This window comes from Pseudonaja textilis, chromosome 2, assembly GCF_049901715.1.
Source record: "Pseudonaja textilis isolate UNSWEBS1 chromosome 2, rPseTex1.2, whole genome shotgun sequence".
Lineage (NCBI taxonomy): Eukaryota > Metazoa > Chordata > Lepidosauria > Squamata > Elapidae > Pseudonaja > Pseudonaja textilis.
The window spans coordinates 86,069,884-86,358,241 of record NC_141991.1 but is presented as its reverse complement, the minus strand read 5'-3'; the positions used below and the strand labels follow the sequence as shown (position 1 = coordinate 86,358,241).

General features: G+C 38.9%; 2 protein-coding genes and 4 long non-coding RNA genes across 6 annotated transcripts; 3 read left to right on the top strand and 3 right to left on the bottom strand.

Annotated features, from left to right (window-relative positions):
* Nucleotides 1–25,303: 25,303 nt before the first annotated feature.
* Nucleotides 25,304–46,199, bottom strand: STC2 (stanniocalcin 2). The gene is made up of 4 exons (XM_026696390.2): nt 44,351–46,199; nt 42,034–42,176; nt 36,445–36,656; nt 25,304–28,045 (listed from the first exon to the last, which is right to left on the bottom strand). The coding sequence occupies exons 1-4, from the start codon at nt 44,499–44,501 to the stop codon at nt 27,652–27,654; spliced, it is 900 nt and encodes a 299-aa protein (XP_026552175.1). The 5' UTR covers nt 44,502–46,199; the 3' UTR covers nt 25,304–27,651.
* An 18,392-nt stretch (nt 46,200–64,591) lies between these two features.
* Nucleotides 64,592–203,396, top strand: LOC148126952 (uncharacterized). Its single transcript, XR_015741757.1, has 4 exons — nt 64,592–64,642; nt 193,613–193,732; nt 195,701–195,780; nt 202,903–203,396. It is a non-coding gene; the product is annotated as an uncharacterized LOC148126952 (long non-coding RNA).
* LOC148126953 (uncharacterized) lies at nt 168,090–178,768 on the top strand. Its single transcript, XR_015741759.1, has 2 exons — nt 168,090–168,124; nt 178,092–178,768. It is a non-coding gene; the product is annotated as an uncharacterized LOC148126953 (long non-coding RNA).
* Nucleotides 203,397–207,177: 3,781 nt separating the features above from the next.
* LOC148126951 (uncharacterized) lies at nt 207,178–232,299 on the top strand. Its single transcript, XR_015741756.1, has 2 exons — nt 207,178–207,485; nt 229,988–232,299. It is a non-coding gene; the product is annotated as an uncharacterized LOC148126951 (long non-coding RNA).
* On the bottom strand, nt 210,613–226,162 carry BOD1 (biorientation of chromosomes in cell division 1). Its single transcript, XM_026696391.2, has 4 exons — nt 225,741–226,162; nt 218,537–218,661; nt 213,546–213,745; nt 210,613–212,302 (listed from the first exon to the last, which is right to left on the bottom strand). The coding sequence occupies exons 1-3, from the start codon at nt 225,930–225,932 to the stop codon at nt 213,547–213,549; spliced, it is 516 nt and encodes a 171-aa protein (XP_026552176.1). The 5' UTR covers nt 225,933–226,162; the 3' UTR covers nt 210,613–212,302; nt 213,546.
* LOC148126950 (uncharacterized) lies at nt 230,780–267,703 on the bottom strand. Its single transcript, XR_015741758.1, has 3 exons — nt 267,669–267,703; nt 267,214–267,350; nt 230,780–230,854 (listed from the first exon to the last, which is right to left on the bottom strand). It is a non-coding gene; the product is annotated as an uncharacterized LOC148126950 (long non-coding RNA).
* Between the last annotated feature and the right edge of the window lie 20,655 nt (nt 267,704–288,358).

Here is a 288,358-nt window from a genome sequence, read left to right as displayed (position 1 = left end):
TGGGTGCTTTTCTGGGATTATCTCATATTTGGACAATGGAAAATTAAAAAAAAATCCATTCCAGTTCTTCACTACAGGTAGACCTCAACTTAACCACAACCGAGCCTCCCAATTTTTGTTGCTAAGTGAGTCATTTATTAAGTGAGTTCTGCCCCATTTTGCAGCCTTTCTTGCCATGCCTGTTAAGCGAATCACTACAGTTGTCAAGTTAGTAACATGGGTTGTTAAGTGAATCTGGCTTCCCCATTGACTTTGCTTGTCAGAAGGTCGCAAAAGGGATCACATGACCCCACATGACCCCAGGACACTGCATCTGTCATAAATGTGAGCCAGTTGCCAAGCACCCAAATTTTGACCATGTGACATGGGGATTCTGCAGAGATCGTAAGTGCCATAAGTCACTTTTTTTTAGTGGCTTTGTAACTCAGAATGGTCACTAAATAAACTATTGGAAACTGAAGATTACCTGTACTTTTGTTTTCACTCTGGATTTTTTTTCTACTGTTCCAAAAATGTGATACTTTAAAAAGATATGCCTGCCTATGTATTTCCTTTTTAGATGACAAGGACTAGTGAAGGGTTCACCCAGGAGGGCCAGCACAGTTTGAGCATTACATTTTCAATCTGCTGTGTAAAATGATTTAGAGAGACATTCCCCCTATTCTTTCCAGTTGCCCTATCCTTTTAGAGCATAACCTTTCATATATGACCAGCAGTAAGAGAGATGGACTCAGTTACAGTGGTGATGAGTGCACCATTGGAAGACTTGAAAGATTAGGGACAGATGGCCATGGAAGAAATTTACCAATGTGATTGCTAAGAGTCAACAAGACTTGATAGCCTATAATCAATCAGCTCTCCATAAAATAGGTAGCATGTGAATCATTTGAATGAAATTTGAACAGATCTGTCACAGATATAGAGATTTGTTTACATTTTTTTCTCTTGGAAGCCAATTCCTTCCTGCCACCAAAATGTTCTTGGTTTAAAAAGGTAACGTTGTCTTTAAGAAGTTGGCGAAGAGTTCTTAGTGTGTGACGTACCAAAGAGCTTCCCGTATCCCAGATTGTTCTATGTCCTTATTTGGTTTTTAAGATGATTAAGTTAATTTAATCCAGTTAACTTCCAAAGTTAACTTCTACTGATTTTGGAAATGGACCTCTTCTTTTCTACAGGGGAAACTTTGTCCTGGATTTGAACATATCTGAGTTTTTACTTCTAATGGTATAGATGTATACTATCTGTATAACGTATAATAGTCTGGCTTAAAAATTCAAATTTTGTTCCCTGTCCTATGACATTGACTTTCTCTTAATTGCAGGTAGAATTTATGCAAATTTAATTCACCATTTTAGTATGATTCCCCCCCACCCCAGCTCCTTAAATCACATTGCACTTTCTCTTGGAGTGGTATATTTAGTGCATTCCTGTGTAGGTGAAAAGGCCAATATGGAAGCTGGCAGCAATCCACCCCTAAAGCATGTAGTCTGGATGAGTTCTGTAAGGTCCCTAATGCAGAAGGCTTTTTGAGAAACAAAATGGCTTTGGCTTTGTAACCATTTTGTAATTTTTTTCTTATAGCAATAGCACTTAGACTTATTTACTGCTTCGCAGAGCTTTACAGCCCTCTCTAAGCGGTTTACAGAATCAGCATATTTTCCCCAACAATCTGGATCCTCATTTTACCCACCTCGGAAGGATGGAAGGCTGAGTCAGCCTTGAGCTGGTCAGACTCAAACTACCGGCAATCAGAATTAGCCTGCAGTACTGCATTCTAACCACTGAGCCACCATGGCTGATGGTGCTTAATGCATTTTGAAAGACCCAAGATGAAAGAGTTTTCTTCTTACCTGCCTTGTTTATTTAACTTTTTTTTTTTTAGGAAACTCACCTAAGAACTTAAAAATAATTTATCAATGCAATATGGAAAATCTTCGTGGATATTTAAAAGTAGCAAGTTGTCCCTGAAAAATAGGCAAGGCAGGTAGAAGCCCTGGGGATTTGTTTATGCCAATGTCAAGTGCAGCAGTGGAGGCCAGATCCTGGACTACGGTATCAAGGCAATTGATAACAACTCTGGACATAGGGCAATAACATACCAGGATAAGATAGAAAATCCAGAACCAGATGCATTCTGACAGGGACTCCCACGTCATTTGCGAATGAGCAGTAAGCAAGGAGTCGCACAAGGTCCATTCTTTCATGTCTGCTTTGGTTATTTTGGTCCCTCTGAATGCCTAGAACAAAGGCTGGCCTAACGGATCTGTGGATGTGTCGCAGAGAATAGGCTCGCTTGCTACACCTATTGGGCCTGCTGTTGGAATCTGTGATGCCATGTGATGGCATATGTGACAGGGTGGGAGGAAAAGGGAGAGACACCGAAGCAGAATGATTAGATTACAGCTCAGCTGGTTGAAACGACTGCCGCTGCTATTAATTTCAGAGGCCGGAGAAACAGTTCTTACTCGGGGACAGCAAAGGGTTATCTGCAGCACCACCCAACATTTGGGAAGCAATCAGAAAACTCATAACTGGGGTTCCCCCCCCACCTGCTGCTAGCCATTAAATAGCACTTAACACACCCTCCGTACGAAGCTGTATAATGAGTGACCTCCTTTAAAAGATTGCTTTCAATAATCACTCTTCCAACACAATTTAAGTTTAGGTTGCTACTCTTTCACCATCAGGATTCTTCCTTCTATGGTCAAAGAAGTATTCCTTGAATGCGTTTTGGGATTATCCTTTGGCAAACAGATGGGCAACTACTGTATGCCATTCCAGTTCATTTGGCCTGTGAGACTTTGAAGGAGGCCCTTCAAGCTCTCTCAGAGCTCTTTTACTCCTCTGAAGTCCCCCCTCCCCAGTATTACTTCATTGTCAGTCTCACCAAATGAGTTTTATGTTTTCAAGGGAGTTGGTTGGGAAAGACAATGCGGATCCTTTTGACTAGAGTTTTCTCCCCCAGTTCTTGTTGGTGAGAAGGCAGGACGTGGGCAAACCTTAAGGATGAGTAGAAGCGCCTTGTGTCTTCCTCAATTTCCCTGTGGCCTTATTTATACCTAGCTTAAAATAGATCTGATCTTAAATATCAGGGTTACCATTCAATGGCATTTCATCAAAGTGCTTCTTTAAAAAAAATGGCCTTGCCCCATCTCAGAGTGGTGATCTCATTTCTCTCTAATCCTCTGTAGCCCCTTAGTCTAGAATCTGTGGCTCTACTTCTGGCTTATCCATTTGTCACATTTGCACATGCTGCCCAGCCTTCCCTCGCAGTGGTCCCTCTTTATGCTTTAAGTCAAAGCAGATTGAAATGCTGGCTAATAATAACCAGATTTCAGCAAATTAGTACATCCAATTAGATTTCAAGAAATGTTGTTGCTAGCATGTGGCACTCACTGGTTGTTTCCCCCTTATTTCTAGTGTTTTCACATTGTGCAAGATTTTTTTTTTTTGGATAAACTAAGTGTTGATCCATTGGTTGCAATAGGAATTGACCAACCAGCTTGTCACCTGAGTCTGATGTTGTGGGCTGAGAGAGAATGCTTGGCCAAAGTCACCCAGGCTAAGTTGGCACTAGATCTCATGTCTTCTGGCTCTAGTCTGGACACTTAACCACTAGACCAAACTGGCTTTCCATCCAGTAGCATTTTGATACTATTGAAAATGGTACCGTGTTTCTCCAACAATACGGCCTCCACCAATAGGAAGGCCCAGCATGATTTCTAGGCATGAGGTGAAATTAAGCCCTGCCCCCCCAAATTTAGGCCTATTCAAACCATGCTTTTCCCTGCCATTTCTCACATTGTTTGTTAGAACTACACGAGGTGAAGAGAAATGGGCGGGGGAAGGGTGGGGGGGGGATGGGGAGAAAACTTGCCTTTAGGAGTGCCTTGAAGGTAGCCTGGGCTAGAATACCCTGATAGCCGATAGAAGCTCCCTGAAGGCAGAGTCCCCAGCCGCTTCAGGGTGTGGCATGGCTACCCGTGTCCCCTTGCCTTTAGGGCAGTCTCTTTCGGGTGATGGAAGCTTCCCAAGTGCAGGTACCAGCCACTTTGATCGGCCAGTAGAAGCGGCCTCAGGGCGAGCGCGCGCGCGCGCACACACACACACACACACACTCCTCTCGCCCTGAGGCTGCTTCTATGGGCAGACAAAAGCTTCCTTGAAGGCAGAGTCCCCAGCCGCTTTGGGGCGAGGCGTGGCACACACACACTCCTCTCGCTGCAAGGCCGCTTCTACTGGCCAATTAAAGTAGCTGGTGACTGCATTTGGGGAGCTTCCATCGCCTGAAAAAGACTGCCTAAAGACGAGGGGACACGGGCAGCCACGCCTCGCCCCGAAGTGGCTGGGGATTCTGCCTTCAAGGGAGCTTTCCTCTGCCGATAGAAGCGGCCTCATGGCGAGGTACGTGCGTATGGGCCGCTCTAGGTGGGGGAGGAAATTAAGTCACCCCCCAAAAGACGGCCTACCCGTTTTTTCAGGGGTCAAAAAAAAATAAGGCCCGGCCTTATTTTGTGAGAAACACGGTAGGTACATGATTTATGTTCTGCTCACCAATGGTCACCTTTCATTTCACCAGCTACAGTCATATATATATAACTGGGATTAGTCCCTGCCTTCCTTTTTCATACATAAACAAAGGAAAAGTGATAGACAGTAATCTCACAATGTATATCTATTCAAGCATGAATCAGACGTAATTTTAATTTAAAGTAACAGTAAGATGAAAAACAATACCCCTCTATTTCCAGACTTGCAAATGGTAAATTTCCAGACTTTGAAATAGTAAAGTCTACAGATTCTTTGGGGAAGAAGAATTACTTTGCTGATTCTGAAATTTGTTTAAAAAATTGTAACTTGGATTATTCCTCATCATCTTACGTAAGGAACCAATGGTGGAAAATACTCTTTGTGCAATGGGACGGCTGAAAAATAAAGCTATGAAAAACCATTGTGGGAAACAACAGGGGTGTTGTAAGCAACTGATTATATGAAATAATATAAGTAGAAACTGAGATAGCTGAGCTGGAATACTTGTCAGAAGTAGTTCATAACACAATGGATAGATCAGACTGGTACAACTTGGAAAGGGCTACTTTGATACATGAAATAATTGTGGTCCACAAAGATATAGCTGGCATGCCTATCAGCTGTTTGGTGGCTAGCAGCTGGCCAGCAGTGATGGAGCTGGCTGTCTTAGTGAGGCCTGGAGTGTTGGAGGCTTGGCAGTATGCCTTTTGGGGTGGAAGTGGCTGCAAAAAATTAAACCGTGGGGTTTCTTTTTCAGCAGAGGTGATATTTGGCAGCAGTGAATTTGCTAAGTTTTCCAAAAACACCAGCAGGATGCAGCAACTGCCTTGTATTGTGCAGGTATAAATTCTGGACACATTACAGTGCAGAGTTCAGTTTAGATAGATCCAGTTATTTCAGCAGATTTTGTTAGATCTGTTCAAGATTATTTGATTGTTCTTGGTTACTATTTTGCCATGACCCATCTTCAGACGTATTTGTTTAAATATACAACATTACCTACCACAATATGTTTGGTCTGTAAGCTGTTTCCTAATGGGTGGAAAAATCCAACCTCTTTTTACGCCTGCATTGATTGTGCCAACTGTGTTTTGCAAGCTGCTTTCAAGAAACCCAACCTTTCTTGAAATGTTGAATTCTGGCAACTAGGCTCCCTCAAAATCTGGAGAGCATCAGGCTGGGGAAGGCCTTACTACAATGAAAGCTTTACAAAAACTCTCAGGCAATTAAACCCGTTCCTGAATTTTTAACCTTTTATATTTTTGTTCATCTGCCAAAAGGAGTTTACAAGCTATCCTCTTAAAACTATTTTGTACCAACCCTTCTTTGTTTAGCATGTAAAAAAGAGTTAGAGCAACATAATAATGACATTTTTAAAGTATGTGAATAAACAAAAAGCCTGCTCCTGTCTCTTTATGGTATGGACTCCTCTAGTTTTTCAATAGTTTTCCTGATTTGAGCAGGGCGAAACTCAGCTACCATTAAATTTCAACCCAGTGTATGTTTTTTGAGGTACCAGTTTTAATCCAGACTACGAAATGGAATAGTTTTCCTTTGCCAATCTCACTTTCTTCGGGTGGACAAGGGGATTATGTGGTACAGGGGTGCCTTCATGTGGAAAGCGGAGGGATCTGCATGAATGGAAAAAGAGAATCAAAGCATGGAAGTTTTGCAGCCTTGCAATATATAGCTTTTAATGAGTCAAGACAGTTCCACAGTGAATTAGCTTTTGGGCTAATAGTTAACTTACTGAAAACTGGAGCAAATTTGCTTCTGTGATGACTGACAACCATATTTTTCTGTGGCTAAACATATAAATGTCAATGATATATTCATAATTTATATTTTATGTAAATTGCTTTCCTTCTTTGATCACATTTATTTTTGTTAGATACTTTATTTGTTTAGATATTTATTTCTCTTATCCTAAAGATAACACTGTTTTTAAAGAAATTCAATTGCTCTCTCTCTCTCTCTTTTCATCTTTAATATCATTGTTAGCTTACCATCAAGAATATTCACTACTTTAATCTGTATTATATACAGCTGCTCATTATAAACTCTTTCCTCTTTTTATATTACTATGCATGCTTGTGCAGAAATATATTCCATTAGTGCTATCCTAATATTTCAATACTGTTTCCTAGTATGATTTGATTGCTTATTGTACCCTAGGACTATCATTAAGTGTTGTACCTTATAATTCTTGACTCTTGACAAATGTATCTTTTCTTTTATGTACACCAAGACAAATTCCTTCTGTGTCCAATCACACTTGGCCAATAAGCTATTCTATTCTATTCTATTCTATTCTATTCTATTCTATTCTATTCTATTCTATTCTATTCTATTCTATTCTATTCTATTCTATTCTAAACTCCAGACAACACAAGACAACCTGAAAGAAACATATAAATTTCTAACCCTTTGGTACTTCCTAGTGGTTATCCAGATTTTTGCAACTTGGACATAGTAGCCCTGTCCTGGGTTAAGGCAGCCAAAAGGTTGAGAATGGCTGAAGTCATTTATTGGAGGCTCCTGGTCGTAATAAAACATTTGAAAATGAGGTCAATGGGGAAAAAGGCCCCCAAACAAAACATGAAGCATCATGTAAAGTTTTAGACCTTTTAATGTATGCAGTGGGCATTTGAGGCTATGATTTGAGGTTCAGATTGAAGCCAAATGACTCCTCTGCACGTCCATGCTCAGAATGAAATTGCCCAAGGTGGGTTCATCTGTAGCAACTTTAAGATGGGTGGATTTCAATTCCCAGAATTAAAGTTGACTGGCAAATTTTGGGAATTGATGTCCATAATTTTTAAAGTTGACAAGGTTGAGAAATACTGATCTAAACAAACTGAATGGCTAGAATCATGGGAAAGTGGCTTGGCATCTTTACAAGAGTAATATTTAAAAGCTGAATTTAGATGGGTGCTTTGCATAGCTGTAGCCGAACACATTAACAGGGCATTTCTTGTGGGAAAAGGTCCAAGCATGGCCAATATGATTAATGATCAGGGATTGTGGAACTGTGTTCCAAAACATGTTATGACATTGAACGTATTATATTTATTCATGAAATATATTTATACTGTTGATCAGCCCATATCAACAAAGTGTTATTTCACTGAAGTGGAATACAAAAAATGGATAATTTTGTGACAGATTGTATACCCTCTCTATGTTCCGTTAGATGAGAAGGTTGAACTCCTGTAAAGTTCTTTAGCCCAAATCCTTGATAAAGTGGGCTATTGTTGCTTTTTTAAAGTTCTTCCTTTATTTGGAGAACTTTACAGCAACTCTATAACTGTACTGAGGGGGATGACTGGTCCAAAGTCATCTAGTGAGTTTCTAAGGCTGAGGGTGGACTAGAGCCTGCATCTCCCCAGTCCTAGTGGAACATATTAGATATTGATACATGTTTTCCTGGAGTAACCTGGATATGTCTTTTGTTGGTAATAAGATGCAATGTTCTCTAATGCCATCGGCTTTCCAAAGATGCTGTCCTCTGTATAACAGCAAGATGGCGATGGCGAATAAGGAAACATGTCTTCTTAGAGAAGAAAAGAAAAAGTCCTGGCAGTGACTACTTTATTATAAAATAAAGCCATCTTATAATATAAGAAATCATCAAGGGAAATACAAATAGCATCAAATGAAGTAATTACACTATGCTAGCTAAGGGTAGGCTCGGTACAAAACAAATAGGAGGCTCATCAAATAGGAGGTGATCAGGATCACCAACAATCTATGAATAATGATTATTGCAGTCACCCTCAGAAGCATTTTGTAAAAAATCACTGAACATATACAATACATGGTTATCTTTTGCCCTGGAGTGAAAAGAGTCCTTTTGTTTGTGATAAGTTTCTTGCATCTGATCTGAGCTCAGGAGCAAATGTGTATGATCATTCTGAAACGAGTAAGATCCCACCCTCTGAGGTCATGGACTTCTGAAGGCAGTGCTGAGAAAACAAGTCCTGGTAAGGACTAGTAACTTCTTGCCCTATTTGTGGGCTTGCCAGACCCACTTGAATGGACATTGCTAGAAACAGGTTTCTGAATTAACTGGGCTTTTATGCTTTTAGGCTATAATTTTGTGTACCACTGAACGAATCTTACAGTGGGAGTGTCACTATGAAGGTTTAGCGTCTGAAACTTACTCTGAACCACCCACTTAGCAAGTTAACCAAAAGCACATTTTGTACTTGGAACAAGATGGAGGGCTTCTGATTCCCCCCACCCCCCTCCAATTGGAGTGTCCAGTGCAGACACAGTGAGGAACGTGTATAAGTTACAAGTACTGTCTGGGCAGCACCTAAGAGTTTATAAATTAAGAGCAGTCCATCTTCCTCCTATGACTGCTCTGCTCTCATTAAATATTTGGAAACATTTTTATAAGCTGGGTGTTGTTGTTAGTGTTGTTCCAGCATGGGATGATGGAGCGGAGGGTGACTGTGAGCGGGAAAGGCCAGACCTAACTAAGGCAGTTGTCTGCGGCAGCAAAGTTACCTCATCATGAAAGGGCAGCAATGGTTAATTATTGCGTATGTTATTTCTGTATTTTTCTGCTAGGCCCTTGTGGGATTTTCTGCCTCACATACTAAAATAACTTGGCTGGCTTGGCTACCAGGCAGATTGATTTGGGTGGATGATGGGCCAGCATTTTCTCCTTCAATTTGCTTTAAAAGTTGGCAAGGGCTAAACGGCAAAATGAATGGAATGACAAATAAAAGACATGAAATGGTTTGGGATGAAAATGTAGTGGTGGAATCTTGGGACATATATTGGAGATACTTTATGGGAATGATCGTGAGTTGTTGAAGAGTAGAACTGAAATATTAGCCTCTAAGAAAAAAAATCATGATCAAAGTCATTAATTGTAGTGAGCCAGGAAGATGGTCTTGAGGCAGATATTCAGAAACAGTTATGTAAACAAAGAGAGCAGAACCATCCCTTAAGTCCTGGGAAGGGAGTGAACATTAAGAAGAGACTCAGCTTCCTGACTCACTGAGGCAGACTAAGGAGCAAAGGAAAAAACACAATCAGACTTGCCAAATGCTGTTATTATAGCCCATCTCCATAAAACATACTATTGGAAGAAAAATCCGCCCTGGTGCCAAGCCAGGAGAAAGGTGTTGGAAATAAAATGGAGGTTGATTGGGAAGAAGGACTCTGTTTATTGATGAGCAGAACCAACAACAGCATGTAGTTCTGGGACAGCTGACAAATTAGCTTGATGAGTGCAAGGATTTTTATAGAGTTCTGAGATGCTTCAGGGGGCTGTGCAAGGTAGTGAGCCTGGTGTCTTTTGCTATTATAAAGGTGTGGGTTAATCCTATTATGTCCTAAAGGTTATGTCCTGTCCTTCTTAATCCCATCAGCTGGAACTTAAGATGTTTCGCTTATGAATAGATTGGCTCAGATTTCCTAATCGGCATAAGATACCCATCTCTAAAGACTTCAGGCATCTGCTGGAGGCTGTTGGGACTGCTTTCTGCCTTTGTTAAGATTTTTTTTTCCATTTGGGGAAATATAATATTCTGCCTTTTTTAATATTCCCCAAAATATTTCATTCTCGAGGTGGGGGTGGGCTTCCTACAGATGTTTCAGTCTTCTTACTGAGTTGGCTTCCTGATCTCGTCTATCTTGTAAGACTAACATTGCTGTGAGAATGATGAAAAATGGTATGGTTACATGTTAGATAGTGTAACTAGGGAAATATTAATATGTGATTGGCCTACAGAATGACTTGTGAGTTCTTTAGCTTATGACAACTGCCTCTGTACCTAAAAACTGGAAGCATGATGTTAAGATTCCCCTCTAGAATGGGAAAGATAGCAGGATTAGTTTGTTTGAGGTGTTTGGGAAGATATTTGGCAGAGTTCTGACTGAAAAGATACAAAAGTAACAATGAGCCAATTTTAGGAAGCCAATATGATGTTATATGAGACAAAGGGTGTGTAAATCAAATTTTTGCTCTTCTTTGGGTCATTAAGAAACATATAACTGTAAGGAAAAATGTATAGTGCATTTGTTCAACAATAAAGTTAAGAAATTTCATTTGCAGAATATTTTGTATGAATATGAAATTGAAGGGAGGTTGCCAAATGTGAAGAGTGAGATACAATGAAAGTTAAGTGTGTGTGAGAAGAAATAAAATGCTCAATGAATGACACAATGTTGACTAGATAATAATAGAAGAACATTTGATGTCTCTGATTGTTTAATGTGTTAATAAATATATAAGGAATACATGCAGTAACTTAAACATGTGTTGTTTGGAGAAATAAATGTGCATTTAGATGATGCCATGTTAGTGGCTGAGAACCCCAAAAGCTAGAGGAAATTTTAGACCAAATATATGATAAAATGAAGAGTACAGATCTGAAAATGAATGTATGAAAGACCAATGTAATTTGTCTTTGACAGGGAAAATGGAATGAATAATTTCAAGTTATATACAAATACTGGAATCTAGAAGTAGTAGATACATTTCTGCCTCAGTAGATACCTATTCTGCTATATAAAAGTAAGAATCCAGTCCAATCTCACTGGAGGTCTTTAAGAAGAGACTAGACAGCCACTTGTCTGAAATGGTGTAAGGTCTCCTGCTTGAGCAGGGGGTTGGACTAGAAGACCTCCAAGGTCCCTTCCAGCTCGATTGATTGGGTTGGGTGTATCAGGAGAAAATAATATATTTCAATGGAGCTAAGGTATGGAACGGAACAATCTTATAAGAGATAGGGTAGAAAAACGAACTGAATATAAAAAGGAATGACCAATATAAAATGAATGTTGAGGCAATTTGGAGAATTAATGAACATCAAATTGCAAATGAAATATATGAAGTATATTTGTTTATCACCCAGAAATAATTATATGATGGATATGTGCTGTATGTATGTGTGTAAGTGACAAACTGACTTGGGTCAGTCCTATAAATATGAATAAAGCAGAAAGACTTTACACCTATTTTTTTAAAAGACAACTTTCTTTTGGATGCTATGCCTATCATCTCTATAGTATTAGTATGCATATTTGCAAGGTTATTTTAAACAAAAAGGCAAATTGTTTAATTTCTTCTTTCAGTCTGTTGCAGCATGAGAATCAAATGTACAAATCATGACTTTGACTAGCTTCAAAAAAGGTTAAACCAATTAATGGAAGCCATTGGGATCGATGGCCATGTGTGTCCATTGTGTTCCTCCGAAGGACGTTTGTTGGGAGATCAGTTGGCTTCCTTGTGAACTTGGTTGTCCACTGTGAGAACAGACTGTTTAAGAACATTCTTAAGGCTAGTGAGAGCATCTAATCAATAAAACCTTCCCCTCCATTTTTAATGTCATTTCGATAGGTAGGTTTCCTAACATTGATAAGGACTTTGAAGAATTGGATCCCTAGATTGACAGGAGAGCTTGATTATTAGTTTTCTGGATAGAAAAGAAGTAGAATAAATGTTGAAAAATTACTAAAAATAGGTTTGGCCATGACTGTAAGTGGAAGAGAGAAAAGGGAGGATTGTAGTGATAGGAAAATATGTGATGTATTTGCAAAGTCCTATAAGTCAAAGAAGAACCTGATGTTACACTAACTAGAGGAAATAGGGATGTTTAAAAACCCTTCAGTTTAGGATAAATCTTGCCATACACAGTTTGATAGTGACAGAGAGTTGTGAGGAAAATTCAGAGGCAAACATGACAATGGCCAAATTAAAAGATCTCTGGGGAGTATGTGCATATAATGTTACTCTATCTTTAAATTTTTAAAATAAACAAATTAATTAAAACGTGTACATTGATAATCCTGTCAAGCCCTGTATTTCCACAGGTAGTCCTCAACTTACAACCACAATTGAGCCCCAAATTTCTGTTGCTAAACAAAACAGTTGTTAAGTGAGTTTTGTCCCATTTTACGACCCTTCTTGCCAGAGTTGTTAAGTGTATCACCGCAGTTGTTAAGTTAGTAGCACAATTGTAATTGAATCTGACTTCCCCATTGACTTTGCTTGTTAGGTCGTAACATGACTCCGGGGCACTGCAACAGTCATAAATATGAAACATTTGCCAAGCATCCAAATTTTGATCATGTAACGTGGGGATGCTGCAATTGTTATAAATGTGAAAAACGATCTTAAGTCCTTTTTTTCAGTGTTGTTGTAACTTCAAACAGTGACTTCATGAATGGTTGTAAGTTGAGGACTATCTGTAGTTTCCATAATGTGATTTTGAGCATGTACTCGTGTTCAAGGAGCACATCAGGGATGGCTGTGAAGAATGTAAAAGAGACTGCCAAAGACAAAAAAAATGAAACCACCCCCCCCAATCCAGAAGAAAGCAAACTGGATGTTAGACAAATGATGTTAATTGCCAAGAAGAAAAGGGAAATCAAAGCCAAGGAAGGCAAAGATCACAGGAAGGAACATAAAGTCCTATATAAAAACAGAAGTTGGAATTTGAAGAAACAAGCAGGATAGAAAGAGTATCAATGCTTGTGAATATCGGTGTTTGAGAAGACTCCCAAGAACACTATGGATAGCCAAGACAACAAAGAAATGGATTTAGAAAAAAATCAATCTAGAATTATTATTCATTGACCAAGCTCAAATTATCATATTTTGAACATTACTTGAAGATCTCTTTTGACAAGTGTATACCATAACTTTTGGAAAGGTAGAAAAAAATAACCAGCAGCAATAGGCGAACTGTTGGAAGATTTGAAGGGTCAGGTGGGGACAGATCATTATTTATCTATCTATCTATCTATCTATCTATCTATCTATCTATCTATCTATCTATCTATCTATCTATCTATCTATTTATATGATTTGTCAAATGCTTACAATATAATAGAAATAAGAATAAACATAAGTATAAATATATGAAATAGGTAGGAATAATTGGAGACAATAGGACAGGGATGATAGGCACGATTGTGCGCTTATGCACGCCTGGAAAAGATACAGTCCTGACTTGATGGCACATAATACACACTAATTAAAACTGTTCGGCAATCTTATACTCCATAATTCAGGAAATATTATATTATTACGTTTTATATGGAGTATATGTTTACTTCTGTCATGCTCTCATCATATGCTAAATAAATAATAACAATTCCACGTGACTTTCAGTCAAACCCAAAAATACTCAATTGTTGGGTATTTTGAAAAATTATTATTTTGGAAGATTACCCTGAATCCCAAAAGGCATTTGTATCTCCAGAGTTAGCGAATCCTCTGGCATGTTTCTCTCAAGACTATGCAGCTATTTTACCAGTGAAGTCTTGGCATATTGAATTAGAAATTTGTTATTGTACATGTTACGTTATGCTAATGTATTGATATACTCCTTTCAGATCGATTCCAATGGTAATATGATATACAGTATTTGAGTCTACAATAGGGTTGGGATTTTTTTTTTTTAGTAAAAAGGAAGACATCTTTTGAATTACAATATTATTTGTGGATAAAGTATTACTTGTCTAGAAACAAATGTTCCATGAAAATTTGAATGCATGTCAGGATTCTTATAATAGGTTAGCGGATGGCTTAGCTGCAATAAAAATACATTAAAAGAGAATCTTATCATCAGGTTTCTGTTTTAAATAGAGAGACAAACTTTTATTACAAGCCGCGGCACTCCCCTCCACTGGTGGATGGATGGAATGCGGTGGGGGGGGGGATTCTGTATTTGTATCTATTTTGTATTTATCCCTTTTTTGTGTTGATGCTCAGATTGGATGCAAAGTTTCTTCAAACGGCATGAGAGAAACCTGATGTACTATTACTTTTTAGTGTATTAATAAGCAACCAGGGTGGATGTGAAATTACTGAAGGCAATGCTTTCTTCAGTTTGAATTTTTAGTCAGGCTCTTATTGTAAGTGGTGTGATATAGTCACAATAAAATGTATGTAAAATCAAGAATACATATGTTGATTTTTATATTAGAAAATCCAGAATCACTTTGGATAGTAAGATTGTAAACTAAAATAAATAAACAAATAAACAAACAAATGAATATGTAAAAATGTAAAGTAAAATTAAGTGGGTAGCTATTTACAAATCTAATTGGCATTCCAATTTTCTAGTTTTTAGGAAGTGCATTACCATTCAACTGGAATTTTGCTATGAATGCTGTTTATATAGTAGGTGATGGTCAGGTGACTGTAAAAGCCGTTAGACTTTGTGGAGAAATGATGGTTTTGTCTCTTTTATATGTGTGTCTGTGTGTGCGTGGTGGAGGGGGAGGGAGGGAAAGAGAGAGAGAGAGAGAGAGGGAGAGAGATAATTTTTATAAATTCTGGCTGCTGCCTAGAAGTATAAGAACTATTTTTTAAATAAAGAAGAACATAAGCCTATTTTCTAAATAGCCCCTCTCATTTCCATTTAAGCTCCCTTTCTTCATCCCATCTTTTCTATGGTAATGTTAGTGCATGCTTAATACTCAGCTGCCCTACGTGGCTTATAGATTTCATAAGTCTGCCCAGCTTGAGAGACAGTGTTATACCCAGCCTCTTTCCTGTCCACAGGAACTGGATATGTCAGTAGAGAACATCTAAAAATATCCTCATTTCCTTTAGACATCAGGGATAGCTGCTTCCTGAACGCAGGGATGCCTGTCTTTACCGCTAGGTCTATCCTATCTTGGTCTTCCTCTCTTGCACCACCCGTTATCCATCCGTTTATGGGTAAGATCTGTGAAGTCTTTGCTTTAAATCCCTCCTGTACTTTTATGTCTGGAAAATTTTGCTCATGGCATAAATATGCCAGTGCTCATTAAATAAATGTTCCAATTCTCATTAGGGATCCTGTTCTCTAAAATCATCATAGGATGACTTGAGTATGTAGTTGCCACCAAGTGTTTGATGTGCATATGAAAGACAAGCCTTCTAAGAAAGTTGCATTTTCCAGAGTTGCCAGCCAGCTGGATGTAGTCGTGGTGCTGAAAGAAGGAGGAGGCAGAAGTCTGGTCTCTCTCTCTCTCTCATATAAAGGGCAGGGAGGATGTTGCTCTCAATAGTGTAGTCATATGCAGGACACATCAGGTAAATAAGACCGATCATGTCCTCCCTAAATGAATGGATTCAAATTACTATGGTTTTTAAACAGAGCAAATTAAAAGGTGGCATACAAAGCACTTGAAGCAGAAGCAGAATCGAACTAATTCAGCATCGAACAAGTCCATTTCCTGAAGTATTTTTTTTTGTTAAAGCAAAAAAAACCCCTTACCCCTTATTTCCCCATAATATAAAAGTTGATTTCTGTAGGCACTTTTTCTTAACATGCAGACACTAGAATAACAGACAGCAAAATAGCCAATCCCACTCTCACTGGTGGACTCGAGAAATTTGCACACCCAGCAGGGACATATTTATTACCTTTATTGTCAGAGTACAACATGTGTACAATGAGATTGGCTGAGCCTCCCTTCATGCACCCCCCCCCCAACACAACTCACAGTGAGGACAGAAGTCCCTAAACCAGTCCCAATCTTATTACACTATGTGACCTTGTTGCACAACGCGCAGGTCTATCATACTATGTTGACATGAAGTTATTTTCCGTTCAGAAGTCTGACAGCCCACGGTAGAAACTGTTCTTCAGTCAGTTGGTGCAGCTGGCTATGCTTCTATATCTCCTACCCAATGGTAGGAGAGTGAAGAAGTGCTGACTGGGGTGCGATTCGTCTCTGAGAATTTTCTTCACTCTTCTAAGGCAGCGAGCCCTACTGATGTCATCTAGTGGTATCAGGGAAGAGCCCACAATGTTTTGTGCTGTGCTCACCACCCTCTGTAATGTCTTTCTATCCGCAGCTGTCAAGTCAGCATACCACACCATAATGCAATATGTGAGGATGCTTTCTATTGTGGACCGGTAAAAGGAGGTCATCGGTCATTGTTCCACTTTATTCTTTCGCAAGACCCTAAGGAAATGGAGTCTCTGTTCGGCCTTTCTGACCACCTGGGTTGTGTTGATTTTCCAGGTAAGATCTTCACTGAGGTAGATTCCCAGGAATTTAAAGGAGGAAGCTCTCTCCAAATAGCCCCCCACAATGTAAAATGGGGTGGGTTCCTGGCTGACTGATGAGAGGCTATGACAAGGAAATGGTTGCATAGGTAGTTCTCAACTTACAACAGTTCAAAGTTACAACTTCACTGAAAAAAAATGTAACTTAGGATCATTTTTCACACTTAAAATCATTACAGCATCCCCATGGTCATGTGATCAAAATCCAGATGTTTAGTAGCTGGCTTGTATTTATGATGGTTGCAGTGTCCTGGGATCATGTGATCACTTTTTTAACCTGGTTCGATCTATTCAGGGCATTCAGTACTCACTTGTGAAGGCTGGCCATGATAAAATACTTCACTAAAGATGTGATAGCCAATGAAGGAAGTTTTGTAGTAGTACTGTTTGATGGGAAATATTGTTGTTGGGAGCCATTTTCTGTAAAGGCCTGAAAAGAGGCTGCAACTCTGATGCTGAATTTGATGCTCACCAAATATTCTGAAATAATTCCTATAACTAGGAATGTACTGTGATTTCTAGTTGGCAGAGGCAGGTTGCAACATCAGTATACACAGGAGAAAACTTTGCTGCTCAGGAAAAACTGCAGGAGAGAATAGAGTCATGGAGAGCTAGTCTTTGGTCACCAACAGGAAACGGTCCTGGCTCTTTGGACTGCAAGGGTCTCAAAAATTGCCCTGAAGTTTTGCTGGAAGAGCTGAAGTGGCAGGGTAACTCATGGTATTAGAATGTCCAATTATTACCCATCCGAGTAGATGAAAATCCCCATTTTCCAGTGTACAAAGAAGTTGAAGCTCCCCAACCTGAGATGCTCTAGGCCCATTACGGTGAACCTATGGCATGCGTGCTGGAAGTGGCATGCAGAGCCATCTCTCCAGGCATGCCAGCCGTTGCCCATTGCTTTTCCAAGCATGGGTGCCAGCCAGCTGGTCTTCGCACGTGGAAGTACTGGAAACCGGAAGAGCAGCTCCCTGGTACGCATGTGTGCCAGGAAGCTGAGCTTCCAGTTTCCAACATGCCAACTGATCTTCACATGCACCCGCATGCCAGAAACTGGAAGACCAGGTGGCCAGCGTGTATGCGCATGCCGGAAACCAGAACCTCAGCTTCCCAGTATGTGCATGCACAAGCAGGGGAGCTGCTCTTCCAGTTTCCGGTGCTCCTGCAAACGTGTGCCAGAGAGCTGCTCTTCCGGTTTCCGGCACTCCCCCACGTGCATGCCCCCCCTTTTTTGCACTTGGTGCCCAAAAGGTTTACCAACACTGCTCTAGGCACTGTCCCCTTTTGTATTGAAAAAAAATATGAAATGGCATTTTGCAAAGAAGACAGGCTGTTTTTAATTGAATTTTCTCTTGAGTTCCAAGCCACAATTTCTTTGGTAAGAGTCCTTGGCATTTGTAGAAAATATTATAATTCAGGGCTATAGCTCTAAGGCTTTGATGGAGGTAGGAATTCCAGTCCCTTGTGGCTTCCCCAGAAAGCTTCATCTTTAAATTCCTGAGTCATGGTTTTCAATTCCTGGTCATGAGGTTTGGATTTAAGCACCATCTCTTATGCTAACACAGGGATTTTTACACAGGGAGAAAATGCACAGCAAAGACCGAAATGTTACATTTTCCAGCCTGGGGCAAATCTCTTGGCTCCCTAGATTTAACTGCTGATGGTACTAAGGAGATGCAAGGAGTCTGGATTGTGTGATCGCTGAGCAACTTGTATCCTCCAGCTGGCAAACAAAATGGCAGGCTTTGTCTAGAGTGAAAGGGCATAAAGATGGGGGATGTGTGTACCATTTGGCAATTTTAAAACTTGGACTCCGTGGCTTTATGGTGGGAGCTTTAGACAACTACATTCCATTATGGAATAAGCACAATGCCTTCTGGATTATAATTACTGTATAGCAATTTAATGTATAGCAAGACTATGTGTAACTATGTGCTTGTTCAATCAGCTTTTTGGACTTTAGAAGAGGTTGCAAAATAAAGAAATGCTGTGGTGGACAGTTGTCTCTAGAAGGCTCCTGAATGCCCATGTGTTCTGACCCAAGTCATGCTGGCAAGACAGACGTTAAAGAGGGTCTGTTTATTGCTTATTTATGGCAGTTACAAACAACCGCAATGGTGCCGGTGAAGCTCTGCCCCAGCCCTGTTTTCCCTCAGTCTGGATTCACAAACTAAGTACCAGCTGACCTAGGAGGCAAGAGGGAGGTAACAATACTAACAAGTCCAGAGTTCCAGTGACCAAAACACAATGCAGGAGTGTGAAGTCTTAGAGCCAAGTCCAGGTCCACAAGAGTCTTAAGATTCAGAATCCAAATCACAGTCCAAAATTCAAACAACAGGATCCAGGGAAGAAGCACATCAAAACAAGCAGGAGTTCCCAATAAACAGATTTCCCCCCCAGCGCCTTGTTAAATCACCCTTCCCAGCTGCTCCTTGTGAGGACGGAGGGGCTGCTTCCTCACAAGCAACCTCGCTGATCTCCTCTGTGCCTCTTTTCGCTCTGCTCTTCACATTCGCAGATTGGAGGGGAGGGAGCTGTTCCTCATCAGAGATGGTGTGGAGTTTGTCATCTCTGCTGGCACTCTGCAGCTGCACCACTCCTGCAAATGGCTCTCCATCAGGTTGGCCACCACCTTCCCGCCATTGCCAGATGGCCCTGGGACTGCCTTGTCCCTAGCGCCTGGACTCTCAACTTGTTTGGAGAGGATTGTATCCTCCCCCATCTTCCTCCTCCTCTGAACCGGGATCCAACGGAGCCATGACACCATGCCAGCCTAGATATGACGCTGAATCGGTTGCTTGTTTATTGTTCCTTTGGGGAACAGTGTCCAGCCCTCACCATTAGGCTCATATAAGGTTACTAAAACTATTTGCATTTATATTTTAAAATGTACAGCTCTTTTTAACAATGTAAATATTTCCCCACATCAATCTTGCGAGGGTGGGGGTTAGATGGAGTGAGGATGATGGTATATATCCTGTTCACACTAATCTTGTCTCTTTACTATTGTAGTAGCTAAAGTAGAAGTACCTTGGTTTAGGCAGATCAGGGTAAATGGCATACTTGTCTGCTGGGCAGATTATTATGAGTTCTTGTTAATATTCTGTGTGAGTATACACTTTTCCTGAAGTGTCCTACTTCCTAGAATTAGTTGCTTGCATGATGGAAATGGGACATTTCTTTAAATGGAGACCAGATCAAAACACTAATACCACAGAATACAAGTAATCAAATGAGATTCAGACCCCCCCCCAAAAGGTTAATTCTTTCAACACATTATTTCTCTATATCAGCAAATTAGCAAATTCATTCTACCTACCTTATTCATTCTACCTATAATATGCAAATATCATGCATCAAGTATGATGCAAATATAAAATAGACATGAAACCATATGCATTCTTTTTAATCTTTATATCTTTTCCTTCTCTAATGTTTGTATTATGATACATGCTTTTGTTTTTAAATACCCCTTTTCTTTTTTCATTTTGTCTATACAAGAAACCATTTGTATGTTTATCTGTACTTAAGACCTTGTTTGAAAACTATAAATTCCAGAAAGTATCTTCTAGCAGAATAAGCATAAAGTAAGCGAACCATTAAAAAAGCACAAAGTTACCTGCATTGTATAGAGAATCGGTTTTATATGCTTCTGTTGGTTCATTAGATTATATAACTTAGTGTGAAAGGCGTTTATAATTAATTCCTGCTACTTTCACATTGGACCATCCTAACTTGACTAGTCTGATTAGAGCAGTCTATAGTTATGGACCTATGGATTAATCAAAATATTCAGAGGTGCTGTTCCTACTCCAAATTTAAGTTGGATTTTTCATTTTGTTATCCTAATGTAGTACCTAAAGTATCAACATCAAACACATCATTGGCAGAGAGGCTGCCGAGTGAAATCTGTGAATGAAGTAGATAGTCAACATGTCCAAAATGGGTTTTAAAATATGAAAACAGCAGATTAATTCATTGATATCATCCTTTTCTCAACCTATGCAAGTATTTGTGACTGCATGAGTAATTTGCTACTTTCCCAATACATGCATTTCAAGATGCAAATATTTTACTACATGAAGTCTTATATTTTGTTTTCATCCAGATGGTAGACAATAATAAACGACTCAGGGTTTACTTATACACCTTCCTTCCTTGCCGTTTCAGAGATGTGATAAAAAGACTACTTTCATAGTAGTGGGAAAGTGTGTATTGAAAGAGTGTGAGAAAAGATACCTGAATGGAACACACGGAGGGCATTGTAACTTCAAGTATGCAAGGAATATGGACATCTTTATCTTGCCATATTAATATGATTTGAAGGAGAAATATAACCACTCATTTAAAGGCAGTGTCATTTGTTTAGGTCTGGAGTTAAAAGTATTGCATAAAAGTTTTTGTTTGGACACAGTGACAATATTTGTGTTCTCCAAAAATGCTTTGTTTACGGAATAGACCATGCTTGTTTGGGTTCACATAAATGAGGTCATTTCCCTACTTGTGACTTTAAAGTGCTGTTGTGCCAGAATCTGAGTAGCAAGAATAGGCTTTATATTGATTCAACAATAGTTGGGTGACGTTATAAAAACACTGTAAATCATTAGTGAGGAAATGACCCAAGTCAAACATAGGCTTGTTTGGTTTTCATTAACAGGTCTATCTGGGCTCACAAGCAGTCAGTCTTTAAAAGCTCCCTTAGTAGTTTGACATGGGTGCTCAAAAGTGTTGGGAGTGCCCTTTTGGATCTTCTTCATCAGGTCTGAATCTCCCTCCTCCCCCCATGCTTGCTTCTTGAATGTGCTAAGAAAAGGCTATCCAAAGATTATTCCTGGGGTACATTACAATTACACCTACAGCAATATTGTGCCAGAGAGTAGAGGATATACCTTCTTTCCAGAACAGATGAGATTGCAGTGGAAGGGGAGGGAGGAGAGAAAGGAAATTGCAGGGCATGATAGTGCTATCACAATCACTTATGACAGGCCACATGGGAAGCTTCTGGGAATCTTACAAGATAAATAAAGACCATCACTTTAAATTAATTCTGTGTAGAAGCCAATAGACTAGATTTATTGGAGCACAACTGAAGGAAATTGTGTAATCAATTAGGCTGATATTTTTGCATGTTCACGTGTCTCATTGTTTTGCAAACTAGACTCCTTCAACAAATAGAGGGTCCAACTATTTCTAAGGTAGAATGCACACAGTAACAACTTTCCTTAGCAGCAACAATAGAAAACTGGCAGGATTTCTATGGCCTGGCATTTGGCCAAAGGTCAAAATGAGTGTTAGAACGGCTGTTGCTCTGAACCTCTTTCCCTTCTCTTCCTTATAACAAGGTGTGGCATGCTATCCTTAGACAATGTTTTTGTCCTGCCCCCACTCCACCGCAAACTATGTTAAGTAGGGATCAGGAGGCATACAATGTGGTGACATCACGCAGGATTGTTTGAGTTTTTAATTTCCTCATAAAAAAATGAGGAAAATAGAGACGAGATGCAAAATAATGAGCCACTCCCAGCGTCTTTTAAAAAATAGTTTGGCCCTGTAACGCCAAACCAGTGCTTGCAAAACAACAACTCCTGCCAAGTTTTAATTACTATGCATAGCATGTAGGTCATCTTATTTGGATAAGAAATCACTTTCCTACATAACTGATAAGGGAACAGTGGCTAATCTGAATTAGGATTATGAAAAACTCTGGAGGACAAGCATATTTATAAAAAGGAAATTGCAAGACAGATTCCTGGAAATCAAGTTTAGGTTTGCAAAATCATACCTCTTCTGAGGGTATAAATGGGATTACCTTTTGAATTATATAGAAAAGGGCCCAAAACATGCATTTTGGGCAACTGTTAAGTCTTGCTGAAGCCATGCTCAAAATTTCTCTCCTGGCTCGTTCTTAGGAAATACAAGTAATTTGCTTGTGCTAATTGTTGATTTAATAAAAATTCAGATTCTGAGTGTGTGGGTGGAGAGAATTTATCTTGTTTCTGAATCCCAAGGCAAGATTTCAATGAAATCACAAAATTATAATCAAGATCAAAACCAAACAACCTAAATCCTACAACTTTCAATCTTAATTCTTAAAGAGCTCATTATTAAAATAAGTTACCTAGGAAATTCAACCAAACTTCCCCCCCCAAAATTGTTGGTTATTTTTTCTTCATTTTTCCCCTTCCCTTTTTTTTTTTAAAAAAATTAATGCTTGGAACATGATCTTATTGAGCCATTATCTTGGAAGTGCCCTGTGATACATGTGATACCTTTGTGACATAAAGTCACACCCAGACAAGTTTGAAAACTAAAGTGAAAGCTCTAAATTTAAGGTTTATATTTGGCACTTCTAGCTTGCCATGAGATTTCTCGTTTAAATTTCAAATGCCTTGAAATGTGATAGTCTTGTCAAAATTACATTGTTCATGATTTTGCGCAGCTATTTTTGATGGATGTGAAAGAAATGAGTAAGATTTTCATTCTGATGAAGGGAGGAAACCTGAAAACAGGATGAGTTTAAACTCTATTTGTACAAACTTAAGCAGGTTTTAGTTTGAGGTCTTCATTTAGAGTTGTAGGCATAGGAATTGATATTCTATAGATTTCTTTAGAGTTAGTCAGCTTTTAATTGAGGACTCTAATTCTGTGGGTCTATTTAATAATGAAAAAAGAACCTTTCTGGATCTGAGAAGATTCCCAAGTAGGACAGGAATACGAATCTTCTCATGCTGCCTTATCCTTAAGGGAATAATTATGAATAGTCATTATCTTCCACAATTTCTTCTTAGAACTATCCACTGTCTTTCTTCTAGTACCCAACGTTACTATTGTATATCTAGAATAAAAAAATCTGGATGACCACACGATGGCAACAAATGATTGGATCTGTCTCCCACTGCTGCTACCTAGTGGTATTCTGAATTTCTGCAGCCAAATTCTGCATTTGTTTTGAACCAATTTAGATTTGTAGCTTTTTCAACTAGGACCAACTTGGTGCTTGATCATAGTTTACACCTTGGACTAATCAACTTTTCATCCTAACATTGTGAGTGAAACACCTTTCTCAATAGTGCTTTTATTCAGTTGTCCTTTCCCACATCTAATAGACTCCCTACCCCACCAAAAACACAAGTTTTTCAAATGCTTACCTGCTTTCTTCTAAAAAAAATATTTGTTAACAAACTTTTGTGGAAAAGTACAGGCAGGATTTATTTGATTTGCTAATGCTGCCAAATTCAGAAAGAAGTATCAACATCCTTCAGGATGTACACATTTCCCTCCCCATATTTATACTTACATACTAGCCCTTTCCTCATTATCTGGTTTCTAATTTCTTTTAACATATGCTACTGATTTACAAAATTTTCATGGAACCCTGTTTCTAATACACTGATCTGTAACCATTTAATTTATTAATGAAAGTTGAGTGGTGGAAAGAAAAACATCTTACCTAAATCCAGATGAAATTACAAGTTTGCTTGATCATAGTCTATGTAAGATAAAAAATATTCAAGGAAACTGAGGGATATGACATTCTGCATTAAAACCAAAACATTCAATATTATTTTACATCAATAAGGCTAGAAATCATTTCCAAACTGATTTTTTCTTAAATGACTGTTTTCTGGGTTAAAACCCAATGGCCAGATAGCCTGATTATTATTTTACTTGAAATTATCCTATTTCGGCTTAGTGAAGGTGTTGAAATTATCCTTTCAAGATCAACTGTTCTTTGGATTTTCTCAGCTTTCCAAGGTATGGGAAATTATGCCAGACATGTATTTTTGCTGCAGCACTTACATCAGTTCTGGAACATTTTGAAATAAAAAGTTTCAAATATTCCAAATTCAAACTTACATTGTTTTGAAATTGGACAAAAAAGTTTTATTTGGATTTTGGTATAAATTCGGTTGTTTCAAATGGTGGCAATTCTATGCTCCAATCATAGAATGCAATGGGAAGCTTCAAGTAGTCCACTTTCTAGAAATATTTCAAAAACTTCCTTGAAAGGTTGGGGGGAAACCTTGAGAGTGGCTTTTGAGTTTTGTTTTGAAAACTTTCTTAATCAGTTTAAATAAAACAGGTTTTGTTTCATTCTTTCTAATTTTAACATAGGGATCCAACATTTTTGGTTTGGTCAACCAGACCTCCATTTATTGCTTTTAAGCAGGCTCACTAAACAACCTTATTTTTAGTGGTCTCAGATCTGACTCTGCTCTTCCACACAAACCTGTGTTTAAAAACTCAGTGGAATGTGATGTATCTTCTGCTACTTTTTATAACATTTTGTAGAAAAGAATGAGCGATAGATTTTGGTGTTTTCCCACCATGGGAACTCATTCTTACTATTAGAATTATGGGGAAGATGTCATAATAAAGAAAAATTTCTTTAGAATCAGGGTAGGATTTTTCTCATAGAACTAAGCAAGCACTAAGCACTTGCTTAATTATGCCAAAGCAACCCTGAGCAAGCTTCCCTTCAAGTAAGTTAAGTTTTGAATGCTCTGGGTCTTTGCCCAAACAAAACTACTGCATATACCCCAAATGATATGCTTTGTTCTGAATTATGTCTATAATTAAAAATAAGGTTTTTTTGTTTGCTAGGGTGTGACTAAGTCCCTTAGTGGACAGCTAACTTTTTTATTTTAAAAATTTCAAGTAAGTAGCTATACACGTCTTGATAAAACTATTAGGGTAAATGTACTTGTATATGTTCGAAATGAATGATGATAATAAATAAATGATTGATGCTGTCAATAACTTTATGGAGTGTATAAAATTATATTTTCCTTGATCTAAACAATAACAAAAATGTACTTGTGGCATGAATATATACAACACAGGTCCTGACATATATTTAAATCACCTTAGCCAGCAGTGCTCAGTTCAATTTTTTTAAATGGAGAAAATATAATAAATAAAAATGTTAAATATTTACATTAAAAGAATATGTCGAATCAGTAGATGAACACATATATCCAATTTTCACAGAGAGAAAAAAGGAAAATTAGCCTTTTGTGATCTCCCTCCCCCCCAAAATTCTTAACGTTATTTGTGAAACAAATATTAACATCACTAGATCACAGAAGATAAATTATATGCACACTGAGATGATCTGCTGACATTCAATGGTACATACATGTTTAGATTCCCAGATAGACTTCTCAAAGACTGAAATTTAGAAGTTGGGAATCATACTAATAGATCTTTGGGCTTTTTAACTTCTGTGTGATGATTTATTTTGAAGTGGTCACAATTCTTCCTCTATCAGTTCATTTTCAAAAAGGGTACATATCATTTTTCATACATTTCATTGTTTTAAAGGGTGATTTAGGACTGTGACCATCGTAATCACAAAAACCTGTTTCCCTTCCAAAAAATTCAAATAATGTTTCCTAGCTGCAGCTACAATGCAATGTCCTCATACTTTTTTCTATCTATGTTCATCAAAGAGGAATGGGATTCATTTGAGATTCCTAAACCTGGTATCTTCATATTTCCATCCACAGCTTCATAGTGGAATTTGAAGTCCATGCTAGGTTGTGGAACAATAATTTTAATTAAGCTGCTCTATTTCTGCAATTTATGACTTATTCAGTCAGTACAACATCAGGACTACCTTTCCATATTCTATGCATATAAACAGCTGCACCTGACCCAAAGATGTACTAACTAGGAAAATCTTAGGTATGAAACTCTTTGTGAACAAGTAACTTAAGGTCTAGTCTTTCCTTCTAAGATACCTGAATAGCTAACATTGCCTTCTCCAAGCTATGATCATTCAAATGAGTTGGCTTAGAAATAGTATAATCACCATCCAGCAATATGGGACTTGAAGCTCAACACATCCAAGTTTCTACCAGTTTGGTAACATTGGGTATAATACACCCAAAATATTTTAGACAGTCCTGTTTTCCAGAAAGTTTTAACACTTTTCTAAAAGGTTTTAGGAACACCTGCTTCCAGTAAAGTGTTGGCTGAAGTTTCAATGTGTAAATATATTGAGTAATTATATGTTCAAATAATAAACAGACATGATTAAAAGCAAAATGAAATACAACACACTAAATTGGGACCATGAAAGTTGCAATCCAAACTTACTCAGTGAAATAAGTTCCATTAATTTGACAAAGTTAGCTATATTTCCAAGAAAATGCAATGAGGATGGAGGTATGGAGAAATGTGCAATTCACATATTTAACCAGATTAAATCATTGTACTGCTTGGCTTGTCCTCACTTCACCGACACTGTTTCTTTAACAGCTACTAAATAACGGTGGCCTTTAAAGCTTAAAAACCCTGCAACCCTTGTGATATTGATTTCTGATATAGCATATTAAGAAGTTTTTCATCAAGCCTGAAAAACATGTGAAAAACATGAAAGCCATTTAAATCAGAAGTGGAGTGGGGCTTTTTAGATTTACACTATTAAAAAGAGTTTTGCATAATACTGAACTAGCAGAGAAGGCACATTTGCCTTATCTGGAAGCTGGTTCTGCAATTAACTAATTTTCAAAGGAATGATGGAGGAATAAACTGCCCAAACCAGCACAAGGAAACTTAAGGCAGATGGTGTCACTTAAAAAGGAGCAGAATGTAGGCTCAGAGGATAACTAAGTTTGCAATTGGAAGGCCCCCTTTACCATACTCATTAGTCTTCTTACAAATGCCATGGCAGCCCATGTTATATACACCCTTATACTTTCTGTTCAGGGACTGAATTATGTTACACTTAGTTATATTGAATTTAATCTAAACTAGACAGTCTAAGCCATTAGTGGAGAAATCATAATTTGTATCTATCCCTGATTTAAAAATAATATTGCCAACCCAAACCTGCATATCTTATGCTTTTCATATCTTATGCTTATGCATCTACACATTGAATTTGTTGGATACAATCAGTGACCCAGTCATTGTTTTTCCTCTGTAGCTTATAATACATATGCTGTTGCTGCCCCATAACCCGCAATGCCCTATGCTTGACATAGCCCCCTTATCTTGTAAATATTGTTTGGAATGCCCCTAGATAAAATGAACTCAACGGAGGAAGTTTTTGGTGAAGGGGGAAAGGTTGGGTTGTCTATTCCTTTCACCTTCGGATATCAGAGAAGTCAGAAGGTTCATCTCTCTGTTCAAAGGCCTCATGAGTTGCTTTGGAATTATGACCCCCAGATTTAGTGCGAGTGTGAGCATTCATAGGCAGCCTGCTACCTCTTTCCCCTCTAGGATTTTGAGAATTCTCTCTTGTACCAGACTGAGGGTGAATGACAAGGTTTCCTTGGCCAGTGGATATTCTTGAGACTTCATTTGGCTTTTTCTCAGATTCCAGGGTAGACTCTCCATGTGGAACCACAGTACAGAGGCTCAGGATGGAGCATAGACTCCCCCAATTCTGCTCACACTGGGCCTGGACACTCTGGGTGATGGCCTCTTTGACTTCTTCTCCACAAGTGAGCAATATATTCACCAGATCAACATACGGTCTGAGAAAAAAATAAAAATATATAAAGTTATGGAAGAGTAGCAGAAGCACTCAAATTGACTGCAGATCAGTTGCTATATATTAATTATTTTATCCATTAGACCGATAGACCATATTTTCATTAGGAATTGTATGTTTCTGTCTCTGACATACACACACACACACACACACACACGAACACTCCAATTTTATCTACGTTCTCCAATTCTGTCCCTTACAAAGAACTCTTATAGTGGTTGGCTGGACTTAGAGATAGTGACTAACCCAGACCAGGTTTCCTCCCCTTTCAAGTGGAAATTCTGATCCTCTCATGATTTACTATTTCTCAACCATTACTGGGAAATCACTATCTCAATAGAATATATCACTCTAATGATCATCCAGTAAGTTTGAATTAATCTTTAAAATCCACGACAGCTTTCACTGAAGAAAGCAGAGTTACAAACCAGTGAGCACTACAGGATGCGCAAAACCAAAAATATGTTTTAGCAGAAAGCAGAGCAAACTATCATGTTCTAGAATTCTGGTCAACCACTTCATATTGGAGGCAGATCAGCCGGAAAACAAAACCAAGGATTCTTGCATTGCTCTTGAAGATCTATCATGATTATATGTGTCAACTAGGGTAGGCTTGATGTGCAGCACCCACTTTTTCCTTTCTCACCAAAGCATGCACACTGGTCTTCCTGCCCCATCTTCCCAGACTCTTCTGCTCCCTCCGTCATCAGCCAATGCCAATGGCCCAGTCCAGCATATCCCACTATACCTTTCTTCATATTTCTCCAGTCTTCCTGTCCTTGCCTTACCTTGCTTTAGGTGACACCAATGTATTGGCTTCTTCCTTAGTGCAATGGTCTTGGGAGTGAAGAACATATTTCAAACATGACATGCCTCACCCAGCCCGATCTTCCCACTATCTTCTTACTTTCCTCTCTCTGCCTCAGCTATCTGAAAATCTGACTCCATTTCTCGTGCTTGCTCCACTTTTGAAACACTTCTGCCCAGGACAAGTACATTTTGGTCCATACGCTCATCAAAATAGCCCTATTCTGTTTTGTTAAGTGGATTAAAGCATCCAAATGGCAACTTTCAATTTAGGCCACGGACCATCCAAAACAACTTTATGGCATGTCTCTAGAAGAAAATACAGTATAAACTGCCTACAAAAACAACAACAGTATGATATCTCCACCTACTAATCAATTATCTATGATTATGTATGGTAATTACAAGTAGTGAAAAGGTAATGATTCCTCAAGATTCTTTTCAACTGGATGTAACAACGTTTCATATGATTCTAGATATTAAATGGGTAGTCCACTTTAAATTTCAGCAAATAGATGTGACAAGTAATCCCATCGCCACCTTTAGGTTATTATATCTGCTGCGGAATCTTTTAGCTTAATGAAGGTATTCTGTTTAACTGTAGATTTTATATTGGCAAGAACATTATAATAATCAAGAGGTCTTTTTTGCTCACAAATCTCAGACTTTTCAGTGCTGGGGAATTTGCTCAGTTACTGGTTTTGAGATGAATGACAGAAACTGAATACATTCCAATGTTGAGTCTCTTCCTAGAATTATGGTCCACAAATCTTGCTAATTATCTTCCAAGTCCACATAATATAGGATGACAGCATCAGCCATATAATTGCATGATACTTCAATGTAAGACCACATTTTTCATTAATCTAAGACATAGTAGTTAAACATACGATAAACAGCTAGTAATTTATGTTATTAGTTTCCACTACTCTTCGAATATTTAATATACTGTATGAGCACCATGGCTAATAAAGTATTTGAAATACTTTTATATAATGCTATGAACAACCACTGCAGAAAAATATAAAGACTATAGGTAGTCCTTGAATAAGGACAGCAATTGAACCTAAGATTTCTGTTGCTAAGCAAAACAGTTGTGAAGTGAGTTTTGCCCCATTTTACTTTTCTTGCCACAGCTGTTAAGGGATTCACTGAAGTTACTTGCTAAATTAATAACAAGGTTATTAAGTCAATTTAGCTTCCCCATTGTCAGGTCACAAAATATGAACACATGACCCTGCAACTGTCATAAATATATGCCAGTTGCCAAATGTATGAATTTTGATCATGTGACCGTGAAGATGCAGTGCCGGTGTTAACTTTGATCACTAAATGAATGGTTGTAAGTTGAGAACTACTGGTGGTATAGAAGTCAGTCTCAGTTGGCCTGTTTTGAATACGTAATTTTATATATATATATATATATATATATATATATATATATATATATATATATATATATATATATATATATATATATATATATATATATATATATATGTGGATCTTCGGTTATTCGGGTTTTCTCCTGCGTAAGATTGGAAGTATCTAGGCAATGTTTCAATGAAGTCTCATTCATTATCTTCAGGCTTGTGTCTTCGGCTCTGTGCTTCTCAGAGTAATGTGAGCTTGCAGCTGCTTCTTCCTTTTAACTGCTGGTGGGGGTGTGACTTGATTGGGTGACTTGGCTGTGTTCTGATTGGGTGGGGGTGTGTTCTCATTGGTTGGGGGGCTGGCCGTGTTCTGATTGGCTGGAGGTGTGGTCTGTTCAGGTGGGGGCTTGGTTCTGCTCAGGTTAGTCTTAGTTGCTGGGGGATTTGAGCTGGTGAGCTGCGATCCTGCTGTTTGGCTTCGTGGTCGTGCCGCATCTTCATAGTGGGTGTCAGTTCACTTCATATATGGCTTGGAGGGGTTTGAAGCAGGTAGTGATGCAGCTGCAGTGCAGCTTCTGGTCCGTGGTTGTGTCTCATCTTCTGTGTGGGTGTGAGTCTGCTTTCTACGTGGAAGTGTGGTGGTAGCATCTTGTGTGGTCCTCGTGGGTGTGGGTCTGGTGTCATCTTGAGATGACACCTCCCGCCTACCAGCCATTTGGAAACCCACCCTCACGAACAGACGAGTACCTAACATGAAGAATGACACCGGACCCACACCCACAGCAGGATCACAGCTCAGATCCCCCAGCAACTAAGACTAACCTGAGCAGAACCAAGCCCCCACCTGAACAGACCACACCTCCAGCCAATCAGAACACGGCCAGCCCCCCAACCAATCAGAACACACCCCCACCCAATTAGAACGCAGCCAAGCCCCCACCCAATCAAGTCACACCCCCACTAGCAGTTAAAAGAAGCAGCTACAAGCTCACATTACTCTGAGAAGCACAGAGCAGAAGACACAAGCCTGAAAATGATGAATGAGACTTCATCGAAACGTCTAGATACTTCCAATCTTACGCAGGAGAAAACCCGAATAACCGAAGATCCACATACAAACACCCACGAGAACCTCAGAAAATATATATATATATATATATAAATAAATATATAATCTTAAACTATATATATGGGCTTAAACCTATTATGGCCTCATTAAAGACAGTACCCAATGAACCCTATGGAGTCAGGATTTTATCAGGAAGCCAAAGCGAAGAAGGAAAAGCAGGGAGTTTCTTTTCGCATCGTGAAGAATGTTTGTTTTTTTCTTTTGTTCTTGTTACAAATGACTTAATCCTCACTAAACTTCAAATTATGCTGTTGCTTACAAACACAGATGTAGCCTACATACAGTTTATAGGGGACAGGAAAATCTGGGGAGAAATGGGCAATTCAAGCCTCTTTAAGTTGTCATGAAGTATGAGCTGTATATGTGTAAATGAAAAAAAACTTTTTTTTCTTAAGCTCCCCACCCCGATCATGGAATATTTCCCAGTATTTTCTTTTTAAATGGCATAAATAAAATTATTTCTTAAATGCCATATAAGCAAAAAACGTACAGACCTTCACAGTTCCTGTGCACAGATAACTATCCTGTTTCTCCAACAATACGGCCTCCCCCAATAGGAAGTCCCAGCATGTTTTATAGGCATGAAATGAAATTAAGCCCCTCCCCCCAAATTAAGGCCTATATTAAACATGTGAAATGGGGGGGAATGGTGTGGGGGGGCTTGCCATTAGGAAGTACTTTTGTTGCACACCCGGATATGGTGCTGCCTGCGTTGACCCCGATACGAAGTGCCCCACCAACGCCGAGGTCAACATCCAAGCCATCGCTGCCCGCCTACCCAAAGATGCAAGGGGGGGGGGAAATTAAGTCACCCTAGAAAAGACGGCCTAGCCATTTTTGGGGGGCTCAAAAAAATATAAGACCCGGCCTTATTATATGAGGAACACAGTATATAATACAATTGCTAATATATATTTCTTACTCCAGGGTGCATTAACTTTTATAGTCACAAAGGAAGAACGTTTCTGCACTTGCTTGCTCTCACTGAGTTCTGACCGATTGTTCTGGCTCTCCACTAGGCCCTAGCGTCCTGGAACTGGCCAGAAGCAGCACCCACTGATTTAGAGTTATAAAGGATAATTTAAAAATATTATTGCGGTATTTCAACTCTTCGTTTCCCAATTCTGTTTCTTTCTACAAAAAATTTAGAAAACTCCATATTTTTCTACTGTTTTACAAATTTTCCAGAATCTTTACATCTTTAGGTCAAGCTAAAGGAAAAATAATTTATTTATTACTGTTGTCTAAAGCCAAGTATTGGAAAGTTGAACATTTGGCCTGAAATTTAAATGCCCTCCCTTTTTTGTGGTTAATTATGTGAAGAGGAGAGTAAAATTCCAGCCTTACACAGCATATAAGTAGATTTTTTTTCTCCATTTAGGTCTATGTCTATCTCCTTTCTTTGAATAATTCTTGCAACAGCGCCCCCCCCCCACCTTTTTTGGGGGTGGGTGGGAAGGAACAGTACAATCCTACTAGGGAAGCCTGCTGTGGATTTTGGGACACGTTCTCTTGTGTGTACTTTGTTTTGTTGGGCCATGATTAGGTGTTGCATCTCACCATCAAATTAAGTGAGTTGGGAAGAGCACATGGCGTTGTCTCCTGGGCCAATTCAGTGATGATGTGCAATCTGTCGGCTTCTCCATCTTGCCACAGAACACTGTCTGCAAACCACTGAACTAAATGATCACATTTAACTACCAGTCGTTTATAATTTAGTTGGTTGCCAATTTCATGGAAGGGGCCCACAGAAATCTGAAGGGCGTATTTGTCTCACTCAGCATGCAAGAGGCATTTGTCTTGGCACTCCATGGCAGAATTACTCCAGGAGGCAAAAATTACTTAAGACATTATCTCACCCAGCATGCAAGAGCTATTTGACTTGCCACTCCAATGCAGTATCAGTGCTGGCCTGAATGTGAAGCAAAACCTTTATTATCCCTAGCACCACTCCTTCTTTCAGGAAAAGGAAACAAATCCCACAACCCTATCTGCCATTAAAATATGATCTGAGTTATATTCTCTACAGGACGTACCTAATGCAACATGATCCACAAATGAATGATACATTGCTTGCAAACAAAGTGTTAAAAAGTTCAGGCACATTTGAGTCTGTTGCGGAGATGTCATTCAGCAGGTTCTGACCAGTTCTGGAAAACCAACAGCAGGAATTTCGAGTAGCTCGGAGAACTGGCAAATACCACCTCTGACTGGCCCTGCCAAGCCCATCTATTCTCTGCCTCCTGAGTCCCAGCTGGGTCTTCTTTTGTTGCCCTGCACAGGAGAACAGAGCTGGAAAGCAGGTTGGTGGGGTGGGGAAGGAATAGAGATTTTACAGTATCTTTCCCCTGCCACGCCCACCAAACCACGTCCACAGAACCGGTAGTAAAAAAAATTAAATCCGACCACTGTTGCACTAGGACTATAAGTAAAACACTACATGCCATTTACGTATCACTGAAGTAAACTGCAATGCATTATTACAAATTCTAAAGAATAGCTAGTAAAAAGGATTGTAAAAATGGCTGTAATTCTGAACTAAATAACACATTTGAATGCAGATCAGGTGTTCATAAATAGATTCTTGTCAATAAATATATAAGCAATATCAATAGGCCTAGGATTAATTTATTACTGTGTTGTATTTTTGAGGATTCTACTGTTTGCTTTTTGTTGGTTTTAGTTTGGATGGTCTATCTGTTTTTATGGATTTTTGGGGTTTTGTATGTCATCAAGAGTCCATTGGAATTGGGTGGCTGTAACAAATATGAATAATCTAATAAACATAAATAAACAAGGCAGATTATTATTTTCTGAAATAACGCAGAGAAAATGGTATCTCTTTTAAGATAGTTTTCTGACATATCTCCATCTTAGAATCAACTACTTAGCGTTGAATTTAACCATACTTCAAAAGATGTAATTATGTGCCCTGATTTTTACTCTTTGACCAGATACCACATGCAGACAGAAAATATTACGTAAATGTCACAAACTATTTTATGGTTGATAATATTTTATAATTTGTGACCTTGTACTAAGACATTGTTTTATATATAAGACAAGAATTATACAACTGTAATATGCTACAATTATGCACAAGTTACTGGTAAAAGCTTTTTCAGGATAAACAACTTTACTCCCAAGTTCCTTTGTTGTTTCCATACAGCTCTATAACCCTAACTCTTAGCTTACAGATATATGAGTAAAAGGAATTCTGCTCCTACTCCAGAGCAGAAATTCTATTCCATTTCTGCAGCACGAATCTATTTGCAAAGAGCAAAAAAGTTCCACAAGGAAGCATTTTCCAGAAAAGATAAGGAGAGTCTATTCTGAAAGAGTAGCATGTGGAGCTGAATGAACACAGTTGCAGCTAAGATCTTCTTCTCCCACGGTGATTCAAATATTTAGTTTCCTAGTGCCAGTGAGATGATTTTTACTAGTTTTTTATTATTTAATGTATTTGCTGCCCATCTTGCACTTCAAGGCTATACTGAGCATCTCTACTATCTGTTTAAGAAACAGAAATTTATTCCACCTTATCTCCAACACCAAGCAATGCAAAGCAATTAATTAAGTATGGAATTGTAAATGAAGTAAGAAAGAGTACAGGGAGAAGTTATTTCTTCAACAACTGTTGATGTTAATTTTAGAACCATTAAAATGTTTCCAGATTTAATGGTTTAGTTGCTGTCAAAACTACATTATTTTTAAAGGTATTCTGATCCAAATGAATGTCTAACACAGAATTCACTGAAAATTTTAATTTAAAGGGCTCATAACTGTAGGTTTTAGGTATCTGTTTGTTGTCATTCTCGGAGTAGAAAAAATAAGCTTCTGAATAAGAGATTGGAGGAGTTAAGTAGAGTATTTGTACCTATATTTTGGCAGGTTAGATATTAAAAGTTAAGGTTTCTGCCAGCCATTCACAAAAAGTTGGCTTCAATAGAATTCTACATGTTTTAAGTTTCAGCAAATACTGAGAGGTTATGTGTTGGTGAGGACTGGCATTTTTCTTCATGATGTGTAAGCCAATTATGCAATATGTGATGCAGCAATCAGAAGCACCCACAGAATACTTACAAACAGCAATGGGAGTGAAAATGTCAAAATGGTGAGCATAATGCAAGCTCCACCTCTTTTTAATATGCTTTCCATGCACATAAAAAGAGTATAAGAGTATACACTGTGTATACACTGTGCTCTGTTGGCACAGTGGTTAAAACACGGTATTGCAGGCAAATTCTACCCATAACCTAGAGTTCGATCCTGACAGGGATCAAGGTTGACTCAAGCCTTCCATCCTTCCGAGATCCATAAAACCAGGACCCAGATTGTTGGGGACCATATGCTGGTCTGTTCTGTAAACTGCTTAGAGAGAGCTGTAAAGCACTATGAAGCAGTATAGAAATCTAAATATTACTGTTATTGCTATAGGACACAAATAGTATAGTTATGCCTGCCATCTTATTTTTTTCTACTCCACTGGTGGATGCCACTGCTTCTCCATATAATAATGTGATTATTTTTTTCTCTCTTACACAGAAATTCTACACTATGGCCAATTCTCACATTATAATAGGAGCAGATCTATATTCAAACTTGTTGCTGTGTACGAGGTAATCTTATTTTTCTTCTTCCTAATGCATGAATCTGAACAATAAGTTACAGAGCAGAGGGTTTTCATAGCAAATGACCAACAAAAAAGAGAAGCCATTTTATATGAAAAATATGATTTTATTTTATTCCATTGCTATAATAAACCTCAGATCTCACTATCGTATCTGAGTATATTAAAGGGAAAAATCTGAGAACGATCATTTATTTACTCAAAAAAGGAAAGGAAGAGAGTGGGCAATACATTTTATATAGAAGGATTCTAAAAAATTAGGCATGGGCATTTCAGTTCACCTTTTGTGACATGGCTGCAACTCTACAGGCTATCTATAGCTCATTTGTATCGCTAAATGTTGCAGACTAAAATTTTCCTCTGGTTCAGATGAATAAAATTAAGGGACATGCAACTGTCTGGAACTTACACTAGCAGATTAGATGCTCCCTCTCTTTACTTACTCAAGTTGTAGCAAGTCTTTGAAATGAATCATCTCCACAATGACCTGGACATTCTCTTTGGCTGCAGAGCAGAGATTGTGCTTCTGATAGCATTCTCGCTGTAGCTGGAACACCATTTCTTTGATAGCAGGACATTTGCGACTGATACAACTAAACTTGTGCCGCAAGGCATGTGCCTTGCATCTCAGGGCGTCTTTAATGAAGGATTTCCCCTGAGATGAAAAAAGAAGAAAAAGCACAACTGAACTCATGTCCATTTAGCATATACCTTGTGATCCATCTGCATTTTTCAATTAACACCTGGAAAAGTAGTTGCTTATTTACTCTTAAAAGACACGGATATCAAACTTAATTGCTTCAAGTGATGTATCGTGACATTTTTTTGCCTTTGCGCAGCCAGGGTGGGTGTGGCCTATGTGTGATGCATCCGGCCCCTGGACTGCCAGTTTGATAGGCTTGTTCTAAGATAACAAATATTTTCCTCTAATCCCAATCAGATAATTATTTCCATCTTTGGTTATAGCAGGTGCTCAATATCTGCCAGACATTTAACCTTCATTAATATCTAGCCTTCCTTTGCTGATGCCTAAACCAAGCAATTCTGAAAGTAGAGGGGGAAAGAGAGGTTAGAGGGCTATTAAAAAAAACCCTGCTCCCCAAAAGCAACCCTTTTGTGAGGCAAATTCTGGAAACCATATTTACCACTTGGGCTCCTTGTGGCAGGAGGAGGAGGGCCCTTAGTGTTGGGAATAATAATGGGAGCAATTTCAATTCCAAAATTCTGGGGTTTTTTGGCATAAAAATAAAATTTTATTTCATTTTTAATACCCTGTCTTTATTATTTGTATAAATAAAGCAGGAAACACATTCAACACACCTTATTCCTCTTATTTTTCCCAGAACAACAAATCTGTGATGTGAGTTGGGCTGAAACAATGTGACTGGCCAAAAGTCAGCATTCATGGTTAAGGCAGGACTAGAACTCACAGTGTCTTGGTTTTTAGTCTGGTGCTGTAACCACTAGACCAAACTGTCTCTTTTAATGTCTTCCATCCTGTAAATTCTAACTAGCCAGCAATATAAGAATTTCAGAAAATGGTGTAAAACACAGCAGAATTGTTCCTCTTATTAATGATACTTGGAGAGTTATACATAGGCATTGGATATGATTGTAACATATCCTGGTGAGGACTAGTCAATTCAAAACCAATGCATTATCTTAATGGCAATATTGAGTTCTCATTTTCATGCCAGCAGAAGTCAGCCTAAAATCTCTCCATGAGACCGTGAGACTATGTTGTGATAGTTTGGTACAAAAATACTGATCTGCCATTACTATTATTGTTGTGCTGTTGCATCCTTCTGGAAGCTGACCTGCCAAGCTGACATTACTCATTATCCTATTGTGTAGCGTCTTCACTATTTCAATAGTCTGAAATCAAGCAGTAGCATGTAACTAACATTCTTTGGGTAGCTGTTGTTGCCAACGGTTACACTGTCCTAGTCCCCTGCTTGCCACCTGTCATGCCTAGCAGGTGAAAGCAACCCTTTCAACTTTTCACAATGTATTTGAGTGACCCTGTCCTTATTACTGTGGAAAATCCAACTAATGCAATACTGCCAGTCACTATCAAGTAAGCTCCAGGAAGCAGACTGCAATCCCAGTCCCGTGCTATTGAAGAGTATCTAGGAAGAGACCCTGATTTTATACCGTGTGAGAGAACTCCTGATCAAATGAGGCTCTCCCAAATCTACTTCACACAACTTTCAGAAATGATGCAAAGATGAAAAGAGACTGCAAGGAGAACAAAAATCTAATGTGTCCATGCCACTTGTTTGTTCCCTTCAGGACTCTGCTTGCTCACTTTCACTGTTTGGATAAGCTTTTCAGAGGTACTCAGACAAACTGGAAAATACTTCATTCATCATGATCATGGAGGGAAATGAGGCTCTGTTGAAAAATTGAGTTTTCTGAGTTTAAAGCTTCATCACAACCTGGAGCTAAAAAGATTCCACAGTTCTGCGGAACCCAGTGAGTTGATTTACCAATGTGCAAAGCAATCTTGCTATTAGTCGACCTCTGTGAGGCTCACGCCTCCCCATCCCACCCTGGTTGGGGCCAAATCAAGATCTGAACAGGGATTTATTTTCCACTCTGGGGAAAAACCTTGATAATGGTAATTGGCCAGAATCCGATTCCGATATTAAATTGGTAGCACAACTAGTACCACAGTAATGCTCTTGAAAGGTAGCCAGTATATAATGGATGGATTCACCCACTGCACAATGTCATGTTTGTTCATGGCTTAACATAATTATGTGGGCCCATCCATTATAGAGATAATGATAGAAAACCTTTGATATACTGTATCATATTTTAGCCCTTAGAAAGATGATTTTAAGGTATATTTCAGTTGTTAGAGGAATCATGGAAGTTGAAGGAGGTAAAAGAAGACTAAAATGATTTTTTAGTTTTCAGAAAATGGGGATTTGCATCCTAAATATCTTCTTCCGCACTCTGGAGGTTAAGTAATGCAATGTGGCTTTTCTCTTCAGAGGCACAATCCTAGTCATGTGTGGAAATAAACCCAAATGAATATAGTGGTGCTTCCCAATGAAAAACAGTTATCCTATGCATTGACTAAGTCCATTAAATTCAGTAAGATTTGTGGACAAGTAAGCATATATTCTAGGACTGAGGTTCTTTCTCTTCTAATCATTAGTCTATTTCTCTCTTCCTCATTTTTTCCTTTTGCCCATGACCATTCAGATAAACTTTTTGATGCTAAAAAAGATCTTCCCCCAAGCCCAACTAAGAGCATTCTGATATGAATGTAGATTGATGGGAATATTTCTTTTTTAACTTCTGCAAAAGATTAGGAAGAAGATGGAAGCCTTAAAAAATTACAGAATGTCTGATTTGCTTCTAACTACACTTGTCACAGATGCAAGGAACAACTAAGCAAAGTACTAATTTAACTCCATCTCCTTTTGCTGCCAATTCTGAAAGTCAGTCATACTTCAGCGATAAACTATGTTTTGAATAACTGGATTATTTTTTGCTGACTAGGACATGGCCTGCAATCCCTCCTTTTAAAATTTTTCCCCTCATCCTAGCTAATGAGCAGTCAGTCACTAATCAATAAGACATACCCGTAGAAGCAGGGGTGGGCTGCTACAGGTTCGCCCGGGTTTGGGAGAACCAGTAGCTAATGTTATAGCCGGTTAAGAGAACTGCCAAATCCCACCCCTGGCTGCCCCTCTCACCCACCCAGGAGTCTCCACGCAGCCTGCTTTGGATGCGAGGTAAGTGCAGGGCTCATGCGGAGGCTCCGGAAGACTGTAAACAGGGGAGTCTGTTTTTGCACTCCCAGAGGCTTGAGGAAAGCCTCCGGAGCCTGGGTATGGCGAAACATCCCCCCCACAAATGATGAAGGAGGCTGACTAGGCCATGCTCACCCAGCAATCAGGCAGAGAACCCATTGCTGAAATTTTGCCCACCCCTGGGTAGAAGCTAACTTTCTTTTTCCTACTCCAATTTTATGGCAATATAATTTTATCTGTTAAAATGGAACTTCTTCTGTAGATCCTTCATTTCTTAAGCAGGTTAGATTCAAATTGTTTTTGCCTTATAAAACTACCGTGCATTTGAAGGGAAATATACTCTCTGGTAATCACTGACAAAATATTTTATTCCGTTAGTTTGGTTTTGTAATAACCAAGGAAGAAATTTCATTATTTGGAATGTATAAGATATTATTTTGTCATAGAAACAGTCAGCAAGAATATGAAAAATATTGAAATGACACTTGAATAAACATACTGTTACTTAGATTTCTTTACTTAAAAATATTATGGGATAATGCGCTATAAACTTAAACCTATCAATTTGGAAGGAAACTTTCATTGTTATATTTTTGGAAAAGCAAACAAAAGATTTCTATAAAAATCTGTTTTTAAGTCCCTAGTTTAAACTTTTAATTATCAATGCAGATTCTGTAAATTGCCAGTCAAGCCAAATACATCTGATCAATGCAATCTTTTCCCCAGAAATGGGAAAATTGTTGTACCAGGCATAATAAATAACAGGATGCTTCAACAATCTACAGTTTGGAGAGAAAATGAAAGAGGCAAACTTAATATCAGATTCTTGCTAAGGAATGTACTTAGATGTTGGTGGGCTGCCAAGGAATCACTAGAATAAAGCAGCAGAGACAGTTATTTCCAATGACACTGTGACTCGGTATTCATCTGCAGAAATGAATTCAACTGATCATATAAAGGGAATCAGAGATAAGATCAAGCAAAAGAGAATTCCTCACTTGGTGTCCTTGGACTGAGGCATCCAGAATAAATCCCTTTCCATTTTAATGTGCCAAGAAGCGCCGAGGGCCCAGTCACTTTAGTAGCGTTTCAACCTCAGGTCTTTAAGCTAAATTGAAAATGCCGGCACTTCAAAGCAGCAAGAGCAAGATGACATTAAAGGATGACCCACTGTTATATTATTGTATTATCATCCAGAATTAATTTGTTTAAAATGTCACTATGGCTTGGATCTGCCATACTAATTTGTACCTGGAACAATGAGCTTTCCAAACCAATAGCTCTTCTCCTAAATTCACAAGGGCATCTATTATATTGTTTAGGCATGTGCTGATTTTTTTTTTCTCTTCATCCAGGCTTCCTCTGTGTGAATGTTTAAATAAATAGTTCTATATTCCTTCCCTCCTTGTAATATGTTTTCATATTGTTTGTATTTATTGTACTATTTTAATATTTCTAATTGTAAACTACCTAAGAAAGAGGCTGCATGAGACATATAATAGTAAGATCAAATAATTAAGGAATATCAATAAAGGAGAATATTTGTAGCTCAGGGTTGAAATGAGGGGTCCATGGTGCTCTTTGAGCTTATTTTCTTGCAGACATTTCAATACCATAACTAGGTGCAAGCTCAGAGAGCACCAAAGACCCCTCAAATAAGCAATATTGTGTGGGAAAAAGTATAATCCAAACCTATTGTTTGCACTGGATCAGTGATGCATCCTTAACACAGGAGGCAAAGTACTTTTCAAACCAAATAAGAGTTTTCTTTAGCAATGGGACTTTCTCCTATGTAGTCTTTTCACAACTATTTATAGGCTGAAAATTATTTCCCATATACATTAACCTACCCTCAATCAGGCCTTTGCTAAGGAGATGATGTGTATTTGATGTTTCACATACAGTAATAAAACTGTATAATTCTGTAATATCCATTCTTATTTTATCTATAGATCTAAAGGCTCCATATGTGGAATTACGATTTAACTGGAAGGGCTTGAAAGAGAGCTGCAGTATACCTCATGTCACTAAAAGAGGGTTGAATAGGTGATAAAGGTCAGATGGATTAAAAGAGAATATTTACAAAGAATTAACATTCTACATTGTAAGTATATTCTGTTCAAAGAAGTTTGAAACCTGACTGGTTGCTCTGTTTGATTAAAACCTTAACTAGTAATTTTCATAAAAATCCATACTATTTTATACTTTCAGATTAGCTGATTCTGGGTCTAGTTATCTATGCCTCAAATTGTTGCATTTGCTTACCTGGGCATCAAATTTTCCAGCATTGTGGAGAAATGTCATGCAGATCTCATGCAAACCTCGAATCTCACAAGAGTTGTTTTCAAAGCATTCAAATACACTGCAGCCAACATCACCAGCACTGACCAGGCAGTGCTGGATTTCAGCTGAAAATGAACAGTCACCACAGTAAATGTCTACAACTATTATATATACCTGTAGGCAAAAGAATACTTGTTAACAACTTCTTCATTTCAAAAGGGGAACAGAATAGTAATGTAGGAGATTATTGCTTTGCAAACAACTATATGATCAAAAGAAAAAGTCACTGTTAAATCCATATCTGAACTAATTTAATGACACAAGTCAATATGATGCAGTACTTTAAATTATTACACTGAACTGGAGAGACAAGTTGAAGTCCCCACCCAGGTCATAAAAATCACTGGGTAGTCACAAAAATCACTGAGTGAACTCTCATTTTAATCTACCTCAAAGGGTTGTTGTATAGATAAATGGAATGAGATTCAAGAATACCTTTTTCATCATCATGTAAGCTAATTAAAAATATTGGGTTGATTTGATCATTGTGAATTAAGGTCCAAAATTCAAAATTAGCTCAAAGAAGACTGCATCTGATAAAGTTATGCAACTATTTATTAGGTTTTCGTATCTGAACCAGTGTCCCCAAATACTTCCTTTAAAGTGCATCTTGAAATTAGTGAAACCATTCACAAAGTTTCAGATAAATTTTCAGGTCAGAGCTCCCCACTGCTAATTTTCTGGTTTCCTTGACTACTCTTGAAAGTGGGTTATATTTTTTTCTATTCTATGAATAACCCTAACCCTAACCAGCCTACAACATTGTGTTAAATTAGTTAAATATCAAAGTGAAACCCTGATCAATGACAACAGTAATAGAAAAATTAGACATTCTACAACCATCTCCTCCAAGGATATTCAAGATACGGAATACTCCAGAGATTTCCTTCTGATTAACATTACAAGAAACAGGAATGTCTAAAAAGGCCAAGTACAAGCCAATTCTGGGATTACTTGCATAGAAATAGAATACTGCAAAAGAAATAATGCAGCTAACTCCTCCTTTAAGGGGTGGGAAGGGGGAGATCTGACCAGAGCCTTAAAAAGCAAAAGGAGATATTGCCTTCTTTTCAACGAGGCTGCCTGCGCCGTTTTATACAGAAAGGGGAAGCTGCATATTAGCTAAGAGTTTCTTCGTCCAGCGTTGTGTAAGTGTGTAGCTTGGATTTAGGTGTTTTTAGCTTTACGCTGGCACCGGGTCCGATGCAGGAGTTCCGTTCACATGCCCCGGCCTCCGTGGGCTGAACGCTGCCTGGAGGAGTGATTCACGTGTGAACGCAGTTGTCTACTTCTGACATCAGGAGCGTCTATATATCCTGCCTGACCTGTGAGTAGCTGAAAGACTTGGGCAGCCAGCGCCCCTACTGTGAACAAGTGAGGAATAAACCGGGAAGGGGGTCTCCCAAATGTCTTTCCATTTAAAGGACCTGGTAAGGTTATTTAAAAAAATCAGAAAGGCTGGGAGAAACTACTACTAGTTGGATGACCTCGCTTGCTGCCGAAAAAGGATTTTCAGGACTTTTGTTCAATCTGAATGTCTCCCCGCATCTGCATTAAACCTGCGCCGATGCCTTGTTTCCTCCCCTCCTCCTGCCTTCCTTTTATTTAAAGGATGGAAGCTGGGCAGTTTAAGACGTGCAAAAAGCAAACATAGTTCTGCAAGTTGCCTTTCTTTTATTTTAAAGCAGAGAAAGAGTGGGGGGAGGGGGGAGCACCCTCCTTCCGATGGAAGGTTCACAGGCTTCACTACGATATTGCATTCCCTGTGGGACGACTTTCTTTGCCTAGCTAGAAGATGGAAGGGTTGCCTCTATTACAGTAGTTCAAATGGTGGAACACGTGCTTGGCTGGCTAGCCAGAGCTTCCAAGCTGCTAGAAGCACTTCTATTTCCTTCGCTGACTTCTGCTTGTCACTCCCAGCGCCTATATGAACGATGCTTATCACCTAGCGACGCAACTCCAATCTCTGGAACACGCTGCACCGAAGTCGAATACGTACGTACATACATACATACATACATATATATATATATATATATATATATATACATATACATACATATACATACATATACACACACACATATATATACACAAACACACACATATATATACATATACATACATATATATATATAAATCCCCGCACGCCTGGTTCTGGCCTTAACCCGCAGCTTCCTCCCCTCAGAAACCGAACCATGCCCGGATGCTTTTTGCTCCTCAAGAAATAACCGCGTACCTGAATTTTGCAGAGACATCCGCCCTTTTTGCTGAGGAGCTCTGTCCTGGGCACCTTCCGGAGGATGCGTGGCTTCGGTGCCCACCACCGCATCCACACTCGCAAAGACCAGCGCCAGGGTCACCAATTTCCGTAAGCACTCTGCACACATGGTCCTTGTGCGTACCCAAACCACGCCGACTGGAGGCCGCCAAGCCCCCCGCCCGCCTTTCTCTCTCGGCTTCTTTTGCGAAAGACCCAGAATCTCCTACCGTCCCAACTACGCAGAGAAGCTCTGCGAAGCGAGCGCCGCTGATAGAAGTACTGAAAGTGGCCCGGAGGGGCAACGGATGGTTCCTCAAATACGTCTCAAAGCTCGGGTGTCACTTGAATGAAGGAGTCCAGCAGATGTTGTCCGCCAACCCGACCAACCGGAGCCTCTATTTCACTCTGACACCACGCTCGGGGGCGTGGCCTCCCCCAAAGTATTACTACGCACTCCAGGGAGCAGAGATTATATCTCGGGATGCGAAGTTGCTGCATCGAACTGCAGGTTGCAAAAGCAAGCGGCGGCGGTCGCGTTAAAGAGATCGCCACAAAGCCAAGGGCTTTGCATCGTATGCAAGATCGGCGGGAAAAGCCACGCTATTGCAGTGGAAGAGAACCGGATTTGGAGCGATTAAAATCCCCTCCTCCATTAATTTAGTGTACCCCTCTCTTTACGTAAGCAGGAGACCATACCCACCGGTGATGCTAGCAGATTTTTTTTTTTTTTTTGCCAAGGTAGACAAAGGCCACTAGTTCATAGGAATTTCTTTAGGTAAATGGAAGATTCTCTTGTCTTGTGAAACAGCACACTGAATTAGTACGAATAGCAAAAGGCGAGACCTGGTGGGTAGGTTGCGAAGATCCAATTTCGAACGAGACAGCATTATGGTGGTGAGAGAACCCTAAAAAGCATTTGCAACCTTGCTCGGGTTGCTCTGAAAAGAGAAAGGGAAAGACGGCTGAGATCCATTTGAGTTTCTGGATCCGACCAGGACTCTAAATCGGGAAACGCGCGCACGATACTCATGCACGCCCAGGTTGATGGTACGAGCAGCCTTGGGATGATCTGGATTCATTTTCTTTACAACTTAGTTGGCAACACGAGCCAACTGCCTTAGAACTCCTGTTCCCTTCCCTGAAACGGGGTGGGAGGGTTTGTGCCTCTTTACTGAATGGAAAAATAAAGATGGACAATGTTCCAATGAGAGGGGAAAAAAAAGAGTTGGGTTTGCTCCATATTGAACCATCTCCATCCCCGATCTTATCGCGCTCCCGGTCACGAGGATTTCAATTTGCAGGCCTGCGGATTATTATTGGGGAGGGGAGGGGAGGGGGGGCGGGAACAGATGAAAGAAACCTTTTCTTCTGTAACTTCACCGCAGTCGTTGCATCATCTGTTTTATACTCACGGATTTGCTTTAAAAAAAAAAAAAAGTCCTGCCCTCCTCCCCCCACCCTGGTCCGCTTGGAACCTGAAGCAATTGAAACCACTTCTAAGGCCGGTGAAGTGGGTCCCACCTCGCAAACCTTCCGGGCTGAGTCATCATCCGGCGTCCGCTAAGTGCAAACTATCGATACCGTCGATTCAAGTCAAGCGGCCACCTCCCCGCTTGCTTAGAGAACAAGGCGGGAAAAGCAGGTGGCGGCGGCAGCGTTGGCGTTGATGGGCTGCGGGAGCGCGCCTAGTTTTTAACCCTCTCCCGCCTTCCTGCATTGAAGCTGCGGCAACCGACTTGGGAAATTTCATCAGACACGCCACCAACTTCTTGCCTCCAGCGCTGTACTGCGAGGAAAAGGCGACGCGGACTCCCCGGGCCTGTCTGGCTAGTGCGAGTTAAGCTGCGAGCCGAGGAGGAGGAGGAAAAAGAGCAGGCGGCTCGGTCCCGGCGCTCTAGGATAGGGCCGGGCCGAGCTGACTTGCCGGAGGAGGAGGGGCGGCGCAGAGCATGGAAGAATGTCTTCAGCTGCTGCTGCCGCCGCCGCCGCCGTGGTTCTCTCCTGCTCCCAGCTGTCAAAATGCAGTTGAGAGAATCCACTCACACCTCCAGCAGCAAGCGGTGCTCTGGGAGGAAGACGTGACGCTGCGCGGCAGAGCCATGGAGGTCCCTTCAACTCCCCCGCCTCCGCCTCATCCAGCGCCAGGCATAGAAACCACGCTTCCTTTCAAGCCGCCTCCTGTACAAAGCATCACAAAGTTTCTTTGTTAAGATTTTTTTTTCCAGGCCCTGCGTTGTGGAGAGAGAGAGAAGAGGGGAGGATAATTCGGGGGAAGATTATTTTGTGCACTTTGGCTTTTTATTTATCATGGATCCCACGTGATTCCTTCCCATAGTGACCTGCCTTTGCAAAAACCATTAAAAGCCGAAAATAATGGTTGTATGCCACAAGCCAGCACTCAGAACAGTAGCAGTTTAAAACAATAGACAAAGGCTGCCGAGTGCAATGTTTAATTAAAAGCAAGCCTGGAATAGAATTGTTAAGACACTTCTGAATGCTAGTAAAGATGTGTTTTTTTGCATATAGGGAGAGGGGATATTAAAAAAAAAAACTGGGCTGCCATCACTGAAAAAGGCCTATGTTCAAGAGATTAACATGCCACCATATTCTAATATAGTTCCCCAGTCACGTCCCCAGTATGCATGACTGAATTGAAAAAAAAAATATTTTGAGAAAAGATGGAAGATTTACAGGTTTAACCGGAGAAGAGAGTCACAAAAATGAAGGTGAAGTTCATTATAAATGCCCATCGCTAATTTACTCTGCTAAGTATGCTTAGATTTGGATTCATTTACAACTTGGTGCTTTCACCTTGTTAACTGAAAACACAATCAAAAGACCTTGCAATTGCTCCTGAATTTAAAATGCTACTGAGTGGGTATCAAATAATGCTAGCATGAAATTGGGTCTCCCATTCTGAGTTCCTGCCCTTTGGTCACTGCCTCTGCTAAATTACTGACAAATGGTATCTTGATTCAACTGATACATCCGCTATCGTCAAAGTGATTTCTAACTTTGTTGCCATACCCTTTTAATACATAGGATGGCTTGTGGCTATTTCCAAACTCTCTTTCAATTCAGCTCTCTTTCTGGGCCTTTGCCCACTACTGATAAAGGGTATTCCTCATGCTTGTCTAACTGTGTACAAACATGTTCTGACAACACATTTTTCCTTTCCTGTCTCCTGATGTTGCTTTGATCTGAAGTGAAATGGTTTTAAGTTGTCTAGCTGTAACTGATGTTAAAGTAATGGCTTTCCCCTCAAGCTCTCGGCGTAACAGTAGCCATAATTTGTCTAAAATCTTTTATACGTCACCATTTTGGAAATTAAGTCAGGTAATGAGTAGTGGATGGGATCAAAACAACCGATAGTGGCTGTTTCAGACTAATGTTGGAGTGCTTCTTTTCCCTGATTGCCCTCATCTACAGGTAGTCCTCGACTTATGGCCACAATTGAGCCTCAAGTTTCTTTTAAGTGAGATGTTTGTTAAGTGAGTTTTGCCCCATTTTACGACCTTTCTTGCCACAGTTGTTAAGTGAATCACTGCAGTTTGTAAGTTAGTAACCTGGTTGTTAAATGAATCTGGCTTCCCCATTGACTTTGCTTGTCAGAAGGTCGCAAAAGGTGATCACATGACCTTGGGACACTGCAACCATCATAAATATGAGTCAGTTGCCAAGCACTTGAATTTTTATCACATGATCATGGGGATGGTGCAAAGGTCATAACTGTGAAAACCAGACAGAGGTCTCTTTTTTCAGTGCTGTGGTAGCTTTGAATGGTCACTAAACGAACTCTTTTAAGTCAAGGAGTACCTGTACCTGTAGTTACCAGTACCTGTAGTTGACTCCAAAAAAGCTAAATCCAGTGCTGACAACCTGTCAGAGTTGTGTGATAATGCCAGAGCGCTTAGCACATAGAACTAAGTATTTTAACCCTGTGGCCCTTCCTGTTTTTGTGCAGGCCTAAAGGAACAAAGGAGTGCAGTGATGGGACAGCCTACCCTGCCCCTTTGCCTCTGAAGGATAAAACACAGAGAAATTCAGAATCTGGCATTTGTTGTCATTGTAAAGAAAGGAAATGAAGGAGAGGAGAATCTTAAAAGTGGTGCTTGGGATTGATTTCTTTTCACAAGTCCACTCTTCTTTTTTTAACCAGCTTATATCACGACAGGATGGGCATATGAGGATGGACACAGGAGAGAGCCCAGGTCCTGAGAGAACATCTTGCTGCAGTGCTATGATTGGCAGATTTCCTGGATGGCTGGCTACATATAGAACAGAGGAAAGCAAAAGAATCAACCAAACTGTAGCTGTGCTTATCGTATGCCGTGCACATGTACAACATTGGGATAGAACCTTCCAGTAGTGAGTTGCAACAAGATGCTGTAGAAGCAGAATAGAGATTGACAGGTAGATAGCAAATTTCATGCTCCCCCGCCCCTCCCCCCCACACAATGAATGGGTAGCACTTTAATTCAGGAATGTTGAAAGTCTTTGAACTGGCAATATTGGAATAACAGTGGTATTTTTTTAATCTTTCAGCCAATGCCATCTTATAGCTTCAACATTTTCAAAATGTTAATGCTTTGTCACCTTTTATTTATGTGCAAATAATCTCTCATCTTTCTTCTAGGAGCTCAAGGTTTGGGAATGCATCCAAAAATACTACTGTCATTCCAATGGAGCAATTGACAACGTAGTCTTTCTCCACTGCTGAATTGCAGGCCATCTGTCCATGAATCATCACAATATATTTAATAAGAATAAAATAATGGCAACATGAATGCTGTTCTTATGATCAGTTTCTATCCTTTTCCTACATCATTTCTTCAGAGTCACTGCTAAATGGTGAGTACACCAGTTGTAATATCTGGGTGATTGGTTTTACTGGCTGACTTAGTTACACTCTCTTTTAAGCACTGTATAACACTACAGAGCAGGAAAACATCAGCCAGTTGGGGCACCATGGTAGAAATAGGAGCTAACCACCTCCTGCTCAAGGTGGAGAGTGGCAAAACATAACAGGTTTTGGACACCTTGAGTCCAGCCCTGGATGATGGAATAACGAAGAAAATTTCTTAAAGCTGGTATAGCTTATGACTCAAGTCTGTTGTTTCCCTTCTGGGCTGCAGAGAAAATAATAATATAGTGCTTTCTCTTTTGAAGTGCTTTCCTCCCATTGATGAGCTGGCAGCAAACTATACCAAGATAAAATTTGTTGCTCCCTCATGTCGATATCTATCTTGCCTCTATTACTCCCAATTCCAGCCTGCAGGAAGTTTTACTTATTTTTTTATATTTAAATCCTACCTTTTTATTGGAGCTAGTGTGACTCTTTGCAGCTGGATAAACTCTGAATCCCTGTCTCATCTTCTGTTTTCCATATTTTTGAAGTGCTTTTTTTTTAACTCTGAAAATTTACTTTGCTCCTTTCCCTCTTCCATTGTTAAATGTTGATTTGAGGTGGTGGCTGATCCAAGTCTGATTCAAATGGGAAGAAGCAGCACATAGCAAAAGCTTCCAAAGACCAGGTGAGCTACAAATTGCAGGTAAGATAGTATATGTTTAAATATTTATGCATCAAACCCCCCCCCCAAGTAAATATTTTTTTTTGTAAATTTTGAGTTTTCACAAAAAGAAAGAAACACAATTAAAACATCTTTTTTAAAGCAGCATAATCCCAGGTTACATTTCTTCGTGCAGACACAGTTTCAGGTTCATGCTCATTTTTATATTCTATTCCATATCTTATTACAATTTTACATTTTCTACATAACTTCTCCCCTCTTCTAATTTCCTCGATTTTATTGTATTTATTTCATCTCAATTCAAATCATTATATTTATATTTTTTGTCTGTCCTGTTTCAATTGTCTATTATCTTTTTTCATTAAACAAAATTTCTCCTGTAGATACTGATTGGAGTATGACGCCTTTATATCTTTCCCCTAAAGTTATAACACTCAATATAATACATAACTTCTATTCGGATACTGCTTGGTACATTCTTAAACTACACACAGTATTCTTGAAAAAAAAAAAAGATTATAAATGTATATAATTAGAACAATATTCCATTCCAATTCAATTCTATCATTAATATTAATATTCATTAAAGTCTTAGCATTTTTCACGTTACTTTTCAATTAAATATCATACTTCTATGGGAACAATTATAAACTTTCCATAGTTAATTCCCCCCCCCTTCACTTATATTTTATGAAACTGACTAATTAAAATGTTCCTGTTCCTAATTCAATTTTCTCATTTTATTTCATTTACTTTATTCACAAACATTTCACTAAATTACACTATTTTATCCCTCATTCTAATCATGTTTCCAATTTTCTAAAGTTATTTCTATTACAAATATAACAATACAATCTTATGTACCTTTACAGAACCCTTTTTTCAGTTAGATTTTCACCCATTATCTCCAAATAGGTCCTGTTTCTTTATATCTTGCTCCGGACCTTTGTAACTTCTTTTCCTTTCCTTCTTCCCTCTCTTCTTCTACCTCCCCTTTTTATCCCTTTGTCTCTCTACCTCTATTTCCCTCTTCTGTATTCCCCTTTTCTGTTGCTTTCCAGTATTATACTTATGTTTCGAATTATTTATCTTTTCTTTGGTTGTTTTTTTAAGTCTTAAATTCTCCATCCTCTTTCCCCGCTTTCCTTTTTCTTCCCCACACAGAGTTACTTGGTCATTAAAGATGGCTTCTTCTTTGTCCCAGTCTTCTTGTTCTGCAGTCTTTTCTTGTTGTTTCTCATAGTTCCAAATCTCCATTTCTAAGAATTGAAAAACGAAGCCAAAAGAACCCTTCCCTTCTTGTGCATCTTCTTTGTACTTTTTAAGTTCCAGTTTCAATTCATCCAAAAGTGATGCCATTGTAGAAATTTTTAAACAACTACCCGATTGATTTTAGTCATTCAAATATAATAACCCAAAATCCAAAAGTCACCAAGTAATCCAAATACACGCAAGCTGTTTCTTTTTGCTCTTTCTTTTTTTTTTTCCACTTTCTCTTCCTGGGGTTACTGTTTAGTTGCAAAGTTTCAGTTAAAATGTATCTTTTAGAAGTCTTATTAAAATTTTACTTTAAATTCTTTTAAAGTTCAGGCAGTCTCCTCCCTCTTCCAGATCCTGCCCTTATTCTTTTTCTCTCCCTTCCTGCTTATAGAAGAAAAAAATTTTAATGTCCAGAAATCTTTATTGTCCCTTTGGCATTTAGTTATATTTTCAGCTTAATTGCCTAGTGATGCCAAAGCGGATTTTTCCAATTTCTTATTTAGGTCTCTTAGTTGTCAATATAAGGAAGGAGAGAAAGAAAAAAAAAGCCAAGCCTTTCCCTTTTCACTTTCTTTCGCTACTTCCGACTCTTTGGGAGCGATGTTATTTCTTGTAAAATTTAAATTCCAGGGTACCTTAGTTATTGCTTTTTCAACTTAGCCTGGTCAGCCAAAACTTTCACTTCTTATCTTCCTCCTGCATGTTCTTTTCTGGTTGAGTACTTCTCTGAGGTGGCCATTTCTGACCACCGCTCCTACCGCCTTCGGGAAAGGGAGTTTGACCAGCTGAGGAGGAGAGATGCGATTCTCCTCGACCCCGCTGGCAGTCTCCCCCTTCTTCACCACCTCTACGGGATGGCTTAGCCCCGAAACCAGCTGGCTCGGGGTGCTCCAGTGGTGAGCCCAGGCAGAAACCGCGCACGATCGTGGATTCCTATATGTCACCGAAGCCCTTCAAACTGGAAGTTCTCTCCCCCCAAGTAGATATTGACACAGAGCACATGGGAGGCTAGGATGCCACAGAAAAAGATTATGCAACGATAACGTAAATTCTTCCCATAGAATGTCTTATCCATTTTGTGGAGAACCATTGTAACATGAAGTATTCATATGATCAGAAATAGTGCATTCCAATAGGTTATGGCTTTATGTGCTTTTAGGGGAGAGAGCAGGTCTGGACCTCTTACCAGTTCCTGAAGCACCCAAATGATTACATCAGATTTCATAATCCAGGCCGCGATGTGCTTTCTATTCTAGAAGCTGTGAAAGAAGTAGTCAAATGGAGCAAATTCAAAAACTGCAAACCATAAGCTAGTTATAGTTTATATAGTCTCATCTCCTGCTTTTGCTTTTCTTTTAATGATGCGTTAGACCTAAAAATGCCTTTAGTCCCAGAGACCGTACATATCTCATCCTAAATGAATGCTGAAAATACCCTAATGCAGTGCATGATGTTCTAGCAAACTAGTGTTCCCCAGGGTGCTTTTATTCTTGGACATTAGTGTAGTTTTTTCAGCAGTAAGAATCACATAGTTCAGATAGCAAAGCTAAAACATTCTTTTTTTTTTTAATTGTGTGTGCGTGTATGTTGTAATATATGTGAAACACTTCTAGTGACTGACATATTTGAGAATAGAATCGGGAGAACACAAGGCCTAAGTGTTTCTTAAGAATTAGACCATTGGGACAGTTTCGCAATCTGCCAAACTGTAAACTATGCTATTCAAACTGTAATGGCAGGTTCTTAGATAACAAGCGAAACCCCCAAACCTTACAAACCTCATTAGGATTAAGTTCAGTGTAGAGTAAAGCGACTGTGTAGTGTGACATACAAATTAGTAACTTTAAAGGTAAATGAAAACTTTATGAGGAGAAACAACATACACTTTTACATGCTGAATTTCTTGTCTCCCTTTATAGGAAGGGAGAATGTATGTAATATTCATTAGGAACACCTATGATATTAGCACAATTGAGAAAGTCCAGAAATATTTCACAAGAAGAGTTCTCCACTCCTCTACTCGTTGTAGAATACCTTATGCCACCAGACTTGAAATTCTAGAACTAGAAAACCTTGAATTACGCCGTCTTCGGTCTGATTTAAGCATGGTATATAAAATCATACATTGCAATGTCCTACCTGTCAATGAATACTTCAGCTTCAACCATAACAACACAAGAGCACACAACAGATACAAACTCAAGGTTAACCGCACCAAGCTTGATTGCAGGAAATACGACTTCAGCAACAGAGTGATCAATGTCTGGAATACTCTACCCGACTCTGTAGTTTCTTCCCCAAACCCCCAAAACTTTGACCTTAGACTGTCTACTATTGACCTCACCCCTTTCCTAAGAGGTCTCTAGGGGGCGTGCATAAGCGCACCAACGTGCCTACCGTCCCTGTCCTATTGTTTCTTTTATTTTTATTTTATTTTTCTTATATGTACCCATTTCATGTATTCATAACTATGTATACACTTATACTTATTATCTTGTAAACAATTGACAAATCAAATCAAATATATGTCACTCAGGTCAGAAAAAAAATTTTGGACATGTTTTTGGTATTTATCTTTTATGGGGACTTACCTGTTTGGGCACTGCGGTGTTTCAGATGCAATACAGGGACCTCAGCTTGAAACCACATTTGAGACCAGAATTTCTGTTGCTAAATAAGGTGGTGGTTAAAGTGATTGTATTCCATTTTATGATCATTTTTTGCCATGGTTGTTAAGCGAATTGCTGCAGTTGTTAAGTAAATTACACGGTTGTTAAGGGAATCCTGCTTCTCCCATTGGCTTTCTTGTTGGAAACTGTCTGGGAAACTTGCAAACAATGATCACATGACCTTGGGTCACTGCCGCCATCATAACTAGATGCTAGTTGCCAAGTGGCCAGATTTTATCATGTGACCATGGAGATGCTATGACCATTGTAAGTACAAGGATCAGTTCTAAGTTATTTTTTTCAGTGCTGTTGTAATTTTGAATGGTTGTTAAATGAAGGATTGTAATTTGAGGTCTTATCTGTACCAGAAAATGCTTTGGAGTAGTAGGAGCAAAAACACAGCTATTACACAGTACGCTTCTCAGTTCTTTTGTTGAGATCACATAGCTGTTGTACTTGGCAGATGTTTTAAAAGAGATGCATATGAGTATTGCATTTCCACTGCTGTGTGCTCCGAAGCATTTTTCTGGAATCAGATCCAAGCCATTGCATAGCACTATTATGTAGTAAGTGATATATAGTATATGAAAAGTATGCATTAGATTGTTAAATGAAACAATAATGATCTGGTCTGTGTTTTAAAAATTATTATAATTACTAGGGTATATTAAAAGCAAGCACCAGAAACACTCTCAACATTTCATATTTTGTATTTAAACTTTTGAAAGTGGAACATGGATAGGTATCAGGAACATGATATACACAATAACTCTTGGTTAAGAGGATAAGAATTAAACTTACAGCCGGTAGGTCAAATGGAATAATAAATAACAGAAATTTCAGAACATTTGAAGCATAATTATTAATATATTGTTTTAATTTGTAAACTAATGATGGGGATTTCTTCAGTTTGCTAAATACTTTTCTTTTTCCCTTCCTCCGTTATCCTTCATACTAAAGTTCCAATAATAATTATTGGTATTTTCAATTTACTGCTGGCAAGAAATCTTTGAATATTCCAGTTATTAAATATATATGCTGTTTTTGGAGATTTTGAAGGAGATATTTAAATTTCTTCTCTAACACTAAGATGTGATGGTGAGACCTTGCTTAAATGTTGTAATATTTATCCATTCTAAATGAGTTCTTGTGAGAGACTGTGTTTAGTCCCACATGTTGTAGAGTTCAGTTGTCTCTCTCTTCTGGGTGTTTCCTCCATGCTTTCCACTGTGAGTCATCACAAAACAAAGCTACCGGTAGCATAAAATTAGCTGTCCCCACTGCCAACCTCTATCTTTTCTATTTTGGGTCTATTCAGAATAAATTGCAAAATGTTTTTGTTTCCTGTGGGTATGCTACTTATGATAGTTAATGGTGATTAGAGTCCTCTGATTTTGCTGAAGTTCCCTTTCAGCATCACACCAGTCAGCAGGAAAAACATCCACCAACCACAGCATTACACCAGTTGGAGAAGGAATGGCTTTGACTTCAGAGCAAAGACCTGAATATTTTGTTATCTGTGATAAGAATAAAGTGGGAAATAAGGATGGATTCATCTCATACTTTCCTATATTAATTGGTGGAGGCCTGCTCCTTTCTCCACCTTTCTGGAATTCTGGTAAGATGGGGTAGATAAAGGCACTGGAGACATAATGGATCTGGAAGAAATTCAAAAAATAAAATACTTAATAGTGCAATGGTTTGGAGAGAAATAATACAGTAAAAATGCTGGCTAGAGAGATGTGCCTGCAGCAGACAGATACACTCTAAAACACTTCTGTTCACTCTAAGAACTTGATATCTGATATCTCCGAAGTTGAGGATGGCAAAATGTGACAGGTTTTATATACTTTCATTCTGGCCTTGGATTTGTGCCAGTATAGCTAATGATGACACAGCCTATTTCATACATCAGCTATGGATGAATTAAAGTAATCGATGAAGGAACCACGAAGGGCTTCAAATGTGAGAACCAATATCTTGAATTGCACTCTGAAGGTGACTAAGTCATGAATTACAATAATGCCTGCCTTTTCAAGAAAATTTGCAATCGGTGCATAGGAGGGAGCTATGCAATTTCTTCACCATCATTCTCACCTGCTCTTCAAGTAGCAGCCCCAAATTGAGAAACAACTCTGCCCAGAGGTATGTAACCAAATTCAGAGTTAATCATAAAACCTTGCTGGAATTGGTGGATTTTGGAATCCACAAGTACTCTGCCTTGTCAGAATTGTGTTTCAACCTGTTTGCCCCTATTTAGAGAGAGGTGTACCGTACAATTAGATATCATCTTCTTACTGATGAAATCTGACTCCAGGCAAATGGATGATCTCATCCAGCAATTTCAAGTAGATCTTGAATAGGAATGGGGTAAGCGTTGAACCCACTTAAGGGGCCTAGGACTATCCTGTACCATCACCAGTCCCTTGAGGAAGGAGGGCTACTCTGTCCCTATTCCTAACTATTGGTGACAGCTCAGAAGATAATCATGATTGATGGCACTGAAAGCTGTTGAGAAATTGACTCACAGTAGCTCTATCTTTGATCGATCCAGCCAAAGATCAATAAGAGTGCTCATTGCTATCTCTCTATTGAACCTGAATCTGTTCTTTTTCCTTTATGGCAAAATTTCTCTACAGAGAGAAATTGTGTCAAAAACGGGGCAGAGGAAGCTGGTATATAAAAGGAACTCAGGATACAAAGGTGTAATAGAGAGGGTAGAGACTGGAGGATAAATACTAGTGATGAGATGTAAGAGACTATGCCTTCATCACCTGAAACATTCAAAACACCTTTGATCCTATGTACCTATGGTCTTATTTTCAAGAGAATACTGATAGAGCATTTCAAATTTTACACGTTTTAAAGCTGTGGTGAGATAATATCAACTTCAAGGGGGAAGTAATTTGTACAATGATAAAGTAAAGGATAGCAATAGCACTTAGAGTCTTAGACTTGTATACCGCTTTACAGTGCTTTACAGCCCTCTCCCTCTCTGAGTTGTTCACAGAGTCAGCATATTGCCCCCAACAAGGATAACTGATGACTGTTCTACTCATTGGCTGGGGATGAGATAGAAGCAATGTCTGGGAGTCTCATGATTTTCCAAGACTAAGTGGAAGTATAGACAAGATTTCTCCCCCTTTCTTTCTCTTTGTTCATAAAGAATGTTACTACAATGCTATACTACTATACTACTGCTACTATTATAATCACAACAATTAAATCTTAAATATTATTCAGGAATGATTTATTAACACTTCTGAAAATGTTGAATCCTCTTGTCATATTTTTTTATTTATCTCTTCTGAAATCTTGACATGGTCCATGTTTGTATTTTATTATTAATAGGAACTTCTAAAGAATCAGATTCCTATTCTAGTTTTGTATTTAAGTGGCTTATAAACAGTAAATCAGCAATCTATGGGAATAAAATAGCAGCTGAAGCAATTTAGTTCACAATGTGATTTAAAAGCATCATGGGAAACCCTTAAGAAAAAAACTGCATCTCAGAATAGTTGCCTAAAATAAATCACATCTGATTAGGTAAATCGGGACAGCCATGTGACTAAGTAGACATTTCTTGAAAGTCTATTATAGACTTACTACTTCAAAAACTGTAATGGCCATTTACTATATATCTTATGGGAAGGGGGCGAACTCAGAATAACTAAGGAAATCTTGTGTACAGTTTTTGAGATATTAAAATAAACATCTATAATAGCATCTGAACATACTGCAATTAGTGAAGCTGTTAAAAGGTTAATAAGTTTCCATCTTCTGACTCTTTGAATAATTGGTTTTTTTTTTCCAAAAGTACTTGGTGATCAAAACAAGATTTAGTTTTGCAAGAAAAGAGTGGGCAGAGGAAATCTGAGAGATGGGGATCCTGCACATCAATTTAACACTCCTAGAATTTGATTATCATTTAGCAAGCATGATTCATCTCTGTTTTAAAATTTCCAGTGGTTCTTTTTGTTGTTGTCCCGGCTTGAATCAGCATGTAATGCAAATAACATTACAGAATGTTATTCAATCTTTAATTTACATCTCTTGTGACATATGCAAATCCCTTGTCCTGAAATATCAACTCAGTGAAAGGTGATGATATCCAGTCTTATGCCGTGTCCTCGCTTGACTCTCCATGGCGCAAATGTGCCCTGATGACCGTGATCTTCTCTTTGGCTCATGCAATAGTATCTTGATCTCATCTTGCCCTTGAATGGAACTGCCTTACAGCTCTTCTGTACTTATTCCTCCTGATGAGGATTTGCTCAGTTCCCACTGCCCATTTTAGGTTGCTACAGACACAGTCTCTCCTTCCAGTCACTAGCAAAGCATTCTGCAGCCATTTTGGCTTAGGAGCAGAAGAGATTGTACGGTTGGTACATGGCACCTGCCACATAATGCCTGATTGATATTGCTATTAATGTACCACTGCCCTTGTAGTCATTATCCTGTGCTGAGAGGCATGTCATACAAGGGTCAGAAGGATACTGACCTTCTCTGATTGTGCCAATAATGTGTCTTAGCACTCTTCTTTTCCCAGAATTTGTTTCCTTAGTTCCCTAGTTGTTTCCATGAACAACTTCTCTCGTTACCTGTGTTCATGACAAAAGCTTGTGTAAGGGAAATGCAGAGCATTCTGGGTGCAATTACATAACCCTTCACTTTAGTACTTCAGTGGTGGTTAAGACTTTATTCATGTCTCCTAGACATTTAAAGATGAGTAAAATGGTTTCCTGTGTCAAAATCACAGGAATGTTAACCAAAGGGATGGCTTTTGTAGTTGTTGGTGGGTGTCAAGCTCTTGAGGCCATATTGCATTACAAAGTTTTGATGATTTGTACTAAAAGGGGAAGGCAGAAGATCAGTCTGAGGCAGGTGTAAATCCAGCCAATCAGGATATGAATTCTAGTGCCTGGGTGCTACTGGCAAAATTAGGTGAGCTTTTATATTAATTATGACCGCAACCTTTCCATTTGTTTCTAACATTATTTCTTTTTAATTTCTTCCCTTGAGTCCTTGAGACAGTGAAGTTAGCTATCATTTCCAATGCCTTTAAATGTTCTTCATAAGTTTTTCCTTCCAAGTCCCTTATCACCTTAGTTACCCTGTTCCAGATATACTTTAATTTGTTATTCATATTCTTAAAAAGTGGTGTCCAGTATGGGACATGAAATTCTAAATGCAGCCTGATAAATGCAGAATAAAGAGAAACAATGATTTATGTTGTTTTTGATATTACATATCTGCTGATGCAGTCCAACACTACAGTCTTTTTCAGTTGCATCACAGGTTGCTTCATGTTCAGTTCGTGATCCATTAAATTACCCTGATGTATATATTACTGCTTCCTCCATTCAATAGTCATGCCTTAAATCTTTTCCACTAAAATGTAGAACTTTGCATTTATGCCTATTGATGTTCATCTTGCTAGGCTTTTCACAGTGATCCAGCTTATAAAGGGCTTCCTGAAACTCTCCTCAAGTTTTTTTTTTTTTTTTTGCTATTCTCTTATTATTGTGTCATCTGAAGATTTGGTAATCATATTTTAATCCGTCACCCAACTCTTTTATTAATAGGTTGTACAGTATGGGGCCTAGAATGGAGCATTGTAGTATCCTGTTCAGTATTTTCCTCCGGCTTGAGGTGCACTTGTTGGATGCCCACATTTTGTCATCTTTTTTACCAGAATCTTCAAGGGAGATTTTGTTAAATGCTTTGCTAAGGTCAAGATACACATTGCCCACTACGTTCCCATGGTTAAATAAACAGGTTTTTTGGGCATGATTTATTTTTGATAAACCAACTCTTGACTCCTGTCAGGTACTACATTATTTTCTAAATTCACATGAGTGGATTGCTTAATTTTTTTAAATAAAATTTTGCCCAGTATGATTGTCAAGATGATTTTTATATATAATAGTGGCCAAAATTGTGGAAACGTTTTGGGAAAAGTGTATTTTTGAGGTTCGATGGCTAATAACACCACTTTTTTGGGAGTAGTTCCAAAAATTATATATCAATGGAAAGATAATTTAATCAAGAATGTAATGCAATAACTTTTATGAAGGATTTGCTTTTTTTCATGGAATTCTAGATTTTAGGCCAAATTCCTGCAGTCTGCGCCAAATAGTCCTTATACTCAACTTCACATTGCGTTGCACCATTTCATCTTGTATACACTCAGATGATTTTCTTCTGTCACGTAGGCAGAGTCAATTCTTCTATGATCACTTGCTGTTGTGCACCTTTTCCTGCCTTTATGAGTGTGGTTTTGTAGTGACTGAGTCTCCCTATACCTTTTCAAAAACTTAGAAATGCCACCTTTGGTTAAGTTTCCACCAATTCTTCTTCTAATTTCTTTATAACTGTAACCTTGTTCACTTAATAATACTATTTTACATCGCTTTCTGGGTGACCAGTAAACTCTTTGCACTGTTACTTTAATTTTATTACATTTTACAAGCTCACTAAATGGAAGAACTCAAAAAAACCCAACCAACTTGAAAGCAATCACATAACACACTGACAAATATCTTCCTCTCAGCTCCAGTACATGACATCAATAACTGAATCCTACTGTGATCTGATTGGCTCATTGCCTAAACAAGATGACACCTGATTGGCTCTCTAAACACTCATGCTCATTGGCTACAATCGGATGAAGGAAAGCTACCTGATATCAACTTAAGCAAGTTGTGCTTCCTTTTTCTGGTTATTTGGCTATAACTTTTCATAGAATACAGATAATTGAAAAACATTATTGCATTCCATTCTTGATTAAATTATCTTTCCATTGATATATAATTTTATGACACTACTAAAAAAAGTGGTGTTATTAGCCATCAAACCTCAAAAATACACTTTTCCCAAAAGGTTTCCACAGTTTTGAACATTACTGTAGTTGTATGGGTCCTACCATCTCTCACTTTCGAAGACATGAATATTGTTCAGCCTCGACCTGCCCGAATTACAATTTCTTGAAGATCATAGAAAAGCTTAGAGATGACATCTACATTTGTTGATTGTAACTGGAGAGGTAGGGCTGATCCTCTTCACCAGCTTGCTTCAGTGCAATTTTAATGCAATTAATTACAGTGCAATTAATTATGACCATTTCTATAGATATAGGGAAGATAGCATGGTTTTGAAGAACAGGAGAAAGAGCTTACCAACAAGACAACAGTCAGATAAGAAGGAGCTGAGCCTTGGCCAAGGAAGTAACTTGAGAAAATGTCTCAGGTAAGCCCCTCACATGAAGTTCATATGTAGGGAGAAGCACATTCAGATTTTCAAGATTCTGCTACAATAGCAGTTACAATAAAAGTAGTACTGACCTACATGCCATTGGCTTTTTAGCCTAGTTTATCTTGTAAGGCTGATAATCTCTTATAGGCAAGAATGCATGATATTATTCAGTCCATTCAGAAGGCAACCTTCACCTATCTTTTTCTGTTTCCTGACAGATGCTAGATCAGCAGTCGCCAACTGGTGGGCCGTGGAAAATTTTTGGTGGGCCACAGAAGAAATGGCCCCCAAAAGCAACTAATCTGGGCCGCGCAGTTCTTGCGCCTCCTGGTTCTCCGAGGGACCCCGGAGTCAGGCCCCCGAGATGCACGCGCCAACCAGCTCCTAGACCCGCCGGCAGCGGCAACAGCAGTTCCCTCCCCCAGTGCCTGCTGTCAGCTCTTCCCCATTAGTTCTCTAGCTTTGAATTGCTCCCAGCGCTCTCTCTTTCCCCTCCCCCCATGTGCAGGCAGGAAAGGAAAGGGGGCGGAGCCATGCACAGATTCTTCCCTTTTCCAGCCCTTGCTGCCTCTCCCAACATTGAAGCCTCGGAAATGAAGGCAAAGCCACCACAGCGGTAGTGTCCTGAGTTGCCTTAGCATGCTCGGCTAGTTAAGAATCTCCCTACCCAGAGAAGGAAGTGGTGCTGGAGGAGGAGGAGACAGTGGTGGAGAAGCAAGCAACTCAGGGCGCTACCGCAGGGCAGCTTTGCATTTCCGAGGTTTCGATGTTGGGAGAGGCAACAAGGGCTGAAAAAGGGGAGAGCTGTGCACGGCTCCATCTCCCTTTCCTTTCCTGCCTGCGTGTGTGGTGGGGGGGAGGAAAGAGAGAGAGCTGGGAACAATTCAAAGCTAGAAAACTAATGGGGAGAGCTGACAGCAGGCGCTGGGGGAGGGGACTTGTTGCCACCGCCACCGTGTGTGGGACCGTGCATCTTGGGGACCTGAGTCGGGAGGCACGGGAACTGCAAGTGGGAGCGTTTGATGATTTTGAAGAATTCCTGAAACCCCAAAGATAAAATTGACCTGGAAAACCAAGGCATATACGAAGTCCCCTGTGCATCATGCCCAGCCACATACATTGGACAGACCAATAGAAGAATAAGTACCCGCCTGGATGAACACAAAAATGCAGTAAAAAAGCTGGAGCACACTTCCTCACTAGTCCAACACATGAAAGCCACAGGTCACAGCATCAACTTCAATGGCACCAAAACCCTAGCCACTATAGAAAACCCCAGCCACAGAATTATCAGAGAAGCCATAGAGATTGAAAAAAGACCTGAAAGCATGAATAGTAGAGATGGTTCCACCAGACTGTCAATTATTTGGAAGCCTGCACTCACAAACAAAAAAATCTCCACACCACTAGCCAGGCAAACACCTGGGCACAAACAGATGCCCCCTGATACCTCCAGCTCAAACACACCCCAATCAGGCACCAGATGAAACCTAGCTTCCTAACAAATGATAGCCATCCATTTACTTGGAGCCAAGCTGCAGTAAAAGCTTCCAATACAGGAACACAATGTTGCCAGCCAATCTAGACACAAAAAAAGCCACAAAACAGACAGAAGATATTAGAAACACCAATCAAGCAGAACACAGCAAACTCCAAGACCAATAAACACAGACCAAGACTCCCAACCAATCAGGATGAAGAAAAAACCATTCTGGCACAGCAGTAGGCTAGCCCCAAATTTAAAACTGAAACAACTGTAAGAGTCTGACTCACAGACGAACACAATACAGAAGCCTGATGATGGCAGATGAGATTCTGCCGAAACGTTGCTACAACTTTAAAAGCACAACTATGACATGGGAAAATACCCGAACAAAGCTGAATACCATACATATAAATGCCCACGAAAACTTTAAAACACACACGCGCACACACACACACATACATATATTTGTTTTCTTAAGTTTTCGCGGGTACTTACATGTATGGCATTCAGCTTTGTTCGGGTATTTTCCCACGTCATTGTAGTTGTGCTATATATATATATAGATATAGATATAGATATAGATATAGATATATAGATATAGATATAGATATAGATATATAGATATAGATATAGATATAGATATAGATATGGATCTTTGGTTGTTCGGGTTTTCTCCCGCGTAAGATTCGAAGTATCTAGGCAACGTTTCGATGAAGTCTCATTCATCATCTTCAGGCTTCTGTCTTCGGCTCTTGCTTCTCAGAGTGAAGATATATTGTGGTTCCAATTCCCGAGCCTGTGCTGTCAGAGGAAGAGGACTTGGAAGATGAGGAGGAGGAACTGGGAATGCCTTCCTCCTCGGGACCTTCCTCTCTGGCAATGCCTTCCTCCCTGATAATGCCTCAGGTTTCATCAGACATCTGAGAGGAACAGCCTGAGATTAATCAGGAGGAAGGCATATCGGAGCAGCCCCTGACAGGGAGTCAAGAGGAAGAATGTTGGCTTGATCCTAGGCAGCGTCGTAGGGAGAAACGTGAGCAGCAACGTAGGAGGCGTGGGAGGGTCAGAGAGTGAGCTGAGTCATTGAGCCACACCCCACAGGGGATAAAAGTGGGTGTGTTGTCGGCTGGAACTTTGTATGGGACAAAGTTTGATCTTACTTCAGGTTTTCGTTGTGAATGATTATTGTGGTCTGCCTTGCAATTTTCTGTAAGTAGCTTTTTACTTGTTATCAATTTGGACTTGGCAGGCAGAGTGTGTTGGAATGCCAAGGACATTATCAGTTCCAAAGAATTAACTCTGTGAAGTCTGAGTCAGCTTGCCTGCCTGTGTTTGTGTGAGTTTGTACTCTTTCATCTTTTGGGAAAGAAGGAAGGTGAGACAGAACATACATACATATATACATATATGTAATATTTATATTTAACATAAAAAATTATATTAAATATATTAGCTTTTTTTTAAAAAAATCATATTAGTGGTACTCGGGATTTAAAAGTATGAGTTTGGTGGTCCCTGAGATCCAAAAGGTTGACGACCCCTGTACTAGATCAAGTGGTGCTGTCTAATTTACAGTACCTGCTGAACTTAATTTAATCATAGGCAAACAACTCCATTCCAGATGACTATTCTGGGCAGTGGTCAGACTGTCTCCTCCCTTGTGGCCACTGATTAATAATGATTTTCCTGCTAGCTTGTCATTTACTGAAAGAGAACAGCAAACTCAGGAAAAAAAACTAATCACATGGAAGGAGTGGCACACCCACAAATTAAAAAGGACAATGCCATTTAGTGGTATTGATTTAGATCACATGCAATAGAGACAGGATAAGAATTGTCAATGTATACAGCAAAATTTTATGCTGGTGTTGTTTTCTATTGACTCAAGATCAGGGATGGGATTCTACTGGTTCAGACTGGTTCGGGCAAACCGGTAGTTCTGGTAATCATTTGGCCCTGCCCCTGCCCTTTTCTGTGTTTAGTTCCTTGTTTTTGAGCACAGCTGATTCTCGCAGCAGAGCGATTTGCCACGCATCAGCTGTTTTACTCACCGGGGCTGCAGCAGAAGGTAAGTATTATAGCTAAAAATGGTCTTTTTAAAATGCTGCGTGCGCGCACGAAGCACCTGTGTGGCAGGCCACTCACTGAACCGGTTGTTACACCAGTTGAATTGCACCACTGCTCAAGATGGGATATAATGTTTTCACTCAAAGATGGGAAAGGCCTTTAGTAAACTTCGTTCTGAAAGTATTTTCAGGTTTAAAAGAAAGCCAAGTTGTAGTTATAATTGTATATGCATGTTGTGAAAGCTTGAGTCATACTGTCAAATATTTTACTACTTCAAATAACAAGTAACACGTGATAAAACTACAGAAATCTTTTATTAGTGGCTATAATGACAGATAGTATGTTAGCTGACTTTCCAAGAGTGTTAAGGAAATTCATGGGAGATAAAGTTACCAGAATGGCTTTGAATCAGAATCAGTGCACATTACTTGTAGGATTAAAGTCCTATGCTTTACATTCAGCTACTGGAGGGCTCACATAAAATGGCACTATTGTGTCCAAATCCTGGTGCTAGATTCAATATCAAGTAGATCTTTACCTGATCCAGGAAGAATTTTCGTTTTGTTGGTTGGTCTTAATATTGAATTCCTTTTTATGAGCAGAAAAGTCCAATACCTTTCCTTTGAATGATAAATATGTAATTCTCTGGGAATAGTATAAATAGGATTGAGTAGTCTCCCTCCCGCTCGCCCTTAATATCTGTAGCTACAAGGATTATTTCAGGTACTTTGCTACTTTCATATCCTTTTCTTTCCATTTTGAAACTCTGCTTAGTAATTATTTACAATAAATACCGCAAACTACCAGTATTTTCACATGCCTATAAAGTAAAGGAAATAAAGCTAATGCTATGAAGAAGAAAAGCAGAAGGAATGATATTTAAAGTGATTTGGAATATTTTCTCCCCTCTCCAGTTGGTTTATGAGTATTTGAAAAATTATCTCAGGCAGGAGTTATTTTCTGAATTTATATTACGGCCTAGTCATTTGATAAATATGAAATTTTTAAAAGATTTATAGGGGTCAAACCCTGCCTAATATTTTTCACATATACTTAGCACAGTAGGAAGTTGCCCTGAGATATTTTAAAAACAGGTTATTTAATCAATGGCTTTTTATCTGAAAAGTGAATGCTTGGTGTTTTTATTAGTCTGAAAAGAAAGAAGTAAGGATGGGAGGGAATGTACAGATTGTACCAGAGCTATTTTAAGGACAGCTCCTACAGATCAAAAACAAAGCAAAGATTATCTGTGTCCATAATTGCAACCTTTTTATCCCTGAACTTCTGTTCAGGTGGCAAAAACCCCCATCACTTTTGCCTTCAAGTCAGAAAACAGATCGTGTGTGTGTGTGTGTGTGTGTGTTCATTTTTAATTATAAAAATAACAAATAACCTTCAGTGAGGATCTTTTGCGTAATTTAGCTCTTGTTCTAATGAAATAATTTCTGGGCAGAATAGTGATATGCTGTCTTGCTTCTGGTAGCTGCTCTGAGAGTAGCAAAATGAATTATTTTAATTGTTGAGAGATAATATTTTAAGCGTATTGAATAGCCAGTGAATAGTTAAGGCCAGATGTTGCTTGTCCATCTTTTGAAATTACAGGCATCTCATGGGGTTCTTACCAAAGTTAGATCAAGGCTAGTCTGTTCACATGAACCTCCTTTTCCCAAAGCAGAAATAATCTGCATTTGTGGGTTTGGGTACAAGATAACAGTAGTGTCATGAGATCAAGTGTTACCAGTGTGTTCTGGTGCCAATTTAAATGGCAAGTAAGGAAAGGATTTTACTTAGGTTCACAACTTTTAGAAAATAGATTCTTCCTGGATATTGAGGACCAACTGCTATTCTGAACATGAAGTAAATTATACCCTCCAAAAGTTCAACAATGAATGATGAGCAAAGAAAGTAATATATTTACATGCGGATGGAAGTACCATGGAAGGAAAAAACCCCAATTACATTAATTTGCATATTTAGCATGCATAACTATGTATGCTAATGATTATTTCCAGAAAAATTAGGTAGCAACTCCCCACTGCTTAACTGACTAATGCTTTCACAGTAGATTAGGTCTAGTTAGTCTTTTAAACTTGTGGATCATCAAACACAATTCTTTATAGGGGTTTATCCAGATCATCACCAGGGATCTGGAAAGTCAAAACAATTCTTGATTCTCAAAAGGCAAACTGATTATCTTGATTCCTGCCACACCCTTTAGTCTCACTGAGTGGTCTTTACCAACCTCAACTTATCTTTGTGTGCGTTTATTTGTGTGTGTGTGTGTATCAGTGAGTGAACCTTTTCCCAAATAACGGAGATGCAACAATGTTTATTTATTTTAAAAATATCTCTGAATTCATCAAGTGAGTGGGTTGGGAGATAGAGATATTGTAAACATCAGCCAAAAGTTTTGTACTGCAGCATTACAAGTAACCATTTATTGATTTATTTAAAGACCAAAGCATCATTTAAAAAGTCAAATTCCTATATGCTGATAACCATTATATTGCAGTTCCCTGACTCTGATCCTAGATTTAAAAAGGTTTAATGGTTGTAATATCTGCTGTAGATGGGATATGGTGGCTCAGTGGCTAAGATGCTGAGCTTGTTGATCAGAAAGGTCATCATTTCAGAGGTTCGAATCCCTAGCACTGAGTAACGGAGTGAGCTCCCGTTATTTGTCCCAGCTTCTGTCAACCTAGCAGTTCGAAAGCATGTAAAAATGCAAGTAAAAAAATAGGGACCTCCTTTGGTGGAAAGGTAACAGCGTTCTGTGCACCTTCCGCAATTTAGTCATGCCGGCCACGTGACCACGGAGACGTCTTCGGACAGCGTTGGCTCTTTGGCTTTGTAACAGAGATAAGCACTGTCCTCTAGAGCTGGAAACGACTAGCACATATGTGCGAGGGGAACCTTTACCTTTTAATATCTGCCGTACAGATTCAGAATATTGCTCCTAAAGTATTTTTATTGGATCAATTTGATATTATAAAAAGTTAGGCAGTCTTCCCCAACCCAGATTCTTTCAGATTCAGGTACATGTGTTTCAGTTTCCAGAATTAAGCAACAATATCTTAGTTAATGTATAGTAAATACAAATATAGAAATTAGCTCAAGAATATCATTATAAGTTATAGGTGCCTGCTCCAATTCAAAGATCAAAATCATATTCTTATATAACTCAGAGGTGATGAGTAGGTTATCAGTCATCTTAATGGTGGTTGTTTTTATCTATATCATATCTAGACTCTCTAATGTGCAGATTTCTGAATCAGAATGTGCAGTGAGTTTGAAGTTGACTGGAAGAACCAACATTTTATTCAGCCTATCAAGATTAAATTGATTCTGAAGTTTCAAGGAATCACATTTGCGCTGTACAAGGAGAGGCCTACACTACCACAGCAGAAGAAAGAGTTGAAGCAAATGACAAAGTAGCTAGGAAGATTTCTTCTTACAGTGAGTGAGCCCATTCAAGGATTTTAGTTGAAGCTTCATTTGGAAATCTGTCTCAGACCTACAGTACATAAGAAAAGATTCATAGGCTTCAAATTGCATCAGACAAGTATAAGGAAGAAGGTAGGAATTGAAATCCCTTCGAAAGGCAAAACAAATTTGAGGAAAAAAGGGGTTCCATTTAAAATTCATAGTCAGAAGGTACCATCCTGTTATAGATGCAGTAGAATTGAAAGGGAAAGCAGATGTTGATTTCATAAAAAAATTGCTTGCAGGATTGTAGTTTGTGCCAGGCTCAAGAACAAGATGCCATTCTCAGTCAAGAATCTCCTTGTAAGGTGAGAAGAAAAGAAAGGAAATGCTTCATTTTAGTGGTTTGGGTCATTTACAACTCAGGTTTTTTTTTTTAAAGAGGGAGTCCTGTTATACATGTTACTCTGCATTCCAAAGATGATGACACACATTTGCCCAGTATAACAAAGACCAGAAAGGAGATAAAAGTAATGGGAGGATGTGGGTCACCAGATGGTATATGTTTTGATTCTGCCATAGCCTCTGACTTTTTTAAAGAAAAAGAGAGATTCATTGAAATGAGTGAACATACTGTAAATCTAATATTCATTTGATGAATGGGCTAAATGGGCACCTTCAGGTGGGTGCAGCAGCTTTGTAAGATTCTGTTAAGTGGCAGGGAATGGAGAGGTGCTGAGTTTAATGATTAAAGATTCCTTAATTCAGGTTTGGAATAAGGTCTGCTGTCAGTAAGATGGATCAGTATAAATAATAACATCAGTGAAAACACATTGATAGGTGAATATATAAAATACAATTTTTGCAACTTATTGATGATGAAGTACTTGAGAAATTTACAGAATATGCAAGATTAGCAAGCAAAAATTTGGAAGAAAACCTCAGGTATCGTGTACGTAGATCTGGGATGATTATATAGTAGACAACACGTAAAGATTCCTGAAGCAGGATAAGATTGTGTGTGAAAACACAGTGGCCTGTACCCCACAACTGAATGGGATGAAAAAAAACCCAATTGTTCCCTGATGAAATGTTGAAGTGCATATTGCCAGATGCCACATAAATACTGAGGACATGCAGTTGACATGGTCAACTACTTGCAGAACAGGCATTGAAGAACAGCCACAGATGCTACATCTTATAATATTTGGCACAAAAGTAATCCAGCCTATGGTATATAGAAATATTTGCTTCTAAAGGGTATGCATATGTGTCAAAAGACAAGAGAACCAAGATGGTCTGCGGTTGTGAGGAAGGAGTGATGGATACTTATAATCTGCATGGGATATAGGATCCTAGATCCTGGGACATTAAAGTATGCTATTTGTTTTATTTGATAAAGGGGAAAAGAGACAAAGAAATTTCCCATGGCCAGGCAAACAGTGAGCAGAGAACCCAAGTTTTGAAGGAGGTCCTCATCACATACTTAGATCACCATAATCTTGCCCCTTTTTCTGACTAGTGATGCTTAAATGAAGCTTTCTTAGTACATTTTGTCACATCTCAGCAAAGTAACAATTCTGTCATCTGTGTGTGTGTGTCTATGTCTTCTGGTCTTTTAAAAGCAAAAGCATCAAGGCATAAATATTTTAATTATTGAGGACCTTTCAATATAGCTTTGAATTTGACCTTTGATCAATTCCTCGCCGTAAAAGACGAAGAGACAAGAGTCCCCTTGAGCCAATTTTACTCAGTTGACAAGATACTGTTGCATGTGGAATGAAAAAGCCAGGAGTCAAACAGGTTTCTAACTCCCAGAGCGCCTAATAACAACCTTTTGCCTTCATTCTTCTCACACAGAAAGAGAGAGAGCAAAAAAGAACAAACTGCTACAGCCCTGCGGAATGTACATAAACAAGGGACCAAGCAAAGGAAAAGTCAGCTTTCAGAGAGAACATCATTCCTTCATTTCTGTTAAAAATACTCTGCTAGCTGCGAGGCTTGGAAAATAGTAATGCATGGGAACATTTTTCCACTGGACACTTGTTATAATAGCTCACATTGTGAGTGTGGGCTGCATTACAGACATCAATGTACATGCAAAGGGAGAGTGACTAATGACTAGCCCACTTTAGCCCAGAAGGTGGAATGGAAGGTGAAACAAGAGTCTGGAGTGTATTATTTACAGCATACAGTATAAGCAGAGAAAAGCTGACCAGGTATTTACAGGTTTGTGAAATTGTTTAGGAAAAATTGCCCTAAGGCATTAAGATCCGGTTCACTAATAAGTTGTATATATATTTGTTCCCTATCATAGCTAGGTTGTAGAAGAGATTGAACAAGGATTTGCTTACATATAGAACTTGAGAAGTAACGGAAAAACAAGAACAAATAAGAAAATACACTGTCTACAATTCCTAGCATTAAAAATAAATCAGTAAAGGATTACAGGTAAACTAAAAATCAAGTTGTTTAGCAATTGTTCAAAGGCAGCATAGGCAGCATTGAAAAAACGTGATTTACAGCTGGTGCTCACATTTATGACCATTGCAGTATCCCAACAGTCATGTAATCAGGACCAGGACACTCAGCAACCAGAATATATTTATGGCTGTTGCAGCATCTGGGGTTATGTGATCATCATTTGCATCCTTTCTATTTGGCTTCTGACAAGAAAAGTCAATGGGGGAAGCCAGATTCGTTTAATGGTTGTGATGATTCCCTTTACGTTCATAGCAAAAATTGGGCGTAACTCACTTAAAGACTGCCTTGCTTAGTGATAGAAGTTTCAGTCCCAATTATAGTCATAAGTTGAGGACTAACTACTCATATTTTGAGAATGTCATGTGGGTGAGCATGTCGATAATTGACTGGGGAGACATTGTAGTGCATTTAATCTCTGTGATTCTGTAACCTGTTCTTGAAATAGTATGTTGAATGTCAAAGGTATTCTAAGTCCAACCGTATTGCATATAGTTCAGAATTGTTCTTTTCTTCTATAGTAAGACTATCTAACTTAAAATCTCCTGAAATTCTATCAATTCTATCATTTTGAATCTCCCCTTGATTAGTTCAGGATTTCTTATGATCTTTATAGCCATTACTATGATTTAAAACATCGGTAGATTATGCAAAATGCTCAGCATCAGTCAGTGCCCTAATTGCTTAATTTTTTTGATTTCTAAAAGCAGCCTTTTGTTTTCTCATGAAGCCAAGTTAGATAGATCTTGGTGGATTTCATGGGCTTCTTTGACCTTTGGTAAAAGCAAGTCGTTTCACACAACAGGAATCTCTTGGGTGCAAATTATGTATCACATTTCTCAAAGGAGATAATCACTGTTGATTTCAGCAACAGCAAAGATGAAAGGTTAAAAATCTGTTCTGCTTTTGCCTCATGGCATAAATGAGGAAACACAGTTGGAGTTTTTCTTCTGACTCAGCCAAATTGAGTGGAAAAGCCTCTGCTTCCAGAAGACAATCTTACTGGAGCATAGGAAAAAAAAAACCAGGAGATTTTTTTTTCATGCTCGATTTCAAAAATGCAGCACTGCTGGCCTTCAGGCGAGAGTACTGCTTTTATCTGTAATGTATGTTGGTCTTTATATATCATATATGCAAGTTGATTTGAATTTCTGACACGAAGTCTCTTCATAAAATGGCTGTGACTTTCAGGTTTTATTTATTTAGTGTAGGCCAGGCTTGTTAAACTGGCGGGCCATGGGCTGGATGCGTCACATGCCGGCCACACCCATCCCAGCTCCGCAAAAGCAAAAAAAGTGTCTTGATACGTCACATAGCGCGATCAAGTTTAACACCTGTGGTATAAGGGCATCTACAGTGGTCATGCAATCACTGATGTATAAATTTAATTTAAATAAAGCATCAGCAAATCTCTCTCTCCCTCCTAGATAAGATATGCAATATAGGAGATAATAAATTAAGTAAAACTATAATCAAATCACCATAATATGGAGCCATAGACTTTCAATGGAATACATGTTATGATTCGATATCTAAGAAATCTAACCAATTCTAACTGATTCTGGTGTGGTTGTGGTGAGATCATCCCAGGTCTCTTCAAATTTCCTAAGGGACATTCTTGAATTATATGTGTTATATAGTTTGTTCAGATACACCACAGTCGCATTGCGAGATCTTGGCCATTCCCCACTTAAAGAGCTTTGTCTTAGTTATGGCATGGCCTGTTCTGATTCTATACAGACAGCTCCTTATTTGGACAACTGCATTCCTGGAAGTAGTTTTGTTGGTTCTGTGCGATCTGTTTGGTTGTGGTTATTAAAAGTCGCCCATCTGTCTTTCAGGTGAATACAAATAACTATGTGCATGTACAGTCACTGAAAATTTATGCTTAGTTGCTTTTCTTAGTAGAAGGCCTCCATTAGCAAGATCTCATCCTTCTGAGTTCCTCCTTGCCCTGTCAGTCCTCCTTATTCACTGTTAGAATTTTACTATTGGTGGCAAGTTTGAGGGAGGGTCCTCTGGAGCTTTTCCAGAAACCTTTTCTGGTTACTTCATGTGGCTGATGTTTTTTCCATGAGGCCCATTACCCATGATATCCTCTTGATTATGATTATGTGTTTAGTAAATGGCACTTAAGTTATATCCTTCAATTTTTGATACATACATATATTAGAAAGGATTCAGGCAGAAAGAAATAGTCTTTGTGAAAAAAATCAGAATGTGTGTATACCCTATATACACCAGTAAGTTTTTTCCCCTCAGCTCTGCCCTTCCTGATATGATTAGATTGGGTTTCTCTTACATTTTATATTTCATTCAAAAATAAAACAGAATTTAAAAATTCCCCAGTTGTTTCCTGCTATTAATTGCTCCAATTACTCAGCACCAACTTCCCAACATCTCTTGGGAAAAGGAAGGAAAAGGTGACTATTGCCTTACAGGGCAACTGAGAACTTCTGGGAAAAAAAAACTCTGGGTGTTATCCAAACAGGAAGCGTTTCCTTTTCTCACACTACTGTCCAGGGTATTGCCCATCTCTTCTGTGATTAGTTGTGCACTTTTCAGCAGATGGCATGACTCCTACATATTGCCATGAGAGCAATGTCAGTTGTGGGCTTTGATTAAAACCACTAAAATAGATACAATGCTCAAAATGTTTCCAACAGCATTCTCTTTTGAATAAAGGTACCTTTCTATACTTTTCTGCTCTTTTTCCAGTACTTAGAATGACTAGATTGAGACTGCTAAACCCAGACAACTGGTACCGGTAAATAGTTGTAAAGAGATTCAGGAAACCTGAAATCTTTGTTGCCATTTAGATGTTTTCTGTTTTTTGTAGCCTAGTTGTGTTAGTGCTTCTTAATTCCACTTTGTTTCTGCTTCAGTATTTTCACTTAAAACATGTAAATCTTGCTTGCTTAAACGCTTTGCTGCAGCAAGGAATGATAATTAATTTGAAACTCTTAAGACTCAAAATCTGTAGTCAAAATGTTATCAAACTTATTAAGTTATTAAAATGTTATTAAACTTGTTAAATAAATTATACCAATAGTTTATAGGCATGCCAATTAGCTACATGGAAACTAGAAGCTATTGTATTCTAATTAATTGACTGAAGTTGACTTAATTCATCTTTTTCCTAGTTATCTAGAGCAGTGGCCCCCAACCTTTTTTGTGCCACGGCCCGGTACCGGCATCACAAAATGATCCGCAGCCCGGTACTGGCATCAGCACCCATGACAAGGCAAGCCAGCTGTACCCCGCTTCTCCCCGCCACCTTCAACTCCTCCTTTGTACCTTTTTTATGCTTTTTTGTGCTTTCTTAATCTCTGCCATTGGGACAGCTCTTCGTTCGAAGCTGCCCCCACCTTCGATGAAACTAAGGCGCGAGGATTCCTTCAGGACCCAAACACTGATTTCCAACCAGAAAAGCTCACCCGGAAGCACTTTCTTGTTGAAACAAGATGGCAGCGCCCAGCAAACCGGTGGCCCGGTAGAAAATGATCCACGGACCGGTACTGGTCCGGGGCCCGGTGGTTGGGGACCCCTGATCTAGAGAAGATTCTTACTTAGCATTGTTTTATAACTCTTAGCAGTTTTGCAATGGTGCTTTGGTTTGTAAGTTTATAAAAAAATTCTCCTGTTCTGAGAACACCTATAAGATGGTCATCTGAATCCTAAATACTTTTTTCCTGACGCTAGATTACCTCAATTGTGAGGTAAGTGCTCACAGCATGATTTTTTTTTAAAAAAAGTGTTGTATTTTTTTCTGACATTTTGAGGCATGAAACAAACAATAACACAGTACTGCAAGCCAAAAACAGTCTTGCCATAGTTTAAAAGCAAAGACATTTCCCTTTTCTCTCCCCCCCCAAAAAGACAAAAAAGAAAGGTTAACTCCAGCCATGCCCATTTGAAGATACAGCATTTTTCCTCACTGTTGTGCCAAAGTATTATTTAATCTTTTTTGAATTTGTATAAAACACCTGCATAAAATGTATCAATAGCTATCCTGCCTCTGTTGCATTTGTTCTGAGTCACTGCCAAATGCTGTTCTCATGATTTGTGAGGGATCCTGTCATTAAAATGATCAGCTTTCTTCTCTGGCTTTTTTCTTCATCAGGGAAAAAAACATTGATCACTGTATCACCAAGGTAGGAATTGTCTTTCAGGAGTCTTACTGCTTTGTTCAGAATTTTCCTTTTACATCCCATTTGTGCATCTTCCAATTGTAAAAGAACCTGGAATTAAGAAACATAGATGCCACTACAAAAATAAATTTAGAGGGAAGAGAGACAGCTTCCGCCATGATTGTACAACTAGAGTTGGTTTCTTTTCCAAAATAAAAATAGCTTTAATGCTTCTAATGCCTCTTCTTAATTCAGACCATCAGCAAGTGCCACCAATACCCTCGGTTGATTTACTAGATTTACACTCATTCAAAGTAAATAGTTTTTTCTTGACTATGTTTCTATCAATCTGAAGTTATAATCCAATAGAAGAGAATACATGTAGCTCAAAGTTGACCTGTCTAGTCCTTGGTGCTCTCTGAGCTTGCTTGTTTACTTGCAGATGTTTCATTACCTGAATAGGTAACAACATCAGTGCCATCTAAGTAATTAGGGAACATCATAAGAAGCTGTAATCCTGCTTACTTATTTTTCCCTTTGGTAAATACAAAACCAATTCTTAAATCTTCTTAAGTAAAATTACAATTAAAATTTAATTTTAAATACAAAAATCTATTTTTGATCAAATCAATATAAAATACAAAAACTTGCTGCAAAATATGTCTTCTAGCTCAATCAATTGAATTTCCCTAATTTTCCTTGTCACCTGTAAGTATTTTACATCCTCATAGAACAGAAACTGCCACACAAATTGCTTTGCCTGTTTTAGCTCATGGCACTGCTTCAAAAACACTAAGTATAACTCACCCAACAAAAGATTTCCCATTCCAATCAACATCTATGGACATGGTTTTAGAAAAGATAAACATGTTCCTTTTTTCTTTACTTCAATCAAATATATTATAGAAGAATTAGTTGATGAAATGTACTTATGTTCAAAATCTAAAATATTCATGTGGGAGAAAAAAGACTAGAGTGACTTGCTACTCAGGAAAACCTGATGGGAAATGAAGGTATATTTTTCTATTCAAACTAGCTGATCGATGCAATATGCCTTTGTAGCATGTAGATTAATACTTGTGGAGTCTTCTAAGACTATTTATTCTTTGTTTGTAGCCCAGTGTAGTTATGTTCCATAATTCACTGGAAGTGCTACTATAAGTCAGTATAGATGTCACTGAATGAAGTAGCTGAATATAAGTTTGCTTTTTACAGTCAGGAAGCATGTAAGCAGATGACTACTTAGTAGATTTGTACAAATGGCTATACAACAAGTAGCATTTTGCTTTATTCATAATAATGCTAGTTTTTTTGTATACTTACAAATTTATTACAATAACATACTTTTTATTTGTACTTTGCTATGAATATCTGCTTGTTTGAAGAGCCTTGCATAGTTTGGATGAAAGACGCTGGTTGAGCAGGCTATCTTAGTTCCACCTAATTCTCTCAAGGGCCTTGTAAACTTGTGGGTTTCATGTAGTCCATACATGGAAACTGGATGAGGTCACGTGTTTTGTAATACATTTTTGGTTCAAGTAAAAAAAAAAGTAGAAACATAGTATTGGTTCCAGCAATTTACTCCAGAATATCTGAACCAGATGCTGTTAAACCATAATTCCAAGTAATTTGCCAAAATTATGCATCTCCTTTAGTGTTTTGAGTCAAAGTTGGGCTATGCATGGTTTGTATTACTTGTAGATATAAACAAAAAATGTGATGCAATTGCAACTAATATGAGGTAGATAATGATAAACAGGCATGATTTCATTAACTGCTGCCCTAACTTGTGGAAAATTGTTGCTTTCTCTGCCGAGGACAGGCTGTCATAAGAGCTTTTGAATTTGGCTACATAGATGAAGAATTGTTCAACCAGCTTATTATTCATTGCTGTGTAAAAGAATGTTGAGATTCAGCAGATTTATATTTTTTCATCAGGCATCACAAAAGCTTCCTATGGGAGTACAATTATATGTAGATCTAAAGTAGGGGTATCAAACTCATGGTATCGCAGTGGCATCAAGTGACATATTGGGACTTCCCCCCCCCCTTTGTTAAACTGGATATGGGCGTGGCCAGCGCGTGATGGATCCTCCCCATAGGCCGTGAGTTTGACAGCCCTGATCTAAAGAAACAGAGAAACGTATAATGTATTAAGATAATGCCAAATTTAGGCAAAAATCATAGAATAAAGGGAATTTCTATGACAGTGGGGTTTAGAATAAGTACGGCAATGATTTTTCAATTGGTAATATGTGATAGTGGAAAGTAGACCAAGAAACAGTGAGAGAAGGAAGATGAAAGTCTGAATTATGGATTTGGAGACGATCACTAAGGGTACTATCAGTTGCAAAAAAACAAACAAACCCTACAGTCAATAGATTCTGGATAAAATAAAAACTGATTGCTCTCTTGAGCTGATGATTAGCAAGCAGAAAGTCGTTCCTTGGGTATGTAATGCAGACAGATTGTAGACTAGTAAAATGACTGTGCTTGGCAAATCTGAGGAAAGTTGAAGGGAAGGCAGATGGACAGGATCAAAAGCTATCATTTAAATGTCTAGAAGGGCAGGTTGGGATTGTGAGTATCTATCCATAAAGTCAGCTGGACTCAATGGCACCTAACTAATTGTTCCTTGAAAACTTCCTTCCTTTGAAGAATTTCTAGTGTGACTCTTTTCATACACTACTTACTGTATTCTCTGCCTTAAACACTGTCTTCACAGTTGTATGGATTTGCAAATGATTGCAGACATTTGTCACCTTAAATTGTAAAAAAATATAAATTAAATAAATAAAGATGACAATACTGAGCCTTCTGACCTTCTAGAAGCTATAGATAATGTTCTGCATATATCCACAACTCAATACATTCTGAAGTAATAAACTTTGGCAATAGTTTACTTTTTTATCATAAAAGTAATTAATGTTTAAATTAATCTAATGTTTAAAATCCAAACTAAATAATATTATTGGAATGTTAGATAACCTTGATTCAATTGAACACTCTGTATTGCCACTATATAAACTGGAATTTGTGTATTTTCTTTTGGAGTTTTTCCATGATCATTCATGTTCCATTGCAAAGCCTTGGAAAGATCCAAGTTCCTTATTAAAATGATGGAAGCTCCTAACTTAAATTGGGTCATCTTTCAGAGATAGTTCCTTACCTAAACAGAATAACAATATATAATTGCTATTGTTTTGGTTTTAAAATTGAAGAAGAAAACATCATTTTGTTAAAAATAAAGTTGAATAAAAAAACAAATATTGATGCTTTTTGTTTAACAAAGGACACTTTTGATAACATTTGTGGTTGATCTGCTATTCTTTAAGAATATTCTAATGTTTTCACTTCTTTTTCCTCAGCTTAAAGCAATACTGGAATTCTATTTCTTCAGATAAATCAGCACAATCTCCATGGTTTGTCCTTGTACTTTAAGTATATTGAGAGCAAAATATGACTGTATTGGGACTTGTGTCCACTGAAGAGGGGCAACTTCACCTTCTGATAAATTGAGCAATATTCTTGGAATAAGTAATTTTTGAATGCACCGATGTTTATCTTTGCTAAATGAGATTCTTGTGGAATTCTTCCACGATTATCCACGTTCCATTGCAAAGCCTTGGAAGATCTAAGTTTCTCATTAAAATGATGGTAGAACGTAATTTCAATTCCAGTTTAGATGGTAGCAATCTAGAATATTCAACTGAGTCAAGGATTTTTTGGAAAATGAGTAGAGTTAGCTTCTTCACTGACAACAATGAAGGAACAATATACTTTCATCATTCCGGGGAAATGTCTAATACAATGTGGAAGTGATTCTTACATTATTTCATTGACAGGAATCAGGAGAGTTCTTTGAGAGCAGTTTTGTAGGGTTATCAAATGTTGGGTATATGAAATCTATACGTTCATCTATAGAACCTTTTTTATTTTTTTATTTTTGTCAATTGCTTACAAGCTAATAGGTATAAGTAAAAACATACAGTAGTTATGAATACATGGATACATATAAGAAAAATAAAATAAAAGAAACAATAGGACAGGGATGGTAGGCACGTTGGTGTGCTTACGCACGCCCCCTACAGACCTCTTAGGAAAGGGGTGAGGTCAATAGTAGACAGTCTAAGGTTAAAGTTTTTGGGGTTTGGGAAGAAACCACGGAGTCAGAGTATTCCAGACAGTGACCACTCTGTTCCTGAAGTCGTATTTCCTACAATCAAGTTTGGTGCGATTAACCTTGAGTTTGTATCTATTGTTTGCTCTTGTGTTGTTATGGTTGAAGCTGAAGTATTCATTGACAGGTAGGACATTGCAATGTATGATTTTATATACTATACTTAGATCGGACCGAAGACGGCATAATTCAAGGTTTTCTAGGTCTAGAATTTCAAGTCTGGTGGCATAAGGTATTCTGCAACGAGTAGAGGAGTGGAGAACTCTTCTTGTGAAATATTTCTGGACTTTCTCAACTGTGTTAATATCAGATATGCAATGTGGGTTCCAGACTGATGAGCTGTATTCGAGTATTGGTCTAGCAAATGTTTTGTATGCTCTAGTTCAGTGGTTCCCAAACTTTTTCAGTCCACCGCTCCCTTGGTGCTACAAACTCATCCTCAATGACCCCCACCCAGGAGTGGGATTCAAATTTCTGAGGGCGTGGCCTAATTAGGGGGGCACTGAGAGGCAAGGGGGCTGGCAGGGGGGTGCTAAGAGGTGGCAGGGGGGGTGCTGGAAGTGAGCGGCAGGGCACAATTCAGGGGTGAGAAAAGATCCCGCTGCCGCTGCGTTTGACATAAGGCCTCACAGGATCATCCCACTGACTTGCACGCTCTGGTGCAAGGAGGTCTGCCCCCCCGAACGCAGCATTGGGAAAGGAGAGCAAAGCCAGAGTGGCTTTGATCTCCTTTTCAAACATCACACCGCTGCCATGTTCCACCCCATTGAGCCCCTTGCACCAGAGGCACCTGCCCAAGCAAGTCCGAACAGAGCTGTGCACGAAGTCAATGGGGTGAGCCTGAGAGAGGGAAAGAGAAGGAAGAAGAGAAAGAAAAGGGAAAGAAAGAAAAAGGGAAAAAGAAAGGGGGGGGAATAGAAGGAATGGACAGAAAGAAAAAGAAATAAAGAAAAGGGGAGAAAGAAAGGGGGGATGGAAGGAAGGGACAGAAAGAAAAAGAAATGAGATATCTGTTCTAGTCCAATCACCTGCTCCAGCAGGGTTAGAAAGGAGTGTGTGTGTGTGTCTGTTGTGTGTGTGTTCTTGTAATTTACCAATATATTTTGGTTTTGCCTTCTTCAGAATTGGCACTGCAATACATTGGAGAAAAGTAATTTTTTAGGGGGGAAGTCTGGTCCAATGGATCCTGTTTAAAGCCTCAACAAAATCCTGATAGTCTCGGCCATGTTTCATCCACAAAACCGCCCACTTTGGGAACCACTGCTCTAGTTATTAGTGTAATGTTACCAAAGAAAAAGCTATGTAAGATAATTACCTTCAGGTAATTATATAGTTTATAATTTGCCACCATTTTGATTAATTATACCATTTGTTGGTTTTGGTAGGTTAAAGTCAAGTGTTTTTTCTGAATTTCTCAAGTTTTTCTTGGAAATACAGAAGAGCTTGTTCACGATATTTGTTATCGATCATGATATTAGCATCACTGTCAGTTCTCTCAAGGTGGAAGAAATCTTCAGACATTGCATTTTTGGTTTTACAATTGTCATGAGTTGTTGATTTCAATATTTGTTAGCAGGATGATTCATAGTTTGTTGCCAATTTATTTATTAGATTTTTATCTTCCCTTTACTACTTTTTTAAGTAACTAAAGTGGCAAATATACACAATATTCCTTCCTCCTGCTCCCCCCCCCCCGCCTCCCATAACAATCCTATGGTTTGGACTGAGAATGACTGGATCAAAACTACACAGCTGGCTTTCGTGCCTAAGACGGGACTCCTCCTCTGGAGTCTTTGAATGATGGAAAGATATGTTCCTTACGAAGAGAGCATAGTGACAAAGAATGTTGCTGAAGCCTGATTTAGTATAATGGTAAAATAGTGTACATATATTAATAAAGAAATGGATTAATCTCCCTCCCTATTGCCTTCAGAACACAACAGAAAATAATCTGCTATCATAGTTAGTGACTACATAGGAAAAAAAAGAAAGGAAGCAGAAAGAAATCCTAAATAAAATGCTTCCCACCAAAAAACTGCTGCCTTCAATTCAGCATCATTTCACAATACTTATCTTTCTTTCCCCTTCACATTTAATTCAATGTGTTATGACAGGATGAGGTCAAGGAGGAGAGGCAGACAAAGCAGCCTAGAAGTTCCTTTCCAGAATCCTGTTTTTAGACACATCCTGTTCCTGCTGTAGAGCCATGATTGGTGGATATTATCCCTGCTGGCTAATGGGTGAACTGATGGGAGAGCAGCAAAGTAGAAGAATCAGTGAATCGCTTTGCCTATCATATATTGTGCATATATAATCGGGGCAACGCCACTTAAAATGGGGATAGCTCATTTCCTGTTGCTATAATTTTTTCAAATAATAGATGGATGGGGAAGGCCAAGAGAGGTTAAAGCAGCAATGATTAGAAGCTACCAGAACATATATTAAGTATTTTGGATTCTGGCCAGAGCTTTCTGGCAGCAATGAAGGGCTGCTGAATTATGCCGGGTGCCAATTGTGGCAAGCGTAAATGGTGTGGTGTGTTTTTATATATATTTTGTTTTGGTTGCTACTGTTGGAGCTGATACTTAGTCAATAGCCAGATAATCTGCTTTAATTTTCATAATTTGCTTAAAGTTTACTTTTCAATTATTCAGTTAATAAAGGAAGAAAATAACCTTGGTGATAAAGTAGATGTAGGCCAAATCTGTTTTGGGTTTGGTTTTTTTGTACACACATATACACACACTCATAAACACACACACTTCTTTCTAACTGATTGGCATGGGGAACAAGGAAACAGTTGGGCGAAGAGTTCTTTTTTCTTTCCCAGAAGGAATCGCCTGGGAAATCTACATGCCTGTTGTGCTTAGGAAGTGCCTTCCCATTGGTGCCAATAAAAATCTTTTATTAAATTTGATTGCCAAGTTTAGGACAAGGTAGGGATGTTTAGGGAGTCACAATGTGAAGGGCCAGGGGAGGGTAGAAATAGTTAACCTCTTCTCAGAAAAAAACAATTGCTGCCAACCTGCCTTCCATTGAGGACCTGTAGACTGCACGAGTCAAAAAGAGGGCTATGAAAATATCTACAGACCCCTCACATCCTGGACATAAATTTTTTCAACTTCTACTCTCAAAATGATGCTATACGGCACTGCGCACCAGAACAACTAGATACAAGGACAGTTTTTTCCCAAATGCCATCACTCTACTAAACAACTAATTCCCACAACACTGTCAAGTTATTTACTAAGACTGTATTACTATTACTCCTCTTTCCTAGTACCTATCTTTTCCCACTTACGACTATAACCATGTTGCTTGTATCTTTACAATTTATATTGTTTTGTTTCTTAGTATGATTTGATTGCTTATTAGTAACCTATGACTATCATTAAGTGTTCTATTTTATGATTCTTGATGAATGTATTTTATTTTTTCTTTATGTACACTGAGAGCATATGCACCAAAGAAAAATTCCTTGTGGGTCCAATCACACTTGGCCAATAAAGAATTCTATTCTATTCTATTCTATTCCTTCCCAGCTGATGGCTCCACATTATTTGCCCCTGATATTTAGGTTTAGAAGAAATGCTTCCATTGACATCAATAGGAGTCTTTTTTCTTCATATCTAATTGTTTTGAAGAGTATATTGTAGGACTGTTGGATTGTGTGAAGTTTTGTATGACTTTGTGACATTTGACAAGTCAGATGACACCTAGGGAAGTCCATGTAAGGCCTGTCCCCAAAGATCCTAGCTCCTTTGTGTGGGCAAGAAGAGTTGGTGGTCATGGAATTTCTATTGAAGCAGCAGCTGCTACTGTGGAAGCCTAGACAACCATCATCAAATGAGAAATTGGTGTGGAATGTTGCATCAGAGTGGCAAAAGGGAAATGAGAGTGCAGGCATGTGTAGGGCCTTGAAAAGTAACAGTAGAGCTCAAGCCCATTCACCTAAGCCCTAGCAACACCTCTAGGCAATGATGAAATTTCCTGACAGAACAACTGATCAGTGGAACAACTTGCCTCCAGAAGTTGTGAATGCTGCAACACTGGAAGTTTTTAAAAAGATGTTGAATAACTATTTGTCTGAAGTGGTGGTAGGGTTTCCTGCCTAAGCAGGGGGTTGGACTTGAAGACCTCCAAGGTCCCTTCCAAGTCTGTTATTCTATTCTGTTCTCTTCAAATAAAATAACAACTAGCATAACCCAGTATGCATGCAATATATCTAAGCTCAGGATGCTGATAGAAACAAACACTACTTCTTCTTAATGCCTTCTGACTTTTAGAGTGAGGAAACCTGGAGGAATTACCTACTTTTATCATTGAGACTGTTTAGGTCAGGGGTCTCAAACTCGTGTCGTCATGTCTGTGTTGCATGACATATCAAGACTTTTCCCCCCTTCTCTAAACTGGGCGTGGCCAGTACGTAATGCATCCGACCTGCAGGCCGTGAGTTTGACAGCCCTGGTTTAGGTCATTTTCAAGAAGTCAGCTGGGCATTATGACTATCAACTGAGACAGTTCAGTTAGTATCTTCAGGGCAACTAGGGATAGAAATTGAATAGAAAAATACTGACAGCTGACACTTAACTACTGTCATTATTATGCCAGGAGAACTTGCAAGAACAAAGCAGCCTTTAAGTTTTAATACAATTGTGTACTTCTGAACATTCATTGCCTGAGTATCTTTGGATTTTATAAGAAGCAAACGTTCACTTGAATTGGTTTGACTTGTCTTGGCATTCTAAAACCATACTTGCTTCAAGATCGATAACATTAGATTAATAAAATAATTAAATGTATTAAGATTATTATTTATTATTAAATATTGTATTTAATAAAATAATTTTTTATTTTATTATTATAATAAAAGATTCCAGATATTGGGCAATGGGAACATTTAGAAAAATTGCTCTTCCAAGTCTATTTTATAATCAAATTGAGAAAATAACTTAGAATTGTCTTCAAGCATTTAGTAGGAAAAATTACATTAGTAAGAAAAATCCATTAAAACATGAAATGCAAGTATGGATGTGTATTCATTTAAGGACAGTGGACAATGGCATAGAGCAGCGGTTGCCAACTGGTGGGCCATAGCCCACTGGTGGTCCTCGAGAAAATTTTGGTGGACCGCAGAGAAATGTCACCCTCAGAGTACCCCCCCAAAAGCAATTAATCCAGGCTGCACTGAAACACAGGGCTGCTCAGCCCACATGGCCCGCAGGAACCCTCCCCACCCACCCTTCCTTACCCGGCAAACTTGCCTGGTAAATTGCTATTTTTTCTTTTTTTCCCCGACCATCAGCTGTTCTGCTGTGCCGGGAGATTTAGATTAGCTAGAAAGCAGGAAATGTCTTGCTTTCTAGCTAGTCTTTGGATCTTCGGTTCTGCTTTTAAGCACAGCCGAACCTCCTTTAGGACTGAAGGTTCTATTATTCAGTGCAGACTCATGGCAAGCAAATTTTATGTGACAGACTGAGCTAGCTGATGGCAGATAGATAGATCACTGAATGATTCTGTGAGCAACTCAATCTGCCTGCCTGCTTTGCCTGATTTTAGGTAAAAGTTGCTCCTTTTTTAAATAAAAAATTCAATATTTACACACATGGTGTGTTGTGAGTTAATTTTGTGAGTTTGCTTGCTAGCAAATTTTATGAGTTTACTTGCAAGCAAATTTTATGTGACAGACTGAGCTAGCCGATGGCAGATGGATAGATCTCTGAATGAATCTGTGATTCTGTGAGCAACTCAATCTGTCTACCTGCTTTGTCTGATTTTGGGTAAAAGTTTCTCTTTTTTTATAAAAAAATCATTATTTATATAAATATTTATAATATTTACATACAAGCCATGCCCAGCCAGTCACATGACCACCAAGCCACACCCACAAATTAGGCAATGCCTACAGAACCAGTTAGTGGTCCATGGGATTTAAAATTATGAGTTTGGTGGTCCCTGAGGTCCAGAAGGTTGGCAACCCCTGGCATAGAGGAAAAAATGGAAATAGAAGCAGGTATTTGATTACAAGGATTTTCAATTCAATCATTGTATGACTTAAACTTTTTAACTGTTAATCCAGAACCCTGACCTAGTGAATTTTTAAAGTAATTGTTAATTAGGATAAACGGAAGGATTTTTTTAAAAATGGCAATGTTTCTAAACCTTTATTCTATAAAATAAAAATGGAGCATTCTCTATTGGATCTTAGCAGTAGCCATGAGAATATTAGAAGACATAAACTGTTTCAACTCCTATCCTCAAAATGACGCTATAGAGCACTGCACACCAGAACAACCAGACCCAAGAATAGTTTTTCCCTGAAAGCCATCACTCTGCTAAACAAATAATTCCCTCAACACTGTCCAACTATTTACAAAGTCTGCACTACTATTACTATTCATCTTCTCATCCTTCCTTCCACCCATCTCATTCCACTTATGACTGCAAGAATGTAGCTTCATTGCTTGTAACCTTAGGATTTTTTAATTGGCTGTTTACTAGTATAATTTGATTTGATTTGATTGCTTATGTTTCTTAGTATGATTTGATTGCTTATTTGTACCCTTTGGCTACTATTAAGTGTTATAACTATTTTATATATATATTATATTATATATATATGTTATAACTATATCTTGATGAATGTATTTTTTTCTTTTTATGAGCACTGAGAGCATTTACACCAAAACAAATTCCTTGTGTGTCCAATCACATTTGGCCAATGAAGAATTCTATTCTATTCATAAGAAGATACAACTTTTAAAGATAAACGAGCTTGCACTTTTCATCTTGTGGCGATTTAAAGATACATAGGTATTTTAAAGATTAAGGGTATTTCCATGTGGCATAGTTTTAAATGTTTCCATCTCCCAGTTCTGCCTAACCAGCCTGAAACTGATCTTCAGTTGTGTTAAAGTTTTGTTGGTCCCAATATAGAGAAACAGCAAAACTGAAACAATCCATTTTTCTCCACCTATTCAATAGAAGCTTTTACAAGAGGGAGCTCAGGGTCTGCTACCCTAAGCCAAGCTTGGGGAAAAAGCCAATTTATAAGTTTTTTTTTAAAAAAATGGCCAAATGAATCTCCTGGGGTATGTGTGTTGTTCCAGAGGGCAGGTACTGTGACAGTGAAGGCATGCTGCCTATTTCTTATATCAAATGAAAGAATTAAGATTAAAGCCTTTGAGTCTGATAAATGTTACAGGGAATATTTAATATAGTATATGTAACTTCTTCCAGTCAAATCAGTGGAAACTAACAATATTTATCTTAGGTTGATTGTGCCTAGAGCAGTTGGAATTTACACAACCATGGTGTTAAATTATTTCCACATTTTATACTATCTACTTGACTCTGCGGTTTCTTCCCCAAACCCCCAAAACTTCAACCTTAGACTTTCTACTATTGACCTCACCCCTTTCCTAAGAGGTCTGTAGGGGGCATGCATAAGCGCACCAACATGCCTACTGTCCCTGTCCTATTGTTTCTTTTTATTTTTCTTATATGTATCCATGTATTCATAACTATGTTTTTACTTATACCTATTATCTTGTAAGCAATTGACTAAATAAATAAATATTTAATTATTAAATTGCAATGTATCAATCAGTTACAGGATTCACACATACAAGCACATACAATCAGTTACAGGATTCACACATCACACAATTTTGCCCTCTATAAAAGAGTAGGCCTGTACATTGTTGGGTTTTTCCAGATGAACCAGAGCCCAAATGTAATTGCTAAAAGGGCATCCTGATGTATACCGAGAAGGCAGTAATACCTGTGCAGGCACAATTATCCAACATTCAAGCTCAGCATCTTGTTTCTGGGAAAAGATGAAACTTCTTTTGCCCCAGGTATTTTATCAGTAGTGACAGGAAGTGTTGTGCAGAATGTAATTGTGGGAGTAGCATGGTGGCATCTGCTAGGTAATTTCTTTTGTTCCATTTTTATGTGCACTCATTCCACTTTAAAGACATTTTAGGCACAGGTGCTCTAAATTGTCCCCAGCCATTATTGTGGGAAGGAGCGAATGATAAAGAGATAGCAAGAAATTTAGGCATGAGTGGAAATGTCTGATTGTGCCAAGTGATCTAGGAAAATATGTGGTGGTGGAATCTGCCTACCTAATACAAAATGAGGTTACTTGTTATTGATAGATTAGTTGATTGATTTAATCATTCAGTATTTGTCACAAATGGATTGACCATGAAGTGGAATTACTGCTACATGTCTGGAGGATTTGTAATAGGGTTTCTTTTTTTTTTTTTTACTTTCAATTGTTTCATAATAAGAAATGATTGCTTGACTGCTGTTGATTATGAAAATGTCCATGTGGTTTTCTTTGAAGATAACCAAAGTGATTGGTCATTTCCTTCTTCTGGTTTTGAGTGTCCCAATCTAGCCTATAACTCTGGGTTTCATGATGGTACCACATCCAAATGTTCAAAAGATCTCTCTGTGCTTAGCTGTTTCAAAATCTGCCAAGGCCAGCTGAGTGCTGCCATCTGCTGTGGCCCTTTTAACTACAGCAGTGTGGCAATTGACAATTGGTGGTGCCCCTAATACGTTAAGGAGAAATATCTAGATTTTCTATGGATAAAAAAAGATGGGGAAAAAAGGAGGGTTTTTTTTTGATACTGATCACAAATTCCTGAAGTACTAAGCTAGGAGTTCTGGAAATAGTATATGCCAAATAAACTGTACATTGATTAGTGCTGGGAGATTTACGGACAACTGCTTGAAAGCTGGATCTTTTTATTTTTCAGGAAGGCGGGGGACAGCGAGAAGTCTGCGTTCCTGCCCAGGAACGCAAACTTCTCGCTGTCCCCCGCCTTCCTGAAAAATAAAAAGACCCAGCTTTCAAGCAGTTGTCGGTATCCTTGCGCTGGAGCTCTCCCAGCGGGAAAATCGAATCCTCGAAAGAAAGGCATTTTGACACCTTTCAACAGAACTTATTCCTAATATCTCTTCAAGCTTTTCAACACAATTTCCAGTATCTCCATTGTGATCCTTGCGATAGAAATCAGTAAATGTTTCCATTGGCTGTGTTAGTATATTTTTCAAACATTCTCATTGTTACATATAGATGTAAGAATACAAGCTGTCTCTCTGAGATGCTTGTACTCCACTGAACTGCACAGCTAATAATGTTCTTATCCCACAGATGGTGCTTATTTTTATCAATCAATCATCATATACTAAAACAGACAGCCAATCAGTACAGTAGGGCAAGTTGCATCTTAAAATAGGTTCAAATGAAGGGGAGGGGGGGGGGTTCCCTTTTGACATTGAACATAGTAATATTTTTGACAGTGTGAAGGAGAAAGCATGTTCATTCATGCATTAGTAATACATAATTACATACTTTATAGGATAATACAGTAACTATTTGATAGTCCCAGTTTAAAATGTGGATAAAAATCCCTTCTTGCATATAAAATTACATCCAAACAATGATTTGATACATCTCAGAACCAACGGGCATGTGGATAAGAAATGCTACCTATTAACGCACAAGTCTCCTTATTTTTCAGTGTGCACAGGTAAAGTCGGTAGTGATTTTTAGTACTAATTTGAGGGTGGAGGGTGGAATACTGTAATTAATGTGTAGAACAAATGCCTGAAGCGTGCAATATGTTTATTTAGTTTCCCTTAGAATAATACCACTCAGGTCATATTGCGACTTTATTTCATGGTACCGAACTGATGACAGATTCCGAAGGAAGGCAATAAGGAAGAAGGGAGATTCGCTTTCCATTTTGCCACTTTGACTTAAGATGCTTCAGCAATACAGTAGTTGCGCCTCCCTTTCTGCCTCGCCCTCTCAGCCAGTACTCAGAATTTCTCCCTTTCACTCGCTGGCTCAAAGCAACCGCCTTACAGTCCCTTCCTCTCTTGATTTATCCAAACGGGTGCGGAGCAACGGCTCCTCCTGTGCTATGGGTGGGGGCTGGGGGGTTGTCTGCAACTCGGAGCCACCCCCTTCCCCCACCGACTCAAATGCAAGCCGATCGGCTTGGCATAGCACGTACCGCACGTGCGTCTGCCAAGCAGAAGGGGGGAAGCAGGAACCGGCTGGGTACCCTTGTCAAAGGCAAGGCGCACAATAGCTTTTAAAGCACGTGGGCGCGCGCAGCTCCGACCCCGCCCTTCAGGGCGACACACCCCTTGGGCTCAGCCAATCGGGAGGCGGAGACGTGCCGCTGCCCAGCGCTGAGCCGCCCTGTGGCACCACATTCTTTCGTGCCTCGGCGCTTCCCCGGGCAGCTGTTGTGGAGGCCCGCGCGCCCAAGGACGGAGTGGGCTGTGCTGGCTGCGCGCCAGGCGTGGGGCGGGGTGTGGGGTGGCTGCAAACGAGGGGGCGATTGGAGGTCGCCTGCTTCTCCGGAACGGCGACCGGGGAGCGCGTGTTCCGAGGAAAGCTCCCCCCCCGCCATCGCATTCCCCGAAAGACCAGAGAGTACGTTGCTCGGAGCCACGTTAGGCTCATTCAGTCCAGCGAATTGTGGGCGCATCCACGGAGCCCGACCCGTGTCTTTCCTCCCGCCCCTGAGACAGTACTTTGATAAATGCTGCTACTCCCCGTAGCTCATCTGCACAGCCGCCTTAGTCCAATTCCAAGATGCTCTTCATCTTGGATGCATTTTACAGAGAGCGTGTATTTCCTCACATGGAAGCTTCATCTTGGGAGTTAGACCTCTGTTCATGCTAGATCAAGGTGACGGACCGTTTTCCATAGAAAAATGGAAGAAAACTTCCCTTGCAGGCATTCTCGGCAAGAAAGAGTCTCTAAAAAGTGCTGGTCTCTGGGGCTCCAACGAGCTTGCTGTAGGCCTTCCTTTTTATTGTAGGAAGGGTTTAGTTAGTTTTCCAAGAAAAAAAGACTCCGATTTCCTGATGAATCACCTTGATTTGCTGTGTTGATCGTAGTTCCATTGTGAGGAAAGGCTCTCTAAAAATACGAGAGGAACAACTTAGCAGCCTAAGGCAGTGGCCTAATTATACAGCCAGGGTGGAATGGGAGATAAGTAGAAAATCTTATCTCTTCTTAGCACTTGTTCTAAATTGTGATTGTACTATTAAATGTGTTGGGGCTGCAGATCTGTCTTAGCAAATGAAGAGGTGACAGCCTTTTTCCTTTGCTTTGAGCTTCAGGCCAAGCCTGCTGGGTCATCGTGTTCCCTTATTTCTCACTCTTGGTGGATCTCCAGACTGTTCAAGCCAGTGAAGAGTGTCAAATGTTAAAAATGTCATCGATATCTGTCAGTTTGTGGGACAAATAATACTTTAAAATGGACCAGCTGAGGGTAGCTTAAACGTCTCATTTATTGTTGGGGACTAGATAAAGATAATGATATGGGGCCATAGCAAAGAGTTTGACCAGGCATGTTAGCACTGAAGTTAGATATGAGTGAGTAGTATTGATTTTGATACTTTTGATTTTCTTAACTGTCACTTCCATTTAGCTGGGTCAAGCCACATTCTTAAAATAATGAGAGTATAAAACAGAAAGCAAATAGTATTAAAAGTTTCATAATAATGTTCAGTAAGAACATTAGTTCAGTAATGTTCTAAACGCAAGTTCAGTAGCGTTTTGTTCCACAATATGAGACATTAGAAGTAGGTGCTCACATTAGTAATTTGTGCTTAAGCCGTACAAGGTGTAATACGCCATCATGAGTTCCTTGAGCCGACATAAAAGAGCAACCAGCACAGTTGTTTAACATGGAAGTAATGCAGGACCACTGAACACCCCTTGCTCTGGTCTGTTCGGCTGTCACATTTTGGGTCAACTACAATTTCTGACTGTTTTCAAGCCTCCCCCCCTCTCATCCAATAGTGCATTACAAGTATTGAGCTTGAAATTATTAGCACATGAATCATAAATTAGATTGGTTTCCTCCAGGTAGAAAGTCTAATAAAGCTGAACATTCACTGCCATATAGGTCATGAGGCTGTACAGTATCAGTGCTGTTTCCTGGAGGACTCCACTCCAGGAAACCCACTTCTTAAGAAGCAGTACAACTCCATCTAAAACAAGAACATCTCCATTTCTGGAAATTCACCCCCCGCCCCAAGATCAAAGAGAGAATGAGAGAGAGAGAGACTCTGAAAATGTCCACACACCCCCCGATCAAAAGCAATACCATTTTGTTTTAGCTTATTGTCCCATTTCCAGTACTTTAGAGGAAAGAGGGAGTGAGAGAGAAAGAGAGAGAGAGAGAGAGAGAGAGAGAGAGAGAGAGAGGAGGAGGAGGAGGAGGAGGAGGAGGAGGAGGAGGAGGAGGAGGAGAAAAGAAAACTGAAAATGATTAGCCTGAACTTCTGGAAACATAAAAGAAGAAAAAGAATAATTTAAAAAGTGACCTTTTAAGTTTTACATGTGGAAAACAGAAATATACATATTATGCAGTGTGAGAGAAGAAAATGGCAAGCAATACATTGTAGATCTGTAGATATGCAATCAAAGGTAATAACTGCCGACATAGAAGTACAGTAAAGGTAAAGGATAAGATGCATGATTCAAGCAAGTGATAAAAACTTATTTTCTAAGTTTACTTGAGAAGGGGAAAGCTATTGATTTCAAAGCAGCCCCTCTGATTTTTGAAATGGTCCTCCATCCTTTTTTCTACAGGGCCTATCTTTCTTCTCTGCTTCATTTTTCCCCCCTGGCATTGCCTTGTTCTCTGGCAACAGCTTTAGATTCCATCAGACAATCAGCGTGTCTAGACAAAGTGATAGCACTCGGGCAAATGTTCCCCATTTCTTCATCTCGTGTGACGTAACATGGTAAATAAAACTAGCAGAACACAGTTTCCCTCATACTCAGTTGTACGATAGTCAACTTTTAAAGTAAATATGCAATGTCAAGTCTAAATCAAGGTAATTAAAATATGACACAGTGACGCACCGGTGCACCGAAGAGTAGAAGTTCAGTTCCAATTGTTGGTTAGTAAATAGCCACACAACATTGCAGGTTGGTGCATGCCAAGGCCCTGAAGACTTGGTTTGCTAGCGGGCCTGGAGAACCCAGGGATGGAGCCTCTCAAATGGCCCTTTTGTTGCTGGGAGGGGACGGTTTGGGTTTTTTTTTTTTAAAAAAAATTTCTATTCTGTGTTTTGATTGCCTGTGAGCTGCCTAGAATCACCATGAGCAAGTAGGCAGCCATATAAATTTCCTAGATAAATAAGTAAGGCATTTTGCATCCCATAATCCTACCTTTTTAAAGACTTTGCTTACACAATGAAATGTGTGCATAGCCAGGAGGAGAAGTAACTTTTTCTTAAATTCCTTAGGTACGGAAGACTTTTTTTTTTTTTTTTGCAGCTACTTTACATTTCAAAAGTGTTCAATTTCCCGCCCCCAAAAGACAAAGGATTGATTTTGCTTTAAACAGGGAAAAATGAGATTTAGTCATAAAAAGACCTTGACTCTGACTAGCTTTTGGGCTATCACAGGAGGAGAAAAGTCAAGTGATTGGTGAATTCTTAGAGAGCATATTTAAGGGAGGAAAGGGAGAGTATCTGTGAACCTTGGAGTTCTGCCAAACTCTTGAGTCGACAGAAGCATGGATTTTCCAAGGCAGAACAAAGCATTGATTGGCTGACATTTTCTGAAAGCCCATTCATACATTCATGTGGAAGGTGGAAAGTTCATAGGCAAACACCCGCTAATGTTTGCCTGACCAAGCTTCCCTATGTGTATATTCTAGATACAGCATCAAATAAAACCTTAATGTAGTAATTTAGTTACAGTAATTAGAATATTTTCAAGTAGGGTCTGCTTTAAAAATAAACTGCCTTGTATAAAAATATGGGGTGGTGCACTTGGAGGTAAGCCTTTAATCATATTCCACCGAATATATTTCATTTTGGTAGAATACCTAAGAATGTTTCCACTTCTAAATGCAAATTAGCATTTGACTCTTTATGTTAGCTTTGATATGGATCCAGTGAAATCATATATTGGCCTTGTTTTTGAATATACAGTTAGTCCTCAACTTATGACCACAATTGAGCCACAAAATTCCATTGCTAAGCAAGTCAGTTAACCTGGAAATAAGGAGAAACTTTCTGACAGTGAGAACAATCAACCAATGGAACAGCTTGCCCTCGGAAGTTGTGAGAGTGCCATCACTTGAGACCTTCAAGAAGAGATAGGACTGCCATTTGTCAGAAATGGTGTAGGGTCTCCCGCTTGGGCGGCGGGTTGGACTTGATGACCTATAAGGTCCAGAGGTGGTATTCAGCAGGTTCTGACCAGTTCTGGAGAACTGGTAGTGTAAATTTTGAGTAGTTTGGAGAACCGGCAAATACCACCCCTGACTGGCCCTGCTCCCATCTATTCTCTGCCTCCCAGTCCCAGCTGATCAGGTGGGTCTTCTTTTGTTGCCCTGCACAGGAGAACAGAGCTGGAAAGCAGGTTAGTGGGGTGGGGTGGGAATGGAGATTTTATAGTCTCCTTCCCCTGCCACGCCCACCAAGCCACACCCACAGAACCGGTAGTAAAAAATTTTGAATCCCACCACTGATAAGGTCCCTTCCAACTCTGGTTATCTGTTATCAGTTCAGTGAGCTTCTCCCTGTTTTACCACCTTTCTTGCCACAGTTGTTAAGTGAATCACTGCAGTTGTTAAGATAGTAACATGGCTGATAAATGAATCCTGCATCCTGACTGACTTTGCTTGTCAGAAAGCCAGGAAAGCTGGTCACATGAGCTTGGGACATTGCAACCATCATAAATACATGCTAGTTGCCAAAATGTCAGAATTTTGATCATGTGTTCATGGAGATGCCACTACAGTCACGAATGACCATTTTCACTGTCGTCGTAACTTTGAACGGTCACTAACCAAATGGTTATACGTCAAAGACTACTTGCACTGTAATTGAAACATGGTTTTTTTAAATGTAACTAATAGAACTGGTGGAAGGAAAAAAAAATCCTACAATCCGTGTCTTTTCCCTATTAAAATATGTAGAGTTTACATTGTAAATGTCAGACTACATGTTACTTTAAAATGTTACTGTTGAAATAATTCCCCGTTAGGAGAATGAGCACATACAGGGAGACGTAGTGAGAGAAGTGTTTGAATAATACTCACACAGCACACAGATACACTGTACAATAAATGTAGGTTTTTTACTTTCAATAAAGGTTTAAGTAAAGTTCAAAATAAGCAGTCCAAAGTCATTCACAGGTAAGTCAGTCAGTTTTCAGTCCAGGGATAATCCAATAACAAAGTCCAGTATCAGAAACAGTTCAGTAACAGATTTACATCAAATCCAAGAATAACAGTCCATTTAGGAGGAACCAGAAAGAAACAGAGACTCACTGAGACACACTCTCTTCTGAGACTAAGACTAAACAACCCAGGTTTCTGGCTCCATCTTATGGCCATTTGAGAAACCACACCCAATTACACTTTTATGATTCTCTTAAAGATACAGTATTAAAATGTCTATCCTGGTTTATATATTTCCAACCCAAATAACTGTTAGGTGACTTACATTCCTAACATTCTCCCCTTTGGGTAGGACAAAATATACAACCTTACATTCTACGTCCATAATCTTCACAACTAGCCTTATGCTTTATAGAGCCTTGGGCCTTTGTAAAATGATCTTCTATATTGTTTTCTGACATACAGTATTCTAGCTTTATCATCTTACTTTGCACACATTGTCTCACATTTAAATATCTTAAATCTGTGTGTTTTGTTCTTGTCTTAACAGCAATATTTGAAGCCATCTGTATTGCTGATTGGTTATCTTTGTAAACAACAATAGAATTTGTTACATCAATTCCCATGTCAATAAGTAGTTGCTTATAACAAACTAAATCTGTACATAATAAAGATAAACATGAGAATTCAGCCTCCATTGTTGACAAACTTAGATGTTTCTGTCTAATAGACCTCCATCCAATCAATGCCTTTCCCAATAATACTACAATACCTGATGTAGATTTTCGTGTATTTATGTATTTTAAATAAAAATACTTAGTGACATGGATAGGTAGGAATGGGCAGTGAAGAGGGTTTTTTTTGCCCAAGCCAGATCAGCTTCAGAAATAAGATTTTTGGCCACACACACACACATAAAAAAAAACCCTCGTCACAGTGTGTTTATTTTGATACCATTAATGATTTATTAGCCAATGGGTCTGAGGTGATTTCAGTTTTTAGAAAATTGCACAGATTGTATTAAAAGAGAATTAATATCATGAATACTGCATATTCCCACAAGCTAGAGGTTGTGCCAAATGGTCAACCAAATGACCAATTGTCTGCTGAACGATCAGGCAAAAAGGCACCAGGAAAGCTTGACTTTTACAAGTGGAGGAAGCAGTTGAGACGGGATACAATGATTACAAGAAAAATCTACTTACAGAGGAATGCTGGCCTTATGGAACTAACTAGCTGTTGGCAAAAATGCTAGTGCAACAGAATTGCTTCCTGAAAGAGGACAATGGAAGATGCTTAAACATGAGAAATTTAGGGAATCAGAACACAGTTTGAGACCCAGTTTGACCCAGTTTATTATTTTCATGATGCAGCAATTCAAGAGTGGGGTTGTTATGACTATGATCGTACTATTATGGAGGTGAACCAGTATGGAATCTTTTCTTCCCTGAGGAAGAGCTGAAGGTCTGAATAGTTTTCTCTCGTCCACCTGGTTGGCAGAGAGCCTTCGTTGCAATGCAGGGGAAGGAAAGTACTGTAGTTTTTAGATATATCGAAGCTGGGATAGACAAGGCCACATTAACGGAAATCAATTATTTTTATTTTGATGCACAGAATGATAATAAAAACTGTAAAGTCTGGATTGGTGTTGAGATGAAACCATATTGTATGTAATGCTGGGGTAGTTCTTATATTATGATAGCAATAGCACTTAGTCTTACATACCACTTCAAGTGCTTTTACAACCCTCTCTAAGTGGTTTACAGAGTCAGCGTACTGCCCCCAACAGTCTTGGTCCTCATTTTACCCACCTCGGAAGGATGGAAGGCTAAGTCAACCTTGAGTGTCTCTGAATCGAACTCCTGGAGTAGAGCAGTGAGTATTCTGCAGTACTGCATTCTAACTACTGCACCAAAGGACTCGAGTATTACTTAGTTCAATATATGGACTTTCAGTCCATTTCTAATATCTATGTTTCCTTGGACTCCAAGGGAAACGATTTTGTCTGTTGGTATTCTCAGAACAGCCTTACGGTTTTGAGATATGCTGATCAGATATGCTTTACTTTTGAGTAGTGTCAATAGATCTTCTCCTGGATTGAGCTGTGGGTGAGAGAGAATTAATGGCTGCCTTTCTCTTGCTTTGAGTGTTAAGTCTGGGAGATCGGCCCTGGGTAGATCGGTCCCGGGTAGATCGGGTCGCATAGAGACGCGAGACTCAAAGTGCACATTCAGCTCTTTATTGAATATACAGTTCAGTCCAGGACCTGCGAGCCGCTTGGGTTTATTCAGCCGTCCGGTGGCTCGGCGGCCAATGGCAGCGCTTTGAATTTCCCGCTATCGGCTCGGCCAATCGTGGTAGATTCTTAGCGCTACAATCACAGTCGTTTAGTTAACCAATCGGGTTGCGGTTTGCGTGGACCAATCAGAACTCAGGATTTGGAGAATGTTAATATAGAACATTGAGGAACTGTAGCACAATAAAGGTTTACAATTACTTCTTTCTCAGTAAGCCTGGGATTAAAAAAGAGAGAGAGCCACAAGCAAGAAAGACAGGAAATGAGTGTATTTTTAATAAAAAAATTATTTTAAGACAAACATACACAGACAATACATAAAAAAACATAAAACCATCTTCCATTTTGTACATACAGTGTGTCAGTTGGTTTAGAATCTTTTGTGTGATCCTTTCATAATCATTGTTTACAATTTATATCAATCTCACATTGTCAAACTAACTTATGCTTATCTATTTATCAATTATTAATTATACTGCTATTTATTCCATCAATATTGTATTATGCTGTCATTCAATGGTTCTATATGTCTACATTATATTTTGTATCAATCTATGAAGCTTCTATAACAAAATTATCTATTCTGTTGCCTTACCATGTCTTTTATCCAACCATTGATAAAACAAATCCCATATCATATAAAATTGCTTGTCTTCTTGTTCTCTAGTTTCAAATGTCAGTTTACTCAGGAAATGAGTGATTTTTTGTGGGACAGTGCTGTAATTGATATTTAATGGGTTTTACTGGAGGATCTGTTTGACCATATATTTTTCTTCCTCCTTCGTCATCGTCTCAGTTCCCATTTTTATAAGCATTCTAATGTGGAGAAACGTCAATTCTGGGCATGTGTTCATGTCCCTGGAGCCTTGTTCAGACATTTAGTGGAACATTTTCTAATTCAAAAGATAAATACTTCTGTTGGGCTTGTGGGGCGGAAATTGTTTTTGTCACAGCAGGTGTTGCCTATTAGTTCTACTTGAAGAGAATTTCTGAAGCCAGACTTTGAATGGGATGCATAACCGAACCCTTTCCTTACCCGAGCCTCCTCCTTGCTGAGACTGAGTTTCCTCCGGGAAACATTTTGATGTACAGCTCTTCATCTTCATTATCTGCCATGCAGAATTGGGATTTCAGCACTTCCCAGGCTGGAAGTGCTTTCCACAAAGGACCAAAGGATTATGGGAAAGCTGATAAACTGAACCAAAAGTTTTCAGCTTTCTGCCCAAGCTGTGTACACTGTACTCCAATGATGGTATCAGAATTCCAGAAATATGTAGATGACATGATTATAGTGATACATTTGGAGTACATAGCCATTGGCCCTGATTGGACTTTTAGCAAAGGGCAGTGTTTATCATTCTAAATTGGGCCCAGCCAGATCCATGGAATCTGGTTTAGAATTTTTCTTGATCTGGAAAAAGTTATGCATGCTCAGGTTTTACAAAACAAAAAAATGATAAAATCTACTATTGGTGAATAAATATGTACATATAAAAACAGGCATAGATCACATCCATGTTAATGTTAATTGTTCTAGAAAATGTAGCTATCTTGGAATAAAACGAAAAGCAACAGAGAAAATAAGAGCAAAAATTGTGAAAAGAGCAGCTGAGCTTCCGCTAAATACTACAATGCTTCCTTTAAGCCTTTGAAATATTGTTCTAGAGAGAGAAATATTCATGAACATTTATACTGTCAATGCCTCCACCAGGAGGGAATTGATTATCTTGTGTAGTGTATATGTATTTTAATTGGAATTTGATTTATTTAAATAAATGAAGATATTAAAAATCTTTCCCTTGTCAGGATCTTTAGGAAATTGCTTTAGTATCAGCTCTTCATTGATGTTCAGATACAGTTGCCAATGCCATTTAAAGTGCTATGGCTGTTCAGGTTACTGAGAACTTATTTTTTGATATAATTTCAAATTGCAGTATAATACATCGCTTTAGCAAATTGTTCATGTTGTGTATCACTAGTTTTATTGTACTTAATTAAAGGGACATAAAAAATAAAACCATGACCATATTGTTCCCATATGCTGTGAGTGAGGATCTACCTATCCTTGAAGGGCGTTATTTCTGAATTAAAAAGGAACAATGGAGGACGGTGTTGGGGGATTGTGGAGGGAAGTGTGGTGGTGGAGCTTCAAAGGTTTAAAAACTTTTAGCAAAAAGCTTAACAAAGATATAGTAGTTTTTACAAAGAACATAAACTAACACAAGCTAATAATAAAACAAGAGGTAATAAGAGAAAATAAAAGAAAAAAAGACAAATGCTCAAGAACTAACTCAAACCAATTAAAGGAAAAGCATAAATAAGAGTAAAGGTAAAGAAAGAAAACTGCAAAAGAAGAAAAAGAAATAGAAGAAAAATTGGAAACCATAAATCCATTTTTTCCATTTTATGCAAAAAAGCCTCCAAAGGGTTTCCAGTCAGCCATAAATATAAATACTGTTTTCTCTCTAAACAAAGAAATTAATTTAGCTATCTCTGCGAGTTTCAAATTTTGGTAAGAGAACATCTGAAGAAATGGGAATTAAAACAGACCAGTGGGCCAGACCTTTGTGTGAATGTTATTTGTTTACTATTACAGAGAGCACACAATTGGTGAATGTTGAATGCACAAAGATGGAAAGATTTGGTAATACCTACTATGGAGGAATGTTGGGTGAAGATGATCGAATTCCTTGAGATGGCCAAAATTGACTTGTGTTTATTGCTGACTGGAAGCCCCTTAGGGAATTTTCATGTAAAACAGAAAAAATGAACCTATGATTTATAGTTTTTATGATTACACAGGATAAATTATAGAAATAAAAGAGTCACAATATAACTTTAGAGAAAGAGGCAGATTTATAATTGTACTTATAAACAAGATAGGAAGCCACTTTGTTGTGTCTTTTCTTTCTTTCTTTCTTTCTTTCTTTCTTTCTTTCTTTCTTTCTTTCTTTCTTTCTTTCTTTCTTTCTTTCTTTCTTTCTCTTTCCTTTCTCTCGTTCTTTCTTTCTTTCTCTCTCTTTCTTGCACTTTTAGTTTTCTCTTTGATTTTTTTTCTTTTTCCTTTCATACTCTGTATTAGTTTGTATTAGTTTTTACCTTAATTTTAAGACTTTTAACTGTTTATGTATATGTACACAAACTGTAGTTCATGTTGTGGTTCGCCAACAGCCGGTGCGGACAGCAGGGGTGTTGGACAGTGGGGAAGAAAGGTGACCAGTCAGGGAGTCTGGAGAGGACTTGGATGAGGGTCCTGCATCTGATGCAGGGATGGGGCCAGGACCATCTGGGAGTGAGGTGCTGCCTTCGGAACCTTTGGAGTCTGGCAGCAGTGAAGGAGAGGACCCAGGGGAGCCTGTTCCCAGTGTGCGTGTGCACAGACCTGCTAGAAGGCGAGAGCAGCTGAAGCAGAAGGGGTGACTCAGGAGTAAGGCTGGGAGGTGATTGCCCCTCCCATAAGGGGAAGCAAAGAAGTTCAGTAATTTCCAAGTCTGTCTTGAAGCTCTGTACTCTGCTCGGGTTTTTGAGTTGGTTTATGTTAAGCCTTAATTGGATGTCGGTTTGTTGGCAAGCATTCCATAGCACTGAAAAGCGCGCTCTTATCTGAAGGAACTGTGTATAATTAGTTTTGGCTAGGAATGCAAGTAATTCCCAGTGTTGCATTAAAATAGGTATTACTTTTAAAATCAGTTTGTGTTTTATTAAGTTTGACAAAGCCTGGGTCAGAACATATACAAACATATATAATCTTAGCATATTATGACTGCAGGTAACAGACGTACAGAATCAATCATTCTACTTTTTACTCTTTATTCCCCGTAATTCAATATAACTTCTTCATGAGGCAAAAATCAAAATAATGGAAAACTTTATAAACCTAGTCATGTGAGAATTTTGTGTTGAAATTTTGTGAGTCCATGCCTTTCATTGCATGAATCAACAGAAGAAACTCTTGGGCCATATTAAAAGTAGGGAAAAAAGGAAATGAACAAAATAAGGGAAATAAGAAAGGGATCGGAATGGTGTGTTGCTAGTTCCTGATGGGCACAATAAGCTGGTTCCCTTTTGGGAAATAAAAAGGGCGAGTGCTTCCAGATGGAAGGTTCCAAGAACAACACATCAAAGGCATTGTTCAAAAATATTCCATCATTCTCTCCTTAGAAACAGGAGAGAAATAAAGATGGGGAAATGTGATGGGAAATAAGGGAAACTTCAAATTGAAAGAGGATATTGTCTGGACTCGTTGTAAAATTGTCTGCATAGAGCTGGGTGATGTCAAGATGTATATCAAGCATTTAGCGAGAAACCCTCTCATTAAAGAAAATCTCTAGATACAAAAAATTATCGGAAAAAGAGGCATAATAGGTAAAAAAAGAGGATGGTAGCAGAACTACAAATTCAATCAAGCATCAACTTAGCTAAGCTATTTAGCATTTCCTTCCTTGCGTACTCTGTTGAGTTGCAGCACATGCTATTTGGAAAGAGAAAGTAGAAGTCTACAGATTAACTTTTCTTCTTATTCGTGTTTTCCCCCCTTTCTTCTAAGCATTATTTTCAGTTTGATAGACTATAGTAGAAAATTGAAAGTCTTTTTGGAGACATTGACTGTTGATTTATGTGGTCAAGGAAAATACGACATCATTGATGTGTCCATCCAACCAATCAGAAGTTATTTAGGAACCTATTTTCTTAATTATCTTGAGTGGAATAATAAAACAACAATCCAGTTTTCACCCAGTTGTAATATCATAAGAGTGGGGTTATTTAGGAGAGGCTTTTCTTGGGGAGACAAGAGCTGAATTCTGTTTATTTAGGCTGCTTAGTCGGAATTCACCAGATGCTTTAGGGGGCACTGTAATCCCACATCAAAACTAGGACTTTGTCACAAGGTGTCAATAGCCAATTGATAGCATCCAGCTTCGCATTCTTTATGCTCTTTCCCAACGATTTCATGTACATATTGAAGAGGAAAATAGAGAAGTAGGAATTACAAAAGGAATTCTCCTAATACCTGATCACTTCAGTGAGTCAGAAGAATACCCTGGTTGATTGTATCAAATGTTTTTGGAAATCAAGAACTACTAGAATCACAGCTCCTCAACTGATCTCCAAAGAAATATCCATCAAGTGATTAAGGTAATCTTAATCTTATAGTTCACTTTAAGGCTAACTTAAAATGATTCATGGCAATCTACTTCCTCTTTCATCTCAGAAACTATAACTATAATTCTTTTGATCACCTTACCCAACCATTTAATGTTAAAGACTAGACTGCAAGTGTACATCTTCAAGAGATGCAATACAGTATTTTTTAGAAGAGGTTCAACAATTGCCTCCTTAGGCAACCCAAGCTGGGCAAGAATCCAGAGGACAAATGGTGGAGCATAATGTCTAAATAATCTAACCACACCCCTGGGTGTCACAAATTGAGGCGAGAGGAATTAGTAGACATCTTCATAATTAACTTTGAATTTGTGAGGGCATCCAAACCAGCTTAAATACAGGAGGCTTTATCCACCAGGAAAAAAAAAATTCATAATCCGCCTCTGGGGATTTTGTAGTCAAATCCAAGAAGAAGGTAGCAAGGTTATGAGTCGGTCCCTCACAACCCAAAAGAATACAGAAAGCTGTGTTTTTGTTGGTGCAATATATTTATAAAGTGTCTCCCTGTACCTTTAGTAACATTTTTTACAGTAACATAAGCTGGCTAATGAACTTTACCTGTCCTCTGTTCCCTTGTTGTTTCAGCTTCTGTATTTGCAGACACATAGCTATCTTTCAAGTAAAAGTGTTTTTGTTTTTTGTTTTTGTTTTTGCGATGGGCCTGGTTTATCAGGGCAACCTGGTCTACCCAATTATGGGATGGAGGAGCATACTGCTTCGGCTTTTGCCTTTCAGCCCCAATCCAGGAGCCCTAGCAGGCAGTCACTTTCGCAACAAACTATTTTAGTGTTGAATTTATGTTTTACTGACAAAGAAATAAAGGGAGACTAGTATAGATCTATTTCAAGGTATTTAGCTAAACATATCCTTCTGGGATTCAAACCTGGTCTACTTGCATATTAGGTAGATGTATTAACCTCTAAACCATAGGCTCTCACTTTGTTGGCTATACCAGGGGAGAGATTGAGTATTTTATCTGTCAGGGGAACCTGGTCTACCCAATTATGGGATGGAGCATACAGTTTCCACTTTCTTTCAAGTAGGTTGGAAAGATCACCTAGCCTAGCACTAGTAGCTTTAATGATGACAAAGCAACTATAAATGGATTTCATTCACTGTCCAACCACCCATCGTCTAGAGAGAATGAATGCTAGTTCTTGTTTTACTACTATTAAACCAGAAGCTATGTAAGCACTCCTACAGCACTAGAGAGTGGGTGCTGCCTGAACATGCCTATAAGCAATTTTAACTGGCTTGGCAGGAGCCATTGCAGGCTCATGAGACTAACAGGGCCGGGGTGACTGCCAGAAGCAGTAGGTGATCCGTAAGAAAACATACTATTTTGAACTGCACTGCAGTAAAAAAAAATCAGAATGCTTTAGGGTAAGAAGCCATCAGTAGCTCATGTTAAAGAGATTTAACTATACTTCTTTTTTTGTATACGGTTGCACAATTTTATATGATTGTGGTATGGCATTGCTCAATTGGCCAGGTGCAAAATTCTGAAGATTGCTCAATTCTTCCCAGACGTATCAGGGCTGAAATAAATACTTTGTTTTAATACATCTTTTATTAGGTCCTGGTAGAGCCAGAATAGGAGAGCAAAATGGTTCTGCTTTCTTGGCTATTCATTTGATGAATTCCAGAATGTCATAAATGAAGACAATGCGACTTAAAGACACCAGTAACTTGTGGCAAGCCACATGAATACTTAGTTTATTGTCCAAATAGATGACCTGCAAAAAATGGAAGATAGAAAAGGCCAGGTTCAAAATATTTTTATGATCTATTGATATCATTGATATTTATAACAGACTGTTAAGGCTAATGAACGCAATATTTACTTGGTTTTTTTTTTCTTCTTCTGCTATTTTAAGTATTAACCTTATAGAGGTGTTTAAAGTTTTCAGGGGGTGCCTAACTTTGAAAATGTCTTGACCAAAGCATCTCTTTGAAGCTGCGTAATAAAAGAACACTAATCTCAGAGGTGGTATTCAGCAGGTTCTAACCAGTTCTAGAGAACTGGTAGCGGAAATTTTGAGTAGTTCAGAGAACCGGTGGTAACCTTCCCCTAGGAGTGGGGAGGGAATGTGTCAGCGTTCCAGCAACACTCCATTCCAGCCAACTCTGAGACAGACATCTCTTGAAAGTTCCTTTTATTTTGGATAGTAAACTGGCACAACTGTGGAATCCCAAATCTGAAAGTTCTGGGCTTCCTTACAGTAAGTAAAAAACTACAAAATCCATTCCCTGCACCCATCATCACATCACATAGCCCAATTACCTCTGTCCCCAGTTAAGACTATCTCTACATTATGCGCAACACAACCTGACCTTGAATCAGAAAAAGAATGTTATTATGTCTAACTAGATATACTCCAATATATTCCCCCCTCCTGCTTTCCCAGGCTGAGATGTGGCAGGATGGGAGCATCTGGTCTCAATATGGCTTCCAAAGCTGACAGAATAGAAGAAGGTTGCGTGTATGGGTTCAGTTGTACATTCATTTAGGGTCCGGTCAATGTGAGGTAGATTGAAGTCACCAAGAAAGATAAAAGCGTATGGGCAGGATGCTGCCCATGTTAGTAGTGTATTTAGCTTGTTTACATGTTCAATGTCATAATCAGGTGCTCTGTAACATAGTAAGAATTGAAATGTGATTTTTAAGGATAGTTCACAGATGATGGTCTCAGGAAGAGCAAGCTCCTGGGTAACTTGGATATTTTTTAGATGTAAGGACTTTTTATAGAAGATAGCAATACCACCTCCTCTACGAATTTCATGATCTGATCGGTAAACATGATAGTCTCTTATTGTGGTAATGGAGTCAGGGAGAGATGCGTTGAGCCATGTTTCACAGACAAATATGATGTCGAATTTAGCCATATTTAGTAAGAGGAGAAATTCAGGTATTTTATTTGCAAGGCTTCTTGCATGGAGTAGCTTGCATTAAAGGCCAGCAGTAGTTGGAATTGCGGTACTTAGGGGCGTGCGATAGGATTTATGTTCTTTAATCTAGCACAGCTTTTTTTTAAAGCTTTGAAAGTGTGGACAAAGTTGGAGATTTATTACCTGGATTTGTTGATCTTCTTTAATAAGATTGTGAGTCTTTCCAACCCTATATCTTATGTTTCATTTAATAATAGCCTTGAGACTTCCTAAGAAGCACATTTCCAGGAAAATGTTACTCTTCATAGGAGCTGAATACCATTCCATCTTTACCATCCTCACCTTTGACCTTATCTTCTCCTGTTGAACATACCAGAGGGTCACATGTAAGCACACTCATTGGCATGGTCTCCACTGCGCACATATCTTTTAGCAAGGAGGGCTGAATTTTTCCATGGGGTTACTTGGTAGGATTTTGCATGTGAAATTGCCCACTGCTACAATTTTCGGCTGATAGCTTGCTTTAGTGATGAAGGACTGCTTGCTGAATTTTGACTGCATGTTTTAGGGTTGGGATAGAAGAACAAGTCCAGGGATGTAACTGATAGTACAGGTGGCTCTCCCCTGAAAATATCTTGTCCTGATAGATTCCTTGAGAAGATTGTGCTTTGAAACATTACCGATGGATCTCAGTCAATCAATTAAACATTTAAGAACATAAAATCTTGTTTGTGGTAATAAGACCTTCTCCCTCTTCACATAATCACAATAAGCTTAATATTTAATTTCCTTCCAACTGGGAATGTACTTGAATTCAAATAAGAATTCAGCCCAAGTAGAAAAGCAGTATCATTTCAGCAAACTTTAAAAATTTGATCCAAAATACTAAATTATATTAGTGGTTGCGTTTATTTGAATGAAAGTAAGGTAATAAATATCCAAAGTGTCACCCAGGCAGATGTGCTAAAAAAAATCCCTTTGAATTTTGTCTTGATTTTTGTTCACATACCAAAATGAAGTTGAAATTATTTGTCAACAAGAAAGGGATTTTTGCTGCTTCTTCTTCTTTTTTTTTTGGTCTCTTGTCTACCAGCAACCAAGACTTTTCACTCCCTTTCCATGCTAGAAGTAACTGAGATAAGTGTACATCCCTCCTCCCTTTTTCATGTTTCATTTCAAAAAGAGAAAGGGATTTTTGCTATCTTCTTATATGCCCAGGGGTCCTTTAAAACTACTCTCCAAAAACACCAATTTACTCCAAAAGGGAGCAGCAAGAATACTTGGTGTAAGTTGGGCATTTAATCCACAAACTAGAACAAATATAGTAAAATGATTTCAGAATAAGAGGTTTAGGCTTCCATCTTCTTGCTAATAAACAGGATTCACACTTTATTTTGACAAATTCATGCTTGCTATGGACTCCGCCTTAGGTCTCAGTTGAGGATCAACACACAACAATGCTTTCATTGCCCCTTGTTTGCTCTTCCCCTTTCTTTTAAAAAATCATATTGGCTATTTTTCAGTCCTTGGGAGCAATTAATGGTTTTAGGAAAAGTTATATATTTTGGAGAAAGGATGAACAATTTTGTATTTAAGATTTAAAGAGCTCCTTAAGGATACTCTTTTGACCCAAGAATTACTTTAATTATAGCATGTCGGTTTGCTTTATAACTTAATTTCTTACCAATTCTGTTTGTTTCTGTTCATCTGTTTTTTTCTCCTGAATTCTGTTCTTCCTCCTGAAAAAGCCAGCTTCGAAATAGGCATCTGTCATATGTTCTTATCAGTGAAAAAAAAAAAGTAAAGAATTTATTCTACTTGCCTGCTCTTACTTTATCCTCCATTAGAATACCTGTAATGCTTCCTGGCTGGTTTCCTATCCCAAATATATTTGAAGATTTTTTCCTAATGTCTATGGAGATCCTCAGTCATCCAGGTCATGGTTTTTCAAGAAGCAAATGGACTTTCTGGTTTTTCCTTGAAGATGTTTTGCTTCATATCCAAGAAGCTTCTTCAGCTCTGTTTGTTCTAGTGTGCTATGCCCATAGCTATCCAGTGGGAGGGGAAGACAAGGGAGCAAATGGCAAACTATGTTTTAAGACTTAATGACACAAATCCTCTGACTAATGTACTTGGGTCCAATATTAGGATCAAGTACAGAATATAGGCTTTGCATTGTGACTGCACCACACATATTGGCACTCGTTTGTCCCTGAGGCTAGCTCTGGATTTGATGCCTTTGCCTTGGGCAAAGTCTCTGTTCATCTTTTATTAACTGTTTACAGTTTGTACGGTGCATGTGAAAATAAGGTACATATGCAATAACTGGTAACCTCACAATTTGATGAATGGCCAGAATGGAATTAAACTAAGAAGATGTACTGCATAAAGCAAATAGAGTTGTAAATCTGTTATGGTTGTCTTTAAGACAAAATTATGCTATCTATTGATATGACTCCATCTCAATAATATATACAGTGTATGTGTGTGCACACACACACATACAATATACATATGCATATCCACAAACATATGTGTGTGTGTGTGTATGCGTATATATATATATATATATATATATATATATATATATATATATATATATATATATATGTTTTCTGAGGTTCTCTGGGTATTTGTATGTGGATCTTTGGTTGTTCGGGTTTTCTCCGCGTAAGATTCAAGTATCTAGGCAACGTTTCGATGAAGTCTCATTCATCATCTTCAGGCTTCTGTCTTCGGCTCTGCTTCTCAGAGTGATGTGAGATTGCAGCTGCTTCTTCCTTTTAACTGCTAGTGGGGTGGGACTTGATTGGGTGGGGGCTTGGCTGTGTTCTGATTGGGTGGGGTGTGTTCTCATTGGTAGGGGGTTTGGCTGTGTTCTGATTGGTTGGGGGTTGGCCGTGTTCTGATTGGCTGGAGGCGTGTTCTGTTCAAGTGGGGCTTGGTTGTGCTCAGGTTAGTCTTAGTTGCTGGGGGATTTGAGTTGGTGAGCTGTGATCTTGCTGTTTGGCTTCGAGTTCGTGGTCGTGCTGCATCTTCATAGTGGGTGTCGGTTTGCTTCATGTATGGCTCGGAGGGGTTTGAAGTGGGTAGTGATGCAGCTGCAGTGCAGCTTCTGGTCCATGGTCGTGTCTCATCTTCTGAGTGGGTGTGAGTCTGTTTTCTACATGGAAGTGTGGTGGTGGCATCTTGTGTGGCTCTCATGGGTGTGGGTCTGGTGTCATTCTTCATGTTAGGTACTCGTCTGTTCATGAGGGCGGGTTTCCAAATGGCTGGAAGGCGGGAGGTGTCATCTCGTTTGTTCATGCTGTGTGGGCGTTTTTCTATCTCTATGGCTTCTCTGATTATTCTGCTGTTGAAGTGTTCGGTTTTGGCGATAGTTCTGGTATTTTTAAAGTCAATATATATTCCAACTTGATATTGTATTCTTATTGTTAAACTGGAACTGGGGGAAAAAAGAATAACGCAGCAAAAGTGCTTTGTACTGAATACCTGGATAAACCCTTGGAAACTCTCCAGTGTTAAGAGGATGGAGGAGGTAGAAAGACCAGAAAAGAAAGAAAAGAAAGCAAAGAAAAGAAAGAAAGAAATGAACTGGGGCAAATAGCTGCAAATGAAATGAAAGAGTTATCCCTCACAAAAAAACAAAACAAAAAAAGCTTGTTTTAGGATTAATGTGTATCTGCCAGAGAGTTAAACGCATTCTTGCTGTGAAATCAGGCTAAAGTTAAACAGTTAACTATCTCTGTGGCTTGATGTTGTAAACTGTGTTCCAACAATCTTAGGATGATCGGGTTGTTATATTTTATCTCCTCAGATAAAATCTTGCAATCTTCCCCCTTTTTAAAAGTCATTTCATGGTTTATGGCATGATATAAGTTGATAGCATTATCTGACAGTCTTGAAAATGACCTAAGTGGCTTTTTTGTTTTCTTTTAAACCTCATGTCGTCATGAATTATTGAGACTAACATGATGTCCTTGATGTAAACATGGACTTTTGAACCGACTGTGTACAGAAATTCATTATGTTTATATTGCTAAGCAGGGACAGGGGTGAGAAAAATAAAAGGCTGGCTGGGACCCAAAGAGTTGGAAAAGCAACCTGTGTCAGATGTACCTATTGATAAACACCACTTTGAATACCAGCTTGGAATGCATGGGTACTCTTTGGAAGAAGGCAAGAGCCAGCGCATTCAGATATGCTTGGTGTACTTCCCATTCCTACTTGCCAAATATGCTTCAGTGAAATCTTTTTCAAAGGCATGACTAATAGTACTTTAATGGGACACATGATTCATAGTTTAAAATATTCAGAGCAGGGTAACCATATACCTTCTCTGGCCTTAGTAGGTGACTCTCCACCAACAGCCAATCCATGCATGTTGTGTTACCCAGGCATTGGAAGAGGATTTAAAACTTCATACCATCTAGTGAGGATGAAAACAGGCACAATCTGATCAGATTGGTTTTACAGGAAACCTCTTCTGCATACAGACCACCCCATGTCATCTGGATTAAGGCCCCATATAAACATTGATACACTAGCGGTTCTAAGCCATCTTTCTTATATTATGCTCATTTGAGGATTGTGGGTGGGTTTTTTCCCCTTTTTTCTGCAGGTCAGTTTCTCTATTGTATTTAATGGCTACAGCTGAATACAGCTGGATTTCTTCCATTCCCTGCTTTATGCAATGATGATCATCAACATTATGATGATGATTATCAACATTGCCTACTATTGACCTCACCCCTTTCCTAAGAGGTCTGTAGGGGGCATGCATAAGCGCACCAAAACATGCCTACCGTCCCTGTCCTATTGTTTCTTTTATTTTTTCTTATTCGTATCCATTTCATGTATTTATAACCATGTTTATACTTATACCTGTTATCTAATAATTGTTTGACAAAATAAATAAAATAAAATAAAAATAAAATTATTAAGGGCATCTATCAGAGATGAAACACAAAGCTATCAGCAGATGTTCTTGGACACAGTGTCTTGGAGTATAGTTTAATATGGGAAAAGATATTAAGAGGAAAAGGAAACTACAGAAGTTTCATTATGTTTCAATATGTTTTCACAGTTTAAAGATACTTTCCCAACTGCCTGTAATTTGTGTGGCTGAGCATTCACTGAAAACTAGAGGTGCTAATACTTTAACCCCCAAGAGTAATTTTAAATGTAACAGAAGGGAGAAATAATTAAATATTAAAGAGATTGTTTACAGTACTTGTATTTACATTTAATGAGAAGTAGCTGTTTTTTGGGCTGCATATTTGTTTGCTCTAGCGCCATGTTTTGAGATACAGGGCCTAGCCAAAATTTTAGTAAAATGAAATAGATTATGTACAAAACTGGAGAACAAGCAACCCCACACTGTTCTGTTTGTGTCCCCACAGCTGTTTGGAATGAGAAGGCCAACAGTTCTAGAAGTGTGTGTGAGTGTGTGTGTGTGTGTGTGTGCATGTGCATGTGTGCATGCCTGGACGCACGGGTGCATGTTACAGTTATTGGATTAGGCACAATGATAAACACTGGGCAACCCCATCTACCCATTCTACCATCCTGTTTTGTGCATTTTAAAAGGCATATAGGCAGGGGTGGGATTCAATTTTTTTTAACAACTGGTTCTGTGGGTGTGGCTTAGTTGGTGGGCGTGGCTTGGTGGTCATGTTATTGGCTGGGTGTGGCCAACTCAATATCACTCACATCGAGGCACCATCTCTTTGCCTGGCCTCTCATGACTGTGGGGATGCTGCAACTGGTGTAAGTGTGAAAAATGGTCATAAGTCACTTTTTTCAGTGCCATTGTAACTTTGAATGGTCACTCCACACAAGCAAAGTACCAGCAAAGGAGGGGAAAAAAAACTCCAGAGGCGTTCCTGAGATAGGAAGTCTAGTCTTGCCAAGAATGTAATAAGGGTTAACGGAGAGGCAGTTTCTGTAAGCAACACCAGAATGTTTCCTTCCTGCCTTCCTTACAGGATTAGGCCAGTAATTTCTTCTAACAACCGGTTCTCCAAATTGCTTAGAATGTTAGCAACCGGTTCTATCTATTTTTCACACTTACGTTGCAGCATCCCCACGGTCATGAGAGGCCATGTGAGGAGATGCATGCTTCAATGTGAGTGATATTGAGTTGGCCACACCCAGCCGGTCACATGACCACCAAGCTCTGTCCACCCAGTCACATGACCACCATGCCACACCCACCAACTAAGCCATGCCCACAGAACTGGCTGTTAAAAAATTTGAGTCCCACCCCTGAGACAACCTAATTAATTGCTGCAAGAAGAACCTACCAACTGACTACAAATGACTAAGCAGTAACAATGGTACACTAGAATATCTGCAAGAAATACACTTGCCTCCAAGCAAGAACTGGTGGGACAACAAAATAGAGAAAATAATAGAAAATGAAAAAGCTAAATTGTTCTGGGACTTTAGAATTCAAACAGACAAGCACCTGCCACATAATACCCAGACTTAACAAGTGTTGATAAAAAAAGACAAAAAAGTCTGTATAGTGGATGCTGCAGTACCTGGAGACAGCAAATTAGAAGAGAAAGACCTGGAGAAAATCATATATTACAATGATCTGCAAATAGAAGTAGAATGACTATGTCAAACAAAAGCAAAGCTTCTACAGTAGAGTATCACCTGAACACCATCAACACTGACAAAATCACCACCATTGGTCAATTGCCAAAGGCAGTTTTACTTGGAAGAGCTTAAATCAGAGGTGGTATTCAGCCAGTTCTGACAGGTTCTGGAGAACCGGTAGCAGAAATTTTGAGTAGTTTGAAGAACTGGTAAATACCACTTCTGGTTGGCCCCGCCCCCATCTATTCACTGCCTCTTGAATCCCAGCTGATCGGAGTCCCAGCTGATCTGCTGGGTCTTCCTTTGTTGTTCTGCATAGGAGAATGGAGTTGGAAAGCAGATTAGCGGGGTGGGGAGGGAATGGAGATTTTTCCGTATCCTTCCCCTGGAGTGGGGTGGTAATGGGGATTTTACAGTATGTTTCCCCTGCCACACTCACCAAGCCATGTCCACCAAGCCACGCCCACAGAACCGGTAGAAAAAAAAAATTAAATACCACCACTGGTTTAAATCCTGCGACAACACCTTCAACACCCTCATACAATATATGCCTATCCCAGGTCCTTGGGAATGATTTCATAAGTGGATAAAAATGCCAAATCCAGTCTATACATCTGGCTGAACAACATAATAATTGATTAAACTTGCATGCTGTCTGACTCTCAATGACTAGGAGCCTCACAAAAACCAAGCAAGGAAATTACTGTACAATAAAAATCAACAAAACATAAAAAATGAAGATAAAAATGGCAAAGAAGCGAAGGTCTGGATGAAGAGGCAAGTCTTCGTGCATGGCTTTTCCCAACCACAGCAAGGGAAGGGGGCATCCAGAGCTCAGGGAGAATGTAATTCTAGAGGGTAAGTGATGATATAAAGGCATGCTTCTGATATCCTGATAGATGACATTGTTTAATTGAAGGAACTGGGAGCATGCCTGCAGGGTCTAATTCAGCCGGGCAGGTGTTATGTGAGATAGCCAGTCCCTCAAGTACTCAGGCCCTATGCCATGTATAAGAATTCTAAAACTCAGTTTGAGATATTCAGGGGGTGGCTCTGTCTTTGATACAGCCTTTTGTAAGCTGTTGTATTTCTAGAGAACAAATATTTTTCATTAAGGGGTTTTTAAAAGGGAGCAGATTTTTTTAGAAAAATCTAATCTTCAACTGTTCTAAATCTCCAACAGTAGTAAAATGTTGCCTTTCCTAGCCAGAAAATCTTTCAAATGATAAAAGTATTTTCAGCTGTTGAATAAATCAGCACCTAGGATCTTTTTTTCATGTTCCTGTTCATTATGTGCTTTTTTATACTTGTTTTTAAGCTTTTTTTGTGGTAAAAATATACATGAAGTAAATTTTCTTTAATGGCCTTGATGTTTAAAGTATTTAGGCAACTAAACTTTTGGTACATGCTTACAGACTGCAAGTTGTTGTTGATAACATTCAGCTTGCATTGGTTCTTTTATTATTCCATTAAGTGTTTATTATTTCCACTTTATTTATTTATTTATTTATTATTTTCCACATTTATTTACTCTAATTTCTTAACCATTCCAATTTTGCAACAGTGCAACAAAATAAAGCAAACCAGAAATAATATTGAAAATAAGATATTCATCAGTGAAGTCAGTGAAATCTTTTTTTTTTGTGGCAACCATAAACGTAATGAAAGTCTCTCACTATTCCATTTTAGTCTGACTTCAAAGAAGTCACTTCGTATGTTGGCTTAGGAATACAGCAACTTTACACTCATGCATATTGATATAAATGCACTTTTAAATCATCAGGATGGAAACTAAGTGAACACCAGGTTAAAGCCATTTTGAACATTAAAGGCATGCTAATATTAGAACAAAGGTAACAGAGATTTTTTTTTTAATTTTTACCTGCACATATGAAATTGACCAGAAATTGATAATCATGGAATCATGGAATCAACTAAATATTTGTATCTCACTTTTCCTGCAGGGAACTTGCGTTGTATGCCCGTATCTATTTGTTCCCATAATAAATACTCTGTGAGGTAGATTGGGCTGAGATTGAATGTTGTTTTTAAAGTCACCCAGTGAGCTTTTGAGGCTGAAGGTAGTCTAGATCCTGGAACTGTCTTTTTCTCTATCCCTGTGTATTTGTTTTAAAGTGTTGAAAAACACTTTAATTTCCTAGTTTATCAGACTCAGTTCTTGCCAGTCAGCAAAAATGAGATTCAAGGAACAAGTGACCTTAACAAGAATGTTGCCGAGTGGGAGGCTAGCAAGACAAGGTTTATGGAACGGGGGAAAAAGTTGAGAGTTGTTGGTCAGACCAGAGCCTGGCTGCCAATGTTGATGGGGAAATCTGTCCAGTGGCCTTTAGCCAAGAACACAGTTGAAAGGCTATTTAGACACTCATATCTGGCATGTAGCCTTTCCAGACAGATCTTAAAAGCTCCTGTGAGATTCTGGGAGTTTTCTCATACTTTCTACAAACTTTACTACATCAAAGTAAGAATGTGAGATACTAGGTTCCTTATCACTTTGTAGGATAAAAATATATTCCCAGTCTTGAGACAACGGGGAGTAAGAGCAGGTCAAGGTTACAGAGAGCTTGCAAATTTCCAATTTGGCATACTCCAATTTCTTTCCTAATAAAATCAAGAGTTATTCTATGATGTGTAACTGTGTAGGTGCCACAAATCCATTCTGTTCAGGCTTTAATGGTGGCTAAATTCAGTTCTGGATAAGTGGAAACACATGGCTATAGGAAATGTGTGAATTTCTGGATAAACAAAGGACACTCATATAAAATGTATTGAACTATACTGTAGCATGATAATGATTACACTAGCAAATCGCAAATGAAGTGTTTTAAAAATATTATTTTTGGCAAAATGCGGTGTGTGAAATAAGAAAAAAGGGGATCTATTTCATTTAACATCTTATTTCTATAATGGTCAGCCAGAGGAAAACTGACAAGAAATTAAACTCTCCTTTTCAAATTCACTTGCAAATCAGAATTGAGAACCCATTCCCCTGTGGATGGAGGTAATACAAATCCATTACGACAAATAATACTTCATATTGATATACTTCATTTCTTCCCTTATCACCTTTTAAAGCCCTGGACACTGTCTGTGAAAAAACAATTCTGTCTTCTGAATTCACAAACTGGTGCCCTTGAACTGAAGCACTGAATTAACTACTACTCTCTTGGCACAAGCATTTGGGTGTATAAAGACCCCATGGAAAACTTGGACACAATGTGTCATATATTAATAGTTGTGAGAGTTTGGTGAAATTGTTATTGGATATGATTAGCTACTTTCAGCTAAAATTTGAATCCTGCATATCACAAGATGTATGTGACCAGTTTCATAATAGCTGAATTGGGTCAATATTTTAGGTAATGCTTTATAAATATGAAAACATACAGGCAAATAGAGGTTTCACACCACAACTCATTCACCCAAAACAGTATGCATTTGAGAGCAATTAAAGACCGCAATTGTTTGTCTAAAGTTTGTGAATGCTTATGTTCTTAGTTGAGAATTCTTTAGTACACATTTAGAACAACAAGGAAATCTTCCTGGGCACAGGCGCTGTTGTAACCTACACTTGTGGCCACACTTTTGTTAGGCAAATTCAAGATAGTAAAACCAAACATCAACCAAACATCAAACCATCAGCATATGCAAAAGACAATTCATACAATTCCACTTTTATTCATCTTTCATCAAAAGAAGTTAGTTCATATATCAGCACTTGTTAGTCATTGAATTGTTGGGGTCGTCAGGATGATAAATTGGTAGTTTTCTTGCTCAGTTTTATCTAGTACTTCCCTAACAAAGACTGTCTTCATTTCCTCTTTCTCTTCCTTTCCAGGCATTTCTAACAAGTCATATAAATACTTATGCCACCCTGTTATTTAAACCAAACTGTTTCCAATTTAGTAGAAGGCCTGCATATCTGAGGAACTGATTGTCTTCAATCATTTCTGTCCACCAAGCATTCCAGCAGAGTAGGTGAGCTTTAGATTAGCTGTATTAAATGTTGTCACCTTGTGGGTCCAAGGAAATGTGTCTTTTCAAGGGAACATCATTTTCTCAGAGATGTGGACTCTGCCCTTTGTTCTGGGGTTACAGAAGCTCTTAAAACCTGGCTTTCGGTTTGCAGGGCTTTGGCGGCAGGCAGGAACCCGCGATTGTGCACGGTTTCTGCCTGGGCTCGCCGCTGGAGTGCCCCAAGCCAGCTGGCTTTGGGGCTAAGCCACCCAGTAGAGGTGGTGAAGAGGGGGGAGATCACCAACAGGGTCGAGGAGAGCCGCATCTCTCCTCCTCAGCTGGCCAAACTCCCTTTCCTGAAGGCAGTAAGAGTGGTGGTCAGAAATGGCCACCTCAAAGAAGCACTCAACTGGAAAAGAAAGTGCAGGAGGAAGATAAAAAGTGAAAGTTTTGGCTGACCGGGATAAAAAGCAACAACTAAGGTACTCTGGAATTTAAATTTTATAAAAGATAACATCGCTCCCAAAGAAGAGTTGGAAGCAGCGAAAGAAAGTGAAAAGGGAAAGTTTTTTTTTTCCACTCTCCTTCCTCGCATTGACAACAAACAGAACTGAATAAGAAATCGGAAAAATCCACTTTGGCACCAGTAGGTAATTAAGCTGAAAATAAAATTTGCCAAAGGGACAATAAAGATTTCTGGACACTAAAAAGTCCTTTTTTTGTTATAAGTAGGAAGGGAGAGGAAAAGAATAAGGGCAGGATTTGGAAGGCGGAGACTGCCTGGAATTCAAAAGAATTTAAAGTTAAATCTCAATAAGACTTCTAAAGGATACATTTTAACTGGAACTTTGTAACTAAATAATAACCCCAGGAAGAGAAAGTGAAAAAAGAAGAAAGTGTAAAAAGAAACAGCTTGTGTGTATTTGGATTGCCTGGTGACTTTGGGATTTTTGGAAATTATATTTGAATGACTAAAAACAATTGGGTGGTTGTTTAAAAAATTCTAGAATGGGATCACTTTTTGATGAACTGAAAATGGAATTTAAAAAATATAAAGAAGAGGCACAAGAAGGGAAGGGCTCCTTTGGCTCCGTTTTTCAATTCTTAGAAATGGCGATCTGCGTCTCAAGAAACAACAAGAAAAGACTGCGCAACAAGAAGATTGGGACAAAGAAGAAGCCATCTTTAATGAACAAGTAACTCTATTTGGGGAAGAAAGGGGAAAGGGGGAAAAGAGAATGGAGAATTTAAGACTTAAAAAAACAGCTAAAAAAGGGGAAAATAATGTGAAAAGTGGATATAATGTTGGAAAGCAACAGAAAAAGGGAATACAGAAGAGGGAAATGGAGGTGGAGAGACAGGGGGGTAAAAAGGGGAGACAGAAGAAGAAAGGGAAGAAGGAAGGGAAGAGAAGTTACAAAGGTTTGGAGCAAGATGTAAAGAAACAGGAATTATTCAGAGATAATGGGTGAAAATTTAATTGAAAAAGGGATTCTGTAAAGGTACATAAGATTGTATTGTTATATTTGTAATAGGAATAATGTATTGGAAACAACATATGATTAAAAAGTGGGATAAAACAGTCAGTGTAATTTAGTGAAACTTTTGTGAACAAAATAAATGAAATAAAATAAATGAGAATTGAATTAGGAAGGAACGGGAACATTTTAATTACTCAATGTTTTATAAAATATAAGTGAAGTGGGGGGAATTAACTATGGAAAGTTTATAACTGTTCCCATAGAAGTATGATACTTATTTGAAAAGTGATGTGTAAAACGCTAAGATTTAAATGAATATTAATATAAATGATAGAATTGAATTGGTATGGATTGTTGTTTTAATTATATATTTATAATTTTTTCTTTTTTTTCAAAATACAGTGTGTAGTTTTAGAATGTCCCAAGCAGAATCCGAACGGAAGTTATATATTATATTAAGTGTTATAATTTTAGGGGAAAGATATAAAGGCGTCATACTCCAATCAGTGATTACAGGAGAAATTTTGTTTAATGAGAAAAGATAGTGGACGGTTGAAACAGGAGAGACAAAGAATATAAGTACAATGATTTGAATTGAGATGAAATAAATAAAATAAAATTAAGAAAGTTAAAAGAGGGGAGAAGCTATATAGAAAACGTAGAATAGTAATAAGATATGGAATGGAATATAAAAATGAGCATGAATTTGAATGTGTGTCTGTACGAAGAGATGTAACCCGGGATCATGCTACTTTCAAAAAAGATGTTTTATGTTTTGTTTGTTTATGTTTGTTTTTAAAAACCAATAAAATTTTCAAAAAAAAACCCAACACAAAAAAACTGGCTTTGGTCCCAGGTCTTATTTTTTGTTTGTTTGTTTAGGGTTCCTGTTTTGTTTGATTTGTTGTTAAATCAATTGTTTTAATCTGGTTATATGTGTGATTTTAGGTTTTATCTGAATTTATGAATCTGAATTTATGGATGGGAGGTGATTTGTATGCTGCCCAGAGTCCATTAGTCTTGGATGGCTATAATAAATTTAAATAATAAATAAGTACGCAAACTCAGTACCTTCTGGTCTACGAAAATGCCACATTGGTACTAAGATAGTTAATTCTAGGATTTCAAAACAGTGGTATTTATACAACTCTGAAATTTTTATTTCAATGGGAAAATGAATGCATATTATTAAAACCATACTTATTAATGGACCTAGTAAGTGGAACGGCCTAGGATAGGGAAGAATGATTTAGGCCTTTCATCAGTATTAGTCCTTCTTTTCCTAATGCTTTCTACGCTGGGCATTAATTGCTTGCCATGTGGACACTAGTTTTGGAAGTCATTCCTGGAAAGTGACATTTAAATAGGGCTAAATAAGTCAATGATCATGTGGACTGTAAAAGCTTGCAGGAGATGTATAGCATGCAGGATGTGAGGACTTTAAAAGAAGACTGACACTGTACAGTTAGAATGATGGGAGTGTACAAGAAGCAGTCCAGAAACACTTGCAATAATCTAATTCATACATTTCCAATTGGGGCCTGTCTGATGTATTAGATTACAATTTCCAGAATTTCTAGCCAATGAACACTCCAACTAAAAAGCCTGTGAGTTGCTCCAATACATTTAGAGGGCATCAGACTGGGAAATTTTAATATGGTTAAAGAAATAGACAGAGGCTTCACAAAAATAATTATAAAGCAAATAAACTAGCCAAACAATCTCAAAAGGAAATATTGAAAGAAAAAGGTAGTTGAATGAAAAACTAACAGAAAACAAAATAAATATGATGGCTAAAGCTTTTGTATCAATCTGTCTAGTGCAAACTTGCTCAGTTATGGGCTTCTTGGGATGCTCAATTAGAAGTGTAGCAAATGTATCTTTCTCAGCAGTTATGTGAAATCTAGTTGTCTTTTATTTTGCTGGACTTCACACTCAATGTAATTAGTTTTCTATCTACTACAATTATTGGACAGAATTTATGTTGACAGCATGAACATCTGTAGTGTGATTTAGTGATGCTATTTCTTTCCCCTCTCTCTCCTTGATTTAACTGACCAAGATTAATTAATTAATTAATCAATTAACTATAGCCGTATATGGTTGGCCATTTTGCTCAACATGAGTGAACTGAAGAGACAGCTAACAAAAATTGAAAACAGTACAATATTTATTTATTAATTTCTTAAATTTTTATGCCACCCATCTCTCCTATAAGGCGTCTCTTGGCAGTTATACAAGAAACTACAAGAGCAACAAACATAACATGGGCCAAGGAAACCATGCAACACCAAAATAATACGGGGTCAACTACTCTTCTTACAGGCTAGCAGGATCAGGTTAGGTGGTATGGTATTCTACAAGCACCATGACAGACAAGGCATATTATTCCGAAGCCTGCAAGATGACATTTTCTAATCAAAGCCACCTTAAGCAGCTTCTCCTACTAAATTTAATCAGGTGAGTAGGAACAAATGCAGAAAGGGCTGAAAAACTGAAGTAGTTCTCTTTATTAAAGAAAAAAATGCAGAAAATTCATGTGTTCATTTCATATCTGAATGACAAAGGTTTAGCGGTTTCTCCCTCATGAAATTTCAGATGTGTTGAACTTCTGGCCGAGCAACCACGGTCCTTATTTCTCTCTACCATAGTCTTTTGTAAGGTTGGGCAGCAGTTTGGAGTCAGTTTCTAAAAAGTGTTTTTAAGTGCAGAGGAGCACAAATGTAATACCTCTCTGCAGTATCTTAAAGCAGCCACCCCTTTCCCCTCAGATTGCATGGCTGGACAGTCAAGGTAGGAGGTCCTCAAAGCTTTCCCCTTTTGTCCCATTAAATAATGTATTCTTGACCTTGGTGCCTGACAAATTCCCTTGACTTTTTCGTGTATAAATTAAAAAAATAAAGTAGTTTATTAGTTTAGCATGCTTTAAAGTCTGATGTTAATTTCTAAATAACTCTTCTAGCTAAAAAAAAAAGTCTTGCTTCCTGCTCATGAATCTTCTTTAAAAAAAATAAAATAAAAAAAAATGTGGGTGGCTGCCGCCAGGTGTTTGAAAAGCTCCATCTGAGCAGAAAACAAGAAACATGAGAGATGTAAGGAACATTCTGGAGAATTAAGTGGGTGGCATCCTTACAGGGTTGTTTTGGGTAAGTGGAGGCTGCTTATTGTACCAAGGCAGCCAGTTTCTGAATATGTGAGCTTTCCCATAACAGCTACTTTATGAGAGTACAGTCATCCTTTCCCCCAAATTCCAAATATATTCACTGGCTTCAAAGATTGAGAAAGATCTAGCCACGACATCACACTAGTCTTCAAGAGAAAAGGAAACAGAAGATGTGGTTTGCCTTCTTGTGTACATACGCTATAAGAGTTTCTTATATTTATTTATGGTTTCATTCAGATAATTGTTTGCTGTGTTAGAGAAACATAGTATTTGTTATATTAAACCCAAGCTTTTAAAGCTGTCCCAATTTAACAACTGGCCTCCAGTCTGGTTTGTCACTAGCAGTGGTTGTGACAGCTGTACAGGGAATAGAAGCTCAGCATAGATTGTAATCATCTATGATGTGGGACTATTGGCATCTGGCTTGTATATCAATCTGTGGGAATACAAGGGACCTTGTAAGCAAGTGGACAGTTCAACAGCTGGAGATATGGGGGGTGGTGGCTTTAGCTCAGCAAACTGTAGCATTTTAGCACATGGTTTGCATCTGGCATGATTTTTTTCCTCTAAAGTATTGAATTACACAAAACTCCCTCCCCCTCACACTATGAAACACTTTGAACATCCGTTCAGACTCTTTTGCGTGGATACAAAGAGTTTGTTTTGCTGAAACAAGCGCAAAGATTCTGCAAGGTTGTTGTTTGGGCTGGACAGAAGGATGCAGGGAACTCAAATGCTCTTTTAGAGTGTTGAAAAAGTGACAGGTTTGGAATTCAAGGGTAAATCTGAACTTAAAAAAAACAACAATCCACCTTTATAGTGCACTACTATTGTCAGTTGCCCAGATGTGGCTTTAAAACAAAAGACACCATAAAACTGTTTTGCTTATTAATGGAAAATAAATTGAAAAATCTAATCTAGATTAGGAAAGTATTGTTTCACTGAGATTTTTTTAAAAGTCAGCTACTAATGCTAGAAACTGCTGTTATCTTCAACAATAAATATGTATAGATGGAATTTTAGAATAGATAATATAATTGTAGAGTACTATTGAAACAAAAGTTTAAATATTACTGCCCAGACATACGAGCCCAGTGAATGAAGCAGCCAGAGTAGATTGACTCACTAGCTCCAATAGGATTGAAATTATGTTTAGAATTACTAATGTAAAATTAATCATGGTTTTTTAATAAGAGATAGCCACTTGATTATCCTACTCTACTATCACCATAGGTTAATGGCAAAATTTCCCAATGCAGTAAAACTACCAGTGTTCATTTCTGAGGCAAAGTAACCCCCAAATTGTCAAAAAAAAATTACTTGGACATGTCATCAGAAGTCAAGATTGACTCAAAGTGACAAAACAAAACAAAATAAAAATCTTAAATATAAATATAAGGATGTATGAATTTTAAAATGTTACTGTTACTTCTCTGCACATACACGCACACACACACACACACACACACACACAGAGAGAGATTTTCCATTTTCACAGGACTCAAATGTTTGTAGGCTCTAGTCTTTTGTGTGTGTGTATATGTGTGTGTGTGTGCCTTCTCCTGATGACTTCCTAGTCTTTGCACCCTGCAGTTTTCTTGACAAAATTTTGGAAGTGGTTTGCCATTGGCTTTTTCCTAGGAGAGTGACTGGACCAAAGTTACCTAGCCATCTTTCATGCCTAAGGCAGGACTAGAGCTCACAGACTTCTGGTTTCTATCCTGATGTCTTAACCACTACACCAACCTGAATCTCTCTAGACCAGGGATGTCAAACTCAAGGCCCACGGGCTGAATTCATCCACTTTCCAGCATTTGGTCTTTTGGCGCAGTCCCAGTAGGACTGGGTAGAGGGACCAAAATAAAAGACTGCCCTGGCAGGATGTATTCTGCTACAATGGGCAAGTCAGTTGCCTTCATAATTGTCTCCTTTGCAGGAAGGAGAAATTGGTTTATTAGAGGGCATGATACTGAGGGATCAGGGCAAGGCAAGTCAATAGCTGAGCATTGATTAGCTGACTAATTGCTCACTCCCTGTTTGCCCTGGAAGCACGTATTCTGAAGCGCCTGCATTACAAGTGCACAAAAATACCCGAAACAAAGCTCATAGAAACGTCAATCCTGAGAGGGAAATAAAGCCCTGTTGTTGATCTGCAAGGTGTGGAGGAACTTTTAACTTTGTGGCAAGCAATTACACATTAACAGAGTGGTGGCATACAAAGGAAGAAACATATTATTTCATATGAGGCAGTGCTAAATTTAAAGTACAGAAGATCTGTCCATCACATCCTATTGATACGAATACAAGAAAGTCTCCTTTCCATTTAGTAACATGGGTAGTCCTTGACTTACAACAGTTCACTTAATGACCGTTCAAAGTTACGACACTGAAAAAAGTGACTTGTGACCATTTTTCAAACTTACAACCATTGAAGCATCCCCATGGTCACATGCTCAAAATTAGATACTTGGCAACTGACTCATATTTATGACGGTTGCAGTGTCCCAGGGTTCTGTGATCCCCCTTTGAGACCTTCTGACAAGCAAAGTCAATGGGAAAACCAGTTTCACTTAACAACCGTGTGCCTAATTTACCAACTGCAGTGATTCAGTTAAATAACTGTGGCAAGAAAAGTCATAAAATGGGGCAAAACTCACTTAACAAATGTTTCACTTAGTAACAGAAATGTTGGGCTCAATTGTGGTCATAGATTGAGGACTACCTGTATACATTTAAAAAGTGAATATATCATTTCTGTATGACTTTCTTGGAAATAATATGGAGATCTGGTAGAAATAGCATGAACAATTGAGCACTTTACAGGTAAGGAAGAATTTCAAATCAAAGCACAAAACGCTGCAGTCCTCATGGAGTAAATGCATGAAGCCATATCTAGTTCTTGAAGGACAGAGAAGCAGAATGAGGATGATCGGAAAAGAGGAAGTTTGAATATCTGACCTCATCTCCATGGTATTGGCTTTGAGGTGCAACAGGTTAATCCCTTGAAGCTATCCTGGGATGGTAATGAAATAAGAGGAAAACGCTACCTTAATATAGTACAGCCAAGGGTGGCATAAGTCTATTGACAGTTTTGGACAACAAGATGGGTATCATATAAATGTAATTAATTAATAAATAAAACTAATTTCATTCATGGGCTGCGGAAGAGATGGAGGCAATGAGAACAAGGAAAAACATTGATGATTTCAATCAGGGAGTGATTGTGCTGTGCTAAGATGCAAGTGGAAATTCAGTCAGAGCCTAAACATGTGAGCACAATGGAGATCAGGAGATCTTATGAACCCAGAAAATCGGTTTAATTAAGAAATCCTGGATAATTTAGCCATGAGGAAACATGTTATAGGAACACATGACATGTTTAGCCTCAGAAATCTTTTTTTAGCCTCAGAAATCTTCTTTTTCTTATCCATCAGTATGTTTGCTTGATAATTTCAGCAGAGTTAATCCTAGCATTCCCCTTTTGCTCCAAATTACAAACTTCTCTCATGGGGCCTATCATGAAAAGAGTTTCAGCAACGGAAGAGTAAACATCACATACAGTAGCTTTCCTTGCACCAAGCCCTCTACTAAAACTTAGTCACTTCAGTTCTTTTAGTTTTAATAAAGATAAAAGCAATCTTTCAAGAAAAAAACACATAGCTGTGTACAACCTTATTCATATTCTGTAGTTTGATCCATTGCCAAGAATGGACAACTTGTTCACTGTTCCTAATATACAAGTTTAGGCATCAAAATGAGAACTGAGCAAATTTTTATCTAGTCTAACCTTATGACAAAATGCCAACTTGACTATTTGGCCACTCATTCAATAACCCAGTCAGCCATTGATAGTGACTTGTCAAATATACACCACTGCATTATGACCGTGTATGAGTTAAATTAATGATGGAGCACGTGACCACATTATCTGCTTGAATCAACATTCATCTGACCTAGAGCCAAAGGCCAGATTACCAAAAAGAAAAGAAAAAAAGCATCTAATATTTCCAAAGTACAACACTGCAAAATAAGTGAAGATTCATTAATGAAAATCTACAAGTGTGTGAAGATCTACTAAGGTAATTCTAAAAGTCTGCCAATACACATAATACATCTTCACTTTTCCAGAAATATGATCTCGTGTTCCACAGCGCCACTATTCCCAAGAGTTGCAACAGCATATCCAGTTGTGCAGGCTTCATAAACAATTAAAATATGTATTTCAGACTGTGAATGCAGAAGCAGCTCCCTGTTATTCATAGAAGCAATCCCACTTTTTCATCAAAGTTCTGCATGAATGTAGGGGAGAAAAGAGGGTGCAATTGCTTTAAGCCCTGCATGAATTTAATGGCTGGATTCTTAAAATCCACTCAACCTTATTCTTTGCATGTCAACACCTGAAAAAAGACTGGCTACTTTAATACATAAGAGCGAGAAGTGTTGCACTTCCATGAGGACTGAAGCACTTCTTCTGATCATGTGGGAAGCATGCGCAACCTAAAGCATGCACTGCTAACGTTTAGTCCAGCTGCTTCCATCTCTTACCAGTGTGGAGGTTAACTGCAGCTGGCTAATCCTTACCAAATGACTATTCCTGAAAATTATTTACTTATTTGAGCAGAAGGTGGCTTTCTGATGAATTGCAGGGCTACTGTGATTTATAAGACTGGAGTGGGAGGGGAACAGGCAGGGGAAGCATTTTCTTTATTCTTATTGAAATGTACTATCCATATTTTCTGAATTTGGATATTGGTTAACACATAAATGAAGACAAGGTTTTCAGGTATTATCCTATGTCTAACCTCCATATTCCTTCCCAATCTGGTTTTCTACATTACTTCTGAAGAACTACTTTTTTTTTTTCATTTCATTCTGGAGGTTGAAAATCTTGGCTTCTTCTTCATACCTTCACCTTTTTCAGTAGAAGTCTTGTAAGATTTACCCAAATAACATCTTAGAAACAAGAAAATTGCAAAGAAGAGAATGACAAGAAATCCATCTTAGGCATCAAGTACATAAGTTTTTTTTCTGCTGTTTTTACCACACAGCCCTAGTTCATAATAGAGAAATTGTGAATTTTCCTTACCTGTTTGAATCATGATGGCAGCTCTTTAAAATAAATTACTTTTAATTAAAAGCAGGTCTCCATGATTTGTAGTGTTGTATACTGGAAATGGGGCCAGAGCTGTCTCATTTCATTTCTGCAGAAGAATGTAACCCTAGTCTCTTGCCAGTTTATACCACTTCAATGTCCAGCCATAGATAATTTCTCATGGGCTCAAAACTTTCAACAATACCCCATTATGTTTCATGACTCATAAAATGGGCTGTTGCCCATGGAAAACCATGTGTCTTGGGGCAGCTTGAGCTGCTCCCTCCAGCATGTTTGAACGGGTTGCACACTGTTCAAGATCTTGCATGGTTTATTATGCTTGTGACTTGCATACTCTTTGCTGTTGGTAAGAGCATATTGCATCAGAACAGGAAATAAAAATTATAGGCTGGGATGCATTTCAGTGGGAAATTGTACGCTCACAAAATCTGCCACAAACAAACATCAAACAAAGGACAGAGCTGGGATAAACATCAAACTTTTTTTGACATCAGCAAATGTTCTAAAGCTGTGTTCTAAGATGGCAGAAAGGAGCATGTGTTCATTCCTGCATAGACATTAATTCTGTTTTTTATTTCTCTACTAGGCCGTCCCAGTAAAAATGCGTATTAATTAAGGCCCCCTCCAAGACAGTGATGAAACTGTCCTCACTGACTATTTATTCAGATAAGGTTCTGGCAATCCTTATTTGACTTTTAAATGTACTGTTTTATGAGAAAAAAAAATCTGCAGCAACACTTAGTATTTGAAAATAACAGTATTTTTTTCTAGATTTTGTTGCAAGGGACATTCAATGACATCAGTTGTTCTCCAGTGGGGAAATGGGTCACCTTCAAGTTTGGCCAAGCTCTGGCGTTTCCACTGAACACTGCATTTCAGAGCAATGCCTCTTTTGTACCACAACCGAGCTAAAAGTAAAATAGTTCAGTTGCGTATGGTCACAGGGGCGTGGAGCCAGTTCAAGAGCACCACAAAGGCCAAGAATGTAAGTGCCCTGATTCTCCATGCGGTAAATAATTCCCCCATGGCAATCATTTGCCAATGATACCTGTGAAGCTGTGACACTTTTTCAGATTTCCAAACAGACTAAAAAAATGTTGAAAACAATCTGCTTTAACCCATGTTTGTACGATGAAGTAATAGATTAGGAGAAACAAACCATCTCCCTGCATTAAATTCCTCTCTCTGCGTTAAAACAAGACCACAGATTATATGATGGAGAAGGCACATTTAAACATACTTTAAAAAGACCAAGGATGGAAACACACAAACATTTCAGAAACAGTAAGGAGGCAGAATGTCCTCACTTCGTAGGCACACACTGGCTCTGCTACCAAGTAGGGAGAGGGAAGCCAAAGAAAATGTTGGTTTTAATTTAATTAACCCAATTATGTCATATTAAGTAGTTAATAGGGTGGCTTTTCTATATATTTAATAAAGTTCAGCATAACAATTTGGAGCAACATTCAAAGAGTCTTAAGCAGTTGCAACCAAGTTTTTAAAAACCATATTGAGGTCCCTGCTGTAAAGAGATTGCATATTTATCTATTTATTACTTTTGAAAATCTTTATTCCATAATCAAAGGCATGCATACTTTATTTTAAATCTTAAGATTTAAGTTATTAAGCTCCAAAAACTGATTGGAGTTGTTTATGCAAAAACACCGATGAAAAGCAAAACATTCAAATCCTAGTCTTGGAAAGTTGGCAGGAATAAGAGCAGGCAGGTCTATTATGGTACAAATAATGAGTTAATTTAACTTGGGTTAATGGTTATATGAAAAATTATAGCTTCAGCCAAGAGAAGAAATAAATAGCTCCCGTACCCAAACAATTTCATGCACTTTTCCAAGGATTAATTAGTAGAAGCCAGTTTATGGCTAGTTCACATAGCTCGGAGACTATAACTCCTCAAGGTTAGAGAACAGAGAAGTGGGAGCTTATTTTGTTTTGATTGATTTGTTTACATAGCAACCAACCAAGGCTAAAATAAAGTCAGTTCAATCCAGAGTTGAAACAAGGGTTCAGGTTAGTTTAGTCTGGAGTTTTTCTCTCTCATTCTTTCTCTCCACCCTCCCCCTTTCTCCCTCTCTGTGAAGGAGTAATTATTACCCCAAGGCAATACTTGTACAGGATCAACCGAAATGTCCAGCAATTACTTATAAGACTTGAGTTCTTCTGCACTTTTCATCAGATTGGATGGGAAAGTGAATTGCAAAAGGGCAGAACAGCTACAGGAAGCTCTAATATAGGACTGTCAAACTCATGGCCCGTGGCCCAGATATGTCATGTGCTGGCCACGCCCATGCCCAGTTTAGAGAAGGGGAAAAAAGTCTCTATACATCACATGATGACACCATGATGACACGTGTTTGACATCCCTGCTCTAATAGATCCAATTTCACAGTCCCAAGAAGTGACACTGTCTAGCTGATTTTGCTACAGAGGTGCATGAAACAATGTTACCTTCCCACCAAAATGGTACCTATTAATCTACTCACATTTGCATGCTTTCAAACTGCTAAGCGGGCAGGAGCTGGGGCAAGTAAAAGGAGGTCACCCTGTTGCATGGAGCTCGGGGTCTCAAACCTGGGCTGTCAACTCTCCAGCTGATTAGCTCAGTGTTTTTAACTGCTGAGCCATTGTACCCTCTTTTTTGCATAGTATGGCAAGATAAATACTGTAGGGCAGTATTTTTTAAACTTGGCAATGTTAAGATTTGTGCGCTTCAATTCCCAGAATTCCCCACCCAGCATGCTGGCTGGGGAATTATGGGAGTTGAAATCCCCACATCTTAAAAGTTGCCAAAAAACAGCAACAACTGCACTACTCTAGAGCAGAGTTCCCAAACCTTTCCAGCTTTGTGGACCAGTGGGGGATGGGGAGGCGGAAGGGGAAGAAGAGGGGAGGGTTCCACTTGAATGGCTGGCAAACACTTATGCACAATTTTGTGTGAGCAGTGGGCACACACACTGGCCGTTTGCACAAATGGAGGATATGCACGCATACGTGCTCACTCACTGCTCCTGCAAGTGGAGATGTGCGCACACTCAACTGCCATGAGGGCTAGAACAACTTGCATGGTATCTTATGACTTTGGGGCTGGTCTTATTTTCCCAAGAAACATCCATTCCTAGGGTTGAGATTCTACTATACTGTTGAGAAAAGGACCAAAACATTTTGCTTTCTTTCTAAAATTGCAAAGTAAAAGAATAAAAGGAAGGCCTCCATAATCTTACATTTAAATGTAAGATTTTCCCTCTCCGTCCTGTAGGATTTACTCTAAAAACTGATTTGATTTCTGACTGGAATAATTTAAAATTCCATTTTTTTCCCCCATCTAAATCTGCCCACTTTTCAAATTAATAATTGGAGACTAGGAGATGCTGCTCATCTCTATGACCTTTTCCATTGTGGTCTCAAAGTTTAAAATTCAAATATTTGGAAGCTTGCTTGCATTAATTTTACCAGCTGGGTGAATTTGAGCCAATCACCAGGCATTCTTTCTCACTTCACCTCACCTCAGATGATTCTTGTTTGTAGGGAAAATAGGATGAGGAACATGTATTGGGAATGTTCGCTGCCTTGCAGTATTTTAAAAAAATAAATAAAGGCAGGATAAAAATAAATAAATAAGTACATTTCCTTAATGTTAGCTTCCTTGAGTGTTTTTGAAATTAAACTTTGGGATAAACATTTTCTAAATTATTGAATAATTAATTTTGCATTTACAAAATACTGTAACATTTTAGTTAATACTAATATACCCTCTCCAGCATATTTTGCAATCTACAAAATATATGTACAAAATAATTCTTCTTAGATCATTAAAGCAGCCTTGGCTTTTCCCAAGTTCACATGAAGACTTTGGAAGTTGCTCCTGCCTGTTTCCATATTTGTGTGTATGTATAGCCACTTTCTATTGCAGTCCCCCCCATCCCCCCCCCCAGCACAACTACCCTGTTTCTCCAACAATACGGCCTCCCCCAATAGGAAGTCCCAGCATGTTTTATAGGCATGAAATGAAATTAAGCCCCTCCCCCCAAATTAAGGCCTATATTAAAACATGCGAAATGGCGGGGAAATGGCGGGGGGGGGGCTTGCTGTTAGGAAGTACTTTTGTTGCACACCTGGATATGGTGCTGCCTGCGTTGACCCTGATACAAAGTGCTCCACCAACACCGAGATCAACATCCAAGCCATCGCCTCCCACCTGCCCGAAGATGCAAGGGGGGGAATTAAGTCACCCCCGAAAAGACGGCCTAGCCATTTTTTCGGGGCTCAAAAAAAATAAGACCCGGCCTTATTATATGAGAAACACGGTATTTATTTATCTTAAAAAGGGTATGGCTTAAACTCATTGAAAGTATTCTTGTCACACTTTTTTCCCTGCTGTCTTATCAGTCTCTCCTTATTAAGTGCACCTTCCTCCTCCAGCATTTAAGTCCCCTGCAATAAAGTCTGACTTCCAAAATAAAACTGTCTCCTCTCACTCATTCTCTTTTCTCAAAATCCAAAAAAAGGACAGCAAGGGCAAAGGTCTTGAAATTTGCCTAGTTCCCATGGACAGTGCTGGGACCCAGAACTTGTTCAGGTTCTGGGAACAAGCTATTCCTGACTGTTTTTAAAGCTTGTGCATATCTGGCAGCTATTCATCTTGGTTGTTTGGTGTCTCTGCAGAAATCCATAGACCCATTTGTAATAAAGTCAAGAAGTTAGAACTGCCAATTTTGTAGGCACTAGTTAAATCAGAACAAATAACTTTATGCACAGATTCATTAAAAGAACTGATACTTAAGAAGGAAAGCTCTCCTTGGTTCTGTTTTGAATATGAGTAGAGCAGGGCTGTCAAACATGTGGCCCCTGGGCTGGATGCATTATGCGCCGGCCTTACCTATGCCTGGTTTAGCGAAAGGGGGAAAAGTCATGATACGTCACGTGACGCCACCATGACAATGGAGTTTGACATCCCTGGAGCAGAGGATAGTAACATGGCTGTCAATTTCACTGAATGCTATAAGTACTTGCAGACTTCACATGTGGGAAAGTCTATTTATTAGAAGTGTGCAAAACTGATTCAGATCTTGGCTAAATGCAATATCTCTCTGTCCCTTAATAAAGCAGCTGGACTTTTGTTTCTGTTTAGGTTTTCACAAGGTCTGCTGCATCAGGAAACCCACCCATTAAAATTAAGGTAACTTTTGAAGTAGCATCACCCTTTTCTCAAGATCACAGGGAATAAAGTCAAGCTGCTTTAATGAGTGGTAGAGAGGTGCTAAGATTGGATGAGATTGCCAATACTTCATCTGGATGCTTTGCCAAGTGTATTCAGGCTTATGGATCCGAGGGGTTCTCTCAATTGCATACAGTCTCCAACTTTTTAATTTTTGCCTCCCAAACCCATTATCTTGGCTTTTCCTTCCCAAGGGCTGATTAATCAACCTTTTGTCATTTATTTAGCACGTCCAAGTGATACACATGTTTTCAATAGCTTAATTCTTTTATAAAAGTAGAATACCAATAAAGGAGAATAGAGCTCAGGGTTGAAATGAGGGATCCTTGGTGCTAATTTTGAGCACTGATGTAACTTAGTTTGGGTAATGAAGCATCTGCAAGAAAAAACAAAAACCAAGCTCGGAGTGCACCAAGGACCCCTCAAAAGTAAAATAAAATAAACTCCCAGTTTCTGATCCAATTAAATTCTGGCTATGGTATACTGGAAATCAATGGGCCATAAAGGGATGATCCCTGGGCCAGTATAAAAATATCCAGTTTTACTTCAGTTTTACATCATGATGTTAAGTATTTTCAAAGCTATTATAAGTGAGATTTAATAGACTTGTGATGATGTTTTTTTAAAGGATGGAATACCTGTGATCACACACACACACACACACACACACACACACAGAGTATATAAGTATGCAAATTTTAGAGGCAAGTATTTTGAACATTTTTTCCCAATCTTCTCTTAGTAAGGAATAACAAAACATGTGCACATTTGTTCAGATTTCTTCTCTTATCCCTTTGAAATAAACCAGAGAGGAAGCTTGGGTAGATGAGCTAAATCTATTTTATTGTAAGGTAACAAAAACTTGCAGATTTAAAGGTTCAAATTCCCACCACTTTTAAGTATCTGCTCAGTTAGGGTAGGTCCTTCCTAAGTTTATTTCTCTGACTTTTAAGTTCTTGGGAGCTTCTTTCTCTCTGCTCCTAGACAGCATCTCTTTTCTTTGTCCTTCCCAAGGTTGTCCACACATTCCATTATAGCATTGGTTAAGCTGGAAGTGACTACAGAATGGTACAAGCTAAAGTGAAGATAGACTGTCAAAAAGAACATATGAAAATGATAAAGACGTCACAAAAAACAAAAATAAAGAGTGATAAGCTGTTAGAGGAGAACAGCGATTTTGAGATTAATCTATCAAATCACTTTGATCTATTTCAAGTTTCGGAAGAGATGAACATTATGACCTAATATCAACAAATATTCAAAAACATCCTTGAACCTGCTACATCTATAGCACCACCAGAAAAAACACTTTGTACAGTCAAAAATCTCTGATGAAACTATTGATTTAATGAAAAATATCAGACAAGGAAGAATACTGGAAGTTTCATTAATAAACTGGAATATGTTAAATTTTGCAAGACCATAAGAAAACATATCCAAGAAGAAACAGTACAGTTTAACATGAAGCTTGTGAAAAAGGCAGTTGAAGAAAACAAAGGGATTAATAGTGCAAAATGCAGGCTTATAAATACAAGAAAGAAAGTTTTTGCATTAAAACATGAAGATGGCTCTGTGTGTAGAACAAAACAAGAAATGTTGGAAATAACTTGGAAAATTCTATTCAGAGCTATACCAAGATCAAGATCACTCAAAAGTAATAACACCCACAAAAGAGGAAATGCCAGATATCTTAGTGGAGAAAGTATCAAGTGCCATAAAATCAATAAAAAATGGCAAAGCTTCAGGAAATGCTGGTAGTCACAGTTTAGATAAGATACTAACAAAACTATACTCAAGATGCCTTAGAGAAGTGATTCTTATACACAAAAAAGGGGCCCAAGATGATTTTAAAAACTATCACCCAATAAGCCTTCTTTCAGTCATCTACAAGGTTTTCACCAAGATAATAACAAAAAGATTATTGAGTACATTAAATGATCCACAGGCAAAGGAACAGGCAGGGTTCAGAAGTGGCTACAGCACAATGGATCATTTCCAGGTTGTTCAGCAAGTCATTGAAAGGCACAAGTACACCATGCCTATGTGCATGACTTTCATTGACTATGAAAAGGTATTTGACTCAGTATTCCAGCAGGCAATAATTAATGCATTGCTCAACCAAGGCAGAGACACTGCTTGTATAAACTTACTACAATCAATATATGAAAACACAATGGCGACAATTTGCCTTAATGAACATAAAGTGGAAATCAATATAGAATGAAATGTATGACAAGGTGATTTAATATCACCAATCCTTTTCTCAACTTGCCTTGAAGAAATATTTTGTAAATTAGATTGGGCAAAAGATGGAATAAAAATCAATGGTGCCTATTTGAATTAGTTAAGATTTACAGATGATGTTGTTCTTGTCTCACAAGATGCAGAAAGCTACAAAGACACATACAAGAACTGCACAGAGAAGGAGAATCATTCGGCTTAAAAGTAAATCTGAAAAAGAGCCAGGTTATGTTTAATAAATTCACCAAAGAAAGAAAAATGTTTATATCTGGAAAAGAACTAGATGCAGTAGACCACTAACATATACCTTGGCCACCAAATCTCACTGGTAGGTGATACAATAACGGAAATTGAATGGCATGTTAAATGTGGTTGGCAGGCATTCGGCAAGCTGAACATAATTTTCAAGAATTACCTCCCCCTATGTCTGAAGAGAAAAGTTACCTGCTCTAATATATGCCAGTGGAAACATGGTACTAACCTCACAATCAATATGAAAGCTGCAAGTGGAGCAGCTTTCACAAGATAAGATACAAAGATTTGCACATGGATTAGAGAACAAATGAAAATATATGATATCATCAAGAGAATAAAAGAATTGAAATGGAAATGGCTGGTCTCCTCTGGAAGAAGTTTTCGAAGTATTTCTTGCAGGACTACCAGATTTTGTAAGAGCTTTGTTCCCTATGCCATCCATCTAGTAAACTCACAAGATTCGTTTTTCTCACCATTTACATGTATACATCTGAGCTTGACTGGGTTGTTTCTCTGTGTCATATACTATATGTGGGTATATACATAATTTTTATTTATTTATTTAGTCATGTTTATGTCGTGTATATTGGAGGTGGTGACCTTTTGAAAGCTATATGCAATGAAATTTTATTTTAATAGATGCCGGTTAGCGTATTATTATTCTACTCTGTTCTGTTCTGTTTTACTCTACTTCTATTCTACTCTGCTCCTATTCTACTCTACTCTAGCAAGAAGAACTTGGACCACGGCAGTCATAGAATGCTTGATAAAAAGCATCCATGAAAAGAGACCTAAAACAAGATGGATTGATGACATCAGTAAGTATTGTGGGCCCAACTGGCAAAAGAAAAATCAGGACTGTTTTGATTGGAAACATGCAGAAGAGGCCTTCATCCTGCAGTGGATAGACAGTGACTAAAATGATGATGATGAAGAAGAGGAAGAAGAAGAAGAAGAAGAAGAAGAAGAAGAAGAAGAAGAAGAAGAAGAAGGAGAAGGAGAAGGAGAAGGAGAAGGAGAAGGAGAAGGAGAAGGAGAAGGAGAAGGAGAAGGAGAAGGAGAAGGAGGAGGAGAAGAAGAAGATAAACAAGCAAACAAACAGTGCTGCAATCAGAGGTGGCATTCAGCAGGTTCTGACCAGTTCTGGTGAACCGGTAGCGGAAATTTTGAGTATTTTGGAGAACTGGCAAATCCCACCTCTGACTGGAGATTTTACCGTATCCTTCCCCTGCCACACCCACCAAGCCACGCCCACAGAACCGGTAGTAAAAATTTTGTGAATCCCGCTACTGGCTGCAATGTGACAGAAGCAAATACTCCTCTAGTGGAAGCTTAGAACACACAACTCAGAAGCTCTTTGCATGTCCTATAAATATTTCACCCAAGAGCCTTCCAGCAATCTTTGTGATGTTTGGATACCACTGCCTATCAGAGACTGTGTGGAGAAAAGGAAAGGAATGGAAAAGAACTCAGACATCAACAACTAAGAGGCAGGAAAAGTTAGCTGGTGGCTTAACTGATCAGAGCATTTTAGCCCAGGTGGGCAGAAATGTCCCAGATCCTTCTAAGAAAGTCTGTCTTAATGAACACACAATAACAGAGGCAGGGAAATGCTTCCTGTTATGTCCCTGGACCTTGAAGAAGTTCCCACCCAGGTCCGTTCACGCTGCAGGGCAGCTGCCCCTTCTCATTGGCTGGGTTTCCCAGCAGCCTGCTATAAAGCAGGCTGCTGGGTCCAGCCCTTGCTGTTCGCTGCGAGCCAGTTCCAGGCTGAGCAAGCACGTTCAGTCCTTGTAAATAAACCTTGTTGCACTAAGCCCTGGTTCAGCCTCTTATTTCCCATACTTAATACTGGCGACGAGGATGGGATGGCTACCAGAGGCAAGCTGCAACGCTGAATCACTAAAACGCTGATCCGCAGCCCAGAGAGAGAGCGATCAGCCAAAATAAGGGCAAACGCTGACCGCAACCCAGAGAGAGCGATCAGCCCGAAATGAGAACGAACGCTGAATCACTAAAACGCTGATCCGCAGCCCAGAGAGAGCGATCAGCCAAAATAAGAGGCAAACGCTGATCGCAACCCAGAGAGAAAGCGATCAGCAAACAAGCTAGTGAAAGTGAGAAGCGCCTGTAGCCGCTTGTTAGCATAAGCTACAGAGGAAGTGTAACGCTGCGAGCCGCAGCCGCTCGTGCCGTTTAGGCGCGAAATTCAAACAGCTGTCAGCTGAAGCACATTCAAATACAACACAGCGTTGTATTACGAAATCGCTAACGCCCACACAGGCGCGAATTTCAAAAGACGCTGCCAACGACCGTTGCAGTCTAAACACCTTCTGATCCCCAGAGAGAGAGAAGGGAATGCGAAATTTCCCCAGAGCTGAAGTCACTTGCCTAGCACAGGCACTAAACCTCTACTGCTACCCCAGAGAGAGAGAGCACTTGCCTAGCACAGGCACTAAACCTCTACTGCTACCCAGAGAGAGAGCATTTTCCCCAACAGGTTAACCAGTAGACCCACAACATGAACTCCAATCCAGCCTTCCCAGCGTTCAAGCCGGATGAGGAGAAGTGGGAATCATACAAGAATCGATTTAATCATTACATCGACGCCATTGGATTGGCTGATGCAGGGGAACACCGAAGAAAGCATATTTCCTGACCTACTGTGGAGCCATCGTCTTCGATACAGCCACAGCTCTTGTGGCTCCACGTGAGTTAAAGAATGTCCCCTGGACAGAACTGTTAGAAATCCTTACTAACCACTATTCTCCTAGACCTTCACAGATTGCCAGACGCTTCACCTTCAGAATGAGGAAGCAGGGGGACAAAGAGAGCATCAATCAGTACATGGCTGCTCTCAGGACTGCAGCACTCCATTGTGGGTTTGGCAGCTATCTTGATGACATGCTCCTAGACCAGCTGGTCTGCGGGGTCAGGACCTGCACCTACAAAGACGGCTGCTCGCCAAAAGACCTTAACCTCGCTCAAGCCATCGAGGAAGCCCTGGCAGAGGAGCTGGCATCTCATTCAGCCACCGAGATCCAAGGTCCTGTCACCAAGCAAACAGCAGTTCCCGTCCACTCAGAAGAGGTGGTCAACGAGGAAGACCCAAGTGGCGAGGCCGACATTCACCGCCTCACAAACGCCAGGCGCCCGCAGGCAGGAACCAGACAAGATAGCTCCGGGCCATCCAAGCACATCACCCTGTGCCTTTCCTGTGGTGGACCTCACCTGAGGACCACATGCAAATTCAAAGGAGCCACTTGCAACAACTGCCATAAGAAGGGGCACATTGCAAGAGTATGCCAAGCCTCACACAACGTAGCACAAAGGGCATCTTCATTCGTACATGCCGGGCCCCAAAGGCAAGTATTAAACTGTCGCACACACCTCTGCGCTAATCACACTTGCTATTCTATTAGTAAAATCTCTCTTTCCGTCTTATTAGAAGGTAAACCTTGCAACATGGAGGTTGACACGGGGTCAGCGCTCTCCATTATTTCCTGGAACACCCTCAAGGAGCTTCAACCCAGCCTATCAAGAAACCGACTCCAGAAGTGCCAGCTTAGCCTAAAGGACTACCAGGGAAGACCATTCCTGTAATCGGCAGAGGCAAGTTTTTGTTAATTTTAAAACCTTTAAGGGCCACCTACCTCTAGTGGTAGTGAGCGGCAACCTCCCTACACTTTTGGGACTTGATTGGTTTCCCACCTCGGTTTAGGGCTAACAGGAGTCCATGCTACCTCAACCTCTGACACAGACTCCCTGTTTGCTGATTACTCAGACGTATTCAGTGATGAGTTAGGGTGTTATAACGGCACCCCTATCTCATTTTCAGTCGATCCCCAGGCAGTCCCAATTCGGTTAAAACCTCGCAGAGTTCCATTCGCCATTCGGCCTAAATTAGACCTTGAATTAGATAAATTACTAAAACAAGGGATCCTGGAGCCTACAGACTTCGCCAAATGGGAGACGCCCATCGTCACACCCCTCAAAAAGATGGTAGCCTGAGAATTTGCTCAGACTACAAGACCACAATCAATAAATTCTTGCAAGTTACGCTTATCCAGTACCCGTCATTCAGCATTTATTACATACTTTTGAACCTGGCACTATCTTTGCCAAATTGGACATGTCTCAAGCATATCAACAGTTCCCTGTTGATGACCAAACGGCAGAACTTCAGACCATTGTCACCCACAGGGGTGCCTTCGGTGCAAGCGTCTCCAGTTTGGCGTAAGTGTTGCCCCAGGCATTTTTCAATCCCTCATGGAGCGGATTTTACAGGGCCTTCCTGGAGTAGTACCCTACTTCGATGACATCTTAGTCTCGGCCAGGAACAGACCCCAACTCTTCCAGAGAGTTCGAGCAGTCCTAGAGAGGTTCAGGCAGCATGGCCTCAAGTTAAAAAAGAAAAATGTGCCATTGCCACTAGACAGGTGGACTTTCTGGGTTATAAAATTGACGCCTCAGACATTCACCCCCTGGAGTCCAAGGTTAAGGCAATACACGAGGCACCCACTCCAACCTCCAAAGCGGAACTGCAGGCCTTTTTGGGCTCTTGAACTTTTACGCGTCGTTCCTGCCCCATAAAGCCTCTGTGGCAGAACCCCTCCACAGACTTCTGGATAAAAAACGGTTTGGCATTGGGGACACAAAGAAGACTCCGCTTTCGCACAGTCAAGTCGCTACTCACATCAGAGGCAGTGCTTATCCAGTTTGACCCCAACCTTCCATTAGTACTGGCAGCAGACGCATCTCCCTTCGAATTGGGGCAGTCTTAAGCCACAGGCTCCCCAACGGCTCCGAGGCCCCTATCGCTTTTTTTTTTCCAGGACGCTCTCTGCAACAGAGCGCAATTACAGTCAGATCGATAAAGAAGCCTTGGCAGCTGTTGCAGCGGTGAAGAAATTTCACGAATTTCTCTTTGGCCACTTTTTCGAGCTAGTCACGGACCACAAACCGCTCTTAGGGTTACTAGCAGGTGACAAGCAGACCCTCAAATTCTGTCCCCCAGAATGACCAGATGGACCCTTTTCCTAGCAGCATACTCGTATAGACTCGTGCACCGCCCAGGTAAAACATTGTCCCACGCAGACGCCCTCAGCCGCTGCCCCTGCCTGCCCCAGCTGAAGACCCTGCCCGGTCAACGCCATTTTTGAAGTCACCCAACTGGACCTCCCAATCACTGCCCTTGATATTGCCAATAAATCCAAAGCGGACAAAACGATCGCCCAGGTACTGGACTGGGTGAGGAGGGTGGCCAGGCAGTGACATTGAAGCTAAATTCACTCCATTTAAGACCCGCTTACAGGAACTGTCGAGCTTACAGGGCTGCCTGCTGTGGGGCACTCGAGTGGTCATCCCGACATCTCTGCGTGCCCGAGTGCTGGAGGCGTTGCACGAGGGCCACCCGGGCATCGTCAGAATGAAGGCGTTGGCACGAAGCTACATTTGGTGGCCCGGCCTCGGCGAGGACATCAACAAATGGGTAAGCTCCTGCCATCCCTGCCAGGTTTCCCGTCCATCCTCCAATTGCCACCCCCACCAAGTGGGAAAGTGCCAACGCACCCTGGTCCAGGATTCACATCGACCTCGCGGGCCCATTGCATGGCAAAATGTTCCTCGTGGTCGTGAGACTCTTACTCAAAGTGGATTGATGTGGCACAACTATCCACGACCACTTCACAAGCAGTCATCAAGGCATTGACTCGCCTGTTCGTTACGCACGGTCTACCAGACTCCATTGTTTCCGACAATGGTCCCCAATTCGCGCAACCGAATTCAGTCGTTTACGGCCAACCTGGGCATTCGTCACATCTTCACGGCCCTTTCATCCTGCCAGTAACGGGCTGGCAGAGAGAGCTGTTAGGACCACTAAAGAAGCCCTGGCCAGGTTCAACAAGGATGACTGGCACCACAAACTATCCTGTTTCCTGTTAAGCCAGCATTCAACCCGTGCACGGTAACCAACAAGTCCCGGCCGAGCTTCTGATGGGCAGACGCCTGCGAACTGTATTGGACAGGCTTCACCCACATTACTGCCCTGACTCTCCTCTCGCTTCCACATCGGGAGTAGGCATTTTGTCTTGCAGGAACCCGTGTTCGCGAGAAACTTCGCTGGCGACCCATTGTGGATCCCGGAGAAATCGTAGCCATCACAGGACCCAGATCATACCGGGTTAAGCTGGAAGATGGCCGGGTCTGGAGACGACATCTGGACCAGCTTCGGAGACGCCAGGGCACCCTCGTCAGCCGCGACTCGTGGGCACAGACCGGTGAGAGTCCGCTGCAACTACCACACAGCAACATCTACCCCGATGACCTGCTAACACCTTCAGCCGGACCAGAGAATCCAAATGCTGACTGCGGCGACCTAGCGTCCAACCCATCCGAGCCAGACGGCGTGAGGACACTCCCAGCGTCCAGCCCTTCTAGCCCCGGACCTGCTCCGACCGAGGTGGTACTGGGACTCATCATCAAGCCAACAGTCACCGACGGACTCTGATCCACCAAACAGCACACCAGAGTTGCGCCGCTCTGGACGTCAGCACAAGCCTCCCGTATACCTCAAGGACTATGCGTGTTCGCATCTGGGGGGAAGGGGTGTTATGTCCCTGGACCTTGAAGAAGTTCCCACCCAGGTCCGTTCATGCTGCAGGGGCAGCTGCCCCTTCTCATTGGCTGGGTTTCCCCAGCAGCCTGCTATAAAAGCAGGCTGCTGGGTCCAGCCCTTTCGCTGTTCGCTGCGAGCCAGTTCCAGGCTGAGCAAGCACGTTCAGTCCTTGTAAATAAACCTTGTTGCACTAAGCCCTGGTTCAGCCTCTTATTTCCCATACTTAATACTTCCAGTGCTTTCCAAGGTTTTTAGAAGTTTTGACTTCCTTGATCTTGTCCAGCTGTGTGTGGTTTGAATCTGTTTCTCACATTCGTCCTTGGTCTTTCTCTACCATTTCACCAATTAATTAAAAGCTGAATCCCTACCTCTAAAAATGCTCTTCTCTGTGCTTGAGGATAAACACATATCATAAGTGTTACATAATATTAGGCATTAATATTAATGTAAGGGAATAGATATCTGCGCTTAGAAGATGTTTGCTTTCTGAGCCCAATGATCCAGCATTATACTTTCTGTTGTAGCTGTATCCCATATTTTTACTGTCTTCCAGTTAAATGAAGGAGGGTTCCTTTCTCCATAATGATTAATGGACAATATGACTATTCAAATCTTATTTCAGTGCTATCAGTTTTCATCATGCTTGGCATTTAGAACACCTGGAAAGATATGTCTCTTTCAGCAATCATTTAATTGTTAATTTTGGAATTGAGTTTAATTGTTTAATTGTTAAGTGCTAATTGTTCTGTTTAGATATAGAAAAATAGGATATAAATTGAATAAATAAGTAATCAAGGATAGGGTATGAAATGCACAGGGATGTTGTCTGCTGCCAAATAGCTACTTCTGTTCCATCACTTCTCAACAGCATCTTCTGCTTAGGGAAAGAGCCACTCTCTATTCACTTATATTCTGGAATAGAAGGCACTGCATTCTGTTTTTATATTTATAACAATGCAACTTCTTCAAGTCTTTCAGGTGGCTTGTACTAAAGATCTTCCCCTTACTCTAGGAGCTGGAAAAAGGAATTTGACTTGGAAGTTTTGGATGCTGCTGCTGCTGTTTGATTGAGAGCTTCACTTTAATCTTTTGAATGGCTCCATTTAGGAAATTATAAGCGCAGTCACCAACGTAGGAGGGTGGGTGTGGACAAGGATGTTAACAGAACAAAATCAGCCAGCAGACTTGTGCAATTGTGTCTAAGAATAGAGCTACCTGCGTCATGTAAACATGTGGTGTATATTTCTAGCACTTCTGACTTGGTACAGAAATCAAAGTGAGGAAATTTGGTCACCATCAAACACATTAAACCAAAAGAGTGAAACCGATTCCAAGAATTCGCACCCCAAATGCTGGGAACTGAAGTCAATGTCTTGTTGGCGTGATGAGCAGTGCTAGCCAGACCTACCCGACTAAAAACAGAGCCGCTCCCTGCCACATAGCAAGGCAAATTATCAGGAGAAGATGCAGATCTGTAATCAGGATATTTTGGGAAATGTTTAAAACGGAGCTGGTGAAATGAAAGTCTACACAGATTTCAGAGATGCAAGCTCCAAACCCAGGTTAGAGAGGCAGGAGGCTAATTATAACTCAGTTTGGTAAGTTAGCCACAATACTAACTGGCAAAAATATATTTTAGAGATGTGCTCTATGTTTCCTCCATGCACACTTGGTATTCCTATCTATAGATAGCATTTTATGGGCCATATGTTCTCACGCAATGTGTGACATTTCTGCAAGACCTTCAGTTTGTATTAGTCGGGCATCTAGTCACGTAGCTGGCTTTGCAACTAGACGGCACAATTTACATGACTAATTATTGCTATATTGTCTCCAGAAAACAGCTGCATTCCTACAAAGTGCTTAACGAGGGTCTTTCCCGAGGAATGGCTTTAGTATTTCTTTTATATTGTTTGAATAGGACTGCAGAAAGGGAATGCAGGTAGTCCTCGACTTACAATCACAATTGACCCCCAAAATTCTGTTGCTAAGCAAGACAGTCACTAAGTGAATTTTGCTCCATTTTACAACCTTTCTTTCCACGGTTGTTAAGTGAATCCCTGCAGTTGCTAAGTTAGTAACCCGGTTGTTAAATGAATCTGGTTTCCCCATTAATTTTGCTTGTCAGAAGGATACAAAAAGTGATCATATGACCCTGGGACACTGGTTTTAGATAAGAGTCAGTTGCCAAGCATCTGAATTTTGATCATGTGACCATGGGAATGCTACAACAGTCATAACAGTCATAAGTCACTTTTTCAGTGTCGTAACTTCAAACAGCCACTAAATGAACTGTTGCAAGTCAAGGACTACCTATGCTTATACTTTTAGCAGTTGCTTCCTAATTTTCTTCAATAGAATTCTGTGACTTGAGCATTTACTATTTTAAATCAGCAGTTGATATCTAAACAAAATGAAACTTGCAGTTGGAGGATATATTTTATAAGAAACTAGACAACCCCGGGACCTATTGGGTCCTCCTTTGAGAGAAAGATAGTGCAGTCTGATGTGACCAGAATGAAAATTAAATTTTAGGCTGACTATTTTTTTTCCGCCTCAGTGCTATACTCATCTAATAAGACTATATATTATAAATAGGAAAAAAATAATTTTAGTGGCAAATGAACTTCAATAATAAATCAATACATATTTACCTAAACAGATAAAAAGACCACAGGAAGGCAAAAAAAAAACACCTTTGCTTGAGGGAAACTGGATAGGGGCATTGGAAATTATGACCACATGACCAGGGGAGACAGTGCAATGTCCACAAATTTTCAAATAAAACTGGTCTGAACATCATGGAAATTTCAGTTCCTCAGGAATAATGAACCCCAGATCTTTTGCACATTCTTTTAAGTTCGTGGATTTTAGGTAACTTGATTGAAAAATGGTGTTGATTGAAAAATGGAATGTGTGGATCAGTGGTGAGATTCAAATTTTTTTTACTACCAATTCTGTGGGAATGGCTTAGTGAGCGTGGCAGGGGAAGGATACTGTAAAATCTCCAGTCAGGGGTGGTATTTGCTGGTTCTCGGAACTACTCAAAATTTCCGCTATTGGTTCTCCAGAACTGGTCAGAACCTGCTGAATGTCACCTCTGGTGTGGATGACTTTGAAGAATGAAGGGAAGAGAGGTTGCCTCAGAAACAAACAGACAAGAGAGGCAGGACTACTCAGTGGCTTAACGATCAAGAGATGGAAACTTAGGAAGAACCCAACCTAATGGATGAAACATTTAAAAGTGGTGGAGGGAAGTTTGTACATTCCAACTTACAAGATTCTGCTAATGTAGCCCTTACAGTAAAGTTCATCTGGTCAAGTTTCTTGTCTGATATACCTAGGAAGTCTGGCATTGTGGCATAATGCACCATTTGGGCTAATTGGAAGGTATGAACAAACAAACATATAAACGAATGAGAGTTTTAGTGGCATATAGATACATACTTTTGGTAGCTGGCTGATGGGAACACAGGTTTTGATCAATTTGTTTTATTGCTTCCCTCCTCCCTATCCAAATTAAGCTTTCCATAAATTGACCTAAAAGATCATAGACATCACTTGAAGCTGATTTATCTACCTATGGACTGGCAACTAATAAACTGAAATACTTACTAGCATGGCTTTCTGGAATCTCTGACAAAACACCAGGGGTTGATTGAGTGGATCCACACTTAACGTAAGTGATTCTTCCAAAAGGAATTATTTACTTATTTACTGTATAAACTTTCTTTTCTCCAACAGTTTCATGGAATAATCGATAACATTTTACAGCATTGCCAAACATGGCTTCAATCTTTACAGGAAATTGATCCTGCTGCATATTTATTAATATTATCATGGAGTGCTGGTGATGATGGCAGTAGTCTCTTTCTCTTGCAACAGATCTATCCTATTTTCACAAAACATGCAGGGGGAAAAAGTCAAAGATGGGCATAATGAGCTGTGGTGACGCAGTGGTTAGAATGCAATATGGCAGGCTACTTCTTCTGCCTGCCGTCTGCCTGTAATTTGGCAGTTTGGCAGATCGAATCTCATCAGGTTCAAGGTTGACTCAGCCTTCCATCCTTCCGAGGTGGGTAAAATGAGGACCCAGGTTGTTGGGAGCAATATGCTGACTCTGTAAAAAGCTTAGAGAGGGATATAAAGCACTACGAAGTGGTATATAAGTCTAAGTGCTATTGCTATAATGGAAAATACCCAGTGACATTATCAACACATGCTAAATTCACATTCAGAATGGACTGACTGATAATGTTCTTAAACAGGCCTTTTATCCAATAAAGCCTACATTTATTTAGCTTCAGTAAGAGTTAGATACCACATGTAGTCAGTTGTACTGCAGGATAATACTGACACATTTTTTTGCTTATCAGAGAGGAGCATTATTAAAATGTTCCTCTCAAAGTCTGTCTGTACACTGCAAGAGCTGGTTCTTAGATTATAAAGCAACAAATTAATAAAGCAATGAATCAATTGTATTTATTTATTTAGCCAACAAATAAAACAAAGAGTCAAACACAAATAAGCACACCCAACACTTCATCTTAAATCTAAGGATCCTTTGCCAAAGCTTTGATGCTAGATAAGAAAATTTTGCAACACTACATTGTAGGTTGTGTAAAAAAAATGCTTTATCTTTGAGCAGAAAACCAACCTAGAAACGGATTGTCCTAACTAGATTAATAAGACGTTCTGGAAGAATTAATAGATACAACTTGCCCTTCCTTCACAACAGCCTAAGTTGCCAATATATACATTCCTCCTTGAAAAAGAGTCCTTGACAAAATTCTTAGATTCTTATTTCAATCCTCTTCTGCATAAATCTTACCCATCAGATCTCAGCAAGGCTTTTTGGAAAGATTAACTGCTTCCAGAAGCCTGACAAATTACCAGGAAAACAGGCAAATTACAGGCTGTTAGTTTGATGTGATTAATCTGACATTTGGCTAGAATGATGAAAATTCATTCAAAGTTTATAAATGATAAAAGAGTTATGTATCCCTTTTGAATCCAGTTCCATGTTAAATGTTTTACAATTAAATGTCTTGTTTTCATTGAAAGAACCCTTAGCTCAATATAGCAAGCTGGTAAATTTTAAAATCCAGCTGAAACCGGTGGCTCCTATGATTTATTATATCTGGAATATTTAAAGATATATAGTTACTTTTAGCAGAATATGATGTGGCAACCCCTTTCTCACCAAACCTTTATGAAAACTTGATCTCTTTGAAACAATATTTCCAATACAGTAAAGTATTCCTGGGAATCCCATGGCCCAAACTGCTGCTCTTGCAGGAAAAACCAAGAAGAGATGTTTCTAAAAGAGTTTGGGTTATCTAGTTCTTTTGACTGGAGCAGAAGCAATTTGATTTCTACCAGCCTTCCCAAAAATCCTCTTTTAAGTAATCCTTCCCCTCACAGGACCCATTTTGCTGACTGTTAAAGACTGGACCGCCTACTTAGGCTCTTAGCTGCTACAGAGTTTGAGACATTCACCATGGGAGGGCGGTGTTTAGCCATTGGAGGTCTTTTCTTTACATGGGGCCTAAGGAATAGACTTCAATTTTGCCAAATGCTAAGGACATTTCCTACAAGTCAGACAGTGAATTCTCTTCGGTGAAGTGGTCTTGCCTTCTGCACCTTCCTTTGATCCAGTCTTCCTAGAGTTGCTCCAGCATTATTTACTCTTCATGCTTAAGAGAAGATCCAGTCTCTGGCCTCCAGAAATACTCTGGATGGACAATCTGGATCAAGAAGAAACAGGGAGGTAACAGAAGCAAAATTAGAAGAGAAGAGTTGGAAGGGACTCCAGAGGTCTTCTAGTCTAACCCCCTGCTTAGGCAGGAAACCCTACACCACTTCAGACAAATGATTATCTAATCTCTTCTTAAAAACTTCCAGTGTTGGACCATTCACAGCTTCAGGAGGCAAATTGTTCCACTGATTAATTTTTCTAACTGTCAGGAAATTTCTGCTTAGTTCTAGGTTGCTTCTCTCTTTGATTAAATAATCAAATCTTTTCCTTCAGGTTCTGAAGCTAATTAAATAAAGCAGCAGGGATATATGACGGCTTGATCTACCATGACAAGCGCAGAACATATGTGTGTGAGAGACTCCCAACTGCAAAAGGGAGATGGGGTGGAAGTCTGCACTTTTCTGAGCCTTAGTTCTCTTTACTTCAGCTTTTGACAACTTACCTCTGGCCAAAGTTAGCTGAGAGTTGTTGAAGTTGCCTAACATATTTGGAGATCACTAGGCTGTGGAAGCTACTTTAATTACTTGCCTTTAATTACATTTTTCTACTTGTCCTTTAATTACATTTTCTTACCTGTTCTGATATCAAAGCTAGGTACAGGGTTTTTGAACACAGGAGTGAAGGCTGATATAATATGCACATACAGGAGGGGGAAATATCAGGATCTTCTTATACTTGCTCCTTCTAATTAAAAGGAAACTCAATCCATCTCTGCCTTTGTATACAAATAATATAGATCTTAAGTTATGGTCTTATGATCTTATACATCTTCTCTAATTATAGAAGAATAGATTGAAAAAATATTGAAGAACACAGTTGTTTTCTCTTTTCAGCTTCTTCACTCCACTCCGCTTCACTTCAGTTCTTCTACTTATTTTTGATTTGTATGGAGATTTTGGCCTAGCCAGTTTATAATTTGTTTTGATCTTTGTACTTCCCCCTAGAAGGATGTGGTACAGTTCAAAATAGCAGATCAGTAAACACAATAATAGAAGTTTGGTAGACCCAGTTTCAGAGGTGTTTTTGTAAGGAGAAGGTAGCAAATAAATGAGGAATGAGGAAATGGCAACAGGAAAAGCCAAGTCAGCTTGTCTTGTGTTCTTAAGGTGAAATTGTTTCACAGGGAAGTGTGACCCTTCCCAGATGGCTTTTCCCAGACGTCAAAGCTGCTGAGAACATTTCAATACCAAGGCATTTTAATGATGATCCCTTAGGGCTAGCAGCCCCATAATTCTCTTCTAACAAGTGCACGGGAACATAATGTTCTTCTCAGTCTACATGTGAGCAGAAGGCGGGGGTGTTGGGGGGAGGTAACCTTGGCCCTGTGGGAAAACATTGCTTTTCTAGGATACGGCATTTAAACAATGCCAGATCATGGAAGTGTAGATTCATAGATGCTGTCCGCGTGTAATGTCCGTTCTGTGCAACTGTACTCTTTCTACTCTTTATTTGTTGTGGCAAACTCTAAGGAGATATATAAAGGAAGTAATTTGATGACTGGAAATAAATGTATCTATGTTTCAGCCAAGAGCTCTAAGCAAAGAAAAGAAAGAATCTAATTCAAGTTAATTCAGAGCACATCAAGGTAATCTTAATTGCAGGTTAAACACTAGTGGAAGCCATTGGAATTCTCACAAAGACAACACTAGCAGATAAGGGAGAAATAAATATAATACTAGCTTGATTAATCCATCATAGAAGGAAATTCCTACTAAAAATCCTTCCAGTGGCTAATCTTTCATAGAACAATTGGTAGGTATCAGGATGTTGAAGTGAACATATATCAGTCAAAGATTTTGCAAAAATAACATTTTCAAAAATTGATAAAAGATTTTAAATAAAAAATGCTGTTCCTAAGAACTTAGGAAGTTGTAAGGTATCAGCGTAGTACACATGCAGGTCCAAGCATTGTGCCTTTTGTAATTGATAGATAAATTTTGCCAATGTGCAGCTTTTCTAAGTGCTGTCCAAGATGTTTTAGTATGGCGCCTTATGTACCGATAATCAATGGAACCACCATGGTTTATTTATCCCATAATCTTTCAGTTTTGATGATGATGTGATTTTGAAGCTGATATGTTCACCAATCCCATAGAACTCTGGATGGCTTACATTCCCTTTTACAGTAAAGAAAATGTAAAGATTTCCCCATCGGGTCATGTCCAATACTAACAGATTGAACAGATAATCAGAGTTGGAAGGGACCTTGTAGGTCATCTACTCCAACCCCTCGCCCAAGCAGGAGACCCTACACCATTTCTGACAAATGGCAGTCCAATCTCTTCTTGAACGTCTCAACTGATGGCGCTCCCAAAACTTCTGAGGACGAGCTGTTCCATTGGTTGATTGTTCACACTGTCAAAAAGTTTCTCCTTATTTCCAGGTTAAACCTCTCCTTGTTCAGTTTCCATCCATTATTTCTAGTCTGGCCTACAGGCGCTTTAGAAAATAGCTTGACCCCTTCCTCCCTCTGGCAGCCCCTCAAATATTGGAAGACTGCTATCATGTCTCCCCTGGTCCTTCTCTTTACTAGACTAGCCAAGCCCAGTTCCTGCAACCATTCATTGTATGGTTTAGCCTCCAGTCCCCTAATCATCCTGGTTGCTCTTCTCTGTACTTTTTCTACTCTCAACATCTTTTTTATAATGTGGTGACCAAAACTGGATGCAGTACTCTAGGTGTGGTCTTATTAAGGCTTTATAGAGTGGTATTAGTACTTTCCTTGATCTTAACTGTATCCCTCTGTTAATACAATTTAGGATTGCATTAGCTTTTTTGGCTGCTGCTGCACACTGCTGGCTCATATTTGGTTGGTTGTCCACTAAGACTCCAAGATCCCTCTCACATACTGCTATTGAGCCTGGTTTCACCTAGTCTATATGTGCCCTTTTGTTTTTTCTTGCCTAAGTGTAGGACTTTACTTTTCTCTACATTGAATTTCATTTTATTATATATGGCCCAGTGTTCTAGTCTGTCAAGATCCATCTGGATCTTGAGCCTATCCTCTTGGGTGTTAGCTATTCCTGCCAGCTTAGTATCATCTGCAAATTTGGTAAGTGCCCCTTTTATTCCTTCATCTAAGTCATTAATGAAGATATTGAAGAGTACTGGGCCTAAGATGGAACCTTGTGGCACCCACTGCATGTAGACTCCATGTAGATTCCCTCCATGTAGACTTAGACCCATTAAGGACTACTCGTTGAGTATGGTTTGTCAGCCAGTTGCGAGTCCATCTAGTGGTGGTGCTATCTATTCCAGTTTTTCTACCTTACTAAGACGTAGGTTGTAGTCTACTTTGTCGAATGCCTTGCTGAAATCTAACTATATTATGTCCACAGTATTTTGCTGGTCTACTAATTTAGTCACTGTGTTGAAGAATGAAATAAGGTTGGTTTGGCATGATCTGTTTTTAACAAACCCGTGCTGACTGCTAGTTATTACTTTACTCTTTTCTAGATGTTGGCAGATCTGGTTTTTTATTATCTTTTCCAGTATCTTCCCGGGTATTGATGTTAGGCTGATTGGTCTATAGTTTCCTGGGTCTTTTTTTTTCCTTTTTTGAAGATGGGAACCACATCAGCTCTTTTCCAGTCCTCTGGTAGTTCCCTGGTGCTCCAGGATTTTTGAAAGATGTGGTGCAGTGATTCTGAGATGACCTCTGCCAGCTCCTTTAAAACTCTGGGATGTAATCCATCAGGCCCCGGTGATTTGTTTTAATCAAGATCAGGTGTTCTTTTACTATTTTTTTGCTTATTTTAATTTTTATTTCTGGTTTGTCTTTTACAGTTATGTTTTTGGTGGGTTGAACTATAGTTTCTTTTTGTGTGAAGGCGGATGCAAAGAATGAGTTAAGCAGTTCTGCTTTCTCTCTGTTGCCTGTTACTTCCTTGCCATCTTCTCTCTTTAGTGGACCGACTGTTTCCTTGATTTTTTTCTTGTTATTTATATGTTGGAAGAAACTTTTTTTATTATCTTTGACTTTTGTTGCAAGTCTTTGTTTGTTCTGAGCCTTTGCTATCCTGACTTCGTCTTTGCAGATTCTGGCTATGTGCTGATATTCTGCCTTAGTTGTATGTCCTTCTTTCCGTTATTTGTACTTGTCCTTTTTTTCTTTCAATTTGCCAGAGAGATCTTTGTGCAGCCATGCTGGTTTCTTCTTGGATTTCTTGTTTTTCTTTCTCGGTGGTATTGTGCTGGTCTGGGCTTCTATGATCATACTTTTTAGAGTTTCCCAAGATTCTTGAGTTGTTTTTCCCTTTAGGATTTTCATCCATGGAATCTTTCCCAAGTTCTCTCTGAGTTTATTGAAATCAGCTCTTTTAAAATCCAAGACTCTGGTGTCATTATATTCTGTTGCTTGTGTTTGTGTTATGTTGAATTCTAGTATGACACAGTCACTCTCACCCAATGTTCCTGCAGTTTCAACTCTCTCTATCACTTCTTCTCTGATTGTAAGAATTAAGTCCAGTATGGCTGTCCCTCTAGTTTCACCCTCTACCTTTTGGACAACAAAGTTGTCAGCTAGGTTGGTTAGGAACTTATTTGATTTCTCACTTGGTGCAGAATTAGTTTTCCAGTTGATATCAGGATAATTGAAGTCTCCCATTACTATTGTTGTGTGTTTGTTACAAACATACTGCATATGTTTGTTAGTTGGCTGGCAAAAAGGACACCTATTTTTTCTGCTTGATTGGGTGGCCTATAATATACGCCTATGGCCATGTCATTCTTTTTTTCTTTTATATTGACCCATATGCATTCTAGAGGTTTTCATCTTTGGTTTCATGCATTTCTGCAGCAATATAGTGGTCCTTTACATACAGTGCAACTCTACCTCCTCTTTTATGGGGTCTGTTTTTTTTTTGAATAGTTTGTATCCTTCTACCAGTATGTTCCATCATGGGTTTCATCCCACCAAGTTTCTGTTATTCCAACTATATATCATATTTACCTTCATGTATTCGTAGTTCGAGTTCACCCTGTTTGTTCCCCAGACTTTGTGCATTTGTATATAAGCACTTGAGATCTTTATGTCTGACACTGTGTTTACTGTCTACATAACCTGTGTTGTGCCTGCCTGCCCCTACTTTTTGCCACCTGTTTGATTAAGGGGTGGTGCTCATCTCCATTTTCTATCAAGGGATTCAGCATTGTTCAAAGATGCTTGCATGGATGTAACTATATAATTGGCAGAACACTGAAGATAAATAGGTACCAAAGAGGTACCTATTTATCTTCCCTCATTTACATGTTTTCGAACTTCTAGATGGGTATAAGAAAGGTTTACAGTAACAGGCCTAAAACACAACACAGAATAACAAAAGGAAACAATAATACAAAAGAGTAACAACAAAAATTACTCCTGAAGAAACTAAAGGAGGCCCTCCCGCCTTCTCTGAATCTAAGTACTATAGGGATTGACTTCTAATTCTCCTCCTACAACTTTCTTAAACTAACAAGTTTTCACAGCTCTCAAGGTGAAACAGGATGAAAGCTAGTCAGATAAAGGTTGTAGATTAATTCAGATAACTGGAACAACAACCATATATTTAGCTGCTGGGGTCCTGTATAAGTGACAGTCCATAAGGGAAGGGACATACTCCACTTCATTTTATTGGATGCAGAGCAAAGGAAGTAAAACTGGAATTAACGTAATAGTTACGCACATACAACTTGGAACAACAGTAATGGCACATTAAAGAATATTAAACAAGCTAAAAGACTAAATTGGAAACGTAAATGGAAAGAGATAACATTGCAGTAGTAAGTTATGATTTCCTTCCAAAAGATCAAATGCACGTCCTTTTTGTGACTCAAAGAGATGGAAGATGTGCAATAGCATTTTCTGAGACACAGTGACAGATATAGTTTTCTTATAAAGAATTAGAAGTATGAAGGAGTCATAAAGAGAACTTGGCATGTGGCACTTATTTTCTTTTCCCCAGAATGTTTGAGCAAAAGCAAAGTCTCACTTGATTAGGAAAAGCTATTGTCTGCCTAAAGAGTTCAGCAAACGTTACTATATAGGATTTGAACAGAGGTATTCTTTGACTATGGCAGAAGTTTTCCCAAGATTTTGTTGGAGACTTTCACATCACAAAGCTTTGCATTTAATCCAACTCTCCAATCAATGAAAGGGCTGTTACAACCATCCTCAACCAATGATTGAGGAAAGCTTACTGCTTCTCTAGGCTCTCTGTCCCAGCGATGAGACACTCTCCCCATTTGGAAATTTATGCTCTTATTAACTGAAATCTGCTTCCTTGAAGGGAGCACATTAATAAAAATAATATAGCAGCATAGGAATAATAAAACAATATATGGAAGCCAGTGGTGGGATTCAAATTTTTTTACTACCGGTTATGTGGGCGTAGCTTGGTGTGTGTGGTGTAGCTTGGTAGGTGTGGCTTGGTGGGAGTGACAGGGGAAGGATAGTGCAAAATCTCCATTCCCACCCCACCCCACTAACCTGCTTTCCAACTCCCTTCTCCTGTAAGGGCAACAAAAAAAGACCCAGACAATCAGCCAGGACTCGGGAGGCAGAGAATAGACGGGAGCGGGGCCAGTCAGAGATGGTATTTGCCGGTTCTCCAAACTACTCAACATTTCTGCTACCAGTTCTCTATTCGTATCAACTGCATAGTAAGAACGTCCTGTTTTCCTACCTGCTAATAATGGAAGAAAGCTGGACCACAGGGGAGCAATTTGTGTCCCTTCAAAAGTCCCACTCCTAGTAATTTAGTTTGTGTTATCAGTTTCAAGGAATGCTAGAAATCATTGCCTGCCAACAGCTAGAAGCCCAAGATTTCTCCCCACTGCAATTAATTTTTTTGTTTTAGTAAGTGCTAATAATTTATAACATCCTACTGATATATTGATTAATTTTTGGTGAGGGGGAAATTACAATTGCAGGCAAAAGAAAGAGCCTGGGACAGAGCACGTTTTCAACTAAAGTAATTTGAATATCCGTTCTATACCAAGGTTTGAGAATATATTTGAAAATGGAAATACTAGATATGTCGAAAGAAGAAAGAAAGAAAGAAAGAAAGAAAGAAAGAAAGAAAGAAAGAAAGAAAGAAAGAAAGAAAGAAAGAAAGAAAATTTTCTATGCCTTTAATGGTCTTTGTTGCATTGGAAATTCTTTTTCCTTCAAATAAATATTTTTCTTTGTTCTGAGAAGAAAGGGAAGTCTGGATGAAGGGACACCATGACCTTTACAAATAAAAATAAAATAGAGATAGAAGTTCCATTAGGAATAGAGCGGAACACTTAAAACTTTGCATAGTGGTTGAGTGCCTTTGTTTAACTTTTGCATAGTTGCTGAATACCATTTAAAACCCAAAAACTGCAATCTTATATCTTTATAAATTCTGCACAGCAAATTGTTTCACTCTTTCTCCGTCATATTCAGTGTGGGGAAGGAACTCCTTTTTCATGTTGGCAGCATTCAGGTTTAGAAGTCGGGGTACTTCCTTGCAACCTGAAAATATTATATAAGCACAGTCACTTTGCATTATTCATCATATGTAATTCCTGCACAGGAAACAATGATATAATTCCTTTCCCCCAGTTTTTTATTTTTTCCAACAAAATTGAACATCCAGCAGTTACTGAATGTGCTAACACCTAATTCAGATGATTTTATGGTTCTTTCTTTTTATTGGCTTATTGGAATAAAGAAGTGTTTCTCTTCCCAATTCTCTCCATTTCTTCAAGAGGCTGAAATCCTAGGTGGCTTATATAAAAAGATAAAGCTTTCCTCTGTTCAGTTGTGTCTTACTATAGGGAGGTATGCTCATCTCTGTTCTTAGCCAAGGGAGTCAGCATTTTCTGAAGACATTTCATAGTCATATGGCCAGCATGACTGCACATCAAGGTGCATGGAACACTGTTATTTGCTCACATTTCCATGCTTTTGAACAGCTAGGTGGGCGGGAGCTGGGCCAAGTAACAGAAGCTCACTGCATCGCACAGCACTTGGGTCTTGAACAGGGGTGGAATTCAATTTTTTTAACAACCGGTTCTGTGGGTGTGGCTAGACTTCTTCTTCCCTCTGCGCTCCATTTTTGGCCCTCCTGGGCCTCAGGGAAGCCTCCTGGGTGAAGCAGTAAGACAGCGAGGGGGATCCTGGCACAGCTGATCATCAGGAGGGAAAAAAAAGAAAGACCTTAAGGACTGACTGGGCAGGGAGGAGAGGGGAGGGCGGAGAGGGGAGGGGCCAGCCAGGGGCATGATTTGCTGGTTCTCCAAACTGCGCAGAATCTATAGAACTGGTCTGAACTGGTAGAGTCCCATCCCTGGTCTTGAACCTAGGCTGTCAGCCAGCATAGTGTCTTTAACAGCTAATCCACCATGACCCCTTTGGGGAGGGGATTACTTTATAAGCATAGTCAGTGAAGCTTATCTTAGCTTCTAAATATATGGACATTGTGGATGAAAACTGATTTATCTATATATGCCTAGTCAAGAACTGGTCATTATTGAGTATTTTGCAATGAGCTGGCTAGCTTGTGTCCTTATTATACCAACAGCAAATGTCTCCATATCATTAGAGTTTTCCATTGTGGCTGATCTTTTCCCCCACAGTTCACACTAATAGCTCACCTCTTTGCTTTCTGTATAATATAAAATGGAAAATGTTACTAACTTTAAAATGATGACTACAGAGCATATTGTAATTCTGGTGTCTGAGTCATACAGCAAGAACTTTTTTTTTTATAACGTCTCATGTTTGTTCTCCCTGCAAATGATTACATTTTTTGAATCTCAAGAAGACATCTAAGATTCATTTCCTGCTAAGGGATAAAGATGCTACAGACCATGTTTCTCAACATATGAACCTGCTACAAATCTTCTGTTGTTGAGTGTCAATGGCATAAATACATGTTGTATCTACAAATAATGTAATTACACACAGCAGGTTCTGAATGATATAGGAGAGATGTTCCTTACCATGTAAGGAATGTACAACTTTGATAGAAGGAAGCTCATTTGAGAACCCCAAATAAAGTATTCTAAGAATGATCTAGGACTGAGCATCAAAAGATGCTCTAAGAAACAGCTGGCAAAGAGTATTCTCATGCAACAAATGGATAACCATTATTAAAACAGATTCAATAAATCTCATCCTATTATTTGCTCTTTATTGGTTTGATGAAGCAGTCAACCCACATTAAATGTTGCACTGAACTAGTAAATGAAAAATAAATTGGAATTGCCGATAAACACATATTATTGACACAAACCTACTCTGTGAGAATTATATGAGAATTAGGCATATCAAGAATTATATGCTAAGTGTTATCATTCCTCCCAGCTTCAGTGTTTCACAGTTGTATCTTCCAAAGGTAGGTGTCTGAAATGCTGACAAATTATAATTGTACAGGATTTGTCATGCTATATGCTACAGAGTGGCACAATGTTTTGTGCAAAGGATCATATTTATTCTTAAAGTGGAGGCACATAGAACAAATCATTATCCTACTCACTTGAAACATTTAAGAAATCTTTAAAATAACCAAAAATTAGAAAACCATTGCATAGCATGCAGTACTTTGCATTCTTTTAAATTGTTTGTTGTACTTTCTACACCTGAAAGGTAACTATCAAGAAACAGAAGATAGCCCATCTCTATTTTTTCTTGCTTCTCTCTGTCATTCTTTCTGAAGATAAGTTGTAATAATTCACTCTTGATAAATGGAATATGCATTGCTTTGTTCCAATTTAACAAACAAGATGACACAGTATCTACTACATTAAGAAATTCAAGTGGTGTAGGCTCCTTCATAGAATAAACATGACATTTTCCATCATGATCTCAATCCGTGCTGATGTGAAGAGTCATACATTCCTTCCTCAAGAACCTCAGATTGGTATGATATTCCTCTTCATTCCTCATGGCCCAGCTGATCAGTGCTGAGAACACTAAAAGTGTATGATAGGTGTGCTTTGTTGTCTGCTTCCAACATTATCAACTTGGCACTGTAGGAGAAAGACATACAATGGATTCAGTGTCATTAACTGTAGGTACTTTAAGACAGTGATTTTCAACCTGGGGACCAGGGACCCCTGGGGAGCTGTGATGTTATCACAGGAGGATCTGTGAAGGCTTGAAGAAAGGTTATGATTTGCATCTTGAGTTAAGTCTTGGGGGCTACAAAAGGTATTTAAAGGCTGAAGAAAATGTTGAGAACCACTGCCTTAAGATATAGGATTCTGAAGTGCTAAATATTGTAACAGTTCATAAGATCAAAGGTTAAATCCCACCTGAAACGTGTATTTACTCAGTAAAGCTACTTTCTTGGCATACTTCATAATTTTTCATGGGCTTCTCAACTTTATCCTTTGCTTCATACATTAAATGAGGTCTTAGTTGCTCTCCAGTAACTTGGCATTACTATATCATTCTTTCTCTCTTAGGAAAATTTTTATTTTGTTTACCAAATCCCTGTTGAATTGCTTTATAAGGGAGTTTATAACTACATGGCTAAGGTATGGGGGAAAAAAACAAAATTCCAGAGGCATAGCTTCGTCGGCTAAGTCTGTCAAGGATGCTCTTAACTAAATGTCTAGCAAGCCGGGGATGGAGGTGGGGGGAAGGAAAGGGTCATTGTAAGGTACTCACCATCTAAAGAAAAAGAAAACCAACATCAGTCACATATTTATCAGGAGGAAAGAAAGGGAAAGGTATTGAAAGAAGACTGCCAAACAAAATAGCATGGTGTTATTTGATGCAAAATGCAGTTTCCAACAATAACATCCTTAGTTTTTTGATACAGTAAATATGTAAGCTCTTCTTGATCCCTGTCTGTGAGTTGTAGCTACTTCTGACTCCAGATTCTTTGTTTTTTTCCAGGGTTAAGGCTAGGTCAGCTGATTGCATTTGACAGGGCTAATCTGGAAATGGAACTCGCTCAGTTAAATATTTGAAAATATTTTCAGATGAGAAATATTTGTCAACATAACTTATATAGCTGGGGAAAATAATAGGATCCCTACCTACTTTTTTGGTTGCAATAATGCAAAGGGACATTGGAAGCTGGCACTAAATTCAGTATAGATAGATAGAATTCTTTATTGGCCAAGTGTGATTGGATACACAAGGAATTTGTCTTGGTGCAAATGCACTCAGTATACATAAAATAAAAGATACACTCATCAAGAGTCAAGAATCACAAGGTACAACACTTAATAATAGTCATCAGGGTACAATAAGCAATCAAATCATACTAGGAAACAGTTAATATAAATGGTAAGGATACAAGTGACAAAGTTACAGTCATATAGTCACAAGTGGGAGAGGATGGGTAATGAGTGATGAGAAGATTAATAGTAATAGTAGTGATTATTACTATAAGATTGTTACTATAAGAGTAGTAGTATTACTCTTATGTGATGATAGATGATAGATTACAGAAAAGGTGATAGAATGATAGATAGATGATAGATGGGTGGATGGGTGGAGATAGAGATAGATAGAAAAATGATAGAGATTGATAAAGATTGATAGAGATAGATAGACTGAAAAATAGATGATAGATGGATAGATAAATGGATGGATGGATAGATAGATAGATAGATAGATAGATAGATAGATAGAAAGATGATAGATAGATAGATAGATAGATAGACAGACAGACACAGATGATAGATAGATAGAGATAGAGAGAGGCAGACAGATATTTAAAGACGTTCTTGGGACTTCTGGTATAGTGAAGCTGGACAGAATATGAACAAAGTTCATCAGTAATGAGGAACACGGCAGAGATCCTTGTCTCCACTGTACTCAGGTTAAATATTACAAAGCTGAAGAAGCATTGTATCCAGTGTTCCTTAATATACATAGAATAGCAGGATCTGTTTTATTCTGACATAAACTCATGTCTCCTTGGCACAGCATACACATCCAACTTTGGTTATGTCCTTAACAGAGTCATATCCTGTACCAGTCATGTTTCAAATAGTGATTATATAATTAGCATTTTAATGCAAGTAGTAGTATGCTTTCTAGAAGAGGGTGGCCCACACCACCTCCTCATGTTCTACACAAGTAACACAGCACCTTTTATGCACCCCCCAGGCATCCTTCTCAACCTACACTGCCTCTTCCTGACCCCCAGAGCATCCCTACCTTTGCAGCACTTCTTGTACACCCTTACATATGATTCATAGCCCACATCTCTGTACACTTCATTCCCTCTCCCTTTCATCATGCCCTTGAAATTACAACTTCCTGCTGGCTTCCCACATAAAAATAAATGGGGAAGCAAGCAGGAATTTGAAGGAGGGAGAGAAGGAGGGGAGGAAGGAAAGGAAAGGAAAAAGGAAAGAGGAAAGGAAAGGAAAAAGAAAAGGAGAGGAAAAAGGAAAGGAAAGGAAAAAGGAAAAAGGAAAGGAAAGGGAACTTAATGAGAAAGCCAACAGGAAGTTGGGAGTTGTTCAGAGTATTGCAGCATAAATTCAGTGCCAGAAAAGCAAACAGAGATGGCTGAGGTTTCATTTAACTTCTTTATAAACATATAAAGTAAAATTTACAATACCAGTTGTAGATTTCCCAAACATGGAGGAAACTCAAACAGAAGCAGACATGTTACAGGTTTAGATCAGAGCTCTAGTTTTCGGCAAGCAAGCAAGCAAGCAAGCAAGCAAGCTAGTATTTTTATTTATTTTATTTGTTAAATGTTTATGCTGCCCATCCCTCCTGTATGATGACTTTCCTTCTTACAACCCCTTGGAACATCAATTCCATATTTGAGACTCAGGGAAGGGTGATGAATCTCTGCCATGGTTTATGCACAAGATTTTTTTAATATTTCAAGAGAGATACTTTTCTTTCTGCCTCCAGGTTCAGGGACGAGGTCAAAGCCTGGTTATGCCCTTGTATAGATAGGTTACTGCATTTATACATGCCATGTGCAAGCTCCAGTCATGAAGTCAGTTTCTAGCAATGCAGAGAATCAGAAATGATATGTGTTTATTTGTAGTAATACATGGCACTGTTGAGAAATTCTCCTGCTTTAGCTAACTGCCCAATTATTTTAGATTTACAGCTGAAAAGTCCATTGTATTCAAACCTTTATTCATGTAGGTTTCTGGCCCACCCTGAAAAAAATGTCAAATTTGCTCACTTACTCTTACTAGGGATTGTACATCTGAGGGGAAAGCCTCATCTGTCACACTGACTAGGATGCACTCTTAGCATACTGACATTTCTGGACTAATACGAAGTAGAAGATGATGTACATCAAGCTAAACAAAAGACTCCAGTATGGAGCCTAAATCAAGGTCCTAAATCATGAGCTGTGGTGTGACAAACTACACAGCCTTTGCCAGTACTTTTAAAATGGGTCTTTCTTGCCAGGCAGAGAATCCATAGAGCCTAGCCAAAGAAAACAAGTCAGTGGGAGCCAGGATTCTCTCAGTCTTGGCCTCCAATCAACAATAGTAGCTTTGGATGAGATCCATGGATTGGAGCACATGCTCCTCAAGGTCACTTCAGAACACCATATTTATTTGGTATTTACTTCAGGAGCTTTGCAGGCAAAAACAATGTGGACAACAATACCGTTTAAGGCCCAGATCGCTATCCCAGGACCCTTGGCTAATCTCTCTCAACCCAGAGAACAAGAGCCAGATCATCATAGTCAGTTCTTGACATCCTTTTTTTGTTCAAACAAGGAATTGTTGGCAAGAGGCAACCTGGAAGGTTGTAATGTAACACATTTTATAGTCTTTCTAATGAATTGCATTATGTCAAGCCATATCAGTGAAGACTATGTGAAGCTTCACATCTCCAGATCAGATCTCCAGACCAAATCACCTTTCTGAACTGAAAAACAAATTGAATCACTGAATGTTTCTGGACTGCAGCGATTGATGATCTGGTAAGGATTGCATACATCCTGGAAATCAATTTGATTTTCCAAATTTATTTGTATTGTAGAATGAGATTGGATTAACAACTGAAGCAAAATAGATCACAACAAATTGCACATACTTGGAGTATTCCTCTTGTTTTAAACTTGAGGGAGGGAGGGAGGGAGGGAGAGGGAGGGAGAGGGAGAGAGAGATAATCCCTCTTTAGGCATGAAAGCTGATTGGGTGACTTTGGGCCACTCACACTTTATTTATCCTGCCCACCTTACAGAAATGTGTGGTAAAAAGGAGGAGGAAGGAGTATTATCTATATCTCCTGCCTTATTTATAAAAATAATAAAGACAGGATAAAAAAAATCAAAATTTAATATTGCATCTGACTACAGCTAGATCTTTTGTTGAGGAGAGACTGACAGATATAACATCCTGACCCTTGTAAATTCCTTACTTTTCTCCTACATTCTTCTCAGACCCATGAAGCAAGCCTTCTCAGCACTTAGGTTAGCTTTAAGAGCTGCAATATTTGTGGAATATTGTAGAAAAACAGAGGGGCCATAAAAATAGAATGCTACATAATGTTTCATTCTGTCCAGTGGTGGGATTCAAATTCTTTTACTACTGGTTCTGTGGGCATGGCTTGGTGGGCATGGCAGGGGAAGGTTACTACAAAATCCCCATTCTTTCCCCACCCCACTAATCTGCTTTCCAGCTCCATTCTCCTGTGCAGGGCAACAAAAGAAGACCCAGCCAATCAGCTGGGACTTGGGAGGCAGAGAATAGATGGGGGTGGGACCAGTCAGAGGTGGTATTTGCTGGTTCTCTGAACTACTCAAAATTTCCACTACTGGTTCTCTAGAACTGGTCAGAACCTGCTGAATACCACCTCTGATTCTGTCCTCTTATAAGGGTTCTTGCTACTTCTGACACCACAATCACCACTTCATATATCTTCTATAACCTGTTCAATCCAATTATTCCTTTTTTCTATCTCAAATAATGTTATCCCCACCAAAAGGGAAAAAAAACCCATCCAGACTGTTGTTTTATACAAGCATTTTGACAGTGGCAGACCTAAACAGGATCCTCAGCTCTCACACACACAATTTGTAAACTATTACAAACTGCTCCATTACCTGCAAATCAGTCCCATGGTAATTACTCCCAATTTAAGAACCATTGTTTTATGAATATTTTTGAAACAAGTATGTGTGGCCTTAATTCTAATTTCATTCATATCTATCAACCTGATATCAAAGCCACACAGAGTCTTTTTGGATAGTGAGATGGGCAGCATATAAATTTAATAAATAAGAAAGAAAGAAAGAAAGAAAGAAAGAAAGAACCTAGTTCTTTTGCAATTTTCCAACCAGATGCAGATATGGAAAATTCTGTTAACCAAGAAGATTATCTAAAGTCTCCTTTAAAAAGTGACTGTAAACTGGAATAACGCAGAGAGTAAAAGAATATAGTTCAGCATTAAAAGAGATTATACAATAAAGCATTATTCATAAGAACAGATATGCATTTGGGCTTTCCTCATTATTGGTAACAAGCTATTACTGTCAAAGTGATTAAATATTTGGGAGATCCACTAAAACCTCAATTAAATCTCCTGTCCTCTTTTAGTTTTCACACTCTGAATATCTGAAATTTGAGATTAAAAAAAAGGACACAATATTTTACTTAGACAGACATCAGTTTGTTAACATGTGATTATATTTGTAAGACCTGGCTGCCTGAGTGCAGTCTTCTTGGTAAAACAATGTCACAATTTAGTTTGCCAGAATAAGCAAACTTCCAGACTCTGCATTGCAGCAGAACTAATGAAGAGAGAAATAAGAGCTGGAAGCCAATAATCAGATTCAGTCTGTGTCAGGCAAACCACACCTGTTTGGTATCTCAGGAGCTAAGAAATGAAATTCACTCAGCTGCAGAATCTATGCCAAATCTATATTAGAATGAATTCTTTTCTTTACTGTGCTATAGGGAAGTACTGCATAAAAAACGCTTGGCTGACTTTTGGAAGAACCTTCAGTACTCTACACTTTATTCAAGCATGCTTTGGAATAATTTGATTTTAATAGGCATTTTATCACCAGGGGTCAGATTCCTCTTAAGGCAGATTTGACAAAGGTTCATCCCAAAAAGTTGGAAGGGATTTTGGAGCTTTTCTACTCTACTTCCTTACCCAGTTCAGGAATCCACAGCCCATGCCAGACATAGGGTTGTCCAGTCTTTTTTTGAAGCATCTCTCATGATGGAGCATGCAAAGCTTCTGGAGACTGGCTGGTCCATGGCTTAATAGCTCTCACAGTCAAGAAGTTTCTGGTTTGTTCAAATTTGTTTCCCTCTCTGAAAAGATTTCATTCTTCATTCTTGCCTTGCCACTGGGTGTTATGAAGAATGAATCTACACCCACTTCCCTATGATATCCCTTCATGTATCAAAACAATGCTGTAATGTCTCCCCTTGTCTTCTTCAGTTTAAGAATGTGCAATGCTTTTAACCACTGTTTGTAGGAGTTAATCTCCAGGCATCTTGCAATCTTAGTTGCTCTTCTCTGCATTTCCTCCCTCAATATCTACAAAGGCTTTAAGAGTTGTTAACCTTATTTTGCTTATTCTTCTCTGGCAACATTGAATTGTTAATTAGGGCATACAAAACCTTTGTCAGACCAATTCTCGAATACAGCTTTTCCACCTGGTACCTGCACTGTATATTGGACATTAACACAATTGAGCGGGTTCAGAGGTATTTCTTGAGAAAAGTACTCCACTCCTCCACTCACAATAAAATTCCCTATGCCTCCAGGTTTGAAATTCTGGTTCTGGACAATCTAGAACTGTGCCGCCTATGGTCTGATCTAAGTATAGTTCACAAAATTGTCTGCTACAACATCTTGCCTGTCAATGACTTCTTCAGCTTCAATCACAATAATACACGGGCAAACGACCGATACAAACTCAAGATAAACTTCTCCAAACTCAATTGCAGAAAATATGACTTCAACAACAGTGTAGTCAACACTTGGATCCCACCCTATCCAACTCCATTGTTACAGCCACAACCCCTCACAGCTGCAACCTCAAACTGTCTACCGTGGACTTCACTCCATTCCTAAGAGGTCCTTAAAGGGCACAAACACACCAGCATGCCTATTGTCCCTGTCTTATTGTCCCCATTTATCTGTATTTACTTCCTTTGTTCTTATTTACGTTCATACTTATACTCATTATCTTGTATATGTTTGACAAACAAATAAAATAAAATATTCCTTGTGTATTATGTCAACCAGAAATGAATATAGTATTTGTGTTGAGGATGTTGTTGCTATAGCCTCATCAGATTTGACTAAGCCTGGAGATTCTTTGCTGTTTTTGGTGATGCAAGATTATTAATACTGTGAGGCCAATGTATACGATCATAACTACACAAGAGGGCTATGGAAGCGTTAAGTTTTTATGGAGGTAGTTAGATATGGTGGCATGTTGATGTGACTAAACCAGAGCTCTGTATTTGAAAATATATGGATACAACTGGTTTGCGCATCTACTAAATATTCTACTCAAGTGAAAATACCTGGGATTAGACATGTATGAGATATATATTATCCTATTTTCTTCTTGCAATAATTCTGATAGATTACCTATTAGAATCAGAATCAGAATAGAGCTGGAAGGGACCTTGGAGGTCTTCTAGTCCAGCCAATAGATAGATACTTACAAGGCAGATGGTATTTTGTGAGCTTAGTTCAGTCCTCAACATCATTAAGGAAAGAATCAGAAGATTATAGGAAAAGCTTATTATCTTAAATTCAGGGAACTATAGCCACTTTAAGTAGACAAGAATAGACTAAACAATATTTCCAGCATTGTTAATACTACCTATCTACTTAGTTTCTACACTTAGAGGAATGAGTATGGAGCACAAACATTCCAGGGCTAGCTTGCTCTACAGTTTGCAGTAAATAGGAGTAATATACATAGTTTTTTTTAACAGGGTCCAAAGACGACCATTAAGGCCAGATTGTATTGGTGGTTTTAGAAAGAATGTTTATCCTGCAGTGAAGTCATTGCAATTTTAGCAGAGGTTTTTCCCATGCCCTAATTACTTACACAGCCCTGGCAATAGAGACTGTGTTTCCCCAGTTAAGGATGCTTAGTGTCCTCTCATTGGTGACTTCTTCAACATTTTTCTTAGACAGGTCACCTGCCCCACAGAAATATATTTCTTTCCCTGTGATTTTTAATCCTGACTTGATCAAATCCAAAGGCTGTGAAATTATTCAGGAACCCATCAGATATGCAGACTGACAAACCTGTCAAGGAGCCTGAAACAATGCACTGATGTTCAAGAAGGGGTGCCATTAGATCATTCTAGAACAGGGGTGTCAAAATGGTGGCCCATGGGCCGGATGCATCACACACAGGCCATGCCCACCCCAGCTTTGTGAAGAGGGAAAACAGTGTGAAATGTCATGTGACGGCAATGTGACGCCACGAGTTTTACACCCGTGTTCTAGAGTGTTTCCAGATGGATGGTGCCTATCATGATGTCATAAAAATTTTTCGTTCCCCTATCCTGCTCTTTACAAAGAAAGAATTGTGGGGAGATAAAGTTAAAAATGGAAGATAGCTTTAACTGTAATTCTATAAGTTTCTTCAAAGAAGGAAGTGGGATCGTAGAAGAAGCACCTCATCTCAAAGTACAAAGATAAGTTTGGACTTAATGTTCTTATGGGCTGACTTAATTCAATAATGTGAGCTACTGCAAGGTATCTCAAAATGCGACAAGCCATTCCTATTCTACCTGGTGTTCTTATAGCTCATTTGTCCACAGCTTTCCCCTACCATCTGTCTCCTGATTCTTTTCCTACAAGTACTGAGGTCTGAACCTATACCTTTTGCTTGCAATGCCTGCCTTGTCCCTGGTGATGACGACTGTAGAGAATAATGATGCAGTTATCATATCAATCTAGTTATATGTTAGGACATATTGAAATCCAGACTCCATATCCATTGCTAATGGTATAATAAAGCTTCATGGGGGCAACCATGTTGTGCCTATGGCTGCAAGGTTTAACAACGGGTAAATCTAAAAGAAAAGAAAAAACCTTGTTCCTTCAACATCTTGTACGAACAGAGGGTAGTAATCCAACAAACACCACAGTACACACAGCATCCAAAAGCTCTGCAAATCAACATGCTTCTTCGGGATGGCATCTCCTTACTTCTGTGCGAAATGCTGTGAGTGTGCCTTGAAATGGTTAATAGAAATCCTCTACAGCAGGTGATTCCCACATGTGGTGATGCATCCTTTTGTCCCAGATGTTTCAAGCGATAGGAAAGCATGCGGTGGGAAATTAAGCCAAGGATTCAGATGAGGAAGATAAGGAGTACCATGAAATTGACCCTTGCTGCCCTAAGACTGCAAGAGGAAATGTGAGCAGGTGGTGTGGTGGTGGTGGCGGGGGGCAGGGTTTTGCATGCCTGGAACCTTGAAGGCTGCTTGAGTCTGAGAGGCTAGTTTCAAGTTGAGCAGAGCCATCTGAGAACCTGGATCGTAACTCCAGACTTCCAGTCCAATATAGCTTGATAATGTTTGCACGTCTGTCAATAATACACAACAGCCAACACGTATTTTTGCAAGGACAGAGAAATAAAGAAGAATTTGAGCATGGTTGGCAAGCAGCGAACCCCCAAAAGGACTTCGTTTAGAGCTACTTGGTTTGTGCACCCATTAATTTCTCATTAGTGTCATCTGAGCTATTATATTTGACTCTCAGCTGTAAGTAGATGCTATTTGGATTAAGATTCTGATGAAAGAACAGTTGGAGAGACTAATGTTTCAAGGCAATTAAGATAAAGAGGCCAACTTCCACAACAACAACAACAACAATAATAATAATAATAATAATAATAATAATAATAATAATAATAATAGCAGCATTATCTGAAAAAGCTCAGTGTTCTATTAAACAGTAACCCAAGTAATTAACTGGGTTACAATTCATCATTGGGGAACATCTCAAATAGGCGGTCTCTGCTTTCCAAATTCATTTTTAAAGATTCAGGTAGAACACAGTATGATGGTATGCAATATTTCTTACATTTCAAGCTCTAAAGACGTAATGAATATTACCTTCTGCATGAGTCTCTTTGGCACTTAATATCTTTTGACCTTTGCAATCTTGCTCTAGATTACATTTTATGGGATGGGGTAATGGAGGAATTTTGGGAGTCACGTTGCCCCAGTTTTACGACGTGTTATTTCAAGGAAGCTTGTGTTTTTTTTTTTGCTAGCATACCATATGTATGCAAACATACATTTCAGCTGACCAGTGCTCTACCTGATTTGTTATACTTCTGATTATATACTATATTGTGTAGTATGTTGAGTTTTTATAAATTGCTATGAATATATGCAAACCACTATGAAATATCAGAAAAAATGACTATTAAGCTACAGAACATCTGCTTAGTTTTATGGATCTGAAGAATGCAAAATGTGTATGTGACCAAGTTTGTGTGTACAGCTCGCATAAGTGTCTGCACATTAGCCTTTTCCTCCAGCTGACTTTGATATAAAGAACTGAAAGTCACTTCTTTGTTTTTAAACACTGATTTTTTTCTAGTCTAATAATACTAGAAATATGTTCTTATTTGTGTACCGTATGCCATTTAAATTAACCTGCTCATGTATGGTGTTCAGATACACTATAAAGAAAGACAGAACATGATTTATGAGAACAAACCCAAAGCCAAGGTAGCTTTTGCATGCTTTGCTTCCTTCAAATTACAAAACGATACTGTTTACACCATCAATTTAATCTTTACCGCCATGGTGCAAGACTGTTTTGAGGCAACAGGTTCACACATGGAACCATGACAAGATTTAATTAGCATTCAGAAATGGAAAAGCATGTGCCAAGTGTCATTTGCTGCAGTAACCACTGGTGCTTTCAGCCATGTCCTGTTGTTCCCTGAGTACAAATGTGAATTATGCACTTTTGTTTTTGTGCTCATTCAAGAGTGGAAATGCCCTTTGTTTGACATAAAGTGTTACCAATGTTCCAAAAGCAGGGATATAGCTCTGCTTAAATAAAGTTCATAACGGTTTAGGTTTCTTCTTCTATGACAAAAGCATGTCAACGTCGGTCTTTCATACTCATCATCACTTAAATATTCAGCCCAGATTTATTCAGTGCCCATTCATTCTTAAACTTCACTCTTCTTGTTTTACCACTCATACTTCTTAAACAGTGGTGGGATTCAAATAATTTAACAACCAGTTCGCCCAGAGTCAGGTTGGCTGTCATGGGAGGTATGGCCCATCCCTGTCCTCCAGCTCTGGTGCACATGTGGGATGAGCCTCCTGCAATGGCCAACCTGATCTTGGGCAAACCTGTTGTTAAATTGAACTGCCCCCGCTATCAACTTTCAACCACTCAATATTTAAGAACAGTGGTAGGATTCAGCCGGTTTTCACTGGTTGTTAAATTACCCACCCCCTGCTATCAAAGTGGATCCTAGGCGCTTCACTGCAATGGAGAAACGGGCAACGGAACAGCTGGAACGAGAGAAGGAGGGAAAACAGCCTTCTCCTTCCCTTGCGCTGGCTGCTCCATTGCCTATTTTTCCATTGCAGTGCAGCGCCCAGGATCCACTTTGATAGCGGGGGGTGGGTAATTTAACAACCGGTGAGAACCGGCCGAATCCCACCACTGTATCTTAAATATCTCATCCCCAATTCATTCAATCTACTTTTATGTTTCTCCTGCCATACTCAACTCACACTTCTGTATTCATTTAATCAATTTACATTTCCTCCAGTCCTGCAAAGCATATCTTTCTACTAGTAGTTGCACATTTTAAAATGTCTCCATTTTCTCATTTTCATAAACCTTCTAGCAATTCATCTACTTGCTCTAGGTGTTTGCCATTTACCATAAATATAACTTTCAACCACTCAATCCATGTTTTCCTGGCACAACACATTAACTTATAGATGTATTTTGAGTCGTGCTTAACATTTGCTTTAATGCTTTTGGGTTCTCAGCAAACTACAGTGCAGCTCCTGCATGCAGAATTACATATATATTTGCATCCCAAACTAGCACAGCTATAAGTTTGCTACAAGCATTCCTTGTGTATATTAAGAACTTCTCATCCACTCTTTTGCCCTTTATTAATTTCCTATATCTTTCCTTCTGAATGATCAGTTCAGTCATGCTCTTAGATTTATATTAATTCCTTTTCCATGCGTACATACAATTAGACCTATTCTTAAAACACGTACTCTAAATAGTCGCTATTATTCATTCTTGGGTTTCCAAATGGCAGGATTGTTGCTGATCATTGTGGCTTTGTACATTCAGACCTCACAATATCCTTTTCAGTAATTTAAGGAAAATATAATCTAGACCACCAGTGCATGTTGCACTGCTGTATTCATGCACCAAGTCAGCAAGGATAATCTATAATAGTTGTTGTAGACTACAACTTTTGTTGTAAATTTACAAGGAAAGACTTAAAGCAGTTTGGAGATGTTTGGACAATATGACCAAGTGTGTACAATTAATCCCCAGTTACCCCAAGGATATTCACGGCATTCTATGAAAGTTAGGAATTCTGGAAATTATTTGGAAAGCCAATTTATTACTCCCTGCACCCTACCACTAGACGGGATATGCAGTGAATTGATGTACACATAGAATATACTTGGTATTGGGATACCTTCCCTTTTCATTCTGTGATGTTCACAAAGCAAAGATTATCCATTGAAGACTGAATCTTACAATTCGTATTCTATTTTCTTTAGCTTCTTGATAAAGGCATTGCAAACCACTCATGGTCTCTCACTGTAGCTGAACGCTTTTTATTGCACTATTTTAATTACACAAAAAGTACAATAAATTGCCAGTAAACGAATCCATGAGTTTGCCATATTCGTGGTCTGCTTCAAGCAAAAGGGGCTACGTAGCTAGACACGGTCAAGCACGCACGCACACCCCCTAATCCTAATCCTAACCCTAACCCATATATATGCCCAAGAATCAAGTGGGGAGAAGAGAACAAGTGACATTATAAAGTGAACTTTATGGTGTAGGTATTTGCATTTATCATCAGATTGCAAAAAAAGAAGGGTGGAGTTTGCATCATGACATTATGAGGCATTTTTTTGTCTTTTTTTTCATCACTCCAGCTAATAGTGGTCTCTCATGGCAGGATGTGATTGAAATCAGGAATAGTACTAAAAATTATAGCTCAAACAGATCTGAACTCAAGAATGCTTATTTGCTTATAAGAATGCTTATATGCTTATTTTCTTATCAGTAAATTCTCTTCTGTCTGCCAGTGTGAAAACAATGTATTTCTTCTGCAGGGAACACCTGGAACATATGAGTAGCTCAAGGTAAGCTGGATAGTGGTTCTAGTTTGCACATTCTGTATTGCCAGCATTAAGTATACATTAGTTTAGTTTACTTTATTGTCATTGCACCTCGTACAACAAAATCAAACACCATTTTCAGTGCACATTGAAAATAAAACACAAACACACATCCTTCACCCTCCACACATTGAACCAAAAACTCCCGACACCGCACTAACACTGCACTATACAGTAGAATTCAAAAGAACTACTGCCCTGGGATAGAAGCTGTTTTTCAGCCTATTTGTCCTTGTTTTTATTATTCGGTACCGTCTGCCAGATGGTAATAGTTCAAAAAAAGGGTTCCCAGGATGAGATGGATCTTTGAGAATGTTTTGAACTTTCTTAAGGCAGCGGGAGCTATAAAGCTCTTCATAGAGCTGGTTGGGAAAAAAAAAGTTTCATAGACATTTTTTGTCTATATATTTAGACAAAAAATATTTTATTGGTGTTTTGGCATCTAACATTTCAGTTGTAACTTCCCAACTTTTCTTTGTACTGGCTGTAAAAAAAACAATAATAGTGAAACTGGGTTAGTCATGATTCCGAGAACTGAGGTTTTCAGAATGATGCCATATATCACAATAAAATGGTGAGATCTGACTGCCCTTGTAAATCTGAGCTTAAACAAATCATTTTAATGTCAGTTTATGGACAGTTTTTGTTAGACAAGCGCATTGTTGCATAATGATTCCCTGTCAAAGATGCCACAGAAGTCAGTTTGCCATGCTGAACACATTAAGTGGGATGGACGTTTTGTCTAATAAAAGCAGTCATGCTGAGCAACAGCTGGCTGGTTTTCTTGTGTTTTGAATATTAAACTTTCAAAAGAGAGCTTTGCATTTTTAGAAGGAAAAAAAAGGAATAACTGGCTCATCAGTTTAAAGTTGCATCTAGATTGTAGTCTAGAAAATAGAATAAAATTGAAGGGTTATGTTGGTTTCAGTGTTTCTGTGTGTAGTGAAATTTATTTTCTCTCCTGTCCTCTCCTCTCTCCTCTCCTCTCTCTCCCCTCCCCTCCCCTCCTCAGTTAGTTGCATGTGATTATACTATTCCTTATTTGATGTAATGGCCTATGACTACAAATAAGTTTGTACCTAAATTCAGTGCCATTACTATAAGCATTGTCAACTTTGCTAGATCTGGCATCACCTTCTGAGATGATGCCGTTAGTTTTGGGATGAGAAAAACACATGATGCCGTTATTTGAAGAATCTAATAATAGAGTACCAGTTGAGCCAATATTTTCTCCTGACACTTGTCTCAGCTTGGATATACAAACTGACAATGTTTCTTCACAAAGAAGAAACTTATACTACATAATTAGTATATTAGTATTATACTTAGATTCCTGCTACCGTAACACCATTGCCCCCTAATTACTGTAGTGTTTAGCTAATTCAACAAATAATTGTCCTTAGGTTGTATCTGCCTTTATATTCATTTGCTTAAATCAATTTCATATATTTCAATCAGTATTTCTGTGTGTGTGTGCGTTTTCCTTATGGCAGTAACTAATTTTGCAGTACTGGCCTAATATTATTAAACCTGTATGGATGAAAAGGGTAATCCTGTCAAACTGATTTGGCAATATTTTCTTATCCTATTTTTCAGTCCCTCTATGTCTATGACTGAGATGTTTAGCAACTTATTACTGAAATTATAATTCATTTTTCAATGTTTTGCAACATGGAGCAGTTTCTGTGGTTCATATGGTAATAATTTATGCCCCTGGACTAAGCTCATAGGTGTTATAACTCAAGCGAATTGAAGTGGCCACAACTTGTAAAAGCAAAAAAAAAAAAAAAGAGAGAGAGAATTCTATTAAGATCCACAGTGTAAGGAGTGAGAGCACATCAAGATCATAGATTATTAAGATAACATTGTTTTTGGAATTTGTGTGTGTGTGTGTGTGTGTGTGTGTTTGTTCAAAGCAGTGTTCCCTGGCAACTGATCGGACAAGACCGTGCAGCAATTTTAGAAGTGGTTTGCCATTGCCTACTTCCTAGGGCTGGGAGAGAGAGTGGCCCATAGACTTTGCACCTAAGTGGACCAGAATGTTTGGTTTTCTAGCTGGTGGCACAGTAATTAGAATGCAGTATTGCCGGCTAACTCACTGCCAGGAATTCAGTTCTGATCAGCCTTCCATCCTTCTGAGGTTGGTAAAATGAGGATGCACATTATTGGAGGTAATATGCTAACTCTGTAAACCGCTTAGAGAAGGCTGTAAACCACTATGAACACTATATAAGTCTAAATGCTATTACTGATGCCTTAACCACTACACTAAACTGGCTCTCAATGGACTTTTAGTTGGATCAAACTACCTAATCTGTTATATTTAGTCAAATACTATTATGATTTAGACCAGGGGTATCAAACTTGCATCATCACCGTGGCATCATGTGACATATGGGGACTTTTCCCCACTCATCTAAACCAGGTGTGGGCGGGGCCAGTACATGATGCATCCGGCCCATGGCCTGTGGTGTTTGACACCCCTGATTTATGAGGGAGCAATATCAAGTTCATTTTTCTTAACATTCATGTTGCAATATACAGGCACTCTATATTCTCTTCCATAGTTATGAAACAAATGTGTAGGATGCAACCTTATGAAATTAATTAAAACAGAATGTGAAAGGTCACAAATGCCCAAGCTCTCCACATTCTCTGAAAGAAACAAACATAGTTAGCAGCAACTATCCACCATTCCTTCTATTTACAAAGAAGCCATTATCGAAAGGGAATCCACTAGTCAAAAAAGTCACTCTCCTGATTCTATATCAGTGCTTCATACAAGCGCATAAACTTCAACAGCCTTTGCAAACCGACCTGTAATTTCAGAAAAGCATCTTGCCTCCATTTTGGAGGATCTAGGAACATCTGCAAGTCCTGGCAAAGGGAGCAACTGAATTGTAGCAGGGGAAAATATGCTTTCCAGTTCTTTTTGGCAAATGGTGAATGTTATACTTGGCTATTTTTTTTTTTTTAATGAAGAGGGGAAGGGAAAGAGGTCGACCAAATCTAATGAAAGCTGGCTGGGATGAATGGCTGGTCTGTCTGGAGATCGCCTTGTGCGCTTCTTTCTATTCAGGTGCTTCCTCGTCTGCAGAAGTTGATGCTTGTCACCTGTGCTGGGAAAGGATGGGGGGAGCAGCTGTCTGGCTGGCAAGTGCTTGCTGATACTAATTTCATCATTCTCCATTTGTTGCCCTCGGGTCAAGCCGGAGCTTCCCTTGGGAATCATTGTAATAAAAGGCCCTTCACATCACCCACGCAGCTGTACAAACTACAGCCACCTTAGCTCCTTGGCTTGGCCTGGAATGCAACTGGGATTTGGAAGCGGTGACTGAGCACTGCCTTTTTGAGAGCCTGGAGGATTCCTTTTAGCCTTGTTTATCTAATCTCTGCTAAGGTCACCTTTCAGAAGACAATGAACATTCAGACAACCCTGATTTGGGGGGCGCGGGGGTGGTGATGGGGAGAAACGGGATAAGCTGTTTCAGGACTTCAAACTCCTGTCGTTCTCCCATCAGCAGAGTGCGTATAAAGGGACTTCCAGGTTCTGCCTAAGAAAGCAAAGTGAATGGCATAAATTAAAGTCAGCAATTTCTGAACAAACGTTCGCATCGAGCCTTTTCTTTAGGCCTTAAGCTCACCAGCTGCAGCCCATGACATTTGGGGGCTGTTGAGGCAGCAGTCGAAAATAATGCTGGGCATTCATTTGCAGGTGCAGAACTGTTGAATGATCCCATTGGCCAAAGAGCCGCCCTACATTCTGGTCAGCAAGTAAGGAAACCATTTGGAAGCTGGCTGGTTGGCTCTGCTTTCTTCAGCATGTGAATTGCTGGCAATTCTAATGCCAAAGCTCTTAGTCCTTCCTGACCCTTTTAAAAAAAATCTCTTCCTGATCATTGTGGAGAGAAGAGGTGTATACAGATAGTCCTTGATTTACAACTGTTCATTTAGTAACCGTTCAAAATTACAACGGCACTGAACACAGTGACTTATGACCTTTTTGCACTGTTACACCTTTGTAGCATCCCCAGGATCATGTGATCAAAATTCAGATGCTTGGCAACTGGTTCATGTCCCAACATCATGTGGTCACCTTCTGCAACCTTTTGACAAAGCCAATGGGGAAGCCAGATTCACTTAACAATGGGGTTACTAACTTATCAACTGCAGTGATTCACTTAACAGTTCTGGCAAGGAAGGTCATAAAATGGGGCAAAACTCACTTAACAAATGTCTCACTTAACAATAGAAAGTTTGGGCTCAGTTGTGGTCTACAGGACCACCTGTAAAAAATGCACAAGAGATTACTACATTGTCAGCCCCACTAAAAAGACCAGACGAGAAAATCAACACCACAAGAAGGCTAATGAAACTTTTATTAAGTCATAATAAGAGAATCTTGCAAGCCTCGTTCTGCTATATCTTCTTTCCCTTTTTATACTGTAGTGAATTGTGGTGAACGGCATCTGTCTGAGTTGCTTCCACATATTATCTCCTTTCTCAGGATTTAAAAATCCTGAAAAAACATTTCATCCATCCATCAAGGACCTCTTCCTTACACTCTACAATCATAGAGGATCATTGCATGTTATTGCTCTTGAAAAAGGAGCCAAACTAGGAGAAGGGCTATATGAGTACAGCATGAAGAAATGGGCTTTGAAGAATCAAGATCAGATCTGGGGAAAATGACATCTTAGCCTTTTTTAAGCAAAGATCAAAACCAGCTAAATCTATGCTGGACTTCTGGACTACCAAAACTTAACAAGGATCAATGTGGAAACAACTTGTAATTTGCATTTCACAAGGCTTTAGTTACTTCTCAATGGAGATGGGATATGATTCTTTTTATCACTTGGTACAGTCCATCAATAGCTGATATCTGAGGTAAGAAGAATTCAGTAGACTAGATTCAGGAACTAGTACAAAATCATTCCAGTCTCCCAAGGCTCACTCTGGCTGATCAATGGTTGACTTCATTAAGAAATCACTGAGCTTGAACTTATCAGAAAACTTGGCAGTCTGTTTGGACTTGAATCACAATGATTTTCTATATCCATGCAGGTATTTATTTTTATAGAAAAAATGGAACTACTATTGTATGGTGTTATCAATTACTGCTGCTGTGAATGTTAACTAAGCAATTTTAATTTTGTTTAGTGGACATTTTCTGGTCAGACTGTGGGAAATCTTTCATTCTATAAATAGGGTTTTGAAAAATACAAATATAGCATAAACTGCTAAATGTAAATAGCAGTTTCAGAAAATCAACTTGGAGGGACCTCCATAGCAAGAAAAGGTCTCCACTTCTCTACATCTCCTCTGTTATTTCTAATTCTTAAAATGAGGTCTATAATAAATCTATACACATAACATTTTAAAAGGATGGACATTATTTAGCTTTGGATATTAGTACTATCAAAAATACCTTGGATTAGCAAATAGTGTTTTGTCTTGAGGCTTTAATATACCTACAGATTTCAGTGTCTGATAAAGCTATTAGAAGAGTTCATAAGCAACTTAGCTAAAGTCAGGGCTTTAAAAAATGAGCAGAAGGGTGATTGATAACTTGTCATGTGACCAGTTGCTTAAACCAAGGTTTATCTTATCTTGTTTCCCTCCCTTTCTCTCATTGGGCCTTTGGTTCATGTGGCTCCATCAGCCCCTTGGTTTTAGTTCTATAGGAAAATTTAGTTTGGATTTGACAAGAACCATCCATTATGCTGCAGTGAAGCTGTTCAAGTGAAGACAACTCTAAATGCTTCCAGAAATTGTTTGCATTCATTTGCAGACATTCCTAGCTGGACCAAGAATGAAGGAGTCAGAATTGCCTTCTTTTTCCTTGGCATAGAAGATGAAGCTTCTATCACCTTCATCACTGCTTGGTTTGTTCTCTGACAGGCAGGGATGTGAGGAGGATTAACTTTCTTCTTGTGCTCTGCACCATTGATCCTAACATCAGTAAGGAGGCTGTATGATGAATACCTGAAATCTTTTCCCTCTGTCATTTATGAATGGTATGTAGCAATTGCTAATGGATTCCTCCTTTCACACAGTAGGACTTCACTATTTTAGTAAGGCAAAGTCTAGACAAGTAATTTCTCCTAGGTCGAGAGTGATTTTTCAAGTTGTTTTGGCTTGAAGCACAACATTCTTAGTGAACACACCTAACATTTGCTCTTACCATATCCAAAATTAGCGTTGGGGAGCCCAAGTCATCTTGCCTTCCAAGCCAAAATAAATTAACTCCCTAAATTTTCAAAATTTTCCTTTACAGCTGTTTGTGTCAGCCATCCCTCTTAAGAACTAAAATAGCCTCAGTATAGTCCCTGAATACTGGAAATCCATAATCTTTACCCCAAAGATGTTTTGCATTATTGAATAGTAGATGAATACAAGCTGGTCACCCTCTTTCCTTGCATTCTTTCCAGCACCACAATAACTGTGATATGCCCTACCTTCAGGTTAATTGTCAACGTTGATATCTGCCTTAGAATATTTTCATTATGAATGGGCTGGATAAAATAATGGGACATATTTTTTTTTTGCTCAGTTCTTCATTCAGGGCAAAGAACATTGTCCATTTTGAATACATCACATGCATAATGTTTGCTGTGAATGCATTTCTTGGAAAAAAAGATCAGTAATGGAGACCAAGCTATCTAGCTGCGCTGCCTCCCGTGGAGGGAACCCTGATTAGCTTGCAAAGAAGGTTCCTGGAAAATAATTTCCAATGCAGAAATGGGTATATCATACTTCACAGTTTTTGATGGAAACCAATTAAAGTTTGCCGCAGTACACATTAATCATATCTATGGCACTTTTTAATAGAAGACATACTTATAAATGGTATCAGGTGTTTGGGGGATATTTGGAAATCTGCTAATTTTTTCTTGCTTGCAGTGTAAGATTTTCGTTGAGCGAATGCAATAATGTGATATTGCTGACATTTTTATATAAGCATTCATTCTTATTATATACTATATATTTGAAAGCTTTCCTTCTGGCAATCTTTTCCCTGGTGGAGCGATGACAGTGTACTAAAGATGAATATTCATAAGGGCTTGATGTAGCTCCTGAAGCATGATCTAGCAAAAGTGTCATACTTTTTTTTTTTCTAAAACATTTTTTAATATGAGTGGATTGATCCGCTGCAAAAGCAGCCAGAGGGAAGTCCCCCCACTCCCCGTGTTTAAGTTTCAAGGGAAAATTCTTCATCTCGGGTTTTTGACAGAAGAAAGAAGCTACCTTTGGTTCTGTGAAAAGATGTTCTCCACATCAAATGTGGAACCGATTACAAACAAGAACAGCAGAAATAGCATTGTCCTATAAGAAGGAGCAGTTCCTCTGTGTAATTGTTCTTTTTGGTTACAGAAGGTATAAGGTCCCTGATGAATAATAAAGTCAGTTGGTCAGAGGCAGTGAAGTATTCAGCTTGATTAAATAATCTGCAAGGGAAAAAATATAGTACCAAGGATGTTAATGCTTAATTTTAAACAAAGCTTTTGAAGCGATTTCCACTCTAGCATTTTTGCAACAATACCATGAACCAGATCACAGTCAGCAATGCAGAGAATTTTAAAGCAGCAATGGTTTTTAAAAACATTTTAAAACTGAGAATGGGTGGGGCTGTGCCTTCCTGTGTTTTTGTTTCTTCCGATTTCTTGGCAAGAACTTGAACAAGATGGTACAGCAATAGCACTTAGACTTATATACTGCTTCATAGTGCTTCACATCACTCACTTAGTGGTATACAGAGTCAACATATTGCTCCCCACAGTCTTGGAAGGATGAAAAGCTGAGTCAATCTTGTGCCGGTCAGGATCGAAGTCCAGGCTGTGGGCAGAGTTTACCTGCAATACTACTTTCTAACCACTGTGCCAACCGTGTGCAGTGGTTAAAATAATATTGTGGGAGAATTGGGAGATGAGGGGATGGAAAACACGATTGCTTCTTGTTTGTTCATAATTAAAATTCCAATTTGTTTTTTTTTTTGAGTTAGGTTACCAATTTCATTTATTTAATATTGGACTCTTCTTTCTTTCTTTCTTTCTTTCTTCTTTCTTTTTCTTTCTTTTCTTCCTTCCTTCGTTTCTCAACCTATCATGAACAAAAATGATTGCATCATCATCAAAGGTACCGAAATTATATTGCTATAAGGATTCATGGAGCACGATCAATTTCACTAAATGCCTGGAGAGATAAAAAAAGACTTCCACTCTCAAACTTTTAAGCCACCATACCTTTATTAATCTTGCAGATGCCTCAAGGGACTTGCTGTTTTGCCTCTAGCAGACTTGCTTGTTTACCCCTCTGGAAATAGTACATTAGTTAAATGATAATAAAAGAGGCTATTGCTTTCCAGCAAAGTAATGATGTGATGCTATTGACAGATCCATTTTTAAACCTTTATGGAGAGGGAAGAGACTCTGTGGACATAAGAGAACAAGAGGCCAGGGTGTTATGCAGATGATTTAGAGGCAGTAATATTTGAGCAGCTGCTTCTAGTATTTGTACTATCTATGGACATGCTATAAAGTGGGACTGTTTTTTTTTCTTCCCTAGTAAGATTTAGCATTTTGATATTGTAATATCAGTATTTATACTGAGATTGGGAAGGGGGATTTACTTTCAAGGCTCCATCAGGCTTCCCAGGACTGCTTAAACCTTGCTCCACCCTCTTACTCCTTTCGATCACCACTTCCAAGATGGCATTCTCCTTTTTACCACCCTTCTTTACTTCCCAAATCTTCTTCCTTGACTTTCTCTGCTCATTTGCTCATCTGGTCACACTGGTCCATACCCTTGTAGATTACACACACTTTTCATTTAGACTTTAATGAATGAAATAATTACAATAGGGCAACTATTTTAAAATAGGTACATAGATGTCTATCCCCTTTGTGTATCATAACTGATCCCCTGTGACTAGCAAAACATAGCACATGCTTGTAGCATTGATGGTGTTTATCTTTCCCAGTCCAAACAGGACAACCAAACTGAACCTTCTGTGAGTGTATTGTTTATCATTGAGCCATTAATCTGTATCTTCATGGATTCCACCATAAACCATTATAAATGAAGTAATGTTCAGGATTCTGTCTGTAGACCCAGGTGCACACTTTCTGTTATTCTTAAGAAAATGTCTTCGATTTACGCATAGCTAGCGTCAGCTCCAAAACCAAGAATGGTAGGTGTTGATTCTTCCAAGCTGAATTCTTTACTATTTAACACTCAGAGACAAAATCTTACCAGACTGAGGACTCTACTGTCTGCATCTACAGTATATGAGATATTAGGGAGGGACTATCTCTACCCTTTTTCTCTCAGAAGTAACATCTGGACTCAGTGGCCTCTTATTTCTCTGTACTGCACCCATCAAGCTCCTCACTACTTTCTACCATATCTGGCTTTTAAAAGAATTATGAGTTGCTGCTCCCTCCTTGCTTTATTTGTGATGAGCCATGTTGGTGCAGTGATTAGAATGCAGTACTTCAGGCTATGTCTGCTGACTGCCGGCTGTCGGCAGTTCAGTTCCCACTGGCTTAAGGTTGACTCATCCTTCCATCCTTCCGAGATCAATAAAATGAAGAGTCAGATTGTTGGGAGCAATATGCCGAACTCTTTAAACCATTTAAAGAAAGCTGTAAAGCACTGTGAAGCAGTATATAAGTCAAAGTGCTATTGCTATTGCTATCTGGTAGAACAGTTGACTGGTAAGAATATACACTGCTTAAAAGCACCATTTATCTATGTACGTAGGTATGCAACAGAGGTATATTTCTTTCCATAATACACAGACTAATAGAAGTGTTGCTGGATAAGCTAAGGCACTACCATGGCCCAATTCTGCTCATGTTTTTTTTATGTACTGTAAACGTTTATTGAAGCATTAACACTATTCTGCTTTTTTGTATCACATACATCTCAGAAAGTTAATCCTAGACATAAAGTCAAGGCCCCAGGAGAAGAAAGAGATGGCCCAAGGAAGGGGTGGTATTCTACCAGTTCGGCCCAGTTCAGCTGAAGTGGTAGCTCCAAGGATCATCTGTGAGCAAACGGGTTCGCTCCAACGATCAGCTGCCCGCCCCAGATCTATTCTGCCCACCTCGGATCTATTCCTCCTGCCTGCCCCGGATCTACTCTGACCATTTCCTGGATTTTCCTGGTTTTGAAGCTCAGCTGCTTCGCATGGCACAGCGGATTGCTGCACATCAGCTGTTGAAGACACAGGGAAAGTGCGGGATTGCAGGAGAAGGTCAGTAGCAAACCCTCTGTGCACACACAAAGCACGCCTGCCAAGCCACACCCATAGAACAGGTGGTAAAAAAATTTGAAACCCATCACTGGTCCAAGGCAAGGAATTTAAATAGTACTGTACTACATTACTTTAAGATCTGTAGGGACAAAACAGAAGGAAAGCCAGAACAATCAGTGGGAAAATTTCTGATACAGAGTGCACACTTTTTACCAAGATCATCAAGGAATAGATTACAATTTTCAGAACTTGGCCCTGTTAATAAATTAATAATAAATTTGTTGTGTTAAACTTGAGGGAGCTTATTGTATTCTGATTCTTCTTTTAAAATAAAAGTTGTATTATCAAAATTTGGTGGTGTCCTTTTGAGGAACAGAAAAAGGGGCAAAGGACCAGGGAACTACATTCATTTCCTTAAAAATTTCCTTGGAAATCTATGTAAGCCTAAAATAATCAATAATTTTGAATATTTCAATGATATATCTGAATTAATTTAAGGAACATAATTAGAAAGTTTGGCCTGCACAAATATGAATGACCGCTAAATGGCAGAAAAAAGGTACACAGTCTCTAAATCCATCTGCCTGGAGCATTCTGGGAGTTGAAGTCCATATATCTTAAAGTCACCAAGTTTAAAAAACTCTGCTTTAAATTATTACTGCCACCTAGTTACCATCTGGCTTTTTGTACATCTAGATCTGGTGACCTTGATTACAGACACAGAGTTGAAAGAGATATCAGAAGTAATCTAGTCCAAACCCTTGCAGGATCCACTGAGCATATTTAAAAAATGACTACCCAGACTCTAGTGAAGGACAACTCATGACTTCTTTTGGCAGCCTCTTCGACTTGTATATTTAACAAATTCCTCCAGATGTCGAGCCTGGATAATAAGCCCATTCCTTTTTTTAAAAAATCTATCCGAAATCTGAAGACTCCTATCTCCTTGTAGTCATTTTCTGAAGACTAAAAACATGCAGATCTTTAAAATGTTCTTCCTTGATTCAGGAGAATTATATGTGACTATCCTAGCTTTCTAGATACTAAAAATCTTCTGGATATTAAGATACCAAATTATCCAGGGAAGTTGGTTGTCACAGGGAAGGGCTGAAAGCTAATAATTGAAGTTGTGTGTCTGTTTAGCAATTGAGTTTCAGTTAAAAAATATCATTTGCAACACTTCAGTTGAGGTGTAAGGGATTTCCCTTCCTCCAAGGTCTGTGCACTGTTGATGAGAAGAAATGTTCTTTCTTTGAATCTTACAGCTGCTTACCAGTCTTCTGTTCTTCCATTTTGGTCAACCTGAAGCATATGTCATACACAGGCCATTCCTTTTTCCTGACTGACTCTCAGCAAAGCCATTTGCACAGAAGCTGCTGGAGTGAGGAACTAGAAACTTAGAGATCCTAGTACCTCAAATCATACAGAAGAGGCATGCAGAAGAATTAGGTGTCTGACCCTGGATCCTTAGACAAATGAAAATAAAGTGTGTTTCAGAGAGCAATTTGTTCCTCGTAACTTTGGAAAAATAAGGCTCAGTCTCAGATAGAAACAGACCTATCAAATTAATGATCCCCCCTTTCATTGCACTGGAATCCCTGGCTTGCAGATGACAAATTATTTTGTTTTCTTCATGGTCTACTCCAATATTTTTTCAGACCACTTTTATGACTTGTATTTATTGCAGTTTCCAAATTATATTAAGCTGTGTAGCAAGAGCACAATATTGTTCTTCATTCCTGTGGCAGTATCAACAAAGTTATATAACCCATTTGCAACATTTTCCCCACCATTATATTTGACCTGAGACAGAAGACAGCTTATGAAGACAGGATAGTTGTGGTTGGCCTGGCTTACAATTTCTCCTCTTTTACAAGAAGTGGGTCATTGACAATTATTGTTTCAGCAAGAGAGACTTATTCTCAGTATGTAGCTGCAAATAAATGTCTAAATTTTTAATTTTAAATTGTGCTTTGTAGGAGATGACCAGACTGAACCTGAGGGAAGGGGTCAAACGCATCATCAGTCATGAGTCCCTGCGTGCCCACAAGAAATCCAAGTCCAACCCACCTTGAATCCATTTCTATACTTAATTCCTGCTAGTTTCCTTTGACCATTAGTAGTTCAGATTCTTGTAGAGTTTAAGCTTGTGACGCATTTATATACTCATTTGAACTGCCTGAATCTCTTGATTTCCCTGGTGCTTGACAACTTCTACATACATTTCCTGAAATGTTTTGCATGATCTCTCATCTCTCCTGGTATGGTCTTCTTATGGCATGAATTTCCATTAAAACTACCAATGATAAGTGTTCTGTGATCTATCAAAGTTTTCCTCTCTGTCTCCCCCCCCCACCCAATTATAATGGTGTGCATTGGTGGATTATTTTTGGAACTAACTTTCTCAAATCTTAATCTAGGAAGCTTCCATAAATCAAAAAGAGAGTTTGGTTTTTCCAAAATATAGCAATTTTCAAACTATAGGGTCAACAACAATCCCTTGTAATAATCTACAAAACTCTGGCAACCAACCTTTCCGATTAATATAAGTCTACGTAAAGAATGTGTCACCCTTCTGCATGCAAAAATAGCTGCATGGCCTTTGTTTTTATGTATTTATTTAGAAAATTTATATTCCGCCTACCTGCTCATGGCAATTCACGGCTTACCCACCAGTATGGTACCATTTCACTTTCAAGAGCTCTCGCTTGTAGCAAGAAAATGACTGCAAGACAGCTAAGAAGATCTTTATGTCTTCTTGCATAGCTTTCCAGCAGAGCAAAAGGGATTTGTGGGTGGCATTAGCAAATCAATTTTAGTTTATTGGAGGAGGGCGGGAACACAGATTAAATAACATGATTTCTACTTCCTGTTGGCCAGCTGGAGAGACTATAATTGGCTTCTGATTTTCATCGAGCAATTTGAGCAAAGTAAAAGCAAATATGATTGGTTGGTTGGTTTCAAACTCTTTGGAAGGATTAAGGAAGTGGGGGAAGTCAGACAATGGAAGTGACCTTGGCAAATCAGATTACAAACACAGGTCCTTATTGGTTTTCTAAGGCTGAAATTGCAACTTGCCTGGAATCAGAGTCATTTCTAGGCGCAGATTGCAGAACATTGTTATACATTCTTATCTGAGATTCAGTAACTATTTATGAATACCAGGATATAGGGTGGGGTGCTAACATTTCAGAAATTGAATGAATTACTCTTATAGTTTCCAAACTATTGTAGCAAAGGGTTCTCCCTTACTGGTTTTTCTACTTTTGTAAGGAGAAGGCATCTGGTCAAACCAGAGAGATTATCAGTCCCAATGAAGTCGAGCATCAATTGTCTTTGACTGGCTGTGTGCGATCTTAGGGGTTTTCTCTCTCCTTTTGGCAACTGCTGCCCCTGTCTGAGACTTAATTTCTATATCCTTGGCCTGAGGTGCAGTAGAATAATATCTGAGGTCTGGAATTCATTTATGAAATTAATATATGCCTAACATCTTTAGCCTGTTTTACCCTGGCAAGCAATCCCTAGATAGCCTTCTAGAATCAATGGGAAAACATGCCAATCTCATTTCTTCATTGGACCTGCCCTATGTTAGATAAGACTATTTGCTACATTTTAACGAGCAAGCAAGATAACTTTTCCATAATCAAACAGTGAATTTTGTTGTTTTTTTTAAAGAAATTATTTCAAGAAAAATTACTCTGATTGAGTGATCAATCTTCAATGCACATCTTAATGAGTTGAGGGACTTGGCAAAGCTTGGCTGATGTGCAAAATGGCCCATATTCAAACCCCACTGTTTTCAGATAAGGCAAAGAAAGACTCCAGCCTGCTACATAGCCAACTCTGAACCAGTCTGATTTGATGATTCTTGGAGAAGAAGGCACATTTTTCATAAATCACTGATTTCAGGAATGTACATCTACTTCATTTGGAAAAAAAAACAAAACCCACTGATGGGAAGTAGGAGTCCCTGCCTGTAAAGTTACTTCCATTTGCACTACAGCCGGGGTGTCAAACTCAAGGCCTGGGGTCCAAATCCAGCCTGTGGGGTTGTTAGATGTGGTCCCTGAGGCTGTGCTGGAAACAGCAAAGGACCGGCTTACAGTGCTTCGGCCAGTGAAAAGACAGCTCAGGAGGGCTGCTGGCAGCGGGTTGCAGGAGACTGTTGCAGCCAAAAACGGAGAATGCGAGAGCGCCATTTTTGCTGCAGAGGGTTGTGAGGCCATCAGAGCCAAAAACGGAGCTCAGCTGTTTTCATCACAGGCGTCCCCAACATGAGCAGCATCAAGCTAGCCATGCCCACCCTGGCCCCCAAGGTCAAACACAACCTGCTGTGCTGGTTCAATGAAATAGTGTTTGACACCCCTGCACTAGAGGAAGGTGAGAAGTCAACATGGCAGGACTTCCTCAGCTTTAAAAATAAAAGGGAGGAGGGATGTAGACTGGCACAATTTTACAAGGACAATCAACTCTGCACCCTGGCTGTTCACTGCCACCAGCTTTGTGTCTCTGCAGACACTTCTTCAACCTCCATTCCTCTGCCTCAAAGCAATAATTATATGTTGAACACAATTTATATCAATAATGATTTATGATGTAAGCACAATAGAATCTTAATTAAATTCAATATGCAAAGCTTCAAATGTGGACAATTAGATGGTTCCCCTGGGTTCCTGTAACCCTCAGCCTTTTCAGTATATTATCTGTCTCTAAGGCGGAAAAGCTTGGTTAACTAAACCTCCTTCTTACTAATGGAGGGAAGGGGCCTCATTAGTGATGCTTTTAAAGCATGATTAATGGGTAATGACGGTCCAGTTCTCTTAGTACATAGTGATCCCACTTTAAAATGCAAAAGGGCACTAGGCTATCAGCTGCTTCTCAAGTTGTGCCAACTTGTTTGGGTGGTTATTCTTAAAAAGGTTGTAAGCCAATATAAATTCCTAAAGCACTATGGGAAGAATCACTTTATTTGTGACTTTCCCCTGGCTACCAACACATTTTACTTCTCCCAATATAGATACAGTGATAGAGATATGCATACACACATATACGTGCGCTATGTGCCCTTTCCTTTAGGCACGTTGAGGGCCCCATTATAACAAGATGGAGCCGAGAGAAACACTAACCGTCTGCTTAGGCCCTTTTGTTTTGATAAATCAATTCCCTGTATATTTGCCGAGGGTTAACCACAATAGAAACTGTAAAGTCCAATGTGGCAGGAATGATTTTATTCATTGGCTGGTCCTCTAGCTATCTGGGTAAACCATGGAAATGTTAACCTTAGGCATTGAATATATATTTCAAGGCAGATATAGTATTATCTATGTGTTATATGGGTGGAAAGCCAGCAACAAATCATGGCTACGTAGCATGGTTAGATATCCCGAATTTAACCATTTCTAAAATATGCCTTGGGAAGGTAGGGCTGACTGTTGTATGGACATGTCTATATGGACATAACAGGAGCAGGAATAATAATGTGTCCCTGCAGGAAATTTGGATTTCAGCTCTCACAGTTTTCAATACTATTGTGCTAATAGAGGCTGATAGGAATGGATGTTCAAAATCTCTGCAGAGGACACCAGATCATTTTGGAGAATTATTTCATACATATAGTTTATGGAGATGTATGAACTGTGATGATCCAACATTTATTTGTGGGGGGTAATGAAGGGAAGCAGGATACAACTTTTCTCTCTTGATATATTTTCCCCTCTTGCAGGACCTCTTTTTAACAGGTAGCAACTTAGGCCTCTACCTACAACATAAAGAATATTGTTACTTTATGCTGGCAAACAAAAACTTTAACCTTAGACTGTCTACTATTGACCTCACCCCTTTCCTAAGAGGTCTGTAGGGGGCATGCATAAGCGCACCAACATGCCTACCGTCCCTGTCCTATTGTTTCTTTTATTTTTCTTATATGTACCCATTTCATGTATTCATAACTATGTTATATACTTATACCTATTATCTTGTAAGAGATTGACAAATCAAATAAATAAATAAATGAAATAAGTTAATCAGATAGTTTAAGATGAAGGCAAAGAATCTACCATTCAAGCTGAAAGAATGAAGCCAGATACTGTAATGTAATTATGTGAAAGAAGATTAACAAATCTAATGGACTCTATTTCTTACGGCTTTTTAAGACAAGAACAAAAAGTTCCTACATTTCAAGGTAAAGTCAGTTAAAAATGAAACAAACTGATTTTAAAATCATGAGGTGTATGTAACTATGTTGGGTTGGACAAGAGAAGTAATTATGTTGGACTCCACATATAGAGGGAATCACATCCAAAGGATGTGAAATGTTTAGATGGATCAATATCTTTCCTTTCAGGATATAAAACTAACAATGAAAATATAATTCCAAGACTCATTTCAGTACTTAAATTTCCTTGCACAGTTCAGTTGGATAGGACATTGATTTCAGTAAGGGAAAGAAGGAAAATCACATTAGATGCAGAGGGAAGAAAATTTGGGACGGGCCAGGTTCTTCAATGAACATTCTGGACCTTTTAAAAAGTTTCTTGTGTCTAGGTGGGCAGTCTAAGTGGGTATTGTAATAGAATTTCTCAACGGCTTTCAGCCATGGGTAAGTAAATTTGAAATACAATTTTCAGGAGCAATGAACTACAGTAGTGTCTAACCGCCTAGCCTCATCAGCATGAAACCAACCTATAAATGAGCAGAGAACAAAGCAGTTATATATTCTGCTGAAAATAATGGAATAACAAGTGATCTATGGAAAGTCCTTTACTAGTACCTATCAGCTAGCATCCTATTCAGGTTGTCCAGCTTCAGTTATCTCTGGACCCATAGGTTTGGAAGGGATGCTGGAAGGCATCATGCAGGGATTGTTTTGAAGACTATTTAGAAAATGAAGCTACATCTGCTAGATTGTTGAGATGAGGCATTAGAATCACATTATACCAGTCTGCAGGAATTCTGTCTGTATGCGCACTAAACTCTTCATCTGAGACTCTCCTCTGAATGTCCCTATGAGCTGTGGTAGGTGAAGGGTGGTTGCCAAGGAGAGGATGTTTCCAGTGATGGCTTCCCAGTAATTGAGAATCCTGCTTTGGCTTGCTTGATTTTCTGCCTAGCCTGAGGACATTCTCCCAACTCTGACCAACCCCCCGCCCCTCCCCAGCCTTCTGATGTAATGTATTTACCTATGTGGCTATTGTTACACTATTATTTCTACCACATATGTGATTTCATTTCTGCCAATGACGTTAAGTTGTACTTGGTCTCCCACTCTCTCTATCACATAATAAGGACCTAAGTATTTTTCCTTGGCACCAAAAAAGTACAGCGTGTATTTTATGTCAGACAGACCGCAGAATCTGAGAGATTGGGGGGCCGCATTGCTAAATTCAACCATTTTTGAGTGAAGGGGGAAAAACAATAGTAGTACAACTTGTTATTTATAATTTCAATGTGTTTTTCATTGACAGTTGCATTTTCTGGAGCAGGAAGTGAAAACCACCAACAGAGATTCAATTAAAGACACACACACACACACTTTTAAGTATCATGTTTTTCTCCCACTTTTTAACCCCTGGTTTGGTAACTATGTGAAGAACTTGCAACCTTGGCCATAAAATGAAATTTTCAGTCTTCATGAAAAGACTAAAAGAAAATTAAAGTATATAATACAGACATAGTGACTCCTATTTAAATTAATGAGACCTAATGGCATTTAGCATGATGGAATGGAATGGGCAGGGAGAATTATCTTAAATAACACACTAACAGCAATTTAGGGTCACAAGGCTATATGAGAAGAAGGTTATACAAGGCTAAAGGGATTGGCAGGAAGGCAGATTTAAGAGTTTACTTCGAATTTCATATAGTTGTTTATTTTTTTTACCATGCCTTGTATTCAATTGAATGTGTCACTGAGTAACTTCCAACTCCAAACTACATATACAGATAAAATCAATGTGACATAAGACATCAGAATGTACCATCAAATACTAACAACTATCAATATTGATTTTCTCGTTGAGGAACCATGACTTTGCACAAAGCTCTCTCTCTCTCTCTGTGTGTGTGTGTGTGTGTATATGTGTGTGCAGATTGATAATTACTGAATGAATCCAGCAGTTTATTTATTTCATTTATGGTGAAAATTATGCATATATTTAGAACACAACTGTGCTGTTGAGATCAAACTTTCCCAGATCTCCATCCGTTTTATCTCTGTGGTATTAGATATCCATGAGAGCCCTTTTGGTGTGGTTAAAACACCAGGCTAGAAACCTGGAAACAGTGAATTCTAGTCTTGCTTTTGGCACAAAGACAGATGGTGATCAAGTGATAAAGAATTCTTGCTCAGATAGAGGTGCCATTATGATAGAAGGGTCGAAGTCCAGAATGTGAATGAAGTCCTGTCATGAATAAGTTGACCACATTTCAAAGTCAATTAAATATTACCCTTATTCATTCTGTAGGGATGGGCAACTTAGGGCATAGCAGATGAGCCAAACACCAGCAGGCTGAATCAGAAGAACCAGTTTTGAAGGATGTTGGAACTTATAGTTCGGAAAATCTAGAAGCTTACGGATTGCACAATGTTGATTTAAAAGATCTGCCTGCATAAGATTATTAAAACTCACAGTGTAGAATTCCCCAGGTGCAAAAGTGCTCTGGAACCTGAGTGCTTATTCATCCCTAACTCTAATTCCAGAAGTAACTTTAATGGATGATGTTATTCTCTTTCCAGTTTTCTCTTGGATAGCTGTAGCTATAGTAGTCATCTCTTTCCTAAAGCCAGAAGTGAGTGCCCTCCAGTGGACATTAGAAGCAAATGTCAGAAAATTGGACCATTAGTAGTAAGAGTATAATAATGCTGTAGTCATTTTCAGAGATAATGCCTAATTTCTCTGAGGTTTTGTGAGCACCTGTCTGTGTGTGCTTAGAAGAATGTATTCAATAGAACAGTTGCAAACAGAGTGTGAATAAGTGAATGGCATATGTCCAGGAAATAATTAATATGTATAATATTTTCGCTGGATTTACAATGCCGTTTTTGCATTAATAGGAAGCTATGTAGTTATCCACGTTTGAGTGAAATTTTGGGACCTGAAAGTTAGTGATGGATAATGTAAAGATTTCAGACATGTCATTATAATATATGCTGCTAATGACCCAGTGAGTCTTTTATGGGATTCTTCTTAAAGCAATGATAGGGATGCTTGAGTCTAAAATATTGAGTCCTTCATTTCAGTAAGAAGCACCAAAGATGTATTCAGATACCAGAAAGTCTTACAAATCCATATTTTAAGCAGGCCTAGAACCCAGGAAAGGTCCTGGATAAACATAGTCTATCACCAATCTAGTCTTGCATTTGAATCCACTAAATCTCTTATGCATATCATGCATATAAGATTATCTGCATTGTTGCTTGAGATCTATAAATTCAACTAATGAAAGATGGACTAAGCTAAGCCTACCCATTCATTTCTCAGGTGGAAATTCACATGAAATCCACCCCTGAAGCCAGTTACCTAATACTGCTGGGCAAGATGGTTCCTTCCATTCTGGGTCAATAAGCAGCCTGTATCAGGATATCTTTTGGCTCATGTAGTGTTTCACCTCTGGAAGTCTTCCAGGCTAAGGACAGGCGATGTGATTGACATAAGAGACTAGATATAATCATGATTTGGAAGATGTTTCTTTGGTTCAAAAAGAATCTAACCCTTCCTTCCTGCAAAACACTATTTTATGAAGCCTATGAGATCACATAGATGTTTCCCACAACAATTATGTTTAGGGTAACTACATTCCAGGCTTCGTGTCAGTCTCCTACTAAGGAATTTATCAAGGCTTTATTCTCTATAAATCTGTATTTTATGGGATACATCTTAAAATTAGCTGGCCTCCCTGATGGAGTCTTCTGAGAGCAATTTTTATTGCCTTGAGATTGCCCTGGATGCTTTAATTAGCACTGACTCCATCGTGTTTTTTAAAAATGATATCACCAACTTGTGGGACTGTTTATTTATACTGATGTTCTATTTATATATAAATAATATGTTTGCCTGTTTCTCATCAGTTCTGAGAAAAGCCACTGAATGTTCAAAACATCATCTGGATCTAGAAGCCATTTCTGGATTTCTTTCTGCATTGGACTTAAATGTGTTCTTATGTCTATTCACAGATTGATTTTATTTACATAGAACATTCTTGAGCACACGTCTTCTGCTGCTTTTTAAAGGGACAAAAGAAGTTTCTTCTTGATAAATGCTAATATAAAACTGGATTCTTATGGGTTCAGAGCTACAGTTGTTAATAGTGACACGAGTGGTGGCAATTATTGCCCCTAAACAGATAGAAAAGATGAGGATAAAGGATAGGAAGAAGAATTACATTATTTACAATTATATGCTTTTTCCCTTATGAGAAGAAAATGTTAATAAATAAATTTCTTGAGGATTAAATGAAGATGGAAAGGAGATTAAGTGAAAACCATTACAATGGAAATATTATAATGGATAATTACTGTCTTTAAACAAAATCAAGTGTTGGTTGAAGTACCTGTTCCACACACAAAAAAAATATATGTTGTGAGCAGTTTTATGAATTTGTGATACCAAAGTGATGATAAAAGCAAATTCTATTTCAAATTTTAGGAGCTCGTAGCACAGGAAAGTTTCAGACTCCCCTGTCAGAATTTTCCAGTTAACTATTTTGATATTTCTCTTTTTGAAGGACTAACAGGATGAATTATTGCTGGAAAAGATTGCTGCCTAATTTAGATAAAGCCCTTGGCAGAACGTCCATTATGTCCAGTATTTCTATGCTTTGAGTGGGGAGATTGAAAAGAATATTTCCCCCCTATTCTCCCCCCTCCCCCAAATTGTGTTGAAGGGAGCAGTCTTGATGAAAGGGGACAGCATTCCTCAACTAGACAAGTGAGAGATATGGGAAAGGTCAGGCTGGCTGCTGACTGTTTTAATAATTATCTTTTATCAGAAATCGCTTGGCAGAAGTGGTCTGCCTGAGTTACCATTCCCTTCAGCTCATAATCAAGAGAAATGGAAAGTTGGATGATTTGGAGAGTGGCTGAAGGAGGATCAAGAGAGAATGAGAACTGGAATGAGGATGATGAAAGAGTTTAGCTGTTTTTTCACAAGAGAGGAAGCGTCATCACATGGAATCACTCCAAAAGAGAATCTAAGAGACAGTGAGACATAATTACAAGGGAAAACGAACATGTATTTCTATTTCTTCACGTATACACAATTTTGTCATCCTTATTCAAAAAGCTGCATTTAGTCATCCTTATGTCCTACAATTTTGTCATCCTTATTCAAAAGCTGCATCAATGACCACACAGATAATTTTGAATTGGGATGGGCCTATGAATCATCCACCCAATATTTCCCCTCCCTTCCTAACTCTAGCATGGAGTCCGGGGGTTAAAGAAATCCTTTTATTAAGTTTCTTCTCCTTGACTCCAGGTTAATCTTGACAGTAGCATGTAATGCAAAAGCCCCACTCCTATTGATTTGAATTTAATGCTGATTATACAGAAGGACATACGTCTTTAAATCTCTCTCTTTTTAAAATTAAAAATTTATGACCCTGTAAAATTTAAAAGAGTCAAGTAAGAGGTGTTAGGAATGTAAGTAACCTAACAGCTATTTGGGATGGAAATATATAAACCAGGATAGACATTTTAATACTGTCTCTTTAAGAGCATGCTAAAAACTGCAATTGGGTGTGGTTACTCAAATAGCCATAAGATGGAGCCAGAAACCTGGTTTGTCTTAGCCTTAGTCTCAGAAGAGAGTGAAGCTCTGTTTCCTTCTGTTGGAAAGTATTGCCGTTCCTCCATTTTTCCTAAATTGACTGATATTCCTGGATGTAATGTAAGTCTGATACTGAACTGTTTTTGACACTGGAATTTGATATTTGGATTATCCCTGGATTGAAAACTGACTGATTTAACTTGTGAATGACTTTGGACTGCTTATTTTGGACTTTTCTTAAACCTTCCTGGAAGTAAAAACCTACACTTACTGTACAGTGTATCTGTGTGCTCTGTGTGTATTATTCCAACACTACTCTGTATACGTCTCCCTGTATGCACTCATTCTCCTGACCGGGAATTACCTCAACAAGAAGTTCAAATATTGCCAGGCTTCATCTCTTCAAATGTTCTGATATAAAGGTTTGTCCAATAGCTATTAAAGTATTTCTAGAAATATAATAAAGTTTTTAAAAATTATTTCGCAAAAGAGTAATTTGCCACTATAGAAAATGAAAACACTAACCTATTGATTTACGTTAATAACTTGTTTCCCTGAAAATAAGACCTATCCCAAAAATAAGCCCTAGCATGTTTACGTGTGCCTAATGTAAGCCCTACTCCAAAAATAAGCCCTACTCCAAAAATAAGCCCTACTCAAGAGCCTGCACAGCTGGCCAGCCACACCTATGTCTGGGTGTTCATGGTGCCGCAACCATGACGCAAGGTGGGGGAGTGGAACTGCCCCACATGCCCTGCACTTGGTTACCTCAGAGCCCCACAGCCAGGCCAATACCTGCCTCGCAGCAGCAGTACCAACAACCATGGGCAGTAGGAGCCCACATGGCTGCCGACCCACTTTTTCTGCTTGCAGCTGCAACAGAACAAGAGGCCAGGTGGTGTGTTGGTGCCACAGCTGCGAGATGAGGTAGGTGTTGGAGCATGGATAGCCTGATTATGGGGGCCCTGAGGTAAGCTGATATGGGGCGCATGGGGCATCTCCATCACATGGCCTCCTGTCCTGCTGCAAGCAAGCAGAAGAAATGGGCCTCCTGTGCATGGAAAAAAACTAAGAAATCCCTAAAAATAAGCTCCAGTGCATATTTTGGGGCCCAAAAGAATATAAGACCAGGTCTTATTTTCAGGGAAATACAGATAATATTTATATTTAGTTTGTGCCAATACATTCTCTTGCACAGAGTGATCACAAGTTATACTTGTATCTTTGAGAGGCAACTTCCACTTTGGAGAGGCCCCATATCTGAACTGAAAAAAAAGTCTACCAATGTATAGTATCATTAATAATTATCTGGAGTTTTGCAACCCAGATATATGCTTATATTTCAAGATGATCCCTGCCAGAATACAGGTAGTCCTTGACTTGCCAGTTTGTTTAGTGACCATTCAAAGTTACAACAGCACTGAAAAATGTGGCTTATGACCGTTTTTGATAGTTGTGACCTTTGCAGCATCCCATGGTCATGTGATCAAAATTCAGATGCTTGGCAACTGATTCATATTTATGATGATTGCAGTTTCCTGGGATCACTTGATGACCTTTTGCGACCTTCTGACAAGCAGTCAATGAGGAAGCCAGGTTCACTTAACAACTGGTGATACTCATCAACTGCAGTGATTCACTTAACTCTGGCAAGAAAAGTTAAAAATGGGGCAAAATTCACTTAACAAATGTCTCTCTTAACAACAGAAATTTTGGGCTCAATTGTGGCTTTAAGTCGAGGACTGCCTGTAGCTACCTAGTCTATTTCAGAGACCAGGATCCATAACAAGGGAAACCAAAGGTCCTTGAGTTGGCAATGAGCAGTCATTGGAGTAGGAAAATAGGTCACAATCAAATTTCATGCAATTTTTTATAGAGTGAATTCCTGTTTCAGATATGATTTTATGCACCTTAAAAAAAAAAGATTAAAAAACCAGTCCAAATGAATATAAAGTAGAAAGTAAAATGAAAAGAAAGAAATCAAAGAAGGCAAAAAGTGCAAGAAAAGAAAAAAGTTTAAGAAAAATAGAAATAAAAAAGTGGCTTCTGATGTTCTTCACAGCAGTTATAAATACAATTATACCTCTCTCAATTTGACCTCTGATTCTAAAGTTACATCATATTACTCTTCTTTCTGTTATATATTTTGTACTCATTAAAGCCATAAATCACTTTTTATGGTTTTGAAAAGATTTTTGTTCAAAAAGAAGGAAAATAGTTTCCAGTCACCAAGAATATAGATAGTATCTTTTCTCTAATTGATGAAGTTTATCCAAGATCTGTCAGTTTTCCCAGTCATTCCTCCAAAATGTAGAGCATCAAATCTTTTAATCTCTGTATATATAATAATCTTAATTCAGTAATCGTACATTGAAATAATCCCCAGGCTTTTTTTCTAACAGTTCATTAATCATAAAAGGACACGTTCTGGTTTCAACTGAATATTAATCTTTAAAATTCTCTGTATCAAATATGGATTTGAATCTAAAACTTTTATTTTTTTAAATTGCCACCAAATGTGCTAAAATGTCATGCTGGGTTTATATTTATTCCATATTTTCAATATGGCTTTTCTAATAAAATGATTTTTGAAATCTACATTAATGTTATTGTACCATAAATATCCACACCACCGAATGGTGCGGTGGCCTAGAGGTGGAGTTCTCGCCTCACAAACAGGATGCTGTGAGTTCGATCCCAGGTAGAGGCAGATATTTCTCTCTTTGGGCACACTGAGAATTTATCTGCTGAATAAAACTCTGCATTGGTGACAGGAAGGGCATCCGGCCATTAAAACACTCTGCTATCTCCATTCAGTTGCTCCACCCCGCAAGGGATTATGGGGTCATTAAATGAAGATGATAAATATCCATGCCACCCAAACCTTAGGCCATTATCTTCCAACTCTAAAAGTCTCTTGTTTCCCAGCATTTTCTCATCTATTTTTTTCATCTAGATCAAGCACCAAGCAGTAAAATACAATTTCAGATCTAGTAAGCCCAATCCTCCACTTTTCTTTGCATCTTCTAATGAATGACAAGGAAACAAAACATCCATTTTTATAACAGAGGTTCTCCCCAATAGTGACTGTTTTAATTTCACCTATCTTAATATGTCTTCATTTCATTTCATGTCTTATAATTATTTTAAAATAACATACAATTCATATTTATCATAGTATTTTATTTTTGTTAACATTTTTGTCTTCTGATTATTAATCTTAAAACCCAATATACCAAAGTCCTTTATTTTGCCAATTAATGCTTCTACACCCCCTAGTGGATCTTCTAAAACTAATACAAAATCATCTGCAAATGCCCTGAACTTAGTTTCTTTTTTCTTTAATTAGCTCCCGCAATCGTTCATCATATGGTTTAGACTTCAGTCACCTAATCAGCTTTGTTGCTCTTCTCTGCACTATTTCTACAGACTCAACATCTTTTTTGTATCATGGTGGCTAGAACTGGATGCAGTCTCCCAAGTGGTTGTCTTACCAGTGCAGCACAATGCCTTTGACAATGTCAAAGCCTTGTGTCACTGCAAAACAAGGTAAATTCACCTGGTGCAAAGGTTTATGGCAAACTGGGCACTTGTTGGAGAAAATGGATGGGGTCTCTCACTAAAAGACTGACTTTGTACTTCCAGAATTACTATATGAAATTACGTTGTGTGAACATGTCTTTCAGGATGGGTGAAGTCCAGGTGAATTAATTGTTCATAAGCTTCAGATCTCATTGTAGTAATGTTGTTGATTTGGATCTGAAGTGGAATTATTGTTGGTGGTTTCTGAGATGCTCAAGTTTTGTCGGGGAATGTCTGCCCCAGCTTGCAAATCGGAGCAAACGTTTGCCTGATATATCTTAGTGATGAGGATAGAGATGTTACTACTAGCCAGGAAGCAAGTAAGAATCCCAGGAATAATGGCAACTTTTCACGAAGTTTTTTGTCTTCTGCATACAAAGGCCCGCTGGATATATAAAGGAAAGGAAATAGACTCAACGTTTTCTTTTTTGTCCTATACATATATAGGACACCCCATGACCTAATCTTAGTATTTCTTATGGGGTTGGGACAGCTGAAAATTCTTACACGTTCCATTAAACAGATCAGATTACGGCTGTGACAGGAGGCCAAGATTCTCAGTGCAAGGGCTCGGAGTCCTGATACGAGGCCAAATGTTCGGGGTCACATATTTGAAATCCTCCTGATGAAACTCAATATTGAGGTGGATCAAGTAGTGTTCACCACATGAGACTAATATCTTCCTGTACTGTCAGACTTTGTCTAATCAGCCAATCAGCTTTGAGCCAAGTTAAGAGGTTAACCACATCAGTTCTAAAAGAACAAGGGCCTGTAGAGCCAGGTTGGCCCAAAAACATTCCATAGGTGATACCTACCTTAATATTATGGGAAAGACATCTGGGGCAAATATTCCTTATGCTACCAGGCTTGAAATTTCGTATCTGGACAACTGAGAACTACATCGCCTATGGTTTGATCTAAGCTTAGTACACAAAATTGTCTGCTACAAGGTCCTACCTGTCAATGACTACTTCAGCTTCAACCGCAATAATACACGGGCAAACAATAGATACAAACTCAAAGTAAACTGCTCCAAACTTGACTGCAGGAAATACAACTTTAGCAACAGAGTGGTCAATGCCTGGAACTTACTACCTGACTCTGTTGTTACATCCTCAAACCCCCAAAACTTTAACCTTAAACTGTCTACCAGGGACCTCACTCCATTCCCAAGAGGTCTCTAAGGGGGCATGCATAAGTGCACCAGCGTGCCTACCGTCCCTGTCCTACTGTTCCCATTTATTCGTACTCATTTATTATGTATGTACTTATACCTGTTTACACATGTTTATATGTTATGTTCATGCTTGTTTTCTCATACATGCTTGACAAACAAAATAAATAAAAATAAATATGATTGTGCCCTTGCTACAGTTGTGTTGCTGCTTACAAAGTAACTTCCACTCCAAACATTTCCAGAAGCAGTTTTAAAGCCTCCTTTGTTGTGCTAGCTTTTAAAGCAGCCAGGTCAACTGTGTCAGGTTTAGATTCATTGTTATATCCATACAAGGGATACAGTATGTATCTTTTGTTGTGACCCACACGGGTCCCGTTACCCTGCAACTCAAAGTCCAAGCAAAGCCTTTTCTAGCATCTGAATTAATAGAAGGCCAATCAATTCCTTAGAAATGCATCATCACTATTATATTACGATATGAAATGGGCCATTAAATAAAGCAATATTTAAAGATGCTGAGCTTGTCAGCTGGAAAGCTGACAAGACCCAAACGCTGTGCAATGGGATGAGCTCTTAACTTGCCCCAACTCCTGTCAACCTATAGTTTGAAAACATGCAAATGTGAATAAATAGGTATCACTTTGTTGGGACAGTAACATGAACCTAGAAATGTCTTTGGACAAGGGGGAAACCTAAATGTTTAGATTTTTTTAAAAAAATGCAAAATGATAATTGATTCATAAACTTAATTATTACAGAGTTAAAGTTGTCTGAGAAACAGATTAAAATGGATGTTGTGTGCTGAAACTCACATTTTCCATAAGAACCTGGTGAAAAGGTAAGCTATCTTGATTGTTGGGGACTTCAAGGTCACACTGAGAAATAGCTTGCTATCACCATCCTCTTTAAAGAATGTGCTCCCTTATTAACCTTGATTAAATATTTTTCTAATTTCTGTCATGCAAATTTCTGGCTCTTGACATCTCTGTTTCTATCCAGTTTGGCAACTAATAGAAATAAGATGATCAGAATTTGAAAAACAGAAAAGAATTTTTATCTTCACATTGCCAAACCCTGACATTAAAGCCTCTTGAATGGGGGAAAAAAATCTTGTATTTCAAAATAGTAAACAGAAGTACTCTACTATAAAAGATTGCTCTTTTATCAAGAATGTAAAATAGCCAATTTCTCCACCCAGAAAAAAACAATCTTCATTTTCCAGTCACTACCAAGACCATATTCTCTTCTTTAAGTTTTAGGAGTAATGCTAATTTTTTTCCTTTATGTCTAATTCAATTTTCACTATCAAAAACATAAAAATAATCTTCCTTCTAACATAGGTAGAAGGGCAAAATGGTTAAGTCCAAAAACATCTCCATGGTTCAAAGGTTTTTTTTTACTGCATGATCAAATTTGATGTCACCATCAGAAGAATTCAGTTAACTGCAGCCCATTCTTAAGATGTTTATTTCAAAACCTTCACTAAAAATGTGCAAAATTACAACCTCACCTGTTCGGGAATTGTCTTCTTTTCAAATTAGGAGACCATAAAACTTAACCGAAGTTATTTGCTATGCTCTGATAAAATGTTCCCGTTTTTGATGAAAAGGAACCTTTTTAATAGTGGAAAAAGTATTTTGCCAACGAAATCAAGTGGAATATTTTAAATGGCCAAATAACCCTTTTATAAAAACACAGTCTTTAAAGCTTAAAGAATGCAACAATACTTGTCCATATCTTGTTATCTCCTTTGGAGGAGGATGAAAAGGAAGAGAAAGAAGATGGGTCGTAGTCCTAAGCAGTATCTACACTGTATGCATACAAGGTTAAAGTTTCCTCTTCACAAGTAATAAAGAAACCTTTTTTGCTGCCCTTTCCTTCTTGGAATGCATGGCTGATTGGCACACCTATAATAGATATGCTCTCCATGATCTGCATCTGGAATTAACTTTGTGTTGTTATCTGTGGTGCTTATTTCTTGTAAATTAGTTTTGCTACTTTGGATTAAAAACCTTTATTTGGCCTCAGGCTGGGGTACCTGAAAAAGGGAAAGTCAAGTGGATTTCACATTTTATCTGACAAAGCTCCAGCCCCAATTAAATATAAACAGAGAGAAATGAGATCTAATCGTTGAAGTTGACTTTGAGTGCAGCTTCAAAGGATTTGCAGAGTTAGACGCAGGACCCTTCCCCACTTGCACCTGACCACCGTACAATTTTTTTTTTTTTTGCCATGTCTATATGATGTAGCTTTTGTTTGTCCCCATCTCATGAGTGAAATAAACTGGAAGATACTGCTTTGGGCAAGTATAGCTTCAGGATGTGTAAAATCTTCTAGGTTTTATCACCATGGGAGAAAGTGATCACAGTGATTTGAAACAGGAGCAAAAGAAGCATGATGGGCACCAGCAATGGTGATAATTTTAGCTTTCATTGAGGACAGGCAGGGTGGAGAACAGCTGAACTCAGCATTGAGGAAATCTTAAGTCTGAAGTGTTATATTAAGAGGGAAGAACAGAAGAGAAAGTATGTATTTTCCCCCTTTAGTTCTTTCTCTATTCCAGATCTTTTTAGGCATATTCATTCTCCCTTTTCTCTGTTTTGTCAACAGAGGTACGCAGATGGATGTCACCCAAACAATCGGTACTCCTATAACAGCTGACTTAGCATATAGTTTGCTCAAACACATAGCTCTTTTGGGTTATTTTCAATCCCCTGGGAATTAGATGAAAGATCCCTTTTTAGTGTTCCCACCAGAATGTATTCCTCTACAACTAACCCAGTTCAGTGTTTCATGGGAAAAGAAGCATGAGATTCGAGCCTTCTGCCTGTATCAGGCTCTCCAAACTGGTATTTTATTTATTAATTATTAATTATATATTCTTTTATAGCCCTGGTCCTTTTTTCACTCCTCTCAGCTGATCGTGGGAGGCTTTTTTTTTTTAACTACCGGTTCGGCTGAACTGGTCAAAACCGGTAGCATACCATCACTGCCAAAGCTGCTTACCTTTTTGGCAAAATTCAGCCCTTGGAGCGAATGTCTTAATACTAGGTTGTTTCTCCATATCTAGCAAGTCTCCTGTGATTGCTTCAAAGGCTGGTTGCAGATGCTGAAATTTCCCACCTTAGCAGCCACTGAACCAAGAGTAGGCAAAGAGGAAGCAAGTTATATATCTCAAACCTCCTAATCCCCTGCTTCTTGGGCAGCTGTGTGGGACTGTCTCCTGCAATTCTCTGCTGTTCTTTTAATATATTTCCTGAGCAATATGACAAAATGCATGAACACCCTTATTTTGACCATAGTCTTGAAGGCCAACTGGAAAAGCAAAAGATCTATTTTATATCCACGTATTTTAAATGTAACTATACAGAAAGTGTTTCTACTTCTTGTGGGGCCCTAAAGGTGGCAGACAAAACTAGTATAGGCCATTTAAATCTGAAGAGGGAGGGAGTACTGGATTAAAATCCCATTCAGCTGTGAACATAATTCAAAATCCCATTCAGTTCTGAACATAATCTACTTCACAGGAATGTGAATGGGTATATGATGGATACTCTGTTCCTTTGAAGAAGTATAGGTTAAGCATGGATGTGAAAGGCATCTACTCGAGGGAGATCTACTTCAGTAATGACAGAAGTCCCATTTAGTTTGCTACAAAGATTTGATAGTGTAGCTTTGAATTTGCTTTGCGTAAGATTTAAGAGTCAGATTTAGAAATTTTGGCAATTCTCAGCAGTCAATCTAATTGCCAGACTCTACCAGTACAACTCATACCTTCCTGAGATAGGTGGGTGATGGAAATTTGAAGTCAGTGTCCTGTGAGCAGTGAGTTTCAACACTTGTGTGAATTATTTGAAAGCCAATAGTGGGAATAAATAAACAGTTCCTTCCTTTATTCTTTCTGTGCTTTGATTCATCACATCCTCTCATTTCCTCTTCCTGTTAAGATTTCCACTAAGGATTTCCTCAATGCTTTCTGCTGAGAAAAACTGAACATGCCAAGCCTGTGGCATTTTGGAAAAGACTGATAGTCTATCTGCCCATTACTTGATGAAAGACCCACAGCAAGCGGGAGAATGTGTGTGTGTGGATAATAGTTGATTTTTTGTGCATTTAACCTTTGTGGATGATGAACAGAGAACTCTCTCTCTCTCTCTCTCTCTCTCTCTCACACACACACACACACACACACACACACACACACACAGACTCATGGACTTTGCAGCTTCCATTTACAGTGGCTGCATTTGCCACTAAAGGATTGGAAAAGCTGGGAGAGTATTCCTAACAATTCTGTCATTTACAACAGCATAACCAGCTTAGTTTTTAGCAGAAAGTAATGAGGATATGGGAAGAGGGCAGTTCAATCCTCTACTTTTTCAGAATGGGTTTCTATTCTCTTTATTTTTATTTAATTTTATTCTATAGTATTCGGCTACTCATCTCAAATAACTCTGTGAGGCTAATAACATTTAAATCCAGTGAAAAGCACAAAATACACAATTAGCCAAGATAAAACGAACAACACAACCACTGTGATGATTCAGAGTGTATAAAAAATATAACAAAAACCAAAACGTAAATAAAGGTCCTTTAATGTCTTCAACTTGGCTTCATTGTTTAATTGTTCACAGTTGAAGATTAAACTATATTCAAAATAACATTCCAAATGAAAGAAACACAGTTCAAATTCAAAGAGCAGATAACAAAGCAAAAACCAAAAACAAACCGCACTGAAGAAAGTTCCACGACAGACCAGGATAAATAATTACAAATTTCAGGAAGATAACCAGTCTGTTGGAAGAATGCCAACCAAGATAAACCTCATCTAGGAATAAAACACTAATTTGTCTCCACCGTATGTTAGTACGCAGGTCCAAACTCTTATGCAGATCTCACACCTGCAACCCATGAAGAGGGTCATGGCCCTCTTCTCCTGAGTAGACCATGTTTTCCCTCATCCTCTCCTCCCTGCGTGCCCTAGGATGCCCTTCCCCAGCCTCTTCCACCACCTCTGGAGCCACACTTCCACTCCCTGTTGGCTGTTCCTCCCCTCCCTCACAGTCAGTCTACACCAGGGGCATGACAACCACTTTAGAGTATCCAACTGATACATCAATCTCCCTGCCCACAACACAGGCAGAGAAATGTGGAATTAGGGCACATTCCCCTTCATACAGTACATGTATTTTATACTTTTAGACCACCTGAGGAAATATGTTTCTTTCATATTAGGACTCCATAGATAAAGGAATGCATCAAATGAACTCAAAGTTTGAAAATTCTGGATAATTCAGAATAACTGAATTGAAGGGACCTTGGAGCTCAACCCCCTATTCAAGCAGATCCCATATCATTTCAGACAAATGGCTGCCCAGTCTCTTCTAAAAAAACTTCCATTGATGAAGCACCCACAGCTTCTGAAGGCAAGCTGCCCCACAGGTTGTTCTCATTCTTAGAAAGTTTCTTAGTTCTAGGTTGCTTCTCTCCTTGGTTAGTTTCTATACATTGTTTCTTGTCTTGCCTTCTGGTGCTTTGGAAAATAGGCTGACTACTCTATTTAACTGAATACCATACTCAATATGGGATAGCTGTCTATCTTCCCTCTAGATCAGGGGTGTCAAACTTGTGTTGTCATGGCGGTATCATGTTATGTATCAGGACTTTTTCCTCCTTTGCTAAACCGGGCATGAGCGTGGCAAGCACGAGTCGCATCCAGCCCGCAGGCCGCAAGTTTGAAAACCCTGCTCTAGATGTATATGACAACGATGAATCTGCATACAGACAGGAGGTTGTACAACTTGCCTTGTGGTGTAACCAGAACTAATCAGGAACTGAACACACTCAACCGTAGAAATGTGGTAGACTTTAGAAGAAACCCTCCTATACTACCACTTCTTACAATACTAGACAACACAGTATCAACAGTAGAGACCTTCAAATGTCTAGGTTCTACTATATCACATGACCTAAAATGGACACCTAACATCAAAAACATCATCAAAAAAGCACAACAAAGAATGTTCTTTCTGTGCCAACTCAGAAAGCTCAAACTGCCCAAGGAGATGCTGATACAGTTCTACAGAGCAATTATTGGGTCTATCATCTGTACCTCTATAACTGTCTGGTTTGGTTCTGCAACCTAACAGGACAGACACAGACTTCAGAGGATAATTAGGACTGCAGGAAAAACAATTACTACCAACCTTTCTTCCATCGATGACCTGTATACTGCATGAGTCAAAAAGAGGGCTGTGAAAATATTTACAGACCCCCCACATCCCGGACATAAACTGTTTCAACTCCTATCCTCAAAACGATGCTATAGAGCACTGCACACCAGAACTAGACACAAGAACAGTTTTTTTCCTGAAAGCCATCACTCTGCTAAACAAATAATTCCCTCAACACTGTTCAACTATTTACAAAGTGTACACTATTACTGTTAATCTTCTCACCACTCCTGATCACCCATTCCCTTCCACTTGACTGTTTCCTAGTATGATTTGTTGATTGTACCCTATGACTATTGTTAAGTGTTGTACGTTATGATACTTGATTCTTAATGAAAGTACCTTTTCTTTATGTATACTGAGAGTATTTACACCAAGACAAATTCCTTGTATGTCCAATCACACTTGGCCAATAAAGTATTCTATCCCATTCACATAGCTACATCTGATGGCTGCTATGGAGACATCAAGAAGCTTTCACATATAAATGTCCCAGTGTTACCAGTCAAAAGATATTATTGTCCCTCAGTTCTTTTCTGGTAAACAAACACACACACACACACAAAATAGGCAGGAAAAATGGTGAGCAAGACAGGGGAAAATAATTGTTGAAACCCCCATCCGGAAACATCCTAAATTCAGTAGTCCTTTGAAAAGCTTCTCGTGGTCAAATTGGGAGGTTTCAATGTGTCTTCTGAGGAATTTGGGGTTTCTAAATTTTTCTTTGTCAGTTATTACAGGTCCACTGTAAAGCAAACAAAAAACTCTCCACTATTATCATAAATCTTAAAACAGTGATAACTGTTACCATTTGTTTGTTGTTTGCCCACCACTGTCCCTAATATTACATTATACTAATATTAGAATATTATTACTTCAGCTTGATTTCATAGATATCATTTGAAGCAAAGGCATTTCTTTTCTGATTTTTTGAATATATAATACACTATAACTATATTACAATTTTAACATGAATCTTAATCCCACTCAGAACCTAATATCTATATGAGGGTGTTATACTGACATTTTACTTAATTGTACATTCATTTAACACTGTATATTCATTTCATTCTACACCTTGAATTCATCCTTTTTCCAAGTATCTGAACATGTGGTTTACTTTAGCTTACGTTCATCACTAATTTGAAATGTTTGAAACTATTATAAAATGTTTGAAACTACTATAAAATGTTTGAAAATATTTCCTTTGACTAACCTTCAAGACAATTCCCACATTCAATAATCAATATTCAATTATAGCAGACAATTTAAATTTTGAATTAACTGGAGACTCAGATATATATTGGGAAACTCAACTCAGCAAGAATGCCACAAAAATGTAGGTCAAATGCCTGGAGTCCAGCTGAATCATGTCTTGAAGAATTATATTTGTCAGGAGAACCAGCAGGAGAAATTTAATTAGCATACTCTCCTAGCTATCATTGCGACATTCTTGACCAAATCACAACCCGCTGTGGGCTGCTTGAATTGCACCTGGCAACTGAGCTGAGTCAGCACATGCTTGTAGTTGAACTGCTTCAAATAACAAAGGTGCAGATTTCTTTTTGCTAATGAGTTACTACCAGCAGGACTAAATGCAGCCTGTTGCATGAAAACCTGCTTCTTGTCTGTAAGGGACCAATCTTACTTTGAAACACTGAGAAGCAACTGGTCCAAGCTGCAGTCACCAAACCATTTCCCTGTCTCCATTTCTATATTCCGTGTAGGAGAGTTAAATAGGAGAGGGCTGGCACTTCCAACATTTTTGCATCAAGAGCTACATTTTGCAAGGCTGCCTCCATTTCCGCCAGAGATATATCCAGAGGGCATCGTTTTTACCACTGGGTTCAGACAGGGAACGAGAGACTTCAACTCAACCCTAGCAGGAGCAGGTGGGGCTGGAAGACTTTCCATCTTTAGTTGTGGATGGGCTTGCATTACTCCAGATAGAATGGTGTGTAATTTGGGGGTCATCCTGGACTTACAGCTCCTGCTCCAAGACCAGAAAGGGTAGTAGCTGTGGCTACAAGGGTCTTTGCAGAGTTGCATGTTGTGCACCAATTATGCCTGTTCCTGGACCATGATCATGGTCACTCATGCCTCGGTCACTTCTCAACTGGACTATTACAATGCGCTATACATGGGGCTGTCCTTGAAAAGTATTCCGAAGCTTCAGCTGGTACCAAATGCAGTGGGTGGGCAGTTACATGCACTCCTCATTTGGCACATTGACCTTTGTTCCACAAACTGCAGTGGTTGCCAGCTGAAGTATATTTCTGAGCTCAACTCAAGGTGCTGGTGGTTACCTGTCAAGCCCTTCATTCTTGGGTTATTTTGTGGGACAATCTCTCCCTGGTTTTCTTTTCTATTGTGACCCCCACTTCTGAAACACCATTCCTTCAGAGATTTAGACTTCTCTTATCCTTCTGGCTTCCTATTAGACTCTGAAGACCTGTTTTTTGTTACCAAACCTGGGCCTCTGGGTTTGAAGTTTAGCCTATTATTGGTTTGTAATGTTTTTTATCTTATTTTTAACTGTTGTTAATTGCCCAGAGTTGTTTTTCAGATAGACAATCACATAAATTGAATGAATAAATATAGAGCTATCATTTTAGAGTATCTACGAAAAGAAGACACTTTCTTCTTTATAAGGAACTCAATACAAAAAGAGAAAATCAAAGATAATAAAGAAAATCAGCCTGGGAATATCTTATCGGTGGTGCAGTTCAGTAGGATCAGCAAAAGTCACAACTTTTCCAAAGCCCTTTCAAGGTCAGTTTTGGAATTTGCTTCAATTAAAAATCTACTACCAGAGCATTTTTGGAAAGTGCTTCCCTGCTCAAGGGTTACAGCAGTGGGATCTTGCACTTCTATGGCCTAGGTTCTGCAATTGAGGGAAATTTTCCCCAGGAACTGGAATCACCCACAGGGGGGACGACTTACAAAGCGTATTGCATAATTAGAAAGAGAGTGAGAAAACAGGTGACCACAGATAGGATATCTTGCACCTACATTCTGGTGAAGGAAGTTGGCTTTGATCCTATTTTAGTCTGGAACTGGAACCATCCCCTTCTACTTTGTTAGCTTTGACACATGTGAAAATATTTCTTCCATGGTTTTTGCAACTTCTTGATGTCTGGAAGTTTCTTGCCAAAAAGACAAAACTGGAACTTCTCCTAATGTTAACACTTCAAAGGAAGTTATTAAATGTTTGTCAATTGCTTTCTCTTCTTTTGCTGAGGTCATGGCAGAAGAAAGGACATTTTTATTTAGAAGCAAATATATACATTTGCAGTGGCCAAAGTCCTTCTTCTACATCATTTCAATAATCCTTATTACCAAAGGTAAGTCTTTCTATAAAAGTCTTCCTCTATTCAAATTGCCAATTGTAGCAAAAAAAAATTCTTGCTTGGCTCACCTAGGAAGCTCATGGCAAGGGACTTGGCAAGAATTGATCAAAGGATATAGATGGGATTCCCCAGTCTTCCTCACATCGTTCCTTAGCTTATCCTTTGTTTATTTCAACAATGTGCTTAGGGTTTACACATGCATGAATGACAGCTCCCCATTACTAGGTTTTGAATAGTTGGGAGACAGAAATCATTTCCTATCAGTTTTAGCTGTGGTGGTGTAGTGGTTAAAATGAAGTGTTGCAGGCTAACTCTGCATTCCACTGCGAGGAGTTTGATCCTGACTGGTTCATCCTTCCGAGGTGGGTAAAATGAGGACCCAGATTGTTGGAGGGCAATATGCTGACTCTATAAACTGCTTAGAGAGGGCTGCAAAGCACTTTGAAGCAGTATATAAGTAAGTACTATTGCTATTACATTATAAATAAATTAGAGGAAATACTATTACAATACTAAGGGATGCATTAGAAAGCACATTGACTGTTCTAATGTTCTAGCTGTACAACTGATTTCTAATCATGGAATCACTGACTGAAACATATAATATGTTAACAAAATGTAAGTTGCTATATTCATATATCATCTATGCTCAAATTGCTACAGGTGATTTTGTAGATGACATTGTTTCTTTCATCCTTCTATATCTTGTCAACTCTAACAATTGCAACCAATTGTAGGTGGGACAAACATCACATCAATTAACAACCAGGATCCACAAACACTGGCTGGCAGTCAAACGTCATGATCCCAAATCCATGAATCTTGACCCACACTGACACCAAACTGCACCAGTTCGATTGGAGCAACACAAAAACCATCGTCCATGCTACCATACGCTTGAGAGGTCATCCAAGACAGGCATTCCACAAGCAATTCCATCAACAGACACACTGACCTACAACCAGCCTGTGAACCCCTCCGAATCTGAATCAATCGCACAGTCAACTAGAGATAGCACCGACCCTTAACCAACCCATGCAAGCCTCCCCAACTAGCACTTCACCTCCCAATGACCCTCATCTGATGTAACCTCCCCAACACAAGACCCTCACTTGACACTCCCACACCTGACCCGTCACAAGACCTCTCACCACACAAAACCCTTATAAACAGAATACCGACATCCCCTAAACTCTGCTGAAGATGTTATCTAGCCTAGTAATGAAATGTTCGGAAACCAATCCACAAGCTTAGAGAACAAACCTTCACCCACATCCTACACTCGAGCTAGATATTTGCCACTAAATCAAATGGGCAAAATACATATCAGTAACTAGGTTCCCACAAAACATTGAACTACAAATGGTCCAGCTGCAATTTAATTGACTCTAGCCCATACTTACATCCACAAGGATGATTTAGAATTATCTTATCAATATTCACATTAAAAAACTCCAAATCGATTTATAAAGGTTATTTCTCACATTCTAGGTTTACATGGGCCCACCTCACATCGGATACTTAAATTTACTTATTTTCATTTTAGTCAACTCATTCTTCTTCTAAACATGCATAATTGACACAAGGTCTTATAGTTGGACTGCTTTTCTGTCTTTATACTGATCAGATTTGTAGAGCTCATTCATTTTGGTCAGTGTGCTGTATGACATAGGTGAATGTCAACATCATATATCCAAATTGCAAAAAAAAGAATAAAAAAAATTGAATAATTGCTGGATTTTTCTTTGTCATTTAAATTAAAAGGGATTCGAATAGCCTAGTGTATAAAACATTTTTCACCCAATGTGATGGTTAGGGCTTGAAAATGAATACAAGCAGAGTTCATTTGTGTATGTAAAGTACTTTGAACAGATTATATATTAACCTCAGTCACTCTAGCCACTTTTAAATATAGTACATTAAAAAGTCAAAAGACCCAAGAACTTTCTGAAGGGAATGGAGGTGTGGGGAAGAGATACAATTACAGTAAAACTACATTTTCCATTTGGCTGAAAACTTTCTAGCAAAATCTGCAGCTATAATATCAGAGATGCCTTGCTGTTTCCTATTTTTATATATATTACATCCTCAAAGGCACTGTGCTCCTTTTGAAAAATACAATCTTCAGTTTGTACCCAAGGTTTATTAATTTATAAATTAAAAATGAAATCACAGCTGGTTTCTCATGACTAAGCAGGCTAGTATATATGACCATGACAGGAGAAAGTTGAGAAGGCAGAAAATCTTTTAAGCTCTTTCACATTATAAATGTATCAGATGAAAAAATGCAACAATTTCCTGAGGCCTATTAATGGCACTAGCATACTCTTCCAAGAGAGCACATTCAAAGTATTAAATGACTGCTCCAAGAAACAGGAACCAATTCAATTAAAACCTATGAAGTCTTCTAAGAAGCAGTCCACTTGATCCTATGAGCCACATCATCTGAAATATCTTGCTCCTTGGACACTATCTATTTCTTCCTGAGTTACATCATTTGAGTGGACAAACTATAGTGTTTCTGCTTGGTCATTTTAAGTTTAGACTTTTTGTCAAAGACAAGCAGACAAGATCAATGTTTCATTGGGTAGCTTCCCATGAGATATTGTGCAATGCACATAAAAGAACAGGCAGTGCTTTGATTGTATCGTGTTTACTTTCTTGCTTGCTTTGACTGCAATCCATAGATACCTCTGCTTCTCTTGTTACAATTTCCTTTGAAGACTGAGCAAATGCTGCTTCCTTCAAAAATATAAAAACAACAAAGTCCAGCAGAAATCTTTCAAACCTTCCTCAAATTAACTTACTTAGCTCATGGCAGGACTAAGGACTAAATCGTTCTGAACCATTTTGGGGGATTTTGAGAGGATGTTGCTGGCACTAGCACTATGAAGAAGCAGCGGCCACTGTCAGTATGACTCAACTCGCCCGACGCCACATCTTTACTAGGAGGCAAATTGGTGAGTTTTTTCTCTGCTACTCCTAGATGCTTAAGGATAACATCTACTATCCAAGTGTCACAGGCCTTTCTCTAAGAAAGAGACAATTTCCAACGTAAATTTTGTTTTTAAGAATACCCTTGGCCCCCAAATTAAACTAGGACGAAGAATTTACTAGGTGTTCAGAAAAATATCAACAGATATAGCAGGTACTGGCTTAGTTAAAACTCAGGTTTGTCATGAGAGCTGATCTTTGCAAATATAGGGACACTGACATGCGTCACTGGCTGTTTAATATCTTTGAAATGTTAAATTGAAGAAAGCTTAAAATTCATGACCTAAAGGAAATCACTATATTGTCTTGGAGGTTTTCATTCACGGCTGTCACCATCTAGATAATCAACATATTTTATTTTCTAGAACATCTTTTCCCAACCTTCCCAAGCGCTGGACTACATCTCCCATCTATCTTAACTTGAGCAATACAATTAGAGAGAGTAATTTGGGAAAGACACTAGGATCAGCATAAGACTGCAGTGTTATCATAGTGCAAGTTATCAACAACCCTGGAAAACTTGAGAGAATAGCTTTAAGTATATTCATATTAATTATGCAAATTTATGCATTTTGTATTATTTAGAGACACTTATTTTCCCTGAAAATTTCACGAATTTATGCTTATTTTTGACTTAATACAAAATCCACCCAAGGACCAACTTTTCCTAGAAGTTGCAGGTTTTTTAAAAAAAGAAATCGCAATTAAAAGAGCTGTTTGATGCAGCATCAGAATCAATATCAGAATACTTATACAATAGACTAAGGCTGCCTGAGGAATTAGCATTAATTATTAACTATTATTTCAGTTACTTTGACTGCCCACTTGACACTATACCTTAAAATAACTGTAAATAAAAAAAATAAAAAAACACATCAAGTTCAGGATGACTCTAAGATATAAAATTACATCACCAAAGACAGACAGACAGTCTAGCTGACTGTCCAGAAGAACTAGTCTTCAACACTTTACAAAAGGCCAACAGGTTCAGGACCATTTGAATCTCAGAGGGTATGCTGTTGCATAGGGCAGGTGCTGTGACAGAGAAGGCATACTTCTGGATTCCCATCAGAGGACAATGTTTAATGAAAGAACCTTGGAGAATGGTCATCCTGTCAGATCTCATGGAATTGCAGAAATAATTGGAGACAGGCAGTCTTGCAAATTATCCAACCTTGTGCCATGAAGGGCTTTACAGGCGATACACCAGTAACTTGAATTGGATCCAGAAGTCCAACGCAGCTCACAATATAGAAGCTACATGGGAATATTGAGTCACCCCCAGAATTGTGTACTCTGCTTACAAGATCACTTGCAAATTTCAAATGATCTTCAAGGCCAATCTTACTAGAAAGCACCAACAATAATCCAGATAGATGGTGACCAGGGCATAACGAATGGTGAATAGCGCCTCAGTTTAGAAGCATGCATAATCAGCACCTAAGAAGGATATATACAAAAGCCCTCCAAGCTATAGCAGCTACCAGCTTTTTCAAGCAGTGGCCAAGTCTAGGTATCTCTTTTTTCAACTAGTGACTAACATCTCAGCCAAACTCTATTAGTCTCAGAATAAATCTCAAACTCCCGCTCAATAAGTGCACTTGGGTAGAATAAACTAACAGGTCTTATCTCTTTGGAATAAATGGGAGATGGCTGTGGAGAACTTCAAAGCCATCTAAAAGTAATCTGATTATGACAAGTGACTGATCCTAATTTTCCCCATCCAAATGATCTTACCACAATCCCAATATATAAAAAAAACAATTCTAGAGATCTCTGCTATGCATTAGGCCCTCAATAATCTGGATTACATTTATGGTTGCCAGCATACATTCCTAAATCACCTCTCACTCTGCATCCAGAAAAGGCAATTTTGAAGTGTCCCAACATCGTAATACTAGGAAACTCCACCATTAATCCGGTCAAATTTGAACAAATCTGGTGGGGAAGCTGACATAACTGAATAGCAATAGCACTTAAACTTATATATCGCTTCACAGTGCTTTACAGTCTCCTCTGTAAAGGCTCTCTGTAAAGCCCTCTCTGAAGCAATCCCAACTGATTCCCAATTTTACTAATGCCACCTAATATCTATTATTTGCAAAGCCACAAGAATCCTCCAGATAATAATAACCACATCCCTGACCCCTATTCTGGGATTGTGGCTGATCTCAAACTAAGAGACAAATCTTCCAAGCTTTTTAAGTTCTAGTTAGCATCTGCGTTATCCTTTTGTCATAAATCATAACTATGAACAAGAAATGTTATATATGCTACCTCAAATGCCTATAAAAATGATCTTGTGTTGTCTTCTGATATATACGATACATACACACATATCAGAAGACACAGCCAGTCTTCATTCTTTATTATTCTATAAACAATACCTCAATCAACTAACAACTCAGACGAACAGGCTTACAGTATACAATAATTTAATCAAGGAATCACCAAGACCACTCCCTACAACACTGATAGGCTAAGCCACTAATATATAAAAATAAGAGCAAATCCCACTTCCTTCTAGTACTGTTGATGTTACCTAGTTTGATAATGAAACATCTGCAAGAAAACAACCAAGCTCAGAGACCACTAAGGAACCCACACCAAAAAGATTATCAGGATAGCACTCACAGAAATCTTCCTAACACATCTCAGACAGCTTTCTGGAGGCTAAAAATGACAATTTTAGAATCAGTCACTACAAAATTTTCAAAAGATTAAGGATGCCTAGCAATGAAATAAAAATTAAATAAACAGAAACCATAAAAACAGTACTGATACTGGCCTAAAAGAAAAGGCAGGTTTTTCTCTTGGCTTTTCCCACTTTTTCCTTTTCTATCTGGAATCTTTAGTCCCCTCTAGTGTCCAATTTCTGAAATCACGAAGTCTCAAATTTCTGTTATGACTTTAAACAATTTGGTTCCCACAAAGGTGTTAACTATTTATATATAATTATTTCCAAAATCTTATAACAAAAGCACTATATTCCAGATTTGTGTGTCCCTTAATTAATTTGTAACTTTGTGTTAAATGCTTATTTAGCTTTTTGTTGTTTATTTCAAATTCTTTAAATCTTGGATTTATGGTTAATTTTTCTTTTATTCTGCAATGAAGGTAAGCACACCAGATGATTTTGCTAACTTGTCATTTTGAAGTTCCCTATTAGTTTTAAGATAGTTAAGTAGTTAATTTCCAAAAGTGATTCAAAAGAGGTTAAATCCAGTGTTCTTAAAAAGACTCCACCACCGTTGAGTTTGATGATGATGTTGAGTTTGATCTCCTTGGGCTTAAACTCACGGGAAGCAGCTGTCCCATGGTCTCCTTGTGAGAAGCAGTCATCCGGAGCACAAATGGGTAATTGCTTTTCTTTTTCTTTTCCAGAGAGGTTTTGTGGGATCAGCCTACTCACCTGTTTCCCAGAGTCATGGCTGTGACATCATCTCTACTTGTTTGGAGATATGTTAGCTTGTTACTCCTCAGTGGAAGTTGATAAATTCAATATATTCAAAGCGAAAAAAAATAATTCTACAAATTATTTGGAGATAATGGATTTTTAAAAAAAGCTAAAATTCTACTGTACCTCTATTATAATTTGAAGAATAAATTTAGAATGAATATAAGTTTAGGCTACAATGTTAGCAATTATAGAACTAGTATTTTTTGCATGTAAAATATGGAAAGTGAAATAAAACATTACAAATACTTATTGCAGAGTAAGAACAATACAAATAGTCCCTAACAAATTGGCCTGATATTGCATTAAATTAGTTTATTTAACTAGTGTTAAGAGACTGCTTTATGGAAGCATAATATGATCAGAACATTCAATTTCCGGCCTTCTCATCCTCTCAAATTCCTAACAAATCATTAGAAATGGACAACGAATACCACTGAGCAGAAACATCAGTTCATTGTGATGGAATAGATATCCATTTATAAAAACACTTCCACAACTAAGATTTTTTCTAACATTTTATTATTAAAAGTGTTCAGATATTTGCTTGTCAAATATTTGCACACAAATGTTCATCAGAGAGTTTTTGAGGCTCTCTAAGCAGCTTTGAACAGGCACCTGAAGAATGTCACAAACGAGACAACCGTCTCCTACAGTAAAGCCCCCAGAAGAAGCCATTTCTTGTTCCGTGCCAATTCCTTTGATCAGACTGTAAGGGTTCTGAGCATCAAGGTATAAAAGACATCACCTCCAGAAATCTGGCACAGACTTTGCTTTGGACACTGGTAAAAAGCCAATTATGAAAAATCCTTGTGGTTGAAAGAGACTTGGATAGGCACTGCAAGTGAGGTATTACTTAAATTCAATAGTGATCTAGACCCAAGAATCATTTTCTAGTAAATTGAACTGCTTTATACTTGCATGCTCACTGCTCAATTACCTAGCCTTCTGGGTAATTCTGACACAGTGGCCTCTAAGAAAACCAAGCATACTGAAAAATGTACCCTTTCCTGTTGCTACATTTCCCAATACCAAATCCACTAACATCACACCCGAAACCCTTTCCCCTATTGTGGCTCCTTAAAAAGATGCCATTCCCCAAACACAGAAATAGCAAAACAGATGCTACTTCAGCATATAGCAATACCCTTCCACATCTAGCTGATCCCTCCATACCAAACAGAAACCACTGGTGACTTTTGCCAACCCTGTTCCTCAATCGCAGTTGATAATAGCTGACAATCTGTATTCCTGCAGATATGTAGCCCGTTGCCAAATTGTCAGCCTGGGTTTTGAAACTGTAGCCACCTTAAATCCAGAAATGCACTGCAAAAGGAAAAGATAAACATCAGTTTTGCTGTACTGTCATTAAGCCAGCTGCTACTTCAATGTAATTAATAGTGAAACAAAAAGGCTCTAAATTCAACATAAACCTGGTTACTTGGTTTATCAATGGTAAAATTGATGCACTAATTAAAATGCTGTGATAACAGAACAAAGATTAAGGAGTGTGCCCTCAATGTTGTATCAGGGTTTGGCAACTGTATTTTCTCTTGACAAATGACTAAAATACAGTTATTTTATACACTGAAAAGTGGAGTTTCTTCACCATTTGACTTACTTTTAAAAGAATTCTAGAAGCAACAAAACCTTGTGCTTTCCAATGCCTTGAGGTGTAGCTTTAAAAGGGAACCTATTCTTGTTCTATGTCTAAGTAAGGGGAGGGGTATGTCCTAAACTTTATATCCACACCACGTGTGAGAACAGAGAAAGCCCTCTGCAGTAGAGGCCGGATTTTCTCTATGATGCAGCCTACAGGGTTGCAACTCATGATTCTGGTGAAGAACAGAAGCTCAAAAACCAAAAGGCAAATTTCCTATTCCTATCTTTGAGCAAGTTGGACCTTTGCTGAAAATAGGGACTGTAGAGCTAGTTCTCTAGGTTCTAAAAGAGGTTTCCTAAATCTCTTAACATCATAACAACTATTCAGAATGGCAAGTTGTGTTATATGAAGCACCTAATAGAAATGGTTAATATTTACCAACAACGGAGTCTGCAAAACCTGTCAATGTCTTGCAAGATGAGAGCTACTTGGGAGACAGCTATTGACTGTATCAGTTGTCTAAATTACCAAAATCGGTTAGTTAAGATAACCGAGGCTCAGCTGAAACAGCACTCTATACATGAATCTGTCATTCTTCACATTTTTAATGACTGGTCCACTTTTTTTTTCTTTTTTCAAGATTAATGGAGTCTTAAAAATTAAGCCTTTACTCAAGGATAATTTCAGCTGCAATTCTTCTGGCATCTTTGAGTAGCTACTCAATAACCAAATTGCTGCCTCACCTGGTTAAAAAATGTGCTATTACTAACAGAGAGGACCAAGTACAATACTGCAGTCCTTTTAATGACAAATATAGACTTTGAAATCACAGCTTGTTCTTACTTTTGCAGTAATTTTGGCACTGACCTGACAATCAAGTACTGTCTTTTGGCTATTTAATTTACACGAGTGGCTCACAAAAGGATTACAAATGTGTGCAAAGAAAGACGTGCAGCAATACCAGACCTTACGAGGCATCTTGGGGTGGAGAAGGATTCTGACTCTCAGGTTCTGGGGGAGGAGGAGCTGGCACCGACTCCTCTTTCTTCTGTGCAGCCAGGAAATCATGAATTGCCTTCTCTATCTGTGGCCTGAAGATGTGGTTAAGTTTTGGATCCACCACCTGAGAAATAATTCTGTCCACTCCAGCTTCCAGCATCCCTGACCTGGGGCAAAGACAAAGAGCCATTCAGTTTCTGTCAAAGATCTTCTCTGCAGCCCCCACCTAGAGCTCTCTGGAGCCATCATGTCAACTGCAATTAGCCTCACAGTGGTAAGAATGACAGCATTCTTGGTAGCATTTACATGGGAGAAGCACCCCACCTTTTGTAAAGAAAACCCAGATGGCTGTGAACCTGCACTTTTGAGGGTGCTTGCAAACTGGACAACAGATATGTGGTCACACAACCACTTAAAGAGTATTGTGGTCCAGAGTTCCATTAGGGTGCTTGTGGGATGCAAATAAAAACAGCCTTCACACAAAGCGGGGTGGGGGTGGGGGGGTGAAGCACACATATTGGTAGAGATAGGTAGGGGTGGGGGTGAGGGAAGTGACCTTTTTGGCTGGTATAAGAGAAGGAGAGAAAGGTGGCCTTCACCCCAGGCTCTACCACTCTCAACTGCTCTTGACCTCTGCCAAGTCTAGACATATGAGACCTTTTTTCACAAGACAAAAACAAACACTCGCTACACATGACAAAGAACTTTTTTGAGAACAGTGTGTCAAAACCCAAGAAGTGACATTGCTTCAAGGCTGTGCTGGATAAAGAGAGCAGGGAATCAGCTGTCTGGTTGGGTTAAGTCATGTCTGCAACAAGCTAGGAAGCAAAAACAGAGACACTGAATAGCATTTGGGAACGCAAATGCAAACCTAATGTGACCCTACCTCCTGGGCAGAAAACTAACAGTACCTGCTATTTTGAGCCTACGTGGGCACTTAAGAGGATCAGTATTCTTTGACACTCAGCCTTTCAGAAGGGCAGGTCTAATCTGGCATGAACTTCGATCTGCTCAAATGCTTTTCTACCTCCTACTTGGTGAGCCATGCCTTGAACTGCAAGGGTAGCTCTATGCAATGCAGATAAAGGCTGCAATATTGCTATTATAGTTGGCAAGTTTTCAGCAGGAGCAGAATTATACCTAGAAACCATCACTAGGTGCTCTGAGTATCCACAAGATTAGCACTAGCAGAATTCAATTGATGATATTATATTTATCCTATTTCTGAGGCAAACTTATTAAGTGAAAAAGGAGGGGATTAAGATTATGTGGTGCATATTTTTGACCCAAGAAACAAGAAAAAGGATATCCACAATCATAGAACAAGCAAAGCTAAGAATTAGTGAGACAGATGCTGTTTTCTTCTTAGCATTTATTATATTACATCAAGGTTTGCCTCAGATTAAAAATTAATTTCCCAAACTGACTATATTTACAACATAAAGATGGCTTACAAAATGCATCTTGGAATAAATTTGTTATAACAAGTATTGATTGGTGTTGCAAATAATTAGTAGATCTGTTTATATTGTGTTTTTCTGTCCATAAAAAAATCGAGAGAAATGCTTAGTAGTCTTTGCCCTACCTTGATTAAGCCATACAACAGTTAATAAACTAAACTGAATTATATTTTGAACTCAGTGTGTGCTCCTGCTCTATTTATATAAAACACCCACATCTTATTTCGTACAAATGAGGCCTGGAGGACTTGCTATACTGCAAGGTGGGTTTAATGGGGACTGTATTTGGAAGTATAGCACATGAAGCTAGGGCAAAATTAATGTCCTTTAATTCGCACCAACATTAAATTAACATTAAATGTGCCAATAGATAAGACTATTTTTCAGTCATGGATTTAACATGTTCTTTCTGTCATATTAAACATTACAATCTGGTAACAGCTTTACTTTATTTTGTGAATTTAAGCTCTTCTCACCGTTGCCCCTAGAAGTGATTTTCAGTTAACATGCTAACTGCCTTTTTCCTAGAGAAAGCTAATTTCATTGCTTCCACATTTGTTAATTTTTCAATTGAATTTATAAACAGCCCCAATGTCTCTGGGTAACCTACAAAATATACAGTAAAAAACAAAAGAGTAAAAACAAGAATTACCTCACCAAAAGAAGAATGTCCATGACCATTAAACATGTATTGCTTTAACCTAGGGTCCAGGTTTTAAGGGCTCATTTAAATAGGGCCAATGTGGGTTTCACCAATTAAGGTGTTCCAAAGGGCTTACATGCCAGTAACATGTTTGAGGTGGCACTTTCCCTTAATTTTTTAAAAAAAGAAATTTTAGCAGCATGTATTATACAAGTTTCAATCTATTTTGCAGAGGATATTTTTATGACTGTTTTGGGTTACACAGACTTTCAATCTGAGCATTACTGAAGTTGTTAGTATTTTGTGACTGAAACATTAGATGAATAAATAACATTATCCACAAACCCTATATTGTCTATGTCCAAGTAAATTGTGGTCTTCTGTCTGTAAAATAATAAAGGAGGAATATATATAAATAAATGTGGGAACTGAAGAAGCTTCTTGGATGAGAAGCAAAACATCTTCAAGAAAAACAAGGAAAATCCAGTTGCCTTTTGAAAAAGCACCTCTGGGACAATCATGACCTAGATGACTGAGAAACTCCATAGACATTTAGATATAAATGAATAAAATATTCATTTTTAAAATTGCCAGTCAGAGCCTTAAGTCCTTTGCCTTCTGAGAGTCTGAATGTTAGAATTTAAAACAGCACTTGATCAATATGACTTTTGAAGTTCACCACTCATTATTATGGCACTTATAGCATATTTAGACACAGAAAAAGAATCAGGTCAGACTTATTATTCTTTATGTCAATGTTAAATTTCCAAGAAAATAAAAATTTGATAAGTGTAGTAATTTTACAGGTTGCAAGACACTTCTTATAAAAACCCAAAGGCTAAATCTTTCAAAATTCTTTCTTCAGAATGGTCAGATTCACGTTATTATTTTCAATACCTCCAAATAAGCAACTTAATTCAAAAGGAATTATAGAAACAAGGCAAATGGTTAGAGTTATGACAATATGTGAAAAACCTATTTCAGAATATCTATTGGACTCATTACTTAGAAATCGAACAAATGATATGATTAAATGAATAAAGAATTTAAACTACACAACTGTTATGCAACAACTGTAAATGGAAGACAAATGAATGTTACACACAGAGAAAACTAACACAGTAAGTTTTACCACTGGTATATTACTCTAGTGAAGAATGCCAAGATTGGCACATTTTCTAAAAAAATGTGGAAATGCAACAATTAGGTCACATAATACTTTTCTACCTGTGGCATTGTTGTAAAGCTCAACAATTCTGAAAGATGATATATTACAGAATGAAGCATCTTTAAAGGCAGAATTATCTTTTCTGTCAATTGTTTTCATTAAACATTACAAACTTTTACCTTACCAAACTTACCAAGCCCTTCCTCCCTGAATACCCCATACACCCCTTATTACCAAACTTCTATCTCACAGCTGCCAAGATTCTTTATGCCTTTTACCAGAGATCACATATAGAAGAATGGCAAATTAAGCTATGGGAGTACTCATCTTTTTAAAAATAATCTTATATTTGAAAAATAAATTTGATACATAATGTAATTTATGTCAAAAAACATTTGTGGATTATAATTCTATATATGGATATGACCTACATCTGAAGTTTAGGTTTTTCTTAACATAGGTTTTTTATATTGGTTTTAGCTTGATAAATATACAATTTGGATGTTAAATATTTTGGTTAATAGTTATTTCTTATGATTCGTATTACTCTGGTCACTTTTTAAATCAATGAACATTGGCTTCATCCCATAATGGTTTTAAAGTCTTAAAACTGATACAAGACATTTTAATATGCAATACTAATCTTACGTTACTTTGAATTTTTATTCAGTTTTGTATAACTTTTATATCTCTTTTCTACTTTATTTCAGTTTTTATTCTGTTTCTTTTTTTCTTTCTTGGCTATATTTTTAAATATCTGCTACTAAATACATATACATTTTAGCACATGTATGGCAACAGACTGTAATCCATTATTTCCTCTTCACTGCATGCTTCAAACAAAAGATCAGTTCCTCTCATTTCTCTTGAATAATTTACTATAGTAAAATTAAAAAGTTACAGAAGGCATTCAAAATCTAATTTTACTTAAACCACAGGATATAATGAAACTAGTGGATATTCTCTCTCTATATATATACAAAAGAACACATGCTGTGCTGTGTAAACTAATTAACTGCAATAACTATTCAGGAAACTGTACAAAAAGTATGTTACCACTGCACTCTGCTGGACAAAAGTACACCATACAATCTTAAGCTGATAGAACTATTGAATCTTATTTGGGATTGGAAGTGATAAAAGAGAATGAGATTTAAAATACTGCAAATTATCAATATGCTGTTTTCTCCTCAAAGGAAGGGTTGCTTATAATCCTCCATTATGTGGTCACTTGTTCTAGAAACACGAGTCCTCTAAGAATGCTCAGATGGCCCATCATATTACATTTATACAATATATTGCATATACTGTATGTTCAGGCTTTCTCTGAAAATCCAACAAAGTATATGGGGATTTCCATTTAAACTCTGTGATCTCTCCTTAACTGAAACAAGCTGTTTTCTTGATTCTATATGACTATAGCATGAACCTATGAAGACAGGTGTTTTTAATGATGTTTACAGGGCAGAAAACCCATATCCAATTGGCTGCACAAATAGCTGCACCCCATCAAAATATCTACACAGGCTATCTGCCAAACTGCAAAGATGCCCAAATAATATCTCAATAGGTAAAACATATATAGATGAAGGATTATAAACCACCAGGAAGTATTCTTCTAATTCTTATCCAAATATAAGGGTTTATTTATCTTCAATGATTTTTATATTTAGTACCTTCTACTTACTGAATCACACTTTGTCTGAGCCCATTCCGGAGTTGGTTTTTGTTCATTGCTGGGTTCCATTCTTGCTTATCCAGGTGGGTAGATACAAAGTTATCCACTTTCTGTCTCAAATTCTGATAAGCTGGCTAAACAAAATTGCATAATGAATACAACAAACTTGATGGGTTTCTTATAAAGCCCTCCCTGGGGTAAAAATTTATCCTGGGCAAACTTTTGACAAGCAGTTCTAAAAGAAAAACTAAACAAAGCCTAATAGCAAACTGAAACATAAGAAAATGAAACAAGCAGGGGAAAGCATGGAAGCAAACAGGAATGCCTCCTGAAGCACATTCTGCTTGTCAAGAGCATGCCGTACATCCATTCTTTTGGAACAGCACACACAAAGAATATTCTTCAAATAAGATGATGCGGTGCTTTAGCTCTGAAGGAAAAAAAAATACTTCAGTTTGTAAGACTAAGGTAGCCCTGTCAGTTTCTGCTCTTAAAACAAGCTCTTTGCACTGCAGAAGACAGCCACCCAATTATGGCAAAGGTCTTAAAGGGTTTAAAGGGTTGCAGCTGGGTGTTAAATTCATGCCTCCATTTGCTCTGAAGCAGCCTTTTCTCTGGGTATAGTACTTCTGTATTGATTTATATAAATGCTTGTCAAGTAGGATTTTTGGTAAAGGCTCCCAAAATATTTCCTGATAAAATTCAAAAGATCCTTCTATAAATAAGTAGAAGAAAGACAGCAATGCTTGCCATTTGGCAAGAAGAAATAGTAGAACAGTAAAGCTTCTTTAGATAAAATATTATTAGCAAAGGGGGCATTAGACCACTTGAAAGTAGAAAGTTTGTATGGCTTATTAGAGAAAGAAAGGATACATAGAGGAAAATAAAGCATACAGTATTGTCTTCTGAAAATTATATATCTAAAGAACTTTAGACCAGGAATGCAAATTCTAGATATGGCTGGATTCCAGCCTCTATCATCGCCAGCCAGCACAACTGCCCCAAATTTAAAGATTTAGTTTTGAATCATATGTTCTAATATTCATTTATAAAAGTATGACAATGGTTTTATATTTGAAAATACATGATTAGTTTCAAGTATACAAACTTAAGTACATAACACAATTTAACAAATTTTGAGCATCTTCTAATCTGCTAACTTTTATGTAATGCTGATAGAAGAGAACTACATCATAAATTAAACGAGCTAAAGCTTATGATTATAAACTTTCTATATAATTTGATCCTGAAAGAGTCTGCTATTTGTTTATTAAATACATTTTCTGAATTTCTACATTTAGAAGTGATATTGTACTTATTGAACAATTGTTGAAAGTACAAAATATGGACTGACCATGTTAGGCAAATGGAATAAAATATCATTCGCCAAAAATTGTCATGAATTCAGAATATGATATTCTATTGAATTGATACTGTATAGAATCTTTTAAACTCCTATCTAAACTAGCCATTTAATGACAAGGTGATGAATATTTATTTTACAGTTTTATCAATGATATTGCTGTTTGCCTGCATCTGGAGTTAAAAAAATATGTGTATTATTTGTTATTAGTGTGTTTACAAAATGTAGTTACAAGGAAATGAGACTCAACTCCATGAAGGGAAGACTTGTAGCAGAAATTGGAGACAGTATTATATATATTAGAAATAGAATATAGGATAAAAACAATTGTGTACTGTTCATCATGAGGCTAGAGATTGTGTTGTTAGAAGGTTTCAGAGATTGAATTATCTGTTTTTGATAAAGCTTACGTTCAAACTGTTCATCTGATTTTAAGCCTCTCATGATACAATATATATTCAATCATTATATTATATTGGGTCAGTATGAAACAAGTCTGAGACCTTGTATTTGATCTTTTAGCTTACATTAAATCCTTCTATCTTTGATAGGTGTTTTATTCTTCTTCTGCTCAATGCTCTACCTTTGGTTATCTAGAAAGCTATCATCTTTTCTTTTTACTAGCTTGGCTTACATCAACTTTCCCCACTCTTTTGGGCTATTTTGTTTTATATACCTTTTCCTTTTATTTCCCATAGTTGGTAGCTCAGAACTGTGACAGTAAATGTACAAAGGACTCATGTCAACGTAACCAGGTTTAAACCTCAAGCATATCCTATTACAATGATGGCTAACCTTTTCCATGTTGCGTGCCAAAAGTGTGTGTGCTCGTCTGCACCCATGATGCAATGTATGTGCGACTTCCCTCACCCCCCCTGCACAACTCTGCACATGCGAACAAATCTCTCACGTGTGCGTCTCCCCCCGTGCATGCGCGGCAGATATCCGACAATCAGCTGGTTGGCAGGGGTGCGCGTGCATGCACAGTGGGGCTCTTTTGGGCGACCTCTTGAGTGCCGGCAGAAGTGGCTCTGTGTGCCACTTCTGGCATGCCTGCCATAGGTTTGCCATCATGGTCCTATTATATTGGGGACAAATACTGTCATTGAATTCCCTCCAGTTTTTACAATCTCTGATAGTCTGTTAAGTTTTATTAATTGCACATGGATTTTATCAAATATGCACACTAATGTACATGCTATCTACTTATATAATATTTACATTTTATTCCTTATCTCTTTTAATTCTTTACTAATCCTTTCTGCTAATTTACATCCTTAGAATATACTTATGCTTTTCTTTTTTTCCTTCTTAAAACACATTGGGAATCACTGACATAGCACATTAAACCCAGTGCTTTCTTTAGGACAATTTGTTTATCAGAAAAAGGAATCATTTTTCAATGGATGTTTTGGGTTAATCATACCTGATCTTTTGTTTAAATTGATCAGAAACATTACCATATCAGTCATGCACTCTGATTAGTATATGTTCTAGAGTCATGCACTGTAGAACAGGGGTCGCCAAACTTTTGGACCTCAGGGACCACCAAACTCATAATTTTAAACCCCGCGGACCACTAATATGAATTTTGACTGACGGTGGCTTGCTGATGTTGGTGGGAAAGTTGGTCCCATATTCCAGAGCTGCAGTAGTCACAGGACTGGCCTGCCATAGATGAGCTGCTCCAGGATGACCAAAGGGCCAGTCTTGTGACTACTGCAGCTCTGGAATATGGGACTGGCCTGTGATGGGGTTGGATATCTCCACCATAGGGGCTGGCACCTGTAATGTGCAAATTTGTGGGTGGTGCAATGTGCAAAAAAGCAACGCAGCCCTTGCCGGCCAGGACGAGGTAATGGTGCTGTTGTAGCAAGAAGGGGCTAGTGGCACAGGTGGGCTGAATTGGTTTCTCGATGGCCACGGGCTGTAGGGACGGCCTGGGGCAGGAAAAGTACCGGCTGGTGGTGGTGGGAGGCAGCAGAATGCGCAAGTCTGTGCTCACCATTCAGTTCAGAGGCCTGGAATGGGGCGTTGGCATCATAGTAAGTTTTTTCGTCCCCCTTGGTGCTCTGCTCTGGTAAGGGTAAGGTGCAGTGCAATGGCCAGGCGCCTGGAGCCCCTTCCTCTTCTTCTGACCTGGGCTCACTGCTGGTGGGTGGGTGCCTCCTCGGGAGATGTGCTCGCCCCGTGGGGAGAGCCCAGCATGCTCCTACTCTGGGGAGAAGCTTCGGGGCCTGGAGGGGTCGAAGGAGGGGGTGTTGAGCCCAGAAAAGCTCGAGCTCTCGCCTGCAGAAACAGTGACGAGGCAAACTATGGGGCTTCCAAGGCGCTCAGCTCAACCAACCCGGAGTTCTTGTTGGTCCCGCAAAAAGCCCGTAGCGAAGGTCAGATGGTCAGACCAAAAGAGCACCAAAGAAGATGGGCTCCTAATTACCAGGCAACATCCCCCCACTTCAGCCTCCACACATGAGGACTCCCTGAGGTTAAGCTCCAGGTTTCTCCTGCCGCTTCTAAGCAGAGAAGGGTCCCTCCTTCCAGGCCCCTGAAGCCTCTTCCCGGAGTGCGTATATGCTGGCCGCTCCCCATGGGGCGAGGGTATCTCCTGAGGAGGCAGCCACCCACCAGCAGTGAGCCCAGGTTGGAGAAAGTGGAAGGGGCTCTGGGCACCTGGCCGTTGCGCTGCGCCCCACTCTTAGCAGAGCAGAGCACCGAGAGGGATGAGAAAACTGACACTGCCGCCACATTCCGGCCTCTAAACTGGATGGTGAGCGCAGACTTACCCACACCACCTCCTCCCACCACCACCACCAGCCGGTACTTTTCCTGCCCTGGGCCATCCCTACAGCCCGTGGCCATTGAGGAACTGCTTCAGCCCACTTGTGCCGCCAGCTCCATCTTGCTGCAACAGCACCATTACACCTGGCTGGCGAGGGCTGTGCTTTTTGCATGTTGTACTACACACAAATTTGCACATTACAGGTGCCAACCCCTACAGCAGAGATTTCCAACCCCATCACGGGCCAGTCCCATATTCCAGAGCTGCTGTAGTCACAAGACTGGCCCTTTGGTCATCCTGGAGCAGCTCATCTATGGCAGGCCAGTGCACAGGCCAATCCTGTGATTATTGCAGCTCTGGAATATGGGACTGACTTTCCCACCAACATCAGCAAACCACCCCGGGGCGGATTTCCCTCCCCCACCGTTGGTCTTACCTTCCAGTTGCAGATCGCGTGGCTCTACTCCAGGTTTGCGCTTGGCCGAAGGGTATGGGCCAGTGGGTGGGTGGACCTTGTGGGCGGCACAGCCTTGTGTTCCTGCGCAGCCTGGATTAATTGCTTTTGGGGGTGTGTGTGCTTTGGAGGGGACATTTCTCTGTGGACCACCAAAATTTTCTCGCAGACCACCAGTGGTCCGCGGCCCATCAGTTGGCAGCCACTGCTGTAGTATATGAATATTAGTATATAAATACTAATATATTTAAGGCATATATTTGGTTGGGCTATTATTGGGTATATATGGTCTCCTTTTAGAGTCTCATGATCTGGGCACTGTAACTGAATGAGATGTCCTAATGTGCGTTATCTTCATGTTTTGTCATCTGACCATAACTAAATTTTCAATATGTTTTTATTTTACTGATCAGTACAGTTTTAATAAAATATGTATTGTTTATTTGTGTTCATGTGTTTTGTAATGGATATTAGCTTTCAGCAAACATACATAGCTTTCCTAAACTGGGTTTTGACCAAGATCACAGCTGATGAGGACTTGTAAGGAAATATTGACTAAATTCTTAAAAGTGAAAGCCTTCACAAGACAAAATAGATTCTGAAAGAGCAGATGGCTGTCAAATGGTCATAATACAGCTACTACTGGAATGGCTTAGAAGGGAAAATAAGGAGCTTGTAATGGGGATCAGGTAGTGTATAAGCAGCCAGTGCAAGGATTTAAAGTAGATTCTTTAACAATGTCTTATTGATTACATTAATCTGACGTAGGCTTAATGAGGGTCTTTGAAACCAAAATGTTCCAGCTCAAGTATATTAGCTTGCTATGTTATACAGTATAACTTAAATCATTGGTCCATCTCTCTTTGGGGTTTTAGACAGCACTATTTAGGGATACAACTGTTGTTCAATTGTATTAACCCAGTAAGGGTTGGGGTGTTGAATACAGAATATCATGTCCCGTGCACTCTCCCCATGAAACTCTTGTTAAAAACATCATATCTTGTTAAACAGCTTTCAAAAGGTCTACACACTTTGGCTAAGGAGCAACTTATAATACCAACCGGTCCCCCTCAAAAGAACCCAACCCCAACCCCACAGTTATTTATACCTATAACAATGCCTAAACAATCGTTTATACCTACAACAATAATTTACGAATGCGGGTTTTCCAGAAAGTAGTAAAAATGGGAAAACTTTCATAATCATCTTGGTTGGTGGTATTATTTATTATGGACATTTTAAATGTTAGATGTTACTCCTAGATACTGGGATTTTGTTGTCTATTTCTTTTGCATACATTTTATTAAGTTCCTTAAGTGGATGTTTTATTATGCTGCCATTCCTGATGGTTAGACAGAATTTCTTCACAGAAAGAGTAGAGGAATCTTTGAACCAACTTCCAGCAGAGGTAGTGGGCCAATAATCAGTAACTGAGTTTAAACATGCTTGGATAAATACTTATCTACTATCAAATAAAATTAATAAACTAATAATAAAATAAAAACACCCACCCCCCCAAAAGTGCAGATTCAATGGACCATTGGGTCTTTTTCTGCTATCAGTTTTCTATGTTTCTATGTTCCATAGTTGCCTTGAATCTATTTGGATTTGGCAACATACAAATTAATCTAATTAAATAACTATGAGCCCAGGACTTATGCATTGACTTAAATACACAGTAACTTATTTGGCTGCTTACAATAAGAGGTCAACTTTACAAAATTGTATCTTTCACCATCCCCATTACAATATAAACGCCAAGCAAGAATGTGCATAGGCAGTTTAACTTTTACCAACAAAATTAGCAATTTCAGTTCTTCATTATAGACTAGAGACAGTGACTTCTGTACTGAAATTTACACTGCACAGAAAGAACACTAAGATAGATGTCTGATCCTACATGACAACCAGGCTATGAAAATTATAATTTAATACCTAAAATTTAATGTAGTATTTTTTTGCTCCTTAATATGACACAAAGTCCAGTAATTTCTCACATCCAGAACACTGGTTCTCAGTGTCTCCTATTTTAAGTCTCACCAGTGACTTATACTGAAAGAATCTGAGTCCCACCATGAAAGAGGACAAAAGCTCATCTTCCCAATGGGCTTAACAGTTTTATTTTATTGCTCATTTACAAGCACCCCATCTAGATTAGTTCTAGTTGAAAAACAGAGTATGACTGTGGGGCGATCAGTCCCGATAGGGAGGAGAAACGATGCCCACATTCAAATCAACAAAGGAGCCCAGGTAAAAACTTGTTACTGGCAGAGACAACACTGGGGTGCCCTTTTATCCCCGTTTTCCCTCCAAATCCGGATCGCCGTGCGTAGTAGCACAGCCCCAAGTCTATTGAACGGGGCTCCTTCTGGATGGGCAGCCCTCGGCCAAAAGAACTGGATTTGCTGTTTGGGGAGGAATGAGAAGAAACGGGTGGAAAGGGCAAGAAAACACGGGGAGATTCAAGAATCAGGATTCTTTATTGGCCACGTGTGATTAGACACACAAGTTGCAATCGTTCCCATTTTCTTCCGCCCTGGAGCAAAACAATGACCTCCCTTCCCTCTAATTACTGGAGGGGGTTATTAAGCTCCCTGCAATGGCAGCAGAGGTGTACCTTAGTATCGACGTCGGCCAGGCAGTCCCGGCGAAAAGCGTCGAAGAGGCCGCGGCTCTTGAGCTGGCCCACGATGAGGGCAATGAGCTGCGCGTCGCCGGGGGGCAGCGAGGCCGGGTCGGTCCCGCCTGGCCCCGAGGAATTCCCACCAGCCCCGCCCGCGCCTGAGGATGTCCCGCCGGGCTCCGCCATCCCTCTCCCCGCCCGGGTCCCCGGGGCCGCGTTGCCTTTCTACTCCCGGCAGGCGGTAACGCCGCGGCCGCAGCCACAACACAAGTGGGAACGGCAGCAGCTGTTGGCGCCGTTCACGCGGCGGTCGCAGGCATTCTGCATCACGGTTTCCCGCCGCAGGTTGGGACACGCAGACGCGTCAAGGAAAAGGCGACCACGGCGCGTGTTTATTACGTTTCCAACCCGGCGGCAGGGAAAAGCGCGGGGATGCTGGGTATTGTAGGAGCAGGTCTGGTTAGAAAGGGGAGGGGTGTTTGCGTTGATACAGCGTGGGGGAAGAGCTTCGGGGCTGCAGGGAGGCAGGGAAGTAGGTTTGTAAAGCTCGAGTCCCGCCACATTTGGAAGAGCAGCCGTCATCCAGTTGTGTTAAACCATGACTGCCACCATCCCCTTAGATAGAGGAATGATACCAGGATAATGGGAATTGTAATCCATTACTAGAACTAACTGTAGACATCTGCAGCGCTTATTGTTTTATTTATTTATTTGTCAAGCAAGTATTAGATAACAGATATAAGTATAAACATGGTTATGAATACATGAAATGGATACGAATAAAAAAAGAAACAATAGGACAGGGACGGTAGGCACGTTGGTGCGCTTATGCATGCCCCCTACAGACCTCTTAGGAAAGGGGTGAGGTCAATAGTGGACAGTCTAAGGTTAAAGTTTTGGAGGTTTCAGAAAGTGTTCTAGGACCAGCTCTCTTCATACTCTACATAAATGACCTCTGTGATCATATTAAGAGCAACTGCATTCTTTTTGCTGATGATGTAAAGCTGTTCAATACCACAGACAATACTGCTACCCTTCAAAAAGATCTTGACTATGTATCAGAATGGTCAAACAAATGGCAACTTCAAATCTCAACAAATAAATGCTCTGTCTTACATATTGGCAAAAAAAATCAGAAAATAAAATACAGGCTGAATAGTCAAGATCTTGTTGATGATCCAAGCTCTGTAAAGGACCTTGGAATACTCATCTCTAATGATCTAAGTGCTAGAGCCCACTGTAACTACATAGCCGAAAAGGCATTAAGAGTTGTTAACCTAATCCTACGTAGCTTTTTCTCTGGTAATATCACACTACTAACTAGAGCACACAAAACATTTGCTAGACCAATACTCAAATACAGCTCATCAGTCTGGAACCCACATTACGTATCTGATATTAGCACAGTTGAGAAAGTCCAGAAATATTTCACAAGAAGAGTTCTCCACTCCTCTACTCATTGTAGAATACCTTATGCCACCAGACTTGAAATTCTAGACCTAGAAAACCTAGAACTATGCTGCCTCCGGTCTGATCTAAGTATAGTACATAAAATTATATATTGCAATGTCCTACCTGTCAATGAATACTTCAGCTTCAACCATAACGACACAAGAGCACACAATAGATACAAACTTAAGGTTAACCGCACCAAACTTGATTGCAGGAAATACGACTTCAGCAACAGAGTCAGTGTCTGGAATACTCTACCTGACTCTGTAGTTTCTTCCCCAAACCCCCAAAACTTTAACTTTAGACTGACTACTATTGACCTCACCCCTTTCCTGAGAGGTCTGTAGGGGGCGTGCATAAGTGCACCAACGTGCCTACCATCCCTGTCCTATTGTTTCTTTTATTTTTCTTACATGTACCCATTTCATGTATTCATAACTATGTATATGCTTATACCTATTATCTTGTAAGCAATTGACAAATCAAATAAATAAAATCAAATAAATAAATAAAATATGACTAAAATCCAATTAGCAATCATTTGGGAGGAAGACACCATGGAGAGGCACTAACAAAATAGCAGTTAAGCTGCTTCATGTGTCCAGCCTGCCATGTCTCACTAGAAGGGATACTACTAGTGCATTATATTCTCTAATAACATTTCTTAAAGGTACCAATCTAGGTTCCACCCCCCAAAAAAAAATGAATGAGGGAAAAATTATCGCTGAGCAAATTAACACAATTTATTGCAGGCGGGCATGGGAAAGCTTTGATACTTGGTGGCTTTTTCATGATAATTGAAAAATATGTTGTTGGAAGTTTGATAAAATTCCCATTAAGTGCCCCATGGAATTGCAGACAGATTTGTGTGAAAGTAAATTCCATGAGATAACCAGTTTGATACAGTGGTTAAGACCCAGGCTAGAAACTGGGAGACAATGAGTTCTAGTCCTGCTTGGGCAGAAAGCTAGTTGGGTTACCTTGGATCAAGAATTCTCAGCCCTAAAAAAGGAGGCAGTGGCAAACCACCTAATAATCCTCCCAAGGAAACTACAGTGGCTTGTTCAACCATTCACCAAGAGTCAAAAACTCTTTGATCTGAAGCAATGGTGGGATTCAATTTTTTTTTACTCCCGGTTCTGTGGGCGTGGCTTGGTGGGCATGGCAGGGGAAGGATACAGTAAAATCTCCAGTCAGAGGTGGTATTTGCTGGTTCTCTAAACTACTCAAAATTTCCACCACTGGTTCTCCAGAACTGGTCAAAATCTGCTGAATGCCACCTCTGATCTGAAGGCACAAAAAAGAAAAGAAAATCCCACAAATTCTTAGGCAAAATGGATACTTTACCTAGGACATAGCCTGGATTTTTAGCTACAGAGAACCCCACTGTATGTAAAAAGTCCCAGATATAAACATAGATGAATACTACAATTTTGATTCCATTCCTGATAAACAAAGACTGACCTGTTATCCAAAATGGGGTTTGCTCATTGATGGTTTCTACCAAAAGAGATTTTTGGTGGTTTTGAAAACTACTTATGATTTATTTTGGAATGTCACAGTATTCATGATGTTACCTTTTTTTCCAGAACCATGACTATTTTATCATATTCTATTTTTTCATTGTTGGTTTTTATACCCATGGCTAACTATGCTTTATTCAATTAACCTATGTTTTCACTTCTTACAATAGAGTAAATCAAAGACTAGCCACCCATGTTGGATATACACAATATACTATGTGTATCATTTCCAAATATCAGTTTTTAGGTTTTCTAAATTTTTATACTTTGCACTGAACTACTTACCACTGATTAATAATATGATTTTATTACATTTATGCCAAGAACATGACAAAGAAGCCCCTGCCCTTAATACCAGATATTTCATTAGTGGCTTGGATGGAAGCAGAACACAGTTTCTATTTACTTATTCACTTCATTATTACCACATAAGATACATCTAAGCCAGAGGTCTTGAAACTTGGCAACTTTAAGACTTGTAGACTTCAACTCCCAGAATTCTCCAGCCAGCTGGTCCACAAGTCTTAAAGTTGCCAAGTTTGGGGACCCCTGATGTAAGCTGAACTCAACAATATAAAAAGATTTCCTTTTGGAATCCTGCTTATCTACTGGTATGAAAGTGATTTCTGGGTCAGCACAATCTGTTCTAATGTCTATCCTGGGATAGCTGTGCCAGACAGATGGATGTACAATCTTCCATTGATGTCTTAATGCATCTAACATAAACCAAAGCTTTGAATAATATCCCTGTGTGACATTGGTTCAACTATTTTCTTTTTCATCTTTTGCTACACGATTTCCTATTTTTATTTATCCACCTCAGCTTCAAAAAGATAAACAAATAAACAAAGGTGGTTGGAAGGACTTGACAGTTTATGTGTTCAGTTTGAACTGGGGACTTCCGCTGATTGATTGTTATTTTCCCTCAGTTTAAACCACTTTTTCCCAGTTTGGTCCCTCAGTTTAAACCATTTTTTCCCAGTTTGGTGCCTCTCAGATGTGTTGGATTATAACTAATATTTCCCCAGCTAATAAATATGGCCATTTGAGGACACTTTTTAGATTCAGTATAATGTCAGTTATAGAGGGGCTGCAAAGTGTGATCAATAAACTGGCCATGAGAGGGCACCAAGGCGTTGCAGTTGACAAAGCTTTTTCTCTTGTAACCCTAATTTCAGCAGTGTAGAGAAACATTTTACAGTTGGGGGAAGGGGCTACAGTATTCAAAGCCACACAAAAGCCAATGTGCTTCCTTTTGTCTTTTAGGCAATTCTACGCATATGCCTTGGACTTTGAAGAAGCAGGATAAAAAGAGTATTGACACTTTTGAACTTTAGTGCTGAATAAGATTGCTGAGAATACCAATGACAGCCAAGAAAACAAATGGATCATTGAATAAATCACCCCAGAGTTTTCCCTTTAGGCACCAAAGATTAAGCTCAGATTATCATACTTTGGATACATTATTTGGAGAACCCAGATCTCTGGAGAAAACCATAATGCTGGGAAAGGCGGAAGAAAAGAAAAGATGACGAACAGCATCAACTGGGTGGACTCAGTTACAATGTTGATAGGTGTATTGTTGGAAGACCTGAAGGAGCAGGTTGAGGATGATTGTCCTGAAAAAAACAAACTGTTGAATCAACATTGATTTGATGGCACAATCAACTTACATGCATTTATACTACTGATCATGCTTTTCAGGATAAACAATGTTATGCAAAGTACAGAGAAGCATTAACAATGAGCCAAATAAATATTAATAGCAATAGTATTTAGACTTTATACCACCCCTTGGTACAGAAATGTCAAACTCATGTCATCATGGCAGCATCATGTGACATATCAGGACTTCCCCCCCCCCCTTTGCTGAACTGGACATGGGCGTGGCCAGGGCATGACACATCTGGCCTGCAGGCTGGGAGTTTGACAGACCTGCCATAGTACTTTACACCTCTCCCTGGGTGATTTACAATGTCAGCTTTATTTGCCCCCAACAATCTGGATCCTCCTTTTACTGACCTCGGAAGGATGGAAGGCTGTGTCAACCTTGAGCCCCATCAGGATCGAACTCCAGACTGTGGGCAGAGTTTGCTTGCAATACTGCCTTTAATCACTATGCCACCAGGCTGCCTGGTGAAGTGAAATGAAGATATGAGATAGGAAACATTAAGATTGCTTCTTTTCTCTCATACTTACATAAGTTCTACTTCCCACAGCATTCAATTTGCCCCCCCTCCCCCCAGAAATCCAAATATCATTTCCATGTAGGATAAATAGAAGTCTATTCTTCAAGAGCGGTTGTCCTACTTTTGCTTTACATTCAGTTCTCTCTACAAACCATACGCCACCCACCACCTTTTGACCAGCATTTGCATGTCTTAAAATTCCTGTTTCCCTATTTTAGCATACACTTCATTAATGTACATCTATTGATCAACCTGCTCTACGTATAAAATGTAACATTTTTCAGTCAAACAATGTTTTTTATGTTTCTTGTTGCTATATGACTTTGGCTGCAATTCATTTATATTCTCATACAACCACACACTATTGACTATATTAAAAAAGATACACGCGTAAAGCCAGATGGCATTTCCCTGTATTGTTCCTTGTCACCTCTTTTATCTTTTCAGTCAGAATTCTGCCAAACATCTTCCCCAAAATACCTAATAAAAACTAAGATACACCCAGCTTTTCCCAAGATTTTACATTCATTCTTGCTACCTTTCCCTTTGTACAAGGGAACAATAATGGCAGTCTTCCAATTGTCAGGCACAGATGCCGTCTCTACACAGATGTTAAGCAAGTCACCCAGCCACTCCATAAGCAAAGCACATCTTTATTTTAACATTACTCAGATTACCACAGGGAAGGCAGATGATCACAGGCTGTATGACTGTGCACTTGTTGCATGGCAACTAATCCACAAGAACAATCCTGAAACTCTGCTGCAGGAACAAGACAAATACAATGCAGACACCCGCCCAACTGCACAACATAGCAAGCTTTGCACATATGGACATCGCCCATATATACCCATTTCTCAATGGCGACTAGTAATTACACACATATCTATAAAATCTGCAGCCTGTAACAGCGGGTGTCTGTGCATGAAAGAGAGGGCAGAATGTTCAAACAGAAGAGCATACACCTCCATTTTACAGCACACTGAAAACTGCTTGCCAGTCCAGTCAATTTTAGTGCAAAAGTGGGTTATTTGGGCTGGTAATGCCATTGCTTCAGGTATTTATCACAGAAAACCAAAATATCTTTACTGAATGTGTACAGTGAAAGCTATCGAAGCAGAATGCTTTGTTCCAAAGTAAAGGGCAAATCTGACATTTCTCAGTCCTCATAGCAACGCTAATCATTTGTCCTTCCAGGATAAGTCAAAATTTTGGATAGAGGAACAGAGGCAAAACTGTATGCAAAGGAGAAGTTACATCAAACAGGAATCCAGGTGACCTCATCACATACATTAATCATTTCTGCCCCTCTATAGACACCCATGCATGTATTTTTTTTCCTCCTGAAATATAATTATTGCTCTTTGTAGTAAAAAATGTAGATATTTACTTGTATGTCTGTTTCTGGTGCAGAGTCTTGGTTATTGAGCAGAAGGAATGCAGAAGAACGTTCTACCACAGAGGTGTCAAACTCAATTTCACTGAGGGACACATCAGTGTTGTATTTGACCTTGGTGTCCGGGGTGGGCATGGCCAGCTTGACATCATTCGTGTTTGGGCTGCCTGTGTTGGTCTGAGTGCTCTGCCAGCAAAAATGGGCTCCCAAGCTCCGTTTTTGGCTAAGATGGCCTCCTGCAACCCTCTGCCAATGAAAACAAAGCTCTGTTTTTGCTGGCAGAGCCACTGCGGGCCAGTCCTTTGCTGTTTCTAGGAGGCTCTGTGGGCCAGATTTAAACACCCCATGGGCTGAATCCGGCCCCCAGGCCTTGAGTTTGACACCCCATCCTACAAGATAATTCCTAAGGTCAACAAAACTTGAATTGGAAGAATTGGTGCTATTGGCAAAGGAATCCTCAGAGAAAGCTGAAACTGTCAAAATCTAAAGTCTCTCCACTTGCAAATCAGCAATGCAAAAGGCAGGAATAACAGAAATCAAATTGCAGGCTGAATGCTACCAAATTAAAAGTTATTTTTCCCCAGAAATTAAATTCATGTGCTGACACATCATGTTTCCCATGTAAATACCATTTTCTACATGACTAAATGAGCCTAGAAAGGCTGGTACAAAAGCATGATGCTTCTTTTTTCAAGAGGGGCATGATAAAACCTGTCACGTCACCTATCCTGTGACAGATTCTTATATACTTGAGTTACAAAATCTTGTAGTACAGGTAGAAGAGTAAAATAAGAAGAGAGATTGGCTGACATGATTTGAAATATCTATGTTTTCAATGACTAGTTCAGACTTCTAGAAGCAGAATACTGTGAGGTGGCCCTGTTGCTATCAGCGTTGCTAAGTAACTCTATACCTATTGATTTGTAATAGTTTCTTTCATACACCTCTCCCAATTCATGCTATGATTTTGCATGAAGCATGAACTGAGCTTTACAAAGATGGAATACATTGACTCACAAGGTCTGCCAAAGAGGCTGAAGGTTTGTTGTGGAAGATTTCAGCTGTGTGGCTTGTGAAAAAATACAGAGAGACAGAGGGAGGGAGAGGGGGAGGGGGAGAGGGAAAGAGAGAGAGAGAGAGAGAGACGCAGAAGATTACCAAGACATTTGTGAAGAGCACCAAGATAGGATTGGATAAAGCCTTGTTGGAAACAGTGAAACTGGACGGCGGTGGTATTATTTCAGCACTATCTTAAGAAACTTACTCTGCATGGGTGGTTTCCTTCCACCCTTGATTCTTTTCGAACTCAAAACTACCCCAACCAGCTAGACCAGTGGTTCTCAAACTTTTTAAGTCCACTGCCCCCTTGGTGCTACAAACTCATCCTCAGTGCCCCTACCCAGGGGTGGGATTCAAATTCCTGTGGGTGTGGCTTAATTTGAGGGTGTGGCTTGCTGGTCATGTGTCTGGGTGGACGTGGCTGGCTGGTCATGTGACTGGGTGGGCATGGCCAGGTGATTGGCAAACCAAATACAAGTGGTCCTCACTTAATGGCTGGTTGTTTAGCAAGTGTTCTAATTTATGACTGGCCTCCTCAGAGCTACTTGACCTGTTTTGGAGTTTTGACAGCTTTAGATCAGGGGTCTAAATCCCACCCCTGCCTGTGTGTGTGAGAGAGAGGGAGAGAGAGAGAGGTTGGATCAGATCTCTCTCTCTCTATCTCCCATCAATGCCAGAAAGCCACCATCAGTCAAAATTCATATTAGTGGTCTCCAGGATTTAAAATTATGAGTTTGGTGGTCCCTGTGGTCCAAAAGTTTGGTGAACCTTGATCTAAAGGGGTGAGCCTGAGAGGGGGAAAGAGAGAGAGAAAAGAAAGAGAGGGAGAAAAGAAAGAGAAGAGGGAAAGAAAGAAAAAGAGACAGACAAAGAAGGGGGGATGGAAGGATGGGAGAGAAAGAAAAAGAAATAAAGAAGGAAGGAGGGAGGGAGGGAGGAGAAAGATAATGAGATATCTATTCTAGTCCAATCATCTGCTCCAGCAGGGTTAGAAGGGAGTGTGTGTGTGTGTGTGTGTGTGTGTGTGTTCTCCTTGTAATTTACCAGTAGATTTTGGTTTTTCCTTCTTCAGAATTGGCATTGTAATACATTGGGGAAAAGTAATTTTTAGATACACTGTACAGTAAATGTAAGTTTTTTACTTTCAATAAAGGTTTAAGCAAAGTTCAAAATAAGCAATCCAAAGTCATTCACAGGTAAGATCAGTCAGTTTTTAGTCCAGGGATAATCCAATAACAAAGTCCAGTATCAAAAACAGTTCAGTAACAGACTTACATCAAATCCAAGAATAACAGTCAATTAGGAGAAACGGCAATACTCTCCAACAGAAGGAAAACAAAGACTCACTGAGATACACTCTCTTCTGAGACTAAGACTAAACAACCCAGGTTTCTGGCTTCATCTTATGGCTGTATGAGAAACCACACCCATAGTTTTAGGATTCTTTTAAAGATACAGTTTTAAAATGTCTATCCTGGTTTATATATTTCCAACCCAAATACCTGTTAGGTGACTTATATTCCTAACATTCTCCCCTTTTGGGTAAGACAATATATACAACCTTACATTCTAAGGCCATAATCTTCACAGCAAGCCTTATGCTTTACAAAGCCTTGTGCCTTTGTAAAATGATCAGTTATGTTATTTTCTGACATACAGTATTCCAGCTTAATCATTTTATTTTGCACACATTGTCTCACATTTAAATATCTTAAATCGGTGTGTTTCATTCTTGTTTTAACAGCAATATTTGAAGCCATCTGTATTGCTGATTGGTTATCTTCATAAACAACAATAGAATCTGTTACATTAATTCCCATGTCAATTAGTAGTTGCTTATACAAAACTAAATCTGTACATAGTAAAGACAAACATGAGAATTCAGCCTTCATTGTTGACAAACTTAGATGTTTCTGTCTAATAGACCTCCATCCAATCAATACTTTTCCAAACAATACAGCAGTACCCGATGTAGTGTATTTATGTCCATAGCAAAACTTGCATCAGCATATGCAGTTAAACTCAGTTCATCTTTAGGCTCCAAACACAATGCATAATGTATTGTTTATTTTAGATATCTTAACACACGCTTAGCAACTTGCCAGTGCCTTTGAGTGGGCTCAGCATTAAATCTTGCTAATTGATTAACACTGTATGCAATATCTGGCCTTGACCAATAACTGAGATAAGATAAACTACCAATCAAGGACTGATAATTGTTCTTATCAAAAATAGGACTTTGAACATCACTATGGCTAATCTCCTGGCTCATTGGTGTTTTAGCCAGTTTACAAAGTTCCATTTTAAAACTTTTTAGTAATTGGTTAATTTTATCTGCCTGCGAGATTTTGTATCCTCCCCTAGTTCTATCTATCTTTAAACCAAGATATTGTTTGATTTCTCCTAATTGTTTTATTTTAAATTTCTTCTCTAACAGTGAGATTATTTTAGTAGCTTCTTGTTCAGTTTTGGTGATTAATGCTATGTCATCAGTAAATAATAGCAACAATGAAATTATACCATTACTTTTTCTTTTAAACAAACATGGATCAGCCATGCCAGCTACAAAACCTATCTTAGTTAATTCTTTAACTATACACTGGTTTCACTCATATCCTGATTGCTTCAAACCATAAAGACTCTTTTTCCATCTCCAGCAATCAGTTGTATTATCATTTTTGAGACCTAAAGGTTTCTTTAAATAAATCGTGTGTTGCAACGGTGCATGCAGATATGCCGTCTCTACATCCAAAAGATTTACAATGTATTTTTTATTAGCTACCCACACTAATGCTGCCCTTAATGTAGTAGCCTTCAAACTAGGCGCAAAGACCTCATCATAGTCATTTGCTGTCTGATTGAACCCTTGTGCTACTAACCTGGCTTTATGGGTAACAATCCCATCTATACCTGTCTTCAGTTTATATATCCATTTACATCCTATGTCATGTTTACCTGGTGATAACTTAACATTTTCATATACCTCCAGTCTTTTTAATGATTCCAGTTCCTTATCCATTGCTTTCTGCCAAGCAGCCTGATCCTTAGCAGGATACAGTTTTAGTTCATTATAATTACTTGGAACTGTATTCACTTGGCATACAACACCAGCCTGATATATATCAGGTGGTCGTGTTACTCGGGTTGAACATCTTGGTAATACAGGGCTTACTGGTGGACTCACCTGTGCCACCTGCTCCTGTTCTTCTACCTCCTCCTGTGCCTGTTCTCCTACTTCCTCCTGTGCTTCCTCTTTAATGGCTATTTGTGGTTTACTTATTTTATCTTTGGGGACTATTTGGGTGTCAATAATAATATCATTGCTGGATTTTTGTTCCAGTTTATTCCACCCAACATGCTCAAGAAATTTTGCATTAGCACTACAATAAACATGAGCTGTGCCTTGATCCCAGAATCTAAACGATCTATGGTTGGCCTTGCAACCTACAAAAAATAACTTCTTAGCTCTATGTTGCCCTTTCAGTCTTACTTGTGAGGGAATATGCACCCATGCTGGAGCTCCAAATGTGTGTAGGTAACTTAAATTTGGCTTTCTGCCATGCCGAGTGAATGGCAATTCTCTAGTTGTTGTATTAACTACATTGTTTAAAACATGGTTACTACACATTATGGCCTCACCACAGTGTTTCAGGTAAACCTGAATCAGATAACATAGTACAAGCCATGGCTTGTAATGTTTTCCCTCTTCGTTCTACAAATGAGTTATGTTGTGGTCTGTAAGGTGCAGAACGTTTATGGTCAACACCAGCCAATTTCAACATAGTTTGGAATCTTTCGTTAACAAACTCAGTCCTGTTATCAGTAACTAAAGTAATTACTTTACTTTTCATTTTTCTCTCTGCAAACCTTAGCCAGTTAAAGAAATGTTGGAATGTTTCTGTTTTGTTTTTCATAAGATAGCAGAAACTGTATCGTAAGTAATGGTCCATAATACTCAAAATATGACAGGCACCTCCTAAACTAGCTTTCTTAGGACCAATTATATCAGCAAAAACAACCTCTAAAGGTTCTTTGATCTTAAACCCATTTAGTCTGTTTGCAGGAGTAACCTTGCTCTTTTCTTGACTACAAGCATTACAGTTTAAATACTTGCTACATGGTTTCAATTTTACTCCCTCTGACAATTCGACAGTTTGTTTGAGCATTTTAAAATTAATGTGCCTAAGACATCTATGCAATAAATGTATACATTCATCATGTGGCTTAACATTGTTATAAACCGAGTTAGCCATCTTCAACTGGTCATCATGTATTACATATAAATCATTCTCTAAAGTAGCAGTAACACTTTTACCCTCTTTCTCTATTATACAATTATCTCCCCTAAAGGTTACTACATAACCAATATTAACTAAAGCCCTTACTGATAACAAATTAAATTTCAGTTGAGGTACATATAACATAGGCAAATGCTCATTTACACAAGAACAATATGCAGTACTTCACCTGATGCTTTAATCTTCCATCCATTTGCCAATGACACATGTTGTTTACTTGTGGACATCTTTATAAGCCTTTTTCTATCTTTAGTAATGCATTGTGATGCTCCACTATCAACAACCCACAAATCATGGTTTACAGTTGAATTGCTAGCTATAGCTAAACTGACATTCTTCTTAGCCTTCTGGTGTTTACCAGTATTCTGTTGTTTTCCATTCTTATAGAATTTAGCTATATGTTCCCTAGCCCCACAAGAAAAAAGTATAGTCAGTTGAAGACAAATCCGCTTCTTGTGGTTGTTCCTTTCTCAGTTAGTCCCTATTGAGCCATCTTCTCACTTCTTCTAACAACCTTCCGGTTATGTCAGTCAATGTCAGTTCATCTCTGGGCAGGACTTCCAGTGAAGATACACAATCATCATAACTTTCATCCAGTGAGGAAAGAATGATGTAAACTTGATGCAGCTCTGAAAATATCAGTTCCTTTTCATGTAGCTCTTGAAAAGTTCTTTTCATGAAATTCAAATGAGCTAAGATATCTCCACCTTTCAGAAGACGTGCTCTAAACAGTTTATGTGTAAGATGTATGTGTGCACCTACACTGTCACGAACATAAATCCTCTTCAAATTCTCCCAACAGCTAGCAGCAGACTCTTCTCCATGAATATGGACTAGCTGCTGGTCACTCAGTTTTAGTCCAATTATACAAAGAGCTTGTTCGTTGTTCTGTTTAAAGTCAGCAAGCTTCTTGGCATCGTCCTCATTTTCTGGATCCCAAGCATTTGCATCCAGTGGGTCTTGAACTACATTCCATAACTCTTCTCTACGTAGAAGTAGACTGCACTTCATAGACCAGGAAACACAGTTTGTTCCATCCAACTGGTTTATTAGTGATAGACTTGTTGACGTGTCTTGTGCCATCTTTTCCAGGATAGTAACCCACAATTAAACAGTAAATAGCTGTCTGTATACAGTACTGTGTATTCACACTAACTCTCAGTTATCTGAGCCTGGTATGGTCTGGGCCCATAACCAGTGTTGAGGTAATTCCCCATTAGGAGAATGAGCACATACAGGGAGACATATTGAGAGAAGTGTTGAATAATACACACACAGATACAGATACACTGTACAGTAAATGTAGGTTTTTTACTTTCAATAAAGGTTTAAGCAAAGTTCAAAATAAGCAGTCCAAAGTCATTCACAGGTAAGATCAGTCAGTTTTTAGTCCAGGGATAATCCAGTAACAAAGTCCAGTATCAAAAACAGTTCAGTAACAGACTTACATCAAATCCAAGAATAACAGTCAATTAGGAGAAACGGCAATACTCTCCAACAGAAGGAAAACAGAGACTCACTGAGACACACTCTCTTCTGAGACTAAGACTAAACAACCCAGGTTTCTGGCTCCATCTTATGGCCATTTGAGAAACCATACCCAATTATACTTTTAGGATTCTTTTAAAGATACAGTTTTAAAATGTCTATCCTGGTTTATATATTTCCAACCCAAATACCTGTAAGGTGACTTATATTCCTAACAGATCCTTTGTAAAGCTTCAACAAAATGTGAGAGCTTCCTGATAGTCTTGACCATGTTTCATCCACAAAACCTTTAATAAAAGCCAAAGAGGTTTCAATGTGGAAAAGGACCTCAGTCTAAACTAGGCCTCATTCAATCTGATGCATCAGGTATCTGTCTCTTTCTCTCTCTCTCTCTCCCTCCCTCCTTCCCTCCCTCCCTCCCTCCCAGACTGGCTTTGCTTTCCTTTCCCGATGTGCCTGAGGTACCGGCACTTCAAACATGGATGGAGAGAGAGAGAGAGAGAGAGAGAAAGAGAGAGAGGTAGGCAAGCAGGCAGGAAGACAGACAGACCTTTTGGATGGATGGATGGATGGATAGGTAGATAGGTAGGTAGTAGGTAGATCTATATTGGTAGAAAGGTAGATAGGTAGGTAGGTAGACAGAAAGACAGGTAGGTAGGTAGGTAGGCAGGCAGGAAGGCAGGCAGGCAGGCAAACAGACAGAAATTTTGGATGGATGGATGGACGGACGGATGGATGGATGGACAGACAGACAGACAGAATGCAACAGCGGTGGCACTTTGGGAAAGTGGTGGCAGCGGCTTTTCCCAGGTGCTGGTTCCAGGGTGGTACAACAGTCAATGGAGTGAGCCTGCAGGGCTGGCGCCTTGAATGCCCCCCTGCCTCCTATTAGCATCCACAAGGGGGCTGGCTGAGGGGTGCTAAGAGGCAGCAGGGGGGCATTCGAGGCGCCGTCCGGCCCTGCAGTTTCACCCATTGACTAGCAGTGCTCTGGAGCCGGAGCCTCCAATGCGGAAGTGGTGGCATATTACGTGCTGCCTCAGCCGCATTCGATGCTCTGCCCCCCTGCCACCTCTTAGCACCCCTCTGCTGGCCCCCTTGGGGATACTAAGAGGCAGAGGGGGGTGTTCGAGGCACCGGCCCTGCAGGTTTACCCATTGACTGTAGCACTGCTCTGGAGCCGGCGCCTCAATGGGTGAAGCTGCAGGGACGGCCGGCATCTCAAATGCCCCCCTGCCGCCTCTTAGTGCCCCTCTGCCAGCCCCCTTGGGGATGCTAAGAGGTAGTAGGGGGGGCAGCAAGTCGAACACGGAGGCACATAATGTGCCACCACTTCCACAATGGATGAAAGTTATGATGATTGTGTATCTTCACTGGAAGTCCTGCCCAGAGATGAACTGACATTGACTGACATAACCGGAAGGTTGTTAGAAGAAGTGAGAAGATGGCTCAATAGGGACTAACTGAGAAAGGAACAACCACAAGAAGCGGATTTGTCTTCAACTGCCTATACTTTTTTCTTGTGGGGCTAGGGAACATATAGCTAAATTCTATAAGAATGGAAAACAACAGAATACTGGTAAACACCAGAAGGCTAAGAAGAATGTCAGTTTAGCTATAGCTAGCAATTCAACTGTAAACCATGATTTGTGGGTTGTTGATAGTGGAGCATCACAATGCATTACTAAAGATAGAAAAAGGCTTATAAAGATGTCCACAAGTAAACAACATGTGTCATTGGCAAATGGATGGAAGATTAAAGCATCAGGTGAAGTACTGCATATTGTTCTTGTGTAAATGAGCATTTGCCTATGTTATATGTACCTCAACTGAAATTTAATTTGTTATCAGTAAGGGCTTTAGTTAATATTGGTTATGTAGTAACCACCCACTTTGGGAACCACAAAGCTAGACTTTGAGTTGGTCATTAGTTCTGTGTGTATGTGAAAGAGAGAAATAATGAAGTCTTTATTTTAGAAAATGAATAAATCTTGTAAATGCATATTTATTTCTAAGTGTCTTCAATTTAAACAATAGCACTGGAGGAATAATAAAAATGTATATCCTGTCATTATTACATTGATTCAAAAAATGTGAAATTTTTGAAAAACATCATTTGAATCTTTTTTAAAAAAATTGAATTTACTCCCTAGGTTAGGACCATACCTTAAAATTGTTTTTAAAATGTCTATTATATGAACAAGAGCAGGACAGTTTGGATCAATAATTGGATGATGATGATGAGTTTTTATCATTTTCTATGTGGAAAGTTTAATATTATGCATCTATTAATGCCCACAACTCAAAAATCTATCTCAATTTCATCCAATAGTATTTCGAACTTAAGAGATACCGACATTATTAGAAGCGATTCCCAAATCTTATAAGATAAAAAACATCAACTATTCCTTATAAGCACTTGTTACAGATAAACCAATATGATACAAATGTTAAAGAATGAATGACACAAGGAATTGGAGAGCTCCATTTTATCCAAACAGTAAAAAACAATCTCAACATCTAAAATAAAAAACATCTAAATAAAAAAAATCAGTAGATCTTAGAGTATAGCTTGTTCAAGATTTGACCCCATTCCATTTGTATGGAAATGAGAAGAGTAAATCTTCATGTTGTTGAAGATAGAATAAGAATAATGCTTCATTAAAAGATGTTATTGCAATGACCTAATATTATTAAAAACTGGGAAGGAGTAATTGCACATATTACTTTGGTTTTTAGACAGGGTCTGATACTTTTGTACGACAGTATTATTTGGAACTACATACCAATTATGTGGAAATGGATGGTTGAACAATGGAAATGGATTCTTCTCATCCCTCTTATTGCTAAGACACTTGTCTCTCAGCATTAAAAAGATAAATTTATAGCCCAAATTATTCAATGAATCAAAGACCTGATGTTACTCATGACTTATGAATGAGTTGCTTACAGATGCAAATTCTGTATGGATAAGAATAATAATATATGGTAATGAACTTTACTGAAACTGTTTTGTAAAATTTATATATTGAACATGTACAAGAAGTACTATACTATATTTTTTCTTTCTCTTACTATTTTCATTTTTTATTATTATCCTTTTTTTTGTTCTGTTTAATAAAATAAATAGACCCTCTTTGTAACAGTGATGTGCTCAAGCTGGGCTCACTCCCACAACACAGCACAACACAGCACCGTCTATCCCTGGATGTGGCAGTTTCTTGACAGCAATTTCTTCTTTCAGACCTTTTTATACTGTAGAAATAATCATATCTTTGTGCATGCAGCTTGTAGCGGATAGAACACCAGTCTGAATGTACACCTTTAAGTATCAGAGTAACATCTCCTGTGAGGATTAAAGCAGGTGGCAAGGGGCAAAATTCTACATGTGAACACCATCCTCAGTGCCTGATTAAAATTCAGCAGCCCTGAGCAGCACTGCAAGCTACCCCATACCATCTGCTAGCAATGAGAGGGGAAATAATATAGCCATATAAAAAGGCATACAGTTATACACACACACACACACACACACACACACACACACACACACAAAACCCCCAAACCCTTTTGATCTAAATGCAAGATCTGATCAGAAAAGCAGTGTATGTGAACAGTGAATCATTATTTATCTGGACAAGGGAATTCAACACTACGAAAGGTCTTGCATTATATTTCTATACAGATTTATGTGAGGGAGCAGGTTTTCCTGCACACTTACTTTGAACAGTTAATGTTCCTTAGCAGCTGATCATCTGTGCTGACCCTTTATAATAGAGATGGCCAGAAAGTAAATTAGGACTTACTGGTATATTTCTGGGAGAAAATTTGCAGTACACTACTAACTAATAATGTCTAGTTCTTAATTAATTACAATAACTACTCAAAACAGGTAAAATTAGATAAAATGAAAGTAGAAAACTATACTACTATAGTATTTGATTCTTTTCTTCTTTCTATCACCTCTATTCTGTCTTGCCATAAGTATTGTGATGATCAGATTTCGGGTGGACAGAAATAAACAAGGTCTTTGAGTTTGCTTCTGCCCCTTTTCTCGATGTCACCAGTGGCAGGAGATCATCACCTAATCGCAGCATAAGGTGGCAAACATCGCTGAAAGCTAGTACCTCCCCATACTGCCAGGCAGCTAATCTATAGGACGAAAGGACTGCCTCTTCATAACTTCTCTCCAAACCAGGAGAGGACTTGAGATCATTCACAACTGCTCCAGACAGTTGCTCCTCATGCAGAGATTGCAAGACAGCAGTCTCTGGTGGATTTAGAGCTCTGGGAGATGGGGATAGCCATTTTGCTCAAACCACAGTGGACATCTTCAACTGAAGAGGTTATTTTTGGAAATTGCTTGGGACTCCAATTAGAAAATATTGCTGCTTTTGTAAACATGTGTGACTGAGGAAAAAAATAATATGTTTTGGGAAATTCCTCCTATAGTATTTTCTTAGTAGGCAAGATTAGAATCTAAACTAACCTGAAAGTGGTCTAGATGTATTTGATTATCCACTCTTGGTTATTCTGGCTGTGGAAGATTGAAATTTTACTCTAACTCTACTTTAAATGACATCATAGTATAGAAAGGGAGTCAGATTGGCTTAGTGGTTAAAGCACCAGGCTTGAATCTCAGAGATCATGATTTCCAGTCTGCCTTAGGCACAATGCAAGCTGTCTCTCAGCCCTGGGAAACATGCAAAGGCAAGCCACTTCTCAAAAAATAAATTGCTGAGAAAACTGCAGGGACTAGTCTACGTAGTAACCAGGAGACAACATTGACTTGAAGGGCACAATATTAACATAATACATACATGTGATATAGAACAGTGGTCACCAACCAGTGGGCTGGAAACCACTGGTGGTCCACAAGAAAATTTTGATTATCTGCTGAGAAATGTCACCTCCAAAGCACCCCCCAAAGCAATTAATTCAGGCTGCACGGGAACACAAGGCTGCACCACCCACATGGCCCGCGGGAGCACAAGGCTTGTGTCACTTGTATTGCAAACACGAGGTAATGGGGGGGGAGGCAGAGGCGGGGAGCTTGCCCCACTTGTCCAATGCACCTGGCCTGGCCACCAGGCTACTTCTTTCCACTTCTTTCTTCTTCTGCTTTTGGCTGAAAACAGCAAAAGTCTTTCTTTCTCTCCCCAAACTCTGCCAGAAATGAGTCTTTGGTACCCTGCAAGGCATCCTGCTCCAAGATGCTACACTGGTACAACAAGTCTCACATAATAAATTAACATTTATTAATTACCAATTAATTAATTAATCAATTACTCAATTAAGTAACTACCTAACACATAAATTGTTTAGTGTACTATTGTCATTGACCATGCCAGCCAGAAACTCCAGAAACTCCAAATCCTCCACTACCAAACAACAACAAAAAATAATATCTCTACCAATGACCTCCCAGACTCCTGTACATGCTTCAGATATCTTAAAACCATCAATGAAAGCGAAAACAACACCAAATGCTACTTATCTGACAATCAAGCCCATCTTGTCTGCTTAAACTAAACAAAAATGTAGCTGATCTCCTAAAAGCATCAGATACATTCCCTTGTCTATGTCCATCATGTTTTCCTAGGTTAAATAAACCAAGCACCCTGCCTAACAGAGTTGATAGCATAGAATCACTCATGTACTCAATAGAAAAATGCTTAGCAACACGTTTTAAAACCATTATACAAGAAAGCCTAATCTCTCTTGAAAAAAAATACAGCACTGATAAGTGACTACCTATCAGCTCAAAATCAAATCCCAACTCAACAACCACTACCACAACTACTACCTCAACTACAATCACAACTACAACCAAAAATAACTGCCAAACCACAACCACAAATAATTACTATCCCATCAAATAATTCCACAAATGATATCCCCTTGCTCATCAGAGACATCATGGAACATGATCAGAAACGTCCAAATGCCATCTTATTTGGTCTTGAAGACATCAATGATTCAGACGACATCACGAAAGTTTGCAAAATCATAAGCAACTCCAATACAACAAACATCTCTCCTGATGATATCATTGAAATAACCAGAGATGGCCCTGAGTTCAAATACAATGATGGCTCGGTGGCCCCAAAATTTTGTAGAGTTGTATGCAAAAATGAGTCCAGCAAATGTATATTCATTCATACAATAAACACCATTGCAAAAACCAATCCCAACACAGAAAACTTCACTCAAGACCAGACTTAGCCATACTGCAAAGAATCTGCTCCTGTGAACTCCACAATGGACTCAAAAGACATCTAGACAATGGAGAGAAGGACTGTACATAGACTACCGCACTGATTGTATCAAAAGTAAGTCACACAACCCACAACTCTGCATCCAACCCTACCTCATCCAACTCAACATCACTCAAAACTAAGCACACACACCCCTAACTACCTCAGTTCTAACTACAACTGGCCTTAAATGCAAGCTACTCAATGCAAGAAGCCTTGTGAATAAAATATCTGAATTTCTCATCTTACTAAATATGGCTAAATTAGACATCCTATTTGTCTGTGAAACATGGCTCAATGCAGCTCTCCCTGACTCCATTACCGCAGTAAGAGACTATCATGTTTACTGATCAGATTGTGAAATCTGTAGAGGAGGTGGTGTTGCTATCTTCTATAAAAAGTCCCTATATCTAAAAAACATCTAAGTTACCCAGGAGCTTGCTCTTTCTGAGACCATCATCTGTGAACTGTCCTTACATATCACATTTTGATTCCTACTATGTTACAGAGCTCCTGATTATGACATCGAACATGTAAACAAGCTAAATTCACTACTAGCATGGGCAACATCCTGCCCACACACTTTTATCTTTTTTGGTGACTTCAATCTTCAGGAATAATGAAGGAATAATGGATAGAAACTGAACAAGGAGAGATTTAACCTGGAAACAAGGAGAAACTTTCTGACAGTGAGAACAATCAACCAATGGAACAGCTTGCCCTCGGAAGTTGTGGGAGCGCCATCAGTTGAGACTTTCAAGAAGAGATTGGACTGCCATTTGTCAGAAATGTTGTAGGGTCTCCGGTTTGGGTGGGGGATTGGACTAGATGAGCTACAAGGTCCCTTCCAACTCTGCTTATCTGTATCTGTATCTACCTCACATAAACTGGACCCTAAATGAATGTAAAACTGAACCCATACATGCAACCTTCTACAATGCTGTAACAAATCTGGGACTGGAAGAACTAGTAACCAACAATACTAGACTTAACAACTGCCTCAATCTCATCTTCTGCAATAGTTTGAATTCAATTTACAGAATACAAATTAAAGAACCCTTTTCCAACAGTGACCACAACATGATTGACTTTTGTCTCAACATACGTCCACACAAAAACCAACACAATGAAGTGATCCCCAATTATAACTTCAAAAAAGGCAACTATGATCTTATAGACAATGATCTCTCATCCCTTGATTGGCAATTTCTATTTACTGGATGCAATACTGTTGAAGACCATTACAACATATCTTTATTTGAAGTCAAAAGAATCATCAAACTATATGTACCAATAAAAACTCTCAAAACCAGAAAAAACAGATTACCCATAACAATAAGGAAGCTTCAATCCAAAAAGAGATCACTTTGGTAGAAAAACAAATCTGGTCACGTTGCCAACTTCAAAAGCTGATAGAAAAATTTATGCCACCAGATGAAAACTGAATGTACCAATTATCACATTAAACAAGAGGAAAACCTTCTATACACCAATTCCACCCACCCTTTCTACAATTTTGTAAACAACAAACTAAAAGACTCAAGGTCCATCCACCCCTGAAAGGACGTAATGGTAAAGACTGCAATGATGACACCATTAAAGCCAACATCTTTAACACATTCTTTAGTTCAGTATTTGTAAACAGCAATGGATCATGCCCAGTATTTCCTAGTCGAACCACAGACAACTACAATGATCTAATACATATCAATTTTACAGAGGACAATGTTGAAAAAGCACTGTGCAATCTAAAACCATCTCTATCTATTGGGCCGGAATATGTGCCTACTTTTTAAAAAAGCTATCCACTGCCATAGCCAAACCTCTAAGAATAATCTTTGAAAAATCTTCCAGGACCAGCTCCTTGCCAAACCTATGGTCACTAGCCATGGTCATCCACATTTTCAAAAAGGGAGACCCCAGCCTAGTTGAAAATTACAGACCAATATCTTTATGTTGTGTCATCTGTAAAGTCATGGAATCAATTCTTAACCAATCCATTATCCTCCACTTAGAGACAAACAACCTACTCTCTAATAAACAATTTGGTTTTAGAAAAAAACTATCCTGTAATCTGCAACTCTTACACTGCAAAAACATATGGACAACACAACTTGATCAGGGCAAAGCAATGGACGCAATCACCATAGACTTCTGTAAAGCCTTTGATTCAATGGTACACGACAAACTACTCCTAAAACTAAAATCGTATGGTATCTCTGGATACCTGCATCACTGGATAGAAGCATTCCTGTCAAACAGACAATAAACGGTCAAAATTGGGAGTGTCCTATCAAATTCTGTACCTGTCAAGAGTGGTGTCCCCCAAGGCAGTGTTCTAGGACCAACTTTCTTCATATGCTACATAAATGACCTCTGTGATCATATCAACTGCGTTCTCTTTGCTGATGATGTAAAGCTATTCAACACCACAGACAATACTGCTACCCTTCAAAAAGACCTTGACTATGTATCAGAATGGTCAAACAAATGGCAACTTCAAATCTCAACAAATAAATGCTCTGTATTACATATTGGCAAAAAGAAAATCAGAAAATAAAATACAGGCTGAATAGTCAAGATCTTGTTGATGATCCAAACTCTTTCAAGGATCTTGGAGTATTCATCTCTAATGATCTAAGTGCTAGAGCCCACTGTAACTACATAGCCAAAAAGGCATTAAGAGTTGTTAACCTAATCCTACGTAGCTTTTTCTCTGGTAATATCACACTACTAACTAGAACATACAAAACATTTGCTAGACCAATACTCAAATAGAGCTCATCAATCACAACATTACGTATCTGATATTAACACAGTTGAGAAGGTCCAGAAATATTTCACAAGAAGAGTTCTCCACTCCGCTACTCGTTGCAGAATACTTTATGACACCAGACTTGAAATTCTAGACCTAGAAAACCTTGAATTATGCCGCTTTCGGTCCGATCTAAGTATAGTAGATAAAATTATATATTGCAATGTCCTACCTGTCAATGAATACTTCAGCTTCAACCATAACAACACAAGAGCACACAACAGATACAAACTCAAGGTTAACCGCACCAAACTTGATTGCAGGAAATACGACTTCAACAACAGAGTCAATGTCTGGAATACTCTACCTGACTCTGTGGTTTCTTCCCCAAACCCCAAAAACTTTAACCTTAGACTGTCTACTATTGACCTCACCCCTTTCCTAAGAGGTCTGTAGGGGGCGTGCATAAGCGCACCAACATGCCTACCGTCCCTGTCCTATGGTTTCTTTTATTTTCCTTATATGTACCCATTTCATGTATTCATAACTATATCTATACTTATATCTATTATCTTGTAAGCGATTGACAAATAAAATAAATAAATCAAATAAATAAATCAAATAAATAAATCAAATAAATAAATAAATAAATAAATACATAAATACATAAATATGTATGCATACATACATACATTTCTGGCAGAGTTTGGGGCAGAGAAAAAAAGTTCTGCTGCTTTCCTTGCATGAAACAAAAAGAGCCTGCCTGCCTCCCTCCCTGCCTCCCTGCCTCCCTGAGAAGCTGGAGCTGGAGATGGTATCTTGCGATCCCAAATAAAGAATGATCAATCAGTAGGAAAATGGGGTGGGGAATTTCCTGCAGACTTTTTTTGGGATTTTCTCAGGGTCTCTGCTGCTTTTTGCAGAGACTGTGGGATAACGTCAGCAAGCCACCATCAGTCAAAATTCATATTAGTGGTGCGCGGGATTTAAAATTGTGAGTTTGGTTGTCCCTGAGGTCCAAAAGGTTGGTGACCCCTGATATAGAAAGCTTACCTATATTATTCCATCTCATGATCTTGGTTTTACTCTTTTTTTAAACCAAGAATTATTTTTGAAATAAAAGTGTTTGTTCATTGAAAGTACCTGTAAGAACCTTTCTTATTAAAAATGTGAATTGGTATTTGTTTTTGTTTAAAACCACAGGCATAGGAGACCTTTTTGAACTGCTGCTTCTTACTGTACATCAGTGACAAAATTGCTTGTCTTGGGAGATGTAATTGGCAGGTTTTTCTCTCTTGACAACCTCTGGTCATGAAATGGAAAAGCCAGTGACTGATTTTCAAAGGGCTTTGTCCTTGCCAATGATTAGATGTAGCAATCTGGAATAGATGACTTTACTTGCTACTTGTATCTGCTATAAAACTAGTTGAAATTCATAAGGAAATCACAGAAGAAAGCTGTTGTGTCCATAATACAAAGCTTTAAAGGCAAGAAGACTTCTTGATGGTTACCTATATGGCACTTACCTTTTATTGTGTGGATCCCCAACATGAATGAAAGGGACATGCTGCCATAAAAGCAGAAGAACAAAAAGGCAGAGAATGTGGGTGACTGGGTAGGGGAAATATGTTATGGAAAGCATCTGTGTGGTTGCAGGGAAGGAAACTGTTCATCTTAATTTGGATTGGTAGTGTATGTCCTCCCACTCTATAATTGTTTAAATTAAATCTGAAATTATGACTGAATGCCCTCACAAAGAAAAAGGAATGGAGGAAAAAGCAAAGGTGCTTGCCAACAGCCATTTCCTGCTTAGCCCTAGGACTGTATTCGCCATTGCTCTGTCAGGTCAGGGAAAAGCTATCTTGGGCATGCATTGCACACAGTTTAGTACACCAGAGACAGTGTGATGCCTGCTGTTCTTTCAGCAGCTTTTCGGTGGCAACGAAGCTAGAAACCCTTGTGATCCAGCAAATTCACTCGTAGTTTTCTACCTTGGTGTGCCCAGCTTACATGCTCAATGACTGCACGGTAGGTTGTCATTTTATGTGAGATCATATCCTTTCCATGTGAACTGGTGACAAGTCTGATCACTCACATCTCCAGTTGGGTTAGAAAGATTGCCATCTGAGGAGTCACTGCTAGCAGACAATATTAAATTATAGGGTAGAATGGTTTGATTCAGAATAAAGCAATTTTCTTTGCCAATGACTTTCCTTCTGTTAAGAGTTTTCAACACCAACCTTGGGCTTTATTTGTTTGCTCTTTTATTGAACTACCTCATTCATTCAGAAATATTTCAGTGCATGGTGAGAAGCTAGGTTAACTGTTTACCTCGTTTCCTCTGTCTAATGGTAAGGTTGTCCCTGTAGGTGGCAAAGGTTTATAAGTGAAAATGAACTATTCTCAAATAATTCCTTATTTGGATAGGTTTTTTTTTAATTAATCATAATTGCACTTCTGTTTGTACAATCATTGCTTTTAAGTAGTTGAGTGATTATGAGGATTGAATAGCTGGGTATTTTTCATTGCTCCTGATGTAGAGTAGTAATTTTAATCCATATTGTGATAGTAACAACACTTCAAGTTAATTAAACCTGAATATAAAAACCCTGTATTATTAAAATGCTACCATAATGCAGGGGACATAATCTTTTATGCAGTGTATAAATGGTTATCCAGAATGCGGTCACGATTTTTGTCTTGGGCTATTGTGGAAAATCTTTCATCAGCTGTATTATTGGGCAACAGCACTGGGAATAGAAGAATCTTCTATTATAATCCTACTTGGATGACAGTTTTATACAGAAGTGAGAAGAGCCATTTAGCAAAAAGTAGGACATTGGGAGAAACGACATACAATAATTACAATCAATACTGAAACCTCCTGAGAATGAGATCCATTAAGACTGAATTTGATTGTCAGGAAGTATAGACCATGTGAGAATTTGGTTTTATCTGTATTAGTCATGGGATGGATTCAGGCATTTCCTATTTTGAGAGGTCCTTGCTGGTCTCTGAACTTGTTTTCTTCCAGACGTTTCATTACCCTAACTAGGTAACCTCATCAGTGCTAGTAAGGAGTGCTGTTTGCTGTCAGTTTGCATTCTGATGTCTTGCTTGTCTGTGTGAGTAGTGGGACTCTTAGAGATTCTTTGGATGGGCTGTTTACTGATGGCTCTTTGGCCATTTCTTGATTGGGATATTGCTTGCTTGGTTGCTAGTCTGAATTTGACCTTGGAGTAATCTATGCTGATCTGAGCACTGATTTCTGGTGGAGAGGTGTTGGAGGCTTTTTCTCTTTTGGGCTGGTTGATTGTCTCTTTTGCATAGTCTGTAGATGTTGTTAATGTCTGATTTTTCTATTTAAGAGCTGACACAAACCCAGTAAAGATAAGTTTTGCCTTTAGGAAAGTAACAACACACTTATATAAAAGGTTAATATTTTTTTTTGCCGAGAAGGTCTGCAAGAAATTATCAGAACCATCCCTGATAACTTGGGAAACTCCAAATCATTTTGTTGAACTCTTGTTTTCCCCCATTCACAGACAGCATTTTTTGAGCATTAAGCAAATCCAGTTCTCTTTGGACTTATAGGTGATATTTGCCTCCTTAATATAGTTTTCTATCAACATTTCCTTTATTTTTGCAAAGCTTGAGATTCCGCTGAGTATGCATCATAATATACATGCTCTTTTTGTTAGACAAAGGTGGTTTGTTTTTTTAAAAAATCTTCATGGACATTAAATAGTCATTACCTATATTTACTTAGTATTTGAAGGTGAATAATACACTGTTAGTTATTCCATTTGAAAAAATCATCCAGGATTTTTTTTTTAATTTCAAAGTACTCAATTCAACCCCGTCCTCTGGTTCCTTAGTCTTCCCATTTGGTTGTGATTCTCTGTCTGCTAAGCATGGTTACTGGGACACCACTTTATGTTTCCATTTGGCACAATATTCAAGGGATTATGGGAGGAGAGGAACCCGACCACAGAGTTAGACAGAAACAATGCTTTGCTAGCATGCTGATCTCTGCAGGATTTCTGCCCAGAGATTCTTTGCAGCTGCTAAAAGACGAGACATACCCTTATGGTGTATATGGTCAGCTCTTAAATAGGAAATGCCTGGATTCATCGCCATGTCTATTGTTATCAGCATTATATAATGTTCTTTGACTTAGGCAAACTGGTGTCCCCCATTGCTAGATTATGACTCATCTATCGAGCTAGAAAGTCTAATTACTGAATAAAGTAGGAACTTCAGGAAGGTTTAAGTTATCCACCCTGTTTTTCCTGTTTTGGTTCTTAGGTTTCACCAATGGGAATACTTTTAAAGGAGTCATATCTAATTAATATATAGGTTTTTTTCTTTAAAACCTGCCCACTGATTTGGGTTTTATAAGATCAAGAAACTATCTAAGCCAATAATCTAAAGATGGTTAGTTTTGATTCTGCAGGTGCATTTGTGAGTGCTAATTATGACAGGAAAATCATATCAGACTCAAAAGCATTTGAAAGTCTTTCAAAAACAAATCAAAAGATTCTACTGCTCAAAGCAAAATGCAAGCAGCTATTTTGAAGCTAAGTAGAAATAAAGCTTTGGGTGGTATTTATAAGATTAATAGCTACACTTTAGTAATGATAATCTTCTTTAGATTTTAGACAACCTTAACCAATATGTTCAATATTATATGTGGTGTGAGTATGACTCATGAAGGAAGAATGATAGTGTGCCTCAATCTATAGCTAGAACACAGGTGTCAAACTTGATTTTGTCACATGACATATGATGAATCATGAAGTTTTTTGCCTTTGTGGAATTGGGGTGGGCATGGCCTGCGCATGACGCATCTGGCCCATGGGCTGCCAGTTTGACAGGTCTGAGCTAGCAGGTTCTACAGGCACTTCTTAATAAAAAAATAGGAAGTCAATTGAAAATATGAAAATCAGTTTCATCCAATAGGAATATATTCCAAAAAGTCAAGAAAGGACAATACGGGACACTATGTACTGTACACACAGAGGCCTAAAAAAAATATCTCCCTATCAACAGCCAATAAAGATTTGATTATGCTGAGTCACTAATTGTCTAACTTGAAGGGAGGACAGAAGGCAGGAAACAGGAGAAGACAGATAAGACTGTCACAGAACTGTTCGGATTGTATACTGTGATGAGAAACTATTGATGTGGCTTCTCCTAGCATTACGACCCCCACCTTCCCCCCCAAATCAAGCTTCCTGAATTTCTTTAGGGCAGACAACTTTTGCTGTCTACATAAAATGTATGGATAGATGAAAGACGCGTGTTCTTTCCCAACTTGATGTTATCCCAAAGTGTCATGCCCCATCTGAGTCTGAATCTAAGGAGGAAGCCGATCAGCTGACAGGGAGTGGGAGTGTGGCTCCGTTGGCTGTGGAAGAAACTGGGGAAGGGCAAAGTCTGGCTGGGCAAAGAAGGGAAGAGGCAGAACAAGGGAGAGACAGTTCAGAGGAAGACCCAGGCCTACCCCCACTTCATCCCAGGGCACTCAGGGAAGAACAGAGAAGAGAGCAGCGTGGGTTGCGTGGTTTACGGAGGAGGAAAGGGCCTGTTTCCCTTCATTAACCACAGCTGGGAAGATAGTTTATAAAAAAGGCAGGCTGTGTGCGACATGCTGCTGGGAGCAAATGTGACGTGCTATCTGTGCTATGCAACATATCTTGTACTCTCATGGCTTATATGTGTTCCTGACATCTTCCCAACTGTGTGAGTTTTGCCATGCCTTCAACTCTGAAATTCTTGCTCCTGCCCTGCCAAACTAATTACTTCAGTTTGGCTTGTTTGTACTGAAAATTACCATTTGTGTTGATGACCATCTTCTGGACTTAATTTTTCGTGATCAAAGGCTGTTCCTGGGAGAGTTTTTCTCCAGCCAGAAGGTAACCTAGACACTGGGGGCAAAGTTGGAGATAATAAAGGGACTCTTATTGATTATTTGACTGTGTTGTCTTTATGCCACACCCTGGGTCATCACACAAAGGCTTGAGACTATGCGGATTGGAGTCTAGGGCAAAGGGAAGGGTCCAGTTTGGGGAAGGCTTAACAACTTTGTAAGTCTTTAGCTGCCCTGAAGAGAAGGGACAACAAGATAACTGTTATATTAGGAAAAGGAGGCAGGAAAAACCTTGGATGGGGTACTTAGTTGCAATATATCCCTGCAGAGAGTTTCACAGGGGTGAAGGAAAGTGAGTTGTAAAATGGGGTCACTGTAGAAAACTCTCTGTTGCTGACAGAAAACGGGGTGTGTAAACCAAGCATTGCCTTGCACTGCTCCATAAGTACCTGAAAAGGTAGTTTTCTGAAAAGCTGACTCCTAATAAAAGAACTGAATCACAGTGTGGATACGACCAAGCCTTGTAATGAATCATGCTATTATCACATGATATCTGTCTGCCACCTGCAGGGTGCAATAGTTATCTTAAGACAACCCCAACATGAAAGATCAAATGCAACATATTTAGGTGACCTCCTTTGGCAGATGTCTCCAAACTTGGCAACCTTAAGATTTGTGGACTTCAACTCCCAGAAATCCCTAGCCAGCTATGCTGGCTGGAGAATTCTGAGAGTTGAAGTCCACAAGTCTGAAAGTTGCCAAGTTTGGGGACCCCGTCCTTTGATATAACAAAACCAGTCATCCTATTTAGAGGCAATATATCTTTGAAAGAAATTTTGTTTTAACATCTCTGCATTTTCTGTTGTTGGTGCAAAGCTTGCACTTGCATCTATTTTTGGAGCACGCTCTTCATCTGTGCTATTAATAAGGGAATGGATCTTATATATAATCTATAGTTATCTGTAGCACAGGCAGGATCAGAGAGGAGTTAAAATCAATAACAGGGTGGATGGTGCTTCAGAATGGAGGATTCCTTTTGAACATGTGTATTATGACATACAAAAGGGGGAAAAACTTGCAACACAACGCACTGTCATCATCTTGCTGATTGTTAACCCCATCCCATGCAAGGACACCTTTGTTTCCAGGCTACATTTTTAGCTTCTCCCGTTGCAACATGCTGCTGACTGAACATTGATAGAGGAGAGGCAATTGGAATATGTGATCTCTAGACTGCCTTAGTTATCAGGGCATTTCCAAGTCCAAGCCAAAATCCTTGCCAGTATTTTAAGGCAATTTAAGCTTGAGACCAAGTTCCTTGAAGAACTTCTTCACCTCAATATCAATCTGCCTTTGCTTTATGTTAGGATTGGAATCCCTTCTCTTTGGCTCTTTTGAGAGCTTTTACATTCATTAATATGAGAAAAGGTGATCTCTTCGTGATAATCTACTGTTGTTTCGTCTAGCTTTGGAATTCATCAGGTCTCACTACAGGTAGTCCTCACTAACTGACAGCAATTGTGACCAGGAGCTTCATCGCTAAGAGACACAGTCATATAGTACAATTTCATGAGATCGTGTCAAAAAAGCAGTTCCAGCAGTCCCAACTGCCATCGTTAAGTGAATCTTGCATGGTTGCAGCACCCTGTGGTCATATGATCACCATTTGCAATTTATGGGCAGCTTCCTCATTGATTTTGCTTGTCAGAAGCTGGCAATGAATGTGGCAAATGGCGATTACATGATATGGGGCCACTGAAACATTGGGAGCTGGTTGCCAAACAACCAATCATGTGATCATATGACAGTGTGGTGAATAGCTACAAGTACAAAGAGTCTGTAATTCATTCAGCGCCATCATAAGTTTGAACAGTCACTGAATAAACCCATATTAAACAAGGACTATCTCTGCTACCCAGTTGTAAGAAAGTCCTAAGGATATAATTGCACAAGACTTCCTTTTCTCCCCTTGTTTGGAGCTCTGATCTAAACTCCCGCAAGGTCATTTTTCTCAACCAGAAAAAGAAGTCAAGTGAATGGCTGCTTTAGCGGCAGGAACCATTCATCTTTGTGTATTGTTCCTTTAAAGCAAGAATTGGCAACACCGGGCCATCAAATATTGTTAGGCTGCAACTCTAGCTCTGCTGGTATTGGCTCATGAGACAGAAAATCAGCAACATCTGAGGAACCATGCATTGCCTATCTATTTTGTAAGGCTTTTAGCTTACCTGAAAAACTCTGCTCTGTGTAGCTACTATGCTTGACTTACAGAAATTAGCAGGTGACACTTTTCAAAGGAGGAAGAGAAGTATGTCACTCATTAGCATCAACTAATAGAGGGAGAGTGACAAAAGTAGGCAAGTGTCAGAAGTGGAGTTTAGGGGCTACTACAGCAGACAAACAAGCATTTTGCCCTTACATTTTGAACATCCTTCATGCCTTATGAACACTATTTAATCTTCAAACTGTACATCTCTCTCTGGTTAAAGTAACATGTGTTTCATGTTCTGAAAGGTTAAGGTCAAAAGACCTGTTCAGTTTTTCTTTGGCAGACAGAGAAAATCAAGTGTTTTTTGGTATTTTTAAAAGAACTCGGAGATTTACAGAGTAAAAAGCTTGGCTTTGTAAGTAGCAAATTACTGTATCTGCTGAGAAACTGAGGGAATGTTTACTTAGCTCATAATTCTTTTCCCTCAAATGCAGAGTTTCTGTTGATCTTGGCAGCCTTTGTAAAAGACCAAAACTGATGGAGTCAAACCAAGTTAAGCTTCTCCTTGGTATGTTACTCATTTCATGGAACACAGTCTCTGCGCATTGTATATATCTTCAAGATGGGAAGCTTCCATAGCATTTCAAATTCTCCTTGAAAGCACAGACAAAGTGGTTCCATGTGATATATTAAACTTTCTTGCAGGAACTGAAAACTTAAATGTATATGTGTTTCAGCTAACTCTGAGCTAAAGCCTGCTCTGTTGTTGATGTAAAACCAGAATTATTGGTTGAGATGGATGGCTATAGAACTTGAATAATAAAAATCCCGATTATTTCCCCTCTTTAGAAGTATATGATGTACAAAAAATGTTAATACTACCATAAAGGCCTGCTCAGATTGCAGAACGGAGAGTGAGCAGATTGGCAGCTACAATACTGGAGTAAAATTTTGCTGCAGTAAAATAAATGAGAGACTTGCTTCTGAGGTCATTAGTAATGGAATGGAAGCTAACAGTCCTGGTTCTCTGCTTGTCTATAGAGATTCTCTGTCATCCAGGTAATGGTTGTCCCAAAGGTGCTTTTTCAAGAGGCAACTGGACTTTCTCATTTTTAATTTTGGAGATGTTTAGCTTCTCATCCAAAAAGCTTCTTCATCTCTGACTGGATGGTGGGGAATGGAAGGATTTATACTCCTTGCAGACAACTGGTCATTTGCATTCTTTTTAGAACAGGGGTGTCAAACTGGTGCCCCCTGGTCTGGATGCATCATGCACAGACCCCACCCACCCCAGCTCAGTGAAGGGAAAAACATTGTGATACATCACATGATGGCAATGTAACATACTGAGTTTGATACCCTTGTTTTAGAGAGACGTTGAGGCCACCTGGATGTATATCTGTGTAGTCAAGATCACCTGAGTAGTGCAAACGGGTGTGGAGTCTTCTTGGAACTGTTGAAAGGACTGTGTTGAAGACTGGAGATAGATGGTGTCCTCTGCTTATTTGAATGTTCCTTCCTCATCCTTTTCTCCATCTTCTCTTTTCTAAGCTTGGACCTAGGATTTGCTACCATCTAAACCTTCCTTCCTTCCATCCCCCTTTTTCTCCATAACAACCATCTGAGTTGGGTTGGATTGAGAGTGACTGGCCCCAAGTCATCTAGTCAGCTTTCATATGTTTTGTTTGTGGGATACAAATGCACAACAGGTGGAAGTTTGATCACATCACCCTGGCCTGCATCTTTACTCTTATACCCCATCTCTTTGTACTGGACATTTCTTCTGTTGAAGGCTAGAGTGTCCCCATTCCTTTAAGAGAATGTTTTAGTACATTTGCTCCAAAATGGCAGCAGTATAATTTATCCAGATACCTTTTAGGTTAACAATATTCTCCTCAAAGCAGCTTCCAGAAATAAAATTCTACTCACTAAAAAAGCTGATTTCAATAATGGATTGATATCCCAGATAGGTGAACTACTTATAGAGATTCAAAAGTCTGAAGCTTTTCTCAGAGGCAAAATGGCAATATCTGCTTTAAAAAGATGGCAGTAGCATTTTTGCATTTTTTTCCCAACAGATCTTATCCTTGAGTCATAGTTAAAAGTGAGAGCTAGCAAAGAAGCTGGTACCTGTAGTGCTTTGGCTGGCAAATTAGCTTCTTAAAGGGTACTTTTAATCTGATGTGAACATTTGCTGAATATTTGTTCCTCAACAAGAAAGCTTCTCTTAACTGCTAACATTAAGGTGAAGCTGACCTGAAGGAAGATAAAACTGTCAGATCATCTAGGAATCAGGAAGGGGGAAATTAGCTTAAAACCCAGATAATTTTTGCAAGTAATGGGGAAAAGTATATTTTGACATATAAGGCAAAATTCTAGCAATCAATCAGTCAATCAGAATAGAATAGATAGAATAGAATGGAATTCTTTACTGGCCAAGTGTGATTGGACACACAAAGAATTTGTCTTGGTGCAAATGTTCTCAGTATATATAAAAGAAAAAATACATTCATCAAGAGTCAAGAATCATAAGGTACAACACTTAATAGTCATAGGGTACAATAAGCAATCAAATCATTCTAGGAAACAGTCAATCTATATTGTAAAGATACAAGCGACAAAGTTACAGTCATACAGTCACAAGTGGGAGGGGAGGGGTGATAAGGAGTGATGAGTAACAGTAGTGCAGACTTTGTAATAGTGTAATAGTGTAATAGTTGAACAGTGTTGAGGGAATTATTTGTTTAGCAGAGTGATGGCTTTTGGGAAAAAACTGTCCTTGTTTATTTATTTATTTATTTTATTTATTTATTTTGTCAAGCAATTATAAGATAACAGGTATAAGTATAAACATAGTTATGGATATATGAAATGGGTACATATAAGAAAAAGAAAAAATAGGACAGGAACGGTGTCCAGTTGTTCTGGTATGCAGTGCTCTGTAGTGTTGTTTTGAGGGTAGGAGTTGAAACAGTTTATGTCTGGGATGTGAGGGGTCTGTAAATATTTTCACACCCTCTTTTTGACTTGTGCAGTATAGGTCCCTGATTGAAAGCAGGTGGGTAGTACTTGTTTTTTTCTGCAGTCCTAATTACCCTCTGAAGTCTGTGTCTGTCCTGTTGGGTTGCAGAACCAAACCAGACGGTTATAGAGGTGCAGATGATAGACTCAATAATTCCTCTGTAAAAGTGTATCAGCAGCTCCTTGGGCAGTTTGAGCTTTCTGAGTTGGCAAAGAAAGAACATTCTTTGTTGTGCTTTTTTGATGATATTTTTGAGGTGACCATTTTAGGTCATGTGATATAGTAAAACCTAGAAATTTGAAGGTCTCTACTGTTGATACTGTGTTGTCTAGTATTCTAAGAGGTGGTAGTATGGGAGGGTTTCTTCTAAAGTCTACCACCATTTCTACGGTTTTGAGTGTGTTCAGTTCCAGATTGTTCTGGTTGCATCACAAGGCAAGTTGTACAACCTCCTGTCTGTATGCAGATTCGTCATTGTCTCGAATGAGACCAATCACAGTTGTATCATCTGCAAACTTCAGTATTTTAACAGATGGATCATTTGAGAGGCAGTCATTGGTGAAGAGAAGTGCAGAAAGCACACAGCCTTGGGGAGGGGCTGTGCTAATGGTACAGAATAGAGCTGGAAGGACCTTGTAGACCTTCTAGTCCAACCCCCTACTCAAGCAGGAGACCTTACACCAGGGGTGTCAAACTGGCAGCCCGCAGGCTGGATGCATCGTGTGCAGGCCATGCCCATCCCAGCTCTGTGAATGGGAAAAACATCACGAAACGTCACATGATGGCAACATGACTCAGCAAGTTTGACACCCGTGTCCTACACCATTTCAGACAAGTGACTGTCTAGATTCTTCTTAAAAAACCTCCAGTGATGAAGCACCCACAACTTCTGAAGGCAAGCTGTCCCACTGGTTAATTGTTAGAAAGTTTCTCCTTAATTCCAGGTTGCTTCTCTTCTTGATTAGTTTCCATCCATTGTTTTTTGTCCTGCTTTCAGGTGCTTTGGAGAACAAGTTGGTTCCCTCCCCCAACATTACAGTTCTATCCTATGGGGTGAAAACCTATGTTTGTGGTCTTGACCTTGCATGCTTGCATTGGAGCATGTTTTTTTTTTTATGGTGGAATGCACACCTATAAGCGTGGGTGGTGTCCAGAACCAGGTCTTCCTTGCCCTGATCTCGTTGCTGTAAAGTTTGCCAGCAGATTGCAAAACTATCTGTGGTTCTCTTCTTGTTTATTTTATAGCTCCCTGTTTTTGTCTGTTTCTTCAGGCTTGCAATTCTTAACCTTTTAGGAGTATAAATTATTTATACACCTAACTCTGTAGGCAGAAGATGGATTGTGAGATGATGCTGGGGATTTTGTTGTTTTATATCCCCTGTTTGATTTTATTTTTTTAATTTGGAGGCTAAGAATTTGCTTCAGGGTTCGTTTAAATTTGCATTTTGAATTTTGTTTAACTTCTTAAAACAATTTTTTTTAAAAAAAAAAGAACAACAAAGAGAAGGAAAAATGGTGCTGGGATTATTGCTTGAAAGCTAAATCATTGATGGTATGTAATATCCCACAAGGTTTTATATTCTCTTGTCCTGTTTTAACATCTACATGAAAGTGCTGAGGGAGGTTCTTTGGAGTAGGCCACTATCAGTATGCTGATGAGACTAAGCTTTATTGCCCCCTACCATCTAATCCCAAGAAAACCATCAGTTCCCGTGAGTGTTGATTAATCTCAGTAATAAGGTGCATGAGAGAGAACAAGATGAAATATGTATAAGTATATTGGAGAAGTGGGACTTAGGGACTGACACAAAGCCAGTTTTGGAAGTGGCTGCACATCCCTAGAAACAGCTGGTCTGCAGTGTGTGTGCGTGTGCTTTTTGACCCCAGCTGTCAATGGCTGTATAGAGGGTAGCTATGGTGAGGGAAACATTTGCACAAATGCAGCTTGTGTATTAACTACAACACTTTCTGAATCACATTTCCAGGCATAGTTTACAATGCATCTTAACTCCTGCTTCCCCCCCACTTTCTTTTAGTTCTGAAAAGTATTTGGAAATTGCAAACCCGATGAAAAAACATGGCAGCTGGAGTATATTTATACTGAAAGCTCTGCAGTGGTTGTCAAATCCTTAAGGAGCACAGTTTAAGGTATCGATATGGACGTTTCGAGGCTCCACATTACATTTAAAATAATGTTAGTGTGTTCCATATGCTACTGACCACACTGCGTTTCACTATTTTGTTATTGCTTTTTTGGATATGGAGTGTTTCAAAATGAAGCTGAACTTAACTATGAGAGCTAGTGGACCTCTGTTGAGTTTATTGCTCCTAAGTCAGCAAGACAACAAAATAAGAAATTCCTTCAACCAGCTCAATCAGGAATGACACAGATTCATTTCTGAGAGAGCAGTTACTCTCCTCTGTGTTCTTAAGGCAAGGATTGGGGAAGACACTCCACAGGAAATCAATAACCTCCTTGGTATCTTTTAAAGATGTAGGCCATGCTACTTGGTACAGGTATTTTTAACTCATATTGGCGTTAGTGTCACTTCAAATCATGATTTGATTCCAAATGTATCCCCCCCACCAAACCTATCAGTTAGAATGCATATAAAATGAACGTATGAATAATGATTACATGGAACATTCTTAAGCAAAAGTAGACAACATATAAGCAATTATTTCAATGTAAGACAGGAGGTATGAATGTCATGCCTCATTCAGGCAATGAGGATAACATGGATTCAGATCTCCTGAACTATAGCTAAAAGCAGTTGGATAGTTGTGTTTTGCCAGAGGCTTAAGATAGATCTTTTTGTAAATTTTGTAAGAATAATAGCCTATGGAAATCTTGAACTGGATTTAGATTGGCTGGCAATGAAAGCAGTTGAGGTTTGATTTGAGGCCTTGGAATGTTCCTGGAAAAAATATTACCAAAATTGGTAAACATAATGCTATAATATTTTACTTATTAATATATATTGATACAATCAAATCCTCAAGGTTTGGAGATTAACAATCCTTGATCCTTAATTTGTCAGTATGTAAAGATACAGTAAATTCAGAGGTGGTATTCAGCAGGTTCTGACCAGTTCTGGAGAACCGGTAGCGGAAATTTTGAGTAGTTTGGAGTAGTCTGGCAAATACCACCTCTGACTGGCCTCGCCCCATCCATTCTCTGTCTCCTGAGTCCCAGCTGATCAGCTGGGTCTTCTTTGGTTGCCCTGCACAGGAGAACGGAGCTGGAAAGCAAGTTAGTGGGTGGGGAGGGAATGGAGATTTTGTAGGATCCTTCCCCTGCCATGCCCATTAAACCATACCACACCCACAGAACCGGTAGTAAAAAAATTTCAATCCCACCACTGAGTATATTATATGCTAGGCATTTATGCTGGAAATAGAGGGACTGACTTGAACAAGTAGATATTGTTGCAGAGAGACAGACTGATCTTAGGGAGGGTCACTCCCTTTATTAGCCATTATTGTATTTGAGATTTTATCTTAAGAATATGTGTTTCCTTATATGCAGCTTTTACAGATATGAAAGCAGCATTTGATTTTATTTCCTGAACAATATTTATGGGGGGTGGGGTAGTATTAAGCACAACTTACATTGTGGTTCTTCCCTGAAAATCATATGCAGTCTTCAAGGGCACTTATTAAATACTTACTGTAGCCCAGAAAGTTGTTGGAGAAGGTTGTATCTTTGATTTACTTTGATTTAATTTTTATTTAAATGATGAAATGAACAATCTGAATAATTTGAATTTCCACAACTCTAAATTAGTAGGAACATATTCCCAGTTTAGTCTACACAGGCAATATGGTACTTATTTCTAGTATCCCCATAGGACCCAGAAGCGCCTTGGGGGGGGGGTCCTCATTCAGTACAGCAAAGAGAATCAGCTGGAGATAAATAATAAAAAGACTAAAACTGTTGTAACTGCTAAGAGACTAAAGATCTACTGGTGGCATATCAGTGGAAATTTAATTGAACAAGTGCCAGACTTCAAATATCTGGGGATGATTTTCTCTCCTTCTGGTCATGGGAGGCTTATAGAACATTTGTAACTCAGAATGATCAGTAGAGTAGAGTAGAGTAAATGCTGCCGTTTAAACTTCTTCTGGAATAAAGGAAGCTATTATGTCCCCAGGATTCTCAAACTTTGAAGCCGGATCTTTGGTATAACTTTTATTTGGAATGTGGTAAAGCTCTTTTTCTGACTTCCCTTCTCTGGAGATTATACATTTTTTAAAGGTCTGTCTTTCAGTCACTTGTTTGGTCTCAAGTACTAGATAATATTTGTAGGTAGGTGTGATAAAAGCTGAGGCAAGGGTTAGGGTTAATCTGGTTAAGATTATCTCTAGTAATGTTTGCAGATGGATGCCAAACTTTATGAGAAAAAACGCAGTTATTGAAAAAGTTATTTTTTTACTTGGATCATCTACTGCCTATGATCCATGGGATAGGACCAAGTAAGAACTCTCCTAATGCAATCTATAATGGATAAGGAGCATCAGTCTGACTGGTTGGAGTCCCTAATCTTCCTAGTGGTGAAACTGAAAATACACAATAATATCTGCTAAATATGTTACATGCCTCTAACACACAGAAGGCCCTTCATTTTGTTTATTTCAGTACCATCCACTTTGTTGTGCTAGAGCATGGGTGTCAAAGTCATCGTGTCATGTTGTCAGCCTGTGACCTATTGTGACACTTTATTCTCCTTTGTGGAACTGGGGTGGGTGTGGCCTATGCATGATGCATCTGGCCCGCGGGCTGCCATTTTGACAGGAATGCAAGCACCCTATACAGGAGTTCTTCATGTATGAATGTTTTCTCTAGAGAGAACATTCATACATGAAGGTCTCCTTTATAGAGTGCTTGAATTTCTGTGAGGATGGCCAAACCAAAGCTACTGACCAATTGGGCTAGAAATCCTATTTTGATCTCAATTCCTTTGCCATTTAGAACTGTAATTTAAAAATGCATATTATTTTAATTTGACTAAATATGATTTTAGGGTATTTTAGTTCATTTTTAAAAATTACCTTATAAGTTTTAGATGTCTAGTTCCACTTATTTCTGTTTTCTAGCTTCATATGTTCTCTAGTGTTATTTTACACTATAAATTTTATTGTATCCCTGACCTATTTTATAGTTTTACAGATTAAACATTTTACAATTTCATTAACATTTATTATAAGTCCCCTTTAACAATCACCTGATGTTGTGGTGATGAATGATTCTGTATTGTCTATTTTATTATTTATGCTAGTTAAAGACCCAAACCAGTTAATTTTTAAATGTTTGAGCTTTGCTTCTGCAAATAACCACAGTCACAACATTACATTTTAAAAGTGTCCTTCATAACATTGCCTGCATTTTTCCCTGCACACACAGTGTTAGGTATTCCCATATGCATGTTTTAGATAACAGCAGATATTTCATTTAGTCTTCTGAGCAGTAGTTTCATTTCAAAGAAACATCTCCAGTTCTGGGCCTCTCATCTAAAAGGGCTCCTATTTAAGTCCCTCCTTGAATGCTTCCAGAAAGCTTGCTTGAGCTACCAATCAAAGAGCATTGGTGAAATATTCCATCGTTTTTTTACATTTACTTTTTTTTCTCATTGCTTACTAATGATTTAAGTCAGTTGTAAATTTTCCTTCCTTTCAGTGAGCGGGAGAGGATTTTGCTGTATTGTAAAATTGTACAAATGTTTCTTATCATTACAGTACCTATGTTAAATTTTAGCAGATACAGTAACGTCCCCCCAATTCTCCTGGCCCTTTACCTTTCACTCAACAATAGTTGCTAGGGAAGTAGGTTCTTTATCCCATGCAAGTAACTCAACCCTGCTTGGTTTTTAATTCATTGGATGCCAGCGATATCAGATCTGGGAAGCAGATACATGTGAAGAAATGCAAGCAAGAATGGAAAATCTCATTAATTGATGATCAGAGAGAGAAAGACTATCCCTAATGGCTTCTCCTTCATTCTTTGACATGACTTCTTTGATCCTGTAGTAGCATGGCACATTATTCAACATCCTCTAAGTTTTTTTTTCCAATCTTGCTGGCTGGGGAATTATGGGTGTTGAAGTCCACTCTTGCCAAGATTGGGGGGGGGGGGGGAAACCTCTATAAGCTCTTGTTTGCTATGGTAGAAAAAATGCAGCCTTGGTAAGAAAATAGCAGCTCAAGAGATGCAAAATATAAATAAGATAAACAGGATTAAAAAAAATTGATCCTAATCCAAATGTCCTTATTTTTGTGGCTAGCTGTTTTCTCCATCTCCCCAATGAGATTCTTTTAATAGATCAGTCATGTCACATTTTGACTGGCTCCTGAAAGAGCAGAACAACTTACCTTGGAATAACTTTCAGAGCATATATACTAACCACACTAAGCCAGTTTTTTGTAACATAGTTAGGTGTCCATTTGTGAGTATGATAATTAGCCTTCCTGTCTGTTGCATTAGGAACTGAAAAGAGACTTGTCTGTATTCCTACAGAATATGATGATATCAAGCTTGTTTTTTAAAGCTCAGAACTATACTATCTGGAGTAGCAGCCCATGTTGTCCTCACCTTTGTCCCCATTAACATTTCCCAATACACTTGATATCATTGCAAGCTTATCTGGCCAAGGAAACTGATCATACTAGGAAAAATTCACTGCATAAATGATGAAGCTACATTGTGCACTTTGTAGACATTAAACAAAACAAAAAGAAGAGGCAACATCTTTCAATGCGAACAATATGGTAGGCATATTAAAAAGGAGGTAAATCTATTTTACTATAAACTTATATTTATCTGAAAGGAAATATAATCCATCCCACCTATAATGTAGCTGTAAAAAAATAGTAATAAAAGCAATGGTTTTTTTTTTGTCTAATTCTGGCCTTTGGGATGGGGGAATCATCTTACAATTCATTTCCTTTGGGCATGTAAATATCAATGGTGAGATTAAATTGTTTTTACTACCAGTTCGGTGGGTGTGGCAGGGGAAGGATACTGTAAAATCTCCAGTCAGAGGTGGTATTTGATGGTTCTCCAAACTACTCAAAATTTCCATTACTGGTTCTCCAGAACTGATCAGAACCTGCTGAATACTACTTCTGGTAAATATGTTCTGCTCTTAACATGAGCAAGAACAACAAGCCCAAGGTATCTTACATTTAGGATCAATCTATTTATAAAATAAATTCTAAACAAAGTCCGAGAGCTTGGGCCAGAATTATTTGCCCACTGAATGTAGACAGAAAGCAAGGCAGAAACCAAACACAGGCCTGAAGCTCAGCAAAAACTGAAATGTCTTCCCCATATGACCCAAAATCATAAGGACCAAACAACTGTGCTCTTCTGGAGAACAAATAGGATAATTATTAGGGGATAATACTCTAGTACTGGTCTCTTGATTGAAGTGACATAAAGGCATTTGTATTGAATACAAATTTGTAGAATTGTCAGTATTATTTCAGAAAGAAAGAAATAACCCACTGAAATATGTAACTCATTAAAAAAACCATACAAAGGTGTAGAGACAATAAAATCAGGAGCTGAGTCAATGAACATTACATAAATATTACCACCAATCTTTAATGGTTTCAAAATCCCCAAGGTGTTGGCCATTTTTATGTTATAGTTTGTAGACTGAATGGTTCCAAGACATACCTATCATTTTATGTGTTTTCTTCTCAAAAATACATTCTATTCTGTTCAATAGAATTTCTCCCCAGTTCAGAGCTATGAGTGCACATTCAGCTCTGACTATAGTAAGATTGCCTTTTTAAATATCTGTAGCTTAGAGCTACCAGAACAGGGCTGCAGAAATCCAGATGAACACTAAGCTGTCAGCAAAGAGTTGGAGTTTATGTAGCTTGGCTCTATTATAGTCCAATATGCAGTAATTAACAACTAAAAGTCTTTCCATCTCTTCCTACCTGAAAAGCTGCATCTTCTAAATGTCTGTATGTTGCTTTCTCACTGTACAGAGTACAAGGTACAGAGTTACGCAATCATTAAAAGTACATTTACTCTGACAATTAAACAGGTTCTGGTAGAATTCTCTTGTGCCTGTCTTACAGAAGATAATGAAAAAGACATTGCATTAACACAGCAAACAAGCTGTGAAGGAAGCTTATACAACTTAGTTCTTTTTTCTTAACAATATACAGTACCAAACAGATTTATACAATTATGATAAATAGCAGGGGAAAAGAATCAAAATGTTCATACTCATAAATAGCCATGCAGTTCAGGATGCACAAAACAATTCATAATGTATCAAGTCTTGAAATGTTAGGAAGGCAATTGACATGGAATATTTTTTAAATGATGTAAATTTCAGGAAGATAATTCTGTTCAGTGGCTCATAAAAGAACAGTGTTAAACTTACCAACTTTGATTACCAGATGCTGGATACAATCATTGTAGATCATGTTTGTCAACTTTCCTTGGATCTCTCATTTGATGAATTTGGCTTTGGCCTATCAGGCATGGCAGATTATTTTTAGCAAGCTGTTAACTAAGATAGCTTAGGAATCTGCACATAGAGGGCTGTGCAACCAGTAAAGGAAAATATTGGTAGCTCAGGGTTGAGATGAGGGGTCTCTGAGCTTGTTTGTTTTCTTGCAGACGTTTCATCACCCAAACTAGGTAACATCATCAGTGCTACTGAGAAGTGAAGTTTGCTGTCAAGCTTTATATTCTAGAGCATGGGTGTCAAACTCCAGCATCACATTGCTGTCATGACATTTCACAATGTTTTTCTCCTTTGCGGAGGTGGGGTGGGTGTGGCCTGCATGTGACACATCAGCCCACCGCCAGTTTGACACCCCTGTTTTAGAGGCTTGCCCTGTCAGTATTGTTGTTGGTTTTAGATACTTTGGTTGAGTTGTTTATCATTGGCTTCTTTGGCAGTTTCTTGACTGGAGTATTGCTTACTTGATTGTTGGTCTGATGGTAAACTTGGAGTTAATCTATGCTGTGTAAAATTGGCCCCAAAGCTAACCTGTTTTAAGGCCTGCTCAGAATACCTCGTGCTGGATAGATGTCTCAATTATCAGACTAAAGCAGTTTGTGTGTCTCATTATCCAGTCAATGTATATTCTTTGTCAAACCTCTTAAGTAACTTTCTATACCTGCAGGGTGCAATACTGAAAATTGGCTTTCCTAAACCTATTTAGAAATTTGCCTTTCACAGGGATATTTGCATGTGATGCCAATCTGGGTCTTGTTGGATTTTTGAATGCAATACCATCCTAGTATTGCGGTAATCACAGGAAGCACCTGGATGTGATTTGTTGTGAGGGAGGGGATTCTATCACATCAAAATCAAAGAGTTCCTTAATGACACATCCTCAAGATTGCTACGGCATCATTCAGGGAAGGAATATTAAAGTTGTCAGTGTCTAACTGCATAAATAGATGGGACCTAGTGAACTGGTGACCTTTCATACTTTTGACAAGAACTTTGGCAATGAAAAAAAATGCAACTTTTATTTCTGGTGATGTAGCAAATGGGAACCCCCTTTCAGGAAGCCCAATGGCTTAAAAAGATAGCAAGATATGCCATTAGCATGAATCCTATAAATCCCATGGAAGTTGACACCAAATCATGTGAGCTATAGTACATAAATATTCCTGAATCAAAGGCAAGAATTATGGTAGACAAAGTCATCTTTCCTCCCACAAAGCCTTATCCAGCACATGCTGCTAGGAAGATAAAATTCTCTGCAGCTACCCAATGTTTGGATGTTCTGCTGCAGTGTCCTTGATTGACCTCCTAGTCTACACCTTTTGGAAGTGTAATGCATTTTATGAAGAATTTTGGCTTGCATCTCTCTGCTTCATCATTCTTCTCCCTTGCTTCTTCCACGTTGTCCTTACTGGTTTCTAGATTAATCTTTCATTTGTTTATCATCCGTTTCCTACTTTTCCCGGTGGCCCTAATAGCATAATCTAGAACTGAGCCTCATTCAGTTCAGTGAAATTGACACCCAGGTGGATCTAGTACTGAAAACTTCAGAGAGCTGCTGACTTTAATTTGAGAACTGGAAGACATTTTTTTTAATAAAGTTTTATTTGGGTTTTCACACATACAGAATATAAGTAAAACATCCTTTTTGAAAATAGCATGGTCCTGGGTTGAACTTTTTTATACAGACACAAAACTCAATTTCATGCTCCTTTTTGTATTCTATTCCATATCTTATACTATTTGACATTTTCTGTATAGTTTTTCCCCTCTTTTAATTTTCTCAATTTTATTTTGATTATCTCATCTCAATTCAAATTATTATATTTATACTTTTGTCTGTTCTGTTTCAATTTCATATTATTTTTTCTCATTAAACAAATTTTCTTCTGTAGTTGCTAATTGGAGTATGACACCTTTATATCTTTTAATTACATCCATTCAACTCTTATTTAAACTTCAGTCTATACCTTAAGTTTATGACCTTCAATATAATACATAATACGTAACTTTCAATCGAATTCTGCTGGGTACATTCTTATAATACACACTATATTCTTTTTTTAAAAAAGAAAGATTGTAAATATATGTAATTATAAACCCTCATTCCATTCCAGTTCAGGTCTATCATTAATAATCATTAACATCTTAACATCGTTAACACTTCTTTTCAATTAAATATCATACTTCCTCAAAAACACATATAATCTCCATAATTAATTTTTCCCTTATTTCTCTTCACATATGTTTTATAAATCATTAAATATACCTTTTGTTACATTTATTTATTGACAAGCATGCCACTGAATTACGATAGCTATTTTATCAGACATTTTAATCATACATTGTTTCATATTTTTTAAAATTATTTCTGCTTCTAATATAACCATACTATCTTATGTACCTTTGCAGAATCCCTTTTTCCAGTAAGTTTTTACCCATTATCTCTAAATAGGCCGTTTCTCTATATTTTGCTTCTTTCCTTTATAACTTATTTTCCTTTCTTTCTTCCCTCTCATCTTCTACCTCCCCTTTTTACCCCCTTGTCTTTCTAGTTCTAATTCTCTCTTCTGCATTTCCCTCTTCTGTTGCTTTCTGATTTTATAGTTATTTTTCACTCTATTTTTTGGGGGGAGTTGTTTTTCCCAATCTTAAACTTTCCATTCTCTCCCCACCCCCTTTCCCCCCATCTAAGATTACTTGTTCATTAAAGGTGGCTTCTTCTTTGTTGCAATCTTCTTGTTCTGCAGGCATTTCGTGTTGTTTCTCATAATTCCAAATCTCCATTTCTAAAAACTGAAATACAAAGCCAAAAGAACCTCTCCCTTCTTGTGCATCTTCTTTGTACGTTTTAAGTTCCATTTTCAGTTCTTCTAAAAGTGGAGCCATTTTAAAGAGTTTTAAACAACCATCCAATTGATTTTAGTCATTCAAAACAATAAACATGAATCCAGAAATCACCAAGTAATCCAGATAGTCCCGAGTTATATCTTCTTATTTCTTTTTCGACTTTCTCTTCCTGGGGTTTTTGTTGTGATATTTCAGTAAGAATGTATCTTTTGGAAGTCTTGTTGAGATTTTGCTGTAAGTTCTTTTTTAATTCCAGGCAGTCTCCTCCCTTCCAGATCCTACCCTTTTATTCTTTTTCTCTCCTTTCCTGTTTTCAAAAGCTTTTAATTATCCAGAAATCTTTATTATACCTTTGACTTTTTATTTTCAGCATTAAATGCCTATTGATGTCAAAGTGGATTTTTTTTCCAATTTCTTGCTTAAGTCTCTTAGCTGTCAGTATAGGAAAAGGAGAAAACCAAGTCTTTTCCCTTTTCTCTCTCCTTTGCAGCTTAAAAATCTTCTTAGGGAACAATGTTATTGTTTTTTAACAGTTTCAATTCCAAGGTACCTTATTTGTTGCTTTTGCTGTTTGACCTGGTCAACCAAAACTTTCTCTTCTTACCTTCCTCCTGCACATTCTTTTCCGGTCGAGTTCTTCTTTGTGGTGGCCATTTCTGACCACCACTGCAACTGCCTTCGGGAAAGGGAGTAATGGCCAGCTGGGGAGGAGAGATGCAGCTCTCCTCAACCCTGCTGGCAGTCTCCCCCCTCTTCACCACCTCTATGGGGTGGCTTAGCCCCGAAACCAGCCGGCTTAGGGTGCTCCAGGGGCGAGCATGGATCGAAGCCTCGCAGAGACGAGGTTTCGGTCTGTCGCTGAAGAAGCTCAAACTGGACGTTTTCAGAACTTGAAGACATTTTTGACGTTCACAGAATTGATGGCATAAAATGAACAGTGCTAAAGGACAGACTGAGCCATAATACAATTGCCTAATATTGGAGGTCTTCTAGTCAAGCAGGAGACCTTATACCATTCCAGACAAGTGGCTGTTCAGTCTTAAAAGCCTCCAGTGATGGAGTGCCCACAACTTCTGAAGGCAAGCTCTTCCATTGATTGATTATTCTCACAGTTAGGAAATTTGTCCTTAGTTCTAGGTTGCATCTCGTCTTGCCTTCTGGTGCTTTGGAAAACAGGTTTACCCTTTTCTTTGTGGCAGCCCTTCAAATATTGGAACACTGCTATCATGTCATTCCTAGTCCTTCTTTTCACTAGGCTTGAAAATCTCAATTCCTGCAACTGTTCATATGTTTGAGCCTCCAGTCCCCTAATCATCTTTGTTGCTCTTTTCTGCACTCTTTCCAGAGTCTCTACATTGTTTTTATAATATGATGATCAAAGCTGGATGAAGAAGTCTGTGGTCTTACCAAGGCTTTATAAAGTGGTACTAATACTTCATATGATCTTGAGTCTATTCCTCTGTTAATGCAACCTAGGATTGTGTTGGTTTTTTTGGCTGCTGCCATACACTTGGCTTTACACAGAACGGTCCTACACAGGATAGTTGTCAATCCTGCACAGAAAGACCCAGTATATTACAATGGGAATGACAAGCACTGTGCATTATATATCACATACCAATTTTGAAATAGGACACCCATCTTATGGCTCACTCTTACTGGAAATAACTTATTCCGGAAATACATATTTCTGAAACTTGAGACATGCTAGTTGAAGTTTTTTCAGGCATACAATTTTGTCTTCTCCCTACAACCAAAAAAAAAAAAAGGAAGAAAAAAAGGATATATGTCATCTATGATGCAAAAAAAAAACCCCTGGTTTAGTTCCAGGGAGAAAAACAATTCAAAATCTATCATGGCCAGCAATGTTGTGAGAGCCAATCAAATGACACAAGAAGCTTTACAAGTTTTCCAGAAGTGTTCAAGTTGTGGAAGAAGCAAGGTAGCTTTAAGATCCGTGCTATGTTTTGGGATGCAATTCGAAAAGAGAATATGAAAGAAAAGAATTGGATCCTTGAGTCCTCTTAATATCAGGAGGATGAAAAATTCTAAGCATGGATACAGATACTTTCTAATGCCTGATCTCTCTCCCCCTCTCCTTCTACCACTGGTGTAGGAACAGGTAGAATGAAGATTAGAACAGGGAAGTAAAACTGGCAAATGTGGTTAAATGTTTTTCCCCTCTTTTTCTGTTTAGATTTGGAACCTACTATGACAGGTCAAAAATAAAAATAGAATTGGAAATAACACTGCATTGATTGTCAGTGAGATTCTACTATTTTTCCTGTAGGTTAAACTTCAATAAGGCTTAGCTCTATCCAGGGAGCTAATAATCAAAGTCGTACATTATAAATGGTCTTAGGGTGCTATGGTTCATAATTTAAATGAAATATGTTAGTTTAAGTTGACCTGGTATTAGAGTGGTTTTCAGGCTTTTAGAGACCCCACCCCCAATAAAAACCTAAGTGATATAGCTGCTCCAAATTCAGGAGACTGACAAGAATTTAGGAGGGAGAGGCATGATCAAATTAATCGATTGGTTTTCTGTCATGCGTTTAAAGGTGTATTTTAAAAAGTTTGTTTAACCAAACTAACCGGACATGATATTGTGAATGTTTCCATTTAATCGTCTCTAGAGTATGTTGAGCTGGACCTTGAGTTATAAGGCAGCCTCACCTCTGGTTGATTTATGTGAGTCTGTTCTGTTGAGAGGCCTGCTGACCACATCAAACCAAAGATTAAGCTTTTATTCCTAGGACATCTATATAAATAACCAGAAAGGGAACGTATGTAGCTGCCAGGGTTGCCATTGCATCACATAAACATAGGAAGCACAGCTGTTTCATTCCAGTTTGGTGGATGCTTTTAAATACCCAAAGCAAAACTCAGGGATATTCTTAAAATGAGGGAACATTTAAGGAACAGGTCAACAAATCCACAGTCAAGTGTCATAAACTGATCTCTTTTGTTAGATAAGTAACTAAACCTCAGCTGACAGCAAACCAGAATTACAAAAGTCTATTTTACCTGACACGGGCTTTCTCTCTTTTTGATTAAGCTAAACCTTTTAGACATTGAGAGTCCATAAAGATCAAAGTGCTTTGAAGCATATTGGAAATTAATGCTATTGTCCAAATGGCTGTCTTCAGAGCTGCTCTTTCAATCAGTCGTTGCAACCATTGTCTTCACTTCCCCTAAAGATATAACAGAAACAGGTAGAAAAATCTTGACTTTTTTGCTGCCTTACATGTAAGCTTTATAGCTAAAAATATCTTGGAGATGCAGCAGAAGAACAAGACAGTAAGCAGCGTCTGTAAGTATTTGGTTTTCTTCCTGTAACATTATGGATAAAGCTGTCAGAAATGGCATCTATAAATACCCTACAATATTGCAAAATATGTTTCAGACAATTGAGAAATTAGCACACAGTGCAGACTGTTATTTGTCAAGTCTCTCTTCCCTGTCCTAATTACTTGAAGAAAGGTGGCTGTGTTTTTCTGCCCTTGAAGCAAGTCATGGTATCTAAAAGCATATAAAATTCAACTAAATTGCCCAAAACATTACACCAATTTCTTTCATAAAACGTTGCTATAATTTCCTTAAACAAGTAGTTAATATTCTGGCTGCTCCATAGAGTACAACTAAACAACTGAGATGACTATAGGATGGAACTAAACAGATCATATGACTATTCAATCAGTCTTTCTTCCCAAACTAGAGACAGAAATCCCCTCTGGAGTTAGGAGGGCTGTGTTTCTTCTCTATCCACAGTAGCTGCTGCTGACAGCCATAATATACACAAAGCAGAAAGCAGAGTACAGTTTGATTTTTCTAGGAAATTGGGTTATTATAGCTGGCAAATTTGAGCACAGAAGCAATCTGAGAAACAGGCATTTTTGACAGGCCAATCATAAAGTGAGATCTCTATTTGCTTCATCTGATGCATTTGCTTTGGAAGAACTGCAGTGCATAATCAGTTTGCCTGGAGTCCTGGTGCATATTCCTTGATTTTAGCAGACTTGCTCCTAACATAAATTCCAAATACAGAGTAGAACGTGTATGGCTGTCAGCAGATAAATCTCAAGTATTTATAGAATTCAGGAGCAGCCAATGTTTTGGTGATGCTTTCAACTGGCTTTATATACGATGTATGTATTTTGATGTTATTTAAGCTCCATTGTTTCCCTCTTCTTCTTTCAGCTCTTGTTTAAATACTAAAAATAGATAGTTTTCTTCTTTTTTTAAAAAAACAAGCCTAATGCATTTACCAAGTGTCTCAGCATCCACTGATATTTCTTCTCTCCCTGCCTTTCAAAAGCTGGAGTCATTGTGGTCATCAGATAATTATATTTCAGAGCCCAGTGCATGCCTTGATCCTTGGAAAGAAACTGCTGAAGCAAGCAAGAAAAAGCAGGAAAATTGCACTGAAACAAATGTATCCCCTGATTAGGGGCATTCGAGGCTTCAGCAGAGCCATAATGGAAAGATAGGAGTGGTAGAACCAATACAGTATCTGATGCAGGCTTCCATGGAGATTGTTCAGAATGAAAGGTGTGAATTAATGAACAGGACTCAGTCGAGTTCCTGAAAAACAATCTGTATGCTGCTCCTTAGAAGTTCAATCATATTAAAAGGGGATATCCATCAATCATATTAAAAGGGGGATCTCTTTTCCAGGAACAATTTCCGCATTATTCTGAGCAGCAAGTACATCATTTGGAGGGCTTAATTTGTCAAAGTGAATGTAAGTCGCTCCACAGAAATTCTTGGTTTTGTTTTGGGGGCTGACAGATAGAAAACGATGGGAGTCAGGGGTTGAAAGGAACACGGAGGGGTTCATATGGGAGCAAAGTCTGATAAAGTGCTGGGTTGCTGCGGATCCAGAGTAATGGTTCGAACAGAGGGTCCTGCTGGGTGGAAGTGCTGAAAGGGAGATATCAGCCTGCCAACTGCCCTGAAGTGGCCATTTGGATGGACTTAGAATGGGGCTTCAAGCACAGGACTTGTATACACTTACCAGTGTCAGAGCTGAGAAGCAGAGGTGGCATTCAGCAGGTTCTGACCAGTTCTAGAGAACCAGTAGCAGAATTTTTGAGTAGTTTGAAGAACCGGCAAATACCACCTCTGATTGGCCCCACCCCCATCTATTCTCTTCCTCCCAAGTCCCAGCTGATTGGCTGGATCTTCTTTTATTGCCCTGCACAGGAGAACAGAGCTGCAAAGCAGGTTAGTGGGGTGGGAAGGGAATGGGGATTTTGCAGTAACCTTCCACCAGGAGTAGGGAGGGAATGGGTATTTTGCTGCAACCTTCCCCTGCCATGCCCACCAAGCCACGCCCACCAGAACTGATAGTAAAAGATTTTGAATCCCACCACTGCTGAATTGGTTTAGTTGGAGATGGTTCAGTATGGGAACCAGGACTAATTGTGTGGAGCTGAAGTAGTATTTTGTAATCTGGGGATTGTGCTTTGGGGATCAGGAGGCAGAAATGGAACTGTGCCAGCAGCTGGTTCAGGCAATCTTTGTTCATCAATCTTGGGGGCTTATCTGATATTTTAAGGACTCCAAGAATTGAAATAAAAGAAGAGATGCCTAGAATGCTGATGGAGATAGATGAAATAAATCCAACTGAGCATGTTTAAGAGTTTACACAGGGGTGGGATTCAACTGGTGTTACTACCGGTTTGGTGACTATGTTTTGCGAGTGCGCACGTGTGTATAAAAAACCCTTAAGCTGTGCTGCCCAGAGAGCTGAAAAGCACTGCGTGCAGGTGCACTGCATTTGAAAAACCTCTTCTTTCCTGCTTTTTCAACCTCAGCTATGCCGCGCAAAGCAGCTGAGGTTGAAAAAGCAGGAAATAAAGGACAGGTAAGAGCCCGGGTGGGTGGGTGAGCCAAATAGCAGACAACACAGAACTGGTTCGGTGTCTGCTGCTCTTCAGAGCTACCAGTTCTATAGATCCAGGCAGAACTGGTAGCATCCCACCCCTGAGTTTACATTAAGGATGACATCATGGCAAAACCAATAGCAAATCATATGTAGTTTTCTGTTCTTACTGTTCCTGACAAATAGCTGACAAGTAGCTCTTTTTAAGTAGCTAGGGTGAGATGGCCATAAGGATCACTGTGAAGAATATTCTAGGTATCTGACATATAAAATTGCTGGGATCCGCTCAGAGTAAGGCTATGGGGGAGTTCAGTTGAGTGACCGAGGCACAGACCTGTTTGATCACCTGGGAAAAGTGCTTCCTGAAGAAATGGGCATATCCAGGGGTGTGATTCTACCTATTCGCTAGAACCGGTTGTTAACATTCTAAGCAGTTTGGAGAACTGGTTGTTAGAAGAAATTAATGGCCTAATCCTGTAAGGAAAGTAGGAAGGAAACATTCTGGTGTTGCTTACAGAAACTGCCTCTCTGTTAACCCTTATTACGTTCTTGGCAGGACTAGACTTCCTGTCTCAGGAACCTCTCTGGATTTTTTTTCCCCTCCTTTGCTGGTACTTTGCTTGGGGGAGTGACCATTCAAAGTTACAATGGCACTGAAAAAAGTGACTTATGACCATTTTTCACACTTACGACTGTTGCAGCATCCCCACAGTCATGAGAAAGCAGGCGAGGAGATGCGTGCCTCGATGTGAGTGATATTGAGTTGGCCATGCCCAGCCAATAACATGACCACCAAGCCATGTCCACCCAGTCACATGACCACCAAGCCAAGCCCACCATCTAAGCCACGCCCACAGAACCGGTTGTTAAAAAATTTGAATTCTACCCCATGGCATATCTCTTGGGACCATTAATTCAGCCATTGTTGTTGACTCAGGCCCCTCTTGGCTGGTGAAGGTATTTCTGATGGTGGCCTGTGTTGAGATGCTGATTTCTCTGAGGAAGGAAGTGGTTCTGCCTGCCTTTAAGGAACAAGTATGTGTGTCCTCCTGAAGAGATCATTGTTGGACCCAGCAGTTTTGGACAACTCTCCCCACCACTTTCTCTCTCTGGCTTCATTAAGTTTTTCCAAAGTCTTCCTTCTTCTTTCACTCAAAACCATACTAAAAAGAGTTGTACCTTGTCTAATGGGAGCCTGGATCAGCTTTTGAATACATCTTACCTCGTTGGCTCAAGTTTTTCTGGAACAACAAATAGCAGTGAAGAAAGTTAGCATCCACCCCTCTCCTAGAAGAATGAAATATTTTGAGAAATATTAAAAAGGCAGAATATTATATTTCCCTGGATGAGAAATGGAGAAACATGTTTTTTTAGAGAGAGAAAGCAGCTCCCACCTTTCTTAATATCCCTCAGCAGATGTCAGCACTAAAGAGATAAAGAGATAGATTCTATTCACAGGCAAAGCAAATACTGTAGGCAGAAATCCATTCAAGACAGGATATTTTCAAATTCCTGGCAGAAAAGTCTGAACAAAGGCAGTGTGATAGGATTGGCCCTCAACTCAAGATCCAAATAAGGACAAAGTCATTAAGCCATAAAAGGGATTGCCAACATCCTTTCAGAACACAAGCCTTTTCACTGCATCATCTCAGCAATCCAAACTTCAATCAAATCTGAGACTCAGACAACCTATAGAGCCAGCTATGACTCCTACATAACCCCTACAGCAGCCAATAGAATACATGTTCTTGCAACAGGAATGGGAAGCTCAAGTGCAAAGCTCAGAAAAGGTATAACCCTCCCCATTCTCAACTCCATGTGGTCAGCTGAACCAAATCTATGTGCTTGGTGTTGTGTTCAACCATCTTTCCAATCAGCCCCCATATTTCCAGTGTCTTTCTCCCAGCCCGGCTTGGAACTGAACCAGATGGATATTTCTTCCAACAGCAGTTTCAAGGAAACACTTTACATCGGGGGTGTCCAACCTTGGTTACTTTAAGACCTGTGGTCTTTAACCTCTATGCTGTGTTGGCTGGGGAATTCTGGGAGTTGAAGTCCATGAGTCTTAAAGTGGTCAAGGTTGGACACTCCTGCTTTAGATTGTAGCAAATGTTTTAGTAGAAGGCGGAGTATGCACACCTTTCACCAACACCGAAGCATCAGCTATGCGTCTCCTGCTTTCTCCCTTCATTTCATTGTTTACTCTTGCACTTTAGAAAGATAATACCATACCCTGGAGAAGCTAGATAGAAAAGCTAGCATAATTTCCCCTAAAGTTTACATGTCATCTGATCTTATCTGCCATGCTTCTATTTATGCTTCCGTGTATTTTAAAAAATAAAAATGGAACTGCATGAAATTGTTTTTTATTTTATAAAAAATATTGTTCTATTGTATTGAGGAATGAAAATTGGACTTTCTCTAAATGGAAAGGTTTCTTTTGCCTGTATAGCAATACTGTATATACAATATCCTCTACCTGAGGCACAATCCATGCAGGGTGCCGCCACCATCGCCTACCATCTTCTTCACAACTGTCAATAGAAGTATTGGGAAGTCATCTTTGTTGTTGTTGTTTTCAGAATTAGGTACCGGTTTTCAAATTAGGCACATATACTCACATTCAGAAATACTGGCTGCTATCACTTTAATTACTCACTCCCACTCACCCCTTTCTCTCTCACACAAATATCCCCCTCCCATTGGCACTGAATTTTCCACGATTGTGAATACAGCATCAATAAGCTTATTGATTTCACAATTGAATGCAGATGGTGGTGGAAATGAGCTCCCGTCTGTAGAAAACGCTATTGGTTTGCTCAAGTTAACATTGTTTTTTTTCCCCCTGCTTTGGTTTGAAGATGCAAATCATGCCGCTTAATGGTTCAGCTGCATGTTCTTGGGCAGGAATAGGGGCGGACAAAATGAAAGCAATCTGGCAGGCTCTTTTCTAGCACAGATGCTGTAGCTCAAACTCCATGCAATTGCAGAGGCTGATTTAAATCTGGGATCACCCAAATCATGTGTTACAGGGTGACTGATTGGTGACAAAAAAACAAATAGAAAAGATCAGATGAGAAGCTGTATTATTCGCTGTATCTGTATTGTTTCAATGGCACTCCATTATATCACCCTTCAGAGCAACACTTATGAACAAAAATGAGGAAATGAGCTATTTATTTATTCAATTTAAACAGCCACCGATCTCACATTCATGATTCTGGGCAGCTTACAATTAAAATAACTGTTTAAACTATGCAAAATATTAAAAGAATTAAATCCATGCAATATTGCTAATGGTCTTCTCTTATAGATAAATTGCAGGATTGGTCATTTGGTTAGGCAGAATGAGGCACCTGACAAATGTTCAAAAGCTGCAGAAGAACCAAGCTACATATAACTCAGGCTCCTCCTGCACCATCTAGTCTGGTTGGTGTTATCTTGTCTGGCACAAGATAAGCTGCAGATAAAACATAATTGCCAGCCCACAGAGATTTTATGGATTGTTTTGGGGAGGGGCAGGGACCTTCTTTTTTGTGATCTTGGTCTGGAAAAGGATTTAAACCAGACCTGATAACAAAGGATAACACTGGCCCCCAGTCACCAGGAATTCTGTGACCTGTTGATTCCATGGCCAAATATGGATGCATCCACCACCTGTCATATAATGAGAGGATGTGTATTGGCTGTGGCCAAGCCATTAAAGATATTGCCCATATTTTGTTTGAATTGCCAGCTATATGCCCCTCTTTGACTTACATACTTAACATTCATACTTGAAAGAACAGCCCACTGGGATCTGAATTGTGTATTGTCCTATTTCCTCATAGATTCTAATCTATACACCATGAGCATAACTGCTAAGTTGTTAGTTAAGGCTGTTGATCTAAGAATCTGCTATATTGAACAGACTGGAGTATCCTGTAAAGGCAATATATTTATCTGAATTCACTGTATTTACCACATATGTATTTTATTACCATAGTTTTCTTTTTTTAATTTTACCCAGGACATGTCCTTATGGTCAGGGTTACTAACTGAAGCTTCTCACCCCTAGATAGGATTTAGGAAAAGCCATAGCATAGTGTCCCTCTCCCCTGCCAGCTCATATGGGTCTCAGACGTATTGGCTTTTACATAGGGCTTTGGGCAAGGATGGTGAGTGGCCCATAGACTCTAAGGCATGATTGGTGGAATTAAAACTGTTGAATTTCTTCTTTGCCCTTTTAATTTTTTTTACTCTATGCACCTGTCTTTACTTTTATTGTTTGAAATGCTTTAATCTTCTGTAAGTCGTCCTGAGCACAACAAGTGGATTGCCTCAGAAATTAAATAAATGCAAATGGATTGGGCTTGTAATATCAATATTTTCTTGAAATCAACCCCCAAAATATGTTATTTTTTAATCTTTCCATTTGCTAGGTTCTGTTATGATTCAAAATTTTCTTTTATAAAGGAAAGTAAGCATTCTCCTGCCTGTCATATAATTCCAAGAATTGATAAAAACATTTTCATCAGTGTTTGACTCTTGTTTGCAAGCATGAATTGGGAAACTCTCCTTTTAATAATAATTAGCATTGCATTTGCATGAATGTACAGATATGGTTAATAGATGCCTTGCAGTTATGCAAAGACAGACCAGGAGTTCTGATTGCCCAGGTGCTGTTAGACTGGCTGATAGTCCTTCCCTAAAGCATCTATGGTGTTTCTATCCTTTCTCTCTATTGACTGAGCCAAATTTCCCCTGGAGTGGATTTGCAAAGATAAGATAAAACATAAACTATATTATGATAAATAATATCAGGTTCTAAAAGCACAACTTAACTATAGCTTTAGAAAAGAAAAAGAAACCTTGGGAATTAATATTTTTGCCTGAAACTGAAGGGATAACCATCTTGGTCCCAGGTAGATTTTACACACAAAAAAGGAATCCAGAAATGAGGGATCACCCAGAAGACTCTCCGGTTACAACCAATCTAATCCAGATTCCAAGCAATAGGCAGGCCAGCTGGTATGGAAACAAAAATATGTTTATATGCTGCCATGCTCAAGGCTCAAAGTCAAGCAGCTGTTCCTAGAAAGCAGCAATTGAAATTATTTCCCCCTTCTGCCCCAACACACTCACAAAGACCAGACAATACCTTGTCCCCAACAGAATTGCCCTATCAGAGGTAGGCAGTCATATGCTTTATGTAGTTCTCAGGCAGATTGTCCCTAACTATGGGAACGTACTCTTTCTATCCTCTTTTTGCTTTTCTAGGGTTTAAAATATAAATATGTTGCTTTATGCCACAAGAGAACCTCAATGACGCAATGGTTAGAGTACAGTACTGCAAACTACTTCTGCTGGCAGTCAGCTGCTTGCAATTTGACAGATCAAATCCCACCAGGTTCGAGGTTGACTCAGCCTTCCATCCTTCTGAGGTCATCCTTCCATCCTTCCCACCTCAGAAGGATGGAAGGCTGAATCAACCTTGAACCTGGTGGGATTCGATCTGTCAAATTGCAAGCAGAGGACCCAGACTGTTGGGGCAATATGCTGATTCTGTAAACTGCTTAGAGGGGGCTATAAAGTGGTATATATGTCTAAGTGCTTTTGCTATTGCTATAAACTGCCCCCCCCCAGACCACTCCAAATGCAAATCCCTTCCCACCAAAGTGTCCTATGATTGAAATGGCCTAGATAAATGATTTTTAAGGGACAAAATGGATACCTTAAAATCTCTTAACTTCCCAGTTTCCAAATGTTTGGTTTTACTCCTACCTTATAACGTCACTGGTGATATACCATTTGGTCTTTGACGGATAAATTCTACTTCATGGCTCTTCTATGGATTTATTTAAGACTGAGTCCATGGTCACATATTGCAGATAAAGCAAGCATGGTTATTTACTATGTATCTTTCCTGGGTGTCTGGCCGAAAAAAATGTGTGTGTTACCTGTTTCATTAGACAAAGCATTAATGTGATGGCTTTCTCTTCAGTTTTTGGGATCTAGGCAAAGATTGAAAGAATCACAGAGCTGGATAAATCCAAATTAATGCATCCCAGATTACTGTCTAGTCTCTGCTTGAACATAGCAAATGAAGGAGAAGTTACACATTACAATCAGAATCTGTCTCCCTGTATCTTAAATCCATTATTTTATGTCCTGCATTTTTGGAACAAGAGAGAACAGATTTTGACTTTCTTCTATTGGAAAAAAAATCTGTAAGAGGGAAATTGTGAATTTCCATCAATTACAAATTTCCTTTCCCTTTTCAACCTGAAGTTCATTTTGTCTCATGGAGGACACTAGAGAACATCAGTTTCTAGAAACTTTATGATGGATTTGCAAAGCCAGGTCCAGCACATCTAAACATGTTCAGTGACATTCCACAGGCATGTATCCAAAAAAAAAAGAAATAGCAGGTATTTATAATCAAGCAACAAGTAAGTACAAGATTATAAATGTGATTGGTTACAAATTAATTATAAAAAGTCAGTTTCAAAATAGGTCTCTTTTATAGGTCTATTTTAAAATAGACCTATAAATAGGTCTATTTTAAAATAGACCTATAAATAGGTCTATTTTAAAACTGTCTTTTTATAATTAATTTGTAACCAATCACATTGGTTGCTAATCTGGCCTCACTAAACACATCAGCTAAATGTTAAACTACAGCTTCCACTAGCTCTGGCTATTCTTACCAACTTTTCCCCTAGGATCCTAACCAAAAACAGTAACTGTGAGAGGGACCTTGGAGTCCTGGTGGATGATCACTTGACGATGAGCAAGCAGTGGGCATCAGCCTCCCAAAAAGCTAATCCTAGGTTGTATAAACAGAGGAATAGAATTAAGATCATGTGAAGTACTAGTACCACTTTATAAAACTGTAGTAAGACCACACCTGGAATACTGCAACCAATTTTAGTCACCATACTACAAAAAAGATGGTGAGACTTTGGAAGAAGTTGGAAGAAGTTCAGAGAAGAGCAACTAAGATGATCAATGGCCTGGAGACTAAAGCATATGAAGGAATGGCTGCAGGATTTGGGTTTGGCTAATCTAAAAAAAAGAATTAGGGGTGTCATGATAGAAGTGTTCCTGTATTTGAGGGGCTGCCACAAAGAAGAGGTTGTCAAATTATTCTCCAAAGCACCAGAGGGCAAGACAATGGTTGGAAATGGTTGGAAATGAACCAAAGAGGGAAGCAACCTGGAATTAAGGAGAAACTTCCTAACAGTGAGACAATTGACCAGTGGAACAGGTTGCCACCAGAAATTGTAAGTGCTCTTTCACTGAAGCTTTTAAGAGGAGACTAGACAATCACCTATCTGAAATAGTATAGTTTCACTTGCCTGAACAGGGGTTGGACTAGAAGACCTCCAAGATCCCTTCCAACTCTGCTATTCTATTCTATTCTATTCTATTCTATTCCATTCTATTCCATTCCATTCCATTCCATTCCATTCCACCCTACTCTATTCTACAGAAACTATTCTTATATATCTACTTGCTTCTAATGCTCACTAAATATTTGCTATCAAATCCTAAAACATTTATTAAAATTTAAATGGCTTAAATTCTTTCACATTTCTGTGTGACATTCTTTCGGATATTTGAATACTATTTTCCTACCTCCCCTCAAGTCATTGTTCTCAAGGTTAAACATATCACAGCTCCTTCAATTTCTCTTTATAGTTCTTGGGTGGCAGTCCTCTAATCATCTTTATTGTCTTTTACATCTTTATGTTGTCTTCTTGTCCTTGTCCTCAAGTCAGGAGGATTCTTCCACTTAAATGAGCTGACACAGACTGATTGAATCCCTAAGCAAAAATGCTTAGTCATTGGTGTGGCATCATGCCTCACATTCTGAGCAAAGTGACTGTTCAGCATGTTCCCAATCTTTAGCATTTTCCTGACACTTGACTAATCTCTTTTGGGGTGAGGTCATAGTGACATCTCTGGTGCCCAAATTAGGAACCAGGGCACATCTAAACAATGGCGCCTGTGCCACTTTAAGCTTTAGGCCCCTAACTTCCTATGATTTAAGCAGTCTTAGAAAGAAAAGCTTCAAGACAATTAAGAGAGAGAAACTCCTTGGCTCCAATTGCCCATTAGAGAGAATCCTGGCCTCTTCCTTCTTTTCTATGAACTTGAGTTCTTCTGGAAAGGAAATGTAAATTGAAGAGCTTTTTGGCTCAAGAACAGCATCTATCAAAAGAGCAGGGGTGAAATTGAAAGACTTTTCGTGGTTTCCTCTTCTCTTTAGCTGTACTTGCAAATTCACTGATGTGGCATGTACAGAATACTACGAAAATAGCCAGGATAAAAGTTGTGTTGTTTATTTATGGAGAGACAATAATATAAGCCTAAGGTATAATTGGTCATGTATAGTGGAATGTAGTCCAGTTTCTCAGAAGGGAGGGGCTGCTTTCCAGAAGATCAAGAGACAACAAAGGTTAGATTGTGAGAAAGAAGATCAAGGCAGCTCCTCCCTAGGAGTTTTCAGAGTATATCTTTCATGATGCAAATAGTTTGCCTCAGTTTGTAGGTGAGGAACAATATAAAGAAAGCTGCTTTGAAGTGCCTTTCTTGGGTTTTGGAGCCTGACATGTTTATTAAGATCAACTTGAACTTAACTTTGACGTTGAAATGAAGGATTTTAACATATTGCAAAGAACATACTATTCTCAATCACACGGGTAGTTTTAACTTCTGGTAAAAACACATTTCTGCACAGTCCTCTTCTTTCTCAATAACTTAGTCGGACACCTTTCAACACTTTTAATCTGTTTTGCTTCTGGATTAATGCATTCACTCCTTGTCTATATCTCCTTTGTAGTTGTTCTCAATTGTAATAATCTAAGCATTTTATTAGGAATGCTTTAGACCAGAGGTCTTCAAGCTTGGCAACTTTAAGACTTGTGGACTTCAACTCCCAGAATTCTCCAGCCAGCTATGAAGTCCACAAATCTTAAAGTTGCCAAGTTTGGGAACCCCTGCTTTAGACTGCTCTGAATCTGTTTTTAATCATACATGCAGTCAACACACGAAGGCTTCAATATTTTATCATTAGTTTGTTATCTATTACACATTCTTCAATTGCCTTAGTCTCTTTTTATAGGGAGGAAGATAAAAGTTTGTTATATTTTTCTGTAGTTCACAACAGGCCCCAGATTTCTGTCACAAAGCTTTAAACTGACTTTTCTTCATTCACAAATATAAATTGTTATACATATCTCAAGGTTACATACTTCAGGTCTCATAAGAAAAAGCATTATTGTGTGTGTGTGTGTGTGTGTGTGTGTGTGTGTGTGTATAGAAGATAATCTGTTGCTCTCATGTCAAAAGTATCGCACTGGCTTTACATGTTGTATGTTTCTATTCTGAAGGCATCCTTTTTAGATTATTTTTTATGGCGTTATTAAGCTAGCACCAAAGAAGCACCAAAGAACACTAATGGCTGTTTCATAAGGCTTTGTAGCCTTTGCTGACTCTCAAAGATTTGTCTGAATAGTAATCATATTTTCCCATTTTAATGCATTACCAGAAAGTTGATGTGGTAGTGGCCAAACCTGGGGCTCTAATGCTCCATCACTACTGCACAAAAAATTCATTTTCACTTCTGGCATTTTGCATTACTTATGGATAAGGAGGCATTGGTGTAAGACCCGAACTGACTGTATTTATTAACAACAGCATGGGCTCATCAGCCCTGGAATAAAAAGGGAACAGACTACAAGAGATAACTCCCCATAACAATAGTAACTTCACCTTTAAAAAAAACCAAATATAAACTTCCTGACAAAGGTCACCATTAAGGCAATGGAAGATTGTAATCTCATCTTTCTGAAGATTTTGCTTCAGCTCTGTATTGGCTGTTTTGATCTCAGGTCAGATTAATGATTAAGGAGAGGCCACGCTAACAGACATGCTGCAAAAATTATCTACAAGCATCCATTAGACTATAGATTCTTTGTTAAAAGCTCATTTTAGCAATATCTTAGATGTCAGAGTCTTGTGTCTGCTTCTACACAGACTAGTCCATATTCCAAGTGCAGAGAGACCTGCAGCTAAGCCGGTGGTGAGATTCAAATTTTTTTTACTACCGGTTCTGTGGGTGTGGCTTGGGCCTGGATGCGCATAGGGAACATACTAAAACAATGAGCAATGTACTGCATCGATACAGTTCCATAAGATGTGCAATGTATATATAAATGTTCAGATTGCCAAACTATATCAAACTGTATTTCAAACATCAATGGAATTAGTGTGGAATTTAGCCGTTTTTTGAGATTTCTGGAGCTGAAACTTTTAGTAGAAGGAATACATTCTCCCCATCTGACCTCTTAGGAAGATTAGATAGCAAAGGTATCATTAAATCAATGTGCTTTCCTCTCAGGTATCATAGACAACTGGATAAAATGTACATGATTAGCAGATGCACCCCAGATAGGCAAAAATCAAGATGATATACATACATGTGTTGCAGTGATTAGAATGCAATACTGCAGGCTACTTCTGCTGACTCCTAGCTGCCAGCAGTTTGGCAGTTGAGTCTCACCAGGCTCAGGATCGACTCAGCCTTCCATCTTTCTGAGGTAGATAAAATGAGGACCCAGTTTGTTGGGGGCCATAGGCTGATTCTGTAAACCACTTAGAAAGGGCTGTAAAGCACTATGAAGCAGTACAGAAATCTAAGTGCTATTGCTATTCTTTATTGGTAAAGTGTGATTGCACACACAAGGAATTTGTCTTTGGTGCATAAGCTCTCAGTGTACATACAAACAACAAAGTAATATAATCATGATACCAATAATGGAAGGCAATAGGAAAGATAAGAAGGATAATAGTAAGTAAGCCTTACTACATGGGTAAATATCCTTAGACATAGGGATATTTGCATTATATGCCATATGTAAAGAACATCTGGTCTTTGAGCATAAAGTCAAGTCATTTAGTATTTTGCACTGGAGACAGCAATTATGTTTGAAAGAGTTAGTGGTAAAAGAAAACCAGGCTGCCAAAGAGCATGATGGCTAGAACCATCAAAGCTGACACCAGCCAAAGCATAGAAAAACTCAAAGAAGCAGTGCAAGATTGGAAGATGTGGAAACACCTGGCCCAGAATTGCCAAGAGGTTAGACATGACCGAATGGATAACATCATTAGCATCATCATCATTTAACATTTATTCCAGACTACAGAATTTGTCCTCTTTTTATAAGTTTGTAGAAAGTACTCTTCCATTAAAGAAGTAGTTGAATACTGGCTCTGTATATGATTGTGCCAGATAATAAGCTGCATGTTTTAACAATGAACAGGGATCTTTTGTGTGCAGAGCAGGAGATGGTAATAAAGGAGTATATTTTGTTGTGAACAGTGACAAACATTGTGTGCAGATTCACAGGCAGTCATAAAACCACTATTTTGCTGTTTGGATCAAGTTTCTCCAACTTTCAGGGGTCCATTACTGAGTAATTTCAGAATAATTATTCAAGAATAAACATCCACCCTTTGGTATGACCTGGTTTTATGATGCAGTGTTCTTGTGTACACATTGAAATACCAGGAGGTGTGCTCCTACATGCATACAGTGCAGGCATACCCATCTGTTCAACATTTATTCTGAAGAGACGGTAAGCCTGCACCAGCATGATATAGGAGAAAATGTGTTGGCATGCAAACATGTGTACACATTGCATCATAATCTGAGGTCATAATCAATGGGAGAAGGTAAAGAACATGAGAAGAAGAGCCTTCTCTGTGTTTTCCGATGAATTGGATTGCAATTCCTATTATTACCAGATGAGGGGGAATTATTTGAGTTGCAGCCAAAATACCTCTAAAAATAAGTTTTTCCTATGAATTTTTTTTTAAAGTAGTA

What these genes read in the sequence shown, in the direction of transcription:
- STC2 (XM_026696390.2), bottom strand. Translation starts at nt 44,501, where the DNA reads ATGTGTGCAGAGTGCTTACGGAAATTGGTGACCCTGGCGCTGGTCTTT. An exon ending in GATGTCTCTGCAAAATTCAG is followed by an intron (nt 42,177 to 44,350) that starts GTACGCGGTTAT and finishes GTTCATTTTCAG; the next exon opens with CTGAAATCCAGCACTGCCTG. An exon ending in AAAGACTTGCTACAACTTGA is followed by an intron (nt 28,046 to 36,444) that starts GTAAGTAAAGAG and finishes TTTTTTTCTCAG; the next exon opens with ACCGTATGTTGATCTGGTGA.
- BOD1 (XM_026696391.2), bottom strand. Translation starts at nt 225,932, where the DNA reads ATGGCGGAGCCCGGCGGGACATCCTCAGGCGCGGGCGGGGCTGGTGGG. An exon ending in TGGCCGACGTCGATACTAAG is followed by an intron (nt 218,662 to 225,740) that starts GTACACCTCTGC and finishes AATTTTGTTTAG; the next exon opens with CCAGCTTATCAGAATTTGAG. An exon ending in CTCAGACAAAGTGTGATTCA is followed by an intron (nt 213,746 to 218,536) that starts GTAAGTAGAAGG and finishes TCTTTGCCCCAG; the next exon opens with GTCAGGGATGCTGGAAGCTG.